The sequence below is a fragment of the Marmota flaviventris genome, chromosome 8 (assembly GCF_047511675.1).
Source record: "Marmota flaviventris isolate mMarFla1 chromosome 8, mMarFla1.hap1, whole genome shotgun sequence".
Lineage (NCBI taxonomy): Eukaryota > Metazoa > Chordata > Mammalia > Rodentia > Sciuridae > Marmota > Marmota flaviventris.
This window is the reverse complement of record NC_092505.1, coordinates 72,938,254-73,215,718: the sequence shown is the minus strand read 5'-3', so window position 1 is coordinate 73,215,718 and position 277,465 is coordinate 72,938,254. Positions and strand designations below refer to the sequence as shown.

The window sequence follows — 277,465 nt, the reverse complement described above, 5'->3', positions numbered from 1 at the left end:
TCCAGTCCCCATCAACTGTCTCTCAGATGACCCACATTCAACCCACATGCATTACATTAATAAATATTTGTTGTCTGAAGCCACTGAATTTTTAGATTGATGTTACTCAACAAATTGCTCACTGGTATACTCCCAGGGGCAACTGAGTTCCTATTTTACTTATTAGGTTCAAATAATATCAAGAGTATTTATTTCACAAAAATTCAGACACATTTTATTTAAGTCCAAAATGTGCTTTGGAATTGCTTCTCTTGACCCTAAACTTTCTGGAACCAATATTTACTACCTAGGATCCTCAATTCCCAATATGCTATTGAATGTACTTTGGTATTAACATTTAAGAATGAGTTGCAGTAATAAAAGATAACTAACACTTCAGGGATATTTTTTAAGTATATAAATGATAAACAAATCCTTAGGAAGACTGGGTATGTTTGTGTATTTGCCTGGCTCTGGTTTGAATCAGTCCTTTCTCATTTTTTCAAAAGTTCATCATTCAAGATAGGTTCATAAATTTGCTCTCTCTATATGCCCACATAATGACATGCCAATACTTTTTCCTCAAATTAGAAATTATATTCAGCCTAGTTATTCTGCTGACATTACATTCTTCACTAAATGTCAGAGTCTCTTAAAAAATATTCTCAGCTCAAAAGGCCTAATTAGGTTTTCGGTAATTCATGTCATTGGTCATTAGGACAATCATACAAATTAGCAAGTACCCAGGTGCTGGTGCACTAAATCGAGACGTGAACCTAAAACCTGACAGGCAACAATCCTAAAAGAAATCCGAAAAGTTTTCTTATTGCTTTCATTAACCTTTTCCTTCTATTTTCACATTTCAGGCTCTAGATCTCTAGACCTTAAAACTCCTCAGCAGAAAGGTTCAAGGAAGGGATGAAAATAAAATGGATGGGACTATTTAAATGGCAAACAGTTGGGAAGGAGTGGTGAAATATACCCAAGCATGCATAAACCCTCACCAAATTACCCTGCAAGCTAGCATGTCCTGATAATCCACCACATCCTAGATGAGGTAATAGTAGTGACAGTGGGAAGGGAGAGACTGGCACTTTACTTTTTGAGTTCTCAAGTGGCAAAAGGCATTCTTGAAAGACAGCTAAAGGGACTGATTTAATAGGAAGACATGGCCTTTACAAACAAGCAGACTTTGTACTTCTAAATGAATAATAAGGATCTACTGTTTATCAGAAGCACATCCTGTAGCACAACACCTAAACCCCTGAGATTTAGTTACCTTATCTATACAATAGAAGCAATACTAAATCAGAACTTGCCCTTTAAAGAATAAAATGTACACATTATAATTTCTCTGGGACTCATAATGAGTAGAGAGTGCACAATACCACAGATCAGGGGAAACCCAATTCAATTGAGAGAATAGGTTCAAAGATGGAAATGATAAGACAAAAATAGGTTTAAAAAATACATGAAAATTATATGCAGGATCTTTTCCCATACTGGAAAGCTCAGTCTCTGAGAGCTACTGACTTGTTGGCGTTATTTAGTCTGATTAATCCTTGTGAAAACGTTGGCCTAGCTGTTTGTGGAAATGCTCTCTGTGTATACACATTTCTAGTCTTAGCTGAAGTCAGATCCAGGATGCTGTTGAATAGTAATATCAAGATTTATCATAGGCAAAGGGATCCCAATACCTCCTCCATTGTAGGCACTCTGAGGTCATCTTACTTTTCCCCTGTCTATTGCAATTAACAATAAAGATGACACAGTTTGACTCAGCACAGATAAGATCAATGTGGGGGACAATTTGGTATGAGACTTCCAATTCCATCAGTTTAGTTACTTGCTTCTTTTGTGTCTTCATCTACTGAAACTATATGATATTGTGAGCTATGTTGGGGAGAGAGATTAAATAATTAAATGACACAGGTTTAAATAAAGGCATCAGCAGATGAGAATCTTCTCACCTACCTGCCCTATTCCCTGCTCTTTCCCCATGCTCTGAGAATATGGGAGCTGTAGACACACACAAAGGAATGATGAAGTGGGAACACAGAAAAAAAGCTGTCTTGCTTCACTTCTAGGTCCAAACCTTAGGGTAAATTGGAGAAAAAAAAAAAAGTCTCATCTTTCAATGAAGATGGGATGTCTTATACTGGAGGCCATTACTGAGTTGAGGCTATGTTTTATGATTTAATGTGACTATAGAATTGTTTATTATCTATGAGAGAACAAAAATTTTGTGTTCTGCCCAAGTTTCCATTCAGGAGTGGGGGGAACTTTAAAGCAGTTTTGGCCTGGGTATCTGGGTTTTAGATTCAACGTCTTTGAGTGGACAATATGACAACCAAATTGATTGCTAATTTTATACCTTAGTATTTTTGTTTTGTTTTATTCCAGGGATTAAAGCCAGGGGTGCTTAACCACTGAGCCACATCCCCAGCCCTTTTTATGTTCTATTTTGAGACAATGTCTTGCTAAGTTCCTTAGGGACTCCCTAAGTTGCTGAGGCTAGCTTTGAACTCGCAGTCTTCCTGCCTCAGTCTCCTGAGCTTACTATTTGTATACCTAGCCCTCATTATTATTTTTATACCTAGCTTTAACAAAGGAAAAGTGACCATCTGCCATACCATATGGAGTCTATAAGTGACATCAGTTAGACTGCAAAAAAAATGATTTTAAATAACAACCCTGTTTGTAATAATTTCTTATTTGCCTTTGCTCCAACTTTTCTACTCTTCTGCTAGTCTTATACACACACCAAATAGAGGTTGACACAAATTATCTGATCATCATTACAACTAACAAGGTGTGTTTTCTATTGTGCACATTACAAATTCAATTTTGTAAACAAATCCATCTTCTATTGTGTAAATCAGTAAGTTAATATGTAACTTAGAAAACAGTCTCCTAGCAGCCTTGCAGTTACTGCCAGTGACAAAGGATTTAAAGGATTTAGGGTCCTTGATCTAAATTAATGCATGACCTGATTATAAAATACATTACAATGAAATCCAACCATTACAGAATCTTTTTCAAAATTAAAATAACACACAGTTAGAGTATCATTTCCTTGAACTTCCTCTGCATCTTAAGCAGCTTATAAATAAAATGCAAGGACAATCATTCTAAATGCAATGTTTAATACCACAGACAGGCTCCTCCCATAGAAGCTAGCAATTTTAATCCCTTTATTATTAATTTGATTAATGCAAACTAATATATGTAGCAATGGAGGAACAGAGGCAAATCAAAATTAGCACACTGATTCATTTAAATTTAAATTGCTGAGAAATTACAGGCTCTTGAGCCTGTGATATCAAGCAAAGGAAAAAATATTTCCTGTACAAAATAATAGATTTTTTCTATATGAAGAATCCAGGGAAATATTTCAAGATCAAAATGACTTTGTGTATTCTGGAATGATGTATATTCCCTGAGGACTTAGGGGAAGAAAAATAAAATCCGTAACACACCTGAATGACAGCAGAGGAACTCCAAAGGCAACTTAGCTAACCAAGAACTCAGGTGCTCAATGAGAGGGTCATCCAAGCTACAAACAACCCCTTGGAGAAATAGAACCAAGATAATTTTATAAACCTCATTTATACTTCATTTTCCATGTGATTGCCCTTTTTGCATTTCACTGATGATTTTAGGTAGAACTTTTTCTTCTTCACCTTGAAGAATACATGATATTCTATGGAAGATAATTTCCTTTGCATTTTGATTTTAAAGTGTAATGTACACACACATACAATTTAGTCATGTAATTTGTAAATAAATAATTTCAAGTTCAGAGAAATGCTTTCCAAAGACTCTAAACCCATAGTAAGGAAAATACATATTTATTTCTATTTGTGATAGAAATAAAAATGTATTTATGTCCCCCCTCTTTAATTATCCAAATGCTCTCTTTCTTTAAAGTTAAGCAGCATGAAGGTGTCATCTTTACTTTATTTTCTAATATGTCTTCCAAGCACCTATTAAAGTGTCTGGTTCATAATACACACTCAATAAATATCTAGAGAAAGAAGGAAGGGAGAAAGGAAAAAAGGGCAGGGAAAGACACGTGTGTTACAGGATACACAGTAACTGAGGATGTAAATTCAGACAGTCTACTAACTAATGAGTCTATCTCCACCTAATTAGCGTTTAGGCTATTAATTTAACTGCCATATTTAATCACTCCTAAAGCCCATATTTCTCTTTTGTACATTTTAACATGCCTATAATTCAGATATAAGTTATGTCTAATGACCCCCTACTTTGCCTGGCAACCATCATGAAAGAGTTGCCATTTCATTTAAAAAAAAAATCAAAAGTTTCAAAACTTCCAACATCAATCCTTGCAAAATTAAATCTCAGTAAATTGGAGGAAAACACGGAACATTCTTTTAATCTGTAGTATGTAGACAAGTGTGGGAGGAGTTGGAAAGATTGTGGATCAAACGACTTGGGCAAGTTCCAAATGGAATTCAAAAGTAGAACACCTTTACATCTTTGTAAAGCTGACTTAGGAGCCCATAACAAATGGACTTCAAATATATTTTGGCCCTTGATGAGACAAAGGAAAATGTACCAAAAAAAAAAAAAAAAAGCCAATCTTAATGATTATGAACCCAAAAGCTAGTGGAAAATCTATACTCTGAATGTTGAGAAATTTTAGAAATTCTTAGCTAACATTGTCTGCTGATATTATTGATTGTAAATATGATAAGAGTTACATATAATTTAAAAATGAATGTTTAGCCAGGTGCAGTGATGCACACCTGTAATCCCAGCTACTTGGGAGACTGAGGCAGAATTGCTTAAGCCCAGGATTTAGAATCAACCAGTGCAACATAGAGACACCCTGTTTTTTTTAAATAATAATGAATGTCTAAATAATTCTAGAAGATCCTTTTTAGTAGGTAGAAAATAAGAATTCTAAGGTATAAAATAATGTGTGATAGCTTTATTTTATTTCATGTATCTTTCCTGATACATGAAATAATTGTGAGTCTTGCAACTGATGGCATTTTGGGTCCATGAATTATAGGACATGATAAGTAAACCAAGGACAAACTACAAAGAATGGGTCATATTAGCCAAAGAAGTGTAAATAATACTATCATCAATGAATTTGCATTGTACAGTTATCAATGACATTGGACTTTTGAAATCTTCTCTGTATTTTAGCGTGGGGCACCTATGGAGAATTTCTTCAAGTTTTCTGAGGCCTCATGTTCTTCTTATAAAAAAATGTGAACAATGGCTTCCTCAAAGGATTGTTGTGAGAAATAAATGAGTACCAGAAACCAGTGCCAGTCTCTGGTGACAATTTATAAGTAGTTGCTATTATTTTTAATTGTCAGTATTTACACCCTTTTAGCCAGGTGTGCAGGGACCTCCAGAATATAAACTCAATGCCTATCATTTGCCACAGGAACTTCTTGCTCCTTTGATCTTCTGCTCTGATCCCCATTTCTGATGGCTTCTCTTTGTCCCTGGCCCCTCAAATCAAACTTTAAGTCCTGCTCATCTTTCCAAAATCAGTCCATTTGTCACCCTGCATTCTCTGTAGACTCAGAATTAGATCTGGATGCAGGAGTTGATTCAGGTTCAATTAGTTCAGCAAACAATCCTTATAGGAGGTTATAGGGGGTTCCTTTTGTGTTATATCAGGAGGCGGGTAATACCTGGTTGTTTCACTTGCACTGATGATTAGATTTGGGGTTCAAGTTGTGGTTAGACGGAGCTTCCATCATAAACTTTCCCATCAACGTTTTTCCTAATGGTTTAGCATCCTTTGATGATCACCAAGGACCCTTTGTAATTTAGGAGTTGAAAACTAATAATTTTCTGATCCTATCATTATTTTTGCATGTATTAGAGGAGATTTTCCTATAAAGAAGAACATGTACACATTAATTAGTTAATTATCTTAAAATGCAGTTTGTACAAAAAAGGCAAGACAGATGTCTGGTTATTCCTCTCTCAAACTTTTCAGTACTGAGATTGAACCTAGTGAGCTCCAAACACTGACCAAGGAGTATTTTTCTTTTTGACTCTTAATGAGCTACCGGACTTTACATATATTTTATGTGTTTCAATCTATTTTGGTCACTATTCTTTTGATGATCAAATTCCCAATTTAAGCCAAATTCCTAAGTTAAGCCAATAGTTCTCTTTTTTTCTGATTTCCATGATATAAGGCTCTATAAATTCCTTATTTCCTGTTACAAGAAGATATACCAGGTTCATTTTCTGCCATAGGCCTAGCTGGAATCAGCCACTTTACCAGGATTCCTAAAATTCTTTGGTGGGAAATCATATTTAGAAACCACATGAGTTCTCATTATGACAAAGTCTTTCTGTGGATAGAATCAGAATACACACTTTTAAGTAAAAAAAAAAAAAATGAGTGTCCAATTCAAATTTAAGTTGCAGATTTTTTTAACTTAGCTAAACAAAATGAACATGAAAAAGCACTTCATTTGTGTATCATTCTAATGTGTAATTAGTATACCTTAATTTATTTTTAATGCAAACTCTCTTATTTTGAGCAAAATTAAATCTTCACGTTTTTATGTTCATGGTAAGTTTACAACTTTTGCTCATTTTATTCTTGGGTTGCTGTATATTTTCCCATTAATTTTAGATACTCCATACTTTTATGTTTTTTGTATTATCCAGGGTTTTCCAGAGAAACAGAATTAGCAGGGTGTGTGTGTGTGTGTGTGTGTGTGTTTGTGTTTTGATTGTCCCCTTAATATCCACGTGTTAAAGGCTTCATGTTAAGATGACACCATTGGGAGATATTGAAACCTTCCAGGGTTGGGGAGACGGGTGGCTGGTGGGAGGTTCTTACGTCATTGGGGTTATAGAATCCTGTCTCCTTCTTTCCGCTTTTTGGTCCCTGGCTTGTGATACTAACAATTCTGTTCTGTCATACATTTCCATCATGATGTGCTTCCTAACACAGGCTTAAACGTGATGGGGCCAATCAATTATGGACTGGAATCTCTAAAACTAGGAGCTAAAACAAAACTTTTGTTTTTATAAGTTGAGGATCTCAGATATTTTGGACTAATGGAAAATTGATTAGCCAACCATGTATATATAAAGAACACATGTATATATAAAGAAAGAGAGAAAAAGTTATTTTAAGGCATTGGCTCAGGCAGTAGTGGTGACTTGCATGTCTACTAACCATCTATAGAGATGGTTAGCAGGCTGGAAATTCAGGAAGGAGTCCAAAATCTATACAATGGAAATTCAGACAAAGTTTCCCTGCTGCAATTTTGAAGCAGAATTGCTCCCCAGCCTTGGTACGGGGGATTGAACCCAGAGGTACTCAACCACTGAGCCACATCCCCAGAACTTTTAATTATTTTTTATTTCAAGATAGGGTTTCACTAATTTGCTTATCGCCTTGCTAAATTGCTACGACTGGCTTTGAACTCGAGATCCTCCTGCCTCACTCTCCTGAACTGCTAGGATTGCTGGTGTGCCCCACTGCATCAGGTCAGAGTTGCTTCTTTTTCAAGAAACCTTGCTCTTTGATCTTAAGCTATTCAACTGATTGAATGATACCTATCCTCATAATCAAAGGTAATTTCATGGTTAGTGTACTAATTTAAATGTTGATCACATCTAAAGAGTACTTGCACAACAACATTAAAACTGGTATTTCACCACACATTTTCACCTTCCTGTAGCCAAATTGACACATGAAATTAACCATTACAGATAATAGAGATGTTTTCCCTAACTGGCCAACTATCTTTGATATTGTCCATCTCAAATCTTATATACAATAAGTATTCAAATATTTGTTGAGTTTAATTGTATCTCTTTGCAGATATTATTCATTTTATGGAGCTGAGAACTTTTAAATCAGTTTTCTGAATAATTCAATTGAAATATTACTGATTTGTTTAATATTAATGGTTTAGTGATTACGTAAAATTTATTAATAAAAAATACTGTGTAATTTTTATAATCATGGGACTGAAGTAGATGAATAGTTTCTACATATTCACAGAAACATTGAGTTTCTTTAATTTAACAGATATCTCTCACAAAGTATAGGAACTATCCTTTTAGTTCTTTTTTTTTTTTTTTTGGTACCAGGAATTGAACCCAGGGGGCACTTTAGCACAGAGGCACATTCCCAGGCCTTCATATGTTTTATTTAGAGACAGAGTATTGCTGAGTTGCTTAGGGCTTTGCTAAATTGCTGAGGCTAGCTTTTAACTTGCAATCCTCCTGCCTCAGCCTCCGGAGCCACTAGTATTACAGGCATGTGCCACTATGTCTGTTCCCATCCTTTTAATTCTTAAATCAATAAATACATGTTTCTTCTATGGTGAAAGAAAGCCCTTGAAAATCTGAGAAAGAATTCTCACAAAATATTCCCTATATGAATTTTGTCTTCCTAGAACTACACTTAAGCACCTTTATTGTTTTTTCTTTTTAGGGAATTTTTTTCTTCCTACTCTAGACTAAGCAGGTAGACACTGTTACCTTCTTACATACTCTGCCTCCTGGCCACAGTGATTAATTGTGATCAAGACAGAATGATCTATGATCTTTCCTGGGACTTTTGACTTGAGAAGAGAGAAAACCAATTTCATTTCCTCTCTACTACAGGTAATGTAATCATCTAAGTCCACGTACCCTCATGTGTAGAAGTTGATCAGCTGTATAAAAGTGAATAATGCCACCTAAGGAAGAAAGTGAGCCACCAGATAGAGTGGGATTCCTGGCTTTATTCCAAACCCTGGTTCCACCTATTCCCAAGATTTTCAGACATTCATGTGCTTTATTTAAGCTCCCTTTAAGTAAGAGACTATAGCTTCAGTGTCTCTCACTTGCAAACCAGAGAGTCCAAACACACCCATGTGCACATAAGTTATGCACATCACTCTGGGTTTCCAGAAGAAGTCTATCTTTAAACCCTAATCCATAGACCTCAAATATGAACCTCTATTTAATGTTGCCCTTCCATTCTGTAAACATTAGTCTTTATGTGCTATTTATTCAGGAAAACAATAGCAGTCATAAATGTTTTCACTGATGGTTTTTATTCACTTGATCTCATCCAATCTTATAATTAAGACAAGTATATCTAATCCTTGTTTTATTTGTAAGGGCACTTGGACTGGAGAGGTTAGATAATATTTTATGAAGTGGTACATCTAAAATAACCTGACATTTTTGTCTTAAATCTAGAATTCTTTCTCCTACACTAAAGTTGCCTGTAAGCATTATTGAATCTGTTGGTTTTTCTTTAATTATTATTTTAAGTTACAACTTTGAAATTTGCCTTCAAGTGAATAAATAGAGTTCAAGTGAAACAGGAAAGTATTTGCTGTTAGCAATATAAAAATGCAATAATGGAACATGTACAAAATGTAATTTTAAAAAAAGTTTCAGGTTGCTTATTTGCATATCACTTCAGCCCGACTTTTAAATAAATAAACTGTGATGAATAGCAATAGCTTTCTAAAGCACTCTGAAATCAAAAAATCCTTAGGAAAAAAGAACCATAGTAATAAAAGTATTATTATAAATAATTAGAAATGCCTGTCACACATCTACCTTCAAAGGTTTGTATAAAATGACTGACACATAATCCACCTGGATTACTTTTGTAGCTTCAGTTTAGTTTCTACAAGAATCTAGTTATCCTGGGGAGAGCAAAACTAGCAAAAGAAAACCAGGGGACAAAGCTCACAACTGGGTAGGAGGGTTTAGCTCTCCCAGCTCTCTCTCTTTGTAATCCCTTCACTGCAAGCCCATGAATCAGCCTTTGCAAATCTGCATTCCAGAAAAAATGGAGACTGCAGGAGAAATCATGCTCCATATTATCTGTGAGTGGAACAAACTTCTATTCAAAGGTCTTCTCTGGCCAGACACAGGGGCAAATCCATAGCAGAGATGAAGGAGACACTAGCAGCCTTCGGGGCTGCCCTAGCCAGCCCGGGCCCCTACTCTGGTGAAACAGGTTTTCCTTTGAATCAGGAAAATCCATGAATGGCAAATCAAAAATTTTAAAGAAAGGACTCAGTGAAGACAACAGGAGGACTTTATTGTAAATGGTGTCCTAGATTTTGTCCTTTGTGGAAAATGGCATGGTTCTCCCTTTACTCAGCTTACAAAGGCTTCTGTGCTTCTCTCTGGCCAGGACATATGCTCATTGTTCTCTGGGGAGTCTCCAGGTTGTTCAGCAGCTCTGTGGTTTACAGGTCCTCTGAGTGCCCTGGATCTGGTTAACTCTCAATTTCCTCACTTCAGGAATGAATATTTTCTGTGCTAACAACCCCAACACTTGACAGCTTCAAATTAGCTCTTCTTGAGTAGGATGGATTGTGATGACATCCTCCAGCTAACCTGACTCCCCAGCTCTTTGTAATCCCTTCCAGAGCTGATTCAGATGCATGGAGCCCAGTGGGTGCCTAGGAAAAGAATTTATTGGTCAGACCAGCACTCTTCCAGAGGGTGACATCAATCATGATGTGACATCTCCTGCCTAGGAATGCTCCCTTTTCTCTATGTCCCACCATCAAGCCCTGAGACTTTGGAATTACACAACTAGAGAAATTTCCATAGCCACTCATTCCTCACTTGCTTCTCCAAAGTTGTGTGAGGGCTAATTGAGGGTAGAATCAAACAACGGAACAAAGAAAAAGTAAACAGCGGAAAGAATAGGAAAATAGACCAAAAAAAGATTATACAGCTTTTGCAAAAGGTATATCTAGAATATAGACTAAGCACATCTGTGTTTGTAAAAGAGAAAGAATATTTAAAAGCAGGCATTCACTTAAGCATTAATATTCTTTATTAGTATGAATTAACTGTTCCCATTTTATAGCTTAAAGAAATGAGGCTGAACTGATGTACGTCCCATACAGAGAGACCAAAAATATCTACTTCACAATGTGAGGCATGTGCCTTTGCCTTCAAGATCACTCTGCCTCTTTGAGGAACAAGTAAATAACTCACATTATTATTCACTTAAGATCTCATGGTCAACACCTGTGTCAAATAATAGAGATTAAAATGTTAGACAATGCCTTATATCCAGAAAGTAGTTGAAAGTTTCCTGGAAGAAAACCTACAAAGCAACTCTTAAGAGAGTAATTGGCTTTAAAAATAAACACAAATGATGGGGCATTTGGGTGTACAATTATAATGATTGGGTTTTTCAGGGCTATGTAAGCATAGAAAATGGCTAGAAATGGTGTAGTGAATGAGTGATCCTGTTTGTGTCCATCTAGGACCATATTCTGAATAGGCTGACAGCATTAGTTGACACTTGATTTGAGTTTCCTCATTTCTCCAGAGATATGGTCAGCTGACTGTGAGCAATAAAGCATTACAATCTGCTAACAGCACATTCCAGAGAACACTTGTGTGGCAATCAACAGGGGCTGCTGTTTGGAACGAGATAACGAGTTTCCATCAATCACTCAGAATAAGAGGTGATGTCTAGAGCTCCAGTCCACTCATTCAAGTGTGGCATCCTCTGTGGAGGCTCTCACAGTGGAAATGTGGAGAAAATGGCAAAAGGCATTGACATTCACTAATCACCTACTCTTTCCTAGATAATTTATATGAATCTCGTACAAGAATGTAGTGAGGCGAATATTACTGCTCCATTTTACAGATTGAAAAAGAAACCTCTCGTGGTGGTCAGTGAGTGGCTATCAAACCCAGGTTGATCTCATTCCAAGATCAGCTGTTGTCATTATACCACACCTGATTCATTATGCATAAGTGTTAGTGCCTAGGTTATATATTACCTGGAGGCAGAAAGTGGCATTGGTAGTAGAAAGATGAGGAGGAGTAGAAGCAGAGTCTGGAAGAGGTGAGTCGGTGAGATTTCTATGAACCAGGCATTTTGTAAAGACTGCTACATTGAATAATCTAAACAAGCCAATGAGGTAAATTTTTAAAATTATGATTCAAGGCATGAAGAATTTCTTTCTTTCCACCCCTTGTGTCTGAAGAGTATCACTATGCGGGGCTCGGGGGAATTAGTTGCTTGAACTGGTTTGGGTAGCAGTGGAATAGATATACTGAGGCTGGGCACTATAGTTGAAATGAGAGAATAGATGTTTTTAAGTAAAATATGCAGCACCAGTGAATCTGTGGAGTTTTCTCCAATTTGGCAAGTCTTGCTTAAGCATGTATCCACTCTGCTGGGTAGAGCTGTCATAGGTGGGTATTGATAGCCATTTGAGTCTCATTTTTTACTACATTCTGAGCTACTTCCATTACCCTGAGAATCTTATTTATTACTCTGAATTATTTCTTCAAGTATTATCTTAGTCCTGTGTATATACTTAAAATACATTTATCCTTGGGGGTCATTTTCCAAATAATTAAATTCACTAAGGACAATATATGTATTGCAAACCCCAGGGGATAGTGTGCAGCTATTGTGTACTTATAGAGAGTTAAGAGGTGCCCCTCAATGGTGATCCTCCCTCCAGGGTTCTATCACAGCCTAGTTCTTCTCCCATAGTGGCAGCCTTAGATCCTGGCTTTCTTTCCCTTTTGAGCATCTAACATTGAATGGCCATCTCTCTTCTAGGCCACTATGTATTTTTCAACTAATATAACATTAGATTTGCCTTTAGTTATATCAATATTACCAGGTTAAAATGACACCACAGGCATATAGTATGATTACTCATATCTGTGGCTTCTGTCCCACTCCAGCAGCTGCCTTCTGCTCAGAGATGGGCTCATTCCCTTCAGGAAAGAGCCAGCACCCCTCTGAGATTCAGCCATGAAATTGATTTTTCCTTCCATTCTCAACTTGCCCTCGAAACAGATGCTGTGCTTAAAAGACAAACTGATCATTTTATTTCAATTGCACAGAAATGATGTTGAAAAATCGAGCAGACCTTGGGCCATTAGAGCTCAATACTTGGCAGAAAGTGATCTGCTTATCAATTAAAATTAGAAATGCAAATCCTCACTGCTTCTAATTGTCATGGTAACAAAGAAAAACGTACCCCAAAAGATAATAGTGTTGACCACCAAATTCATTCTTATGAAACCATACCTAATGCAATATTTATAAGATTAGTATTGTCTATTACAATAGAAACCTGCTGGTTGTAATGGTTAATAATTTATTTGTATTTTCCTTTGCCACAAGCCATAAGTAAAATGTGATGTTCTTCTGTCTCTACCACATGTTTACATGAATCCATTTACTACTATTATCATTTGTGTAATGTAATAATTTCCTCCCTATGATGTTCTTTAAATTTTACAAATAAAATGGTATTTGGACCACTTTCAATGAAGGACAACCAGAAAATCCAAACTCGTTAGAGAAAAAGGAGAGGGGAGGAAAAAAGAAAAAGACTCCCATGATTAAATTTTCACATCTTTCCTAAATTTTATTGCTATTTCCAGTTCACATCGACTCAATTCCAATTATGTGCCTTCCTCTGTGCTTAGACTTATAGTGGAATCAAAGAAACCAAAACAAGGGATTGGCAGGAAGAAAGAGATGTAAAAATGACTATAATAAAAGACCAACCAGGATGAGTAAGAACAAGGCACTTGGAGGATGTTGTCAGAATACAGAGGTAGAAGAGAATATTTTAGACTTACAATGGTGACCGCATTGCTGGAAAAAGAATTGGAGTCTGGTTATGGAATGAAATTTTGATATGCAGGAGAGGGGAGGCCAGAGTCTCCCCACTAAGGGAAGAGAATGCATGGAAATGCACTTGAATTCAGGCAATGAGTTGGAAGTTTCTAGTTTCTGGAACAAAAAGGGGAGAGAAGTCTGAAGAGTTAGTTAGGTTTGGCATATTTTTAAGGCTCTTTTGTTGATGGGATAGGTGGTGAAAGTTGTCACAAACTCAGCTCTTTAGGCACAAGTTTTCACAATGGCTATCCTAATTTACATACCTGCTGAAGAATTCCCTTTCTCCACCTCCTCACCAGCAGTCATTTTCTGTATTTTTGATACTAGCCATTTTAACTGGGGGAAGATTATATCACACTGTGATTTGAATTTGCATTTCCCTGATGATTAATAATGCTGATAATGCTTTGTTTATATATATATTTTTTATTGGTCATTTGTATATACACTTTTGAGAAATGTCTCCTTAGATCATTCACTCATTTTTAATCCATTTTTTCTTTTGTTTGTTTTGTTTTTTGTTTGCTGTTTAATTGTTTGAGTAACTTATGTATTCTGAAAGTTAATCCCTTGTCAGTTTGCAAACATTTCCTGCCATACTGAATATGCCTATTTACTCTGCTGATTCTGTGTACTTTATTGTACAGAAAATTTTAGTTTGGTTTAATCCCATTTGTCAATTTTTGCTTTTGTTGCCTGTGCTTTTGAAGTTATAGTTTTTCCTTTTTTATTTGCTCTAATTAGTTATACATGACAATAGAATGCATTTTGACATGTCCTACATAAATGGAGTATAACTTCTTATTCTTCTGGTTGTACATAGTGTAGAATTACACTGGTCATTTAATCATAAATGCACAGATATTAAGTTATATATGCACATATTTTAAAGTTATATCTTTTAAAATATCTTTGCCCAGACCAAAGTTCTAAAGCATTTCCCCTATGTTTTTTTGTATGTTTCAGATCTTTTCATGTGAGTCTTTGATCCATTTTGAGTTGCTTTTGCATATTGTGAGAGATCTGGATCTAGTTCCTTTCTTCCACATATGGATACCCAGTTTTTCCAGCACCATTCTTTGAAGAGGCTCTCCTTTTACCAATGTTACTTGCTGCCTTTGGTGAAAATCATTTGACTGTAAATACATGGATTTACTTCTGGGCTCTATGTTTTGTTCCATTGTCTACATGTCTATTTTCAGGCCAGTACCATGCTGTTTTGGTTACTGGGTTTTTTTAAAATTTTTAATTTTTTTGGTAGTTGACAATGGACAGAATGCCTTTATTTTGTTTATTTTTATATAGTGATAAGGATCAAACCCAGTGCCTCACATATGCTAGGCAAGCACTCTGCCACTGAGCTGCAGCCCGAGCCCAGGTTACTGTATCTTTGTACTGATGTGAAGCCAGGTATTGTGATGCCTACAGCTTTGTTCTTGCTCAAGATTGTTTGGGCTATTCAAGGTCTTTTGTGATTCTATATTAATTTTATGATTATTTTTCCAAGTTATATGAAACATGTCATAGGTATCTTGATGGGAATTGCATGCAGTCTCTAAATTTGTTTTGGGCAGTATAAGCATTTTCACAAAATTAATTCTACCAATCCACAAATATAGAATATATTTCCTTTGTGTGCATCCTCTTCAATATCTTTCATCCATTATAATTTTCATTGTAAGATCATTAACTTTCTTGATTAAATTTTTTCCTAGGTATTTTATTTGTTTATTGATATTATGAAGAGGACTGCTTCCTTGATTTCTTTCTCGGCAATTAGTGTATAAAAATGTTACTAAATTTTGTACATTGACTTTGTATTATGCAATCTTATTAAATTTGCTTATCTGTTCCTACAATTTTTTTGGTGGGGGGGCTGTTGAATTTTATTGAATGCTTTTTCTACCTCTGTTGAGATGGTCATATGTTTTTTATTCTTCATTCTGCTGATATGAATTGAATATATTAAACCATGCTCTTATCCCTTCAATAAACTCCACTGATGCTTGCTGCATAATTATTTGTATGTGCTTTTGGATTCAGTTTTGCTAGCATGTTATTGAGAATTTTTGCATCTATGTTCATTGAGGACATAGGTCTGTAGTTTTTGCTGTTGTTGTCATTTTGTGTCTTTGTCTGGTCTGGTCAGAGTATTGCTGGCCTTATAAAATGAGTTTGAAAGGGTTCCCTTTATTACTAGGAAATAGATTGAGAAGCTGTGACAGCTTTTTCTTTAAAAGTTTGGCAAAATTTAGCAGTGAAACCTTCCTATACTGTGCTTACTTTGTTGAGAGATTTTGTATTACTGATTGAAACTTGTTACTTGCTATTGGTCTGGTCAGCTTTTTTTTTTTTTTTTTTTTTTTAATGTCCTCATGACTCAATTTTGCAGATTATATAAATGTGTCTATTTCCTCAAAGTTTTCCAATTTGTAGGCATACAGCTGTTTATGAAAGGACATGAGATTCTTTTCTATTTCTGTGGTTTCACTTGTAGTGTCTCATTTTCATCTCTGATTTTATTTGAGTCTTCCCATCTTCCTCCTTTTTAATTTTTCCCTCTGAGTTAGTTTGGTTAAATGTTCTTCAACTTTATCTTAAAAAAATTGTTTCATTATCTTTCATACTCTTTTACAGCTCTATCTTATTTATTTCTGTTCTAATCTTTGTTATTTATTTATTAATTTTGTATTTACATTTTTCATGCTATTCTAATTGCTTGTGCTGTATCATTGTTTATTTAAAGTCTTTCCTTTTTTATTATTTGTTGTGGGCACTTACTGCTATAAACTTTCCTCTTAGAGCTGTTCTTGCTGTATCCTACATATTTTGGTAAGTTGTGTTTTCATTTTCATTAGTTTCCAAAAACGTTTCAAATTATCTTTTGGTTTCCTCATTGCCCCATTGGTCAGTTCAAAAATCTTGTTGTTAAATCCACGTATCTGTAAACTTTCTATGATCCTATTGTTGTTGGTTTCTGGTTGTTTTCTGTTGTGGTCAGAGAAGATACTATAATATCATTTTTTTTTTTAATTTGAGACTTGTTTTGAGTCTAATATATGGTGTGTCCTAGAGAATGTTTCATAGTACTGATAAGAAGGATGTATATTCTCTAATTATTGGATGAAATGTTCTATAAATGTCTTCTAGGGCCATATGAACCCTAGAGTAGTTTGACTCCATTGTTTTTTGTTGTTGTTGTTGTTGTTGTTGATATTTCATCTGAATTATCTGTCTATTGCTGAATGGGGAGTGCTAAACAAAATCCCCAACTATTATCATATTAGAGTTTGTCTCTCCTTTTTAGAACTATTGCTTGCTTCATGTAATTGAGTTCCCAGCTTTGGGTGCATATATATGTACAACTGTTATTTTTTCTTATTGAATTGATATTTTCATCATTACATAAAATATTTTGTCATTATTTTCTCTCTTTAAAAGTCTTTGAATTAAAATCCATTTTATTTGATATAAGTAGAGCTTCGCCTGCTCACTTTGGGTTCCCATTTACACATTGTTATCTTTTTCCATCCCTTTCATTCTATGTGCATCTTTAATGGTAAATTGAGTTTCCTTTGGGCATGATATTTTGGAGCTTTCTTTTTTTTTTTTTTTTTTTTTTTTGCTTGCTTTTTTATCTTCATTCATTCAACCAGTTTATATCTTTTTTTTAAGAGAGAAAGAGAGAGAGAGAGAGAGAGAGAGAGAATGTTAATATTTATTTTTTAGTTTTTCAGCAGACACAACATCTTTGTATGCCAGGTGAGAGCGCTACCGTTTGAGCCACATCCCCAGCCCAGTTTATATCTTTTAACTGGGGAGTATAATCAATTTAAATTTAAAGTCATTATTGATAAATGAAACACAAATCTGACATTCTTTTACATTGTATCTAGTTGTTTTGTTAATTCTTTGTTTCTTTCTTCCTCTATTGTCCTTCTTTGTGGTTTGGTGTCTTTCTGTGTAGATAGGATTTAATAGATGAAGTGTTATAGGGGACTTCAGAGAATGTTGCTTAAAAGAGCTGCTCAAAGAGGAAAGATCATTTTCAGCAGTACTTCACAATTCTCTATGTAACTCAACAAGGAGGTGATGTTTGGAAATCTGAGATATCTAGATGATATTGATACCTATATTATATTGATATCCCTGTGACATTGATATCTAGATGATACTGATGAATGACAGCCAGATATTAGAATGGTGAGGCAGAAATATAGGTGCTTGATCTCTGAGAATTCAGTAGTGTCATTATAGCAGCTCAAGGATGCCCACCTCCAGATAAAAGCATAAATAAAAGACAACTTCTCTCCTGTTTTTGATGTTGTTATCTGTAGCTTAATTAATCTTAACCAATATACCTGGCTTAAAGAATATAGCAAACAGGTTAGTTAATGGAAAAGAATATTGGATTTATATTCACAAAGCACAAGTTCCTGTTGCAGGTTTCCCTGACAACTATTATCACTTAGATCTGGGAAAGAAATTTAATCTTCTTGAGAAGCTGTTTTTTCCATTTTTAAATTTGAGAAAATAGTACATTCTTATAAAGCTGTGATAATTAGGTGTAAAACTGCCTATGAAAATGTGTTATAAACTTGAGTATTGGTAGCAATTATAAATTCTTAGAGGAGAAGTCTATGCATAAAAAATGAAGTCTTTGATTCTGCTGGCCTCTTTAAACATTTATAGAAAGCAATCAATCAGTGTCTCAGCATACAATTGACAATTAGAGGCCACCTACTATGTGCAATTCAGTATTGGATGCTCTGGTACAAATAAATAAACCATGATACCAGCCACAAATCACTTCTATATAAATGGAAGGGGAAATTTTTAAATAAATTATAACACAGTCATGAATTACTTCTGTTTATCCTCAAAAATAAACTAAATAATGCAAATGACAAAAAGTAATTGTTTTCTTTTCACCACAAATGTGTATCTGGTAGCCTTCCTTGCTCTTCACATTAATGAGAAGAGACTGAAAGTCTCCTGAATACTTTGAGAGTAGTTTTATGCAGAAAAGATTTCAAACCACATTTTAGAGTGAATTTGGCTAAATTTCAACCCCAGGTTCCTCTATAGCAAGGATAAAATATTTTGTTGATAATACTTAGAAAAAGGAAACTAGAGATTAACAAAAAGGAAGTAAGATGAATGGCAAAGCTATTGCGTTACTCTCTTACAAGAAATAAAATTAGAAGACAAGGGAGAAATAGTACCAAAACTTTAGACCTGCGCTTCTGCATTTGTGGGGAATAAAAGGATAGGTTGAAATTTTTCTAACAGTGTGATAATCATTAGTAGTATTTATGATTAATTCTGCATTTCCATCTTCTGCACATCTAGCATAATGTGCTTTGTAGAAGGGTAATGAGGTCTGAGGAGACTATGTATGTCACTATTGAGCTGATTTCAATTATTGTTACCAGACCCCCCATAACACTTTCCCTCAGCCACTATCATCACCAATGTTCAGAATGATGATTATGTCATCAGACTAAATTCTGGAGAGTGGGGAAAAGCACAAAATTCCAGATGACCCATGATTTACATAGAGAATAAGCAAGAAATACATTGTGATTTTTCTCCATCACTGAGATTTTTTTCTATTCCTTTCTTACTGCAACATAATCTAGCTTTTGATCTGTGTAATATTAGAAAGTTTGCCATACTGTGCCATGGAGAAGCCATAGTAAAAATAGGGCTTTAAACTATATACTTAAGATGGAGTTATAAGAGACATACATAACTGGATAACCATAGAAATTTGTTCTACTATTATGTAAAGTTAAAAGTTCAATAGAAAAAATATAGTGGGAGATAATAATGGGATGCCTTTTGACTTCTCAGAGAAATGGAGCATATGGAAGTTGTAGCCTATGCTGAGAAAATGGTGAGGCTACAATCAAATAATAAATTTCACTGTACCTTATACTGGGGGAAAAATAGGACAAGGAAGAAATATACTAAGAATTGAAGGTAGAAGTGGTGAGAAATGCCAAAACCAAGAAGGCTGGAAAAGTTGGGTGCTAGAAGCATGGGAAAATTATGTGATTTTTGTATGGATTTGAAAAGTGTGGAACTGAGATGTCTAATTTGAAATTATATTAAGTAAGTTTGTAAAGCATGCAAATGCAACTCTCCCCTTTTTCCTACAAAACCCTCACTGCATCTTCCAAAGTAAATACTATTTCCATGAAACCTTAGAAACCACTATAGGTTTAGCTGAAACATTAGGTCTCACTTACAAATAGGTGTAGGGTAAAACTATTAGGTTCCCAGAGAGTCAAGGAAGAATTGATGAAAAAAACACCTTTTCTTCTATTTCAAGCATTCGAGTTAGTCTGTGTTCCAAGAATCAAAATGAGGCTGCAAAAATGAGTCAACAGACTTATAACTAAAAAGTGATCAAAACTATGGGAGAATTTATTTATTTAACATTTTAACCATTTAATTTTTTATTCTTTATAGATATATATGACAGTACAGTGTATTTCGACATGTTATACATACATGGAGTATAACTTATTCTAATGAGGATCCCATTCTTGTGGTTGTACATTATGTGGAGTTACACTGGTTGTGAATTCATATATGAACGTAGGAAAGTTATGTCCAATTAATTCCACTGTTTTTCCTATTCTCATCCCCCCTCCCTTCCCTTGTCTAATCCAATGCACTTCACTCCCAACCCCCACCTTATTGTGTGTTAGTATCTGTATGTCATCAAGAACATTTGGCCTTTGAATTTTAGGGATTGAGTTTTTTCACTTAGCATGATAGCCTCCAGTTCCAGCAAATGTCATAATTTTACTCTTCTTTATGGCTAAGTAATATTTATGGGAGAATTTATGACAATTATTTTTTACAGTTTTCAAATACATTTTTTAAAAAATGGGTTGTTCTTTTGAAGTCAATAATATTTTAAAAAATATACAAGATTGGGGCTGGGATTGTGGCTCAGCAGTAGAGCGCTCGCCTAGCACTGGTGGGACCCAGGTTCAATTCTCAGCACCACATAAAAAATAAAGGCATTGTGTTATGTCTATCTACAAAAAAGATTCATATTCTCTCTCTCTCTCTCTCTTAAAAAAAAAGATTGTAGGTGTGGAAATTAGAATTCCTTAAAATAAATAAATATATATAAGATTCTCCTAATTAATTTTTTTCCACAGCATGTTAAGGGAACATTATTCTCAGGAAGATATTTGGGATTAAAATAATTTTTAAAAAACTGAGAAGTACACACATATATGTATCTCTTCTTTTATATATATATATATGGCAAAAATATATATACAAGAATGAACTTGCTCTTAATAAGAACTCTCACAAACAAAAGAAGGCCCCAAACCAGTGGCCAATAATGGTAAGGAGGGCAGCCAGATAGGAGAACACTTCACTTCTACCATCTCTCTCATTTAATCAGTGTCCCCACTTTTTATATTAAATATTAGAATTTGAGATAAATGTTCATAATTTTTTAGTAAAATATTTAAAGTTTTAGTTCTTTTGGGAAAGCTTAAATACTTCTCTAGGTAATCTCTTATTTAAAAAATCATAATCAACAATATCTAACCCAATTCCAAATTTAAAATACTTGTCTGTCTTGTCTCTTCTGAATTATTTCCTGGTTAGTTCCTTTCATACTTTTTTTTTTTCAATCAGTTTTACTTCTCATGAATCTCCCTTCATTGTACTCTCAAGACAACTGCAGCTTTGCCACATTGACCCCTTGTGCTTAGAACATCTGGCATTTATTTTCACTTCTGTATCTTTCTCTCTTATACACTGATGGGGTTTCATTTCAAATTTTGTTTTTAGTTTGTTATTCTAAGCTTTGTATTCTCCACCATTGGTTAAAAACACCCTGACTCCTCCAACCTTGGGAGAGATCTATGAATTTTTCAAAATCAAGTAACATGACTTCAATTGCCCATCTTCGACTACAGAAACAAACCAATTAAATATTATCTTAAAAGTAAAAATTAATTACCAGTCAGTTTTTGTGTGTATTGTGTTCCAAATCAGAGCTCCAAGAAGGGATTCTATCCTATTTCAAATACAAATAATTCAAATATAAACAAAATTAAAATATAAACAATTCCCATTTTATGATATCTCTGCCAAGGAGAAGTAGTAGTCTCTTTCCAGAAAGGATCACATATTACAAATCATCTAGGAGGGCAGGCCAACTTGTCTCCTAATTTTTATTTCCTCAGTCAAGCTGTCACAGACATACGTCTCACAGAAGCAACAATGTGGGATGAGAAGAAAGAGGACCATGTATCCTATGTAAGAGTGCTATACTGATCACTTGTTTATGCAAATTTCTTTTGCCTTTAGGACATGCTCATGCCCAGTCTTCTACACACCACTGTCATTGAGTAATGGATGTCTGCTGCATGTGCCCAAATATGGCCTGGCAGAATAGAGCACACTCAGTGTAAGATGAGTAGTTCTATTTCCTGGTCATTTGTCCTGTGTTGGGGTTTATCGATCATTAACCTGTATACATTTGTCTTCTTGGGTATTTTGCATATTATTCTCACCAGGTCCAATAAGCTAAATGTCTTTAGTAGACAAGTGGAATGTGCTGTGGAAATGTGACCTGGTCAAAATCCCCACGGACTGACTTGGGTTAGAGAACTAGAAAGTAAACATAAAGGTTAATAGGTTGTGAAAAAAGATACTGTTGTCTCCTTCATGTGAAAGACATTTGATTTTATAATCTTGACTTACTGAGATTTAAAAGAATCATTCTTCATTTCAACTATTTGCTATGAGTTGCTAAAGGCTTTGTTGATTTGCTTCAGTCCAGTATCCATATTTGATAAAGCTGGTCTGATAGAATCAATATCTGTGAGATATTCCAATATCACTAAGAACTATCTAGTTTTTCAATAGTGCAAAAGGGAATTAAATGAGCCGAAAGGAATAACAAAAGAAAGGAATAACACATTAGTTTCCCAGAAATGCTGTAACCAAGCACAACAAATTGGGCTAAAAGTACAAATTTACCACCTTACAGTTCTATAGGCCTGAAGCTCAAACTCAAGAACCCATTAGGGCCCTGGTTCTCCAAAGCCTAAGAAAACATCTTCCTTGCCTCTTCTCAAGCACCAGGTAGTGGTCTCTGTCCTTGGCTTTTCTTAACTGGAAGTTGTGCCACACCAGTGGCTACTTGCCTTGTCACAAGATGTTCTTCCTCTGAGTTTCTGTGTCTGAACATGGTATTTTTTTCTCTCTGCATCTCTTTCTTCTTATAGCAACACTAGTCGTGTTAGATTTGGGTTCCATCTTACACCAATCTGATTTTACCTTAAATTAGCTAATTGTATCTAAAATGACCCTGTTTCCCAAATAAGGTCACATTCTGAAATACTGGGACTTAAAACATCAACATATATTTTGGAGGGGTGCAAGTTAAACAATAGCACCACCCTCACATCTTTTTAAGACTTTCACATTGATACTTATTTCTTCAATTCCTTCAAAGTTTCAGTATTGGGTTTGAGAAAAAGGATAGTTTCAAAGACAGAACATACTCCTTTTTGGGGGGAGGGAGAGTACCAGGGATTGAATCCAGAGGCACTTAAGCACTAAGTCACATCCCCAGCTCTTATTAAAAAAATATTTTATTTAGAGACATGGTCTCACTGAGTTGCTTAGGCCTCACTAATTTGCTGAGGCTGGCTTTGAACTCACAATCCTCCTGCCTCAGTCTTCCAAGCCTCTGGGATTACAGATGTGTGCCACTGCACCCAGCTGTACTCCCTTTTTATTTTATTAGCTTTGACTTTATTGATCAGGAAGCAGATAATTAGGATTCTGCTACTTACAGTTTAGGTGTATACCAACTATGCATTCAGAGATAACAAAAATAACCTCAGTGTGCATTTGCAAACTCACAAAGTCTGTTTTGATGTGGACTCGGCTTGAAGTTTCATTTAACTTCTGACCACACACCTAAGTCCCCTATCTGATTTATCTCATGATGACACACTAGTTCCAGAGCCAGTGCCTAAGGTGTTGCTCTTTCCTAATGGACAGTACTTGGTAAATTGCTGTAGGACTTTCTGGGGAAAGCCATAGTGAAACTGCTATTACAAACTTGTGGCAATGTCAAGGAGGACACATTATCTTTTAATTAAAATGTGCACAGATAAGCTGATATAGAATTGCAACAGGTCTGGGTAGTGGGTGAGAAGCAGTAGTCAGTTTTTATTTTAATTTGTACACAAATTTGCAGGGCAACAGTATTCTCTATCTTAAGCCATTGCCATTTATTCCTAATTATCAGAATATTTTGATTATCCCTCTGGACTTGATTTTTTTTAAAAAAAATATTTAATTGATTTTATTTTTTAAATATATGACAGTAGAGTACATTAAAATTCTTATTACACATATAGAGCCCAATTTTTTATATTTCTGTATATAACATATGTTCACACCAATTCATGTCTTCATACATGTACTTTGGATAATGATGTCTATCACATTCCACCATCATTGTTAACCTCCTTCCCCTACCCTTCCCCTCCCACCCCTCTGCCCTATCTAGAGTTGTCTATTCCTCACATGCTCCTCCTCCCTACCCCAAGATATAAAGTGTTTGGGCTTGATTTCTATTACAGCAGTTATGTTTATATAACTCCAGGACTGTCATTTGCCCTCTATCTACCAGGAACAGTAGAGGGTAGGGACTAAGAGAAAAGAGATAGGGATTCATACAGAGATAGGGCGGGAATTTGAGAGAAATTGAAAGAGAGTGAGAGATCAAGATATCAAGGAATTAAAAAAAAAGAATAAAAGAAGATAGGTAGGAGGAAGAGAGGGAGGCAGGGAAGGAAGGAAGAAGAAAAGAACAGAAAGGTGACTACCTGTGACTTCACTGATAAGGGCTGCCCCCGAAAAGGGTCAAGAAAAATGTAAAGCATTTCCAATTCTGTTTTCCTCTTTGTTATCATGTAATGACCCTCACTAGTCACACTAGGTTTAAAGTGACCACAGAGTTTGATCCTTCCTTAGGTCTTTTGAGAATAAAATGAAGAACAATCAATGAAAAAAAAAAGATATCAAGGAATTGACATCTATGATTGTGGGACTGGTGAGTCTGAAATCTGTAGGGCAGGCTTGCAGGTAGAAATTCTCAGACAAGAGGCAACTCTGCATTCCTCAGTTGGGATTTCTCCTTCCCCACAGATACCTTAATTTTACCTTTAAAGTTTTCAACAGATTGGACAAGGCTTGCGCTGATTACCAAGGATAATCTTAATGAGCTATAGTTGTAACCCCATCAGAAAAAAAATACCTTCGCATCAACACCAAGATTAGTGTTTGACTAAATAACTATTAGTCACATGACACTATTACAATCTTCTTTCTTGGATCCATCAACTCTATGAAATACGTCAGGACACTTAAATGACAGCACTTCCTATCTTGATGCTGGTCTATCAGGGATGACTTCTGCAGAACTCTATGGTAATGGGATTCTTCTCTTCTCCATGATTTTCTGGGGACTGTGCTCTCTGGGTCTTCTCATAGACATAGTTATGGGTTGGAGAAGTATTTTGCAGAAAATAAATCTTTTTCATTATTTCTTACTCTATAAATACTTGTATTGCTCTTTCTACAATGCAAATATTGGAAGGTTTACATCTTCCTTAAAAGACAATCTTGAGTCAGAAGACTTTCATTTGCTAGAGCTGGCACACTAAACAACACATCTCTGGAGAAGGTACACACATTGGTAAATTTTACCAAGTCCAATGGTTTGGTCCTTCTTCCCAAACTTAGGACTTCAGGACTCCATTCTCACATGTTATTTTTAGTTTTTTTTCTAAAAGAAGGAATAAAATATTAAAATTTTTTACTGTCAACTATCCCATCTCATGTAAGATTTTGGTTTTATGTTCCCTGGACACATTGAGATTTGGTTATAGATCAAGAGACAATGACCTAAATTTAGAGGCAGGATCACAAAGTTGGTTACTGATTGCAGGGTAACTACTTTACAGGAGGACTCACAGAATCTTCAAACAAAGAACAAACCAGCCTCAAGAGCCAGCTGGCTGCTTCTGCTAGCATGGGAGGATTAATGCTATTTTTTTAATTTTTTTAATAATATAATGCTTTATTGTATTTTACACATAGCATAAAGCAGCAAATAAATCTCTGACTGGTAACACATATACATATGCATGCACGCAAACAAGGATACCCACAAATATACACATATATATGTACACATACACCTGCTATGCACAAACTTTGGGTATGTGGTTACCAAACTTCAGTGGCCAAAATTCTACCTAATCAATAGCTTATAATTGCAAATTTAAAAATCAGAAATATGTTCTTTTCTGAGAATGGTGAATTAAAAAGTGACACAAGTAGTGGTTTATAAACACTTTTTTTTTTTAACAAAAGCATTTTCTTCAAATTGCTCTTATTTTAAAAATCTCTGCTTTAGGGCTGGGGATGTGGCTCGGGGTAGAGTGTTTGCCTAGCATGCCCAAGGGCCTAGGTTCAATTCCCAGACCACACACACATAAAAAACAAACAAACAAAAAAGCAAAACTCTTCTTTATCCTATTTCGAGATAGTTCCTTTGTGGTGCTAGGGATCAAACCCAGGGCCCTTGCATATGCTAGATAAGTGCTGTACTACTGAACTAAACCCTTTAGCTCCCTTCCTGAGAATTATTAATTTAAAAATTAAGCAGCTGGGGTTGTAGCTCAGAGCTTGCCTAGTGCTTCCCTAGCATGTGTGAGGCACTGGGTTCAATTCTCAGCACTGCATATAAAAAAAAAAAAATAAAGATCCATTAACAACTAAAAAAAAATTTAAAAAAATTAAGATCCTGAAGATTTTTTGAATAATGAGTCTTTAATCTAAAAGTTAATAATGGTAGAAGGGTCAACAGAAAATTTCTATAAATCCTTTCAAATAGATCTTTAGAATTTCATAATTTGTGATCCAGATTTTAGTTATAATTTAAACTTTGTCATCTAAAAGAAGATTTCTAGTGACAAAAAAGAGAAGACAAAATATAAATTTGCCCCTCCCCTTTCTTTTGTGGTCTTGAGTATCAAACCCAAGGCTTTGCACAAGCTAGGCAAAAATTTTGCTATATAAGTACAAAATTATAGTTTTAATATTTTAAGTAATTAATTTCATTTCTGGTGGTAAAATCCAAGGGTGTCCTACTACTGATCTACATCCCCAGCAGTCCTTTCTTTTTTTTTTTTATTGGTTGTTCAAAACATTACAAAGCTCTTGACATATCATATTTCATACATTAGATTCAAGTGGGTTATGAACTCCCATTTTTACCCCAAATACAGACTGCAGAATCACATCGGTTACACATCCACATTTTTACATAATGCCATATTAGTAACTGTTGTATTCTGCTACCTTTCCTATCCCCTACTATCCCCCCTAATGCTATTTTAAAAATTATTAATGCACACTTTTTATTATATTAAAATCAGGCAACTGTCTGACAATACAAAGCCTTGTCTTAGCTTTTTCACTACTGTGACTAAAAGATCTACCAGAACAATTTTAAAGGAGGAAAGGTTTATTTGGAGGCTCATGGTTTCAGAGCTCTAGTCCATAGGAGGCCTGCTCCAGTCCTTGGAGCTCAAAGTGAGGCTGAACATTATCGCAGGAGAAGGTGGCAGAGAGAAGCAGCTCACATTATGGTGATCAGAAAGCAGAGAGAGACTCCACTTGCCAGATACAAATATATACTCTAAGGCCACACCTCAATTCCCACCTCTTTCAGCTTCACCCTACCACTTTAATTACCACTCAGATAATCCCTGTCAGGGGATTAAGTCACTGATTGTGTTAAGACTCTTACAATCCAATCATTTCTCCTCTAAACCTTCTTGCATTGTCTCACACTTGAGCTTTTGGGGAACACCCCTCATCCAAACCACAACAAGGCTACTTAGGGAATACTGTTATACTTTACTTACAGGATGTTAAATCCTTAGAACTAAGGTTTTCCTGGAAAAAGATTAATGGGAACACAGATTGCTTTTCAGACTTGATAGTAGCTGCTTCTAAAGGTAATTTTACACAAATACTAAATAACCCTCAGAACACCATGAATTGCCTTTGTCTCAGTATGCATCCACATTTCAGCATTTAGTGGTCCTGAACAGGAAGTGGGAAGATGCATCAGTGTGCCAGGAGGCTAGGCCCGTTTAATCTGGGATAGGCTGTGAACACTAGGCTCCTCCTCAGTCCTTGCTGAGCATGTAGGAAGCAGTGGCACTAAAACCCAGAGTCTTTGCCAAGTCCAGGTTCCTCTGGTTTCAGTTGTTAGATTTCACACTGGACCCACATAGTTGGTAGAGGCAATCCAATAAAACCCGTTCGTGCCTTTGCACTGTCTAAAAGCAAAGTTGTTACAAGAAGAGGAAATAATCCAGAGGGACCCTATGTACTTACAAGTACTTACATGTGGCCTCTCTCCAGATCTAGCCAGCAGGGACTATGAGTTCTGGCAGGTCTGTGTAACCCTGGTGACTGCCCTGTTCACCCTGTGAAAACCTGAGCCCAAGAGGCATCAGCTGAGGGTGACTGAGTGGCAGAACCCAGGACCTAATACTCATTTCCAAGTCTGGTACAGAGTAAATGTATGCGTTTCCAAAATTAATGGAAAGAGAACAGAGACTTTCCAACCTTACCTGATGGCTTCTGGCCAAAGCAATGAAGGGTGGTATAGAATTGTAGGACAAGGGATTTGAGCAGGAGGGAAAACACAACACCCCTTGAGAAAGGTGGGGAAGAAGAGAGATGGATAAAACCCTGAATTCCTCACTGAAGGCCATTTTCAGAGAAGGCAGAGGTTACCAATTTATACTTCAGCCAAGGATAGGAGTGGAAAAGAATAGGGCATGATGATAGCTTGGAAGGGGCATCATTTAGGACTTAACAGAGAAACCAGGCTGCAGGCAAAGCACTCCCCACACCCAGCAGTAGTCCCCACGTTGTGACATGAAACCTTTACTCTACTATAGCAAGTCTCCCATTGGAGGGCTGTCCCAGGGCTGGTGCAGGCAAGAGATTTGGGGGAGAAGGCAGAATCCCCAGGCCAAGTAATCAGTAGCCAGGTGATTGTGTGATGCATCTTTTCACAGATGAGTTAGATGTGCCCCAATGGTTATGATGGGAATCAACTTAAATAGACTTTCTTGATCACAGAAGTTTAACTACATGGAAAGTGGTTACACTTGACAGGATGATTTGTAATAGCACAACTTACATATTTCAGATGGACCAAAAAGTTGGTATCATTTACAGTATCTTAAGATAAATTGCCTATGAATGGGAGTTTCCTTTCCAGTACTTTGAGATCTACAAGATGTATCTAGAAAATTTACTATGGTGGGAAATGAAGACTGCTTAAATGGAACAGGGATGAGGGCCTGTGGTTTTACTTTTTGATTAATTACTTACCACTGTCCTTCCAGGAGTTTCGTATTTTCTTCAGACATCATTAAGCACTGCAGCTCTTGCAGAACAACTTTGTGCTATGTGAATTCTGCCATTTTGCTAGTACTGATACGGATTTTGGGTCCACCACTCCGTTAGAATTATTAGCTCCATTCATATTAATTTTTTGTTATAAATCTTACAAAGAGAGGTATTTTAAGGCTGTATATTTTGTTTTCATAAATTTTTCTTGGAGGCCCAATTATTGTCCCTGTCCCTCTTGTGTTATGTCTTTGTCATCTTCTATACCACAGCTAATTTGCCCTCTCCTACTCCTTTCTGGCCTTCTTTGAATTCTTCCAGCAGTCAGAAGTTGCCAGGGACCTTTATTCCCAAACCCGTGGTGGCTGCCATCTTGTGTTGCTGTCTGATTAATGAGGTTTAGAAAACCAGAGAAATTAAAATCTTTTGAATCCACCTAAGTATGTTCACTTCAATTGTGAGAACCCATGTCTTTGCACAATTATTACATAAGGGACCTAATAAGGATAAACATCATTTATATGATGTTTCACAAACTTACATGATCGGACTTTGCCTTTGAATTTTATCTGTATCATCTTAGTACAAAAACATTTTAGAGCAATCATAAAAACACCTGATCCTTTATAATACCTCAAGCTAAGAATTTAAAACTTTGATTTCATTGCTCTCTGTGTTTCTCCCTCCTTTTTTATCCTCTTCTTCCTCTTCCATCTCCTTCTTCTTCCCCCCTCTCTTCCCCCATCTCACCTACTTTCTCCCTCACTTCATTCTTCTTCCTTTCTTTCCTCTTCTTTTTCTTTCTTTCTTCCTTTCTCCCCTTTCCACTTATTCTCTTCCTCATCATCACCCGTTTTCTTCTTTCTCTTTTATTTGTTCCCCTTCCTTCCTCTCCCCGTCCTCTTTCTTCTATATCAGGTATAAATACAAGCTACCAGTGTGTGTATTTCTCTCTGTCCTTGTAAAGACTGATTTTAGAAACTATCATTCTAACAACACCCAGCCTTTATTTCAGCTGAAAATGTATGATAATTTAAGACTTTCTTTGGTCATTTTGTAGCATTTACTTTGTGTATTCCATTTTCTTGTGGAACTAAATCACTACTGTCTTTAGTCCAAACCATGTCAGACAATTCCAGATGCTCAGTCTTAAAAAGTGTAAACTTCTTGCTCCAAATATTTTGTCACTATTAGAAACAGAAACCATTAGTTATATGCAGAAGAAAAAAATTAATCTAGATAATTAGATGGTAATAAAATCATAGAAAGGCCTTAAAGTACATGTTTTAGGCTTAGATTATAGAAATTGTTTCTAGATATTTGCAGGACGGACTCAGAAGAGCCTTTTTCACTGGAGATCAGTACTAGAATTAAGTTCAAAAATACCCTGCAGCGTCAGATAGCCAGAAACAAGAAACCATTATGAAAACTGGCTCTTAACACTGGAAGGAAGATATTGGAAGTTGGAATATTGCTTTAGGAAAATCTCATTTTTCCACAAACTCTGGCTGTCTTAAAACTTCCAGATCTTAATGGAAGTCCATCTAATGGGTGGAATTACCATAAATAATTTGTTAAAAGGAGCTCTGGGAAGTAGAGGTTTAATCTTTCAAATCTTACTGAAAGGCGATAGATTGGGGGTTGAGTGAATCATTCCACAATTTTTATCAAAAGTAAAATTTATGATGTGTAGACTTGCCTCATGAGGTTATTCTGCTAAGGACTTGTCTTGTTTGTTGTGATGCCTATGTGGGACTGTTGTGCAATTGATGTCCTACAATTTTTCATATAAGTTATGGGATGCCTGGCCTTCAGTCTGATAGTGTTCCAGTTCAATCTGTGCTCAGCAAGTATAGGGCAGCAGATTGGAGAAAGAACAGCTGCTCTTCTTCAGAGCACTGAGGTCATCCTCAGAGGCTTTGCTGCTATATATAGCTCTGAGAAGTGATTAGCCAAGATAGGCTTCCATTTTGCATAAGTAGGAATATTGCCCTTAGATCTTGCATATTGACTACCTGTACCTCAATATATAGCAACCTTCTTGCAGGATATTAAGATAGTTTTCAAACTTTGAAGACCTCTGCATTAGTACGGTGATAAAACAGCCTTCTGGAGGGAAAAGGATCTTAACTTACAGCATTTTGTTTTTGGAATTGAAATTCTCTCTGCCTGGCCAATTTTTAGGTATCAACAGGATACCACTGAAAAATGGAAGTGGAATGCACAAGCAACTCTTGGGAATCACCAGCAGTATGCTGTTCACTAGTCCTCTGGGTCTCTAGTACAGTGGAGGATATGTTCTTTTAGCCACAGCTTTGCCTCACCCTGGTGGATAATTGTATAGGTATACCCCCTGAGAGCAGCCCTGAAGAGAAAGGATTGGGAAGCGAGGAGGTGCTTTACCTAGTCTTTTGTCTTCTTATGAAAAGAAATAAAGGGGGTGTGTCAGTCGGGGATTCCTAAACTGGATAATGGGGCATATTTAGAAAGCTGGTAAGTATATAACTGATTATTAGTCTAGAACCATGATTCTTTCTCAGAACCTGTATCAGTTTGTTACTGATATTCATGAGCATGATTACCTGATTTATGTCTCTCTGTTAGATTCATGAGTCTGAACCCTATATGCTTTTGCTCATTGTTGTATTCTCAAGACATGGTAATTTTACGCAGAATAACAGGTAGTGGGAATTTTAAAATAAACATTGATCAATGAATGAACAAATAATATTGCATACCAATTTATTGATTCAACTCTATGCCCATACATTGCTCACAGATATTCCTGGGTTATATCATAGTGAAATAACTAAATTATCCTTCTTCTTTGTGAGCAATATTCAAATGTAGATGCACATTCAATTTGCTTTCTTAAATAGGTAAATATATGCCATTTAAATCTTCCTTAAAGTCAAATGCTTTTGTATCCCTCTACTTTGGGTATTGTACAATCAAATTCTAAATGCAAAGAAATCTACCTTAGATCTCAATAAAATAATATTTCTGCCTTCTATTTATTATAAAGGCTTTTATATTATTCACATCTAAGAACAGTAAACCCTCCAAAATGGGACACATGAATCATACTGAACTTATTATTATTAAGATGAATCAGAAGTTTTTGTGTAATTCTTCAGTTGTAGAAAGAAACAGAGATGCCTCCCAGTGAGATACTGAACTTGAGATGAAATCTTCTTATTTGATGACTTTATGTCCCATTCTTAATCAACCTGCTCATTTCATATCTACAACTAAGATCAGTTGTTCATTCAAATACATAAAACCGCATTCTCTGAAGTCCTTGCCTATCTTATATTGTTATCATATGTAGAGGGCTGTGAATTTCTTCAAGGGAGATGGAAAGGAAATATAACAAAATGATATCTGAAAATTAATTTCAAAAAAATGTAGTAAAAAGAGTCAAAAGTCATAAAGGACAAAGAGCTGCTGCTGCTTTTTAAAAATTTTTCAACTTCATCATTTCATCATGATGTGAAGATTCTAGGTAAAATTCCTCCAAGTATTTTTGGAAAAAGAAATTAACCTTATAAACTAAATTCAAGCAATGACTCAGTTTGTTGACTCAACAATATTTCTTGTGGTAATGTCCCCTACCAAAGACAACAGCAATTGATTAAGAAACTTTTAGATTGTAGAAAAATTTATGGTAAGCAGGTAAATTTACAAAAGGGTTAGCCTCAGAGGAAGACTAAGTTAACTTAGTCTAGATCTCTACTGGATGGGAGTAATAGTATTAGAAGAGGGGCTAAATTATTTCACTTATAAATGTCTCTTCTATTCTAAAATCTACACACACACACACACACACACACACACACACACACACATATTTTAGTCAGTTTTTGCATTGCTGTGACCAAAATACACAGTGAGAAGAACTTAAAGGAGGAAAGATTATTGGGCCCTCACAGTTTCAAAGGTCTCAGTCAATAGAGGTCACCTCCATTTTTCTGGGTCCAAGTTGAGTTAGCATATAATGGGTGAAGGGTCCAGCAGAGGAAAGATGCTTATCTCTAACAGAGTCAGTAAGCAGAGAGAAGGGGAAAGAGGCTGCAGAGAAAATGAACACTTCCATGACATACCTCCAGTGACTCACCTCTCCCAGCCATGCACCACCTGCCTACAGTTACCCCACAATCAGTCCATTGAAACTAAAATGGCATGAATAGATTAGAGCTCTCATTATCTAACAATTTCACCTCTGAAAATCCTTGCATTAACAAAAACTTTTGGGGGATGGCTCATTTCCAAACCATAATAATATTCCCCTGGTCCCCAAAAGCTCATGTCTGTCTCCCAGTGCGAATGTATTCAGTTCATCTCCAAGAAACCCAAGAATCTTAACAATTTTAGCATTGTCCAAGTTCAAAGTCTTCTCTAGGACCCAAGGCAAACTCTTGGCTGTGAGCCCCTATAAATACCAAAAAAACAAATTACCTATGTCCAATATACAGTGTCATAGAGTAAAGAGTCTCATTTCAAAATTGAGGCATAGTGGCATAGAAAGAAGGAATAGGCCAAAGCACGTTTAAAGCCCAGTCAGGCAAACAGTCCCATAACTCTACCTGTAACTCTGCATCTATGACACATGATGAGATGTCATTTCCAAAGGGATTGGATAACCCCACCCCTTTTGCCTTTTTTGTTGCAGTGCATAGGGCTCTCTTTTAACCTGGTTTTCTCCACAAGCAAAAGACAGTCCATGTTACTCTAAATACCTGGGGTCTCCATTCCAGCTTTGGCTTCACCTTCGCAGCTTCATGTATTGCCCTCTCAGGTGCAGTCTGCAGGAACTTCAACCTGCTACACTTTGTCTGGCCTCCAGGCCTTCCTCTGAAATCTTGATGAAAGCCTCCATGACCCTTAATTCAAGCATCCTGCATTTCTATAGAGCCATCATCATGTGGATAACACCAAGATCTGCTACCATCTTGTGCAATAATTGAGACCCCCAGAATCACAACTGCAGCAGCCTTTGCATGCCTTCACAGCTTCCTTACAGCCCCTGTACCATGGTCTCTTTTCAAAGGAATTTTCTCTTCTGTACCCTGGAGCCTGTATCGGGTGTTGTTTTATAAATTCTGAGATGCCCTTGGGACATCTTTCCTATTTTATCTGTGCAAAGTACTCAGTATCTCCTTAGGAGCTATAATCTCTTACAAACACATTTTCCTTGGCCCCAGTTTTATATGCATTTTCCTAATAAAACTTCAAGTTTTAAAAATATTTTAGCTGTTTTCTATTCCCAATTCTTGCAAGAAACCTGGCTAAAGCTTCCAGCAATGTTCATGCCACTGGCTAATGATGTGCTGCCTTGAAATTTCTTCTGCCAGATTAATTAATCCATACCTTTTTAATTAGCCTTGAAGTCTCAGGACATTGGCAAAATATAGCCAAGTTCTTTACCATAATATAAATTGAGTTACCTCTATTCTAATTCCCAACAGAGTCCCCATTTTCCTCTGAAACCTCATGAGATCTGTCTTTACTCTCCACAGTCCTTCCAGCATTCTGGTATTCTGAGCTCCCACTAGAATCCTCCTTGAAATTCTACTTTTATAATATTCTAAAGCTTTTCTAGTTTTCATCTCTAAACTTTTCAAAATTCTTCCTGTAAACCAGCTCCAAAATATTTTGATCCACCTGGTCTGGTTAGTCAGAAACAACCTCACTTCTTGTTATCAATTTCTGTTTGAGTCAGCTTTTACATTGCTGGGACAACAATACCCAAGAAGAGCAACTTAGAGGAGTGTAAGTTTATTTGGGACTCAGTTTCAGAGGTCTCATCCACAGGTGAACAACTCCATTTCCCTGAGCCCCAAATGAGTCAGCACATCATGGGGGAACGCCCAGCAAAGGAAAGCTGCTAAGCTCATGGTGAAATCAGGAAGCAGACCAAAGAAGGGGGAAGAAACCACAGGGAAAATGTGTCCTTTCAGGGCATGCCTGCATTGACCTTCTTCCTTTAGCCATGCCTACAATGGCCTACAATGTCCACTCAATCAGTCCTCTCAACCTGAATAGGTTACAACTCCCATAATCATTTTACCTCTGAATATTCCTGTACTAACAGGAACTTTTTGGGGACACTTCATATCCAAATTGTAACATAGACGTATACCCAGGCACATACACACAAATACAAAAATGATTGATGTTTCAGTCAATGGACTGTGTACTAATAGGACTTCAAGTATACCATAAAGTTACCTGATTATCTACAATACATGACGTCAATTTATAAGCTTCATAAAGTTTTTTTGATGTCTAACACTCCCATTTTACACATGAGGAAACTGCTAACTTCAGCCTCCTATCACCACATTGATGGCATCTCAGATTGATGACATGATTTGTTCAGGGCTGTAAAACAATATGTAGTTACAATAGTACAGCCACAGACCAGATCTCTTGCTTCTAACATTTTAGGTTCAATTTTTCTGCTCTCCTCCCCTGAAAGTTACCTTATGATCCCTTGGGATATGCTTAATTTTCTATGCTTTCAGAAAATAAATACAGTTAAAATGTGGTTTGTCTTTACTACTGCAGAAAACACTCTTGTTTTTCAATTGCATATTAGGAATTTAGAATGAGGCAAACATGTAATTTTTTATATTTCATTATACTAAAAAGTTCTTTCACTGTACAGCAATTTGAAGGAGAGGAGACTAGCAAGAAAGTATAAAGTACCAAGTAGAACTAAGTCCAGAGGTAAGAAATGTTTGTATTGAAAAATTTCTATAGAACTTCCTTTTGTTTTGGAAACTTCTGAAAGAGCAATTTAGAGACTTGATCACTAAGATAAAAGATGCTCTTTAAATACACTTTTAAAAATATAGTGCACTGAGAATTAAATCACCAGGCAGCTCCAAACTATAGGGCAAATGAAACTACAAATTACATTTATAGGACACATTTCATCCAGAGGAATCCCAGAGCACTTTATAAATGGATTAGAAAGTGTACATCTAGGAATCAGCTCACCAACAACTGAAATACCGCTGCCTCTGGGGCCTGTCTTGGCAGTGTTTTAGCAAAAACCAGCCATGTGGCCCTCAGACAGGTGCAAAGAGTGCCCAACCCTAACCACCCACATGTCAGCCTGACTCAGTGACAAGGATTTGTGCATTACAGGCCAAGGTCTTGAAATGAGAATTTCTAGAAAATTACATTGGAACTAGCCATTCACAAAATTATGGTATTTTTCTCTCATATCATAGTGAATAGAGTATGGACTTTGGATTTAGATGATACTTGGGGAAAAAAAAAACAGTTCGGCCATTTATTAGTTATGTGACCTTGGATGAGTTATTTAACTTTTCAAAGTTCATTTCCTTGTAAGTATTTATTTTTATAGCAAATGAGATGATATAAAACCTTAGCCTGGTGCTTGGGAAATTGCCAAGTTTTAATAAATATTTGTTTTCCTCTTTTGCTACAAATTAGAAAAATTATTCTTTGTTTTATTTTTTTATACCTTTATTCTCTTTATTTTTATGTGGTGCTGAGAATTGAACCCAGGGCCTCACACATTCTAGGCGAATGCTCTACCACTGAGCCACAAGCCCAGCCCATCTTCTTTGTTTTGAACTGTTAGTATGTATATATCTGAATTTGTTTCCCTCACCACCATTTTTGTACAGTCAGCTCTCCATATCATATGAGTCCCACATCCACAGATTCAACCTTAGATTGAAAATCTTAAAAAAAAAAAAATGTCAACTGTACTAAACCTTTAGAGGATGTTTTTCTAGTCATTAGTCCCTAAACAAAGCATTTATTTTGTATTAGGTATTACTAGTAGTCTAGTAATGACTTAAAAGTTAATGGTAGGTTTTACATTGTTTATATGCAAATCCTATGCTATTTTCTATAAGGGAAATGAGCATACTTGTATTTTGATATCTCCCAGAAATCCCAGAACCAATCCTCTTATGGACACTGAGGAAAAACTGTCCCTAGATTTTCTTTCTTATTCGTATTTATGTTTTCCTTGCTGCCACTATATATATAGTTCTTCCTCTCTCTATATGTATGTATGTGTATGTTTATATATAAAATATCTGTATACCAATATATTATTTTACTACATATGATCATATATTTACATATATATAATACGATGTACACATAAGTAATGGGAGGGAAGGTTTCCATTTGTTCTCTTTCCCTACCCTGACCTTTGGTAGAGAAAGGCCTGAGCACAATGTAGGGAGTATGACATTACACAGAGAAAGGAGAGTTCTTCTAGAGTGTCAGGTAGGGAGTCCGAGCCTAAGAATAGAGATGCTTATAGTAAATAGGTGCACATAAATGGGTAGATGTTCATAGGTTGGTACATGTGGTAGGGTAGTGGCAGTCTTAAGAGAATTTTACCAATTGCTTCAATTTTCTCATTGAAATGGAAGCAAAATAATCAGCTAGGTGTGAAGGTGTGACTGGAGGTTTGGGAGGTTTGAGGAGAGAGAACAGTGTGAATTACTCCTACAGGAAATAGACTAATGGTCTAGAGAGAAATGGCAGGAATTCTTGCTGGTGTTAAAGGTCCTCTTGAGATTTGTGATTATTTTATAAAAGTGAGACTATTTAGCATGTTTGTATTCTCTTTTTCTCACATTCAGTGATAAGGCTGTACACATGGAGTAGCAGAAAATTTGAATTAACCAGTGTTTAATTGTGGTTAGTATTGCCAAGAGTAATGACAACGAGAGAAGGGCAAGAGAATGTGGAGCATCCAATGAAGGAATCACAATGGTTGTCTTAAAATTTAAGCTGTGAAAGGAGGGAAAAAGAACATCAACATGATGAGGAAGAATAACAAGGTGGTAGATCACTACATTGGAGGTTGTTTTAGTCAGCTTTTTCACTGCTGTGACTAAAAGATTTGACAAGAACAATTTTAGAGGAGGAAAAGTTTATTTGGGGGCTTAGTTTCAGAGGTTTCATTCCACGTAAAGCCAGCTCCATTCCTCAGGGCTTGAGGTAAGGCAGAAGATCATGGCAGTGAGGGTTGAGGAATTAGGAGTAATTCTCATGCATTGCTTCACACATGAGCTTTTGGGGGACACCAAAATCTAAACAATAACAGAGGTACTGATAGGGTTGAGGAATCAGGAGTAAGAGTGTGGTAGAGAGAAACTCAGGACATCACGCCACAAAGGAGAGAGAGAGAGAGAGAGAGAGAGAGAGAGAGAGAGAGAGAGGCTGACTCCACTTACCAGATACAAGTATAAACCCCAAAGTCACATCCCCCACCCTACCTACCACATCTACTTGCTTTCCTTTACCACTTAATCCTTATTAAGGGATTAATACACTGATTGGTTAAGACTATCATAAGCCAATAATTTCATGTCTAAATTCTCATGTGTTGCTTCACACATGAGCTTTTTGGGGACACCAAAATCTAAACCATAACAGAGGTACTGATAGGGTTGAGGAATCAGGAGTAAGGAATCTAGAGTAGATGACCTGAAGGATAAGAGATAATGGTTGGGGAACTCACTACGAGATAAGTGGAAGGTTACAGTTGCTAGCAATGACAAGATCTCCGATGTGACTCTAGGAGAGGGTGACTGAAGTAGAACATAAAACAAGATGGAGTCAAGTGTTGAGAGCCACAGCGAGTCAGAATGACGCATGGCATTTTTGCCAGAAGGGAGTGGTTGAGAGGTGATGCCAGGGAGCCATTGAGATGAGTCAAACCCAGGTGGTAACCAAGATGCCTTTTTCAATATCTATTATATTATTGCCTTTTCCCACATCATAAAGTTCTATTTTATTTTTTGAGCTCATACAGACCTAGGTTAATGTTTTTCTGATCAGTTCTATTTTTTGACTGTGGAGTTTTTAAACATTGCAATGGAGATTTCACCTGTGTGAAGCTACAAGGCCTTTACTATTGTCTTATGTGTTGTATGTTATGTGTGCACACTTGTGTTTTGTGCTGTATGTCTGTATGTGCGTATGTCCATATATCATATATGAGGAGCACTCATGAAAAAATGGATCCAAATATTTTTTTTATTCATGTGATTTAAATGGTTTAATTTAAATTGGGTAAACAGCTGTTGAGGATTGTTTTAATATTTGAACAGAAAAGGAGGTTAACAGATCTGTTTGTTTACTTTCACCTTTCCTTTTCATTATATCTAATTCTATTCAGGATACTAAATTGTTTAGAAAATTGCTTTCTTTTAGTGCCTGCTGGAATGTTACATAATTTTTTTTTAGCCATCATTGCCAGAATTCCTATCTTCATCCCAGTGCCGGTGAAGACAAAGATAAAACCAAACTACAGCTTCTGCGATAGCTATCACAACAAACTGTATAAACTGATGCATCAATGAATAATAACTCAGCAAGTGATGCTCAATCAAGGAGTCGATTTACTTTGGGAGGAAATGAACATATTAATAGATTCCTTTGCTTTGAACTGCTTGCAGAACTTGCCTGGACTGTGCATCACTTGTATGCATTGTGAACTATCTGTTGGTGCAGCGAATTGTGGTAGTGCTGGAGTATCTTTGCTGATGGTGTCATCGGTGGTACAATTTTTCCAAAGGAGCCGTCAATTGGCTTGGTGTCCTGGCATTTCTGTATCCTCCTCCCTTCTGCTTGTGATGGTCCTTCAGCTAAAATTTGGGGGTCAACAGAGGTGAGGCAAAGAACCTCACCCCCCCACTGGCACCAAGGCCAAATTTAGGGGCCAACAGAGGTGAGGCAAAGAACCTCACCCCCCTGCTGGTACAAAGACCTCTCCACAGGTGTGGCTATATACTGGACCAGTAGTCAATGACGGGTATGATCCAATTGCAATGGTACCAACCTAAGACAGGAGGCTGATGCCTTGAGGTCAGCTCATCCGATGACGGGTAAGAACCATATGCAGAATTGGACAACCTAAGACAGGCATGGTCCCTAAACCACATGCTTGGTGTTTAATTAAACAGAAGCGGGGAGATGCTGAGAGCCACAGCCTAGTCTGAATGAAGCATGGCATTTTTGCCAGAAGGGAGTGGTTGAGAGGTGAAGCCAGGGAGCCATTGAGATGATGATGGTTATGTTAAGCTGTGTATTCAATTGTATTTTAGACCCCTGCTGTCTGCCTCAGGCACCCACTACTTTGGAGTTGTTGCACTACTTTGGATTCCTGGAGAATTTGCGTTGGCTGGGGAAGTTCCGGAGGAGGGATTTCCTGTTGGTTGTGTTCCTGGAAGGGCCACGTGGGTGGGGGAGTTTGGATAATAAAGGAGTTCCTGTTTTGAACCAACAAGTGCCTCGTGGCAGCTCAGTTATTTTGTGCCCAGCCAGACTATGGCAGTCAAGAAGGTCAAAGTACTAAGGAGGCCATTATATTTTGTAAGAATCACATACTTATATATCAAATTCACTAAGATTTATAAAAATAATAGTGTGGGAGTTAATTTTATTAATTCTGGGCTTAACATATAATGGAAATGAACCATGACGATAGAGGATAGTCGGGTATTCCATCCAAGACGTGAGATTCAGAGTTGGTGGGATCTACTTGACTTCTGTTGATAGACTTAAAGGAAACTAGGGAAAGAATTATGAATAGGACATTATGCCACCAACCAGAGATGACAGTATTTTGGAATACATTCTTGTCAACTTTTGAAAAGTTATCCATATGAAAGAGAGAATATAGAATCAGTATTTATTCAATATCTGTGTGTCTGTTTCCCTCTTCTGTGGGTCTGTTTCCCTCTTTACCTTGAAGAAATCAAAGCATCAAATGATGATCCTAGGAAAACAGGTGGAGTGATGAGCTGGACAAGGAGATGAGAAGAAATTGTAATCTACTTTCTTCCTCAGGGGGTCAGTCAAACATGGAACCTCCAGAAAGTTTCAGTCACATCCAAACTTATTATATTTCCACACTAAGAAATATAATATGAAGTCAATTAGAGCCCATGTATTGTGGGAATTTGGAAAGTGTCTCTCTGGTTATATGCATTGAAGGTATTTTACCCAGTCTGCAATTGTTTATCCTGTTCTATGTAATCAAATTTATGAATTTTATCTGTTGGAGAAAACTGCCATTTCTCCTGCCCAAGGGTCCCCCACAGAAGTAGAGACTGTCCAGGCCAGTGTACAGCACTGTGGAGAACAACTGGTCAAGAAACAAAGTCATTTTTCAGTTCCACCAGTAATAAAATTGGTTCTTTGATCTCCAGTTTATAATAGCTCTGAAAGTGGGAAGGAAAACCAGAGGAGTTGTGTATGTGTTTATCTCTACCCTACATACACATCCTTTATTCTTTGTGTTTTCTGGCTTCAATGTCTTGTTCCAAAAGGTCATCTCCACAACAAAGTAATATATTTTCTTGCAATGTGTTATAGCAAGGTGTCATCCTCCTTGCTCAAGTTACTACTCTAGCTCTAATTTGGGATTGTATGAAATCATAAATTTACATTTTTCAAAATGCTAAGTTTGTTATTCCAAAACCTTTTATTGAATAGTCTAGATTTTCTCTACTAATTTAACATTATAATGTATATATTCCAGATAAAAGGTAAATTCATCCTGTTTTTGGAGCAACAAATTAAATTATTATGAATCAGAAATGTAGAATTCTTACTTTCTGGACATTCTTATGGAAGTTTATATTTTACTAATTGTTTGGGGCCTAATTTGAATTATTGCAAATTTGTTTGTCTGAAAGATGACTTTCCTGAATCATCTTTTTCTTCTTTTAGAGGTTTATGTATTGAAAGCATTTCTTTCATCACTTCAAAAATGTTATTTCTTTGTACATGATGTTCCGTGTGTGTGTGTGTGTGTGTGTGTGTGTGTGTGTGTGTGTAAGCAGGGGATAAAGAGAAAGGTAGTTACCAGTAAGATTTTCTCTAGATATTATTGTTTATGTACTCTGGTATAGTTTTCCTAATTTTTCTCTTAGAATTTGTTGAGACTCTTGGATCAGTGTCTGGAATTTTCATCAAATTTCCAAATGTTCAAGCAATATTTATTCAAATGTTTATTCTATGCCCTCTCATCTGTCCTCCTGAGTCTATATTAATGTTAGAATACTTGATATTAAACTAAAGGGCAATGATTCCTCTTTTTTATACTATCTGCTTCATTTGGATTTGTTATTGACATATCTTCAAATACTGTGTTTAATTTGCTGTAAGTCAATGCACCAAAAATTTCACTTTAGATGTGTTTCTTATCTCTAGAAGGTACATTTGGTTCTTTTATTTCTAATGGCTAACATTCCTCTACTTTTATTCATATTTTCTATTATTACAACACACACACAGAGACTCTTATGATTGCTATTATAATATACTTTCATATTTATTCTATCATCTGTGGCATTTCTACATCTGTTTCCCTTAACCAATTTTCCTCCTAGCTACAAATTTTGTTTTCTTGCTTCTTGGTATATCTGGCAATTTTGAAAGTATGTTGAACATTGTGATAATTGCTTTATTGATGGTATGGATTTTATTGTCTAACTTTAAAGAGTTTCTTTGAACAGAAATTAAACTATTATACGGTTTAATTCACTGATTGGGTTAAGACTTTTACAACCCAATCATTTCTCATCCTTTCAACCCACAACCTCACCAACATTTATTCTTGCTTGTATTCTTGATAATTGTCATTCTGACTGGAGTGAGATGAAATCTTAGTTTTGATCTGCATTTCTCTAATTGCTAGAGATGTTGAAAATATTTTTATATATTTGTTGATCAGTTGTATTTCTTCTTCTGTAAATTATCTGTTCAGTTCCTTAGCCCATTTATTGATTGGGTTTTTTTCTTTTTGGTGTTAAATTTTTTAAGTTCTTTATTCATTCCAATGTTTATACATTCTCCTTAATGCTTACTATACTTATGTTCTTGTTGTGTTTGAATTTCATAAAGTTTATATACGCAATGAGGGGTTTTTTTTTCTGTAGAAAGGATGAATGGTCCAAATTGTGGAAATTAATATTTCCAACAGAATTTATAGGGCTATTACTGGTCATCAACCACTTTTGATGAACTGATTGATTTAAAAGTTCTAGAACTCTAGGGTATTGGAATTTCAAGATCTAAACAAGCAGGATATTTATAACTTAGCTCTTCAGACTTTCATGGGATACTTGTTGTCTATCTAACATCTGGATAGGGATGTGTAAGCTTCCTTTTTAATTCCTGTATTTATCCACAGACTTTTTTCTAATGTGCCTTTTGCAGATATTGTAGCCCTTTGAGACCTAGTTTTATGCAAGAATTTGCTTTATCTCCTACTTCGCTTACATGAGCCTATGGCCTATTGATGCTCTTTGCATGAGCTTTATAAAACAAGCCTTTCCATGATTCAGAACAATAAAAGCCCCTTGGGCAGTCACAACATAAGTTCACATTTATTACTCTAGTTTCTAGTTCACTGTTTGTTTCTTATATCTTGAGATTTTCATTTCTTTCCCTTAAGCTCTGTTATGAATTCAAATGAATTTTTGTTTTATTGTGACCACCATCTCTATTTAATTTAAAGAGAAAGTATTTTGGTATCATAGGCAGATATATCGTCTAACTAGAAATTCTGCATTATTTTCTAAAGAATCAAAAAAGGACATTATTTCTCTCATGCATCACATATAAATGAGATTCACAATGACCAAGAAAATATTCCAACTCTTTATTATCCTATTATTAGCACTTTAATTTAATATTTGGAGGAAAAATTTACTATATTTTTTATTAATAAATATTTTATGAAGTGAAACACAGTTGAAGTTGAATAAAATATCTTTTAAAGGAAGTGTTTTCTGCTCAGTTTTCAAATATCATTGTGCAAACTAAAGAGTGATAATTTAATTCCAAAGGTAAAAACAGAGGTTTGTAAACTCAGCTTTATATCAGAAATATTTTACTGTGATGAGAATAATTTGAAATTGTGACTCACTATAATCTAGGGTTTTCATGTGTGAGTGGAAATAAGCCTTAACCCTATTCTAATAACATCCTGAGACCCTCATGCCCTAAAAAATCCTATGCCTCACCAAGTGTACAATATTGCTAACCACCATTCAAGCAGTGGAATTTGGAAATGAAAACCAAAAAATACAAAACACACATAAGAAACGTGGTATTTTTATTTAGAGTATGCAACTAGTACTTTTGGTATTGTCACTGCATGTATAAATTGCCAGTTGGCTCCACTTAGTTTTTAAAAGCTGTAGAAATTTTGAATTTTTATCCTACTTAATTGGAATTAAATATCTGCTTACTGGTTGTATGCATTTTAGTTTATTTCAATTGAAGATGAGTTTAAGCTCATCTTCAAACATTCTGACTTCTACTTTAAACCTCTTTCAGAAATCTTACTGCGATTTTTAACTGCTAAATAGTGTTTGAATTTTTTATTTATAATTTCCCATATAATCTTTTTTTCTCAAGTATATTATAAACATATTGGGATCAAATACCCCCAAATAAATATCCTTATCAATTCTACCACCAAGTTTAGTATAGCACCTAATGCCTTGATACTCTGTACATGTTAACTGATTTTATGATCTTTATTTGAGACCCATTTTCCACATAATTACCAATTCCGTACTTGCTTCCCAGTTAATTTAGTCATTCATTCTTTCATCATACACTTTCTAAGAACCCTAGATATGTGATTATCAAGAGGCTATTTCATGCATGTCTCACCTGAACACTTTCCTTGTAGTCATATCCATCTATAATATTCCCCAAATCACTAAAAATTCACCTGAGAATCATTATAATACCAGAAAGGCACATTTATTGAAACAATTTGAACAAGACAATAAAGTCTACTACTGTAAAATTTCAAATCTATTTTGGGGAGAGGGCATACTGATATAGTAAAACTTTTAGACCAGGGGCTGGCATTGTGGCTCAGTGGTAGAGCACTTGCCTAACATATATGCGGCACCAGGTTTTATCCTTAGCACCACATATAAATAAGTAAAATAAAGGTATTGTGTCCACCTACAACTAAAAAAATTTTTTTTTTTAAATTTAGACCAGAGTACCTGTGTGTGTGTGTGTATGTTTGATGACACTGGAGAGCAACTTAAAAACAGGGTAATCATGCTTAAATAAAAGGTATCAGTTTAACTGGTTTGAGGATTCACACAGTAAGGCTGCCAGGGGATAAAATTTCAGAGAGAAAGGAGACATGAAAACAGAGGATGAAAATTCATTTATAATTTTTTCTCAAGTTATTGACTCTTAAATGACAAAAACAAGAAAGCTTTTATAAAACAAAGAAGATGCCAGCAACTACTGGTTAAAGAGTAGTTAACCAGTATGTGGGGAGTAGATAGGCCCAGTAAACATTAGGTATATATTTGAAGCCCTGAAAGACCATATTTGAGGATTAAGAGTAAACTAATAGGCCAGACCTAACAAAGACTAAAGCTATCCTTCAAAAGAATAAATGATTCACCCATATCAATACACATTTTAAAAATATTTTAATGCTTCTTCTTTGAGAAAGAAAATATTACCAAGAGCCTTCATAATTTATCTACAATGTCTGACATCCAATCAGAAATTATAAGGTAAGCAACACACACACACAAGGTCAAGATGACAACAGAATACAGGAAGACCCATTTAAACTGTTCAGGTATTTGTATTTTCAAAAGAGAATTTTAAAATGAATGCAGTTTATATGTTCAAGAAAGTAATGGAATATATTTTGCTTCAGGAAATATCTAGGATCTTTAAAAGCCATTCAAAGAGAAATTCAATTTTAAAACAGCAAAATTTAAGTCTTAATTACTCAAAAGTTATACAGAATGTGTATGTAATCTCTACATTATCACTGTAACTACCAAGAGAACAATGAATAAGTATGTTATAAGTTTATAATGAAGGAAGAAATGGAATAATAAAAAGCTTATTTTATGCACAGAAAGGCAAGAAAAAGAAAGAAAGCACAAACAAAAATAAATGAACATAAACTGCAAAACAGTGGACTTAAACATAAGTATATGAGTGATTGATAATCACCTATACTAAATATTCTAATTAAAATACAAAGATCAGCATGCTAGCTAGTAAGGTAACAATTAAGTAAACACACTTTAAGTATGTGGAGAAAGAAGAATTGAAAGAAAGTGTCAAAAAGGCATATCACAAATACATGACTCAAAGAACAGTAATTTGACTAATTTAAGAAAGATAAATTTTTCTTTTGGTCTTTCCATATTATTTATTGGTGCATTAAAATTGTATATAATGATGAGATTTGTTGTTACATGTTTGTTCAATATAACAATATAATCTGGTTAATATAACAATATAATCCATCACTTTTTTTTTTTTGGTTAGGCAGATTAGGCAGATATTGCCAGGAAGTTCTTAGACTGAGCATTTAGACAATTCTTGGGCTGGACACTGTAAAAGAAGAGCATTAAAAATACTCTTGTATAGAAGTGTGAATGAAGACTTATTCTATCCAAAATTTATGTTGGAATTGAATTCCCTTTGTGAGGCACTGAAAGGGTAGACACAATCTAGCTACAGTGTTTAGAAGTGGGACTTTGGGGAGTGATTAGGATTAGATAGAACCATCAGGGTGGACCACCCATTATTGATATTGGTGGCTTAATAAAAGAGAAAGAGACCAAAAGAAAGATGCATGTAACCCCACCCCACCCCCGTTTCTTGCAATATGATACCCTGCACTACCATGGGACTCTGCTAGGTAGAAGGCCATTACTAGATGTAGCCCTTGACCTTGTCTCTCCAGAACTGTAAGCCAAAATCAACCATTCTGTTGTATTGTGTTAATCAGAAGCAGAAAATGGACTAAGACAGTCTGGGACACCAAATAGACACTCAAGGAATATGTGTTGAATTAAAAATGGAAAGAAGCAACAGATTTTCCAAAATGACCTTGTCCTATTTTCTCTGTTTTTCCTTGAAACTAGTCCTACTGTCATCTCAAACCCCCAACGATAGAAAATATTTTATAGACCCATATCTCACCTCCCAAGTTCTGTAAGTTTTATTTATTAATGCTAATCAAATATGCTAAATCTGCCAAATGTGCCTGTTGAAAATAAAATGTGATCAAGCAGTGACTATTTGGTGCTGCATTTTTTCTCCTTTAAATATCTTTATTCTCCTCCAGAGCTTTGTTTCATCTGTTTCTTGTATTCCCCTGCCCCCTTCCTCTCTATGCAGTTGTCTCCCTGTCTTTTGCTTCCATTTCCTCTGATTTACACCCTTTTGGGGGGACTGTCACTGGCTCAGCATCTAGTGATTGATAATAATGTCCTGTTCTTGCACTGTAATTGCTGCGTCAAGACAGCAGGCGCAGCAGGCTGCCACAGTTTTAACACTGACTAAAGAGCAGATTTGCTGTGTGCTGATTAATTGGGGGAGGGGGTGCCTCAAATGAGGAAGCAACTATTTCTCCAAAAAATGTCTCCTTTCCTCACTTAGAGACAGAATCACCAGCCATACACCAAAAGCATTCACTCACAGTGGTCAAAGCAATTTATCAGTCAATATATTATTAGTTTCTTTTGAATCATCTTCTTAGAACTTTTCAAGATAATTCTGATTTAGTTTTTGCCAAGTTCTTTATTAAATAAAGTAAGGACAGTTCTACTATTTTTCCTTATACATAAGAAAACAGAGGTCACAGTTCAATTATCTTACTTGCAGTCTCTGTAAAGAATCATTAATGAAAGAACTAGAATTGTGGAATTTTTTTCTATTAACCCAGTTTCATATTATGTATCCCTTACACATGAATGCATAGAGTTAAAGTCAATATTGATAAAGACAGAAGAACATCATTCTAAATAATTTCTAATAGTAATAATATAAAAGCTTGTCAATAAAGATTCTTGTGTGGATTTTGTTGGACTAATGGACACACTTTATCCTATGAGGCAATGAGTCTCTAAAGCAGATGTTTTAGCTGGAGCAATTGCCTTTGGGGGTCTCAACAGTAGATGTTGCACATGCAAAAATGAGGCAAGGCAATGTAACTGTCATCATCTTACGCTAAGTTTGAGCTAAAGTTTGAATACTCTCTGATACCATTTGAATAATAGGTGGTCAGATTAAGTATTTTAAATTAAGGGAAACTTAATTGTGTGTAAATGTACATTAAAACATTTGAACCTTTGGCTGATCTTACAGTATGTCAAGAATATATTCTTGATTTCAATTTACATAACTAAATAAAAATATTTTGAGTGTTTTGAACTCCCTTTATACCTGCAAAAGATGTTAGGAAATGACCAAGAAGACAAACAGCTCTTAGAAATCCAGGCCATCTTGGTATAGAATTCACATGGTGTGCATACCTCTTAAGATTAAGAGGACAAAGCAATGAGGTCAGGAGGAGGAACAGGATGACCTCTTCAGGACCTTTCCAGGTCTATCCAACTACAAAGAAATCTCATCGAGCAATGTCCCAAATAAGTTCACACTTGATGCCATGGGCTTTAAAGGTTTCCTCAAGTGAGTAGGTTTTATAGTCTATCTTGTGAGTTCTTAAGAGAATGTTTTTAAAGCCCTCAGCAATTGCTAATCTCCAGGTTTCCAGATTTTAGCACTGAGGGATTTATAGCAAATTCACTGCCTTGGTGGAAATAAAAGGTCACTCTTCTTGCTCAGAACTAAACCAGTAAGTGCTTAAAGTTAATCTACCTAATAACCTGCCAAAGTCAGCAGTGTGGTGAGTTGAAAGTTGGTTCAGAAGTCTCCAGAAATTCTGCCTTAAATTGTGTTACTTTGACAATGTCTGCATTGTGTAAGTTCAATCAAAAGTATACCCTTCCATTTGTGTATGATGTATCAAAGTGCTTTCTACTGTCATGTATAACTAATTAGAACAAAAAAATGTATATTCTCATCTAAAAAGATTTGCTCATAGTGTTTCTGAATTATTATTTATAGAGGTCCTGCAAATCAGATTTAGGTATGTGTGTCTTATTAGGTTAGTCCCACCAGTCTTTTAGTGGAAGGGAAATAGAAGGTTTTATTGTCTTCACAGTCATGATCAACAGATTATTTATGAACAACATATTTATCATGTAGATATATTTTTTAAAGCATCTACAGAAAAATATTAGTTAAAATGTGGTATGTTGTAGATGTGCAACAGGGCCTCTCTTGTGTGATTCAAAGGCAAAATTGGCAGCCACCAATCTGATTTTTCTGAGTGTATACTTTACCTGTGACTTCTTGTGATGGTGAACTTCATAGTAGAATGATATTACAGATTAATGATTTCCAAGGTTATGGGTATAAAATATTAGAGGCCAGAAACTTTCTGGAGACATTTCCCATTGAGACAGATTTTAGAACTTTCCTTCAGAACTTGCATAAGATAGAATTATATGTGGAAGGACTGTAATAAGGGAAATTGGGGGAGATGAATCTGAAAATAATGAGAGAGTTCTGGTTCTTAATCATTATTTTTAAAAATGTAATGAATTTAAGAATACTTTATTTTCTAAAATTAAGACATAATAGTTGTACATTTTTATAGATACATTATAGTAGTTTAATTCATCTTTATAATGTATGATAATCAAATCAGAGAAATAAGCATTTATTAAAACATTAATCATGTTGATTTGTTGGGAGTTTTGTACTCTTCTAGTCATTTGTAAAAGTATCATAGTTTGTTTTTAACCTATGTTTACCTTACAGGGATAAAGAAGAATCAGAGATAATTTCCCCACTCTGTGCTTTGCTGCTCCCTATTGAATCTCTTCCCATCCCACCTCCCTTCCTAGTCTCTAGTGACCACTACTTCATTCCTTTTTGTCTACAAGATTGACTCTACAAAGGAGTGAGAACATTATATTTGTCTCTCGGTATCTAGATTATTTCACTTAACATAACAAGATCCAATTCCATCCATATTGCTGTAAATGGCAAGGTTTTATCTTTTTATGGCTGAATAATATTCATTGTGCTCATATTACCACATTTTCTTTATCCATTCACCCACTGAAGGGCTACTGGGTTAATTTCGTGTTTTATTTATTGTTAACAGTGCTGTGATAAATATGGAAATGTTTAGAATCGTTTTGATGTAGTGATTTCATTTCCTTTGGACCTACCTGCTGAAAGCCATAGCCAAGTAGGAATGACACATGGCATTTTGGGTTGAAAGGTGACCCTGCTCAGGGATTAGGGTGGCTCCGGTTTAGGGTAGATCCTGCTGGGAATAGGGCATATCCTGCTGCCTCAACTTTGAAGTTCCCGCAGGGTTCTGAGAGTATTGGTATGCAGAGCCTGGTGGAGGGAGTGTATTTTCCTAGAATGTGAGCATAGAGTGCCGGTGAGATTTCCGGAATAAAGAGTTGCTGTTTGAATCTACAAGGCTTTTGTGGTGGCTCGGTTATTTTGTGCCCAGCCAGACTGTGGCACCTACCCCTAGTAGTGGAATTGTTTGATCATATGGTAATTCTCTTTGAATGATTTTTTTTTAGGAATATTCTTTCTTCCTTTCTGTTTTCCTTAATAATTATACCAGTTTACATTCCCACTGTTAAAATATAGAAGAATACTTTTCTCCACATCCTTACCAGCATTTACTTTTGTCTTTCTGATGATAGCCTACATGGGTGATATGATATCTCATTATGGTTTTGAGTTGCATCTCCCTGATGATCAGTGAGATCAAGCATTTTTTCATGCATTTGTTGACAACCTGTATGTCTTCTGAGAAGTGTCCATTTTGTTATGCATCCCACTTTAAAATTGCACTGTTTATTTTTTATGTGTACAGTGTTTTGAGTTGGATTTCAAACTCTTTTTGGATGAATAATTTGCATATATTTTCTCGCATTCTGTAGGTTGTCTCAATTCAGTTGATTATTTTGCTGTGTACAATCTTAATCCTCTTAGTTTGATATCATTTGTCTATTTTTACTTTTTCGTCCATGGGGGCCTATCTAAAAATAATTGCCAACACTAGTGTCTTGAAGTGTTTCTCTTTGTTTTCTTATAGTAAGTTCATAGTTTCAAGTTTAACATTTAGATCTTTCATCCATTTTGAGCTGATTTTTTTTTTTTTTTTTTTTTGCATATTGGAATCTTCTGCATGTGCATATCCAGTTTTAACAGTGCACTTTATTGAAGAGATTCTCTTTTCTCTACCATATTCTCTTTGCTGATTTGTCAAAAAACAGTTGGCTGTATGAACATGTATTTATTTTGGGGTTCTCTAGTCTGTTCTATTGGTCTATGTGCTATGTGTCTGAATATTTTTTCCTCTTTTTCTTTTGTTAGCACTATGCTGTTTTAATATTATAGCTTTGTACTTTATATTGAATTCAGATATTGTAAGGCCTCCAGCATTGTTTTTGTTGGTTTTAACTTTTGTGATTTTGTTTAAGATCACTTTGACTATTTTCATTCTTTTGTGGTTCCATATCAATTTCAGGATTCTTTTTTCTATTTATATGAAGAAAATTGTTGGTATTTGGATCAGAATTTCATTGAATCCATAGATTGCTTTGGGTATAATAGTCAACTTAATTATTGATTCTTTTGATTCATGAGTATGGTATATTTTTCGATTGTGTATGTGTATGTGTCTGCTATAATTCTTTTTATCAGCATTTTATAATTTTCATTATAGAGAAAGTCTCTTCTTTGGTAAAATTTATTGCTAAAGATATTTTTGTAGCTGTTGTTAATGAAAACACTTTCCTGATTTTTTTCAGTATGTTAATTGTTATATAAAACTTTAGTCTATTGTGAATTGTGCATATTACAGCTTTACTGAATTCATTTATAGGTTATAAGAGATTTGGTAGAGTCTTTAGGATTTTATACTGATATAATCACATTATATGTAAACATGGTTAATTAAACTTATTCCTTTCCAATTTGGATGCTATTTATTTCTTCCTCTTACTAATTACTAATACTGTATTAAATAAGAGTGGTGAAAGTGGACATCCTTGCCTTGCTCCTGATGTTGGAAGAAATGCTTTCAGCTTTTGCCCTGTCAGCATGATAGTGTCTGTGGATCGTTCATGTACAGCCTTTAGTGTTTTGAAGTATTTTCCTTCTGTATCAATTTGTTGAGATTTTTTTTTTCATCATGAAGGGATGTTGACTCTTATCAAATACCATTTCTGCATCTATTAAAATGGCCATATAGTTTTTATTTTTTGTTCTGTTGATGTGTTGTATTGTGCCCATTGGTTTATGTATGTTGAATCTTTCCTGCATCCTGGAATAGATTACACTTGATCCTGGTGTATGATCTTTTTCATGTGCTATTTAATTTGGTATGTTGGTATGGAGGATTTTTGCATCCATGATCATAAGAGGCATGGGTCTGTAGTTGCCTTTTTTGTTGTATTTTTGCTTAGTCCATAGGTTTAGGAATTTGTGGATTTCTTCTAGATATCCTACTTTTATAGCATCTAATTGCTCAGAATAGTTACTTATAATCCTTTGTCTTTCTGTGATATCAGTTTTAATGTCTCCTTATTCATCTCTGATTTTATTTATTTGGGTCTTCTATTTGCTGTTTAGTCTAACTAAATGTTTGTCAATTTTGTTTGTTCTTTCAAAAACCAATTCCTTGTTTCATTGATCTTTTATATTATTTAGTTTTAATTTTTTATTTATGCTATGATTTTTAGTCTTTGTTCCCTACTACTAATCTGGGGTTTGGTTCTTGCTTTTCTACATCTTTGAGGTACATTATTATGTATTTGAGATCTTTCTGTTTTAATGATGTGTGCCTTTATTGCTATAAACTGCCCTCTCAGTTGTGCTTTTGCTGTATCACACAGATTTTGGTATGGTGTGTTGGCATTTTCATTGTTTTCTAGAAACGTTTAAATTTATCTTTTAATTCCCTCAACTAACCATTGGTCCCTTAGGAAATGTTTAATTTTCATGTATTTACATACTTCTTCTTGTTGTTTATTTGTAGTTTTATTCATTGTGTTCTGAAAAGATACACAATATGATTTTCATTTTTTAAAAAATTATTAAGATTTGATTTGTGTCCTAACATGATCTATCCTGGACAATGTTCCAGTTACTGATGAAAAGAATGTGTATCCTACAGCTGTTGGATAAAATGTTCTTTAAATGTTACTAAGTCCATTTACTCTCTAGCATGGTTCAACTCAGATGCTTTTTGTTGATTTTTCTGTCTGGATGATCTATCCATTGAGAAAAGTGAGGTATTGATGTTCCTTACTACAACTATTACTTTTACTACAACTATATAGATTTATTTCTCCCTTTATATCTAAGAATATTTTCTTTATCCTTTTGTAGGGTCCCATGATGAGTATAAATATAATTGTTACTTCTTCTTGCTGAGTTCTATCAATGTACAATAATGTTTTTAAAATCTCTTTTTATAGACTTTTATTTAAGCCTGCTTTATCTGATATAAATATAGCTACTCTTTCTCCATTTTGGTTTTGGTTTCCAAATACATCTTTTTCCAACCTTTCATTTTTTGTTAATGTGTGTCTTTACCATTCGAGTGGGAATCTTGTAGATGCAATGCATGTAGGGGGATTAATCCCCTCCTCCCTTTTTTGTTTTTGTTTTTTTTTTTTCATTTAGCCAATCTATCTTTTGATTGGTGAATACTTACATTCAGGATTGTTATTCATAGGTATAAACTTCTGCTTGTCATTTTATTATTTGGATTCTGCCTATATAAATATAAATAATGTGTGTATATGTGTATATTTATATATAATGTGTGTATATGTGTATATTTATATATAATGTGTGTATATGTGTATATTTATATATAAGTGTGTGTATATGTGTATATTATATATGTGTGTGTATATGTGTATATTATATATAGTGTGTGTATATGTGTATATTATATATAGTGTGTGTATATGTGTATATTATGTGTGTATATGTGTATATTATATATAGTGTGTGTATATGTGTATATTATATATGTGTGTGTATGTGTATATTATACGTGTGTGTATGTGTATATTATACGTGTGTGTATGTGTATATTATACGTGCGTGTGTATATGTGTATATTATACGTGCGTGTGTATATGTGTATATTATACGTGCGTGTGTATATGTGTATATTATACGTGTGTATATGTGTATATATGTGTGTGTATATGTGTATGTGTGTGTGTGTGTATGTGTGTGTGTGTATGTGTGTATGTGTGTGTGTATGTGTGTATGTGTATGTGTATGTGTGTGTATGTGTATGTGTATGTGTATATGTGCATATATGTGTGTGCGTGTATGTGCGTGTATGTGTGTGTATGTGTGTGTGTGTATGTGTGTCTGTGTGTGCATGTGTGTGTATATGTGTATGTGTGCGTGTGTGTGTGTGTGTATGTGTGTGTATATGTGTGTGTATATGTGTGTGTATATGAGTGTGTGCATGTGTGTGTATATGAGTGTGTGCATGTGTGTGTATATATGTGTGTGCATGTGTGTGTATATGTGTGTATATGTGTATATGTGTATATGTGTGCGTGTGTGTGTATATGTGTGTGTATATATGTGTGTGTGCATGTGTATATATGTGTGTATGTGTATATATGTGTGTGTATTTGTGTATATATGTGTGTGTATTTGTGTATATATGTTTGTGTGTATATGTGTGTGTGTGTATACACACATATCATATATATAGTTTTATTCGTTATGGTCTGAAAAGATACACAGAATATATATGTGTGTGTATGTGTCTTATTTTTTACTTTTGCAATTTGGCAGTTTTCCATCATGCTAAAATTTGATTTTCTCCTCTTTCCTTTTGTGTATCTGTTCTTTGTGTGTAGATTCATGTGTTTTCATGGTGGTAGTTATTATCCTTTCATTTCTAGTGTAAGACTCCTGTATATATTTCTTGTAGGGATGGTCTGATGGTGATTAATTCCCTCAGTTTCTGCTTATCAGGAAAAGAGCTATTTCTTTAGTTTTGAAGGATAATTTTGTTGGATATAGTATTAGTGTTTGGCAGTATTTTTTTTCTTTCAGTATTTTGAATATATCATCCCAGTTACTTGTGACCTGTAAGGTTTCTGCTAGGAAACTTACTGTAAGTCTTTTAGGCATTCCCATTTATGTGATTTAACCCCTTTTCCTCTTTTCTTACTGTTCTTAGAGTTCTGTCTTATATTTTTGACACTTAGGCTATAATAAGTGCTAAAATTGCTAGAATTGCTAAAATTTTGTTTTGGTTAAATCTTATGGGGATCCTTTGAACTTTTTATATCTGGATGTTTGTATTTTTTTAAAGACTTGAGAAATTTTCACCTATTACTTAATGAAATAGGTTTGCAATGACTTTTTCCCTTTCTTTACCTTCTGGAATTCCCATAAAGCAAAGCTGCTTGCTTAAGGGTGTCCTTTAAGTCCTATAGGTTTCTTCATTCTTTTAAGTTCTTTAAAAATTAAAATGATTTTGTATATAACTAGATTAATTCAAAAGATCTGACCTGAAGTTCAGAAACCCTTTCTTCTGCTTGTTCTAATGTATTATGGAAATTCTCTACTGTATTTTTTTTATTACATTCATTGATGTTCCAAGATTTCATTTCTTTTGTGTAAATTTTTTTATTAGTACATGTGTTAGCTTTTTATCGCTGTGACCAAAATACCTGATGAGAACAACTTAAAGAAGGGAAAGTTTGTTCTGAGCTCATCATTTCAGGGATTCAGTTCATAGTTTGCTGACTTCATTACTCTGGGTCAAAGTAAGGCAGAACATCATGGCAGATGAGATGGTGGAGGGAAGGGCTCTGTTCATGGCAGCCTGGAAGCAAAGGCAGCGAAAGATGAAGGGGTCAAAGGAAGATTAATCCTTCCCAGGTACACTGCAGCAACTCACCATCTTGCCCTCACTGCCTGTAGTTACCACCCGGTTAGTCCATTCAAACTAGGAGGGACTGATTATTTAAGAACTCTCATAATTTAATCATTTTGCCTTTGAATATTCCTGTGTTAACACAAGAGCTTTTGGGGAACACCTTATATCTAGACAATAACAGTGCATGACAATCAAAATGTATTACTTTTTGTTGCTTTAACCAAAATACTCAATAAGAATAACTTGAGGATATAAAGTTTATTTTGGCTCATGTTTCCAGAAGTTTAGTTCATGGTTAGCCAAGTCCATTGTTCTAGGCCCAAAGTAAGGCAGAACAACTTGACAGAAGAGTGTTGTGGAGGAGCACTGCTCCATTCATGGCAGCCAATAAGCAGAGAGAATAAAGGGGGAAGGGACTACAGGGAAGATGAACCTTGCAGAGACCCTTGCCTCACGTGCCTATAGAGACCAACCAGTCAGTCCATTCAAACTGGGCTGGGCTGATTAGGCTATAGCTCTCACAATCTAATAATTTCACCTCTGGATAATCCTTAAATAATACAGGAGCATTGGGCCCCTCATACAGCAACCACACACATAAATAATCATGAGATTTATTATGATATATTCACATTCACAATGCATAAATTTGTCTGTTTCTTATTTTATGATTTCTTTCACTTAGGCAAATTCTTCATTTTTGTCCTGAATTCCTTTTCTTATTTATCTGTATTCTCTTGCATCTCTCTGATTTCCTTAGGACCACTATTTTAAATTATTTCTTCAGGCATTTCATAGGTGGGCTTCAAGTTGATAACTATTTGTGGAGATTTATTTTTCTCTTTTCTAGAATCACGTTTCCTTTCATGTTTTTTTTTTTGTGTGTGTGTGTGTTCTTACACTGATGTCTGTATACCTAGTATAACATTCATTTCCTCTAATTTTCTGAAGTAGTTTTTATAGAAGTTTTGTTTTTTGTTTGTTTTTAGAAAGATATAGGATGTCATTTGGATAGGTGCTTTGAGTTTGATTATAGGGGAGCTCAGAAGTGTTGTCTCTTTGTGAGTTGTTCATCTTGATTGATGTCAGCAGTGTCTATGGGTTCCTCAGTAGGGTAGACAACAACAGTACATGAAGGTAGTTGTATGACTTTGCAATAGTCATAGGCTTCTAAAGGTACGCATCTTCAAGTCCTCAACATGGAACCCTTATGGCACTGGGACATAGGGCAGAAGCTACCACAGTCTTGGAGTTATATTGTGGAAAGGACTGTCCCAAGACCGTCAGGGCAGGTTCAAGTGATATCAAGGGTTATGATACAAACATCCATGGTCCCTGAACCTTAGGATATAAAGGAGACTTTCCCATATCTCTCAGGATAAACAATGAATGGAGAGATTCCTGGGATTATGACACCAAAACCCACACAGTTCTGGAACCTTTTGTGGTCCTTCATGATAAGCCCACATGGTACCAGGGCCTGTGATACCAGTAACCATGGTCTTGATGTTTAGGAACACAGAGATTGTGGTTATGCTGGGGCTTATTGCCCTGTTAGCTGCTTTCATAGAGCTGTGGGACCTGGTGGTAGCTTCTTTAGATCCCAAAGGACAGGCATAAGTCCCCTTTGATACTGGCAGCTCTGGTACAAAATTCATGGTCTATGTAGGAGATGATACCTGACTCTTCCAGGGCTTGGGATAGTAGTATCCACACTCCTGCATTTGTAAGATGTTAGCAACCTTTCCTAGGTCCTGCATGTTGAGTAGTGGTGGGCCTTGTGGCTTTGGTATCTAACTGGGGTCCTAGAGCTGCAGGACATGCATGGGAATGTCCCTAGCTGGCACAGGGAAAGCTGTGATAGAGACCAGGCTTGGGAAATTGGTTGTTATAGTTCCGGAGCTGAAGAACATGGATCATTTCTTTCCCTGCCTCTAGGAACGTTCTTGAGTTTACTGCAGGAGCAGCTGCAGTCCCAAGGCTAAGTGCTAGGAGATAGATCTTTCCTACTCCCTGGTAGCCATGTGCTAGGAACTCCCAGAAGCAGCTACAACCTTTGCCAATTTTTGATGGACACGTACAGATGAAACCAGAACCTTTTAACAAAGGCTACAAGAGTCCCAAGGTTGTGGATTCGGGAAGAGACTTTTCCTACTTCCTATGAGGCAAGTATAGGTGTTGGTAGGTGTTGAAGTCACTGGTAGCCAAATTTATGGAACTGCAGGGCTCAGAGCTTTCTCAATTCTAGATGTATAGGAGCTAATGAAGCTGGGAATATGCAAAAGTGGCTATAGTCATAGAGTTGTAGGCTGGGAAGGAAACTTTCTTTCTCAGGGGCAAGCACAGGTGGGATTTGGGCTTGTGGTTCTGACAGCCACTGTTACTGAGGCTGCAGGATTCTGAAGGGGCTGTCTTCTGCCCACTGAGGCACGTACTGACCCAAGGCTTCTGGGAAGGTCAAGGGTCTGGCCCCCAAGCCATGATGGCACGTTACAGTGATAGTTATGGTAGTTTTAGTTCCAGGGCTTGGGGACGTACCTTCTTTGGAGCAGAGAAGTTGTTTTAGACCAGGGGGCTTTACAAACTGGATTTAAAGCCTGTATGTACTGTGTAACTCTCCTGCAGTTAGGACTGCAGGTTTGTTGCCATGGTGGGGGATTTTGACACTCTCTTACAGGGTTGAAGTTACAAATTGCTTTGCTCATTTCTCTAGGTTGCCTCTCTGACTCCCCAATGCTCTTTGGCTTTCATGATCTCTTTGCTAATTTCTAGAGTTCTCCTTCATTCACTGTCCTTGAAATATGTTTTTCCTTTGTAGCCCTGGCTTCTCTCTTGGGCAGAGTCACACACAGGGAACCTCTGTTCAGCCATCATGGCTCCCACATTAATAATACATTCTTTAAAAATATACAGAGCATCGGTGAAGCAGTTTAATGTCTTTAAAACTCAAATGTGGATTTTTACAAGCTTTTGAGGCATGTTATTAGTCCTTTCTAGGTAAAGTAATTTATGCATCTGTCATGTCAAACCTGAGGATGCTAGAGTTTAATTTAGCAAAAGACACAAAATTAACAAAAGCCCTCAGTACTGCTAAATCTATTCTGTAATTTGGCACTTTTTAATGTAGTGTTTTATCCAATGTCCTGACCATTCTCTTAAGGCAAATAAATAACTCTCTTTGATATCTGAATTGACTTTAATCAATAGTGGAGGGTTTGATTACTTTGAATTTTCCAGGTGGAATGAAATTGTGTGATCTTTAAGGGAAAATAAGTGCTCTTGATGCCATCTTCAACTCCAAACAAATTTAATTGAATGGGTTAATATCACAGAGGATTGGCAAGTCCTGGACTGAAGTGGTGGTGGTCCTTTGAGATGAGAGCAAGAACACTGGTCTCTTTAAGATGCTAAAGTGATGATGAGAGGTCTAAGTGTCCTTACATGTCATTAATGTGAAAAGCAAAGTGTATTCAAGCAGGTTTTGCTGTGTCCTTACCACGATAAGTTTACAGCCTCTTAGAGATTAATAGCGTGGCTGCCAGAAGTGCTCCTGTGCCTCCACCTCAAAGCTACACAAATGAAACAGATGTTTTTTGATTTAACCTGTGAGAATACTTATTTGTTCCCCATCTCTGTTTATTAGCTTTTCACTGAATCAAGCAATTAGACCACTTTTATTTTGCTGAGAAACGGTAAGCTGTAATGTAAGGATTTTATTATTTTTCTTTCCCACTTCTAATCAACACAGTAAATTAAAATTTGAAAGTAGGTATTTATACTCATTGAAAATGGCTAGCTGAAAAGACCGATAGTGCTAAGCCACTTTGGAATGCAAATTGTTGAAATCATCCACACTCTGAATTTGCTGATCACTTGGCACAATTTGCAGTGTGTAGAATCCCTCCATGATTCTGGTTTACTTTATGGACACAGCTGATCAGTTGTAATGGTTTGGACTTGGAATGTCCTCTAAAGGCCATATTATGGAGGTGGAGCCTATTTGGAGGAAATAAGTTCCTGGGGGTCTGACCTAAAGTATATCTTTTCCTGGTCCCTTTCTCAAGATCCCTCTCCTTCTCTCTGCTTCCTGACCAGATGAGTAGTTCTGTGCCACCACAAGCTCCCCACCATGATGATCTTTCATGCCAAAGGCCCAGAGTGATGGGGTCAAGTGACCATGGACAGAAACCTCTGGATCTGAGCAAAGTATGTCTTTTCTCCTTTAAGTTGATTTTTCTCCTGGATTCTGTTGTAGCAACCAAAAGCTGAGTAACACAACAATCAACAAAGCATTCTTAGAAAAAAAAAAAACACTGGATGATTTGTAAACATATATTTATCTTTCAAGTTCACATCTGCTTCAGTATGCAATAATGGTAACAGGTGGTCCCTCGTTGTAAATTTTCCTTTTTGCCCATGAAAGGATACTTAGATCTTATGTGATTCTTTTTAGGTCAAATTTTCATATCTAATCCACGGGCTGAGACTAATTGATAGATTATAAATCTAGCTTTTGTCAATTATTAGATGATCCAGGGAAAGATACTGATGTTCTCTGCTTTATAATTTTTCTCTGTGTGAAAGAGCAAATAGCAAATGTAATGTACTTACTTCACAGGAGTTTTGAGATATATAACTTTGAAAACAAAATATAAAACTTCCCTGAGCCCAAAGTGTTGTATAAATGTTTAATTATGTTAGCACTGATTAAAATGCCCAGTAGAGATACATTAGTCTTGCTTTCAACCATTTATTCTCCCTTCTTTTGCAGGAAATTCCAGATAAATAGACATTGCACATTGCACTTGATTAAACATTTATATGAATAAATGCCTTGGTACTTCTGTTTTTGATCCACATTTGAATAGTCTAGGGCCTCTAGGAACCTGTGGTTAAGTTTAATTTTCTGCAAAAATCCTTGCATCTTACATTGGAATGGTTCTTTAGGGAAACTGATTTCTTTTGAGAGTAATTTCAGGACAGTCATTGATGTTTAAGGTAGGTCGCTGCCAGCTGTTTTATTTCATGCCCCACATATTTACTTCACAAACAAGCTAACCAACAAGGTGTGAATAGTTTGCCAAGGGAGAAGAAATGTCTGTAGTGAAGGTAGAGTGGGGATGAGCTGGCCTCTGCACTCCTGGCTGACAGAGACAGGGGCTCTGCTGGGGAGACAGTGATAGGAATTAGGCAGAATTTGCAGCTTGAGGGCTGAAAGAAATGAGCTTGCTAGGGAAGCACATTCCTGGGGAAATAAAACAGATCTGCCTAGGTCACAGCATCTTCCCAGAGAAGACCCTCCAGTTACTTTCTGACTTTGAGAAGCTAAGGAAACCACTAAAATCCATTTGAAATGAAATGTTCAGTTTTTTAAAAATAACCAGTGTATTGAACATTTGGGAACCAGTAGGCTGCCAACACAGAATATTGATGTTTGTCCATTTATACAACTGCTGCTTTAATCTGCGGATTTTTGGTCTGCTCTTTCAGCTTAGCCTGTTTGCTGTCCCCAGTATCAGCCAGGATTCAACCTCACAGGTGAAGAACAGAAGACAAACAGGACCCACCTTTGGATCCTCCTCACTCTGCTTCTTCAGGCTTAGGATGGGGCAAGAGGAGTTTAAAACAGGAGCACTAGTCTTTTGACTTCATAGGCACTGGTGTGGTGCACCTTTTTTAAAAGATAACTTTATCTATCTATCTATCTATCTATCTATCTATTTATTTATATGTGGTGCTGAGGATCAAACCCAGGGCTTTGCACATGTGAGGCGAGTGCTCTGCCACTAAGTCTTAACCCCGGTCCCCAACTTTTTTTTTTTTTTAATGATACTATTTGAATTTATTAGACTGTTACAGTCATACCAAATTTTATGAAGGTTTCTTTGTTCATAAACATACATGAAAACTATATTTCTATTCACTGACTATATTCTGAAGTATCATTTCCTTAAAAGATAGTTTTGATAATTTTTATTTTTATTTTTTATTTGTTCTAATTAGTTATACATGACAGCAGAAGCATTTTGGTTCATGGTACAGAAATGGAGCACAACTTTTCATTTCTCTGGTTGTACATGATGTAGCATCACACCATATGTGCAGTCATGCATGTACCTAGGGTAATGGTGTCCATCTCATTCCACTATCTTTCCTACCCCATGCCCCTCTGCTTTGTCCAATCAAAGTTACTTCATTCTTCCCATGCTCCTCCCATTAAGGATCAGCACCCACTGGTCAGAGAGAACATTTGGCCTTTGGTTTTTAGGATTGGCTTATTTGCTTAGCATGATATTCTCCAATTCTATCCATTAATGCAAATGCCATAATTTTATTCTCTTCTAATGCTGATTAATATTCCATTGTGTAGATATACCAGAGTTTCTTTATCCATTCATTTATTGACACCTAAGTTGTTTCCACAGTTTAGCTATTGTGAATTGAGCTGCTATGAACATTGATGTGGCTGTGTCACTATAACATGCTGATTTTAAGTCCTTTGGGTATAGACAAAGGAGTGTGATAGCTGGGTCAAATGGTGGTTCCATTCCAAGTTTTATAAGGCATCTTCATAACTGCTTTCCAGAGTGGTCACCAATTTGCAATCCCACCAGCAATGTGAGTGTACCCTTTTCCCCACATCCTTGCCAACATTTATTGTTGCTTGTATTCTTGATAACTGCCATTATGACTGGAGTGAGATGGTATCTTAAAGAGTAGTTTTGATTTGCATTTCTCTAATTGCTAGAGAAGTTGAATATTTTTTTCGTATATTTGTTGACTGTGTATCTTCTCCTGAAAAGTGTCTGTTCAGTTGCTTAGCCCATTATTGATTGGGTTATTTATTTTTTTGGTGTTAAATTCATTTGAGTTTTTTTTATATATCCTAGAGATTAATGCTTTATCTGATGTGTGTGTAGTAAAGATGTTTTCCCACTCTGTTGGCTCTTTCTTCATGTGGTACATCTTGATTTCCTATTTCACCTCTGTCATGAGTGGACTGTGTCACTGAGCTCAGGCATGTCTTCTTTGGGAAGCCATTCACCGGGTCACTGTGGGACAGATCCCGTGTCCACTGGCTTGACTCCCTAGAGCCTGGTCCAGCAGTATGCACCCCAAAGGACATGGGTTACTGTGCCTGGCAGGGACTTCATTGGTTCATGTTGAGATGGCTCATAGTTTGGCCACCTCCAATGACCTGTGTGTCTTTGGGAATGCGATATGGCCTTGCTCTCCTAGAAGTGAGATGCCTCTCAGATGACTTACTATACCTCCTCTCTTCATATTTTTTTTCTGTGCACAAATACTCACAGATTGACACTCAGATAGTCCACTACCTGTGTCTGTTCAGTGGAATTGGATGTTGTTACCTCTCTTGGAGCTGTCACCATGTGGACAAGGAGAGGTGGCTCAATCCACAACATTCCCATTCTTTACTCTCTCAGGCCCAGCCAGCGTCTCCTCCTCACCCGTGTGGCAGATGTGTGGAGACAGGGCTCTGGCACAGATACCTGGGTCCTGAGGATGTGTGTTGGGTGTTTTCAGAATGAGGCAGCACTAAGCTCTCACGTGCTATCTTCAGCTTTGGGGTTTTTGCCTCCTTTCAGGAATGAAGGCAAAGTCCTCTTTAGCATCCTGCTGCATTTGGTATGAGATCTAAAGGAACTCACCAGTTAGGTTACTTTTCTCTATACCCCAAACTAGATTTTAAACTCAAGAACAGCTCATTTGGAACCTGCTGTTTTGGGGTCCCACCAGCTCTACCTCTCTGATCTGCACTTCCATTGTGTGTGTGGGGAGACCTGAACAGGAGCTTAGCACGCCCCTTTATCCTTGAGTAACGTGGCTGTGGAATTGGCATTGCAAGCAGTGTGAAGCAAGTGGGCCTTACTTTCCCTGGGCAAGGATGTGCAGCTCTGGGCTTGGGCGTCACTCAGTGGGACTGGGCTGCACCCCGCTGTTTGTTTTAGCACAATCCCTTGCCTCATTTGGGTGAAATACTCTATTGAATGTCTTCCCCTAATAAATGCAGGGGTTCAGGGTACACTCTCTCTCTTGCCTCCCTTGTTCCCTTTGCCCTCCAGCGTGGGAGCTGCTTCTGAGGTCTCAGAGCCATCTCTGACTCCCCAAAAAGCTATTTTGTGTCTGTGTGGTCTTTTCGTAGATAGATTCAGGGTCACTCCGCATGAATTGGGCTATCACCCTTGTGGGACCTGGGTAATATTCTATTGCATTGGGCTTTGAATAGCAAGCACAGGATGAGTATGTGGTGGTGATAAAGGCTCAGGACACACAGCTTATTACCTTTTTAGATTTCAGATATCCCCAGTTTAACCAGAATAATTACTTCCCACTGATGTCTTAAGGCTGCCAGGATGGCCTCTTGCTGTGTGAACTAAGGAGACAAATTAGACCTGCTTCATTTTGCTGTCTATTCTGGGGCTTCTGAGAGATGGATAGTAACTTAAATTTCCTGAATAGGGCAAACAGTAATGACAGCTGTCATTTATTGTGCATTTCTTAAGTACCATTCACTGCTTTTAGTTTTTTTAATCTGTAACTCATTCATCAAGTCCTTTTATCAAATCTTTACTGTAGACGTGGTTGCTATTCCAATTTTACAAATGAAGCACCCAAAGCACAGAAGGGTTAGAACAGTTTCCTAAGGTCACAGAGCTTGGAAGTGGCAGAGATAGAGATTGATCATAGGCAGTCTGGCTCCAGAACCTACACTTTTAAATACTATTTTCCTGTCATGGGAATTTGTGAGTAGTAACCTTTTGATTAGATATGTTTTATCATAACCTCCTTATGAAGAAACATTCTTTTATAGTCTCAAGTGACTAAAAACAGGTTGAACTCTATCAAAATAAGTTTTTAAATCTCCTAATTTTTATGTTGTAAATCTAATATTTTTCAGTTATTAAATAATTTTTGATCCCCACCTAAAGAATAAAAACAAAGGCATCTAGGGTGATCACATTTAGCAAGTGCTTTTATACATCTTCTAGTCTATGTGTGAAGCAAGAGATCAAAGCAAAGATATTTTCCACAGAGGTAGCAAGCAGCTGAGCTGGGACTAGAACTCAGGACTGTTTCCACTATTGGCTGCTCAAGTGTGCAACTGTCCATATTTTTGAAGTATTTCATTGTGTACCCTGCAGGGCTCTGTATGAGAGTGGGACATAGACATAACATCGGCATCCTTCCTCTCCTGAAGTTCAGTCTTGCTGAGGCCAAAGGTGGAGTAATTGCAAACCACATGGTTAGTGTCATAAGATTGGTGCTGTGTAAGACATAAAAGGTGGCAAACTCCACTCGGCTTGTAGGGTAAGACAGAAAATGTTTCACCAATACAATACTTGAACTGGATTTTGAAGAATGAGTTAGCCAGTCTGGATGAAGGGACAGAGCTAATTTAGGACTATTACATGCAGACATGGGATACACTTTGGCAACTGTAAGCTCAGCAGAAGTAAAGAGGAACTGTGGAAGGTGAGGTGGCAGATGTGGAATCCCTACCAGAGAGCCACCAGGGATTTCACCTACAGGTGTGAACTTGGATTTGAACTTCAGAAGCTTCATTCTGTCATTCCCTAGAGCCACAGAAAGCAATCAGAGGGCATTTAAAATAGAAGGGAGTTATCATTTACAGCCCAAAGAGGATAGGGGCAGTAGGGATGAAAACCCAGCAAAAATAGGTAAGAATAATTTTCCAGGTTTCCTTTGAAAATGAACAAAAGCACATAGAAGCATGAACGTTAGATTTTAGCCTTGCCATCAGATTGTCATTTGATGCAACAGTTCCTGTTAGGCACATCCCAATTCTTCTGTGTTGAGAAGTCATTGTTATTTCCATGGTTGCTTGTCTCTGGCCTCCAACCAGGGACTCCTGCTCCTGTCTCTGGGGTCCTGAGTGGCCTGCCCAGTCTCACCTCCAAGCCCACAGCCCTTCTCTCCCTTGGCTCCTCTCCCATCCTCAGGCTCACTACCTCTGCCCTCTGCCCAAATAACAATGTTTTATCATGTGTGCTGTTCCTCATTGAGAAGCTTTACCTCGTCACTTTTTTTTTTTTTTTTAAAACAACAAACTTTGCTCATTATTTAGGCTGATAAAATACTGAACAGCCAGTGACTTTATAGTCTCCATAGAGAATTTGTCATCCAGCTTTTCCTCTCGGGGTCCTAAAAGAGGCATGATTGTTGACAGTATTGAAGTCTTCAATAGCAAGCTCCTTCTTCACAGTAAGGGGCCAATAATTCATTCTTAAGCACTTAGCATAAACACGCAATTCCAGTATAATATGGTGACTTTCACACAGCATTCATTTTACTCGAATTATTCCTTGTGTATCTTCCATTTCAGTGTCTGTGTTTCAAGGGAATAATTACTATTGCTATGTCTGACTTTGCATGTCCTAATTAATTGAAAAATATTCTATGGTTCTTGATATAAAATAAATTAGCATTTAAAAAATCTGTCCCCCCTCCAATATTTTTCCAATGATTAGAAATGTCAGGATTTTTAAGAGAGGATATAACTGTTGATTGGGAATTATCAATTATCTAGTATTTCATCTCAAAGAACTTTGGCCTTTCCCCAAATATGGCTTTTATTACTGGGAACTTTGATATAACCTTCATTTGAGGTCTTGGTATGAGGGTAGTTTATCTATTAGATTTCCTTAAAGTTACATGGTCTTGGTATTTAATAACTAAACCATCTAGGATAGACACCTCACACCCCTTTGTCTAGCTAGCTATTAAATGTCTTTTTCTGAATATGAAGCCTAATCACAATGTATAAATGTTCTGAAAGAAATACTTGCATTCATTTGAAAAATAAAATACCAACTCAACATTTTGTTAACGTTCATTTTATAAAATACCTTAAAAGAACAGATAAAGTCCTCGATGGTACAAAATAACCAGAATTGAAAAAGAATGAATAAAATATAAATTAATCAAACACATAACTATTTTGCCACATTGGACATGTTTTTTTAAAAGGCATTAAAAAACAACAAAATGGTCATGGGAAAGAAAACACTTCACTCTCTTGCCATCTTCTTCTGGAAACTCTCATTAGAAACACTAAAATACCAGGTTATCAGGCAGTACCTGTATTATTTAAAACAAACGGTAATTTGCTTCCAATCCAAATGGATGAGTTTGAAACTTTTTTTTTTTTTTTTTTTGAAACCAGATTAGATAATTCAGTGCAAATTAAAGCTTCAAGTTGAAAATGTAAGAGGAAAAAATATGTCCAGGAAATGCTTCTGGAACTGAAAAATTTAAAAGTTCACATTATGAAGACACCTTTGCAAGTTGTTTTTGGTGTGTGAAATACCAAGTTAACAAATGAGCCCTTTGAGGTTACAATTGGGGCTCCATCATTAAGACTATTTGCAATGTGGGCAGAGAAACAGACGGGGCAGAGCTAAAGGTCTTGTTGCTGCATTCATGGAAGGAATTCTAAGTTGAGCATAAAATGCTTTGATTCAATTCTAGAAAATTTGGCTGTGAATATCAGATATCTAGGGGAACATAAACTCAAAACAGATTATGGAGATAAATGTACTGAAATATTATGATAAATTGTTCTACCCCAGAACATATTCGGTTGTGGGGGTTAATATTGGTCATGATTGTGTTGTAATCTCATGAATAATAAATATTGGCTTAAAGAATAATTTTATCAAATCTTAAGAATTGGGAGAAAGGTCTAACTTACTGGATTACAGTGAAAGAAATTTGGGAACATTTCCTATTAACAGGATGTCACTATATATAATAAAAAATCTGGTTTAATTATCTCCTCAAAAAATTCTTTATAAGCATGACATCATAGGCAACATGTAGCTATGAGTTTTCACCATAGTGTGACAGTTTCCCTTATTCCATTTGATATAAATTTTTGATTTATTTTACTTAATGATAAAACTAATGGCTGCTACTGAGCACAAGATGCAAAGAGATTTTTGTGGAGGCTAGAAAACTGTAAAAGTCCCCTTCCAAAAAAATTTTCAGGTCCAAATTTACTATATCATTATGTCTTGTCTTTTAAATTTCTCACTGAAAATTTTCATTATTACTTGAAAACTGAATGAGAATGTACTGTTTCCTAATGTTCTTATTTTACTTCATTCTCTAAAACATTATCACAAAAAAAGTGGCAGCTTTTGGCTTTTCGACTTCACCTATTATTGGTAAGTCATAAAAAGCCCCAAATATACAGTGCTATTCCAATGTGACATCAAAAACTGAAAAAAACAAGTTAAAACTCATAACATGGAGTTCACAAAGCAAAAGAGAATTGTCAATGCTATTCTAAAAGTGTAAAAAAATGGTACTTATTTACTCAAAGGAACAGCATCTAAGGCAAATTTAAAAATCCCCCTTTAGGGATATAACCAGCTTAGTCATCTGAAGAAATTCATACAAGAGTACAAACTATGCATGGCCTATGAGTCCTCAAGAAAGCCAGACTGTAAAGAAAGGGTGTGTGTCACTTTGCAAAGGAATTTGTGAGTTCCCCCGCCCTGGGTCAACTTGCCTGTCTGCACAAGTCTTGTACAACATTAGTTTCATCAGACCTAGCTGATGTCCTATCATGTTCTGAGGAGAGTCTCACTCTCTGATGCATTTCTTGTTTTTTACAACACAAAAGTGATGGGTGAAGTTAAGAATGGAGTGGTAGAAACATGCTGAAACCCACAATTTGTCCATAGTTAGAAAACTTTCTGTGGGTTCAGGCATTTTATATAGGGAGAGTTTTGTCTGTCTCATTTCTTCACTAACTTCTCATTAGGAATGGAAAAAAAAAAAAAAACTATTGGAAAATCCTGAGGCTATAATGGAAACCTTCCAGGTTTTGTCCATCAGAGACTTCTGCTATCAAAAATGCATATAAAAAATAACAAACCAATTATATTGGAATCAGCCTGTGAGAGTTTGTGCTTAAAAACACAGTGCCTAATAATGCCAAGCAAATTGTAGATGCTCAATAAATATTTATAGATTTATTAAAAGTAATAACATGGTTTCTGAAGAAACCTATTTTGCAAAAAAGGCAAAATTATATTAACTTCTTTTACCTGACTGATTGAAGCAATGTGGAACAATGATCGCATCTACAAATCAAATATGAACCCGAATCTTGAAACAGAAATTTACTAAGAACTTTGCAAAAACATTGCCACAGTAGCACTGGAACTTAACAGTGCATCAAAGATTTAATAATCCCATTGCAATGTGAAGTGGATCCCATGGCTGTTCGAAACCAGGGTCTGATCGCACAAATAGGAAATGAAATCTGTTCCACTTTGGAAAAGATATGTCCATGATTTTATTTTTAGTTGAATATATTTTGGGGAGATGGCCTCCTGAAAGTAATGCAGGGCTAAGTATCAGGGGACCTCATTATATTACTTCAGTATGGCATTGTCTTGTGCAAGTGTATGTCTCTCACATCTGCAGTAGTTGCTTTCTCATATTTTTTGATTTTTACAGCATTGTGGCACCCTGGGATGACAGAGACAGAACATGTGGAAAATTAAAGGTTACAAAACCTACCAAGGGAATCTCCTCTATATTACGTAAAAAACCCTTAGAAAAGGCAGTTAATTGACAAATATATGCTTTATACATTCAGGTTTTTTCCCATCTGTCAACAGTGATGGTTTCCAAAGAAAAGACTCAGTAGTGAAGACCATACACATTTTGTTTTTCTTTTTTGCATTAGTTTGATATGTTGAAAATCAGAACCTTTAAAGCATCTTGTAAATGAGAGAAATGGAACTGGACCTAGGGGTTGGGCTTGGGGCATGGATGGCAGAGACCAAAATGAAGAGGTGCTTTAGCTGCTGACATGGACAGCAAGAGTTGATGGGAAATGTTACAGCAGACCTGACCACTCTACAAAGGGTCTGTCAAGAACACAGTACAGGTATCAAAAACAAAAACAAACTTCAACTTTGTCAACTTGTAAACAAGGAAAAGCATTTCACAGATTCAAAGTTCATGGGAAGTAAACGTCTTTAAATTATTTTTGTCAGTTCAACCCTGATTTAAAAGTATGGCTAGCAAAAACAAGGAAGCCGCAGAATCAACATCCTGAGCAAGTAACAGACTTCTGTGAAGCTGCACTCTGGCCTCCCTCCCGAGATGCTCTCCCTCTTGAATTCCATCTCAATCCTCTTTCCGTACTCCTGGAATATTTGTCAACTTCTTTCCGCTGTGGTATCTACAGTTCTGGCTGCTATAGATTTAGACGTGGGGAGACTGGAGGAGGAAAGGCAAATTCTCGGAGGATGCTACGGGCCACTTCAACATTATTCTGGGCTATCTCTAAGGCTCTCTTCACCTCTTCAAAGGCATAACCCTCTCCCATGAGTTTTGCAATTTTTGCATCGACATTTTCCAATGCTGCCTCAGGCCCATGGGGTTTTCTGTGGTGAATTTCTGGTGCAGTCCTGCGGGGTCGTGGTTTGGGGGGTCTGGCTGGTGCTTGTGAACCATCTGTGTAGATTTTAAAGAGAGAGACCATTGAAACAGATAAAAATGAAGACATTAAAACATAATGGTGTTATTTTAAGTAAAATAATATAATTTTCCACTATCTTTACAAACTTTTACCCTTTTTCCATTTCATTGTGAGATAGGTAATATCATTCCCATTTTGAACATTAGAGAAGTTGTGGTAGAATATGTATTTGTGGTTCGAGAAATTTATGCATTCAATTTTAGATTTCACATTTTTCAAATCATATGAAATAAGAGATACAGAAGGAAACTACTGTCTAAAAGAGGAAGGTTTTACTTTATTTAGCTGTATAATTTATCTTTCTGACTGGCACAGGCTGTGGCTGATGGTCCCCAGAGGAAGAGTCTTGGGAGGTTTCTACCAGAAGAAACTCTCTAAGCTCATACATACACATGAGGAACACCCCCCCAAACGTCCTCTATCCCACCTGTGTCACAGCAGAGAAACTCAAGACACTTTTTGTATGGTCTCTTCCTGCCTACTTTTTCAGGTCTATAATGCTATGCTTTACTGAGGCTAGAGAAAAAAAATTAAAAGAACAGAGCAGAGGCTTTGACTTTATTAATCAACAGGTTGAACAGAATTAAACATGACACTGTGCTCAACAATTTATCCAGATTCCCATGTAGCAGGATGTGTATGAGAAAAAGAAAGGCTAGATTAAACATCAGGAGTGGAGAAATGGATTCTAGATCAGTTTCCCAATGATAGTAGTTTCTCAAAGTGAAATCAATGAGATTGGTGCCCATGAATGAACAGTGTCCTTAAGAGAAAATTAATTCCAGGCCCCTCCCCATGCAGATCCCAGGGCACGGCCTAGCTAACTGGACAGGGTATGTTCATCCCTATAGCTATATTCTGTACAGTATTTAAAAAGCCTATGTTACCAAAACTCAAAAGGATTAAATAAGAAGTCAAATTTATGCCATCAAACAGCTATACATTTCTAGACAAGTTTCTAGACAAGACTTTATTTAACAGCTGGAAAATGCCAAGCAACAAATCCAAGGACAAGAAGCAAAAGTGAAGTGGCTCCAAGCCAAATGCCTCAGGCACAAAATGTCCCCTCTGGCTCCAGCTCTCTGCCTTGCTACCTATTCCAGTGGCTTCAGAAGGTACTGTACACTGACTGATATTTCTAAGTCATAAAAATTGATTATTTCATATTTTCTTTTTAAATAATGTGTCTAAAGACATGGATGATATTTTTTTTCCATGAAAAGGTAACTAAAAAAACAAAAATTATCCCATTCACAATTCTGGCAATATCAGCATTACCTACATAAAAATAAAAGCACCAGGATTAACATATTTGTTTCTACATGAAATTAGATAATAGCCTTATTTTTAATTTTTTGCTTCGAGGATAGTATCTAGTTTTAAAAAATATCAGAACTATAGGAAATGTATTTTAAAGTCTGCTCATATACAAGAACATGCAATTCCTTGATCTCGCTAAAATCTATATGGTTTTGCCTCTGTAATTAAACATCTGAAATCATTATGGTCTGCTAAATTGCATTTTTAGTATGTTTTGTGATTCTATTCATTTTTCTGTTAAATATTTTCATTACCAGGCAGAGATGAACAATAAATTATACTTTGGTTTTAATCATGTTAAAAAATGCTTATAAATTCTAGTAAGTTTTCCTTTAATCAACCATCATGAAATTCATATGTTGAAATCATTTGTTCTGAGGTACTTTTGAGGAAAGAAAAGCATCTAGACTTAAACACAAGTCATAAATACCTTGTATCCTGCTGGTAATTTTCTAAGAGATCTCTAATACTACTATTTTGATTTTGTACAAATTACTGAGAGGCACACACATGTCATGCATGTTTAAAAGGAACAGTTATACATTCAACTGAAGTGGGAAAGATACTGTGGCAGCTAGAGACACATCTAATAGCATAATTGGCAACTGTTAAGAATTATGACTTTGTTTGATAAACATGTGTATCTCTGATCTTGGCAGATAACACTGAAAAAGAACTTATCAGCCAGACCAAGAAAAGCAAGAACCTGAGAGGAGAAGGTGGCTGACTAGAGGAGCCCATCACTGGTATCCTCCACAAAGAACCAAAGTGATTCATGTAGCGCTGCATTCTGAGGCAAGTGATTGTGGAAGAATGCTGGAATATTGTAATTCAGAGAGCTGGGACAAAACACAAAATATGCTGGCATCTGCAGCCTCAGCTCCACGCCCATGGGAGGAGGAGTCTCCCATTTGTAGAGATAAGGGTAAAAGCAAGAGTCCTAGCAATCCTGGCTACTGGAAAGGTTCACATTCCTCACAAGCCTGTAACTCACTTAGATAAGTAACCTAAAACCTGCAAGGTAGCTAGCTTTGCCTTCAAAAAAGTTCTCACATCATTTCCTCGTGACCCACTGGGTGCTGTAACCAAGAGACATCTGAGAAGGGAGCTATTTTCTGGGTTTGAACTGCTTAAGGGATCAGAAACCTTGTGCAGTCCCATTTTCAGATTTTCCAAAGACATTTCACTGCAGTGGCTTGGAGAGCAGCTGCCTTGCAACCCAATTTGACTCTTGAGTGACTCTGACCTATGCCTGCTTGGTGCACTGCAGGGGATTGGTGTTGAGACAGAGGGAATGGAGTGCACCATGCTTGGGAGTAGGGTGCTTGCCCTCTTAGATCAAGAATGAGGCCAGACATGTGTGAACTTAAGACAGTGCCAGGACTAAAGGCAGGTACAATGTGTCCTTCCTCCTGTGCTGAGTGTTCTGCTGCCTGTTGATGATGGGGCAGGAAGCTAACACTGGGATTCCCTCTGCTGCTGAAGCCAGATTTAAAATTAGGTAGTCAGTGTAGTTAGGTAAATCGGGTCTAATATCGAGTGAAATCTAAAATGGAGGCCGTGCGGAGAATGACTCGGGAAAACACAGGACAACTCATGGAATGTTAATGAAGTCCCAAAAGGCCCTAGGCCAAAGTCCACCTCAAAGAAATGTTAATGAACAGCCCCCATCAAAAAGGTGCTGACTCAGAAGTCCTTCCTGACCAGATTACTTTTTGGCCCACCTGTGTCCCACCCCTCGGGCCTTCCCACCTACATTCCATCACTGAAAGAACTATAAAAAGGGGAGACAACATCCCTTCCACGGATTCCACCTCTTGGGTCCCCTTCTTCCTCCGGGAGAAGTCTTTTCTGCTGTCCTTTAATAAACTTCTAATTTCTACTCTGACCTTGCCTCGGCGTGCTCTCTGGTGTTATTCTTCAACATTGGGGAAGCAAGGACTCGTCACCGGTCAACAGCGGTAACACTGCTGCCCCCACAAAGGCATGCTGGGGGGCCCTGAACAACTCTACTGCTTCAGCTTTTGCCCCACCCAGGGGTGCCAAGTGCAATTTTGCTCCGCTCTGGTTGAGGTTATACTCTTAGACTGGGGTACTACCACAGCAACAGCAGTGAAGAATACCACAGTTCTGCTGCCACCCTACCTATGCAGCCACCTTCTGTCTGTGTACCTTATCTGACCATGTATGGCTGTCAGGACTGCTTGTGAGCACCAGAGAGGGGATGTTGCAGTTGCCACCACCACCTCTCCCTGTGCAGCATCTAGGTCCCCACTAGTGACTGGTAGAAGACAGTGCTAGAGGCTACTCTTATTATAGGGACAGCCATCCAGTGATCAGCCCACACCCATTATTTTCTACACCATACATGCCTGAGCTGCTAGGATGTCCCCACTTTTTTGTGGTCACTCATTGTAGTGACAATGAGTCTCTCCAATTCCAATATGGCACACCCTGCCCAAACTCACTAATCACTGCCAATGAAACCACAGGGAGATTAGATTAGGGTGTCAAACTAGAAACAAAGCCAATACTGCATATCAAACCAATCCCAAGACACACCTTCATGAGAAAGCCACTTAATAAGACGACTCTGTAGAAGTGATAGAGGTGATAGAGATATCTGATATACCAGATGTACAACTATCAATGCAGGAACACAAGAAATTTGAAAACACAGGTAATATGTCTCCAAAAGAACATAATAACTCTTTAGTAACAGGTTCCGAATCTGTTATGAATGAAATGCATGAAATGCCTGAGAAAAAAATTTTAAAAAATGATTGTAAAAATGCCGAAAGAGATCCAAGAGAATATAGATAAATAATTAAGTTAAAGAAGGAAGGTGGTGCAGAGATATGAATGAGGAACTGAGGAAAGAAGTAGAGATTCTGTAAAAGAACCAAATAGAAATCTTGGAAATCTAGATTTTACTAGAAATCTTACTAGAGAATTTCAACAATAGACTAGATCAAGCAAAAGAAAGAATATCAAAACTTAAAGACTTTTTTTTTTTTTTTGAAGTATACAGTTAAGATGATGTGGGTCATATATTCATTCAAAATCACTTTGGGACATTATTAAATGAACAAACATTAGCATTTTTCTGGAATACTCAAAGGTAATAAGAAAAATGTTAAGAGCCTAGAAAACTTATTCAGTGAAATAATCGTAGAAAACTTCCCTAATGTTGGGAAAGATATTAATGTTCACATCCAGATGAACCCAAACAGACATGACCAGAAGAGATCTTTACCAGAGCATATTATAGTCCATCAAGTACAAGACAAAGAAATTAACATCTCCAAGAGCAAAATGTCAAATCACATTTAAAGGCATTCCATTAGACTAATAGCAAATTTCTTAGCAGAAACCTTGCAGGCCAGGAGAGAATGGAGTGACATACTTCATGTTCTGAAAGAAAGTAATTAATAACCACAATTACTATACCCAGTAAGGTACCTTCAAAAATAGAGAAATAAAGATGTACCAAGATAAGCAAAAACTGAGGGAAATCATGACCAGCAGACCAGCCTTACCAAAGACACTGAAGGGAGTTCTACACCCAGAAGTGGAAGAAAGATAACTACCATGATGAGAATATGTGACAGTATACATCCCTGTAGAAGATAGATCAGAGAAGAGAATCAAACATTATCAATACAATAAGTCATCAAACACAAAGAATATTCAAAATAACCAGAACATCAACAAAATGATTAGAATAAGTCCCTACTTATCAATAACCTTGAATATAAACATGTCAAAATTTCCAATTAAAAGATACAGATTGTCCAAATAGATAAATTAGTCAACAGTATGTTGCCTAGAAGAAAATCACTTCACAATAAAGACATAGATACACAGACTGAAAATAAAAGGATGGAAAGAGTCTTCTAAGCAAATGGAAATCTAAACTGAGCAAGAATGGCTATATTTACATATGACAAAATGACTTTTAAGACAAAAACTGCAAAAAGTTAAAAAAAGGTCACTATATAATGATCAAAGGATCAATTCAGCAAGAAAATCTAATAACTGTAAATCTATATGCACCCGATATTGAAGTAACCAACTTTATAAAACAAATACTATTTAGATTTAAAGGGAAAGAAATGTTCCAAAACAATGGTGGGGGATTTAAACACCCCACATTCATCAACATGCATATCACCAGAAAAATATCAACAAATAAGGAGTTATATTATACTACAGATTAAGTGGATTTACACATTTACAGATTTATTGCATTCTATCCAATAGCTGAGAAACACATTCTTTTTAACAGCACATGGAACTTTAGATCTCAAAACAAGTTGAATAAATTAAAAAAAAATGAAATCATATCCTGTATCTTTCCTGATCACAATGGAATAAAACTAGTAGTCAACAACAAAAGAAGTTTTAGATAGTATAACAAATGAGTGGAGACTGAACAAAAGACTTCTGAATGAATGCTGGGGTCATCAATGAAGTCACAGGGAAATTTAAAAATTTCTCAAATGAAAATGGAAACATATACTAAAACTTGTTTGATGCAGTAAAAGTGGTATTATTAGCGAAGTGTATAGTAATGAGCACTTGCATCAAAAAATTTCAAATAAACAACATAATACACAACTTAATGTATCTCTGAAGGTTTTCAAAAAGCAAAACAAACCCAAACTCAAATTTAGAAGGAAACAATAAATATCAAAACCAATGTAAACAAAATAGAGACTAAACAAGAAATAATAAAGACAAATAAAACAATTGGTTCTTGAAAACGTAAACAAAATCAAACTTTTAGCTGGAATAATCAAGAAAGATGAGAGAGGATCCAAATAAATCAAATTAGAGACAAAAACAAGACATTACATCAACCAAAACTACAGAAATGCAAAGACTCATCAGGGATTATTATGAAAAACTAAGCTTACAAACTGGAAAAACCTAGAAGAAATGGACAAATGTCTGGATATAGATGACCCACAAAAACTGACATGAAGACATAAAAATATGAATAGGTAATAACAAATAATGAGACTGAATAGGTAATAAAAAGTTCAACAAAGAAAAGCCCAGAGCCAAACTTTAAATGAGAAGTACTGACATCAATTTTCCCCAAACTATTGCAAAGAACTGAAATGGAGAGAACCCTTCCTTCCAAACTCATTCTTTAAAGCCATAAATCTATTACCTTAACCAGACAAGGACACAACAAAGAACACAGACCAATATCTCAGAAGAACAAAGATGTAAAAATTGTTAACAAAGGCCTATCAAATTGAATTCAATAGCACATCAGAATGTCATTCACCAAGAGCAAGCTGTTTTCATCCTAGGGATGCAAGAATGGTTCAACACATGCAAATCAACAAACAATATATCACATCAACAGAATAAAGGATTAAAATCATGATTATTACAACAGATGCAGAAAAAGCATCTGATAAAACTTGGCATCCTATCATGAGAAAAGCCCCGAACAAATTAGGGATGGAAAAACTGTTTATCAACAAAATAAAGGCTCTCTATGACAAACCTACAGCCAACCTCATCCAGAAAGGAGAAAAGCTGAAAACACTAATTTCCTCTAACATTAGGAGCAAGACATGTGTATCCATTCTCACCACTCTTATTCAGTATAATACTAAAGGTTTTAGGCAGAGTAATTAGGGAAGACAAAGAAATAAAAGACATAAAAGAGAAACGGAAGAAGTCAAATTAATGGTGTCCTATACAAAAAAGGATAAAGACACAGAAAAACTTAAGAAGACTATTAGAACTTATAAACAAATTCAGTAAAGTAATAGGATACAAATGTCAACATACAAAACCTTTTTGTTTTTCTATATATCAACAATCAATTTGATGAAATCATGAAAGAACCCCATTCAAAATAGCTTTAAAAAAATACCTAGGGTATTTTAAAAAAATACCTAGGGGGTAAACTTAACCAAGGAAATAGAAGACCTCTACAATGAAAATTACAAAAAAAAAATGAGCACACACACACACAGGAAAAACCTCACATGTTCATAGACTTGAAGAATTAATATTGTTAAAATGTCCATACTATCCAAACCAATCTATAGCTTCAAAGCAATCCATACCAAAACATTAATGACATTCTTCATAGAACTAGAAAAAACAATCCTAAAATTTATATGGAAATACAAAAAACCCTGAACAGCCAAAGCAATCTTGAACAAAAAAAGACAAAGCTGGAGGCATCACTCTTGACTTCAAGTCATACTGAGATCCACAGGAAGCAAAACAGCAAGATTTTGGCCTAAAAACAAACACACAGACCCATGGAACAGAAAAGCAATCAAAGAAATAAACCTATGCCTCTAGAGCCAACGAACTGACACAAGCACAAAAACATGTTAGAGAAAGGAGAGCCTCAACAAACGGAGAGGACTGAAACTTGACCCCTGTTTCTTATCATATACAAAAACCAACTCAAAAACTCTGAAACTACTGGGAAGAAAAAATATAGGGGAACAACTTCAAGACAGGGAATAATTTTCTGAATTGGACTCCAATGCATAAGAAACCAATTCAAAAACTAACAAATGGGCTCACACCAAACTAAAAAGCTTTTGCATAGCAGAAGGAACAACAAAGTAGAGTCAACCTACAGAATGGGAATATCTGTCAACTATTTATCCAATAAAGGATTAACATAAAAAGCACATAAACATAAAGAACAAATAATAAAAAAAAATGAGCGAATGATCTGAGTGGCTACTTCTCAAAAGAAGAAATACAAATGGCCACCAAGTATATTAAAAATATTTGGTATTATTAGCCATCAGAGAAATCCAAATCAGAACTATGATGAGATACATGTCACTCCAGTTAGATGGAAAATTATCAAACAACAAACAAAAATAACAGGAGAGGAGAATGTAGAAAATGAACTTTTCAATACCACTGGTGAGAATGCAAACTAGTACAGCTATTATGGAGAATAGTATGGAGGTTCCTCAAAAAACTAAAAACAGAACTCCCATGACCAAGTTGTCCCACTTCTGGGTATATAGTCAAAGTAAATGGAATCAGCATACCAAAGAGACACCAACAGACTTATGTTTATGGCAGTACTATTCACAATAGCTAAGATATGGAATTAGCCTAGGTACCTAGCAACAGATGAATGGATTAAAAAAACCTGCTCTCTCTCTCTCTCTCTCTCTCTCTCTCTCTCTCTCTCACACACACACACACACACACACACAATTTGAGTATTATTCATCCATAAAGAAGAATGAAAATCTGTCATTTGCAGCAAAATGAATGGAACTGGAAGGTACTGTTAAGTGAAATAAGTCAAACAGAAAGACAAGTAATTCACATTCACTCACAAGTGAAAACAACAACAAAAAAGATCTTAAGTAAAATAGGGATAACTAGGATTGGGAAAGGGTGGGAATGAGGCAAAAACAGGATGTTGAATTTGATCAGTACACTGCACATATGGAAATGTCACAATGAATCCCATTAATATATAGAGAGAACCTGTCTATATGGCTGTTCATGATGATAGAATTTTTGAACTCCAATGAAAATGACAGCACATCAAAACAAGTTCAAGAAAAGTTAGGGCCAAAGGATATAAAGAGTACATCTTCCTGGAGTACTCAAAGATGTGAGGACATTAATATGCTTTAGTTACTGAAATACAAATGTACCAAGGAGTGAAGTGTAGGGCTTGCATGAATTTTTGTAATGAAACAGACTTGGAAGCCATTTCTTGCAGGCAGCTGTCTACTTTTAGCTAACACTTGTATTGTTCACAGTTAACACTTGTTTGGGGGAAGAAAGGTTTGAAAAGCCCTGGTTTAAGAGTAAATCTTGGTTCAGTTTTCTTTGTTTGAACATTTGGAAAAGCAAAGAGAAAAGCTTTGAATGACACAGGAAATAGCTTGATGTAAAACATGGCTGGAAATCTACCTAGAATGATTTTTCTAGGTCATGCATACTAGATAGGAGCAGCATGATCCTCAAAGAACTAAAAATTGGTTCTTGTAGGATGAACAAAAAACAATCACAGGTGTGTGACCCTCCAAAGAATCCATAGCACATGGAGATCAAGCATGTCAGTGGCATTGAACTTTATTTATTGTGGGGGCAGGGAATAATCAGGAAAAACAAATTTCCACATATTCCTCTTACACAGACTGTGGTGTAAAAAAAAAAGTCAGTCCCACTTGTGGGTATCTACATAATCTACAGATAGGAGTCGATGGAACTTCCACTTCAGTGGTGTTCTTATTTCTTCCTTCATTATCTAAACTTTGCCCTGTCCCCATATTTTGAAAGATGTGTCTAAGAAGCAAATGCTACTATATGGACTAATTACATTTTTCATTTTCTACTTGTTATACTAAGTCCTGTTTAGCCATAACTATCAACCCAGTTTCTGTATTTCTAGACAAAAGCCAAGGTCTTTAATGTCTTAGCTTTCTTCCATAAAAAGTTAGGGTTTCTGTTAGACTTTTAAAATACTACAGTAATGTTTGACAGCACATAAAAATGATAAACTATCATACAATAATTTAAATGACATTTATTAAAAAATTAATGATGTGGTAAGATATTTATGATACTATGTTAAATGTAATTGAGATAGAATTGCCATATTGAGTATGATCTTAACTATGTAAAAATGTGCATGAACAGAACATTAGAAAAGAGTGCTCCAGAATAGAAATAATGCTGCTTATTGATGATAGGTTTATAAGTGACTACTTTTTCCTACTGATTTTTTTTGTAATTCCATTTTATGTCCCAATGTACATGTACTACTTTTATAATTCATAAAATGATCACCAAAATGAAATAGACTCAGACCTCCTCTGTTAGTCTTATAGATCTGAGCTGCTCACAGTGACAGATTTTGCTAATGTTGAAAGTACTGGAAGCACGTAGGCTTTTCTAAGGTCATATGAAAATGACCAGAATCCAGGTTTTGAAATCACTGTACAGTTCTGTCCCCTGTGTGAAGTGAAGCCATGATTTCCAGTTGAGATCTTTGCAAAGATGACTACAAAATATTGTGGTAATATAAAATTTACATTACATCCTTCAGTTTTCTTTTAATCTATTAAAGGAAATATAGTATTAAAATTAATTCTTTTTATAATGAGATCTATGAGATATTTGTCAATGAGATATTTCATTGGTTACAAACATAATTAATACATGTTGCATAAAATTCTAACATCATTTTCAAGTGAAACATTGAACTTCCTTGTAAATACTAATGCTATGAAAAATCATCAAGGTTAATTTTGCAGTTCAGCCCAAGAACTATAGATTTTTTAAAGAATTCAAACTCTATAGCAAAATATAAGAAAAAGGCAAACTAAACATTTTGTAAAAAGTTTAACAGAGATATGGCTATATGTGAATAATATACCCATGTAAAAGCAGCAAAAAATTTGCCCCATATATATTATATGTGAATTTAATACTGGTTAGTTAAATATATCATAAACATAATCAGAATAAGATTTATGTGTTTAAATATAAATAGTTAACTTTAAAAATCTTGAAGAAAATTATAAAATATTTTCTCTGGGAAGAATAAACATTTGGAAGGCTCTTTTGTACATGTAGACATGCATGTTTGTGCACACATTATATTTAGATAAGACAAAGATATTTTTATATTAATGAAACTATATTTTGGAATTCTTTAGAAATATTCTTCACAGAAACATATCCATAAATAAGTTGTTATGAATTATTTAGCTATCTATAAAAGATAATCAAAATTGAATTTATAAAGTGCAACAATCACACCAGAATCCTCATTTTAAAAGAGACTTTGGTAAAAACAGATTAGTTACTACAAAGTAAGGCAACTGGAATCCTGAGAGCACATAGCATCCTCTCATCCAGTCTCAGGTTGTGAATGGAAAGACTTAATTCAGAGAGCCAGCACAGGCTCTGTGCTTGTGTGAAATGTATCAGTGGACAGCCAGATAGCCCAGTGAGCTGCATGTGTGCAAACACAAGTTGGAAATCAAGTTTTTTAATTTTCTTTTGTGTTTGTAAAGACAGTTTATAGAGCAGGTTGAAATATTTGTTGTTATAGCTATATGAGGCCCTCAGAGTAATCATCAGTACTATTTTTATTGCTTAGGCAAAAACTAGATCAGGCTTCTTCTAAATGGCTATGTGGGGATATTTCAGCAAGGTTTTTGTTACTCAAAGTTCTTCCTGAAATTCTTAGTGTAATGCTAATTGGGTTTTGTATCCCTGGAAATCATACATGTGAGTGCTGTTTTTCTGGGCTCCACAACACTCATATAATATAAAGAAAACAGTAAAGTAACTGTGAAAATAACACTGTGCCCACAATTCTTTCCATAACTTGAGTATGTTTCTTTCAATCCGGAGTTGGTGGTGTTGAAAATGTCATTTTAAATCAGTCGTGGTAGTTTTCTCAAAATTGTATCTTAATGTTATTTCCTTAAAGGATTTGCTTTTTCTTTTATATGATATCATCTCTCTTTGATTTTAATGACTTATTATCAAATCTATCATTTTAAATGGAACTATAGGCCTCGCATGGATATACCTGAAACCTGAGAAAGTAAAATAAACTGGTAAGAGAACATGAAAGGTTAGTAACATTTTCTATGTTATCCTGAATTATATGCAAAAGTTAAAACTTGGAAAACTATAGAGGGAATTCTGCATACCTCATGTGTGATCATCTACCCACTCATATATGTACCCATCCATCCATCCATCCATCCATCCATTCGTCCTTCAGTTATCTACCCATCACTTATCTATCCACCCAAGAAATATGTGCTGGGAATGCTTCTGGATATCTGGGGCTACAGCAGTGCTATGGACTGAATGTTCATGTCCACTAAAGTCTTTATGGTGATTATGTAATAAAGGTGGAGCCTCCCTGAAAGGAATTAATGTCCCCATAAGAGACCCCAGAGCATTCCTTTGCTATTGCTAGGACACAAGGAAAAGATGGTCACCTATATAAGAGGAAGAAAGCCCTTTCCAGACAACAAACACCAATACCTTGATTTTGGACTTCCCAGTATCCAGAAAAGTGAGAAATAAGTTTGATTTTTAAGCTACCTTCAGCTACAGTATTCAGGTACAGTAGCTCTAGCTAAGGCAAGCAACGGACCAAATAACATGCCTATCTTCGAAGTGTACTTTAGCAGAGAAGACAAACAATAGGCAAGCATGGAAAGAATAATGCAACTTCAGGTAGTGACAGGTACTATGAAGCAAAGGGGACATAGAGCGACTACAGAATATGGGGGTGCTACTGGGATACAATAGACAGGGAAGGCCTCCTAGGAGGCAAAGCAGCAGGGCTTTGTTACTGATGGTATGAGTATAATCTGTATTCTCCAAAATGGATATACTGGGACTTCATGGCTAGCAGTGGAACACTGCACAGGAGCTATAAAACAAACTATGAGAACTAACAGCTTATTGAATAATACTGCTTGGTGCTAGTATTAATTCTAAAGAAAATTCTGCCTTAATGGATAAATGAGAGAACATGGTATTTCAATATACAAAGAGATTTTCCCCACTTCCCTGATCTGATAAGGCAAAACAAAAGTTAAAGAATGAATGAATCTTGAATTGAAGAAAGTGGCTTTACTGAGTGATCAAAGACAATATTAAGTCTGATTTTTTTCTCTTTTCCCCGAGGCTGTTCTGTGAGCATTCCTTTCATAATGCAAGCTTTATAAGCAAAATACAAAGGTGATAAGAATAAAATACTTTTTTGGACAGGCAGTGCTCATTAAATTATATAAAGAAAAGAAAGGCACTCTGAAAAGCAAAAAAGCACCATATAAACTTAAGGTATTGTTATTACGATTATTAGCCAACCCACCTGAAGATGAAGGAAGCTGATCATAGTCCTGTGATGTTCTGTTGGATTTGACAGTTTCTCCTGGTAATCTCCTTGCAGGAGGCAAAGGAACTTGGCCACTTGCTGGATCCAAAAAGGGATCTTAGAAGTAAAGATAATTTTGAAATTAGAAGGATGACTTCTATCAACTGGCTGAAGAAAAAAACCCAGAAAATTTCTATAAAGACTACAGCTTATTAAAAAAAAAAAATCAGAAAACTAATCTCATGACTAATACTAACTATTTTCTACTCTGCCAGTGTATTTTCTACTTTATACATCACTTGCTCAAATATGTCATCCCATTTATTTCTGGATAATAAAGGATACAATTTTTTTATTTACACTTTGCAGATCTCTTAGTTAATTGTAAAATTGTTGATGATGCAAACTGCTTCTGATTTTTAATTTCTATCCCAATCTGTCCTTTACAATGAATGGAAGTTGTTCAAAAGAACAAGTGGAAGAAAATTGGGTTATAAAATTGCCTTTAACAATATTTTCAAATCACTTAATCTCTCTAAGCATTAGGTAGACAAAATCTATAAAACAGACCTGAAATTTGAGATCTGTGGGGATTAAATGAATTCACGTATGTAATTCTTCTGTACATATCAGGTGCTTTTATTAACAATGCTATATTGGACATCCTACGCTCAAATCAGTATTGTTAGTTGGTTCACTGAACAATAAGTCCAATTATGAAAAAACAATATGCCATTGATAACATTTTTAAATATACATTAAGATTTGCTTTTTTTTTTTAATTAAAAAAAAACACTGACAATCAGAGACAGGGCATCTAAATTGTGAAAAATATAAATTGTAGATTCTGTAAAGATTATTATTATTCCTTCTGACTAAATTTAGTAGTTGGAATGAAGGGGAGAAAGAGATTTTTCAGTATTGTTATATTAAATCATTAAAAATATAAATTTAGTTTTATATGGACTTTGATCCTTAGAACTGACTCCTTTTTCCAGTAGATGAACATTATCTCTGTAATCTTTGGCTCACTAATAATTTACCTGGCTATCACATACAACTCAGATTCCTCTTACATTATCTTTTTTCTGTTGGCAGTATCTCCAAAGGGACCACAGGTTCCTCTGAGGGCAGGGATCCTGTCTTATGCATGCTGTTTAAAATATATCCCCTAACTCGGAGAGCATCTACTTGGCAAATAGTTGTCTTAATATTTTCCTTTAATTACAAAAAATAAATCCACACAGATTTGGATTATTCATAAATCAAACAGTAAAACTTGAATTGCTTACATAAAACAAAATTGTAAATATTAAGAGTAAATTTTATTTTGTTAACTTTGAGTTTGACATTAATAATATATAGAAATATGACTATTCAAAAAGAAAATACATACTTAGATCAGCTATCTGTATAGTAAGTTGTGACTAGACAATGTAAGTCAGGATTCAAAGCCATTAATTTATTAAAACCCTTTTGGAATAAAAAATTATCACTGGCTTTGCTGGGAACTTTTTGACTTTAAGAAGGTTACTTTGCTTGCTTTCATTGATTTCAAGATTAAAATAATTTCCAGATTTTGAGCTTTCAATATTGAGTCAGGAGTTCAGCCTCACTAATTCTGCCAAAACATTTTAGGAAGGAATGAGAAGATGAATTGAAATCCATGTGATAAATGTTGATATTCTGGTTGTTATAGAAACCCAAACATGGGGTTTCTGAATAAATTTGGAAATATCCCAAATATTTAGATTTACATAGTCAATAAAATGTACTTTAAGTTCTTGTACACTCTGAATGCTGTTGATAAAACATAAGTCAGAGGAAAGATTATATTTTACAGTACATACAACTGCTTATTTCCTTACGGGTAGTTTATAATTTTATCTGATACAATTTTATGTTACATATGATGTACTTATGTTATTTCTAGTTATCTGAGACTAGTAAGTAAAATTTGGATATAATTCAGCACCACAAATACATGATTAAAACATAGCTACACTATGCTGCTCTATTAATTTTACTTTTAAAAAAGAACTAGATGCAAAAAAGTTACCATAAATAGCAAAAATACTTATGATTCAGTTCTGAATCACCACTCTGTTCTGTCTTGCTTCACACCAAGCTTGCTGTTGGTTAGGTACAGGGTAAATAGGGCTCCTGTGGGAGGTTACAAAGCTGGAAGCATTCAGGCTTCAAGTGGAAGGACACTATATACACCACAATCACTACACAGTCTAACAGCTACTAGCTGTGCTCTGATAAGGACATTGTGAAAAGCAATAAAGCTTTCCCAAAACAAATTCTTCAAAAAGTAACTAAAGTCATGTTTAATATTTCAAATTTAGGATTAAAACATACAAATTAAAAGTACCATAGCCAATGTATTGTTTATATGATAATAAGTGTTTGATCCTCATTGTATGTATTCATTTATCAATCTATTGTAAAAAGTAAAGTTCTTCTGCTTGTGATTTTTATAGCAAGGTAATACAAAATTGAAAACTTAATATTTGGAGATTATAAAAAACTAAAGAAAAAATGGGAGAAAAAGGTTTGGTAACTAAGGAAAGAGTTTGCATGAATCAAAATTGTTGTTGTGTAAGAATATTTAACATCATTAATGATGCAAATAACATTAAGAAGTTTGTTTGTAAATAGAATATACTATGAAATAAATTTGATATAAATATGAACTTACATATGCATGGGCCAAAAAAAAAAAAAATGGAAGAAAACCTATCAATGATTCTTTGGGAGAATACAGGATGAAACTTTTAATTTTTTTTTTTCATCTGAAAAACTTCCAAATATTTACTAAAGAGTAGAAAAAGAACCAAATAAAACTGAACAGTTAAAACAACAGAACATTCCCTTTGTGCCTGTCCATAATCTGGAAGATTTATCAGTTAACTCCCAAATTTTGAAAGAATATAACCAATGTAGAATCTAATTATTGGGAGGAACCTGAAGAACCATTTAGTTAAAACAAAGTTCTTCCTCTTGCTGCCCTTACTCTTCATCTCATGTTCATAAAATCTCCAAAATGTAGTGATCTGGCCACTGAAATCCTCTATTGTTTGTGAAACCACAGCCCCTGAGCTATCATAATTCTGGATAATTTAGAACACTTCTTCTTATGATGAATGAAAATTTCATTGTCAACACTTCTTACTTGTGAGGTGAAATGAAAGAAACATAATCCTTCTTTAACAGATACTGTAATTGCAGACAATTCTAATACATACTCAAGGTCTGGGTTAAACAGCCTTAGTTCCTTCAAGGCACTATAGTTTCCTGGGGTGGTATGAATTTCCTTTGTGGTCCTGATGGCAGTTCTTTGGAAATTCCCTAGCACAGTGTTTCTAAAACATGAGCCTGCATCAGAAAATGCCAAGGGCTTGTGAAAACACATATCGCTGGGTATTACTCCCAGAGTTTCTGATTTAGTAAAAGTCCTAAATTTTCATTTTAAAGCAATTTCCCAGGAGATGCAGATGCTGCTGATCTGGAAACCATGGTCTGAGATTTCGCCCTTCTATTCCTTTAATCTGTCAACATCTGAATGCAGTGGTCTCCACATAGGGTGAATGCCATGAAGATCTGCTCCTCTGACTTGAATTCTGTCAGTGCAAACCCCAAATGCCATGAGTTCCCTGGGCAGCTACATATAATAGTGCTTCATAAAAGTTATAGTTAACAATACCCCCAGATCCTTTCAGTAACTATTGCTAATGATCCAATTGTTTTTTTGTATTTTACCTATGTAACTACATTTGAGTCCCAAAAGAAAACAAAACCTTCAATAAAATCAATTTTGCGGGCTGGGGATACGGCTCAAGCGGTAGCGCACTTGCCTGGCATGCGTGCGGCCTGGGTTTGATCCTCAGCACCACATACAAACAAAGATGTGTCCGCCGAAAACTAAGAAATAAATATTTAAAAATTCTCTCTCTTTCTCTCTCTAAAAAAAAAAATAAATTTTGCTTGCTTTTAGAGTTAAATTGTGACTTAAAAAGACTAAATAAAGGACTTCCAAAAATATTCCAGAGGAGAAAGTAAAAGAGAGGGGTGTAAGGCCTTCTGAATATATTGTATACTTTGCACACTGCACAAACACTGGGTAAAGGGTATGAGCAAGACTTAACAACTGGCCTTGTCTTACTCCTCAAGCACAGGGCTCTGGCATAAAGTGGCAGGAGGGGCACCTATTCCAACCCACCAGCACAAAGGAATACTTTTCAATCATACAGAAGAAAGTACATACATTCTAGCAGAAGCCTGGGGTTTGGATACAGAACATTGTGAGGCTTTTGTTGAAGACTCTAGGCTTTGTTAAGGTATGACTGGCCTGTCCAGAATAGATGGCTCATGTATAGCAGGGGGGCATTACTACTTTGCCAAAAGAAATCTTGTATGTCTAAAATAGATAAAAGAAGAACCAGAGTCACTCCCCTGCGTGGCTTCCCCTCCCTGATCCTGAGGGAGTCATGAGGTGCCACTGGAGAAACAACTGGAATCTGAGAATTGCAAACTCTAGATAAGGCTGGAAAGCTGGACTCAAGTCCACTGTGCAGGGCATGCTGAACAAGGAAGTGAGCTCGATTAGGAGTTTAATGTATCACAAGAAAACCCAACCTCTTTTTCTAAGGCAACCATCCCATGCCTTTAATTAGGGAAAACTATTTTCTCAAGGAAACCAAATCTCAATAATTCTTAAGAACCATTTATCTTTATACTGAACCATGACTACATAGATTGAGCAGTGAAAATGACAGCAGTAAAATTTACCTAGGGTTAAAGATTGGCAATAACACCTTTGTCGACCTTTTATGATTCTAAAACTACGGACTTGAGCTTTAGCTCCACAGAGTATTCTTTCACTATGTTCAATTCTTAGGTGTGGCTCTGCTGTTAAGACTCTCCTACTATAATTTTTTGTTAGTACAATTCCTTAAATATTTTGAAAAATACTCAAATGTTTATTAGCCAAAAGAAACATTTATGTTCTGTGATTCTGTGTAAAATAACAAAAAATCCCCTTGGAAAAAGGAGAATTGATACATGTGGCTTTATATTGAATAAAAATAACCATCACCATGGAGTTCATGAAAGATATAGTACAGACTAAAAATCTGTCATGTTAATGATATAAAAGGTTGAAAAAGGAAAAAAAAAGTTTCAATATTTTTCTGAGAATTACGAATATCAGGATATGTTAGTATTATTGGGAATAGATTCAGAATACTTCCATATAAGATGGGGACAAGAATATTGAAAGGCTCAACTGATACTATCACCTTATCCCCATGTGAGCCTCAGGCTGTGTTAGGCACAGCTGCTGCTGAGCTCTCAGGCAGCCAAGCAAAAGCAAAACAGGCACATATACAAATGATTTACATTTTATTAAATACAGGTGATATTTTCAATTTGAAGTATTTTGTGTATTTATTTATTTATTTTTAAATAATACTTTGGTACCAGGGATTGAATCCAGGGGCACTTAACCACTGAGCCACATCCCCAGTCCTTTTTATTTTGAGGCAGGGACTTGCTAAATTGCCTAGGGCCTCGCTAAGCCGCTAAAGCTGGCTTTGAACTTGTAATCTTTTTCCTTTAGCCTCCCAAGTTGCCACCATGCCTGGCTGAAGTACTAATTTATTTTAGTGATTAATCTTGAAATGTGGTTTATGAAGATTTTATACAAATTACAATGAACATTGTAATTAGAACAAAGAATTAAAATATTTAACAATTAATTCTTCTGATACAGGAAAAAGTACATTTTACTAAATAATGTAAAATGTTCTTTTCTAGTTTCTGGAAAGCTTTACATTAAAAGAAACCACATTGAACTTCATCCACTGGGACTTAAGTCACATCCAGAAAAGGTGATTGGTATGTTGTAGGAACCTAGCCAGATTATGCAGAACTAACTTAGTTACATGAATGCTTAACTAAGATTTAGAATGACAATTTAAAAAATAATTATAAAGTTCATATATTTAAAAAAAAGATTTGAATAAGTGTAAGTGAAAAAAAGCAGCAACATGTTTCAGTGTTTTACTTAACTACAGGAGTAAATGACTAACCAGTCATCCATATTTTCTGCTTGGACCAGAATGGTTAGGACACTTGCTTTTTAGGAGCATCCACTGAATCTATAAGCTCCAGGAGGACAGGAGGCATCTATCACAGTGGATGACTCTATATTTACTAATGAAAAATGAAACAGAATTATTCTGGAAAAATAAACCACTTTCCCATTGAGGTATGCAAGAGTAACCGAAGAGTAAACTGAGAACTTTTTAAAAACTTTCCATGATCTATCTAATTCTTATGTTTTGAATAAAATCATCACATTAAGGAATATCTTGTAAAATTTTAAAACTCATAGGGGGGAAAAAGCATTATGCTGGGAATAGGCAGAACTTAAATTTTCAGCCCCTGAATATGAGCTTAAACACTAAGTCATTCTAATGGTTTTTTTTTTTTTTTTTTTTTGGTACTGGGGATTGAACCCAAGGGTACTTTACCACTGAATTATCTCCCCAGTTCTTTTTATTTTTTATTTTGAGACAGGGTCTCAAAAAGTTGCTGAGGCTGGTCTCAAACTTGCAATGCTCTTGCCTCAGCATTCCAAGTTGCTGGAAATACAGGCATATGCCACCATGCCATGTCTTTTGTAACCCCCAAATAAATAAAGGTATTATTTGTATTGGATGAACTCTATAGCACTATTTCTAAATTCTATGATACCCTGTTGTTCTTCCCATCTTTGTACTTTTTTTGGCATTGAATCAACTGATAAAACCATTCCATTGCTACTTTTACCACCAAGGAGTTTTTCTGCTTGGGTAGTAGACACTTAGGAATCAATAACACAATATGTATTTGATAGTATGATCTTAGAAATATTTTTGCTTTAAGTGAGAAGTTTCATTTGGCTTTTTTCCCTCTTACCTGAAGGAAGAAGAAAAAGGTCCTGTCCTGAGGATGGCCGGCTACTGGAGCCAGGAGGTTTTGAATGCTCAATGAGACTATGCCTCGCAGGAGGTGGAGGAGGTGGGAGGGATGGGGGGAGGGCATCAAAAGCATCTTCACCTGCATTTGAAGAAAGGTCAATATCAACAGCAGAACTTCATTAATCAAAACACAGTGTCAAGCAAAAGCAAAGATTGATTTTCTCTTGCTGTTTATAAAGAACTTCACTTGCAAGGTTTATCCAGCAGTTCACTTTGATAATGGGATCTAATTATTTTGTGGGAGTGTTTGGAAACAGATACACACATTCAAATACACCCATGCAAACTTTTCCAACCTCCCAGGTCTTTATTACAAGCAATACTGTAGGTTAAAAAACAGCTCATGATTATTTTGTAAGCTTTGTAGTGTTAGGAAAGTGGAACTTGGAACTAAAAATTATTATCAATCACACCATCAAAATAATTCTATGCAACAAAAACAATTTACAACCTTTAATTAGAAAATCATACCATGCACATAAAATTTAATGCCACAGATTAGATTATTTCATAAACTTTGTTCCAATGGATTTTTAACTAATTTCAACTAATATTCCAAATATTTGATTAACTGCTGTTATATACAGAAAATGCAGCTAGAAGAGAGAATCATAATATTTTTAATTTAACTGCTGTCTCTAGAACAGTTAAATATGGATCTCCCTTTTAAAGTCTGAAGGATTACTTACATCTTTTTTAGTTGTCAGTTTTAAGTATAGAATATTACAATATGGTTTTATTTCTACTTATTTTTCCCTATCACACCTTCCTACTCTACTTATATTTCCCCTTATTTTGACTCTTCAAGAAAATTGAATTGTACTATATAGTTTTTCTAAAGCTACCTCAAATACTTTCTAAGATAGGGTACATATATATACATACAGCTTCCAATAATAAAATTCATAGGTATTTATTTTGAATGACTTAAACATAAAGACATATTTTTTTAAAAGGTTTTACCATTCACTGAGTCTGCCTTGAAAAATTATTCAGGATATTTTCTTAGATCATCAAAAATGGGCACAGTGGCACATGCCAGCAACTTGGGAGGCTGAGGCAGAAGAATCACAAGTTCAAAGCCAGCCTCAGCAACTGAGTGAGGCCTTAAGCAAAATAAAGAAATAGAAAGGACTAGAAATGTGGCTTAGTAGTTAAGCGCACCTGGGCTCAATCCCTAGTACCAAATAAATAAATTTATTTAAAGGTATGGGAGAGACAGCATTGTTATTGCAATCTTTAGCAGTGACACCGTCATATTCAAATTCTTTTTCAACTACTAAATATAACATACCATACTAGGCAAACTGAGTGATATGAAGATTAAAAGTATAAGCCTCTTGTCTCAAAGAGTTTAGATTCCACAAAAGGAGGTAAAAAATGGTCAAAATGGCATGATTCACAGGTAAAAATGGTTTGTCCCGTAAGAGAGATATATGTACTAGAAGAGAGGAGAGAAAAATGTAGACTAGTGGCACTCAGTTAAATGCTGAAGAACAGGAAACATGCAATATCAGAGGACTCAAAAACATTTATTCATGAAATTCAAAGATGGGGTCTTCTAAGCAGAGTGAATACTAGGAACAAAGAATGAAAAGCCCAACAAAGCTAGAGGGAGGCTGAGGTCAAAAGACAGGTCGCAGCACCTGCGTTCTCTAATAAGGCAGTAATTGTCCTCATATGGCTATTTAATTTTAAATTAACAAAATTCAGTTACACAATCTCAAACATGCTCATATATAGACCCCTTAAATCTCCACAGAAAGTTCTACTGGACAGTGCTGATCTAGGTCATGAAGACTGGGGTCAAGTGTCAAAAACAGTGTATAGGAAGAAGTAGAAGGAAGAAAAAAATATATAGGTAAAAAAGTTAGGAGGCTCTAGTAATGACTATGGGTGAGAATGAAGCCCTGAATTACAGAGGGAACAGGAATAAAAGACATTGCCACTGTTTGAAAACACTGTTTAATGACATTCCAGAGAAAAGAGAAGGTTCCTTTCATATTTCTGGTGGCCTAACAGTCATTTCAGAGAATCTTATTATTTTTTATGTTATGGTGAAACTTGTTATTTTGAATCTGTAATGTCATCCTCAAAAATTAGGGTGAAAAATCTTCCTCCCTCTAATTAAAGAAATTACTGCTAATTTCAACATACACACACACCCTGGTGCACCTCCACCTATATTCACACAGATACACTCTAGTGTGTTTCCTTATAATTTGACACAAAGAAATTAAAATTCCTTATGTTGTAGTTGTAATAGAATAAAACAGATTTATTCTTAGTTTTCTACAAACAAATACATAATTTTCCATAATTTTATTAGTGTAAGTGGGACTGGATCATTTCATACTAAAATAAAGATAAGTACACCTGAAGAAAATATCAACATTTCAAATCATCACTTAAAAGTACTAGAACACAAGGACATAAAGGGCAAATAATGCTCTTTTGTTTTTAGCTTGTATTTAGGAGAAAGACTGCGAGATAAAACACTGTTCATGGCCAGCTCTTATATCATCTCTTTCCTTTTTTTTTTTTTTTAAGTTTTAAAAGAACTACATAGTAGGATCTAGTTCTGAAAAAATCCAGACTTATTGCTTTGCTCTGATTACAAAAGTGATACATTATTATAGAAAATTCACATACAAAAAATTTTAAATGTTATCACCTGGAATTTCACAATTTAACTTAAAACCATCTTCTATTCTATTATTTTACTCATCTGAATGAAGTAATGGTCACATGAACTTGGGAGCTACCATCACCTAGAGAACCCATTCAGGCTAATTTCAGGCTAGTTCACAACCCAATGAGTCTGCATTAGGTTGAACTCTGAATTCTAATAATGCAGAGATGGGGCGAAAAGGTGGGAGGGGTCATTTAAAATTTTTTTAAAAGTTTCAACCTAATGGAGGGATGAGAAGATCATAATCAGAGGGCGTCCTGTTGAGTGAAGAACCATGCTTTGGATTGTCCCGAGTTGGAGGCCTGGCAGGTGGTAATGGCACTGGATCAGAGGCTGACTCAAAAACATCTCCTAGAGGATAACACAAAACCTTAATGTATTTTCAGTACAGTAAGGGAATGGAATTTTGCCTTTAAATTCTGACTATTAAGGTATAGATTGCAAAGTAGAATGTATTCTATACATACCCTTTAAATATATGCCTAAGTCAGGGATGTTTGATTTCTTCACCTCTGAAGATGTACCATGTGTTCCATTCAGGATACAATGGCCATTATCACAAGACCTAAAGCAGAGATAGGAGGACAAAATTATATAAGGATTTCAGAGTTCCTTTAAAAATCACTGGGGTCTGGTAGAGGGAACTAGTACTCCTGTTCATATAAAGTTTGAAACTAAATATATTGTCTTTTTTGGAAAAAGCATCAATGTTGGTATATACAGCCCACAAAAGAAGGACAATTATTAAACTTGCAGTAATTCCATTAAAATTCCAAATGTATATTCAAAGACCTAAGCCTAATACTACTTCACTACTGTTGTGAACAGGCTCTCTGATGCTGTGGAAAAATGACTTAAGTGTTGAGTATACAGTAAGTAATTTTAATCTGAGTGTACGTAAAAGTTAATAATCACTACAAAAGATTGTCTGTGGTTAGTATTGATACTTTTGAAATCATACTAAGAACACAATGGGTAAAACTGAGCCATGGGAAGACAATAGTGAAAAGAGAAGGAGGGCCTTTTGTCTTCAGCATCTAGCTGTGTAACAATCTTCTAACAAAGAGCTATAGAAAGCAAAGTTTACATTTTACTTTCCATTGAATTACTCTGAATTCTTAGAGCAAAGTAAAAGTACATACATAATGGAGGAGATAGTGGGTATTTGAATAGATATTGCAAGAGTGCTTCATCTGAAATTCATTTCCATTCTCTCTGGTGGCCACTTCTCTTTAAGAAGCCAGATATGGTTCATTTAAAAATAGTTATCATGTATTGAATCTTCATAATAATGATGGATTTTTACTGAAACTGAACTGAATTATTCATTTACTGTTTCACCTTTTCCACATATTGACAATTTTCTTCTCCTGATGTTCCAAAGGGGGGAAACACAGAGGGAGAGGAAGTGTTAAGTTTAAAGAGTGCTTTGGAGAGGACATAAGAAGAGGCTTCATCTATCAGCTTTCAAGAAGAAATTAGATAAAGAATTCACTCCAATTAAGTTTAGGAATTATCAGCAGTTATTACTTCTCTATAACAAAAGAAAGATGGTAATGATGGTTATAATTCAAATTTATTTTCATGATTTGGGAGGCCTGCCACCAAAATATCATCCACTATGATGTGACAATTAAAATTTAACATCTTAAAATTATACTCCTCACTACTCCAGCAATGAAAAAATATAAGACTCCCAAGAAGAACACAAAAGTTTATCCTATTTAGTTTTTAAAAAATTACTACTCGTTTGTAAGAGCTAAAGGAACTGAAAATTGTGACAATTTATATGTGATGAGAAGGAATAACTTTTTTCTCTATCAGCAGACACTTGGTCCTTTTGATATAACAAATCGCCTCCCAGCTATTTCTTTGTCTTCTCAATGATTATTATTTTTTCAACAACTGTCTTAAACACCAGCAATTAGCAAGAAGTACACTGATTCTTGCTTTGAAAAATGAAGCCCTGGAATGCAGAGTGTTACTAAGCCTGGTTAATAATTCTGCAGAGTGCTGATAATTCTAACCAGCATCACTTAAGACAGACCTTTGGTTAATGAAAATTTGCTTCTCTTACCCTTTTATTTCATTATCTATCTCAGTGAGATATTTGAAGAAAGGCATTAAAACACTGCTAAGTCTTTCCATCTGAAAAGAAGGAAATACTCCACTCATACATGATTTCAGAGGATTGGCTTGACCTCAAAGGAAATGACACACTAAGTGATGATGGCCCAGAGGGCTAGTGTCCAACTGCTCTCCCACCCTGTCAGTCAGGAGATACCGGCAGCATCTGAGCTCTATTCTGTGTGCCCAGCAGTTTCAGAAATGGTCCACATGGGAAATTGGAGCTTAGAGAGGTCATTTTGAAGATGAGATTGGATCACTGATTATCTTATATGTGTCAGTTAGATATAAAGTACAGAAATATTACTAGATTATAGCTTAATGATTCAATCATATACATGTGAAATAATGCTTATAAATAAATGATATTTCTATACACAGCACCCATTACTGATAATTCTCAAAGTGACTGCTACTTCAAATACCTAGGATATTCCTAGTATAGCAAGAATAATGAACAATGGAAAGAAGAAACAACAAAACCACTATTGCTTAAATTCTTATTTGATCAAAGGGAAGGTAAAATAGAATTTGGTTAAAAAATGAAAACAGTTAAGTAAAACAATTTTAGTTTTTTTTTTTTTTTCACTTCTACAAGATGTGAGTAGAAGTTGTAGTATATTGTAAAGGGAAACGAATATGAATCATACTGATCTTCACATCACGAAGAAAAATTCTAAGGAAGGCTGGTATAACACCTTAGAGTTAGTTTCTAAGCGCTAATTTTTTTTTTATGATATATGTGCTTGGAACTGATAACATATATTAAAACAGCTTATTCAAAATGCATGAATTAATCATTATATATAATATATAACCACATTTAATTAGTTTTTAGAGGGCAACAAAACATTCCATTACATTTAGTTTTCTCCTTAAAAGCAATACAAAAAATACTATATAGAAAGAGGAAGCTTTGAGCAGGAAATCAGGAATTTTTAACCCCAAATATTTGATTCAACTATATAAAAAGAAACCCCACAAATGATAATGCTTATGCAGAAGTTAGATGATGCAAAGCTTCCCATATGCTTACCGAATGGAAGGTTTTACATTATGACAATGAGATGGTTGTGAATTTGGGGGAACAGGATGGGATGAAGGAATCTTGTATTCATCGTCATCTTCCTCTCCTAGTTCTCTTGTTTTCTCTGTAAGAGAATTTGCTAACGGACCAGTACACCTACCAAGGGGGGAAAAAATGAACCTAGTTTAAGCATAATACATGTTTGAAACAGCAAGTCTGATATGATATATCAAATCAAAGAAGCTACTAGGTCACTTACATTCATTTTTCAATTACAGGATAACATCAGGGGAGTTGTTCATATACTAAATACAAATGGAAAGGACTTTCAACATTTAGTTAAGACTTTCTTGACAAGATTATAAAATTCTCAGACTTAATAATTTTAAATGGCACAATGAGAAAAAAAACAATAATCTATCAAATAAAAGAAAAGATCTTGGAGTTAGAAGAGAAAACACACACAATATTCAAACCAAAGCTATTAAAATATTAACATTTTTTCCTAGTTTAACTTAAATGATTAAACTAAGATGACAAAAATATGCATGTCATAGTTTTTTATATATTAATGTAGTCTCCACAGAAGAGTCAAACTTTTTGTCTCTTGCGAATATTACCTATAGTTGAAGAAAATCCTTTAGTTCAATGAAACTAAACTGCAAGGTGAAGTGATAATCCAAGTTATTAGTTTTATTTAAACTACCACCAACAACTAAGAACTGAAAATGAATGGAATAATTAGAACCAGATAAGAGAACTTGTTATGGCTCTGAAGCACATTATTAACTTAATTTCCTGGGCTAAATAAAAGAGGTAAAATAAGTATCTAATACTAAAAGAAAATTTCAAGCATTTTACTTATCCATTTGGGTAAACAAAATAAAACAAATGCAAAAAACAAAAAGTATTATTTTTCATAATTGTTGCTAACAGAATTTAATTTAACCCATTTTGGTTCCATGGAAAAACATACTTGAGGGAGAAAAGCATAAAACCAACCTTGCCAATTGCAAGACAATGGAAATACATATGGATCCAAAACTTTTTTGTTGATCATCATGGACATCATGATGAAATCTCTTCCAAGAAAGAGAGGAAGGAGAAGAAGGAGGGAAAGAAAGCTAAAGAAAGAATGAACCAAAAAATTCCCAAACAAGAGACCGCAATTTTGCAGCACCTTCTGTAGAGGGAGCAAGAGGCCTTTGGTATACAAAACTATCAAGCCTAAGATGAATTTTTCATTTTGATTTCTTCTTACCCCTAGGTTAACTATCCCTTGTCTGAAATGCCCAGAAACAGAAGTATTCTAAGAATTTTTAAAAAATTTTTGAAATATTTGCAAAAACTTTGGCAGCTGAACATTCCTAACATATGCACAAAAAGTTTTGCACATTGGAACATTTCAGATTTTCTCTTTAGTGGTAGTTAGAATAGAAAAACAATTTGGTGGGGAGTGGGTGGTTCTTTCTGCCCATTACAGGAAGATATTTTGAAAGACCTAAAGGTTTCAAGTTTCAACCATATAGTTAAATCTCTATGAAGTTCAAAGAAAAATCTTTCCTAAGATTTTTCAAAAGTTAATTTTTACCCCTTTGAAGAATTTTTCAAGATGATATTTGCATTTTCATTTGTTAGAGCTATGTTAGAATTCAAATGACAGTAATTGGAGAGATGAAAGTACAGTGTTACAGTATTGGAAGGTCTGCTGTCACAGCCCAGAGCACATACTAAGAACCTCAAGAATCAGCTAAGGGTTACACCGACTATGATTTACTTCCAAGGTTAAACCTTGAAGGTAGGTGGGCTATAGAATAGTAATGGCATTAGAGAAGGGTTTTAAAACTTTACTTTACATAAGCACTTGTGCACACAGACATCAATTTAGCTGTCTCAGGTACCAGAATAGGTTCTATTACAAAATGAAATGAGTACTATGTAAATCTTTTCCATGTCCTCACATACTTTCATTCATAATGGATCATTTTTTTCCCCCTATGGTACAAAAGCATGTACTGCACAAAGGAAAAGGAAATATTTTGACCAACTATTCAATAACCACATCAATGTCAGTAATGTTCTAATATCTGTAGGTTACTTCCAAAGATTCAATAGCTTACAAAGAAGCATTTCATTTTGAGTCAATGGACAATTTTTAAAATAACACCTGTTTTGGCTAATGTTATATGTTACCTTTAATGACAAAGAATTCTGTGTATGTAAATTTCATCTACTCTTTTATTGTGCTGCAAATCAATTGATTAAGCATTTCTGGAAAAAAAACTCATCTAATATTCTACTGAATAATAACAACTTACTAGTAAAACTTCCTAGTTATGGATTGATAACTTTAATATGGATTTTGGTGAATTATATTTAGAAATGTAAAAAACATGTCAAGTGGAACTTGTACCTAAATATGACAAAATGTTTTTTTTTCTCATTTATTACCATTTTAATCAAGTTTTAAAGTTTCAGATTTTGCTGTTCAATATAAAATCCTCCTACAATTATAATACTCTGCTTGAATCAAAAACAAGCCAATTAATTAGAATATCAATACAGCACACTTTTTCATTACTTTAAATTTTTTTAAAGAATGTTCTGGGACTGGGGTTGTGGTTCAGTATTAGAGTGCTTGCCTAGCACATGGGAGAGGCACTGGGTTCAATCCTTAACACCACACACAAAAATAAAATAAAGGTATAAAATATATTTTAAAAATGTTCTGAAAGGAAAAAATGAAAGCAGTTCCTATTGCAAATGGAAATAGAAGACAAAGGTAAAAAGTGTAAAGAACTTTGTTTCTCTGAAATATCAAACACAAAGTCCATGTAAAAACTTTATTTGTGGGCTAGGATTGTGGCTCAGTGTTATAGTGCTTGCTTAATGTGTGTGAGGCATTGGGTTAGATTCTCAGCACCAAATAAAAAAATGAAATTAAGAAAATTACCCTATTTGTAATTGCAGGTGGAACTTTTTCCCCCTTCAATAACTCAAAAAAGTAGGCTCAATTTTACTTGCAAATAAATAATTGGTAAAACAATTAGATTTATAATTATTCACTATTTCCTCATATATATATTTCTTTGGCAGGATAAAAGAATTCTAGCTTATGGAACATGGGAAAATTTCAGTTTTTGATTTAGCTAATGAAAAATTTTAAGGACAAATCAAATTTGGCTGGTTCCAACCTAAAGGGACCAACTAAAGCATGCTGCCATTTATCTGTTATTGTACTAATTTTATATTATCATCATACATTGCTCCTGTGTTCTGTTATGGTTGCTCTCATTCCTGAGTTAAGATTCTGGCAACGCATAGGGACATACTCTCTAAAACATGCAAAACCATCTTCCCTGCAACATGTACATTTATTGAATTCATCATTGCGTATTAGTTATTGAAGCCTTCTCCTAACATGTTCATTGTCTACATATGCACATTGGAATACACCAAGAAACATGAATGCTCAGGAGATATTTTATAATGTTGTACTTAACCAGAAACTTTTACATTTCAAAACTAAAGACTCACAAATGCATTCCTCCAGGGCATTTCATATTCATTTTCATATTCCTGGGGTGAGGCATATAATCTGAGGGGTCAACTTCTCTATCAGCTTTAATCCTTTTAATTTATATCTTGAACATCACCCTTACCAAGTAGTTTTCTTTCCTAAATTGAGTAATTTCTGACACCTCAATTACTCCTTAGCTTTCCCAGAAAAATAAATAATGTGTTTTCTAAAGACTAAACTATGTTACTCTTATATTTCTGTCTTGAATTACAAAACATTTTAGGGCCTTTGGGTCCACTGAAGATTTGAATGGTATGCTTGTACCTGAGCACTTACAAGCTTTTTAGACAAAAATAATGAATGGCTAATAGAGAAATGAGTAAGCCAGTAAGCAATAAAAGATCAATCATTTGTAGAAACATTTTGCTGTTCAGAAATTGTGATACTGTTTTGCTTGTTTTCTACACATATGAATCTCTTTTCATTTAATAATATTTAAAAGTAAAGTAATAAATTATTTTTAATTAAAACAGAATCTTGAGGACTTGTCATAAACATTATTCTACATTTCTTGTGCTACAGTATTTCAAACCAAACAAGGAACATACCTAACTCAGGGAGATCATAACCCAGAGAAAAGGGAAAACAAAAGACAGCAATAACTGAAATGATTATTGCATGATTGCCACATATAAATCATTTCCCAAAAAATATTAAAATGAGTTAAATATATATGCTATTTTTGAAGGTTCTTTCATGATATTGAGAAAAGTCAGTGTGATATACAATTAAGCTTTCAGATAAGCTTTAATTATAAGCAATTTAACTGACTAGAGACTAGAAAAACAGATCTGAAGTCACTTTGAACTTGTGTTCTGTCCTGTGTCAACACCTGACATGAATACTCTGGCAGCTGGCTCCCTTGCTTTTTAGGTGTTTCTATTTAAATGTTACCTTTTCAGAAGGGTTTTTTCTTAGGACCTCATTGAGAGTAAGAACTCTCTGTCATTATTTACCTTTCTGGGCTTATTTTTCCTCCTAAGAGTCACTAGCTGACAAGATACAATATAGTTATTTGTTTACTTTCTGTTCTCCTTAATGAGACCATAAATTCCAAAGAGGATTTTATTTTATCTTGTTCCTGCTGAATCTCCAACTGCTTGCTGAACAGCGAGATGAAAATGGAATATTGACACAAAATTTGGATTCTGTATTCATGGATCCTAAAACATCAGTACCTTATCTGTTTATAAAAAAGCATAACACTAATCAATAATAACATCTCTTTTTATTAAAAAAACATAAGCCAAATATAATACTGACTCATAGATATTTGAAAACCTATGATAAATATGCCAGAATATGAAAGGTCCACACTTCTAAATGACAAGATACAAGAAAAATAATTCTTATAAAGAAATTATATTCCTTAGCACTCTAGAACATTATCTCGTCTAGAAGTAAAAACTCTACTATTACTTTAATAATATCTGTTAATCTAACAATATATAATGCCCAGAGTTTCATTTAGTTTAATTTAAATAATCAAATATTTCAACATAAATATAAATTAGTAAATACATAATATGAAAAGCAAAGTAAAAATAATTCATATAAGATTTTTATTCCTCCTCTAAAAAATAAATATTATCCATATTTAAAGTATTTACCCAAACTTCATATTTATAGCTCTGTCAATGATGTTAATTAAATAGAAACCATCATGAAAAACCATTATTTCAAAAAATTAAGAATACCTATAAAATAATTATAATTTCTGCCCACTTTTACAACTTCATATGTTTTTTACAAATAAATTCTATATTACTATAGGTATCAACATAAATTACCTCTGCAAGTCATATAAGTCATACAAAGTTTGGCCAGAAAGGAAACCTCATCACAGATTATCCTCTACCATTAAGTAAATGAAGATGATAGTAACAGTATCAAATATTTAACAAATACACTTCAATAAATATAAAACAGGGTAGTATAGATTAAAAGCTAAATGATAGCTTTGATATTCTGGAATTTAACCTTGAGATTGTCAACATGTGAGATAACTATAAGATTCTGCTTTAGTCTGAGTTTGAAAAACACATTAACATAGCTGGGTACTTGAATGTCCAACATCCCCATTTCAGTAAGTGAGATTTTGCTAAGACTTTTTTGCTCTGTGACCCTCCAGAACCAAGGATATATTATCATTGTACTCTGGCTGTAGACTCTAATGAAGCCAAAGCAGACAAATAATGATGATAATGATCATATCCAATGTTATAATAATATTAATAATAATATTATCATTAATATTATTATTAATACAATTTATACTGGTTTATACTGGCTATTAATTTATACTGGCTATTAATACAATTTATACTGGTTTCAGGAAAGGGTTGTGATCAACCAAGTATAAATTAACATTCATGTTCTAAAATTTCTATATAATTAGCACCATAAATAAACTTTAAAAAATATATTGTGTAGAACCTAAGATGTGGCCCCTTAAAAGGATTTGAGAGATTATTTAAGATAAACTGATCCTCTGATTAATCAGATGGAGAAAGTAAGGTCCAGAGAAGTTTACCTTCTTCACAGAAAGACAAATACTTTATACTAAAGCAAAGTTCAGAAACCAGTCTGATTTTATTCTACTATTCACTTCAAAATTCCATGCTGGTTTCATAATAAATAGTGCATAAACAATTAAGAAAAATGCTTACAATTATACTAATGTTTGTGGCAAAGGAGGGCATGAAATTATCTCTACAATACTATCTAACTGGTGTTAAAAATGTCTAAATTTAAAATTGTCCAAATGATAACTTTGGACATTGATATATATGGTATACATATGTGTTGTTTCTTTCATATAATTTACATACTTCCTATAATGAACAACTGCCACCTATGGAATCAAAAACAAAAAGAAGATGAAAAAATAAGTGTGCCATTAAAATCTAACACACTTATTACTAATATGGCTAATTTGCAGCATGCAAAATAGAAAACTAATGTGCTGTTAAGTATGCATTATTAAAATATTTCTCTAGGTAAAACAATTGAATTGTTTTTGAGGAAAACATCAAGAGTAAATGGGAAGAAAGCATAATGAGATGGCTGATCTTACAAACTAAAGTATTAGAAAAATATCAGTAAAATACAGTATACTCTGATTTTGCTACTTTTGATTTACTTACAGGAGAAGCAGGTACAATATTAAGTACTAATGAAGCAAACTACAACCTCTACCTGTTATCACACTTGGCAATATAAATTTAATAAGCAATGTGAAAGTTTAATTGAAGATTTCATTTCCCTCATTTTCTGAAGTTGTTTGAATTAACAGAGAAAACTAAGTTTAGATGTTTTATTATATAAAATATACATAGACTTCATTTGAGACTAGAATACCATCACGTGTATGCACTGATTTTTCAGTTCCCTGCACATAACATGTGTAATTGTTTCTGCTACCATGTCTGATGAATACGTGGCAGCTCCAAGGAAAGTCTTCACTGAAAAATAATCCAATTAGTTGTATCCCACCGTCCCCTGAACGCTCTCAAGTTGACACTCATGTTTTCCCTCATATACTACCTTATCCAATTGTGTCATTCCTCGTGACTCTGGACATGACTGTACCCTCTAGGAAACATCTTTGACTTACACAGCCTATAAGAGATTCTCATTCAAAATCTCTGAATCTAACAAGTTGTATTACTTCATTTAGTGACGAATTTTCTCTAGTGATTTCACATACTTAATTTTATTTTACAAAGTAGAATGTAAATTTCTTGGGGGCTGAGATTTAGCTTATCCTTCTTTTCCTATATGTAGTGGGAGTTCAGTGACTACAGAGTAAGGAGCTAAGAAGCTAAGATTTTCAATTAGAAATGAGGGCTTCAGAAGACAAAATTAATATCAATCAATCAACAACTGAGAATTCTCCAGGGAAGAATTGGAGAATACAGACAAGGGTTTGGACTTCAAAACTTTATTATCTTTTTAAAATTAGAAAACAAAATAGCAGAACATATGATGAAATGTACAGAACTAAACGAAATAGTACAAATCAGTCTTAATCATTAAACAGAAGTAGTCACAGAAGTTTTCATCAAGAAATAGAGCTTGAGACAAGGACATTAAGGATGAAGTTTCTAAAAAGATAGAGAATAAGAGGGAACAAATAGAAAACTCATGAAGCCAGAAAAAAAAAATCATACAGACATAATTACAGGGCAAATGTTAGGAATTGCTGGAAAAGTTTTTAGTTGGATAAAATTCTGTTGCATCTTACATATCAGAAGAATATACAAATAGCTTGAGAGAAATGAGGGAGAAGCAGTGGTGGTTCTAAAGTGGGAAAGAGATCTGATGAAAGCAAAATTAAATGACATTAGCTATAGTGAACAGAGCAGGAGAAAGAGAGCTAGATGCTTGACTTTAACCTGGGGTCATATCACTCAAATCACTCAAGTGTTAAGTGTGCTTCTATATCTCCATTTTTCAAATGAGACACCCAGATTAACTCATTTTCTAGCTTTAAATCCACTGATGCTAATTCTGTGACCACATGAGATGATTAGATAGAAGGCTCTTTTAGAGTCCAGCCAGACAAAGGCAGGAATAGGAAGATTAGTTAAATACAAAAAACTCCAAAAGAATAATCAGCAGGACTTAGGGACTGAATGGATTTGAGAAACAGGGAACTTGGAAGAAATGGAGACTATTTTCTGATGTCAAACTGTAGAATAGGGATAAAATGTGATGCCTCTGAGGAAGAGAGAGAAACTGAAAGACAGCTCCCTATACTGCCCTACCCTCTTCTTGAATACAGGATATATTTAGCTTTCTGGCCCCATTTTCCTATGCACAATCTCAAGAGATTAAATAAACCTATAGAAGATGAGACTCAGTTGCCAGCTTAGAAATGGGAAGAATCTTGATTTCTGGTACTTGAGTTTATAACTGTAACTGGATTATTTTTCCATTATCGATTCCTATTTGTTGTGTCATTTCTGCATTGAGAACCTCAAAACCACAATTATCCTGTCTTTATATGTATGAACAAATGATCTGCAAATTAAATAAAACTCACTTTATGCTGGGGAGAAGGGTAGTAACTGGAGGAGGAGGAGAAAGCCGAGGTGGAACATCATATTCTTCACTTCCAAGGTGACCATTGGAAAAGACCTGAAAAGAAATCAGATAGCTTTAACTACTGAAGGAATTTAAAACAAGAGCATATCTTAGAATTTAGGAAGATTTATATCATGTCCAATTTTTTAAACTTATGAAATATAATAGTGTATTTAGAAATCAGTAGCATCACAGTGATGTTTCACCACTACCCAAAGTAGTAGCAGGTTAGATTTAAAAGAGAGAGTGAAAAAGGGAAAAAATATGACTCTTAAGCATAATTGAGAGGGACTATTATGTGATTTTTCAGTTTGTGAGAACAAGCCACGATGGTTAACTTGCTCATGGCTTCTATGGAGAGCCAGGAAGTCATTACTCCAGTTAGAAAATTCTGATTTCCAGGTTTCTCCTGTACACATTATAGGAAGTGTCAGAACAACTGCTCTTTGTTACACCGACAACTTGAAATTAGGGAAACTTTTAAGTTGCCTCTTACAGGAGAAAACAATTTGGCAAAGACATTATCACAAGAAAAGATTAAATATATTTTAAGATTTGTAAGTAATAACTAGATTTTTATCATGGATCTCTTTTGTAAACTCTTATTACTTCATATATAAAAGATAGACTAACGGTGGGGCAAAAAGGATATAACTTGAACAGTTCAAGGTAATTCAATTGAGGATCTAGCCTTAACTTTTCCCTCTGTCATACTTCTAAAATAGTGTTGAAGCTTTAAAATTCAAAATTGAAAAATCCATACACTTACTTATCAACTAAAAATAAGAAAGGAAACAAGTTAAATGAACACATTGTAAATTAATCAGTGTTTGCATTTCAAAAACTATAAAATCTAACATTATAGCATTAAAGTTTTTCACTCTAAAAACCAGGCCTTAGTCTTTAGTTCCTATTTCTGTTTTTTGAAATCTCCCTCATTACATTCAATATACTATACTGATAGCATGACAAAATATATCAATTTAAATAATGTGATTTTATCATGAATGTTTTGACTACATGCAAATAACAGAACATGGCAAAGTTTTCTGAAGTTTAATGGAAGAAATTTTCTAACAGATATTAATCATTGCATAGTTCAATGAGATCCTTTACCATAAAAATGCCTTTTAACTGATAAATACATATATCAAATCACAAATACTCACTATAATAATGGGCATTTGAAGTCATTCTTAATTGGAGCTCTTTGCAAGCTTCCAGAGTAAATATAATGCTAAGATTTCTACAATCAAATCTCTTTGCTTCTGTCACAAATACATTTAAAATGGATCCTGGAAAATTAAATGTGGATTGTACATGCAATAATCTGTACTTTCAGAACAAAGTATCTAACATATATATATATATATACATAATAAAATTTCAGTCACAATCAAATAAAAAGGACATATTAAAATGATAGTTTGTGATATTAGAGCTAATTTAGCAATAAACCAATCATAATTTTATAATCAAAACACTGAGAACATACCTGAAACAAAATCTAATACATTCAATCATCTATTGATATTAAAAATGCTTTCATTGTGTGCATTATGTAAATGACAGAATAAATGTATTAATCAGAGCTTGCAAAATATTTTTATGTATTCCCATTAAACTTCATAAAGAGAACTCAAACAGGCAGTGAAGTGTATCAATGATAGAACCACAAAGTACAGTTAATGAAGTAACTCTTTCTTTGTGAAGGCAATAAATTGAGGAAATTAATTTTGTGAAATAATCAGTTAATATACTTTAAAGTGCAAATAGCACATTCACTTAATTACTTTAAAGATACTGTTATTGATATACAGTGACTAAAAAGTTTCTCTTGACTCTGAAATGTCACAGTGCTTTTTCTGAAACATTCATTTAGTGCTTGGCATCTGATGATATTTTGCTTATTCTTTATATATTTATGTTTTATGGCCAAGAATTCATACTACACTGAAAAAAGACTCTTAAATTTATTTCACAGCACATTTCTTTAGGTGCTTTACACAGAGTAGGGATTAAATGAACACTGACTTGATTGGCTTAACTGACCTTATTAATAGAAGAACTAACCAATGAAATGGCTTTCCTCTGGTGCAGCTAGAAGATCATTGAATTACTGAAACACTCTTGGAAAATCTATGTAATTTGTTTAATGGCTCATCTTCCTATAAATTCCTTCTAAAATATGCACCGAATTCCTCCTAATCAGTAAACTGAGATTACATAAAGGTCTGAATGTATAGTAGTAAAGTGAAGTTCATATTTTCATTCATCTAAAGTGATCACACACATTTTTTGATAGTGGTTGGAGGGCAAAATGTAGCTCTACATCATTCTGAAATCCATGAACCCACCTCATTCATCTCATTAAATCAGGCATAGCTACCACTACCTGAGGGAGGTACAGTACATCACAAGTTCCTGGAGCTAAACATAAATATTTTATGTGCTTTAGAATTCTGAAAAACTGTTTTCTAATGGTAAACAAACAATCATTTATCAAATCTGCGCAGTAATGGTATCACAAGGAAACGTCATTGCCTCAGCTAAGGAAATATCCTTTGTCTGCCTTCTTAGCGTACTGTCCCAAATATACCAAAATTCCACTGGAAATACTAATGACTTAAATGCTTGGCATTCATAATACTGATCCTATCATTCTTCTGCCAAAACAACTTTAAAAGCTCTTTCCTGCCTACAGAATTAAGATGACTTCATGTAGAATTCAAAACCTCCACATGATTCAACCTACATAGCCATAGTTTTGTATCACCTGCCTCTTCTCTGAATGCCCTATGCTCCACCCAAAATCCACCTCATATCACTACACGTATTTTTCCACCTCTGTGTATTCCTTCCTGTCATGCCTACAAAAAAACAAACAAACTCCAATCTTTAAATATCCATAGCCAGTGACCCTCTTGAATGTAGCTTTCTTTATTTCTCTTTCTATGCTGCCTTTCTGAATTTCATGTTTCCTTTTATGGATACTTCCCATATGCCTTACCACTTCACTTAATCACATACCTGTTTTGTCCTCACTAGAATATGCTTCATTCATCTTTGTATTCCCCATAGTGTTTGGAACATCCTAAGTACCTAAATAGCTGAATCAAGTTGAAGGAATAAGAATACATTACTGAAAGTTTAGGTTTGTGGAAGAACTACAGTCTAGGTCAATAATATATTATAAATCTATATTATCCTACATTCATATTTTTTCATGTTTCTAGGTATCATATAATCCTAATTTTGACATTCAAAATGTTTTTTTATGACTCAGATACTGTCCAAAACAGAAGGTTAAAACATTTGGGACCCTGGAGATAAGTGTAATCAGAGGACTTATATTTTGAAAGATGGCATTTGACATTTACAGATAAGTTAAAGGTCATTCATTAACACATGCCTCTTCATCAAAAGTACAAAAAGCCACAATATCAAAAGGGAGTGATCATATGATGCACTTATCTGGCAACATCTTCAAAAGATTATTATACATAAGGCTGGTCATCTTTAGAACAATGTCACTATAAGTAACATGACAAGTTAAAGATGGTTTTTATCACATAAGATACAGCAGTATCCTTAATCTCTTAAGGGAACAAACAATGATAGCTGGGGACAATGTTAACATTTAGAAGTAATAGATAAATTTCAAGTTTTTATCATATCTTAAAATATTTTAGTTCCAATATTTTCACCTTAGGTAAGTAAAAAAAATAACAACAATAACACTCAATATTTAGCTAACAGGGAGTTTATTAAGGAACAGGTTTATAATGTGGCTAGGATCTGAAAATTGCAGAGAATGGAAATATTGCTACAGGAAAGGAACTCTTACCATAAAACAAGATAAATAAACCTAACAACTCTAAGCTTGTAGATTTGTGTTAAAATTGAAGTACTAACTTAGTTAGCTTTTCATAATGCTAGGTGAGAGAGGGAAGAGAAAAGAGAGTGAATGAACATCATGGAAAACTCTTACACTTCATTTGGAGTATGAATTAGAGGTTTCTTTTCTTTTTTTTTTTTAATCTTTTGTATTGTTTTCCTCAGAGCTCTCTATAATTAGCAAGTAGAGTAATTAGAATTTAATTTATTCTAACTCTCCTTACCATTTATCTTGTGAAAGTGGATGCAAATTAAAAAGGCCAGTAGCTCTAGTGGACAATGCGAACCAGCACACAGACAGCAGATAATGGTGTGTGTGTGTGCCAGGGGGAGCTTGCCCACACATAGGTTATAGTTTCAAAATTCCCCTGGTGTGATTCCATATGTACATTTATCTTTTATTTACCCTTTTATGACCTATCTAAGATTTCTTATCTTTAAAATGGAAGGTGATATTTAAAGTATTATCCCTAAAGAAAACAACTAAACCTCAAATAATAACAATGGCAATTTTACTATTTGTCCCCAAAAGTGTATTTGCTGACATTAATGGGTTATGTGAAGATAATAAGTCAGTCTTCAAATATCTAAATCTCCACAGCTTTGTCCCTCACAAACTGTGCACTAGGTATGAAGAGCCCTTTTCATTAAAATTAGTAGTCTCTTTAAAAACCAAAATTATCCTCATTTCTTTTCATCTGTCTACTTTTCTTATTATCTGTGATCTGCCTATTTCAAACTAATATTATTATAAAGATAAATAGATAACTATATTTTAAACTTTATTTGCCATCCTCTGAAGGCCAGAGCCAGCAAGATACATTAAAAACCTGTTTGTGACCCTGTGTATTCTGAACATCTTCTTCTTCCAATTCCCTCATCCTCTGTCCTTCAACTATCCACCTCCTACTCTAGCAGATATCTAGGCTTCTGCCCCTATCATTAGCTTAAATACTGTAATAATGGTAACCAAATTATTGAGTCCTTCCCCAGTATGCATTCAAAACCATGCTAAATAGAAGGGAAAACATACAATGATTTTGGAGGAGAAGGAGAAGGAGAAGGAGGAGAAGGAGGAGGAGAGGAGGAGGAGGAAGAAGAAACTATTTTGAACGAAAATGTCAGCTGTTACAACTTATTCTGATATCCTACATCTGGCTGTTATTTTCAGTTTTATTCCTGAATCCCCAGGTATGAGAAATTAGGTATTTGGAGGCTAACTAGTCTCCAAGATACCACATGCTACTATTATTCCACTTTATAAAGTGATTAAAATAAATGGGGTTGGAGGCCGGTAAAGATGAAGTAAGTTGCTCATAACCTCAACGTCAGCAAATGTTAGAGCAGGAAGTGAAACTCACATCTGGTTTCAGAGTCTGGTAACAGATTCCAACCCAGGATCACAGAAACTAAGAGCTACAAGATCCTGGATTAACTCAGTCTTGGGTCAGTTGTTACTTAAAGTCAGCCTCTGTGTCTCCCAAAAAAAGAAATAAGAAGAGGAATTCAGTCTTTTCTACTTTATGTAAGTTGTGATATTCCCTGTGGGCTAATAAAAGTGGAACCACTTTTCCCTCATAAAAATAATAAAAGAGGAGACATGTTCTGTTTTATAGCAATTAATGCATTAACTATATATATAAATCCTTCTTAATAATCTACATTAGAAGTCAACCAACAAGGTCAAAATTAGGTATCTTAGAAGTCTAATTTGGTTGGAAACACCAATTTCAGTGGTAACCTAAATTTAAGTTTCAGGATGTAAACACTACAGTACTAATACATATAATATATGAGATTGCATCTTAAGAAATCTTAATGAGGGTAATTTAGATTAAACTAAAGATTAAAAATCCAGTTCTGAGTGAGAGAGAAATTTTGCATTTCACTCAATGTTCTCTTGTATAATATCTACATCAATGATCAGAAGATGAAAATTCAGAAAATCACTGAAAGAAATCTTTATAAGTGAAATCACTATTTTATCTTTCATACCTATAGTTAATAAAATAAATTTCATATCTGTAATCTGAGAAATTGCACCCCAATTTTTGAAACTATAACATCTCATAAAATATTAACAGCCAGTATTGTAGGGCTTACAAGGGCAGCTTTATATTAGCATTAAAACAATATAACATATTTTCTGAAAGAACCCTGAAACAAGAGGTCTTCAATGAATTGGCTATGATAATTATTATATTTTAAGTGTTTCTGAAGTCCACTCAGAAAATACATTATAACATGCTGCTGAAGTATGACCAGTTTATTCACATTAAAGCTTGTTCCAACTCTCTTCTCAAGACTAGTGTGATCATGTATGAATGAACAGAGGCTAAGGCAGAAAATTTTTAAAAAATAACAGCAAGGGGCTGGGGATGTGGCTCAAGCGGTAGCGCGCTCGCCTGGCATGCGTGCGGCCCGGGTTCGATCCTCAGCACCACATACCAACAAAGATGTTGTGTCCGCCGAAACCTAAAAAATAAATATTAAAATTCTCTCTCTCTCTCTCTCTCTCTCTCTCTCTCTCCCTCTCTCTCTTAAAAAAAAAAATAAAATAAAAAAATAAATAAATAACAGCAAGTACCTCCAGCTAGGACTCTTAAGTGGAGAAATTTTTTTGAGTATAGGTTCTCTACATTCAAAGAGGGTTATCAAATTGCTTTTCTGAGTGCTTTCTTTTAACACTTGCATTACATTTATGTGACCTCCAGGAAACCTTTAGAAATGCTCATATTCTTAGTAGGGAATACCAGTACCAAGCTGAGTCACTGGCAGAGGCACAGGAAACCACCACTACTCCATTCCTTTTGTTTAGAATGTGCACCTGAGAGTTTTGATTCTTCTATCTTGGCTGCCCTAGAATACCACTGATATAGTGTTATAAGCAGTTTGCATTATCACTGTACCAACACACACACACAACCCCAAAGAACTGAATACATGCCATATCTCACACTTGTTCCTTGTTTCCTGAATATAAGATGAACTCACCAATGATGAATTCATCAACTTTAAAAAATTACTTTAAAGAAATAGATTACATACCCTAAAACAACCTTTTACAATTAAGGGAGATAGGGTCACTTTAATATTATACATTTCAAAAGAGGCAAATCTTCTTCCAGTGGACACAGATGGCAATGATCAGATCTTAGAGAGGAAGTAAATAAAAGTAATCATTAAGTTCAGGTTCACCAAGGGACTATGAAGAATTCTATACTCTTGACTTCTGTTGCTGCCTCTTCAGGTCTCTGAACAATTAAATTATTTCCTGTACATGTAAATGATAAGTGTAAAGATACCTTAAGATACTCAAGAGAAAACTCAACAAGTATGAGAAACTCTTTCAGTTTTATGGGGAAACAGCTTATTTTTGTAAGTGAACTGGGTTTCATAATTTTAAATTAAGTGAAAAGTTCATTTTACCCAGCTGCCTAAAGTGTAATGTTCTATATAACAACAAATTCTAATGGCTGATTTATGATGCATGTGTATAAAATTGTATAATTTTTTTTTTTTAACTTTGAAAGAACAGGGAGAGTTTAAAAAAATACAATTGAGTGCTGAGTGTACCACCACCAAGTTATTAATGGGAGAAATTTTGGCAGATGAAATAAGGAAAGGTGAAAAAAATCTCTGGCAAATTGTCTAGCGTCTCCATACTAAAATTAAATCATTACTTAAAACCTTCTTACTGACTTCGTTTAAGTTATAGTTTTAATGAGCTTCTAATTATTTATAACTTGGAGATAATTAAAGACTTGAAAGAAAGTCCACATTAGGAAGGAAAAAAAAAAAAAAACCAAAAACCTCCCACCTCCTGAAAAACACAACCTGAAGTTCTACTACCACCTGTTGGTAGATGCTTAGCTGCTACGTTGCATATTTCTTACCTTGGCTCCTTCTAAAGGCAAGTCATGGCGTCTGTGTTTCCGCATGAGCACAGGGTCAGAGCCCATTCTACTGTGCCTTCCATTTGTGTGTGAACTTGCTGTGATTCCAGGCTTTGGAGAGCCATCGCCCAGTATCCGACATCCCACCAACTGGTTAGTCCCAAACATATCCCGAGGGCACCAGGCTTCAAGAGGCATTGGCTGGTCCCTGGAAGGCACACCTTCCACCTGGTGGAAGTGTCGACTCAGTCTGTTGTCAGGTGGGATGGGGGGAGGCCTTTCAGGTGGAGGTGGAGGAGGATCTCTTAAGGGAGGAGGTGGTGCTGGGAGTGGTTTGTCTTGTTTTCTCACCATGCAAGGAGAAGACTAAAGAGACACAAGAGAAAAAGACAACTAAAAAATTGTACCCGAAAATGAAATGATTTCCAGACTACTATTTTATTGTATTTGTTTTCTAAACTATAAGAAACAATATTAGATAGACATCTAAGTCGTTTCTTTTTGTCATTTGTTAATAAAAATTTTAAAAATGGATAACTTGGGGCTGGGTTTGTGGCTCAGCAGTAGAGTGCTCACCTAGCACATGCAAGGCCCTGGGTTTGATCATCAGCACCACATAAAAATAAATAAACAAAATAAAGGTATTTTGTCCAACTACAACTAAAAAATAAATAATAAAAAATGGAAAACTTACATAAATACATTTCATTAGGAGTTTTTGAAGAAATGAGAATGTAAATGCAAATGTTATGTTATAGAAAATACAGAAAGATCAAAATCATCACTTTGATTGACATTACAATATCATATCAATAATTCATTTTTTTGGACAATTCTAGGATTCAGCAGAGACACACAAAGAATCCACAAAATTCATTGAGATTATTTTACTTATTTTGAATTTTTGTTTTCATTATTACAATACAGTAGAATTGACATGGCAAATATATTCTGGTTCTTGCTTAACCAGTTATTATGGGAATAGAAAAATATCACAAATAATAGAGCAGCATTTTTATAGAAGTGCTTGAATTTTTCATGGACTCTTGAAATGGAAAAATAAATCAATCTCATTTTAAATGGAATTACCTATAAGCATATTCTGTGTCTTTCATAGTATCTGATTTTTATTTATGTGGTTCATCTAATGAATAGTTTGTGCTTTAATATTAGGAGAGATCAGTAAAAAAATAATGTTATATGTTTACATAATCCTAAGTCACATCCTAAATAGGTCTTCATATAAGCTTTAAACCAAATTAACTATAATTCAGGAAAAGCAAATACTGCTAAAATTATTGCACATCCTACTAATTTTGGATTATAAAGCATATTACTAAATGGAATTAGTTTTTAAATCTTACAATTAATAAAGTAAAATATGTCCTTAGTATCAAATTTAGAAAAAAAAAGAATCCACATAAAACTAAAATAGACAGTAGGTTTAAATTTACAGAGTTAGAATTATGCCTTTAATATTAAACAGTAATGTAATTACTTTGCAAATATTGTAATTTGTTGTAATTAATTCCTCTGGGTATAAAATGTACATATAATTCTCTCTTCTGAGTCACCTTGAAACATGGGTGATAATTTATCACACCTTAAGCCCTTATGCAAATATACTCCCATCACATTTTTCTTGTCATGACATTATGAAAATGAGTATAAAATATCATTTGATAACAGCATGCAAATTATTTTAATGCCTATAATGACCTTTTAAATCCATTTTACAGAATAACTATACTTACAGTGCTATTTATTTTAGCAAATCAGGGGGATACAGTCGTGTGCTCTCTCTGAATAATTATGTAACTTTTATGGTAATAAAGCAAGGAATATAATGGGCTCACCATAAACAAAATGAGAAGCCCATCAAAGTTGTCCATAAACAATTAAAAACACAAGAAATATGAGTAATGTATTTAAAAGAACCTAAGCGATTAATAATTGTCACATAGAATTGTTATCTCTGTTTCTAATGAAATAGGTTTACCTTTGGTGAACCAGTTGGACTACCACAGGGAGAACGTACTATGCCTTTCTGAATTAGGTCCAGGCGAGGAGGCACTGGTGGCAGGTTGAGATGGGGGATCTGGAGAGGGTCCGAGTGAGGCTTTCTTCTCTGTGCAAGGGGAGAGGATCCTGGTGATGTGACTGGTGAGTTCTGCCTGTCAGTGCACTAGAAAAGAAAATGAGAAAGATGGTGCCATTTCTTCCACATGCAGAGTGTAAGCTTTCTGGTTATTAAGGAGAAGTTCTCTTTGAATAAGGTGTCTGCTATTGAGCGTTTCTTAAAATAAACTTTGAATAATGGATGGGGGAGCTCCCATTATCCCTTAAGGTTAATATTGTGAAAGAATAGATTGATAAGTTTCTTCTATGCATTGCAAAGTACCTAGGAAGAAGAGCAGAAGTCTTTGCAATCAGGTTCAAAAATTCTTCAAGAAATTGGTCTACATATTGAGGAGATGAAAATACACAATGAACTAATGCTATCATTCTTGGTTATCCAGATTATAAAATCTTCTTAAAACTTCGTACATTCTAAAAGTTAGGAATTGCTTTGTTGCATATGAAATGTGTCCAGTATAAAGTCTGTATTACTGCAAACCAGTTAAATTGGGTGGGGTTTAAAAATAACATTATGCTTAAAATAAATAGGTTTATGTCCAAATAATTTTTTTCTTAAACCTTCACATAAAAAAGAAATCTTCCAAGTTAATTTTTTAAACAATTAATGAAATCTAAAAAAAGTCTATATTTCTGCCAAAAGTTGGTAAGATTTTATGCTATTATAAGTTTTCCATTTGTCAGGTGAGAAAAACTGCTATAGCTCAGAGGCAGAGCACTTGCCTAACACCTAAAACCCTGGGTTTGATCACTACCACATAAAAAATAAACAAATAAAATAAAGTCATTCTGTTGATCTACAGCTACAAATTTTTTTTTTGTTTGTTTTAAATCCAATAGCAAGGACTTTTTCTATTTTGGAAGAACTGGTTCATCTTTGTGTCTGCTTTAATTCATATCATCAGATTGCTATTTAACATAAAAGCCATTATAGTTAATCAAATAACTATACTAGAATAAACAATATTCTGTTTTGATAAAATCAGGGGGTTTCCCTTTCAAGGCTATGTTACTGACTCTTCGAAGATGTAGGCTTAATTTTGTAATCTACTATATTAATCTTAATATGCTTTGATATTCATCTCCTTCTGAATGCTGTTCTTTATAGTCTTAAGCTTGCCCTTCAGCCATTTTCCTACTAACTTTTCTTACGTTTATAAAGAAGTTAATGTCAATACCTAATCATTTAGTTTGAACTCCAGCAACACTGAGGAAGAGTTAGCTATTCTATCCTTACCTAACTGAGATGGAACAATAGAACTGTGTTTATATCCACATGAAGTTACATTGTGTAAAACTTTTGATTAATGAATTAAAATTTATAATTTATTCACATTTTCGTAGTTTTCATCCAAGGTCCTTTGTCTGCCCCAGTATCACAACTGGAGTTCTACATTAGTTTTAGTCATCATGCCCCCTAAATTTCCTCTTGGCTCTAACAGTTTATTGACACTCATTTGTCTTGATGAACGAGAGTTTTATGAAGTATTGGTCAGATATTTTATAATGCTCCTTAATTGGGATTTGTCAGATGTTTTAATGATTAGCCTGGGGTTATAAATTTTTGGGAAGAGGACCACAGAAGGAAAGTGTCATCTTGACCATCTCATATCAAAGGGTCTATAATATGAACATGATCCATCACTGCTGATGTTCACCTTGATTACTTGCCTGATATATAGTTTATCAATAGCAAAACTCAACAGTTTGTCAAAGTGTCAAGTTTCTTTTTCTCTTCCTTCCTATAATGCTTTCAAGGAAGTAAAAAACCAGCTGAAATTTAATTAGTGAGGAGTTATGCCTCCCTTTGGATAGGCTTTTAAAAAATAAATGTGAGTGGCTATAGGCTATATATATCCAAAGAAAATGAAATCATTATCAGAGATACCTGCATGCCTATATTTATTGATGCATACTTCATAATAATCATGATACAGAATAAAACAATGTATCTATCAATGTAAGAACAGATAAAGAAAATGTGTACATATGTAATGGAATATTATTCAACCATAATAAGGAATAATATCACATCATTTGTGGCAACATGGATGGAACGTTATGTAAATGAAATAAATCAGGCACAAAAAGGAAAACACTGTATATCTCACTTATAGGTAGAAGCTAAAATGTTCACCCCATATAAGGAGACGGTATAGCAGTGGTCACTAGAAGCTCTAGGAAGGGTGTGATAGGAGGAAGGATTGTGAGACTTTAGATAATGGGCAACAAAATACAGTTGACAGGAGGAATTAGTGTGCTATAGCACAGTAGGGCAATTATAGAGTACAATAATTTATTATGTATTTTTAAGTAAGTAGAAGAGTTCCGAGTTTTCAGAAATTATATAATTGCAAAAATTATAAATGAGGATATGGAAATGATTTATTAATTATACATTAAAGTACATATATCAAATTACCATACTATAATCCATAAATATACACAAATATTATGTCAATTAAAAAATTTAAAAAGAAAAGTAAAATAAAATAAATCTGAGTGGCTAAGCAGAAGCTTCTCGACCATGCCTCAGATATGCCTGAAAATTGTCATGACATTTGCTAAACTGAAAACTTTCTATCTTTCTCATTTTGTGCAAAATAACTTAAACTAGTTCAATAAAATTTGACTTAATTTTATATGAATTTTTTTTTGTGTGTATATGGTGCTAAGGACTGAATCCAGGGATTTGCAGATGTAGGCAAGTGCCCTAGCCCTTGCATGACAATTTTAAGAAACTTTTCTTCTTGGTAATTTCACGATTCTTCTTCATCTACCTTTTGGCTCACTGGGGTAAGTATAATTTTTTCCCATTATCACTAAACTGAAAAAGGAAAAAGCAGAATCTCCATAATCATAAACTGATTTTAAAGCAGCTAGAGATCTCAATAAAAGGATAATTCTACCCAAAAAGTCACAGGGCCTCACGTGATTACAAATTCAGAACTTCTGGAACAAAATCAATTCTGAAATAATCATAAACAGAACAGAAAGCATTTATGACTTAAAACTATTTACATCACAGAACTGTAGCACTGCAGATCAAGACCCACCATTTTTATTATGTATTCTTAGAACTAGCAAAACTGCTCTCTGATTAAAAATACTTTGATGATCTGGCTACTGTCCTTTAAAAAGAAGAATAAAAAGAAAAGCAATTCACACAGTTCCTAGCTCAAACAATATCCCCACCCCCACTACACACACACAGGGGATGTGTATGACTTCATTCATTTAGTGACTTCCAGACATTTTTTCAGTGCTAGTTGCACACACTGCAAAGATTGCCAAATAGGATCTATGCTCCTCTAGGCATTTTTTCCTCTGCAAATATTTCCCACTTCCTTCATTACCTAAAAAAGGACACATAATTCTGACAGAGTCAACAGCCCATCACCACCTTTAGAATCTGACTTTAGTCCTAGACTGGATTAATTACTAACTAATGTTTAAGCAGTTAACTATACTCTTAGCTTGTTTAAATAATTGGATAGACTTGATTTGAAATGGGTGAACAGCTTGTTAGATACTGAAAGGGCATAATGAAAATCCTCAAAACACATATCTGAACCAATGTGTGTGGCAAAGTAATAAACTTGAACTTTTGGATACTTAAAGATAAGCGGATTCTCTGCAGCTTTGTAAATGTAATTAGAAGCAGAGCTTGCTTAGCACCATTTATATTGTGTTCTGTAGGTGATTATTTACTGTTCTCCTCAGTGGGTTTAGTTAGAAAGAGTTTATGAAAAAAATATTATTATGTGAAGGAACAATAACTGTTTCATCTTTACTGATTATATAGACTAAATTCCCCATAACATTAATTTTCCTGAGTTCTTCTAAATTATAGTAAAATTTCCATGTAAAAGTAGATAATTTAACTATAACCTTTGGATGGTAATGCATTATTCTTTGCTGAACTTTTTGCTGTTTCTATGAACAACTCTACAATTAGGATAACCAAACCTTTGCAATGATTTATATTGTTGGTAAAATTCAAGTCCTGTGAAAATCTGAAAACAGGTCAGGCCCAGAAGTGCGTATCTGTAATCCCAGTGACTCAGTTCAGGAGGCTGAGGCAGGAGGATCCTGAGTTCAAAGCTTGCCTCACCAATTTTATGAGGCCATAGCCAATTCAGTGAGACACTGTCTCAAAAATTAAAAAAATAAATAAATAAATAAAATAAAAAGGGCTCAAGATGAGGCTCAGTGATTAAGCAAGCACCCCAGGTACAATCCCCAGAACCAAAAACAAAGCAAAATAATACAAAACAAACCCAAAACTGAAATAGATAGTAGATGATTTTCATATGAAGGCTCACTTTAATATACTTGAGTAATCCGAAATTATATTTTTCTTTTTCCTGTTTGAAAGTCTTAGAAGAAAAGACACTGAGCACAATGTCAAACCCAGCCCATATCATTAAGTTTCATGAATATTAAATACTCATTACATCCAAATATATTCGCTTATTTTAAAGAATAAAAAGTTTGCCCTGTTTCCCTCAAGGAGAAACAAAATACACATTTTTCTCCCTTAAACTCCAACACTGTATCTGTATTTGCATTTTCTTTTTCTTTTTGGCATTTTAAAGGATTTCAGTTGTAGTGTAACAGAATTTCCCCAGCACCTGTAGTCATCAGGTAAAACAAATGACTCTAAAGCTGAGACCTGACAAATGGATGTGGCCACCCCTTACTCTAGCACTTTATATCATTCCCTAAGATGACTCCCTGGCCCCCTCCCCCGCCCCCAACCAATTCCTCTAATCTTATTCTTCCACAATTCTAATCTCCATTCTCAGATCACTAGAGCATTTATCATTCTCTGCTTCCCATAAGTGATAATGGAATTGTTTGGGGAAAATAATAATAGCCAACAAGCATGGAATCATCTCCTGGCAAGTATTAAATTCACAGGCTGTGAACCAGGCTAACTTAGTCTAGTATGCCTTTTAATCACTATCTCCCTTCTGTATAAAAATGCATACTTCATACATAAGCATAAAACAACTTGGGTTGAATAATAGTAAAGTATTTATTTAAATTCTGATTAATCACAGCTAGGATTTTGTTGATATGGACCCTCTTGATTGGAAAATGAAAAATATTTTTCTATTTTGACAATATAGTTAGAAATACTATTTTGATGTGGAAGGAACGAAAATTCAATCTCTTAAAATACTTCCAAAATTCTAGGCACAGCTTACTCATCTTCACTACTAAAAAATAATTCCATCAGAGACATCTTTAAATAGTATATCCCAACCTGTTATTTTTATTTTGTCCCAGACAATTATTCTTTCAGACCTAAACAAAGTAATACTAACAAACACAAACAACTAAAAAAAAAAATAGTCTTATAATGCATTCTAAAGCCATACACAAGTGCTTTATCATTTGCTGTTACTAACAGTGACACTAGACAAAGTAACTTAAAATTGACTTAAGTACAAATTTTTCTTTTATTTTTTTCTTAGAGTGTCTTAAAAATAGAAAGAGCAAATTACAGAAGGAACAGTAGTTTAGGAATAGGTTCCTAAATTTGGGGTCATATATCTTGGCAAACTGTTTGCTATTGTGGGTTAAAGTTGTTTTGAAATCCCCTTTGTGTCTTCAATTTCTTCTTATTTACCTTTTTCTTTATTCAATATAAAGAATATACTTTCACCACAGAAAATTTTAGAATTATAGGAAAATATAAAAATATTTTTTTAAAAACATAGCTATTGATGATTGTTACTAACCACCATTCACTCTACATTGGTTCACAGTTCACCAAAAGAATTTTAGCTGCCATTAAATATTCTTCCTGAACAGATTTTAAAGAGCACATCATATAGATGTACTGGCATTTACATAACCATTCTCCTGGTAAAAACATTTCTGTGTTCTCAACTTTCCACTTTCATAGAGTAGTTTTACAAAGAAATCTTTAAGCATATATAGTTTACAGAAAGAATCATAGAACTTTTTGAATATAGAACAAGAAATATAAGAAAAAAATGAAGTAATTAACTTATTAATAAAGCATAAAATAGGTCATGGACACTGAATTAATTACACAGAATGTACTGCACACTATTCAAAATCATTAAATTTTTCTTTTTTTTTTCATGCATTTAGGGAAAACATTGAGTATAATTCCATTTCCTTTTCTTTATTTTTAGATAATTCTAATTTTTTTCCACAGTAGTACACATGCTTTTAGAACTTTAGAATAAATTATCTTTTTAGTTTCAATTTTTTTTTCCAAATCCAAAGGCTGGCCTGCCTTGATTTCTGTCCATAGCATCATCACACCAGCATATCTAACTAGTAATTCCTCTGAAGTTCTTCAGTACAGGTGGCTGCTGAATACACCTTTCACAAATTGGGATCTGGGTACTCTAGAAATTTAAAGGCTACACTGAATTGTTTTATATCTACATACCTACCAAATTTCCCCAGCTCTCTGCTGACAGAAGAAGTAAAAAAAAATATTCTGTTATTTCTTTCTCTGACAAAATTTACAAAATCCTTTAGCATTTAGAATGTGATGCTAATGACTACTATAACAGATAAAGGCTCTGCATTTTCAATTTTAACATAAAATCCTGACAGAAAAGCCCAAGATGTAAAGTAGTCAAAAGCCCATCACAGTACCCTCAGCAATTATGAATAAAATTCCAGGATTCCTTCTAATTTAGTCACTTTTCATTTTACCCACACCTTTAAAGGATGATTAAAAAAAAAACTTTATTAAGATCCATTATTATGGAAATGGCAAAACATTTGGTAAGAAACTTCAAGCCCAGTCAGGCTATTATAAAAACAGGACAGAAAGAAACCTCTCCAATTACTAATAAGGTAAGAATTCTGACAGTCCCAGAGATAGTCAGTCAATTTTATAATACTTCCAGCAAGATTTTTACTTAATGAATTTTCGTATCTGAACAAGGTAGATATATGTGTTATAATAAGGAGGGTGTGAAGGACTGAGAGAGTCAATGTTTTCCCTAAATGCATGAAAATTAATGAAAGGACATTGATAAAATTTTTATCACATGCAAGAAAACACTCTATTTTCTTTGCTGCTAACCATTATCTTGTTTCTTACTTTCTCATATTACTTATTTAAAATAACCCACAGAGAATATTATTCAGAAACTACACACTGTTGCAACATTCGTGCCTATGGTCACACACCATGTGTAGTTTATAGTTCAAGTATAAATGTCTCATGTAATCTATTGTGGAATACCTGTAACACTGGTCCCTTTTATATAAACAAAAGTTTGTATAAGAAATGTAGTTTAAAAGCAGTACAATTATCCTGCTTATCCACAATTGTCCTTCCCGTTTCAATCTATAAGAATTTAGGGAGAGAGAAACTTAGAATGAAACAGAGAAATCCTAAATATGGGAAAATTCTGTTGCATTTCTTCCTACAGGAAGAAAATGAAGCCACTATGCTACCTAATTAAAGAATATGAATATCTGATTGTGTGTAAAACAAAGATGAACTAATATCTGTGTTCCATTAGTAACTTCTGGAAATTTTCAAATACTACAAATTAGAAGTAATAAAGAAAAGGAAAACAGAAACTAACACATGAGAAAGAGAGAAATACTAGGAGTAAGATGTGAATACTTCTCTTTCTTTTTTTCTTTGAAACTGGGGATTGAATATAGGGGCACTTTACATTACCACTGAGCTACATCCTCAGGCCTTTTATCTTTTATTTAGAGATGGGTCTCACTAAGTTGCTTAGGGTCTTACTAGGTTGCTGAGGGTAGTCTCAAACTTGCAGTTCTCCTGCCTCAGCCTCCCAAATTTCTGGGATTACAGGAGTACGGCACCACACCCAGCTAAGAAGTCACTTCTCTTTGATGTTTGACAGGAGGGTAGTTACCAAAATTTCCAAGAGGTTCTACTTTCAAATAAAACATTCTCATCCATGGTAGTAACCCCAACGGCACCACCCTATTAAAATAATAAACACTATAACTACACAAGGGCGACACGACACTTCTTCTCTGAAGGACCTCGAAATATGTCTTTGGTGTTTGTAAAGGCTTCATATGCCCTTTGGTTCACTGAGCTGCATAAGCAATTTTGAGAAGGCAGGGAAGGGTAACATATAATTCAGAAATATTTCCATAAAAATGGCTGAGAAATAAGAACATTCTGAATATTAAAGGTATAAATTTCAGTTACAGAAAAAATGTCTTCATGTGAAATCATTGTTGCTCCCAATACACCAGGTAAAGCTGGTTTAAACAACAAATATTACTATTTGGTTAGTGTAGTTCTTCTTCCTATTTTAGAGAATATTTAATCATTTTATTCACTTATTAATATAGAAAATAAGGATACCATAAACTAACAGATTATTAAATACTGAAAATATCAGCTGACATATAGGCAACTTTGCACTTTCTGACTCTCAAACATGAAACATGGCTTAGCAGTAAATTATTTTAATGTGGTCATGCAATTAAACTATATATAGTAGTATATTAAAGAAAAGTAAACAACTGCTTGCTAAACAGCAATGTTTTGGTGTCTAATTATTCCCCAGTAAAAAGAAAGGTAGGAGTATCTAATATAAAAACCTCCACGGATGTCTCAAAATATACTTATATTGAATTCTGAATACCACAGTATTTTAGGAGCTCTATATGAATGATTGATTGATTAGTACTGGGGATTGAACCTAAAGGTGCTACATCCACAGCCCTTTTCAGTTTTTATTTTGAGACAGGGTCTCACCAAGTTGCTTAGTGCTTCACTAAGCTGCTACACTGGCCTCAAACTTGCATCCCCCTGCTTCAGACCTCAAGTCATTAAGATGGATGGCATGCACTACTGCACTTGCCATTTTAGGTGTTTTAAATCTATGAAAATACAATGTGAATAATAACAAATACTTACTTACCATGGGCCAGCACTCTTCACCTGGCTTTATCTGTATTAACTCGTTTAATCTCAACTCTGAGAGACAGGCTTTCATAGTTAGGTACCCAATGTACAAAGGGAATTCCAAAATGCAAGGCACATAGATACTAAGTAGCAAAGGCAGACAAGAATTTATGTAGTAGGATTCCAGGATTCTAGGATTCTAGCTCTACTGTAAAACAGTACAGAACAGTGGGCACCACTGATTACTCAGCAGAAAAAAAAAAAAAAAAAAAAAACCTTCTTAAGGGCCTACTGTGTGTTAGGCACTATGTGAGGCTCTATGAGTGAAAAAAAGCCCAAGGCACAAGATATTCTTAAAAGACACTTACAGTTGGGCTAGAGGAGGTAGATTCAGACTTAGTATGAGCTGAAGCACCTGCTTCTCCTAATATGCTACATATTCAAGTCATTTATGAAGGTATTCAAGCTCATCTAAAACATCACATAGCAGCTGGATGAGGTAGTAGTTTCTTTTGTTCATTAATATGGAAATACCACTATTTTGCACAGGAAACAGATTAAACAACAATTAAATAACAAACCATGAACCTGTGCCTCTTACTGCACTAAGGAGTGCAGCAAGGCACAGGTGAGGAACCCGACACTGTGGAACCAAGACAAGTTAGCCCTGCCCACTCAGTACCAGTTCCAACACCCTTACATAATTATGGAAACCAAAAACAAACAAACAAACAAAAAAAAAACTCTATATATTTCTGAATACCCTTGGGAGGTATAAATGTTGCCAGTTGAGGGAAATATTCTACATTCTGTTTATTTTTAATTCTGTATTTCACTTTTGTTTAATTGCCGTTACTGTGCCAACATGGACTCTCACACTCTGGCTGGGAACTAAATAAAAAAACAAAAAGGCAATACCTAAAAAATACTAAAAAAGCACTGTGATTTGCATACATAACCCTTTCTTCAGGATCAGGAAATCTTTTTTCACATATTATTATTATGAAGTCTTTTTTCGCATATTATTATTACAAAAAGCAATAATTAGTTGATATAGTTTTCATTAACAGACATTTAAATTGATGAAGGAAACATCAGGAGAATCTAAAACAAATATATATAATAATAATAATTCCCTTAATCTCTGATCATATCTGCATTTATTCTAATGTAGTCAGTCATTTATTAAATTTTAAATATTGTTTTAAGAAAATGTAATGTTTAAGGCCATAGGAATTAGTCTAGGTGCATTCACTAGATCAGTTCACAGACACATTTTTATGCAAATTGTTTATTTTGCATTTAATTTTATGTACTTGGTGACATATTTCATCAACATAATTGCTGATGTAAGACTTTTTTACACATTTAAGAAAATGAAGCAAATCTCTGTGTAGCAAGAATACCTCTTCCTAGCTCTAATATTACTGAAGTTAGAAGACTGTGACTTCTTACCAACTACACCTGGCCTTCTGCAGAGGCATCAGGTCCACTCCAATTATCCTGGAAATCTGACAGCTCAAAAATTCAAGCTATGATATAAATTCGAGCCAAATCTAAAACATCTTCTAGTAAAAATCATAAAAATACTTTCTATTTAGGAACACAGTTGACTTAATGTTTGATAGACTTACATGTTCTATTTGCTTCTGTAAAGATTGTCATTATTAAAATGTGTGGTATAAAACAAGTAATAAAAATACATGCTATATGTCCAGCATGCCACTATTTATAAACTCCAGCTGTAGGACATCACCATGGTAACAGGAATATACAATCAATTCAGTCTTCCATGCTATGATGGAAGCATGACTAATTTAAAGAGTGCAATATGCTTAAGCTGGGCAGAAACAATTTTACAATATAGTTATCAACTAGCTCACAGAAGAGGAGAAAAATGAACATCTGAAATGGCAGGTTAAAAAACTGAATCACTTTGCCGACAATGAATAGTAGTCATTCTCTGAGTTGAGAAAATGAAATGATTTTGAGCAAATGAATGAGAAAATGAATGAATGAGACAATAGAATGATTATAAAAGAGATGGGAAGAAAACCCATATAAAGGAGCTGTTGTGTTAAAGTAACCATGTGATGTTTGTAATACCTCTCCTATAATACAGAACTGGATAAAATCTACTAGACCTGGCTGTTTGCATATGTGTATTTCATCTTCAGATTGGAGTAAAGATAAAAAAAGAAGATCCCTGCCCTCCAGGAACAGTGTGTGTGCACATGTTCATATATTTGTTAATTCATTTAGTAAAATGTTTACTGAGTGTGGTTAAGTATCAAGGAACACAGGATAACAAGGTATTGTCCATGGACTTGAGAATCAATTGTCTAGTGGAAAAATCATTAGACTAAAGAAACCCGTCCTCTAAATACAAAATTTAGTTTAACTCCGGAAACACAAATGCATATGAAATACTACAGAAACATAATGTCATAACAATATTCCAATTATTTAGAAAGAATTCATGCTTGTTATCTATACCAAAATGTAGGTTTTATTGAAAGTTAAGTGCAGACATTGACAAAATACTCTAAAATTCAAAATCTGTTAACTGACTAGAGGCATACTGGTGGAATAATGACATTTAATTAATATATGATTCCTCAACCTAAAAACAAATAACTACTATAAGAACTTTAAATTTCTAAAATAAATAACTGCCATAGGAAAGTCTAAGGCTGACTGTAGTGAAAGCTCTGCTAGTTGACACAACCCACTGAAGTGTAAATTCTGGGACACAGAGAATTAATGTCAAAACCGCTTAGCTCCCCAGTGGAAAGCTTACCAGTATGCCAGAGAGAAGCAAGTATGCATGGTCTTGGGAGTAGGTGAAAACATCAAGGTCAACCACCACAGTCACCTTGGGACAAGCTGCTTCTCATTGTAGGTTACCATGGTTTCCTATCGCCTGTCACTGCCATTACTGAAGAGAGCCTCAAGTTCCCACTTAATTCAATGGAAAACAGGGCAAGACTGCAACTCTTCCCAAACTCCTAAAAGGAAGTATCCTTTTCTCAAGCCGTAAGGTATACAACTTCTTAAAAGAATTACTTTATAATTTCAGCCCCCATCTCTATGTGGAATAATGAAAAAAGAAAACCCATTTAGTAAAGAAAATTGAAATGCTTTTTTCCTGGCTAGAAAACATTACCACCCAGGTCCCTTGAACTACTTGCACTATTGGATGTTTCTCAAATACTTTTCTGTCATTCCCCATCATCCATGTGTTCAATAAACATTCTTTAAATGCACATAGTGTACTCAAACTGAGACTGCAAACTTCTGTATAAGGGGTCTGATGGCAGATATTTGAGACTTTGCAGATCAAGTTATAAAATCAATGCAATTATGCAGGTACCTATATAATCATTTAAATCTATATTTCATGTAAAAGTTATTTTACTTCATTGAAAAAATGGCCACAAATCAATAAAACCAACATTAATAACATATACTATTTTATCATCTCAATAACTCTGGGAGGTACATGCTATTCTATCATTTTTCAGATAAGGAGATGAGGCTCAAAGTATTTGGGTGACCTGGCCATGTGAGTGGGTGGGATACCAGGATTCAGAGCGCTGTGTTCTACTTCACAGGTAACAATATTTCCAACATCCTACATGGAGATTTTTCACAGACAGGTAAAATAATTTCAACTAATTCAGATTATGAGATGTATCCCTGAATGTTTACCATATAATACTATTTATTTAATTAATATGTGTGATTAAGTAGTGAACATTCATAATTTCAGTGACATGACACTATCTTTTTAAATCCTAGATCTCATTTGATCATCTCAGGACTCAATGGGAAGTCATTGTTCATATTCATAAAGCAGAAAACTGAGGAAGAAAGAATTTTAAGTAATTTGCCTAAGATTCCAGTATTACTTTATAACATAGCTGAGGCTTTATTCCAGGTCTTCCTAAAGTCAGAACTAGAGCTGGTTTGAGACTCAAGTCTCAGTGCTGTTTCAATCTGAATTTTTTTTCCCTTCTTCATCTTTTAGGACTGCTGTGGAATGACTTCCTCTCATCTGTATCTTGGGTCAATGGGATACAAAACTAAACTAAACACTAAATATAGCTATTGGCATCAAGGTTGAAACATATTATAGTTTCTGTGAGTTAGTTTGGGAAATTTATGAAAAGCTAATGATGTGAAGAAACAGGCATCCCAGTGCAAAGCAAGATCTGAGAGAAGACGTGTTGTGATACCAATATATCTTTGTATGTAAAAAAATTTTTGTAAAAAATGTTAAGATAATATCTTTGGTCTGCATAGAACACTGGAGCAGAAAATGCACGAGTTTGCCATTGGGCAAAGTTTGATACAGCCTTGAGGTAATTCAAAAAAACACATCCTCTGTTTTCTGCAGCAGGTATTTTCCTACTATGGTGATAGAATTACACAGGGAACACAATCTGATGCCATACCACATTATCATCACTTCACCTGTATGGCAAACAGTCTTCATGTTACCTGCCAAATCATAATGAATCACAGTGAAAGGTTTTATAGGCCAAGCCTAAACTCAGTGGGCAAGAGTGCTATGACTGATTAGCCGTGTCTGCATGAGTCAGCAGGAAGAGTGGCACCCTATCTGTGGGCCCTTGCATAACACTTGCTCCCATTTCTAATTTTTGAAGCACAAAGCTTCTTAATGTAACCTGAATTTTAAGTTTATTTCTGTACAGAGGGTAGTCTGATATCCAAGAGTATAGTTCTCTTGACTACTACATTTCTGATTTATAATTACTCAACTGGCATTTTTGGTTCACTGAATCATCTTTTGTGAGCTGGCTTACACAAACTCCAAAGGACAGTAGCGTCCATTCCCAGTGAACTGGCAATGATGATGAGCAAATCCCAGACTACAGCAAATTCACAAATCTTACATGACCTCTTAGAAACAAAATGACAGGATGTCCTTGCTAAGAAAATAATTCTATCAGAGGCTTCTTCTATACTGAACAAAGAATAGTTTCAGCAGAGTTCAGTTTTAAGAATGCCCTTTATTAAATTTTTGTTCACACATGTCTTAAGATAGTCTTAATGTCTCATTCCATATAAACACTCTCACTAAATGTCATTGTGAAGATTAAAACCAGTGTGAGTACCTTAAGCAGACTAGTCCTCCACCAATGATTTTGTGAGCCTGTCAACACAACTTACATTTTCACCTTACTTTTGAATCCAGAATCCTTTTCCTCCCAAGCCTCAATACACTCATCCTTAATTTGTGGACATTCATGTCCTCACACCACCCTAACTAAAATCAGTTTTCTAGTTTTACCTTTCGAACATTTGCCAACCGATTCATCATCAAAGACTCCTCTCGATCATCATCGTCGTCCAAGTCAAGCATTGGCATGCCAAAGGGGTCAATGATACTGCAGCACCTGGAGCCTTCATCCCTGGGGTCAAAGGGGTCCACGATTATGGGCTCAGTTCCTTTTATTTCACAGCGACAAAAGGGGCAGCCCTGGCCATCTGACTCCTAAACAAACAGAAAATGCACGGGTTAGTCTTTATTAAAAACAAACAGTTCCAAGACATACCAATGTTCTACATCTGTAAAGAGTGGCACAAAAGAGATGTGTGGGTAGGAATTAGGGTAAGAAGAAAGAAAGGAAGGAGTCTAATTCTTCATTTTTCCTCAATGTTCACTTAAAATTCTAATGTATCAAGGCTTTAAGCCTTAGAGAATACTGAAAATTTAATCATGTCCCTATGTATGAAAAGACAACAGTCCTCATTAAGTATTCCATGAAAAGCAGATTTGGGTAAAAATTCATAATAGATAAAACAGCATCAATAAGAACAATACATTTCAAAGACTATTTGAAAAAGTTCCTGAGGATATAGCTATGGCTAAATATGTTAATTGCCTAGGTTTTTTAAAATCTTGATTTGTAAGGAATTAGTGAGGAAAAATACATTTTTATATAGAAGCTATCATGTATCCTAAAGGCCTTCCATCTTGAAGTAGCTCATTTGGATGATTAAACTGTGAGATATTAAGTTTTGCTCTTAATCTTGCTTTCAAAGTATATAGTGAAAAAAAAAAAGATCTGTTCGAATGAATGCCATTTATTGGTAATGATTGGAGATTTTGCTCAAAGTCTCCTGAATTCATTTCTCTAACTACATGAACAACAATAAGACTGTTTTTTTTTTCATCCTTTCTTCTAGAGATAAATGGTATACAGTATTCACAATGCTATTTTTGTTTTGCATTATACTCTGACTTCAGTCATATGTTATTTTAAAAACAGTCAAAATCATTAACTTATTTTAAAGGAGAAGTGAAATAAAGTAGTATCATTTTATAAATTAAATAAAGATGCAAAATGAAATGTCCTGTGTCTAATTTTGGACTGTTCTGTCCATTTGTTTTATGGAAAAATGTTGATCTACCCGCCCTACAGCAATGCTCAGGTCAGTGGCAGAATAAATCTCCAGCTCTCCTCTCATTGGATAGTTACCACATATCATTCAGGGGCAAATCCTGTAGTAGGTAGTTTCTTTAAAGTTCTTCTGGAATGACAAATTAAATGTCTCCTTTATCATGTGAACTGTCAAAAGGAAACACTCTTTGGATTGCTTAATAGAAAACAAAACAAAACAAAAAAAAACCCTGCAATATTTTCTTGTTCATCTCCTTTTTTTCTTTAAGAAAAAACCCTGGATGTCCAAGTTGTTGAAGCAGGTGGTGTGAAGAGGCACTAATCCATCTATGTAGAATCCTTGGATGTCTATTGCCACATATGTTCAGTTCTGGTGGGCTTCAAAGCAACTTTGATCCATCATTTTGCAACATGATACAACTAAAACTTAATTCTACATTTAAAATAACCTCTTCATGTGGATTTAAATTTTTTTTTCTTTTTTGTAATTGTAGATGGACAGAATGCCTTTGTTTATTTTTATGTGGCGCTAAGGATCAAACCTAGTGCCTCACACATGCTAGGCAAACGCTCTGCCACTGAGCTACAGCCTCAGCCCTTGTGTTGATATTTTAATATAGGAATAAATATTTACCAAAATCCAAACTTTCAACCTTTTAAAAGTATGAACATTAAATTTAAGAGCATATTCAATATGTGTTATATCTACACAAAATCTCCTATCATAAGAGTCAAAAGGGATCCATACTCTGTGGCTGGGGTAGACTTTTCTTACAGACTTACAAAAAACAATTTCAAAAAGCTAGTTCTATTATATGTAAACAAGCTGTGAAAATCTATGGGTTTTGTGTCTTTTGTTCAGAAAGAATGGAAAACAGTACTCTGAGACCTAAGTGGACATTTCCTACATAATATAGAAAATTTCAGACACACAAAAGTAAAAGATTTAACGAACTACCTCCTCCCCCACCCTCAACAATTTTCATTTCACACTCAACCTAGTTTTATCCATGTCTTCATTTGCTCCCTTCACTTTTGGGTTATTCTGTAACATATCCTACACATTACATAAATTTATCAATAAATATTTTAGTATGTGTAATTCAAAGCGGCAACTTTTAAAGAACTAAAACAATGTGATTTTAATAACTAAAACTTACTTTACTCAATCTAAATCATTTAAGTCAGATTATTTCTGAGTGCAGTGCTTAGAATGTGTAACCAACTATTTGGTTACCCAGCATCTTGTTGGAACCCACAAGGTTGATTTACATGCTGCTGTGGATAAGGATGACTCCAGTTTACAGGGTCTACTTCCCCATGAGGGTAACTGGAAAGATGCTAGTTTTGAAGGAGGAGAAAAAGAAAGACAACAAGTGTCTTCATAATACAAAGAAAAACACTAGGAACTGTTCATCTAAAACTGAATTTAGGTTTTTTTCTTTAACCCCCCTACTCAAAAGTTTAATTGTATACAAATTGTTGATGTGTGTTAAGAGTAGCTATTATGAGAGTAAATATCATAGAAGATATTTTCGGTTCATCTTTACCTGTTGTTGAGACTTTACCTCATGAATCAGCTAAACAGCTGCAGTGCACATTCATTTTGATTTGCAAAGGGATCACACTGACTGTGCCTCCTTAATGATACTTACTTAATGTCACAACACCCACCACTCTGTGTATAAATTGACTAGAGTCACATGCAAATAACTTTAACCGTAAATTCCCAAATGCCACTTTGGTTACTCTGCCCTAGTTTCTGTCATGTGGTTGACTGAATACACATGAAGAATGTCTATAATGAATATATAACTCATCGGGATTGTGGCTCAATAATTAAAATAATGTTTCTGTCAACACAAACTTAATGCAAGGTCACAGAACATATGTTAATGAAGAAGAAAGAACAATAAATAACTTCTTTTCTAGTCCACAATGTATTAACATTCTGTGAATGTTAAGCGGAAGTACTCAGGACTCCATTTATTCTAATTTAGTAAATTTCACTTCTTCAAATAAGAGATACTTCCAACTTGAAGAATACAGAAGTTACCAGTGAATACCACATATATCTAAAATTTACCTCTGTAATATAGTCATGATAAAATAATTCAGACCCTCATCCCAAACCATCAATACTAAAAGTTAATGATATATTTTGGGCAACCTCAGAATAAATTAAAGAGTGACAGGAGCAGAAAACAAAATTTAAACCTCATATTCAAATTCCCCTTTCCCCACCAAGACCCTATGCAAAAATTGAAATCAATATCGTCAATACCATCTCATCATCCCTACTATAACATATCAGTAACTTTCCATATTCTATCTAAAAGTTGTTCAGAGAGGCACACTGTATCTTATTTTCTCTTAAATATTTTTAAGACAAACATTACATACAGTCCAGTGTATTTGCTTCCAAATGATTATTAAAGGCACACTCTGACTTATGGTCAATCACTATGCCTTCTTCCCACATAAACAATACACATTAAGGGCCATAGCAAATACATGCAACTTCATGAGTTTGACTGCGGAGTTCACTTATATTTTGTGTGTGTGTGTGTGTGTGTGCGTGCGTGCCTGTTTATTGGTAAATTCTAATTTATATTAGTTTTCTGTATTATAGGTAGCTTTGAAGTAATCATAATTTTTAATGTGGCAATTATATTTGAATTAATTAGATATAAATAAATACATTAAGGGTTGGTTGGGTCTATATTAAACATTTTCATTGTATGGTACTTCTCACAGATGCTCAGTAACTTCTTAATGAAAGAATGAAGGAAATAATACATGAAAACAGTCAATAGTAATCTTAGACTAGATGTCCCAGAGTACTTTTAGGTTTGATGCTTTTTTTATAATAGATAACAGGAGCAGACTCTAGTGAATCTAGACTCTTTAACTGATTTGGGAGGCCCATAAAACATGCATGGTGAATCAGAAATAGTGCATAGACATTCTAAATTAGGACATTGGGCTTAGACTTCTACTTCCACCAATTATGCTGTGTGACGTGGAACAGGTCATTGCATCTTTCTTTTTTTATTAATTAATTAGTTAATTTTAAGTAGGTCTATATGACAGCAGATTGCATTATGATTCATTGTACACAATGAATGAAATTATAATAATATAACAACTTTTCATTTCTCTGTTTGTACATGATGTAGCATCACAAGGTCATGGCATCTTATTTGCAAGGTATAAGATAATGCACAACTGAAGGGGCATCTTGGAGTATATATTTTTATCTGGCAAGTGTAATGTGTCTGTCTATCTGTCTCTCTCTCTCTCTCTCTCCTTCCTGGTCATCATGTGAGCTGCTTTCCTCCATCGCACTCTTCCACTATGCTGTCCTGAGATAGATTAGTTTAAATCTCTAAAAAGTGTGATACAAATTCCAGTTGACATAATTAATATAAAATATTCACAAAACAAAGAAACGTCACAAAACTAAGGACACACATCTTAACATCTGAAATCAAACTCATATTTCCATAGGAATCTCATTTATCAATTAAATGAATATGATTTAAAAATCATAGAATTATAAGTATACATTATTTAACCATAATTCTAAATATATCTCCTAAATGATATGATCAGTTATCACATTTGTAAATATAATAAGTAAAATTATAAGCCCTGTTGAAAACATTACCTAAATATTAACTCATTTAACCCTATAATGTAGGCATAACTACTATTTCCATTTTACCAATAATAAAATTGAGAGTTTACACAATTTGATGAAGGTCAAAGTTAAGCAGTACCAAGAAGGAAATCACAAGAAGGAGGTTTGTTTTGAGAGCTTATCATTAAATATCTAACCTCTCTTAATGGAATGTAGTAGTTCATCAGTGTCAGATTCATAGCCTAGATTAAAATAGTTTAAGTACAGCTGTCCTTAACTCATTATTTATTAATAGAAAGAAATCAAACTATTTTGCTCAAATTGAGAATATTGAAATGAATGAAATTATAATGATCAATGAATATTCTGCTTACCCAGAAGTTTCAGGTCTTTAATAGGAAGATAGAAAACTTGTCTATGTATTGACAGCATTACTTAGGATATATTTTTACAGAATAATAGTTTTTATTATTTGTTGCTCAAATCCAACTGAAAATATTAATGTATGAAGTTTGTGAGTTTACACTGTGAAGACATTTTATTTAACACAATCAGCTTCAAAACACCTACAAAATGTCTGTGTTAGAGTGAAAGAGTGTATCCGAAGTGTTAATGTTTGCTACTTCCTGGTGTATCATACCACAGTGAGGGCTGACCTATTTAGTCACTGGACCTAGAGTCAAGTGTCTACTATACAAGATTTCTTCTTCTTCTTTTTTTTTTCTTTTGGTGAGGGTTACTGGGGATTGAACTCAGGGACACTTAACCACTGAGGCACCTCCCCAGGCCTTTTTATTTTTTACATCGAGACAGGGACTCAATGGCTCACTAAGTTGCAGAGGTTGGCCTTGAACTTGGGATCCTCCTCCCTCAGCCTCCCAAGTGACAGAAGACGTACACAACCACTCCTGGCTTTCCACAGATTTCATTTCTTCAAATCTGTCTCCTCCTTTTCATCCCTACCATACCACATTACTCTAGTTTGTGATGTCACTAACATTTTTGGACAACTTCTACAGGCCCTTTATTGCTATCAAGTTGAAAGAGAAACTCTTACATTCTAGTTCATTGACTTTATGCAAAAAGATACAACATGTAATCAAAGACAAAATTACCAATTTAAAACATTCTCAAAGGCTAATGTTATTTTCACATTTTTCGAATTATAGTTACAAAATTTCAATAAGGCAGCAAATTTTAAGGTTGGTTGCTTCTGAAGAAGATAAATAAAGAACTATCTCTTACTAAGATATAATCATTTGACCTTGCTTCTCATCTCTTGGGCAACTACATATTTCCCCAACAGTGCTCTCTAGATACAGGACATCTATAAATCTCTTTATTCATATACAGCATTAAAATCAGAACTCACTGATTTTTATCTCCTGAATTTTTTCTTGAATTATTGTTTTGAACATGCCAATATCTTTCCTTTCAATTCTTCTAAATAAATATGAAGGAAGGAAAATTACAGGTTAAAAAAACAAAAACAAAACAAAACAATTTTACTTTTAATTGAATTGACATTCTTGGCAGTAATTCAAAACACAGCCTCACTTAACAAAGATAGTCATTTTAGTTTTGGAAGGGAGACTTGAAGTACTTAGTTTCTGCCATTCAGGAACACAGAAGTCATTTTTTAGATCCCTTGAACAAACACAACCAAACAATTCCTTAGATTATACCTCATGTGGTAACTCTGCAGCATCACAGCTAAATAATACATTGCTGCACAAAAGAAAATGTGGAGAAGCTCAGGGCTATAAAGATAAATGTTTTGTTAATATCCTATTAACATGTGGAAGTGAAAGGAAACTCACCAAGCTTTGTTAACCAAGGGTAGAGCAGCAATGCCACACCCAGAGCAAAGCTGCTGCAAAGGATGCCTCTGGAAAGGTGATTACTCAACTTAGTATTCTGTGGACAACTCTCGCATGCTTATTCAATTTATTAAATAACACAGATGTTTCAGAAGGAGAAAAAAGCATCTGACACCTCTTCAGGGGCATGACTAATGGGCCATTATGATAGCAATTAAAGAGTAACCACTTGCAGCCTGTAACAACTAACTGTCACTGCTATCCTGCATTTCTTAGATTTTCTGTTAATTACATAAAATTTAAGTCTCTAATGAATTTCAATTAAACCAAAGTAGGGCATCAAATGGAAGAAAATGTTGGTGAAGAATGACTTGATAAAAATGCACACTGGCTGAACACATTATGTTTTATGGTCAAGGTTTAATATTTCCTATTGGATTCTGACTGATTTATCATAAGCTTCTTGGCAGACAAGCAGCCTTTAAAATCATTTTCATATCAGCATGCCCAACCAAAGTAGCAGAAAGCAACAAAAAATGCCTACCATCCATAATTAAATCTGAAGGATAACAGGATATTCCTTTTACATAATTATTAATACCACCCCCTTTATAAAACTTTCAGGTTGAATTTTAACTTCTTGAAGGTAGGAACAGTCCCTGAGTGTTCCTTTTAGGTCACAGATTAGTACAGAAGGGGGACTCAGAGGCTGCCCCATGAATGTTACCTAAATAAATAAATAAATTTGAGATCTTAGATAATTAGGATTGAAACCATCTAGATTTGCTTCTATCACACCAATTAGGGTAAGCAAAACAACAAATTATCCCTCTATACAATTTAACTTGAAAACTTAATCTTTTCTCTAATAGAAAATACAAAAAAATCACATAAATCAAATAAAAAAACTGACTTTAACATCAGCAAACATAGTACTCCATTATTTTTGAATAAGAGAAAAGTTGAAAAAGAGCAATAGACCTTGCTACCTGCACCCACATTCAGAGCCCTTATCCCCAAAACATTTCCCCCTACAAGCCTAGATACAATGTTTGATAATACAACGCAGAACCAAAGAAATATTCTATGATTTTGTTATTTTCATTCACACATTCATCATCATTTAGGTTAACTCCAGTAAGCCCCAAAATGAAGCTTCAGATGAGATTTTTAGAATATATAATGTTTTTAACTGAATTAATTCTATAAGACTTTGATTAAATAACAGGGACCTTTTTACAATAACATGCTTAAATGATCACAAAACATTGCTGTTCATGCAGTGACATGAAAACTGCCAAAACAAATCTGCTGGTTGGCAGGAAGCACCAATGTGTGAAAACTTATGTAAATGTAGAATGGCTGAGTTATGCAAAAGTGAAATTTTCAAAAGTTGAAACTTCCTTGACAAGTAAGATCCCAATGAGATATAGGGACTATGAAATATCACTTTAGACTTCTCAAACCTTGCCTACAAAGAACAACTGTATTTAGGAAGAAGGAAGAAGAAAAACTTGAATCAGGAGTCACTGTAGATGTTTCTAGGTGTAAAAAAACAATAAATAGAAACCTGCCTGGGGGCTACTGCCAGCAATACTGCAAATAGTACAAATAAATAACAGGGTTCAAATATATATGTGGAAAAAATAAAAATGTGGGAAGATGAAGGGAATCACACAATGGTTACTGCATGGAACAGATGGATCTGAGGCTTACAATTTCTAAGACTCCTTCTCAGATCAAGAGCATGATAAAAGGCCTCTGAAAGATCATAGATACTTCTCAGCAAAGAACTGGACTTTTCTGAACAAAGACATTATTATATGGCTTTTCACAACTGATCTACAAAATTATCTTTTTATTTAAAAAGAGACCTCTTTTTTTTTTTTTTTACATCTAGCATACAATCCATATGTACTGATTAACTACCATTATGTAAAATGATGATCAGTATGATATAACATTACTCTATAGTAGCATAATTTATTTCAACCTTTTGAACACTTCTGAATTTATCATATTTTATGACTTCAGTTAGTAAAGTACTATTTTGTTATTACTTTTTTCATATAACTTCTGCTAAAATTTAACCTAGACTGTTTTCAATGCTTACCACTTTATGTACTTCCCCAAATTCTAAAAGTAAAACTGAGAAGCACTTCAATGTAAAAAAGGGAAATAGCAAATGTTAACTATTCATAAATATTATTGGACAGATCTTCATATACGGTCACTAAGTCAATATGAAAAGGAACAATGTGAATCAAGAAATGTAAAGGGAGGAGCATTAATAGTACAGCAATAACAACTGGGAAATAATCCTATTTTTGTATGTAGCAGACCTTTTACAAATTGTTTACAAACTTGACAAATAAAATAAACAATAATGATCCCAGAAATTTAAAAGAAAGATTCATTTTCTTTCAAGAAGTATGCATAATTAAAAACAATAACTTTACTGTTTTACTTTTATACTATACTTTTAATCTCAGCTATATTTTAAACTTACCCTGTGCTACTGGGTAAACAGATGTATTATACAATGTTTTAAACAACAAATTTTACTAATCCAAAATTTCTGCCAAGCTAATAGAAGTTTGATTCTTAACTCACTTAACCCCTGGATACTAAGCATAGCATTAAATTAAAGAATTCCTGCCACACATATAAACTGTATAACTGTAAGACTGGAGCCAGAAACAACTGGCTGAAATACACAAGCCTTACATAAAGGAAGACAGTACTAGGAATCCCCACAAGCCTCAAATTCTGGTTTTCTTTAGAGAAAAATACAAAACTTTTAGCATCTCTGTACCTGTAAGAATCACACCACCACCCCACAATTCAAAGGGATGACAAATATAATCTGGCATCTGCCAGTTCAACACACATCCTAACATACTGAAAGGGTATCTGGCACACCAATCCTCAGTTGTCCCTTCCTGGTAGTCACACAGTCAACAACAACTCTGTAATATCATCTACCGAAATGCTAGCAAACTGATGATTTGTCTTCTTCCAGCATGCCTAAGTGTACTGGAAGTCAGTTTTAAAAAGATATCACAAGTTTACAGAACTATTACTTTTAATATAAATAGCAGTCAAGTATATATAAGAATAATATTTTTCTGATGCCACACTGAGTCTCCTACAACATTCTCCTATTGTAGGCAAAAGACTTCAAAATAATGAAGGGACAATAAGAAATAAAGAGAAGAATATTGAGAAAAGCATAAGGTAAAATATAAACCAAAATAATATTGAAGGAGAGAAGTGTGGGACATTAAACAACTTTACTGAGCTAGCAAAGATGTCTGAATTCAGAAAGGTCTGAAAATGTCAACCAATTATAGTTTTCCTCCAAGTTCTTCTTTTTCCTGATCCATTTTAAAAAATCTTGCCCAACAACACCAACACCAACTAACGGAGGCCCTTTTTAAAGACTATGAAAATCATTATATTTTATTACCAAGTATAAAGAGCTCAACAGGCACCAGTGTCTGAGGCTGCCCACTTCCTGTATGAACCTCACAGCCCAGCCTTCCTCATATAATGCAGATGTCCAGGGATGGAGAGAGATGATCAAGGACTAAGATGGCTCAATAGGGATGTCAATTGTACACTCACCAGCAAACTTGTTTTTAAAGATTTAAAAATTGTATTTTTTTAAACCCCATTTTTCTGATTTTAATATAACTATGCTAAACATCAGTCATAAAAATTTGTTCAAAATATTTGATGAATTTTCCGAACAATCAAAACTGAGTAGGAAATTCTGTCCAAAGATCTTTTTCTTTTTTTTTTCACTGAGCCACATCTCCAGCCCTTTAAAAAACTTCTTTTATTTTGAGACAGAATCTCACTGTTTGTGACCTTGAATTTACAATCCTCCTGCCTCAGTCTCCTAAATTGCTGGGATTATAGGTGTGAGCCACTGCACCCAGCTTCAAAACTCCATTTTAAAGTCCCCAACTTTTATTACAGATAAGGAAAGATAAAAAAGTCCTCAGGCAAACCAGTTATTTTCTAGGCCCTATTATAAAGCATCAAATAAATTTAATTTATATTCATCACATGCCTGCCTATAGATAGGGAATTCATTTTAGATTTGGCTTCTATGGACTGGAAATTTCAATGCCTGTTGTGGTGGAAAATGTTTGGGAGATGTTTTTCTCTGACAATCCTAGTTTAGCCCTAGAAGGAAATGGAAGACATATAAGACAGTAGCAACTTCTCCTCCGGAGAAAAGAAATTTGGTTGAAAATATCAACATAAGATTTATCTACTATAGTTTATTTTGCTTCACAATCTGTGAGTAGAATCTGACCTGCAGTAATAAAAATGGTTAGTTGATAGTATCTATGTGTCATCCTGAAGTTAATGTATTGTACTGTAGAAATACTACTACTTAGGAACTAATAAAAAATTGCTATACATGCAAAAGAAACATGACTATAAAATAGCAAAAAATCAATCAGATAAACTCAAACATGAGCCTTCTAAAACAATCATTTCAAATAAAGCACTTATAGTATTATTTCCTGAATTGTAAGAGGAAGGAAACTGAAAGAAAAATATCATAGGGAATATAAACAAGACACATAGGTTGCTAAATGAACCTTGATTATACCTGCCATGCTGTAAGGCAAGAGGTGCACATCAAATGCCCACAAGGCTCAATCTTGACATCTTTGTCATTCTCTGCACAAATTTTACAGAGCTGAAAAGTGGAGCCCATTTCACAATATAATTCATATTGTTCCTGGAATATGGGGGTGGAAAAGAGGCAGTGTTAATGCATTTCTAGTATGAACCATTAATATTAAATTTTCTCAAGTAAAATAACTTACAGTAAATATCTCACACTTGATCCTGTCAGAAATGTGACCATTTAAGACATGTTTTAAATTGATAATCAATATTTGGTCCACAAAATCAATTTTTAAAGCATCTGAGCTTTTATCAGAAATTTTATAAGTTTTTTTAAATACGTTGGATTATTTCAGGTTTCCTATTATTCCCATAAGAGGAGACTCATTTCAATAGCCATTGTGCTTCAAAAAGATAAAACACAGGGTTTTAAAGTGGCAACATAAATGACTTTATTTTCTTTGTAACTGCTACATGCTCATCTAATTTCACTGTCAAATTGAAAAAAAAAAAAGCCATTCTGGATGACCATTAAATTTTATAACTTTTACATATCTTTAGAAATCTCAGAATCAAAAGACCATTGACATCTGCTCTTCCTGCACCCTAAACATTGTGACTGTACTTACTCTTTCACATAATCTCCAATGTACAATAAATGTTGAATTTAAGAAAAATACCTGAGTCTCAGTAAGCCTCAATTATATTTCTCAAATTTTATCTGACATGTCTGACTTGAAAGTTCATGATTTTCCCTAATAATGTCAAAAAAAAATAGTCACTTAGCAATTAAAAACTGGTTTATTAATTAATAGGTTTTTAAATTTAGGACATTAATCGAAGCAATTTCTCAATGTTCAAATATTGAAAAGATCTATGTTACAAAGAAGATACACATAGATTGGTAAATGCAAAGAAAGTATTTTACAAGTTGCTTATAAGAGACAAAACAAATCATGAAGTAAAAATCTGTATAAAGCAATGTTCAGTTGAATAAGTGTCTACAATGAACTCTACTCTGAGAGAGATTAAATTCATGGCAGTATTTATTATTTAATCTATTAAAAGAGATTACCTGATTAAATAATATATATTTACACACATATACAAAGATAGACATAATTATACATGCACACACACAAATATAAAATATCATATCTACTATGATGTATGTATATGTGAGATTATACATAATTTGGAAAATTAAAGAAAAATATGACAGAATGGATAAAGATAGAAAAGAACTATTATCCAAAGGAATCCAGTATCAGTTATAAATTACTGACATTTCTGAAGTAATAGATATGTGTAGATAGTGATTATGATTATTCAAAAAACAGGTTTATAACTATAAAATAATTATAATAAGGTAATTCAGAGATGCATAACTCAATGCAACCTTAGGAGTAAGGATACTTATGAATAACTAAAGGGAAAGATATTACTCCTGAAGATTTATTTCTAAATAATGGTTTCATAAAGGGGAAATTTCTTTCTCTGTGATTGGTATCCTTTTACACATTAAAAAATACACTACAAAATCATTAAATAATTTTAAACTGGCAATCATATACTAAATATAAAAGCTATATGCAAGCCGAACACAAAACATGTCAACAAGGTGATTCACTTAATAATATCAAGACTGAAGGGACTGAAACCTGGAGAATTACAAATAAAGTAAATTATTATGAAAAAAAGATTTCTCTCTGATTTCATTTTTTTAATTGGTCTTTATTATTTATTATAGAAACAAATCTAAAACACAAAATATTTTAAATTATACTGTCTACAAAATAAAATATTCACATCCGCCTTCAATCTCTCACTGATACCACAATCCTTTTCCTCCTTAGCTAAACACCACTACCAATTTGGTGGTTTGGGAATGCTTATTTGTATGTTTACATATAATTTCTTATTTATTTATTTACAAAACTTGAACTTACATATTGTAGTTTTACACAAAAATTGAGTTTTACATGATTGGATTTTTTATTAATAAAACAAGATGCAGAAGATCTCTTGCAAGTATGTACAGCAACACCGCCCTCTGGACAACTTCACATAAATAAAACATCACATTCCCATAGTTATCTATTATCGAACACTTTGGTATTTTGTAATTTTTCACTTTTATGAAAAATCCTACAGTGAATATCCTGCTGTATGGAACTCTTGTGCATAAATGGGAGGATATATTCATTATCTATGAGATTACCAACAATGGATTTAAGAAAACTTAATGAACTCCAATCGTCTTCAGTTACTTATTTGACTCTAAAAACCATGGCATAAAACTCTTCTAATCTATTTTTATATTTTCCTTTGTTGAGGTTATCTCCTCACATGTGTCTGCCTGCCTATGGATTTATCTATCTCTGTATAAATGTCAATCTTGCATTATAAGCAAAAATATTAAAGCTGAAATTTTATGCAAAGTTATATAATTTCTTTTCACTCTTAGGATTCCATGTTTGTACACAGTTTTAGCCATAGTATAAAAAGAGATTCTGATTTATTTCAAAGGTATTATAAATACTTATTAATTATATTTACAGAAATCGTTCTTACCTGTGTAACTTTTATATGATCATGGGGTGTGGGCTCACATAATCCAGTTAAATCAGGATTATAACTCCTCCCATCAGGATAAAGATAACTGGAGTTAAACAGAAATTTTATTACCTTAAATATACAAATTTTCATTGTATTTAAGTGTATTTAATCTTCCATATTCAAACATATATTCATGCTTCCTTTTTTTATAGCCAATCAATAAAATCTTTCATTTTCATAATATTGAAAATCATTTCTAGGGCACTTAAAATCTAGAAATGACACCCATATAACAAATACATAATAAGGACTCAGCCACTAAAGCAATCATTTCAATAAATACCTCTATTAGGTGTTCTTTATAAAAATTAAAAATTTGTTTTACTGAACAATTACTTTCTATTTTATAAGTATGAGTATACATTTATTTACAATTAATACATCCTTCATCTGAAACCAAGGGAATGTTAACTATATCATTTTATAGCATGTTTAATATCATATGAAGAGAAGAACAGAAATAATGTCTTTACTTTCCTACAAGTCCTTAGACCACTTCTCTAGTATTTCTTTTCCTATAGTTTCCCAGTCTCATTCTTCTGACTCACCTTCTATTTCTCTAATAGAGCCACATGTGCACCTGCCCACACATATACATATTTTTAAAAATCATAAACTGTTTTACAGATCTATCTTTCACTGACTCCAATAAAGCCATAAACACAGAATGCTGTATAGGCATAAGGTTTTATTATCACAGAGAATGGAAATCTGAACTAAGTTACCCATAATGATGCCTTTTTCCTGTGTTAATTCAAAAGTTTTTACTCATTATTCAGAAATAGATCGAAAGTCAAGGTTATTATGTTGGCAAATATTTCTGACTAAAAAAATCTGGTAATTTTATTACTAGATATCATCAATTTATTATATTATGATTTTTCCTGTTTAATAGCATAGTAATTCAAGGGTTTAAAGATTAAGAATAAAATAGTACAGGAGTAAATATTTTAAAACTATACAAAATTATTCTGTGACGTAATCAAAAAATGTTTATCTTTAAATGAAGAATCTATAAAACATGTTGGCAACTAAGTATTAGAATACCCTAGAAAACCAAGAAAAATGAACTTAAAATACAGACAATTCTTGTACAATGACAGAGCAGTGAGATAATTTTTTTATTTAATTAAGGAAAGGAGCTAATTACATTTGCATATGACCCAAATTTCAAGTGTTATTATGGGGAATCAGTTTAAAAATTAATAAAATATTAAATGAGGAATAATAAGCAAAAGCTGATAAACAATCTGATTTTCACATTCTAAAATGTCCATTTAAGGAATTATTGTGAAATATTTTATCACACTTCAAAAATTCACAGAAATTGTAGGAAAAAATCAGAAATAAAAAATTGCAAAAATTAAAACAAGAATGCCAGAGGAAAGGATAAACAGTTCTATCTGCCCCACGGGGACAACTCTAAGATTTCTGTACTACCAGGAAACTGCTGATGAGCTACTGTCAATGGCAGTGAAGAAATCTTGGCTGATCATCAAAATAAACCTCTTGATCAAAATATATCATACTATGGTAGATTAACTAGAAAGAAAAATAGCTGACCTTGATGATAGTGGGTCAGATGATATCCTGTGGTTTTACTGATCCTCAGAAAACCTCTAACTAACATACAAAAATCTATTTTATCCTAGTCTACTTTTGAAGTTTGGATTCAATTAGCCAGTCCCTCTGCAGATTCCCAACTGTGTGTGTGTGTGAATATTAACTTGCATAAGAGTCTAGGGACTTTGCTATACTGAATAAATATTACAATTTGTTACTTTTTAATTGACTTTGAAAAATAGATGAAAAAATAATAAAAATACAAACAAGAATATCAATATTATTCTATGTACAGATTGGTCCACTCTATTCTCTTTATGAATTAAAACTTTAAAGTGAATTTTCTAAAAAAGCAAACTAGAATCATAGTGAATCAAAAGCTACATATATGAATCTTTAATGCACTGGAGGCAAGGTATGAATAGCATATTTATGAAAACTAGAAAAAAAAAAGAGAGAAAGAGACATTTGGTCCCACAACTTGCTGTGTGCAATTACTACATAACTAATGTCTTGAAAACTTGTAGCTTTTAAAAAAATACATTTGTTTTCTTCACATAGACCCTTTGAGTTCTATTTTTTATTTTGTCTATTTTATTTTTATTTTTGATGTCTGTTTGTGTTTTTTAGTAATTACTCAGGAAAAGGGAAAACTCAAATCATTTGGTCTTTGCTAACTCGGTAGATTATCTCCTACCAGGTTTCCATCACAGTCCATCCCAACTGATGCTGCAAGTTGGACTACACATATTTTCAAGTTACTCAGCAAGGCAAGGTGTAAAAAAAGTGTGCTGAAGTGACACTGAGCATAAAGAGGAGAGCACAGGACTAAAATTGTTAAGAACCAAGATATATTTTCAATAATGGGCCAAATAGATTGTCAAGATATTCTATGAGGGAGAAAAGGTCATTAGTTGACAAAGGAGAAGAATTTGGTTTTATATTTTAGAAGAGAATAGCATGAAATTAACTGAATTTAGCTATTAACATATAATTTTGAACTATGAATTCATTATTAGTGTGAATAAAGGAAGGTACACAAAGAAGAAAAGGAAAGGAGGTGGAGGAGAAAAGGCCAAGAAGGAGAAAAGGAAAATCCAGCACCACCAGTCAAAAGAAATAGTATGACTAGGAATTTTAGCTTTACATGAGACAAGGGAAGTTAATTATTTGCAAGAATTTACTTTTAATATTCACTCATCTATTTGAAAAGTCCTATTAGGTCTTGATTTTTCCTATGAAATGTATAAACATGTAATTTGATACTAAAATGTGTTTGCTACAGCCTATGGTTAGACTAAAAAACTAGGCTGCCTTAACATGACTATTTAAAGAGAGAAACAAAAAGAACTAAGGGATATCCATTTCTAAGTCTTGAGATTAAAAAGCAAACAGATTGCCAGCCTCATTCTCTGGTCCTTCATCACTAGGCAGTAACTACTTTTCACATCTGATGGACTTTAAACACCCTGACACCCATTTCTTATACTTACAATCCTTCCCTGCTGCCATCAATCAGGGCTTGAAATAAAGGCTTGTTGTGAGGTATGGTCTGTAAGATATTGCCATCCCCAGTCACATAGCCAATGGCCCACTGTCCCAGTCGAGTGCAGCTTAACCGGAAAATGTAGCTACAAAACAAAGAGAAAATTATGTCCAAGTTCGGTCAAAAAGTGTTACAATAACTAAGGAATTTTTTTTAAGCAAAAGAATACACAGAATGATTTAGAATTCCTGCTAAAATTTTCTTTTAACATGTTTTAACACCATTATACTTCTCTGTATATTGATGTGTATGACACTGATACTCATTTCTTTTCATTTAAATATCTCAAGAGTTTCATGAGAAAAATGAAGTTCTAAAACTACCAAGTGATTTATGACAATCACCATCAAGGGTACTGTTTGTGAAAATGCTGCTGGTATGAAATGGCTGTGACATGAATTAATTTTGGAAAGTAACAATAAAATAAGTAAATTTAATTTGTTCAACTCAGAAACTGAACTAGTTTCTACTGTTGAATTCAACATATTACTTTGTAATTTAAACATCAAAATTATGCATTTTTATTTAAAAAGTAACTTGATTTAAAATAATACATTTTCTTTCACGCATTTCAGTGATTCATCTTTAAATGAATCTCAAAAGCGTAGAACTATATTAATGAAAAAGCAAGCTGGATAAGCTCAAATTTTCCATTTAACCCCACCAAGTTAAATATCTTTCAATATAAAGTCAAAACCATAAATCAAATGAATGACAAATTCCTTAAAATTAATCTCAAAATGAAAGGAGACATTAGTTTGACTCTAAATTTATTTATTCATCATTTAGTTATTCACTTAGCTGTCTATTTATTTCAGTTTGCATAATTTCTATTTATGTGCATTATACTCAACCTTGCCACGATGATTTCCATATCTGTTGGCTATATTTGAGTTACTATATAAATGTAAGAAATAAGAGAAATAAGACCTTAATTTACTAATCAATGAATCATGTACAGTATAAAAAATTTTTACAAATGTAATTTAGCATTTGTAATGGTGATTCAGTCATGGGCTTTAATTAAGTTTTATGTTTAATGGTAAAATGTGATTTCTCTATCAAGGAAATTGAGTTTTTAAAGAAATAAATAAATTGTGATTTTTTTAACATTAGGAACGTCACATGTGATAAAACCATCAGAAAGGACCTTTTCAAAGCAGTCGAAAAAATATTTCCCTAGAGAGCCTGAACACAAGATAGTAACCTATCAACTATTGCCATCCTCAATCAGAATCAGATAAAATAATTCTGCCCAGAATAATGGTTGTGATGTTATGAGAATAACCATAAAATCATAAAAAATCACTATAAAATATAATTTGGGAAATAACTAAGAACTTGTTACATCAAGAAATGTATATGATACAGCCCTTTTAATTACTCAGAGATAGCGACAATCTTATAGATTTGTATAGACCACAGATTTTTCCAGAATTTGTAGAGTAGAATACTACAATGAAGAAAATAATTACAAATCTCCTTGGTTATATTTTAAAACATTTCATATTTATTAATATGCCAAGAATCTAGTAAATATAGAGAAACACATCTGTGAAACTTCTCAGGATTTTACTCACATCACTTTCTGTTTCCTAAACACTGTGCTAGGATGGTGTTTCTAAAACTGATTATACAGAAGTTCAAGCAATTCATGTGGGCAGACTATAGCATTAGTAACAACTGGTGAGAGCAACAATATGGTTTTTGGAATAATTTCTTCCTCTCTGAACTTTTTTTTTTTTTAATTTTTTTTATTGGTTGTTAAAAACATTATAAAGCTCTTGACATATCATATTTCATACATTAGATTCAAGTTGGTTATGAACTCCCAATTTTACCCCAAATACAGATTGCAGAATCACATCGGTTACACATCCACATTTTTACACAATGCCCTATTAGTAACTGTTGTATTCTGCTACCTTTCCTATCCTCTACCATCCCCCCTCCCTCCCCTCCCATCTTCTCTCTCTACCCCATCCACTGTAATTCATATCTCTCCTTGTTTATTTTCCCATTCCCCTCACAACCTCTTATATGTAATTTTGTATAACAATGAGGGTCTCCCTCCATTACCATGCAATTTCCCTTTTCTCTCCCTTTCCATCCCACCTCATCTATCTGTTTAATGTTAATCTTTTCTTCCTGCTCTTCCTCCCTGCTCTGTTCTTAGTTGCTCTCATTATATCAATGAAGACATTTGGTATTGAACTTTTTTGCTCTACTGTTTCACTTGCACAACTCTTAATATCACTTGCTGCTGATCTTTTTGTTGGTAGCTACTTCTTTCCAGCTTCATGAAGTGAACTTTTGCTGTATTTCTAGCACATTACTCTCCAACAATGGCATGAATAACAATCAGATGAAATAGTTTCGTGTTTGCAGGGTAGTTCATGTCATTCTTTAACACTAAATGTTATCCGAGGGATGTATCCTGTGATTCTCAAATATAATTTTTTCTTCCTGCTGCTAGAGACTGAACCTAGGACCTTGTCCATGCTACACAAGTGCTCTACCACTGAGCTATACCCCCAGTCCTCAAACATATTTCATCAGGTAACTAATAGTTTGTTAGTTGGAACACAAATGTCCTTGGAATAGACCCAACTATTTTCCTTAGTACAAAACAAAGGAGAAAGACCAGTTAAACATATCCTGCAAAGCAAATATTTACCAAAGGTATTTGATATGTTCATGAAGAGTTTCCCTAAACACATTTTAAATATTCACATCACATTTTACTTATGACAATTGCGAGAGATTACCCATTTCATCTCTAGGTATACAAAAATATGGTCATGAGAGAAGTTTGAAAAAAACTAAATCTAAGTTCTAGTTAACATACAAAGTATCTGACCTGTTCTCAGAGTCACAATAATCAATTCTCTTCTATCTAATCAGAAGACATTAATGGAAGTCAATGTTTTCTGTACCACCAGCTGTTTTTCCTATGGCATAGTAATTTTTATAAAATGGAAATTTTCATTATGACATGATAATGATAGCAATTAAAACTGGCTTATACATAAGAAGATTTTGTTACAGGACAAACACCCTATGCACTACAAATTAAATAAAAATGATCCTAGAATGAAGAGGTAGACTTAAAAAAAATGAAACAACCAAACTCATTTTTAAAATGAAACAATCTCTATTTGAAAATCAGTATATTAATGGACTTTAGAATGATATCTTCCACTATCCTGTGACAGTCCTGAAGACAGGTCTCCAATGTCACTACTGCTGTACCCAGCACACTGCCTGGTGCAGCACAGATGCCTCAGTACCTACTATTCGCCTAACTCATTTTTAGATGGGACAGGGAAAAAAGTACTCAGCCTGGGAGAAAACAGATTTTTCTGGACTTGTTACTAAATAATGTGTGCTTTTATGGTCAAAGCCAGAAAGTTTGACCAAACATGCAATCATTGTGTGTCTCACTCAATGTCATCATTAGAAAAATAAATTATAAATGCTTAGGCTATAAAAACAGCATGAGGTATTAAAGAAAAAGCTTTCCAGGACATGAAATTGATTTAATTATAACAATATGCTTATGTACTTATATGTATTTATCCTGAACCTGTGTGTATACTTACATGTATAACTACTGATTACATACATACTTTTATGGACTTATCACAGAACCTAATTAAATGTCTTCAAAACACCTTTAAAATAATGAACATAAGGGATTGGGGCTGTAGCTTAGTGGTAAAGCGCCTGCCTGCCTCACACATGTGAGGCACTGGGTTTGATCCTCAGTACCACATAAAAATAAATAAATAAAGATATCATGTCCATCTACTACTAAAAGAATATTTTTTAAAAAATAATAAACATAAAGCTGCTCTATTTATTTTAACTTCAACACAATATTCAAGTATTCAAATTTATACATGTAATTTTTGTACACAAAGACAAGAATCACAAAACAATCAATACGTTAATATCTTATTCCAAATTGAAAAGCCAAACAGGGAAGACTAATGAATCTTCAACAAATTACATAGAAGCCCATTCCCTATCACTTTATGAACATGAAGCTTCAGAACAAACACAATCTATCAATTTAAAAGACTCAAATAAGAAGTACATTTTGTTTTATTGGCTCTTCCACCCCACCCCTTACTTAGAAATAAATCATAGAGGATTTTTCTTTAAACTCATTACATATTATTGGTAAAAGGTCTTACCTTCCAGGTTTGGTACTGTACTTCTGTAGCCGTGCTTTAACTTCATCATATGTGAGAAATGCCATATAACCTGGATGTGTTACAGCTAAGAAATTCCAATTCCGTAAAATAGAGCCCCAAGGCTAAAAATACAAATAAATTGAAGGAGATTACCTAGAGAATATCAACTACTGATTACATACCAACCCATTTCTTCATATACTTAATGCAATTCCCCCAGATATTTCTGAAGTTAATATGAGCTTATGTGTTAGCCTTTCCTAGCTATTAGCAAACATGGAATAGTTTGTTCTTGTTTGCAGAAAAGAAATGGGATTAGAAGGAAAATAAGACCAGAATACAGAGAGCAAAAAGGAAATCCATGTAATCTCTAGTCTATTTTTAGTACAGCATTCTGATCATTTGGAAGCATAAACCTCATACTCTTTAGTTCAAAACCTTCCACCTTAAATAAGAGTCACAGTCCTTGTGAATTGCCCATAAAGACTTAATGGACTGGCCTAATAGGGTTTGATACCCAACTGTCTTTCTGTCTCCAACTGTTATTATTCTTTCTGCTATTTCTCCAGTCGTTCTGACCTTTGAGTTCTTGTCCTGAACACAAACCCCTTAGTCATCTCAGAGTCTTTGTTTTTGCTGATTTTTTTACTTAAACTTTCTTTCCCCAGATATCCATGTGCTTCCTCTTTCCAAATCTTACTCCCAGTGAGAGTCAAGGCATGTGTGTCTACTATATGTATTTATATATACTTATATATATATGTACTCTCATACAACCTAATTGAATGTGTTCAAAAATACCCGGAAACAATATGAAAACTTTTGACAAAAATAAACTAATCTATGTAAAGCCTATTTAACTTTGCAGGAAATATCATAACTTATAACCACTGATGTTGGTGATGAAGACAATAAATTTCTTTCTAAAAATTAAAATAATTGAATTATTTAAAATTAAATAATTAAATCTCTTTAAAACTGTTACATCTTGAGGGGGACAAGGGAAGAACAGAATTTCACTAGTATAGACAAAGGGAAATGAAGGGAGGGACGATGGGATGAGAATAGGAAAAGCAGTTGAATGAATCAGACAACAATAAACAACAATAAATCAGACAACAATAAACAACAATAAACAAAAATATATACACAACTAATAAAACTCCACATCACGTACAACACAAGAATGGGATACTAATTAGAATAAGTTATATTCCATGTATGTATAATATGTCAAAACACACTCTATTGTCATGTATATCTAAAATAATTTTTTAAAACAACTGTTACATCTTGTCATATTCCTAATCTGCCAGTCTGTCTGTTCTGGCTACTACTATGCCCTCAGGTGCCTCATTTTATAGACTTAGAAATCATATGATAGAATTTAAGTGTTTTGGAAAAGCTTACACATTTACCATAAGCTGGCTAAGGATAAGGAACATGCCTATCTCAGTCATTCACAGATACCAAAGCCATTAACAGTATCAGATACATACTAATCAGGCAGGGATGATTGTTTTTAAACAGATTCCCTAAATAGTGACTTGTATTAGTGTTCTTTCCATGGTAACAAGATACTGTTCTCACTTTTGGTTTACCTTTCACAGCTATAAAGTTAGCAAAGGTTTATAGTTTAAAAGTGAGTTATATAAAAACTTTTCACATAAATATTTGGTTTGTATCAATGCATCAATCTCTCTCTAATCTGATTAGCTGTCCCTCTAGTTACCATGGCAAGAGAAAAAAGACAGCCAGTGATAGACAACTTTGCTTGAGGGTGTAGATGAATCATCTGTGTAATATTTTTGAGGCTGAAGCCACATTTATTCCAAGAAATTGGCAGCACACTATATTTGATGTTCCAGATTCATAAATCTTCTACATAAAAGAAAAAAAGGTATTTATGTTGCCAAATTTATGCTGTTGAAACAGTTATCCTAGACAAGATTATTGGTAGGAGTTCCTGCTTTTGTTTGTTTTGAGACTTGTTCTTCATTATTATAAACCAAATTTCCAATTTACAAGGCAGAATTCTTCAAGGATTATGTCTCTTGAGATGAGAATAACAAGGGAAAGAATGATTTAGTAATAAAAAGTATTTTAGCCTTTTTTGACATAACAAGAAATATCTTTGGGGTATTTCTCCATCTCACTAAAACAACTAATTGGGTTAAAAGGGAACTCTGGAGAATACTAACATGAAAGGTTGTGTCTCTGCACTTAAAAATAAAAAGCATGTTTTTAATTTCCTTCTTAAGGCATGACTGAAAACGCATAAAACAATACTTGGAAAAATATCAGCACATGTCAAAAGAAAAACAACTGAGAAATAACTATTATTCTAGGTATTTTTGTTTTGCTCCCCCATTTACAAAGGACAATGGTAGAAAGAATATCAAATAAATACTGGAGTCACACTCATTAAAGTCCATATGACAATGAAAGAATTGTTTTTAAAAATGCTCAACTTTATAGAGAAACAGTGCATAGCTCAAAATTCAAGTGAAAAATAAAAAAATTGGAGTTTAGAGCCAACTTCTACAGTATTTAACAACAAGTTCTTAGTACATAATCCAAAGGGTCAGCTTCTAATTGCAAAAATATTTATGTAATAAAATGAGTCTGTGCTGTTTTTCTTGTGAACACAACCTACTCAGAAGAATCAGAAGCATGTGGTACTTGTGTTTGTGCATAGTAAAGTATCTTTCAAAATAATGGCTTAAAGAAGGCAAACAAAGTGCTTTGAATAAGAATCCTGTAATTCATTTTCTCCATTAATGGAAGTCTTTTTCACACACATGAACACAAAGCTACATGAATTTTTTAAAACAACTACAGAAATTAATGCACTGAATTAAAGACACTAGTCCCTGCATTTTCCTAAATGATGCTATTTCAAGAACCAATTACTGACTTATTACTTAAGCTGATAGAGGGTCCTCAGCTAATGTACCCAGATATACCCTGTCATTCTTCACTACAACTAACGACTTGCTCCCTCTCTTATTTTTCCCCATTCTAAAGTGACTAGGATATTCCCCTAAATACTCCTTACTTATCCTGAAACTCTACAAATTTAGTGCCAATTTCTCAATGACCAAGTCCTCTCTAATACTAGGAGAAAGGGAAGTGAAGTGCAGACCCAGAGAAAGGAAAGAGAAGCAAATCCTCACATTACACTCTAGGACTGCAGCACCTGCTTAGCCCAGTATCCCTCAATTACCTGGAGAGGAGAAAGAGAAGGTTAAAGGCAGACAAAAAAAGACCAAATGAGAAAGATGACCACACAATCACAGCGAGAACCTTCTAAGGACCCCACAGCATTCATTCAAGGTATACTGGCAAGGAATGATGAGAGACAAAAGAAAGATCTCTTACTTCTTTCATTCACTATGTAATCCTCAACTTCATCTCGACTTCTGCTGGCCCCTTCCCTCAAATCCTTACACTGAGTTCCTTCCTTCACACCCCAAATCCTGAGTGCACCTTACTGCCTTTCAGATTCTATTTGATAAGTACTCCACCCCCAATCATTCAGAGCTGGAAGAGTTCACTAACCACCAGTATCACTCTACAGTAAAATGTTCACAGTTACCATATTAATAAAACATGTTTATATAAACTATGCAAACATAAAGGCTAAATTAATATAATAAATTTAAGAAAATTAACCCTCAATGTTTAAAATAATGTAAAAATAGAAGATCAGGAAAAGTTAAATCTCACAGAACAAATTTTATCATGTTTTATAGCACTTGTATGTTTATAGTCAAAGCATCTGAATAAATGAAAAATGCCAGAAGTTATCAGTAAATAGAACAAATGAAAGTTTTTCAGCTACTTCTGTAATTACGCTTTTTTTTTTTTTAAAGAGATGAAGCATTTCTTGGCTCAGTATTTTGGTTTTATTAGCTCAAACTTTTCATAGTAGTTGTACTTAAAAGAACCCCTTTCTTCTCCCAGCTCAGTAAACATAAACAAGATACATAAACCTTAGGGTATCAAGGTTGCTCAAGCTGTTTTAATGTGAAACAGCTTATCAGAAAATAAGTATGTATATTAAGCAGTAGTTTGGGTAAGCATTTAACCAAAATTAAGTTGCTCCCATGTCTTTAATATATAACTCCAAGGCATTTTAGCCTTTAATAACCACACTAAAAAGTTACCCAAGCTTCTCACAAAAAATAGATAACTTTTTAAACTGAGCAATTAGGTTTAATGTGTGAATATGACTTTTGTTTTCTTCCTTCACATAGTGAAGAAGCAAAGCTCCTATTATATGCACAGTCTTGTATTATATTAAATAAAAGAATTAAATGTATTTATTCTGTAAAATTATCAGAAACTTCTAAAGAAAGGAGAGCTTCTATTATAAAATGATAAGCTGCCACCCTATCCATAACAAGGGAATAATCATCAAACAACTATACATTTAAAATAAACAAAACACACTCTTTTCAGTATCTTATCTAACTTTTTATTCTAAATGCAAGGCAGAATTCTGATTTTAAAAAATTAATAAAGTAAAATTCACTCTACATATACTGACAGGAATTCATTTGTCTTATATTAATGAATTATTTAATAAATTAAAAGTTAATCCTGTGCAATGTTGCTTCCTTGCATCAAGCTGTCACCAAGTCTTTGCCAGCTCGGTCCAAGCAGTTGTAAATCAGAGAAAAAATTCATATAGTGTGAAAAAAAAATGAAACTAATTCTATGTTCTAACATGTGTTGAAAGTATATTTCAATAACAATACATCATGGGTTAGGTTAAACTAATAAAAAATTGTATCAGAATATAAGTAAGTCTGGCTTCTAATTGATTTATCTCACAATATAATTTATATTACTAGGATAACAAAAATTTTAAGCAGGACTCTCATTTTATGACTACCTGAATTGAATCCCATAAATAATATACATTTTAGTGGCAAAGCCAAACTCAAAAGACAAATTTTGAGTCTTAATGTTAAAAATAATAAAATGAAGTTATGCAAAGAACAAAACGTAGCTTCCACATGATACTACCGCCTATATGATTCACTTCTTTACACATAGAAGGTGTAAACAATTATACAGGATTGAGTAAAACAATGAATAGAATAACAATGTCTATCTTAAGATAGACTATTTATCCTAGGGAAATCACAGGGGTAAATATCTGAATTTTCAACAGGAGAACTTTGTTACATAACAGTTTCTATGGAATAGTATATAGGAACTGAAAAATCATATCAATGAAGTATATTATGTTAACATGGAAAAATGTTCATTTCATAAGGTTCAATGAATGAAACATTTTTTAAAACAATATAAAATCACAGTATCTTTCTTTATACAACAGTTTACTATTTCTAACTTTATTCTCCACCTTCTGACCTAATGAATGCCATAGGCAAAGAGAAATGCAAATTAAAACCAAACTGAGATTTCATCTCACTCCAACAGAATGACAATTTTCAAGAACATAAGTAACAATAAATGTCGGAGGGGATGTGGGGGGAAAGGTGCACCCATACATTGCTGGTGGGACTGCAACCACTTTAAAAAGGAATTGAAGATTCTTCAAAAAATTAGGAATGGGCTGGGCATAATGGCCCACACCTATAATCTCAGCAGCTCAGGAGACTGAGACAGGAGGATAGTGAATTCAAAGCAAGCCTCAGAAAAAATTGAGGCACTAAGCAACTCATTGAGACCTTGTCTCTAAATAAAATACAAAATAGGGCCAGAGTTGTAGCTCAGTGGTCAAGTGCCCCCAAGTTCAATCCCTGGTACTCAAAAACAAACAAACAAAAACCAACTAGGAATAGAACCACCATTTGACCAAGTTATCCTGAACCTTGGTATATATCCAACTGATTTAAAATCAGATACTGACACAGCCACATCAATTTTTATAGCAGCACAATTCACAATAACTAAGCTACACAGCAACCTAGGTACCGTTTAACACATGAATGGAAAAAGAAAATGTGGTGTGTGTGTGTGTGTATGTATATATATATATATATATATATATATATATATATATATATATATACATACACACACACAATGGAGTATTACTTAGCCATAAAGACAAATTACTTTTTAACATTTGCTTGTAAATGGATGGATCTTGAAACCATCATACTAAGTGAAATAAGTTAATCACCAAAAGTCAAAGGTCATATGTTTTTTCTAATATGTAGAAGCTAACCCAAAATAAGTCTGGGGTGGTGATGGTAAGAAAAAAGAACAGAAGAAAGATTGATGTAGTAGACAAAGAGGAATGAAGTGAAGGGAGGAGAGATAGGTAAGGAAAGACAGTGTACTGAATCAGACATAACATTCCTATATACATACATGGATACACCTGAGTCTTACCATGTGTACATCCACAATAAATTAACTTTTTTTTTTTAAAAAGTAACTATTACCAAAAAATGGAAGAAAAAACATAAATATGGGTAAATGGCAGAGAAACTAGTAGAGTAGAGGGAAGAAAGGAGAGGTTGAGGGGAGGGGAGAAGAAAGGGAGGAACTGGAGACTGGATTAGAAAAAGATATATTCCATGCATTTATAATTATGTCAAAATAGACTCTACTGGCATGTATAACCAAAACAAACCAATGAGAGAGAGAGAGAGAGAGAGAGAGAGAGAGTGTTGAGATACAACTCCAGCAAATGGCCATCGCCAGTGGTGCTTTCTATTAGAACTGGGCTGAAAGGTGAACAAAATAAAGTGAGAAACTATACAGGGAGTTTCCAACAAAGCTCCTTTACATGAGTCTTCTCAAAACTGACAGGGCTTACTGGACCTGAAACTCCATATTTACTCCAAAATGCCTCATCTAAACCTACAGAAATGATCAAACACTTATGCGAATAAAATTATAGACAGCCCAAAATAAGACTTTTCCATAAATTTGGGTATATGTGTGAGAGAGACAAAGACAGGTACAAAAACACACACACACATCCATATATATAGAAGGGAAGAAACGAAAGGACGGATAGATTAAGCAGGTCTACAGCTTACCTGAAATAGCCTGGTAAAAATATCAAATTCAAAAACTGAAATGTAATCATTGCAAGTTAAATCAATTGTTGATTTTAAAGCCATTGCTTCCAGGCCAGAGCTAATTTGATGAACCTCATGAAGGCACTGTCTGAATACTTTCCATGGTACGATGGTTCTGTGAAAGGAAAAAACAAAACATGTAATTGATTAAAGTGTCATTAAAGATATACCTTCCATTGAAACAGCACAAATAAATAAAAATAATGTATTTGTAATAAAATAAATAGTTGAGAATACTGTCACATGTAATCGGTTTTCCTAAATTGATTATTTTTATTTTCTAAGAATATGACAAAAAATTAATTTTTCCTCTCAAATAGCCTTTAGCTATCAGATATCTCTACAAACACAGAAAAGCATGTATTTGGGTCAAAGTTCTATGTATCATGACTTCTTAATTTATTTATACAAGGTTATTTAACTCTGAATCAATATTAAATTCTCCCTTTCTGTTTTTTTTTAATATTTATAAGATTATGGGTATGCATAATAGTAGAAATCCTTTATTCAATACACAAGAATAATGTGTATTCACCATCTCAAAAGATTAAATTGGAAAATTATCAAGACATATCTGACCCTTCCCTGATGTTTTCTGCAGAGACAAAAATCTCATGTTATTTATTTTTCCATATGAAAGCAATGATAAACCTACCTTTTAAAAATAGTAACTATAATGGCTATCTCTTGGAAATATACATCTACTTATTAATTCATTTTCATAAATCAAAAAATTTTAATAAGTAACACAGTATGTGTTTCAATAATTAAGGAAAGCACAGGATAGTAGTAGACAAAGGTCTCCCTCCCAGCATACCCTCATCTGAACATTTTCCAACACTCCCTATCCTCATCCCTCCAATGAAAATCAGTAAAGCCTGTTATGCTCTCCTTAGTAAGCTTACTTCTTTAGAATGGCAAATGCCTATTCCTGAATATATGAAATGCAGAAACAATTATATTTTAAAACATTTAAACTGCAGTTTACAAAATACGATTGTATAAGACCTATGTGCACCCTCTTAAAATGTAGCCAACAATCAAACTACAGGTTTTTCTTTACCATTATCTCCTGAGAAATAAAAGCCCCAAGCAGAAGTGTTAATCTTGCCTGGCCCCACCATAGACCAAACCTCCCAAAGAAGCATCACCACTAAATTACCACTTTCATATTAATGAATAACTATCTATAGCAGTGATTGTGGAACTTCAGTGCACATCCAAATTATATGAAGGGCTTATAAAAAAAGTTTTCTGATCTCCCACCCAAATATTCTTCCCGCCTGGGTAGGGCTTGAGGATTTACAGTTGTTCTAACAAGTTCCCAGGTAATGTTCACACTGCTGGATTGGGGAGCAACACTTTGAGGGACACCTATCTGCTGTATCTACTACTGTAGAAATACAAGATACCATCTCTATTCTTAAAAAAGTATACACTTTGGGAGTAGAAATAAGATTTGTAGTCCTAAAAAATAGAGGGGGAGAATATATAAGAAATGCTGGAATATGGATACACTAAGGGCTGGAGAAATTCCAGGAGTCTGTAGGAAGTAGCATAAATAAAAGATGAGACAGGCTTATAATACTATGCTGTATTTGTAAGAAAGTTTAGGTTTGATGTACTATTATATAAAAGAAAAAATATGAGTCTTAATACCTCAAAAGGCTCTTCTATATGTATGAAAAAAAAAAAAACAGGAAACCACAGAGAACTGAAGAGAGACACCACATCAGACGCCATTTAGAAGAAACACACGTCAGACTCTGATTAAGGTTAACAAAATGCTGCTGTTTTAAAAGAACAAGTAAAACTTTTAATAATACTAGAAAGCCGCTGGTTTATAGTGAAGTGTAAATATGCAATTATGTCCAGCTTCATTACAGTGACCATGAAAGTACTGCCTAAGAGGCACGTTTTTCTTTTCCAAATTAAAGTTTCCAATACTCAACACACACAAAGGATATAACCATAGAGGGAAAAGAGTTGATCAAAGAACTACTGGCTTCAGCAGGGCAAAGATAACTATCTCTTTTGTATGGAAAATAATTATTCTGTTTTGTGTATAAAGTATAAAAAATAAATATACTGGAAAAATAAAAACCCTTGGTATTTGTTTTATGTATAAAATATAAAATAAAATAATGATTGAACAGACATCTTTAATGTGCCTCATAAAAGTTATTATCATCTAATATTTTAGACATAAGTAAATCATAATACCAGGGGAACACCAAAGCACATTATATAAAATGTACAAACTTACATAATTTCTGTCACCATACCACCTTAGAACAATTAACAAAAAGGAAAGCTACTTGGGTAAATGAAACTTTATTACAGTTCCGTTGTGATAAACCTAAGGCCCAAACAGGCATTATTTCAATGGAACCTTCATTAAGGGTGGTAACAAGGATTAAGAAGCTAGGCATTATGTAGCTAATTTATCAGACAAAAAGGTTTGTTCAAGAGATTCTCCTCCTTTGATCAGCCCAGTAAAACAGCCCTATGTAGGAGGTGAGGGGATTAAAGTGGTAGGCCTTTTAAAGAATAAAAATAGAATACAAAGAGGTCTTTAAAAACAAACAAACAATAGATTGTTCTACAGCTACTGCATGCAAGACCTATACTTCCGAAATAGGATTTAAAGTGGCTACAACATTTTTTCCAGAGTTGTACAGGGTGGGTGGGGCTGGGAGAGAATAATTTTTTTGCCCTTTTAAACACAATCGCAGTGACAAGCCTGTGGTGTTTCCTACTACCTCATCCTGGGAGATGAAGCTAGTGAGACAAAAAGTTAACAGTAAATTGTTTTAAAAACATGTAGAAACTAACGTAGTGTCAAAGTCCTAGAAAGAGAAAGAAAGAAAGGGGAAGAGAAAGAAAAAGAACTGAAAAAAGTTAACGGGCCAATTAACTCTCACCAATTCAGACAAATTTAATCTGTTCTTGCGACTTACAATTACAAACCACATTAACTGCAAGCTGAATAAGTTTAAAGATACACTGAAAAGGATGAGTAACTGTCAGTCTGCAAGAGAAAGAACACAAATCAATGAGCAGCCAGCCACTTGTTCTAACAGTGTGATTTCAGGATCTTTAAATTTCCAATAAGTGAACAGGGGCTGGGACCTCCAGTTACTACATGGAAATCCTTTGATAACGTTTGACATTATGTGACTTATAATGTCATCAGAGACAAAAAATTTATATATAAGGCTCTACTATAATTCTATTAGAAAATTATTCCTAATCTATCTGCCAAAAACCAAGAATAATTATCTTTAAAGGTCTTAAAACACATGGTAGGTAACCTTTCAGAGAAAATAAGAAAATAAGATCAATCAGATGCAGGAAAACAAAACTGAAAATGTGTCAGTGGGTCAACAGTAGACACACACTCAATCTTCCAGGACTGTCTCCTGCTGGGTAAAAGTGTAGAAACGTCTGTTAAATAGTCTAGTTTGAAAATCCTGCAATTTTAAGATGTAAGTAAAAGGAATAAAAGAGTGTTAGGAAAATGATAACAAACAAAAAGGTAAGACAGTTTTGTAAAACTTCTAATTTATAAAAAAGTTATTGGTTTTATTTGGAGAGAGAGAGAGAGAGAGAGAGAGAGAGAGAGAGAGAGAGAGAGAGAGAGAAACAATCAAAGGATTTTAACAAAAGTCTGAATAACAATACAGAGTATGGTTTGAAAACAGGAGGTTAGGTATACTTTTGTTGTGAATGAAAATTTACACAGTACTTCTAGAAGGCAACAAGTTTGGAAACAAGTTTCAAAAATATACTCAGAAAGACTACTTCTACAGGGGTTTGCCTTCAGATATTCACGTCCAAAAAATATATAGCAGTACAAAACCTTGCCCAAGAGCCTCTTCCATGAAAGAATATTTATAACAGCAAAAACTTAAAAAGAAGTAAGTTCATGAGCAATAACAGAATATAACAGAGATAGAATATTTTACAATTGAAATTGTACTGAAAAATATTTTTCATGTAAAAGTTGTTCATGGCATATTATTAAATGAAATAGAATTTTCAAAATTATTCCTATATGTCCTATATGACTTAATATTCAAAGCTATTTCTATGTCTAAAGAGATCTTCAAAAGTTAAATGAATGCCAGTGGACTATGTAAGGAGTACAAGTGACTTCTTTAACATTTTATCTTTCTGATTTGTTCATGGTTTTTAACATTTTGTTTTTCTACATGCTCTAATGAATCAAAAAACTATGCAAAGTATATTAAAATTTTAAAATTAAAATTTTAAAATGTATATTATGTAGCCATAGAAAGAATTACTGAAATGTTAATATTTTCCTATCATATAGTTTTATATGTAGAAATTTTTTTAAAATTATAAACTACAAGAAATCACAAAATAATTGCTGCATATAAGACCAAAATAAAAAAAAAAAAAAATCTGCTTCTATGGAACTCCAAAATGTAACTAGAAAATAAATTTTTAAAAACTTTGGTTTTTACAATGTCATATTAAATGGGAATAAAGCTAACGGAAGAAGACCAAAGCTAAAACACAGACTCACACATGCATACATACATGCACAGAGATATAAAAGACATAAATAAAAAGATATTATGCTTTAGCAGATCGGCAGGCTCAGTATTATAAGTATGTCAATGCTGCTCAAAATGATTTATGGATTTAATATAACTTCAATCAAAAATTCCAGGATGTACTGTTAGAGTAAGAATATACTGATTCTCAACTTTATAGTTAATGCCAAGAGCCAAGATTTAAAAAGACAAGCTTCAGTAATAATAATACCAACAAGCTTACCAACACAAACTCTAAATTAATGGATATTGTGGCTCTGATACCTGATAGAAAGACAGATGAAACAAAACTGAAATTTTAGAACCAAATGCACCAATAACTAGAAACAATATGCCAATATCAATTACATATGAGCAGCAATGATGAAAAAACGTTTTCAAAAAATTTTGCTGGGTCAAATGGATAAACACTTCGAAGAAATTAATTCTTGACCACTACTTCCCACCATATTAAAGAAAAATTAATTCTCAACACATCTCACACCTAAATGCAAAAGGCAAAGCAATAAAGTTTTTTAGATGAAACATAAAAAAAAAATCTGCATTACTTTGGAGCAGGAAAAAAAAAATTAAACAGGATCCCAAATGCTCAAAGCATAAAGGAAAACATAAATTTAAAACCTCTATTAATGAGGTTATCATAAGCAAAATGAAAAACAAAGTCATATATCAAAATAAACTATTAACATACCTATAATCAACAAAAGATTCATATCTATAATGTATAAAAACTTCTAAAAAATAAGTAGAAACAAAATGAGTAATTTTCACACATATGCAATCAAAGGAAATCAAAATGTTCAATAAGCATTCAAAGATGTGTTCCACTTCATAAGTCATTTCCCTGATGCAATGCATTGTCACTCTACTAAAATAAAATGACTTGTTTGAAAAAGATGGATGACACTGTAAAGTGTTGAGAAAGATATGGAGCAACAGGAACCTTTAGGCAAATGAACAGGTATCAACAATAGCCCTGGAAAACCACTAAAGCTAAAACTATATTTATATTAAGAATCAGAACTTGTACTCATACATACACCCATAAGAAATGCACTAAATGCACTTAAAATGCACAAGAAATGTTTACTATTAATAATAAGGCAAAAACAGGAATAAGTCAGTGTCTATCAACAATAGGATGAATAGCAATGGAACAAAGAGAATGAACAAAGTATTTTTACATGCTAACAGAGAGGAATTCCACAAACATAATAATCAAGGAAGCCAAATTTATCCTTAAGGTACATTTGTATAAATTTGTATAATTGGTATGGTTTCAACTATGCATGATTCCATTCTGCTCCAGTGAGAACACAGTGGGCAGCCAATGACTACACAGGACTTGCTAAGGGAAGATGAGGGCTTTTTAGCTGCAGGTGATATACTACCATCTTAATTAGGGAGAGTTTACATTGGCATGTTCGTTTTATGAAAATTTCTCACCTTGCATTTATGATTTGTGGACTTTTCTCTATATGTTAAAATTAGAAAAATGTTACATTAAAATCCAAGATTATAAAGAAAGAAATTTGGAGATTGGCAAGTAAAAATAAAATCAAGACTATCAACACATTTGCTGATTGCTGATTTGTGCCTGTTAGTGGTGATGGTGGTGGGAATTTAAAATCCATTTTAGCTCAGGAACATATGCCATCGTGACTTGAAACATATCTACTAACCCATCTCACATTTTTAATTTTATGTTGAAATTTTCAGAAAATTCACCTTGATCAATAAAAATATATTCAGTGTCATCTTTAAATTGAGTATTATTTTGTTTAGAAGATAGAATATTCATAAGATATTTGATAAACTTTGAGTTTTTCTTATGGATGTAAAACATTAGAACTGTGATTCCTAAATGTGCTGACATTTCATGTATAGTTCTTACTTAAATTTATTTTTTATATGATGACTCTTATTTCTTAAAGAATATGAAAATAGGTTCTTATCAAGCTATCACTGCCCTCATCATTCATGCTAGAGGAAAAGGTCATAATTTTATCATTAGAGACATTAGAAAAAAGGGAATACCATGGTTTCCCAGCAGTCTACAGAAAGTATATCAAAACCACTTTGATCAAATCATTGCCTTTTGAAAATTCATCATTGATAGGAAAGTACTATAGTTACCTAGGATATTAATAATTAGATCTGAAAATTCTTCCTCAGAAATGAAAATTACTGACTTTCATAGAGAAAAACACAGACATTGACATACTTCACCTCCTTTTGCTCCAGAGATCACCACAAAGAAAAGGAAATTGGGGAAGAACCCAGAGTATTTGTGATAGATTTCTTTGCCTTACCAAAAAGTTCACAGCACTCTATGGTACAGACAAGCATTATTTCTCTACACAGTGGAAAACTATCATTCTCATTTTCATTCTGAAACCTAAACTCAGAATCATAATTTTTATGAGACTACAAAAATAAGAAAAGCCTCATTCGCATTATTCTTTATATACTCAATAACTTCATTCATGTGATAAATCATAAAAATAAATTAACTATAGGCATAAAATTACTTTATACCTAATTATATCTATTTTTGGACACTGGAAATATAGCTTATTTGCAGAAAAAAATAAGGAGAGAATTTGCAAACATAAAATTCATAAAAATGGGTTAAATTTACAGTTTTAATTTTCATACTTAGTAGATATTACTATAGAACAAGAGTAAGATTTTGGTCTTAGAACAAGAGATGTCTGTTCTTTTCTTTATGAAGCACAACTAGTCTTGATTGTATTATCTCTGAAAGTTTAGTAATGCTTGGTAAGTTCATGAGATACAATAGCTAATGGGTCATGCAAGATGTCTTTGATCCATTGCAGTCTGATTAAATGATATCATGAAATTATGTACACTAAAATTAATAAACTTTGGACAGGAGAGTATAAGTAAGGCTTTAAAATTTTCTCCCTTCTAACAATAAGAGCTCAGCTTTACAAACAAATAAAAAAGTCAATAATGAAACAAAATTCTTCATAAATCTCTCAATATAAGTCAACTAAGTTAACAAGCAATCAATGAATCAAGACTGCTAGAAGTATGAAGTAAATTGAGGCAAAAGAAAAAGAACTTCCAATAATGCTTCCAAAGCTCTGACAGGAGAAACCAGGTACATGCCATGCATAATTAGATCCACCAAAAGCTTCTTTCAATAAGAGAAACTATTGATAATATTTTGAATAACTACTTTGTTATTAAAGAATATTAGTGTTATTCTTCAATAACAACATAAAAATAAAACTATAGAGGAAAAATAAGTCTATTTACTGTTTTACTCATTACTATTAAGTAACAAACAGTTTGTCTACCAGCAGGAAACCATTCTAAACCCTACTTGCAAGCTGACCACTGAGCCGATCACAGCTTAATGTTTAATGGCAGAAGACACCAGGTCTCCCAGCAGAACTAAAGGACTTTGTTATAGCAAGTGGTAGTCAGAATATCAGTCGTATCTTGAACTTTTTCCCTTAGCCTCATTCCTCCAAGATGGTGCCCAGAGCTGCTAAATTCTGCATGCATTGGGTTTTGTTACTGGAGTAGGATCTAGAACTAAAGAAGCCCAAGTCTTTTCTGATGGGCAATAAGAAGATGTGCTCTCTGACCCAGAGAGAAATACCTCTACTAACACATAAGCAAATAAGCTCTGTGCTCCAAAGAAGGAAACTTTTTCTTGACCCTCCAAGACACTTAGCAGAGAAGGCAGCAAGCATTCAGAGGGATTAAGAACCAGGACCTCTTTGAGTCCAGGGAACATCATTAAATATTTTGTAAGTAAATCAGTCTTTCTCTGAATATTTTCATATGGAGTCTCCTTATAAAATATAATGTAATTTTACTGTAAAGTAGCCTGAAATAAAACAACATTATAATGAAGTCATGAATCACTACATAAAAACATTTTAAAATTTTAGTAGGATTAAATGTTCAAAAAGTAAAAATGTAAAATAACATCTGAGAATAATCATATAAGTAGCTTAAAAACCTATCTTAATGAATTAATACAAGACTAATCAGCTGACTAAAATTAAAATATATCAGCTGACTAGAATTAAAATATGGGAATATATGAAGTTTGGGTTTTGGTTTGAGTTAAATATATGCCTGCACAGGAATTTCTACTTTATACGTCAAAAACACATTTTAGGAACACAATTTTGGAAGTATTAGTAATTAGATTAATAATGGTCAGCATAATTATTTTTAACTCAGCAGAGCAACCCTCCTCCCCAAAAAGAAAAAAACCTGAAAATAAAAAAGTCTCTATCTCTGTTTTTTTCCATAACCTTAAGGCTATATACCCAATCTACTAATCAATATCACGCTCACTTATTTAGAAATACCTACTGCTGCTAAACTAACTAAATGTTTTTTTAAGATGAATAGGTAAAATAAGTAGATACACATAGTTAGATGTTAGAGAAAAGGTCGTATTTTTTATCATTAGAGACTTTAGAAACTTCAGAATAAGAAAAGATATTCTCAGACTCTACCCTTTGGTGAGTGACTGGTTGTCACTCACCAAAAGTCTGGGTAGGTGGACAAACAAAATAATCAACCTGCTCACTGAACAGCAAATCCAAAGCACTTATTCAGTGCATATCAAAATCTCAGTAAGCCTACTCAGTACACACCAAGTCCCAATATACCTACTGTGCACACAGAAAAATCCAAAAGCAATATACACCCAAAATCAACACACCTAGTCAATGTTCAACAACAACCTAAACACTTACTCAGGGAAACAAAAATCCTACTAAAATGCTGTGTCATAAAAGAGTTTAGAATTTTAAAAAGAGAAGACAAATCAGATTATTAATGCCTCCTTACTACATTTAGGTAAACTTTCATTTTTTTAAACTAGTTTGATCCTTCACTACTATTAACTGATTTATCTTTCTCTTTAAATTGTATCTTCCTTTGGGTTCTTATAATGCCATACTCCCAAGATTTCTGTCCATACTTATCTAATGACTACTCCAAAATTCATTAAATTCCTTTGGTACATATTTCATTCATCAGAATTCTTTAAGTGTCTTTTCTTTTTATTCTCTCTATACCTTCTTTCCGATCTATATTAATTAGTCCAGTGATTTTAAGGATATTTCAGAGAGTATAAAATCACTTATCTGAGGGCAGGCAGATAATGGAAATGTGTGGTGATGCATGTAAGAAATGTAACAATGGAGGAGACACCTAGAGAGGACAGCTGGTACCACATGCAGCCAATCATGGCTCAATATCAATTCTTACCTGCTGCTGCACACACAATTCTTACTTATAATATTTCTTCCATAAATTTTAAAACAATGTTTTTGTAAAACCAACAATGTTTAAAAATTTGCAAATCACTTTAAAAAATATTTAATATTGCATGAAGGAAAAGAAATCATTACACAGGTTATCAATCTATCAACAAAAATGTACTGACAAATCTAAAGTCTCTATCCCTGTTTTTTTCCATAACCTCAAGGCCGTATAGCCAATCTACTAATCAGTATCTCCACGCACACTTATTTAGACATATAGAAGTGACCACAGGTCAAACGACCTGTTGCCAAACTGCTTCTTCCTGTTTTTCCTATCTCAATAAGTGCTATCCAGCCTTTAAAATCACAGATTGAGGCTTCACAATGGACTCCAGGAACATCTTTTTAATAATCAAGTCCTATTAATTTTATCTTCATATCATTTTCAAATCCATGCACTTTAATTTAGCCACTATAATCTATGCCAGTCTCCTACTTTATTTCTCTCCTTAAGTATTAGTTTCTAAAGTGTGTGACAGCCATAGACCCCAGGGGGTATACAGATGATCCTTTCCAGGACTAGAAGAAGAACTGAAATTCTATTTGCATTTTATATAATTTTAAAATTTTATATCATAGTATTTCCTTTATTTGTATTATGAACATTATTCTATATATTTTTACAGAGTAATAGATAGATATAAATATACATATGTACATATGCAGATGATTGATAGGTAGATACTGTGTGCTTGAGAAGTCATAATTAGGAATTAATTAGGAACAGTCATAAATTAGGAATAAAGAGTATGATCAAGATTTGGTGACGACTACTCAAATTTATTATTCATAATATAGCAAGAGCGATCTATCTAATGTGCATGTTTGACCACTTCCCTACTTAAAACCTAGCAATGGGTTTCAATTGTTCTTAGGGCTCCAAAGAACAGCGTTTTAAAATATAACTTAGCTTATGAAAAACAAAAGTAAAAATGGCAAGAAAAGGAGAGCTTTTAGAGCATAGTAAAGGAGAAAGAGCCAGCAGTTTCACCTATGCTGATTCTTGAGATAGGGGAGATCCTATTACAGACTATAAACCACCACCCCTTATTTGAATTCTGTGCTTACCAAGAAATGTTCTGAGTATAATATTGTTCCATGTAAAATTTATCTACGTGATGCAAGCATTCTCCTGTGCCTGACAGTGACATTAATCTTTGTAAATGAATAAAATAAAATACAGATTGGTTTGCTGATTTAATTAATTCATGTTCATTCTCTAAACATGCTCTCGGTTCTAGTAAAACCAAGTTTCAAAGATGAGAACCAGAAGCTATATTTTAGTGAAGTAAATGTCACTTAAGCTATTCAGGGTAAAGAGGAGAAGAAAAAATTAAAAAAAGATAAAGAAGATTACCAAAGAGGAGAAGGAGGAGGAAGGGGATTCATTAATATAAACTTGAAGAAGTTGCTGTATACCCTTTTTTTTTTTTTTTTTTTTTTTTAACTACAGCAGACACCATAACAATCCAGTTCCACTCAGGGCACTCCCCACTGGACACAATGAGAGGCTCCTTATTAATATATATAACCTACACAAAATTCTGACTTCTTCATAGAGGTCCAGAACTTTTCTGATAACCATAGTAAATAATTACTAGGAAATTAACTTACTCCCTGTGATATTTCTGAAGTACTTTTTAATGGTAAAGAACAGATTTTAAGTATTTATCATCTCTGTATACCCTGTCTTACCCAAACTAAATATAGACTGCTCATAATCATAAAATTATGGTTTGACATCTTCTTTCAATAAGTCTACAATAAGTTTGTAACTTTTGTTTACCTATTGACGTAAAGATAATTTGACTTTTTTAAAAAAAATCAGTCAATAATGGGAGCCAGCTAAATAGCAGACATATTAACTAGAAAGGCTTTGAGTTTCATTTCAGTTATTTTTTTCTGAAAAACCTGCTACGTAGTTTCACTGTAAAAGTCCTTAAAAGTCAATTGTAACTTTTATTTTAATTAAAACTAAATAAGTTGCCTTTTATTTAATCAGAGGGAAAACTCTTGTAGTTAATGTGAGAAGAACAGATATCTTACTCGTAGGAAAGAAAAAGAAATCATTTTCCCTTGTTTCTTATTAAAAGAGAAAGGAAAATACAGGAAACCCCAAGAAGGACCATACATACCACTTCCCCAGGAAATCAAAGACAGAAGCAATACACTGAAGTATAAATAGATCACCCCCAGAAGCAATATCATTTTTATTTTCAATTAACTTTTATACAGAAATATACAACCATAGTGCCTTTATTTTTTAACTTTTCATTCTTTTCAACTTTTGCTTTTTGATTGCTTGGGAGTATGGAGCTTCCATCATACTAAGTCAAATACTAATTATATTAAATTTATACTTAATAATAAACATATTCACGGCACTTATGGTAAGATCAAGATTTGAATTGGTTAATTACTTCATAAATACACTGCTTTTTATGTGTCAGATAGTTTTATGGGCCTTATAAGTAGATTTCAGCCTTCTTAACCTCCATGGCAACCCTACATGGTAGGTATTGTCAGTATCCTGGTAGGTATTATAAATGGGGAAACAGATACAAGGAGAAATCACACAGCTTCCCCAAGTGACAAAGCTAGGAAGCACTGCATTCAAAACCTGCATAAGGGTGCTCTGGCTCTAGAGCCTGCATGCACAATCCGAACCATGCTGCCTCTCAGTGAGGCAAAAGAGTTGTCTCCTCATCTTTTGTCTCACACATACACAAGGCTCATGCACATCCTTCTACTTCTCAACTCAATTAAATGTACATTCATTCCTGAAAGTGTACATATGATACATTGCCATGAGACTTGAGAAACACAAATATGAATAAATAAAGGTGAATTTGTGAAGCCTATGATGTAATGCAAAATAAGATAACTGGACAAATAGCTTTAATAAAATAATAAAAATACTAAATGAAAAATGATAAGCAAGAGCTCACAGGAGTTTAAGAATGAGAAACTTTAATAACAATGGGGAGGGTCATGAGGAGGATGAACTTTGAGGGATAAGTAAAGGTTTTATTTGAGAAGTTATAAAATATTTAGGTAGAAGAAACAATATGAGAAAAGACATAGAGACCTATACCAAGAAGATGTGGATGTACCAAGAAGAGTCAAATAAGCCAAATCAACTGAATATTAGAACATAAGTAAAGGAAGAGAGAGCTCATAGCAAAAATATACAAAATGTACTCATACATTCAATCAACAAGTACTAAGTGTCTGTAACAAATACAGCATCCAAAGGATTCATTCAATAACCATTTAAACAACATTAAAGATTATATTGAAAATGGAACTAGCATTTGTAAAAGCCTCAAGCACAGAATTTGACATGTAATAACCTTAATGAATATCTGTTTTTACTAAATTTTGGACAAGAAGTCATTTAAGAGCCTCACCATGAAGAAAAAAAAAATCCATGTAAAGAAACACAATAATATAAATGCATCTAAAATACAATAGGAATACAAAGAATGCAGTAACATTTAATATGTGCAGGGTGTGGCTCAGTGGGAAAAAAAGGCCTTTGACACTGAATGTTTGAAGAATTGTGTCAAAATTCTGGGATGGAAGGAAAGAAAGAAGAGGGAGAAGCACCTAAGGTATAGAACTACACGAATTGCTGATAAATAGAACATGCAGTCTAGTCATTACATACTAAGAACAAACATCATTCACCTATTCATCCAATTATTCTTGCAGTCTGTTAGCAATTATTAGTGCCCACATTTTAGGAAATGTGACAGGTCTAAAAAAACAGATATGGGTGTCCTATTAAGGAATTTGGAGCCCGACCCCACAATATGTAGATCGGAGCCAACTTTTTCTTCTATCAGACGTAGAGTCTCTGATTTGATATCTAGCTCCTTGATCCACTTTGAGTTAACTTTTGTGCATGGCGAGAGGAGGGGATTCAGTTTCATTTTGTTGCATATGGATTTCCAGTTTTCTCAACACCATTTGTTGAAGATGCTATCCTTCCTCCATTGCATGCTTTTAGCTCCTTTATCAAATATAAGATAGCTGTAGCTTTGTGGATTAGTCTCTGTGTCCTCTATTCTGTACCATTGGTCCACCCGCTTGTTTTGGTACCAGTACCATGCTGTTTTTGTTACTATTGCTCTGTAATATAGTTTTAAATCTGGTATCGCTATACCACCTGATTCACACTTCCTGCTTAGAATTGCTTTTGCTATTCTGGGTCTTTTATTTTTCCATATGAATTTCATGATTGCTTTATCTATTTCTACAAGAAATGCCATTGGGATTTTGATTGGCATTGCATTAAACCTATAGAGAACTTTTGGTAATATCGCCATTTTGATGATGTTAGTTCTGCCTATCCATGAACAGGGTATATTTTTCCATCTTCTAAGATCTTCTTCTACTTCTCTTTTTAGGGTTTTGTAGTTTTCATTGTATAAGTCCTTCACCTCTTTTGTTAGGTTGATTCCCAAGTATTTTATTTTTTTTGAGGATATTGTGAATGGAGTGTTTTTCTCATTTCCGTTTCAGAAGTTTTGTCACTGATATACAGAAATGCCTTTGATTTATGCGTGTTGATTTTATATCCTGCCACTTTGCTGAATTCATTTATTAATTCTAGTAGTTTTTTTGTAGACCCTTTTGGGTCTTCTAGGTATAGAATCATGTCATCTGCAAATAGTGATAATTTAAGTTCTTCCTTTCCTATTTTTATGCCTTTAATTTCTTTCGTCTGTCTAATTGCTCTGGCCAGTGTTTCGAGAACTATATTGAATAGAAATGGTGATAGAGGGCATCCCTGTCTTGTTCCAGATTTTAGGGGGAGCTCCTCACACTTCAGATAGAGGCCTAATATCCAGAGTATACAAAGAACTCAAAAAATTAAACAATAAGAAAACAAATAACCCAATCAACAAATGGGCCAAAGACCTGAACAGACACTTCTCAGAGGAGGATATACAATCAATCAACAAGTACATGAAAAAATGCTCACCATCACTAGCAGTCAGAGAAATGCAAATCAAAACCACCCTAAGATACCATCTCACTCCAGTAAGATTGGCAGCCATTATGAAGTCAAACAACAACAAGTGCTGGAGAGGATGTGGGGAAAAGGGTACTCTTGTACATTGCTGGTGGGACTGCAAACTGGTGCGGCCAATTTGGAAAGCAGTATGGAGATTCCTGGGAAAGCTGGGAATGGAACCACCATTTGACCCAGCTATTGCCCTTCTCGGACTATTCCCTGAAGACCTTAAAAGAGCGTACTACATTTGTTTATCGTGGAAGGTTTTAATTTCATCTTCCATCCTGAAGCTTAATTTCGCTAGAAACACAATTCTTGGTTGGAACCCATTTTCTTTCAGTGTTTGAAATATGTTATTCCAGGATCTTCTAGCTTTCAGAGTCTGTGTTGAAAGATCAGCTGTTATCCTGATTGGCTTACCCCTAAATGTGATCTGCTTCCTTTCTCTTGTAGCTTTTAAAATTCTCTCCTTATTCTGTATGTTGGGCATCTTCATTATAATGTGTCTAGGTGTGGGTCTCTTATGATTTTGCACATTCGGCGTCCTGTAGGCTTCTAGGATTTGGGGTTCTGTCTCATTCTTCAAGTCTGGGAAGTTTTCTCGTATTATTTCATTGAATAGGTTGCTCATTCCTTTGGTTTGAAACTCTGTCCCCTCCTGTATCCCAATGACTCTTAAATTTGGTCTCTTGATGTTATCCCATATTTCTTGGATGTTCTGCTCATGGTTTCTTAACAGTCTTGCTGAGCTGTCTATGTTCTTTTCAAGTTGAAATACTTTATCTTCATTGTCTGATGTTCTGTCTTCTAAGTGTTCTACTCTGCTGGTAGTATTCTCAATTGAGTTTTTAAGTTGGCTTATTGCTTCCTGCATTTCTAGGATTTCTGTTTGTTTGTTTTTTATAACCTCTATTTCCCTGTATAGTTGATCTTTTGCTTCTTGGATTTGTTTATGTAATTCATTGTTGAAGTGATCTTTCATTGTCTGATTTTGCTGTCTGATGTCTTCCTTGAGACTCCAGATCATCTGAAGCATGTATATCCTGAATTCTTTATCTGACATTCCATCTGCTGCAGCGATTACCTCTTCTAACGTTGAGTTGACCTGCATTGCTTGTGGTCCTTTCTTTCCTTGTCTCTTCATACTGTTCGCGTTCCTTTCTACTTGGTGAAACTGTTGTGATATTGAATTTTCCCCCTATATATTTACATTGGTCTTGTATAGTTGCAAAGTCTCCCTCGCAGGCGTGGGCGGCGGCTCTGCCCCTCCTCCAATTGGGGCAATGTGCCTACCACGCCGGGAGGCCGCTGGGCCTGCTCTGCCGGTCGGTAGCAGGTCCGCCGACCTTGCAGGCGCAGGCAGCGGCACTGCCCCTCTGCAGGCCTCTGGGGCTGTACTGCCAGTGGGTCGCAGGTCCGCCTACCTTGCAGGCGCGGGGGGTGGGGGGCGGCTCTACCCTTCCTCAGGCCACTGGGCCTGTTCTGTCTCTCGGTTGCAGGTCTGGCCTGTTCTGATGGTGGTCACAGTTCCGACTACCTTGCAGGAGCGGGGGGGAGGGGGCGGCTCTGCCTCTCAGCAAAATGCCAAATGTCTTCTTTGATATAAGGAGAGTAACTAAGAACAGAGTAGGGTCGAAGAGCATGAGAAGAAGATTAACATTAAACAGGGATGAGAGGTGGGAGGGAAAGGGAGAGAGAAGGGAAAATGCATGGAAATGGAAGGAGACCCTCAGAGTTATACAAAAGTACATACAAGAGGAAGTGAGGGGAAGGGGAAAAATAATACAAGGGGGACAAACGAATGTCAGTAGAGGGGGCAGAGAGAGAAGAGGGGAGGGGAGGGGAGGGGAGGGGGGATAGTAGAGGATAGGAAAGGCAGCAGAATACAACAGACACTAGTATGGCAATATGTAAATCAATGGATGTGCAACTGATGTGATTCTGCAATCTGTATATGGGGTAAAAATGGGAGCTCATAACCCACTTGAATCAAATTGTGAAATATGATATATCAAGAACTATGTAATGTTTTGAACAGCCAACAATAAAAAATTAAAAAAAAAAAAAAGAGCGTACTACAGGGATACTGCTACATCGATGTTCATAGCAACACAATTCACAATCGCTAGACTGTGGAACCAACCCAGATGCCCTTCAATAGATGAATGGATAAAAAAAAAATGTGGCATTTATACACAATGGAGTATTATACAGCACTAAAAAATGACAAAATCATGGAATTTGCAGGGAAATGGATGGCACTAGAGCAGATTATGCTTAGTGAAGCTAGCCAATCCCTAAAAAACAAATACCAAATGTCTTCTTTGATATAATGAGAGCAACTAAGAACAAAGCAGGGAGGAAGAGCAGGAAGAAAAGATTAACATTAAACAGATACATGAGGTGGGAGGGAAAGGGAGAGAAAAGGGAAATTGCATGGTAATGGAGGGAGATCCTCACTGTTATACAAAATTACATATAAGAGATTGTGAGGGGAATGGGAAAATAAACAAGGAGAGAAATGAATTACAGTAGATGGGGTAGAGAGAGAAGATGGGAGGGGAGGGGAAGGGAGATAGTAGAGGATAGGAAAGGTAGCAGAATACAACAGTTACTAATAGAGCATTATGTAAAAATGTAGATGTGTAACCGACGTGATTCTGCAATCTGTATTTGGGGTAAAATTGGGAGTTCAAAACCCACCTGAATCAAATGTATGAAATATGATATGTCAAGAGCTTTGTAATGTTTTGAACAACCAAAAAAAAAAAAAAAAAGAAGTAAAATCTAGAATCAATAAGTGGAATAGTATCAAACTTAAAAGCCTCTTCACAGCAAAAGAAACAATCAAAAACATGAAGAAAGAGCCTGCAGAATGGGAGCAAATCTTTGCCACCTGCACCTCAGATGGAACATTAATCCCCAGGATATATAAAAAACTTAACACCAAAAAATTAAAAAATATAAAAAAACCCCACAGATAACCCAATCAATAAATGGGCAAAGGAACTGAACAGGCACTTCACAGAAGAAGAAATATGACTGGTCAACAAATATATGAAAAAAATATTCAACATCTCTAGCAATTAGAGAAATGCAAATTAAAACTATTACTGAGGTTCCATCTCACTCCAGTCAGAATGGCAATTATAAAGAATACAAGTAATTATAAATGTTGGCAAGGATGTGCGGGGAAAGGTGTACTCATACATTGCTTGTGGAGCTGCAAATTGGTACAACCACTCTGGAAAGCAGTATGGAGAATCCTCAGAAAACTTGGAACAAAACCATCATTTGACCCAGTTATCCTACTCCTTGGCATATACCTAAAGGACTTAAAGTCAGTGTACCACAGTGACGCAGCCATGTCAATGTGTATGGCTGCTCAATTCACAACAGCCAAGCTACGGAGTTGGTAAATGAAACTATGGCATTTGGCAGTAAATGGATGGAACTGGAGACTATTATGCTACATGAAATAAGCCAATCCCCAAAAAACCAAAGACCAAATGTTCTCTGATCTGCAGATGCTAACACACAATGTGTGTGTGTGTGGGGTGGGGGGGAATAGAAATTCATTGGATTAGACAAAGGGGAAGGAAGGGAAAGGACAGTGGATGGGAACAGAAAGGCAGTAGAATGAATTGGACATAACTTTCCTATGTTCATATATGAACATACCATCAGTGAAACTCCACATGATAGACAACCACAAGAATGGGATCTTAATTAGAATAAGTTATATTCCATGTATATATAATGTAAAAATACGCTCTACCATCATGTATATATTTAAAAAGTACAAATTAAAAAATGTAAAAAAAAAGTGGAAAAAAAAAACAGATATAATTAAGAACGTCTCTACTTTCAAAGAAGCTTTTTCTAATTTGCTGGAAATTTCTCAATTGGGAAATGAAAGCATGTCAACAGTTCATTGTGATGTAGCATGAGAGAGATGAGTCCAGGTACTTGGCAGCACAGTGTAGAGGTAACCACTTCAGATGAGGGCAGCCAGAGAAAACTTCAGATGTAGCAATACTGGATAGGGCATGGGTGGCCCAAACAGTGGGAAGAAAATAATGATACTGAGGTGTGTAAAAAGGGCAATATGCAAGAGGAAACAGGAGTGTTGAATAGTTTGCTTCTTTGCAGATAAGCTGAGTTCAAAGAGATGATATCAGAAGAAAAATATTCCTAAAGTTTATTATGTTAATAAGATTTTAGACTTTTTTTTTCCAGAACCAATATTCACAGAAGCACTTTTAGCAAAAGACTGGACTGATTACCTCTTTTTCTATATAGTTCACTGATCTCAGAAGATCAACTGGATAGGCTGTACTGAAAATAGGAATACCAATCAGAAGGCTGTTGCAGTAATCCACAAAAGAGTCTGATCTTTTGAAGACGAGAACTTTAAACTAAGTATATGGAGGAGAGGATACCTAAGAGAATACTGGAATTATAATTGATTCTTAATGAATTACAATTTTTATGACTAAATCTCTAATTGGTACCTATCTTGCTTAGAAAAATAACTGCCACCCAGAGTCCTACCTACTTATTTCCCTCCTTCCTTCCTCCCTCCCTCTCTCCTTTCCTTCCTTCCTTCCTTCCTTCCTTCCTTCCACATCTTGTAACATACTTCATGAGCTGCATGCTTAAAAGTTTCTGGATTATAAACTACCATTCCAAAATATAAAGATTCAGTTTGGTACTTTCTTATTTTGTACAATTTAGTTACACACACTTATTTCATAATACCAATTTTCTTTTTTGATGTATTTCTGTCATTTCCTCTTCAACAGACTAAAAAACCAAAAGCAGAACAAAACTATTAAAATATTAAATAAAAATTCAGGTATGCCCAATCAGTTTGCCATGACATTTATTTATTTTTTTTAAATTGATCTCTTTGGGGCTTCAAAGCAGGCAGAATCTCTTGGCTAATGGACTTGGGCCCTAAGCAGAGAGCTAAGCCTGCCATGAAGTTAACAACTTTGGGAAGCACAGAAATAAAGCATTAGGCATATGGTTGTTTTTCTACCGCCTATTTTAATAAAGTATGAATCCTGAAATTCTCTTTATGAGTTCTATTAATATGATCAATAGTGTATTCTCAATTTTAATGTTTCATTATTGACCCAGTTCCTTTTGGAAAATAAGGAACAATAAGAATCCTTAAGATAAAAGGTATTTTTTAAAAAGTCATAATATGTTTGGCTGTTTTTAGAACCAGCCTCTCAATGGTTCTGTCTTGAACAACATACTATTGTCCAGTTTAAACGCAATGTCTAGGTTAAATGAAAGTGGCTCACACAGCATCAACCACATGCAGTGAGACCAATGTCAGGAATGCTTCTGCAGGAGAATCAGTTTAAGGGAAAACACAAGCTGGTATTAAAGAATATAAAAGAATTCAGTCCTTGAAAGATTACACTGTTCATTCATTTGCTCATTAATTCAGTAAACTACTCTAAGACTACAAGGTGAAAATCTCTGGAGAATACAAAGAAAGTATCTCCAATAATCTCATACAGTTATCATTGATTTGAATGACTATAGAAATATGTGTGAGTCCTGGAAATGACTTGAAATTTGGCTCTCATCCTAAAAATAATGTTAAGGACAAATCATGCAGCTTTCTGGAGTCAGTGGGTTATGGAGACAAATGTAAAAGGATCTGGGATATAGGGGAGCATTTAACTGGTATTTCAAGAATCTCCCATTTGATGTAGTAGTGATTTCATTGATGTAGTATTTGAACAGAAATTTCAGTCCCTTGACATCTGTGGTTATAAATAAATGGAAATAAAGATGTCTCAAATGCATAATTCTCTGTAGGTTCCAGTGCCAGCAAAGCAAACTCCTCTCTTGAAACATTTTAACAATCTTTCCATTTTTTACTGACCTTATGACAAGGAAACAATTTTATAACTCACCAAAAATTTCAGTTTTCAAAAAGAAATACCATGAACAGTTTGTCCTGTGTTTTTTCTTAAAATTTTAAGAGGAAGTTTACTTTGAAGGTTACCAACTGTTTGCACGAGGTTTACAGTGCTAATTCACTTGCTGCAAACCTTCATGTTCTTCCTCCACAGCTCCCCAAGCCCTTAGAGCTTTATATCAGTCGCAAACATTTAATTAGCATACTCCTGGAAATTTAATTCAGATGAGGCAATGAAGATGAGCCTTTTCCTTTCTAATTCCTCACTGTGAATATATATATAAGAACATTACAAATAACTAGGTTTGTAGAACACACAATGTACGTGTGAATGGCAATAATGGCATTTCCCCCTTTACAGTCTAAAAATAGTTCAGAATGCACTTTAATAAGAAGTGAAAAACAGACTTTAATATTTTGAAGCCAATAAACTATGTATCTATTAAAATGTATATCAGCCAAGTACATTCTAGTCATGGTGCTAGCTAAGATAAGCATGACACATTGTAACAGGGGGAAAAAAGAAAATCAGTGCTACAGTTCATCAGTTTCAAAGCACTGAAACCATCCAATTTCACCAGTTACGGAATAAATATAGACTCTTAAACAAAAGATTAAAACAATAATCTACATATAAGCCATCACTCTTCCCCTATACTATTCAGCCAAGGTAGTGCCTGTATTCAAGGATATTCTAAGGGTCCTCTCTCATTTAAGTGGACCTCTACAAGTTTCCTACAGAAAATGTTTGCCTCCTGGTGCTTACTTCTTCATTATCTTACTAAGAAATTTCAGACAAAAATTTTCTAATCTTCATGTAAATTATTCTGACTTCAGACCTCCAATTTCTATTATTTACCAAACTCATCAGATTTTGTGTCTGGGAGTAAACATCTTTTGGAAAACATCTTTACCCAGCTACTTTGTGGTGTAATACAGCTTTGTGATAACACTACTTATTGATACATAATACTGTTTGTACAAAACTACAAAGACAGACTGAAATAGGCTGTTAAGGCCTCCTCACATTTTAGCTTCATATCTTAACCAACTTCACCATCTCAAATCCTTCAGGAAGCAGTCCTTGATTTCTGCAATCACAGAGCAGCTGTTTCCTCCTGAATTGTCAGCACAATTTATTTGTCATTTTTTAAAGCATATACTCTTCAACCTTCTATTTTGTATATGTGTCTTAGGTGTGTACTAAGTTATAAAAAGTTAAAAATTTCTCATATGTAGAAACTGTCTTATACACCTCTTCTTCACAGAGTAAAAAGTAATTCAACAAATTCCCATAAAATACATAATGCTATCTGATATTTACTTTGAAATAATAAAAAATCATATAGAACTGTAGGTAAGGATAGGTCACCCTTGAAAGATGGATCCAAATACTAAAAATGATTTCTACTTACTTGTCTCCGAAAAACTTTCTCCAGAATTCAGCAGCATCTGCTTTTGTGATACGAAAGTTATCTCCCTGAAACTGACCATTGGGAAAGATTGCTTTGATTTCTGCCAGCATGTGACTGAAGATAAGGGACAGTTTTGTAAGATTTCGTCTGTGGACACAAAAGGAAAAAATGAAAAGAAAAATAAATACATACGCACGTAAGTTGTAATGATAAATGTAGATATATGATATATGTAGTATATGATATATGTAGATATTTCTAGGTTTTGATGTTAGATCATAAATTTCAACTTACTATCATCCCTAAAAACAATGATCATAGAAAACACTGTACATGTAAATTCCTAACAGGATTTCACTTTATTATTTACCCATCTATTAACTTAACATAAACATAAACGATATGGATTACATGATTTCCTGAGCACACAGTTAAATGGTAGAGATAAACACTTGAAATGAAGTCAAACACAAAATGCCAAACACATAGAGTGACTATTTCTATCTGGGAAAGCAAGGGGGGAACTGCCATTAAAAGAAAATCTAGGAAGACAGTAGTTGTGTGACAGATGAAGAACTGGAGTGGAGAGAAAGGAATGTAAGTGAGGGAAGGAAAAGGTATTGTAGGCATTAGGAAAAGCATATAAGAAGTACACAGTTAGGAAACAGAACTAAGCATTTTTATAACATCTATGTTTGCATGGCTAGAACAGAGAGTAACAGGAAGAATCTGATTTACACATGACATAAGGAGAAATCCATCTCAATGAGCAAAATTTTTATCAAATACACTTGACACTCCTACCCCAAAATCAGATTTTCTGATGATAGGCTTCACATTGTGCATATCTTTGAAGTTCCTAGTGCAGTACACTGACCCATTAAATAATTCTACTATAAGAAATGGGGAGCCAAAATGGATGATGAAGTCTCTGTGTTAAATGGAAAAAGTTGTGATGATATGAAAAGAGAAATAATTTAGAAAAGAGGAAAATTTAAGGGTTGGAGATATAGCTCAATTGGTAAAGTGCTTGCCTTGCATGTACAAGGCCCTGGGTTCAATCCCTAGCACCACCAAAAAAAAAAAAAAAAAAAAAAAAAAAGATCAAATAGAAAAGAGGGAGATTCAGGTGACCTCTGTTCTAATTTCCATGTTTCTGGGGATTTTAATGATTTACATGTCTCCTGTTGAAAAATAATATCATCATCTGCAATGGTTCTTACTATTAAGTTTACAACATTAATTATGTTGATCAACTCCAAACCGCTAGTGCTGGATAAAAGAGCAGCAATCGAAACACACACACACACACACACAAAAAAAAAAAAAAAAAAAAAAACTAAAATTAAACCTTGCTTTTCTATATTTTTTTTTGTGCAGAATCACGAAAATCCAATAGACACACATATATAAAACAAATTTCCATTATGAAGTTTTAACTATTTTGTGACTGTACAAGGGCTGAGGTAGAAGCAAATGCTTTAGGACTGGAAAATTAACACAGAGTCAGACATCCACATAAAGCATCTGCAGCAAGTAAAAACTATATAATGCTTCCACATGCCTTTGTCATTAAAATTTCTGGTTCTTTGTCCCATTTTTACTTAAGCACCCAAGTTTAATGACTCAATTAACTAATCAACAAACTCCAACAAAGCAAGAAGGTCCTCTAAAATGCACCTACCAAAAAAAGTCAATGGATGTCACTCTAAAACATTTACCAAAAAACCCATATAGCTTCCTACATAAAATGAATACAGAATAAATTAGAAGCTCATTATAAAAAGTGGGGAAAGGAAAAATAAAGAGAAATCAATAGTGAAAACTGTTATCTGAATAAACTGTACTGTTTAACTGTAGAAACAAAAATGTCTGCTACTTTTCATAGCATTTATCATTTATGAGAAGTCTTTTATAAAATGAGAGTCAGAAGTTGGGCTTTATTTTAGTGCTTGACTTGCAATAACAATCTCAGAATTCATTACAGTTATACATAAATGCTCCATCCATCATTTTCTTAGATCCAGTCACATTTCTGCACACCTCAACCTAATCCAAGTGCAAACCTTCCATTACTCAGTCGAATTTTTTTTTTTTTATTTATTTTTTTTGTACCAGGGATTGAACCCAGGGGCCCTTAACCACTGGGGCCCAGCCCTCACCCTCTTTATTCTTTATTTTGAGACAGGGTTCTCTCTGAAATGCTTAGGGCTTTGCTGAGTTGCTGAGGTTGCCCTCAAACTTGTGATTCTCCTGCCTCAGCCTTCCCAGCCACTGGGATTACATGTAGCATAACCCCTCATTTATATCAACACATGCTCATATAGATGATAATAAATATAGATTTTCAGTCTTTGAAAATGAAAAGGAAAAACTGTTATACTATATCAAAGGAATGAATTGTGGCTAATACAAACTGCAAAAAACTTTTAAGATTTAACTTTAAGGAAAGCACAGTTACCTTAGAAAATCTGCAATGAATTTATTCTGACAATTAGGCTAAAGAGTTAACTTTTCACTAAACTTCCAATTGATACATAAAAAGAAAAATGAAAAATCAAGATGGTTATAATTAGGTAAACCAACTGTTCCTTATTTTCTGAATTGGTTGCTCTCCATGTCCTTCCTTCTTTGTTCTTTAATCATATCCAAATGTTTTTCATTATAACTCAATATAAAGTCTGAAGCACAAAGACAATGATAACCCGTTTTGGATAGGTAAGTCCACTCTTTATGTAGGTATTTAACTTTAAACAGAACTAATAAAATTTCATAAATTATAAGCTAGAAGTTCTAATAATACTAGTACCTATATAACCACTGGATATTTGTAAAATATACATATAGTTCCATTTTCTAGTTCCTGCATGTAAGTCAACACATATATATTTAACTTTTTGATTAAACTAAGACAATGCAAAAATATATTCTGCCTTTAGTCTTTAAACTCAAACTCATGTTAGTAAAAAGTATTTGAATATGTTAGTTTTGTGTTACCTTATTTTTCACATACACTAGAATATATTTATATTTATGACTTTTTATATTTATACTCACATGTGTGTACACACACAGAACATATATGTAAATGGTCATTATGGAAATTTATTATTGAAGAGATTGATTTATAGGGGTTGCAGTCCACACTAAGGTAATAAAAGAACTCACAGTTGAATCTACTTTTTCATGACATTTAAATTCATTTTCACAGCAAGAAGATTTTCTTTTTTATATGATTCTGTGATTTTTTTAACTCTATTTTGCTATGCAGTATGTGCTTTCTTTAATTTCCTAACCCACTCTGCACCCTAGATACTGACTTTTTTAATAACCTCCAATTTTGAAAATAAAATACAAGAATACAATTATCTCTAACCATCTAGACACAGAGAAAGGCAACAGTTATGCAAGTTCTTTATAATTAAATGCTTTCTCCTCTTCTGCAATTATTCTATGCTTAGCCAATTTTCCCTAAATTCACCTGATTTCCATCCTACAACCAGAAATGTTGACTGCTTAACAAGGGATTTGATACTTACTAATAGAGAATGTTTCTGTCACTGAAACTCTCCTACCCCCAAACAATGGGGAAAAAATGAAAATCTGTCCACAAAGACAACACTCAATAATCTTATACTGTTAATTAATTTTAGATGAAATTTTGCAATACAGGTTCTTTCATTTACAAGACAAGGTGCATATTTACTATTACATATCTTCATTAACTCTAAGGTGAGCCCTTTTTAATTGGTTTTGTGTGGAATTTTTTTTTCTAAGAAACGATTTCAGAATAAAAGTATTTTAAAAAACCATGTAATCAAAAAGTAGATTTGGTAAACTATTCAAGAGGTTAATATTAGAGGAAACTGAAGAAGAGAGAGGGGGACTAAAAATTAAACAAAACATAACAAAAAAATGGAGGAGAAGCAAAGTTAGCTAAAGTTAAAAAAAAAAGTATATGAAATGCATTAGCAATGTCAAGGACATCAGATAAGTTACAAGGTACTTCTTTTGTCCTGAATTCAGCCATCTATAGTGTATTTCCTTGTAATGGCATGGACCAATTTCTCTAGAAAATCAAGTTACTACATGGAGTCCACATTAAACCTTGGGGTTGAACCAGAATGAATTCACATAATAAGACTCTAATGGAATGATGGCACTTCACTGTTTCTGAACAAGTATTACAAGTTTGTGGTAACCACCACCAACACTGTAAGCACACCAGAGGTATTTAAGGTCCAATGTAGAATGACACACTCTAACCCTTAATATGGCACACACAATAAATGAAGAGATCATTACAATACAATGTGATAGGGGTAGTACACCCCTAACAGCTTGATGAATTAAATTTCAAAAAATGAATTAAAAATATATTAATTTGATTTGCAACCACTAAATATGAAATACACAAAGAATGTTATCTAATTAGATTGCATGTAGTCCCTGCACTTGCTCCATTTGAGAAACAGCTGTGCCACATATCGATGAGGAAATAAAATGGTTTAAATGCTTAATTAATAAAAAAATTTAAATGACACTTTACTTCAGTGAGGTACAAAGTAAATGGAGGACCAGTTTTTGTCCAAAAACTATTAATAATTCAATTCTCACATTTAAAAGCTAGAACATGCTCTTAATCTTTACAAGGTGAAACAAATTCAACATAAAAAGAAAGGCAGGACATAAAGAATATAAACAGCAGCACTTAAAATGAGACTCATGTCTAGTTAAAGAGCAATTTACACTGTATTTGTGACGTAGTGCCCTCCAAGATGGGTTTAGAGAGCTACTTCACACGGTTTTTGACCTTGGGAACATTCTGATTCCTAAGTAGTGAGGAGGCTAGGCAGATGTAAACCTTGCCTTTCATTTCTCCCCCATGAGAACACAGTGCATTATAAAGATGGGCCCTTGAGGTCTTACATAAAACTGGATTGTTATTCATTGCCTCTGCCCAAATGCTTTAAAGTTTTCAATACCTCTAAGGGGAGTGAAAAGAAGATGTTAAAAGTTCAAATACTGAACTGAGAGTGTAGCTCTGTGTTGAAACAAATACCTAACATGGGTTCAATCCCCAGCACTTTGAATAAATAAATACAAAAACGAAAAAATAAATAAGAGTCCAAACTATTGAAGACTCACAGTCTACTCGAAGCCATGAGACAAGTCAACCATTTAACCTGAAACACTAACAGTAAGCAATCTTCAACCTACCCCCTTTTACTTCTTGTAAAATGAACTACAAAATAAAAAGGAATTTAATACATGAAGTCAATTCAAAACATTGCATAACCAAAACAAGGTCCTACATCTCCCTTGGCTAGGACCTACCTCAGCATGGCTAGTAAGGCCAATTCAGAATTTTAGGCTGGGAGAGTGGGCAGTCTTTGATCTCTACTTACCAATCTGTTAAATGTGTTATCTGTGAAGGCTTAATTATTAAAAGCAAGGGGCTGTCCCTCAAAATAAGGATTCTGCTCCTAGAGCAAATGTTTCTTTTTAAAATAAATAACTAAAAATGGTCAATTTTAAATAACTCCATGTCCTATTTAAATAACTCAAATATGAAATGATATGCTGATTATTTGCAAATGTAATATCCTTAGAAAAGTCACAAAAGATACTTAAAGTATATTCTGCATAATTTTTCAAATATCCTATATTAAAGAGTTTGACTCTGAAGTTTGAGAGTACTGGATTCCTATCCTGACTCTGCATGTAAGTCTTGAAACAAGTTATTTAACCTCTTTGAATCAGTATCTTCACCTCTGAAATTTTTAAATAAAATAAGTGCCTCAACGAGCTCTTGTAAGGAACAAATAAGGCATGCAGGGAAGTGCCTCACACTGCTAAGTAAAATAAGAAATATATTAAATAAATAAATTTATTAATTCCATTAATTAATAATAAATAGTTATAGTAAAATATAGTAGTATTTTTTTTCCATATAGCATTATCATCCATTAAACTAATGGGGATCTGGAGAACCTTCTCACTTTAAGGTTTTCAAGCCTGAGGGTAGTCTTTCATAATTCCATAAACAGCAAATAATGGGCTAGGACTTGATATCCACTCAGTCATTTATTCCAGACCTTTAAAGAATACCTATTATACACCAGACTTCATCTAGGCACTGAAGATACAAAGATAAAGATGACAGAATACTACTCTTAATGAATTCAAGGGGCTCAAAGATCTCTAAAGGTAATGAACAATACAATGAAAATAAAACTGAGACAGAACCAGTACAAGGTGGCAATCAGTGTCAGAAAGAAAAGTTTATGATTCCTGGGAGATGCTATTTGAAAGTTACCACGGAGGGGAGGTGAATTAGGTTAGGAAATGGAAAGCTCCAGAATTGAACAGGGCCTCTCATATGGATTTTTAAAAGTACAAGGATTATAACTGCAGTATGCATAAAGACAAGGACTATAATAAATCTTACCTTGATGCCTTTCATAAAGTTTCCCAAATGATTTTTTTAGTGCCAGTTATTTTTTAAACTTTGTGGCAATGCCAAAGTAGGATTAACAACTCTTTGATAATTTCAACAAATGGTTTTATCTGGAAAATTTACTATGAAAATCTACTAAAATATGATATGATCACTCATACTTGGTTTAAAAGTCTAATAAATACCTACTTCAATAAAACTCTTTTGCCTTTAGTAATGACCTTGTTTTTACTAAAACTAATCTGTAACAAGTATCGTTCTGGAAAATAAATTTTAAAAATGTAGACCAATCTATTGAGACAGAAACAGAAAAACCGTACTTCCTCACCTTTAAGATAAAATGTGATTGAATATTCTACCAACTAAAAAGAATATTTTTAGTTGGTAGAATATTGTAAAAAGTTGTGATTGCTATGAGATTCAAATAGAAACAACCAGAACACAGAAGAACTTTGTTTTCTTTGGTTCTTTTTCACAAGAAAAAGAAACATTAAAAATTATGACTATACTTTCATGACCTGGGGTAATGTGATAAAGGAGAGTCTTATCAAAACAATAACAACAACAACAACAACTAACTTGACCTTAGAAGAACAACAGCAATAATAATTTTTAAAAATAAATCTGGATTCATTTTTTTGCCATTTAGTCTCCCATAAAAAATAAATATAAAACTACAGTAAAGCAGCAATCTGAATAATCCTAATTAGTCTGTATTTACTGCTTCTGATACTCTGTCTTAATTATAAATATATAAATAAAAAAGATATCATCAGTTTTTTTCAAAGCTCTCCTTAACCTGGCAAGAAATTGTTTTCTTTTATCTGTAACATTCCCTACTCTACAATTTTTATTTTTAAAGGCTTCAATTTTGTTTTTACTCAATGGAATATAGCTAAAAATTCTCCTAAAATAGTATTTTCTTTCAGAATTTCTACTGTCCACGGGACCACACTACTTTCCCACCATTTATTTCTCACATTAATTCTCTGAGTTCTCTCCAAATTATTGAAAAAAATCTCCTGTGTTCCCTGGTTCACACTGTGGCTAAAGCCATTCCTTCCTTCTCCTCTGACACAATCTCCATGGCTTAGCCTGTTGAACTCTTTTTTTAAAAAATAGTTTTTAGTTATTTATGGACCTTTATCTTATTCATTTATTTATATGTGGTGCTGAGAATCGAGCCCAGTGCCTCAAGCATACTAGGCAAGTGCTCTACCTCTGAGCCACAACTCCAGCCCCAGCCTGTTGAACTCTTAGCTGCACCAGTTTCAGATCAAAATACTCCCAGGATACTCTCCTCTTTCCCCCTCCCATATGTGATCGATCAGGCTATTAAAGGCCACAGCATAACTGTCACAACCTGGTTTTCCCTGAAGGGCATTCCTGGTTATTTCATATACATAGTGCATTTCTCTTCTATTATATCAAAAATCTTTGCTGGAGAAATTCTTATACCCGCAAAAGCTTTTACACGCAGTAGACACCTAAAAGAATGTTCTTGGTAATTTCAGAGACCATAAAAATATTTGAAAACCTATAAATAAGAAAGGATTTCCTGACCCCCAAGGAATGCTAATGAACAAAGAGACAGAAATAGTATAAAAAGTACTTCATAGAAACATTGTATATTAATGCATTTATTTTCCAAATCTGGGTGAAATAGATTTTTTTTTTAACTAAAAGCAGCTTTAATAAAATTAAGTCTGGGGTTTGACCCTACATCAGAAAACAAAATTTTTGCTCTGTGAACTCTGAGACCTTTTCTTTTCTCTCCTTATCATTTTTCCCCCTTCTTCACAAATGGGAAAGAGAGTATCACAAAGATAAAAGGAAACTAATGCTATAATCCTCATGTGTAGTTTGCAGAAATTCAGTATGTGGAACACATTTGCCATACTTTCTAAGGAAGTAAAAAAGCAGAGCATAGTTTCCCATCACACTAACTGTTCCCTGGCAGTTTCTTCCTCCTTTTGGCTCTGGAAATTTTCCTTACTGATACCTTTTGTCTCACTTCAACCTTGCTCTCTTGGAATGGAACAAGTGGAAAGAAGAAGGAACTACATGAGGAGGAAAGAGATGGCTCATCTCCCTGGCGCTCATGTTGTCCCTGTACTGACAAAAGAAAACTACAACTTTGATATTTATTCTGTGTCCTCCCCTGGGACAAAAATTACCTTTTTCAAATGGTTGGCCCAAATATAACAACAACAAAAAGTACAAACTACCAAGCAATTACCATTCTACCATTCGTTTTAGGTATGATCTGATAAGGATATCACATTACAACATTGTAAAGGGAGGCAGAGGGGATGAAATGCAAAGTGTGAAATAAAAAGCAGGATAATAAATAGTGTGCCCAGTACAACCCTCTTCATAACTGGCTCTTTTTAAAACTGATTGTGCCAGGCATGGTGGCACACTTATAATCCCAGTGGCTTGAGAGGCTAAGGCAGGAGGATCACAAGTTCAAAACCATCCTCAGCAACTTGGCAAGGTTTTAATAAACATCTTACTGGAACCCTGTTTCAAAAAGAAAATGAAAAATTACAAAGGGCTGAGATGTGGCTCAGTGACCACCCCTGGTTCAATCTCTGGCACCAAGGAGGGGGGAAGTTAATGTCATACTATAATTTATAAGTAGAAAAGAAGAAAAACTATAAAACATTCAAAAAATGACATTAATTATAATAATCCCTGAGTAGTAGAATTCTTATAAATGGCTTTTTTTCCTTCCTTAATTCTTTAATTTATTGAAAATAGGACAAGAACCAAAAACGCCATGGAAAAGCAATTATACTGATTTTCTCAGGAAAATGTAAAATGTGCCTACAGAAGAGTGAATGGGCTTCCAGACTGATTGCAATGCCCCATCCTCTGAATGGCCCCCTGGCAACTGTGCTGCTGTGGCTGTCCAACAGATATCTCCAGTGCACTCACCACAAGCCACTTACAGGACCACTGATTCCCAATTTTCTAAAAAGTATAGCATTAGTCTTCTCCTCATAGAACATTCACAAAAGGCACACCAGTATTTTTCCCAATCCTTCTCCTAAAGAAGTCCTTTTAATTATAAATTAATTTCATATTTTTGAACTAAGCAGACAATGCAAAGGATTAAACACTTAGGTTCATAGTATTAAGAACTGCTCAGAAAGAATGAGTCTGGATCCTAAAACTAGATGCTGACTTCATTTCCTACCTTTAATAACAATCTCCTAAAAAAGAATACAACTCAAATTATTTTATGCTTAAGGAAAAGAAAACCCCAAACAGTTTGATCAATTAGCATATTATATGTAATTTTGCCATAAAAGAAAAGTTTAGCTACACATGACTAGAAGATTTCACTGACCACATTTTCCTCCCATTTACCAGATGTATGGGTATGATATGTACATATGAGAAAAATTCAAGAGAAGGGGGTACTTTAAACATCAGTTGCCTCATTGAGAAACTGTACAAATGCAATATCTGTACAGTGAGAATATGCTGTACAGATATTGCCTTTCAAAATGGAAAATAAAAAGGCAATGAAATCATAGAAAAATATGGCTGTGATAACCTACCAGTTATAAACAATACAATTTCTCTGAATCACTATAAAAGTCTTAAATATTCTAAATACAAGAACAGACACATTTTTTAAAAGTCTAAGACTTTTTTAAGCTGGAAAAAGTTATAATGGATACAACTTATTACATAGATGAGTAGTGGTGCTAGGATCTTCCTGGATAAGCGGATACTATACTCCTAATAATAGTGTAATAATAGTATATTGTAGAGGAAGCATTGTGCTGATAGCCTTGGGTTCTATAAACAGGTCTGCCATGAACCTTCTCTTGCCTAAAGACCTTCCTCTATAAAATGAAGAGGGTGTGGGATACAAATTCTAAGACCCTGAAACAGTCTCTGGGATGATCACCACTTATATTCTTATCAGCAGCACATGACTAGATAGCTCTGGCACTGAAAAGGCCATGTGCTACAGGAAAAACCTGTGATTCCATTTCAAAATTCATAGTTAATATCAAAATACAACAAGCTGTATTGTGTTTTCAACTTACAAACTTTCCTCAGTGTGTCTCGTACACTGCTGAAATTCTGACATCAGATTACCAAATATCTAACAGAAAATTCAAATTTTAGTAAGTACAATAACTTTCATTAGTAAATTTGGAAGCCTTGATTTTTGCTTTGTTCCTTACAGCATAGGCGCCTCTGCCTTTTAAAATTTTTTTTCAACAAAGAAAAACCCACAAATAAAACTAGTTCTCAAAACAAAAGAAAACCACAAAGCAGCAGAAACAACCAAAAAAGGGAAATTTAAAATCTCCACGTTTCATGTTAATGAATAGTAAACATGAAAATATTGAAACCATATGAAAAATGTGGACTGCAGTAGAACAGATTATGCCCACTGGGAACATTTGGGTTTAAAAAACGGATTTTATTTATTTGTTCTTGGCAGGGGGGAATGTGCTGATATATGTAGTAGGCACAAAACAACATCAGATCTAAGACTTTCACCTTTCATCTTACTCAGTGATTTAGAAATATCCAAATTTGGAGAGACCGGCAACTTCTACCACATCATGGCTACTCAACAATATAATCCAAATACACTGATAATCTCAGCAACTACAAATAGAATCATTCCTAGCATCAATAAAACTATCCTCAGATAATAGGCTTTGGAGTACAGCACCACTGAAGGCAGTATATTACAACGGTTAAAAGCCCCAGCTTGAGGATCAAAACTGCACCTATTTCAAGCAACACTTAGTTACTGTATAACCTTGGGCACCAACTTAGCCTAAGAGTTAGTTTTCTCACTTTAAAGGTATAAATTATAACAGTAGTTAACTCAGAATTTGTGGAGATTAAAGATACCCGAAAATTCATGTTACTCTTCTTACAGAGAGAAGTCTCATTATGGCATAAACAGTGACTTGCTTTGATCCACAGAATGCAGGAGAAATAATAACTGTGTAATTGTGGGAAGAGTAGAAATGATAAGGTGAAGCTCAGTCTTACGACATTTGCAATTCTTCCTCTGCTCTTTGAAAGTGTTCTTGGAATCGGGTACCATGATGTGAGGAAGTCCAGGCAAGCTTGTGGAAAGGTCTACATGAACCCCCAGCTACAAGGCAGAATGAAATGCTATGTATGTGAGGCTGCTAAACCTCCCAACAGAACTAGAAGCCCGACTAGCATTACATGAAAAAGAAGCATCCAACCAATACACAAAGCCATACAAATAACAACTGTTGTTCATCACACCACTCAGTTTGGAGTGGTTTGCTATATACAGCAGTAAATAACTGAGTTAGGAAACTGACACATAGTAAGCCTTTGATAGTACACTATCTCTTATTCAAAATGCTTGAGACCAGGAATGTTTCAGATTTGGGGCTTTTTTCAGATTTGGGAATATTTGCATACACAGGACTTATCTTGGAGATGGGCCCCAAATCTACACATGTTCTTCATATATGTTTCCTATATACTTTAGAAACATAGCCTAAAAATAATTTCATATAATATTTTTTAATAATTTTATACATGTAGACTTTCATAGTGTGAAATTCTCCAGCTATGGCATAATGCCAGGGCTCAAAAAATTTCATATTCTGAATTTTTAGATTGTGGAAATTCAACTTATACTTCCATTAGTGCTCTCAATTTACCATTATTGCAGTAGTCTTTCATGATCTGCAGGGGGGTGTATTCTAGGATCCCCCAGTGGATACCTGAAAACACAGAAAGTACTGAACCCTATCTATGTATATTAGTTTTTCCTACCCTGGGAATTTTTACCTTTTCACTTAAGGAAAGCACTACACAGTTTTTCTTTTCATATTAAATTTGTCAGAATCAGTACTCTTGTACTTTGCGAACATTACTAAGGAAAATAAGGGTTACAAAGACTGTAATACCATGACAGTTGATCCAACAACTGAGACAGATACTAAGTGAATAATGGTAAGGTAGCGTGCACTACACACAGGTTAGATAAAAAGATGATTCTGGGCAAGATAGAGCACGATGATGCAAGATTTTTATCATGTTGTGCAAAATGGGAATTTAAAGCTTATAAATTATTCATTTGGAGAATGCTCCAGTTAGCATTTTTGGAATACAATTTACTATGAATAACTGAAATTGCAGAAACTCAAGGATAAGGGGGGGCGGGGAGAACTACTATATTACCTGTTATGGTTTAGATTTGAGATGTTCCCCAATGTTCATATATGAGACAATGCAAGAATGTTCAGATATTAAATGATCAGATTATGAGAGTTGTAACCTAATCAGTGGATTGATTCACTGGGTGGTAGCTGTAGGCAGTTCCGGTGTGGCTGGAAGTAGCAGTTCACTGAGGGCATGAACTTGGGTTTTATGTTTTACTCTGCTGAGTGGAGCTCAACCTCTCTGCTTCCTGGTTAACAAGTCCTAGGATGATTTCCTCTGTCATGTCCTTCCACCAGGATGTTCAGTCTCACCTAACAAAGCTATGGGGTCAGCAAGCCATAGACTGAACCTCTGAAACTGTGGGCCAAATAAAGTTTTCCTCCACTAGGTTGTTCTTATCAGGTCTTTTGGTCATAGCAACACAAAACTGACTAAAACATTACCATAATTAATATTAACAGTAAAAAGAATTGGACCCTTTACAGATATGAAAGAGCAAATTACCTGTGAACAAAATATCAAATATTATTTTAACATTTTATTTCTATCAAATAAAGTATTATTTCTTTTTTTTATTTTATTTTATTTTTCTTTATTTGGTTGAGCTGTATCCCCAGCCCTCATTTTAAAAATTGTATATTTTACACTTTCTGTATTTTCTCTGGTACTAACACCAACCAACCCAAAGAAGTTGTTAAAAGAAATTTGGATTATTCTAATTAGAAAGCAGCCTACTAAGATTTGACTGAGAAGGAATGACTGCAATTAATTTCCAAAACATTTATTTAGCTATCCATATAATGAATTGACCTAGGAAAATATTATTAATCTAATCTACTGACTTATACCAACAAAATACTTAAATTTATAAGACTTAGGTGCTCAAAGGCAGAGAACCTCTGTCATTTTATATAGATAGATAGATAGATAAAATATAAGCAAAGAGATGGAAATATTTATAGACTTTATAGCAGAGTCTTTAATTGAGCTGCCATTTGGTGCTCAAAGGCAGAGAACTTCCTGTCATTATATATGGATGGATGGATGGATAGATAGATAGATAGATAGATAGATAGATAGATAGATAGATAGATAGATAAAATATAAGCAAAGAGATGGAAATATTTATAGACTTTATAGCAGAGTCTTTAATTGAGCTGTCATTTAAATCCTGTGCTTTCTGAAGACAATTCAACATAATTAAATGTGTCTTATGTCTAGAAATCAACCTGGATATTGACTTGTCTAGTGCTATTCACTGGGGTCTCTATTTAAAAGTCAAGTAGTACTAAATAATCTTATTTAAAATACACACACTTTAAAAAAAACACAATTATTTTGCTTCTCAACAGTATCTGATCCATCACTGCAATAATTTTGAGAAGATATTTTAAAATACATATAAACAGAAGAACACTCTTTCTGTGTACCCATGTTAAGGCTCAAGTGAAATGATCATATAGTAGATGCCCTGCGATACCCAAGACTTGCCGGATTTAATTTATACTCTAAGCTCAAAATCAAGCATTATTTCTCTACTGGAGAAATCAGTCATTTAAAATTTAAAAGATATTTAAAAGTCAGAATATTTCAAAAGAAAATAATAATTTTTAATGTTCCAGGTAAATATCACAATGATGGGAAGATTACATACTTACTGATTAATAAAAATTTTACTCTTAGTTATTTCCTGCCTAATTATATCTTAGGGGATTAAATATTAAAAGGAGGGGAAGCTACAAATAATCCACAAAGATTATTTGCCGCAGTCCGGTTGCAGCAAAATAACCAGGGGGTGACGAGGAACTTGTGTACATTGATACAGCAGGAGTGGGAGCCATTTATTGTAGGACAGGAGGGGTATATATACATTCCACACAGCTTATCTTAATTAACATAAACTAGATACAGCAATCAACCAATAAGGAATCTCCACACTTAATGGCTCGCTGGCGTTACTTCACAAACCACTCCCTCTGGCAAAATGCCAGGCACCATCTTGACTTGTTTACAGACCCTAACAATTATTAGTTAATCATCAGTAGTTCACCTCTTCATTTTCTTGTGTACCTTACTTGTAACACATTTTTGTATAAAAGCCTAGCTTTCTCCGTGGTTTTATAAGCATGGAAATTGTGACCTACATACATGGAATCTCACTGGCTTAAAGTTTATTCACTCTATCAATATTTTTTGAGGACCTGCTGTAATCTGCCACTATAATATGAAATGGAAACAGAAGTTGAAGACCAGTCCACACTCCCTGTCAAGATATTTTTAGTATAGTAACTGTTGAGATTAAATAGTAAAAAACAATTACAATTGTAATTGTACAATTGGTGTACATTCATGGAGCTTGTGAAGCACACAAGTTAAAAGGAGAAAATGTTCAACTGCTTAGCTTTCTAGAAAGGGTTAAGAGAAGCAGAACAAGACAGAAGAACATGATAAAAAGCAGCAAGCTTAGGACTAGTACAGGAGCGCACACGTGTAGATCAGTCTGACAACATGACACAATACAGGGTCAGAGTGATGGGCTTTCAGGAAAGAGGCCTGTCCATGAACCAGCACAGGCCCACCCTCTACTTGTGCTGCTCAAGGATGCAGGGGTCCACACATGCAACCATGATCCATCAGGGAAAACTGCATGAGCAAAAAAGGGAGGAGTGGAGGGACTGAAAGAGAAAACACATTAGATTAAATGTATCACAAATACAATTTAATAATTAGAAATCCTTAGATCTTTATCCAAATTGAAAAGCTTCACTGGAGAAGCTTTTGCTGCTGTTAGATAATAAATGAATTGTGAGTTTTTCTTCCCTATGTCCTTGGAAGAATATAATCTAGAGTTAACAAAGTGAGAAAACAAGCAAGAAACAAAAGGAAAGAAAAGAAACCATAGTGCACAGAGAGGAATGCACCAGAAGCCTAGGTCTTCAGAGCAGATGTTCTGTTTTGGCAGACTCCCAATCCCTGGAGTATTACCATTTAAAACAGGCTCAGAGATCACATTGCTGATGTACTTCTGAAAAGATGTGTCTCCATTTCAAAATACCACAGTAATTCCCTCACTTCCAAAGATGAGTCATCAGATAAATATTTAGAGTAGTAAAGAAATGTATCTTTTTCATGATCAAAAATAGAATAATAACCTGAGTACTACCAAACTCAAACACACACTGTCAACAGCCAGGCAATTACCATGCCAACATTTGCCATCCTCTTAGGTAATTCCCTGGATAGGGAGACCCCTCAAAGTTCTCAGAAGTAAACCCTGCTTGATTCTATGTGATACACTACAATTTGCTCTTTAGAAATGAACTGTAGCTGAGCCTTAAATTTTTCCATTAGGCTTTATGGAGGCTGGATATACTTCCTGTGTCAAAATCTGTCACAAAAATCTGTCTTCCAGACAGCTGTTTAGTGTCACACATGTTGAGTGTAGTGCCACATGGAGATGTCCACAAATAGCAATGTGTAGTCCACATTGCTTTCTGACTGGAATGTGTTTTCAAAATGTTGGCTATTAGGTTCAATTTGGATTCTATTAAAATCTATATTTACCACCATTCTTCCCATGATACAGCTATATGATATTTACCACAGGGAATAATAATATATATCTTCTTTATTTTGAATAGCATTTTTCTACTTCAGTATAAAAAAAAAAAAAAGCTAAACATATAGAAGTATGAGGGACACTACTTATTCAAATAAACATCTAACAGTGATAGTAAAACTCTGAGCTTCAGACCAAAATGACATCACTTCAGAACTCTAAAAATGCACCATCTCAGGCCCCATCCCAGAACTGCCTTATCAGAACATGCATTTTAATAAGATCTCCAAGTGGATCATGGGCAAGCTTACTGTCTGAACACCTTCCCTGGCTTCACAGGAACTACCAAAGTCTCTTTATTTTTGCTCTTCCTCTAAATAAAACTGCATCTAAAGAAGTATCAGGATCTAAACACCTATTTAAAGATTTGTGAAAGGGAATTGACTCTGTCATGAACCACATACCTGTAAGTCCCTCTGGTGACACCACCAACCTGTAAGGAGCCTGCTAAAGTCACCAGTGGTAGGCACATCATTGTTTTAGAGTGATTTACCTTCTCTTTTAGGTCAGATCTCAAGAACAACATTGGTGGGACTTTCATTTGTCATCCTTCTTGCTCAATAACCCTAAAGGACTCAGCCTTAGTCCTTGAAGGCCCAGTCCTAGGACAGTCTGTACTTTTCACTGTTGTAAATATCAACATTAGATGGATAATACCCTCATCACCACACCCCAGTTTATCCCCACATTTCTCTCCTGGGAGAAAAAAAAAATATTCTTCTGATGTTCTAACAGATTGCCAGAGGTCAGAGAGAGAGCTGCTGTTTCCATGCTTCTTCCTTCTACAGGAAATACAAGATGACAACACACATCCCTGGTTCATTGTCCATGTGGCTGACCTATGTCAACTCTCCAAGGAAGAAGCAAGTTAGTCTGGCCCTTTAAAATCTCCATCAATCTCCATTAATTTTTGAGATTCATAAATGCAAGCCATCTGTCTGTTATGCCTGGTTCTATCCTTCAGATTACCAAGAAAACAAAAGTTTAGACCTGCCAGCAGGGAAATAAAAATTTTCTTCTGCAAATGCACCAATAAGGTACTCCCCCTCCCACCCTATATCTGATTCTTCCCACCGCTGTATATCGCCTTCTAACTCCATAATAAAAAAGCAATTGCCTACCCACCAGCATAAATATACTTGGCAAATGTCAATTTATCTCTGCTATCTTATTTTGTCATGAGAACCACTAATCAGAGAGAGACAGACCTTGGTGCACCCCGTGGTGGGGTAATGAACACAATACCGCCAAGTGGAAGGAAGCCAGGCAGTGGCCAAATTTGTGAGATCAGCTGTAGCCACTACATTCTGGCACCTGAGAGAATGAAACTAAAATGCAGGAGGACACTCTTTAAGCAGAACTGGCTTGGAGAAACAAATCAAGGGTCAAATTAACTAAGGGTCTGAAAATCTGCCATGCAGAGAAGCAAGTCTTTCAATATAAAATAACTGATGGAGGAAGGTGTTCTATAAACCACTGATTTTCAGATGTTTTTATTTAAAAGGCCATGAAATGTTTAACCACAAAAATAGGGAAAATTGACATAGGACTCCTATTTATTTCACCAATAAAAGCATTAACACAAAACCTATAACATACTTGTCACTGAATAACACTTTCATATCACAAGAAAAGGGCAAAAATCTTAGGGAAAAAAAAATGTATTCCTTTAATGAGATAAATTTAACTTCATTAAAATGCCTGCTATTACTGCCAGTTCCAGACCACAGAGGGGCACAGAGGAACTCCTGTCAGAAGAATCATGCATGGTCAGGATTCCACCTTGCAGGAGCTCCACACACCTCTAATCACAATTGAAGAGTCCAGTGAGGTACACACCAAAAGTTTTGAAAAAGATACAAAATAAAAAGTGATGAAGAAGCTTCTCATAAAAGTGAACTAAACACAACCTGCTAACAATTAGTTATTACTTACCCATGAAATATTAGCTCATTTTTTCCAACTCTGAAACAGATCTGTTGTGAACCAGAAAAGGTCACAAGGAAAAAGAATGGACTACTATAATAACCTAACAATACTAAAAATAAGACAGGAGACAATGGTTCTCGTTTAACTCAGTGAGCCCAACTGGAAGTTTAACATGAAATACAAAGGTTTTTTTGGACACAAAATTCCAAGTTATCCAATTACTTGAAAAGTAAAATTCTATTTCTATAAGTTAATTTTGAACATTTTCAAACTTCCTGATAATTATAGCCAAAAGAAGAAAAAAATCGTTTTAAAATATGGGTCTTAAATGAATTAGCCCATTACTATCACTTGCTTACTAAAGAACCCAGAGACATCTCTGCATATCCATACACTACTTAATTATTGTAAAAATATTACAATCTGACATCAACCTTACTAGGTACTCTTGTTCCACCAGAGTTAGCAGATATTTACCAAAGAATACTTCTATAAGATATTTTTGGGAATCACAGAACTGTAGAGATAGAAGAAATCAGTTGTTTTGATCTCCATGTTTATTGAAGTTTTGTTGCAAACTCAGAGGCCCTGTAACAGTCTAATGCCAATGACCAATGAGGGGATAGAATTCAATATTTGAATTGCTACTTATACTGAAATTATACATATGTTATTACTGCCCCTAATACAAATAGGAAATACTTTCCTATGGACTAATCACATTTTAGTGGACTATTCTCCTAAAAGAAAGTATATGCACACCCCACAATGCAGCTACCTTATTCTTAGCTATTTATCCATCACAAATGAATATATATGTTCACCAAAAGACATGTACAAGAACTTTCATAGCAACATTACTCAGGACAAGTTTTCATCAACAGAACACGAAAATTGTGAAACATTTACAAAATAATACTACGCAATACTGAAAATGAACAAACTGCTACAATATGCAACAATAAGGAGAAATATCATAATGTTGAGCAAAAGGAACCAGACACAAATGTGCATAACATAATATGTAACATATGAGGATAGATACCTGTTGAGTGTGTTTAAAACATATTTATTTTCCCTCTTCTCTGGGGAAAGAAAGAGAAAGAAATTCTGGTTCCATTTTTAACATTAACTCCTTAAACCCAGCTTATGACCTCAGGAGGTGGCCCTCCCTGCAGCTGCTTTTCTATCAAAGCCCGCCCCTAAAACTAAATATGAAATCGCCACAGTTTCACTTTATCCTAAGTCCATGAATTGAAGCTAAAATCAGAAACAAGACTGGCTCACAGTTGTTGTTGTATTTTGTTTGTTATTCTTTCAACTTACATGTAAATACCATAATAGTATGAGTTTGGGGGTTCTTTTTAATGCATTTTCCGTCTTCCTTCCATTGAAAAGTTCAACCACTGGTTCACATAATAAAATCTCATTTCAATAAAAATTGAGTTTGTATATATAGTGCTTTCATATCCATGATATATGCATGTAAAATATGTAGGTAAAATTAGACCTGATTTAAGTTGGTAATTTACTTCAAGTTTATAACTTGATTCAGATATCAGGACAACTTGATTTTTGCAGGTATGAATCTCTCTTCAATAGGCATCACAGAGTTCTGCACACTTAAATAGAAACAATAATGGAAAATGGATGCTCCATCCTTTTTATTATTCTATCCAGATTCAAGAGTGGTACAGTTTCCTTTGGCTTATACCCACTGCAATGAAGAACTGTAAAGGCTAATTACCAAGCTGCATCCAGTGCCACATGGAGAACAGGCCCAGATCTAGTCCTTCTATATATTAATTGGACATGCATTGTCAGAAGCAGGGCCATATTTACTTTCTGTAGGTGATGGGCTAATGTCCAAGATAACTTCAGCAAATTAAAATATATTTTTTTTCAAAAATGCTACTTCAAAATTGTTATATTGAATGGAGATATAAAGGCTTGCTTCAATATTTTTTAAATGTACTATTTTAAAAGCACAGGTATCCCACAGTAGTGTCTGAATTCTATTCATGTGAATTTATTATTTATTCAAAAGTCAAAATAATCAAGTGCAAGTCAGTAGATTAATTAACTGTTTCTGATTTTTGTTTTGTCTCAAAAACAAAAGAGAAACACATGGGATTCAACAATAATTTATGTCCTTCAAGGTTTCATTAAAGAATTATTAAATCTAACCCCATCTAGAGATTTGAAATGTTGGCATGTAACACTATAAATACTCAGAGAACTATAAAGCATTAGGCATAGCTTTCTGATCTCCTGTTACAAATCATTAACAAAAACATCTGACCCTACAGACTACAATAAAAATAGAAATATTACCAGAGATCAAACTGTTCGAGGTAAGAGCAGGCTGAAGGGAGATTTAACTCTTTTATTTATTTATTTTTTATCCCATCTGTAGTCAGAACCAGATGTTAAAGATTGAAATTAGGGGTGGGGGAAGGAGACTTCCTCTTTTAAAACCCAAGAACTACCCTTATCTTCCCCCTTACCTTATTTTGAGTGACAAGAGTTTATGCAAACACTAAAGATTTCAAATGACAAGCTGCAGTCTAGATGTTAAAATCTCCTAACTGCCTGCTGGTGTATGTGTGTGTAAGAAGGGGTCAGATGTTTATGGAGGCATTTATTTTGTTTTAGATGGCAGGACATCACAGAGAATGCCAACAGTTAATTAGAACAGTAAAAGGGTCTCATTTCTCTTAAAGGAAGTATCAATAGTGGTAAAAGACAACATGAGATCTCAGGGGTGATAACTAGTTATTGATCTTTCAGGATCCAACATGTCTACATGGAAAAATGAAATATACAGAAGTGACCAGAATACTGAAGATGGAAACAGAAAAGAACAGTAATGGGAGAAAAGATCAATGATAAATAATGAGAAAAAAAAAAAAATAAACAAAAGAAAAAAGAAGATCCTGCAATTGAGAAAAAAATAATGAAGAAAAAAGGTCAACAAAGAAGGTAGTAACAAAAAATAAATAAAATAAAGCAGGAGAAAACAAAGATATTTTATGTACATGTTGCATAAGAGAACATTTAAGCATGGAAAAGCTACTTCTTGGCTTACTGTGTGTCAGGGGGTTGTACTAGGGATTGAATCCAGGGGTGCTCTACCACTGAACTAAATCCCCCACGCTTTTTATTGTTTTATGCTAAGACTGCATCTCACTAAGTTGCCCAGGCTGGCCTCGAACACATGATCCTCCTGCCCTAGTCTCCCAATTTGCTGGAAATACAGGGTGGCCCTACTACAACTACCTTGGCTAGCTTACATTTCTGTGAACTATGATTAGAAGGCAGGAGGTACAGCTCAGTCATAGAACACACACATGTTCCTGGGTACAATGACTGGGAGCAAAAATAAAAATAAGGGTTCAGTGACAGCGTGCTTGCTAGAATGTGCAAGGCCCTGAATTTAATTCTGAGCATCACTAAATAATAAAAACAGAAAATAAAAAATAAGACTATAAATAGGTATAGTTAATAAATATTTATTAAATAGATGAGGCAACAATTGTTATAAAGTTTCTTTGAATCTCTTTCACACATAGTCCTATTCACAATTAAAAGGTTAGCATAAAGTCAGGCATGGTGGCACACCCCTGCAATCCCAGGGACTCAAAAGGCTAAGGCAGGAGGATCACAAGTTCAAGGCCAGCTTCAGCCACTTAGTAAAGTCCTCAGCAACTTAGCAAGATCCTTTCTCAAAAACAAACAAACAAACAAAAAAAAAAAAACACCACTGGGGATGTGGCTCAGTGGTCAAATATTACTGAGTTCAATCCTGGTACCAAATAAATAATACAAAAAAAAAAAATTGTTTAGGGTTAGCAATACAAGTAATAAAAATGCATTTCAGAAAAAAAAATATTTTAAACATTCAGTTTTGAAGTCTGAGGTGATCAAAGCATCAAAGAATATTCTCTTGGCTACTGGGATTTTACCATATATTTTCAATAATCTGCACCAAACACCACCATTCCACTCGCTGACCCAACCACATGCAACCCAACTTAGCATAGACTGATAAATGTACTCCAAAGATGATCCCCATGGTGACTCCAAAATACACAAAAATATAATCATATTTTTAAAAGAAGCATGCTATCTAGAAGCATCTCAAAATCTAAACCTGTCACTTATTGAACCCATTTGTTAGAGATATACAATTTAAAAAAAAAAGTTTCCAAGGATCTTATTTCCACATAAGGTGAGAATAGAACAATTCCCCAAATTAAAAACAAGATGTGTAGCATAATTAGAAAAGTAATTCTCATAAAAAGTGTTCCCTCCTTTTTTTCCCAAAGTGATAACTATCTTATAGCTTAAAGCCATTAATATCCTTTAAAGAAGAAACAAATGGTAATCCATGCAGAAATGTTTATGAAATACATTACAAAGTAACTACAGTTTCCTCCTGTGCCTGTATGCATGTGCCTTTGCTTCTCTCTTCAGGATCTAGAGACTCGCTCTACCCATGAAACAAATTTGTTCACATGAGTTCTTAGGCAAAGGAGCCATTACAAACACAACAGACGCAGAGGTTGTGAAGGTCCTGATGTTCTCAAAATTATGTTCCTAGAGCACTACTCTAGTTTCTACCTTTGCTATCATTAATACCATTTATTGATAAAGTATACTTTGTCATGTATACTGCAGCCCTAACTCCAACCACAGGATGAAAGAAACTTCTCCTACAGAATGACTCATATCATAACACAAACATTTATAATTCCTGCTGAAGAAATAATAACATAAATTTAATCTAGTTTAAGACAATCTCAGTTGGGTTATTTCTTTGCCTGATTTGCTTCCAGAGAATGTGGGCAAGTTAAAAGATACGTGAATGTTTCTAATTTTTAGCTCCTAATTTCTGAAATGTCATAAATGAGGCTATGACTGAATCTTAGCTATTAGGTTTCATATTTCTAGACAAAAATAGAGAAAATGTGTAACTTTCTGGAATAAATAGAGAAGGACCATAATTTTATGAGTATTTCTAATATACTAAAATCCAAACTTTTATGAAACTATGTGATATCCTGGTAAAAACACTTGACAAAAGTCAGAATATCAGAATTCTAGTTCTGTTTTTTTAAACAATATTCTGGGAAGAGCCTTAAAACATATGCCTTAAATATTTGACTGATAAACTTGCACAGGGGTGGAAAAAATGCAACTTTTTAGATCACTCTTGACTTCAGCCAGTTGAAAGCCAAATTTTCAAAAGAATCTACTTCTCTTTGGGGCTCAAAATTGGCTTATTAATAAAAATAACCTTTAGAGCACTGAGGAAAATAGCACAAGAAACAGCAGCGGCCACTATTTAACAGATAAATGGTCTATAACTTTAATAGCTGGCAAAATGCAGGTATAGAAGGCCAACATGACACTTAATCACTGTGTTAAATACCATGCTTATAAAAGTGGTTAAAGATACAATTTTTAATGAGAAAGCATATCATATTTTAATATTTTAATGCATTAGAGATTATGTAAAATGTGTTTAGCTACTTAGAGTATAATGAATTCAAAGGTTAAAATGAGTAATCTTCTAATAAATGGCTAGTCAAATTAGTCATCGAGCATTTTAAGTGAGCATTAAGCATTAAGACAGGTCTGAACAATTTTAATTTTCATTTTTCAAAGAGCTTTGATGTGCTAAACCACATCACTGCATTCATTTACGTGAACTAGTCTACTTCCCTGCCTGGGTGGTACAAGGAACAACTAAGGGGTTTTCTACAAGTGGCTGGGCCTCAACCACTCCCCATTTTGAAGACTCCTTTGCTGTTGTTGCTGTTTTGGATCGGCCAAATACGGCTATAAGTTAATCAACTGCTAACAACAGCAGCAGCAACAAGGCCTGTTAAAATTCCTGGGGATAAGTTTAAAGATAGAGATGTTTACTAAAAATCATCCAGAAATGGCACCAGGCTCAGAACTCCACCTCCATCAGCTTGACCTCTGAGCTGTAACCTAGGAGAAACTCTGAAAAGTCCAAAAGATGTGAGGGGAAGAAGAGGAAGTTGCTTGGATTCTAAGAGATGCTGGGAACAGCCTTTCCAAACATATAAATTAAAGAACACATATATTAAAACCAGAAATAATAAGGAATATCAATTTGTCAAAACTAACTAGCTGAATTACCTTAATAATTTTTAAGATATTTTTGTAAACAAATCACTAATGTGACATAATCTGAACTACCTCAAGAAGAACCTCACAAATGCACCTAAGGCCAACCATAGAGCATGTGGATCTCCTGTGGTTCTTCATTACCTGGCTTGGCCTCCAGCCTAATTCCTTATTGCAACTTTCTTGCTTAGAATCTGCAGTTAAGTTAGCAGGTGGTGTTGATCAGGCACCAGTTTCCCCTTCCATGTCCAGTCCTCTCCAACTGCACCAATTCCCTGTTTGCTTCTAAAATTCACTAATTCCTCCTTAACCTGATGTAAAATTGTCCATGTGCTTATGATGCTTTTCTGGCAGAAAGAATCCAGAGATCTCTACTAGATTCTTAAATATATCTGAGACAAAAGCTGCCAACTAGAGATTTAAGTGAAAGTGCATGGGCACCAGAGACCAAATTAAAATCACAGACATCAATGTTCACCACAATGTAGGTCCCATAGCGTGGCCAAAGGACTCATAGAGAAGACTAAATATGACAAAAATGTTTAAATCATAAAGTCATATACCTATAAAAATCATTTATATGTCTATATTTTGAAATGTTTAGAGAGAATTAGGAAAATGTATAATCAGCTCCATCAGATACACCCTCAATCAGTGCTTCGGGATACAGCTACTGAAGAAGTAGCTTAGACAATTTATAGTCATCAATGGATTGTACCATTAAATGAGTTGCTCCCTAAAATATTTAGAAGATTTCAATCTTCATTTAATAATTGTAAAAATTAATAAATGTTAGCAAGAAGATTAATATATGAATGAAGAAGCTAATATATATATATATATACATATATATATACATATATATATACATATATACATATATATACACATATATATATACGTGTATATATATACATATATATATACGTATATATATATACGTATACGTATATATATATACGTATATATATATACATATATATGTATGTATATATATGTATATATATATATATATGCATACATGTATATACAGTATTCCAGTTTGCCAGTATAATTATAATCATAATTCTTGATTCTAAGAACAGGAGAATTCTTTAACACTGAGGCAGGTAACATTTAAACCTGATATGTAGATGAAAATCAAATTAGAGGAATCAGCAAATTCTTCCCACAAACCAAGGCTAACGAGCTCTCCATTATAAATAGCTCTCATGCATAGTCATTTTATGTACAAATTTTGGTTGCTGAAAGATACTCACTGAGCAAGCAATTCCAGGTAATTTGCTAGTTTTGATTATTGTAATGTGTAATTTTCAGTTGTGATAATTACCCAAGAGATTTAGAATACACAATTTGTAGAATAATTATGAAACCTTTATTTATTTCTTTAGGCTCAGGATTGGAGAAGAGACGCTGTGAATTTATGAGGCCTGGGATTTATTTTTCAAACTCCTGTTGATTTATCTTTGTATGGCAGTTTGTATGTTTCAGATTGTCTACCATAACTGCCATTTGCTATTAAACACAGCTCCTTTCAAAGTGTAAAGGGTACCATAAAGATGGTCGGAATTCATTTTCCTGGAATGGATCACCTCCCCCAGATCCCCAAAGCTCAGTGAGAAGGAGCCCTGCTCAAAGCATTCTTTTCGTGTCATCTATCTTCCTCAAGCTGAAAGTCGGGGGATTATCGGGACTCTGGCTCATTTGTGCCTTCCTCTGTGTCCTAGAATTCTTTACAGTGATTCTTTTAATTGTTCTATTATTCCAACTGGAAGTGATGGATGGGAAGTCAGTCCACACTCAGTGGAGAATCATATTAAAATAATCTGAAGGTTGATTAATATAACAAAGTTAATAAAGTTGATTATATACTTTAAAATAATGAATGAACATAAGTTTGTTATGTTATACCTCTTGAAGGGGTTACTTATATTTTCACTGCAACTTTTTTGTTATTGTTAATTTTCACTGCAACTTTTAAGTTACATTTTCCCTCAAAACTGTGTGCCAACTTAAAAATATTTAAAAGTAGGAACAGTTAATGAAAATAGCAAACATTCACTCAGGAGTACTTTTTAGGATAATGTTGAGAGTAACTTTCTTGTATTCACTCAAGAGCCTATGTGCTTTCCTTTTAAGCTACAATTTAATTACATGGAATTGTCAGTTTTCACATGAAACTCTGCACATAAAACTGCCTAACTGCAGCATTACATAGATAGAGATGACTTAAAGCAATGGCTTCCTAAACATGAACTGCCCAAACAGTGGTTGTCAAGCACATGTGCAATTCAGCACTTTAGACTTCATTAGCATAAATAGAGATGTGTCTTAAATGCAAACATACACTAGACAATATGGAAAAATAGAACAAGATACTTAGTTAGGAAGTTATTTTTATAAGGTATTTTAGACATTTTATGTTACATGAGATGAGATACGTTATTAAAATAAATGTCCCAAGATTTTTAATTCTTGATTTAATGTTGCATTACATTATTATTAAAAATAATCTCATACTTTTTTACTTTTCTAAGATAGCTATTAGATAACTTTAAGTGGAATGTGCTTGCATTATATTTCGATTGTTGTCCTTTAAGCTCATCAGTTCCCAACATCTGTTATATCTATTGCTTTCTTTCTTTTTCTCTTTAGTTCTTAATCTCCTCTTTCAGGACCTTTGAATCCACTTGTATATGCTCCAATACCAGAATTGTTTTCCCTTTCTTCTCATTCTGTAATGAAAAAGCGCCTCAGCCCTAGGACCCTTCCATACCAACCATCTCAAAAAGGAAGCAACATTACAGCCATCAGCTCCTCATCCTCACTGCAGATTTACTTCCATAACCACCACCTCCATAACTGCTGTTTCAGAGCTCGGCCCCCCACCATGTCCCGACCAAACAACTGTGGCCACCTGTTCATTCCTCTCCTCCAGTCTATTCCCTCACACACTAGCCATCAATGTCTGGGTAGTTCATGATCTGCACACAGCAGGAGCTGTGTCATAAACGTTTGAGATATATATATAAAAGATGAGTAAGATCTGACCTGGGTTTAAAAACTGAGAAATTGGGAGAGATTTTTAATTCTTTTTTTAGTTGTCAATGGACCTTTATTTTATTTTTATGTGGTGCTTTATTTTATTTTTATAAGGATCAAACCCAGTTCCTCACACATGCTAGGCAAGTGCTCTACCACTGAGCCACAACCCCAGCCCCAAGATTTTTAATTCTTGATTAAATGTTGCATTACATGTAGCATGTGTTGAATTAATGAATTAAGAAATAAATTTCTGTATTCACTGAGGCAAACATACTGTATCTAGACTGGTCCCAACAAACTTAACAAGGGTTGAAGGTATAGCTGAGTGGTACTACTTGACTAGCATGCATAACACCCTCGGTTTAATCCCTAGCATTGCGAGAACAAAAATAACCAACAACTATATTCAGAACACAAGTGAAATTTCAAGGCAATGAACACAGTCCACAAAAGAAATCTGCCAATATTCTCAGATACTCACCAAACTCCACTATAAAAGTAGAATTTGTTATTTTATTTATATGATTTAATGAACTGACTTAGTAAGACTTCTCAAAAAATAGATGGTATGAGATCACTATCTGTTATCAGCAAGCGGATATTCCTTTTAAAGGTCACTAAAGATATGATGAACCTCATCCCCTACTAAGTTCTGCCAGCTAGCTAGCTAGCTGAAAAGCAACTCGAAGAAAAGAGTTGCAGCACAGGAAGCAGCACATGTTATACCAAGTTATTTTCATTTTTTAACTTCCAAATCAATGGGTAGAAAAGAGGATACAGCAAAAAAATCCAAAAGCTATTTAAAATACTGACCAATAACAGTATGGGTTGCTTGGAAAACTAAGTCTAATTTACCAGAATTAAAGAAACTTAAATGAGGCTAATTTGTGTAAAATATTTGCCATTGCTTCAAAACTCTAAAAAAAAAAAAAAAAAAAAAAAAAAACAAATAAAAAATAAAATTTAATGCCATCACTTTGGTTACAAACCTAAAAACAGAACCATATGAATTTCTAGGCTACTGTTATTTAGCTGCTCAAGGACATGAATAAAATTATTTTAGTCTTACTCACTATCTAATTATAGCCACAAGTTACTTTTGACTAACACCAAACTAAATATTTAGGTCAATTAGTACTTAGAGTAGTTCATAAGATATACATCCAGTAGAATACCATTCATTATACAAAGGAAAACTTTAACTTTTCAAGTGAATTTCTACAGATATAAGCAGCTATCACTGAAATAAATTTTACCAGATAAAATTCTGCAGGAAGATTGATCACTAATTTTCCTAAAGATTTAACTTTTCCTCCAGAAAAACAACAATAAAAAATCATGATAGGTATTTTTTTATTATGACCAATTCAATTATCGCCCAAACTAGAAATATCATCTTTAAAGGAATCCTGAAACTTCGGTGAGTCTAGTAAACATCTTTATTAGTTCAATACATAGTTTTATGTTCAGAAAAACACATACAATTAAGAGTAAAACAAATTTCATTACAGAGGAGGATAGACAGATAGATAGGGACAGTTGGTTTACCTGACTCCTATGATCTATGATCTGCATGTAGCAGGGATTGATAGAATGAATGTTTACTAAATAAAGAACATGGTGAATGAAGTTTGCCTTGGGTTTAAATTTAAAAGTAAAATTTTCACTTTAATGTAACTACACAGATACACACATAGACACACACACACACACACACACATACACACACACACACTTTTGACATATATTTAAAGCTTAACAAGTACATACAACCAAACACCACCTTATTTGCTTTAAAAAATATAAATAAAACAGTGATCCTTCTCAAGATTATCTTATTAGTTAGGCCCAAAGATTATTCAGATTATAGTTTTTGAAGTTGAATATAATATATCAATGGAGACCTGGAAAGGACCTTAGAGATGATGTTGGGTAACTCCTAGAATTATTGGCTAAGCAAAGAGGTCCAGGGGACCTGCCTGCTATCATACAAATAGAAGTAGACCCTAGACTAGAACTGAACTCTCCAGATGCTTCAATCAGTACTGTCATTATACCACCGCTGCAGAAGTAATGAATGTATCACTGTTCCATGTAATCAGAAAACAAGTCTCCAAAAAGGAACATATGTTTACAGAACTTTTCCTAAAAGATACTGCTGATGCTTTAGCTGTTTGGCCAGCTTGGCTATTTAAGCCTCCATACTAACATCTTTCTTCAACAGATCCTTCTAAAAGCAATATGAAAAGTATCTTCCATACAAATTTTAAAAGAAAAATATTAAGATAATTCCCTACCTTCTTCAAAATTATTTTGCATTTTCATTTAAAATGATGTAAAATGGTAGGTTTCTTTTAAAAAAAAATCTTTAACATTGAAACTATAAAAGACCAAGCTAAATTATAAATTTTATTCTCTTTCTCCAATCTGATGTCATACCTACTCCCTGTGCCACATATTTCAGTAATGTTTGTTTCTCTAAGGACCTACATGTGTATTTGTTTTTGCAGTTTTTATTTTACAGATAAGTTGTCCAAGTATTCATTTGAGATCACATTAGGGCAAATTCTGTGTTTTCATAATATAAACATTATGTCAGTTTCATGCTTTATCATAAACTTTGTTATTGCACTGTATTTATCTATACTCTTTTAAATTTCTTGAAGAGAGAAGTCTTATTTCATGTTTCTTTTGTTTCCCTGCACATACTTTATACATAATAAATATATAATGACTTCTTTTTTGAAATGGAGTCTCACTATGATGCCCAGATTGGTCTGGAACTCTTGGGCTCAAGTTATCCTCCCCCGTAATCCTCCCAATTAGCTGAAACCACAGTCACGTGCCACCACGTTGGCTTAAAAATTGTTCTTAAAGGTAACAAAATCTCAGTGGTAGAGAACTTGCCAGGCATGCATGAGGCCATAGGTTTAAGTCCCAGCACCTCTCTCTCTCTCTCTCTCCCTCTCACACACACAATCTATGACTTAAATCTCTTTTGAGTTACTAAAAATAATATACTTTATACATTCAAATCAAAGTACATGTCGATGAGAACTGCATTAGATATTATTCTTTGCAGGTATTTTAAAAAAATAAATATTTTTGTTTGTTTATCTGGTTATTTGCTTATAGAAACTTAGTGATTATTGATCCAAATGCTTTCCTGTGATGATTTTAAGAAATCATTTAAGATAAATGCAAAAGTATATTAGATCCAAAAAACTAGGAACACTGCAAATAAATTAAGAAAAATTCTAATACAGAGTAATGTGTTAGCTGACTTAATTGTAGATTTTAGATTATAAGACCAGAATCCAGGTTATCTGTCAGGTATTAAATGAAAACACAAAACAAGCCACCACTTGGACAGATTTGTTCTTTCATTCAATTCTGAAATATTTTCAGTTATCTGCCATGCAGAGTTCTGGGCAACACAGACAGGAACACCAAATGTACAGAAAGAAATGTGGATAAACGAATGGAGAGATGGAAACACAAATACACACACAAATCAAATTTTGAAAAATTACCTTTGGTTTTATTACATACATCTTATTGTAATAAAATCAAATGTAGATTCATAGACAAATTAAGGACAAAAACAACATAAATTTCATCTAAGAGGATCTCAGGAATCAATTGGACCCAAAGTTTGGTTTAATCTTAGGAGGTTATTGATGCAGTACAATCAAACCAAAGGGACAGAACATCACTGTTGAAAATCGTATTGATAGTCACATGATGTCTCTCAAAGCTTAAAAGCCTGGAGGGTTAGCAAGAGACCTTACTCAGAACCAGCTCAAGCACAGTGTTCCTGTCACATAGCTGCTTGGGAGCCTATGAATAGCCTTTTCCTTATTTTTTAAGAATGGTATAGTCTTTTAAGAATAACAACCAAAAGAATAACCTCACCACCATTGGGATTTCTTTTTAATCCCAATGTATCTAATAAAAGGTCTGCTTTATGTTCATTATGTTTAGGTCATTAGAGTCATAAACCCAATGAGTGGGAGATAGGAATGTATACAAATCCCAGGCTAGCCAGCAAACTGCCAAACACTGTTCTTATTGTCTTCCTTTGCAAATCCTCCTTGCTTAACTACTTTCTCAAAGAGACCAGAGCTGAAGTGGGGCAAAGGTCACATACACAATTTAACAGTATATAGCAAAAAAATAAAATAAAGTAACGGTAAACTACACATCTGGTTTTCATGCCCAAGCATCTTGTTTCTATGAAGATGGGACATTTAGAAACAGAGAACCAGTTCTCCCTAAAAACTAAGAATTCTACAAATTAAGTTAAACTGGTTCTGCTATGGATTTATGTCAGTTTAAAATCAATCAGTGTGGAAATAGTGTCAATTCAAAGAGATTTTATATTGGAGAATATTTTCCCTCATTTTATCCAATAAATGTAATTATATTTCTCGTAATATTCATAGTAGCATGCTCTATTACTAAAATAAAGTTTCTGAAGTCCAAATCTTTAAGACATGTTTTCCTTGTAAAATATAAGAACATAATTAAAATGCCTTGAATTTTCCTTCTGTGAATCAGATTTATTTGAAGTAGATTAATTTTTTTAATTCTAAATTCCTAAGAATTACATATTTAAAAACACAAGCTATACCATCACACACCAGCTAGCCTATTTAGAGAAATAACAAAAACAAAGTAGAAGCTAGGAATACATATAACTTGAATCACTTAGGGGAGAAATAGTCAATTCTCACTTTATTTCTAAATCTCAAAATTAAAGGTCAGAAGAAACTTTAAAACTGTACTGTTAATGTCAAATGCTAGAGAACTTAGGAAGCGAGTCAGAGATATTCCAAAGTTTGGGAAAATAATTAATAGTTATAAATCATTGTCCTATAGTCAATTTATTTGCAACATGGGAAGAAATTTGATTTTTTTTTAATTCAAATACCAACACGAAGTCAAACTCTCTACTAATTTCTCTGTACTGCTTGTTAGGTGTGAGGGTCTGCTACTTCCAGGAAATACTAAGTAAGGCTGCCTGTTGATCGATTTTAGGCACTTAAGGCCTACATAGGTATAAGTTTAAAACACTACTTAATGTACTAAGTATACATATTCTATAACATATGTAGTTCAGAAGCCACATGTTTAAAACCTATTAAGTCTCCACTTTTATTACTACTTTTTATTATCAAAGCAATTAGATACCAGAAGAAAAGCATTAGTAGATATGTATGTGATTAAAAAAATTTCTTTTTTATTCTAATCCAAGTGATTAAAAGGCAGTTTCAGGAAACCTTAATTAGGCCTTTCCCTGAATAGTGGAGGACTCCTGCTGGGCAAAATCAAAAGTAGGACTTTCATTCCAATTTCTGACACAGATCCAAGTTGATAAAACTAAATTTTTTGACTCAGTATAAACACAGTTAGCTAAGAGGCATAGTTAATATCTTTCTACAAAGGAAGATTAGTCAAATTCTGGCACTAATGCTAATGAACAATCCTGATACTTGTAGAATGCTGGAACAGAATTCATGGCTGGTGGGCAACAGCAACATGGATTTAAAAATCAATTTTTTTCACCTCATGGCTTAATGACCTTGAACAAGTCACTGAAGCAAATCTATAAACTTCTATTTTCCCATCCTAAAAATGGCTGGCCTACACACATATGCAACACACTCTCTCAAATAAACGTATATGTAACTGGAGAAATCTGAAAGAGCTCTGTGGATACCAATGTCAGTTTCCTGCATGGATACTGAGCTATAGATTTTAACATTGTGCTACAGATGTTGAGCTTTTTTAAAATAAAATCTTGAAGACAGACAGAGATTTTCCTAAAAAAAAAATTCCCAGCATTCCATCCAGCTCTGAAATTCTGTGATCCTGTGAAAAATAACTTGTAAGTTCTTGATCTCCCTCCATTTCTTCCATCGTCTTTCCAAATTTGTTTGCTTTTTTAACCTGACCTCCCATGACATAAGCCTACTAATAATATTCACGTTCCTACTCTGCTGCTATAGGTACACAGTAAAATAAGACAGATTGGTAAAGCAGAAACTGACCAATATGACGGGTTTGTCATGAATGTTAAAATCCTATGTTACAAATTTCAGCAAGGACAGAAACTATCTTACACCCATCCATTCATTTAACAAATATTTACTGAGCACCTGTTATGTCTCAATAGTTGTACTAGTCATTGTGAACACAACAATGAGTAAAAACAGAACTAGACACATCACAAACAACACAGGATCACAGGTCAGAGGGAAAGGCAGGAACAAAACTAGCAAGCAAACAAAATACCAAAACTGTGCCAATTGTGGAACCCCTTTCCTGAGGTAGATGTCATCTAAAGAACAAGCTTGAATTACACCAAGAGGAAGAAATGACAGCTCCAGACAGAAATAAGCAAAAGCAAAAGCTCTGTTTCAAAAGAGCAGAGCAATTTATAAAGTGCTAAAAATGATCAGCATCAAAATGACAAAGGAACCAGGGAAACCCGGTGTGTGGTAAAGGGAGAGAAGTCAAAAGGCCAACATCAGGAGGATCTCACAGGCCATGTTTATATGTGAGCTCTTACAAAGCCCAGGGATGCTTATGCTTTGCCCTTCCTGTTTCTATACAAACTTTACATAGAATAATTCCTAAGCTTCTCCTAGACTACTTTTTTAAATAAAATCAGTAATTTAATGTCAGAGTCCTAATTTTTTATTTCACCTTAGTTATCTTAGGCAGGTCATTTAAACTGACAGTCTATGAATTTCTTTTCTAGAAAATGTAAATAAAATCATTTATATCTCAGAGTTATTAAGAGAATTGGATGGAAAAGTACATTTTAAGGGATAAAACAAAGAATAAAGTTGCATATATTAATTCAAAAGCAGTATTTCAAATGCTATTAAAGCTAACCTGCCAAAATAATACTTTTTAGATGGATAAAATCCAGCTATGTCAGCAAAACACAATACAGACACAATGACAGGCCATTTTCCCTGGAAAGAAGAAAACTGATAAAATGATTAAGAAAAAACTAGAGAAAATATTTCACTTCATAATAATACTTCTTTCCTAAATGTCAAATACAAACATAAAGCACAAGGAAATCAAATCAATTAAATCAAACAAAGCTTCCAATGAGGGGCTTATTTCTGTTGCATTGTTTCATAGAAAGTATTTTAAAGACTGCTAATAACAAATATGGAAATAAAAGAAAAGTCACTCTTCAGAAAAAAAAGTTTAATTATTCTAAATCCCTTCACATTAAAGTATGTGGCTTCTTAATTACTTTACTATATTAACAACATACAGTTGTAATGTGCACAATATTTATGCAGATATTTTTGAGTAATGTTTTAACAAACAATCATTTCTCCTCCTTCTAAATATCATTTGGAAGAATAAAAGAACAATAAAAGCTGAAGCAATTCTAAAAGCCAAAAAAAGCAATGTTGGAGGCATCACAATACCTGATTTCAAATTATATTACAGATATAGAGTAACAAAAACTGCATGGTACTGGCATAAAAACAGACACATAGACCAATGGTACAGAACAGAAGACGCAGAGACAAATCCACACATCTACAGTCATCTGATACTTGACAAAGGTGCCAAAAACATACACTGGAGAAAAGACAGCAGTTTTAACAAATAGTGCTGGGACAACTGGTTATCCATATGTGGAAGAATCAGTCTATATCCTTATCTCTCATTCTGCACAAAAACCAACTAAAACTGGAACAAAGACCTAGGAATTAGACCAGAAACTATGCAACTCCTTAGAAGAAAAGAGAGTCAATACTCCACCATCATGTTAAGTGATATAAGTCAAACACAGAGTTTAGGGATTGTATGTTTTCTCTCATATGCAGAAACTAGAGAGTAAAAAGGAAAACAAAGGTGGGGGTGGTCTCCTAAAAATCAAAGGGACATCAGTAGAGGAAAGTGCTGGGGAGTGATATTGGTCAAATCATGTTTTTATAGTGTGTAATGTGTGTGGTATGCGTGAATATGCAACAACAAACCCATCAATATGTACAATGACAATGCACCAATAAAAAAATGAGAAAATAAATATCAGCATTTTTTACTATAAAATCAGTTCAAATTACAATTACAAATTAGTTTCAACTGTTCATTATTCCTCAAAAAAGCTAGAAAAAAATAAGTCTTTCAAGGTTTATAAGGTTATGTTCTCTAGGGCTAAAAAACAATACAATATTTATAATTTCTCACAGAAAGTTTAAAGAATATACAACTCTGTGGAGAAAGACATATGAGACACAAGCTACTATACATATGGAAGCAACATTACAAGATTAAGGGTACGCCTACACCAAAAAACTCCAATAACAAAAACACCAAATATAGTATTACTCAACTACTCTTAGAAAACCATGACTGTTTCCTATTCTTCCAGACTTCTGGGAAATCTGCTTTTCGTCTCCATCAAATCAGGCAGCATTTCAATGAAGAATGTCTATCTAATACAACTGCCTGCAAGGCCTATTATACTCTCCCATGCAGAAAGATCTTAAGACAGGAAAAGTTGATTGACGGTATTGAAACCACATCTGTAGTCTGGCTTCAAATGCAGTTCAACTAAACAACTTTGATTGTATGTTGTTTCTTTCTTTCTTTCTTTAATTCTCTATAATGAAAATGAAAAGAAACATCATCTGGATTTTATGTCCAAATAATCATACCCCATGACTTGAGAAATCAATGAATGAAACCTAAAATCTGAATAGATTCTGGACAAATTTAAATTCTCCAAACCAAATCTTTTATGTGCTTTCTGTTTATATGTTCATAAAGATAATGAGAAAATACAATGTGATAAAAAATAAAATTTACAAAGTAGAATCTAGATATGAGGACTTGTTGATATGCCTAAATCAATTGATCAGCATTCCTGAGGTTAATTGTTACTTTCATTTTGTTTTGTTCTATATAATGCTAGATGTAACACTATTTAAATTCTGGAACAAATCTTATTTGTCATGACAGAAAACACCTTTTGATGCTAAAACTAAAAATAATTCAATCAATTAAGAACTTCCCACCAAAGAATATATTGGAAGGGCATGGAATACATGTGTAACAGATGCTGAAAGAATGACTAAATAGATTAATGGAGTGACATGAATGATATGAAGTTTTGCTGATTGTTCTGAAGTCACTCTTGTGCCCATTCCTTTTTTCCTATTCCCACTGCTATTCTCTTAAGGCATCAATTTTTTTCTTACTTATAGTACCTCAACAGCTTCATAGGAACACCCCGACTAACAATTTCACAGAGCCCCAATTTACCCTGGACAGTAGGATCATATCTTCATAAACATATCTTTGATCATTTCACTGCTCTTCAATTATTCCTCATTTCCTAATGAATGTGACAAAATTCCATAGTCTAAGACTGAAATACCTCCAAGATCTACTATCACCTACATCCAGAAACAAATTCTCTCTCCATCCCACATATCTTGTACTGACAGTCCCTCTATCTCTTATCCTCAGCCCACCAATAACCAATCTGTTTCTGAAGATGGATTCCAATGCTGTTTTTTCCACAAAACTCTCAGTAATCAGGCCAGGCCAGTGTAAGAAATCTCTTTGTGCTCAAGAGTTCTTTATTTATACTTCTCTTTTTTTAATTAATTTTGTATTTATATGACAGAGGAGTGCATTACAATTCATATTACATATATAGAGCACAAATTTTTCATATCTCTGGCTGTATACAAAGTGTATTCATACTTTGTATTTATACTTTTCTAAAAGCAATTTCCAGTTCATTTCTATGCAAAAACCATACTCTAGTATATGTATACTGTTTTCTTAATTTGGAAATTCCTTTAGAGCAATCTGAGCTTTAAATACACAAAGAATTCCTTACATATCTATAGGTACCTACATCTTTATTGAATAATAAAAAAAACTTTATTCCCATAAATTTGGTAAATATAAATAAAAACACCCATTATTTTCAAAGGATGATAAGCAAAAACCACAATAACAACCATTTACATGGTTTTATAATACAATGTACTATCAATGATAAATTTTATCAGATTCAATGAAATTAACAAAGATTGCATAAGTGTCAAGTGATTTAATATTGTTTTCCACTTTGCAAAACCATGAAATTAATACGGTGACTGCCTCTATTAATTTTTTCATTAATAAGTCTATTGCCCCCAAAGTCACTTGAAAAAAACCTGTCAGTTATTTTTTTGTAAAGCATTTAGACTCCTTCACATTTAGAAGGTAACCTTCTCTTTCTTCAAAAGCTTGATTTTGCTCTGCTAAGCAACTGGGCATAATTAAGGTTATGGATGCCTTAACAGAATTCTCACAATTTTTTTGTTGTTGTTATTCCCTATGTTAACCAAAACAGACCTAAATTTACATGGACAAAAAACAGACCCAGAAGAACCAAAGCAATCCTGAGCAACAAAAGCAAGGCTAGAGGCATCACAACACCTGACTTTAAATTATACTTCAGTTACAGTCACAAAACTACATGGTACTGACATAAAACAGTCATGAAGACCAATGAAATAAAATATAAGACACACACTCAGATCCACATTGATACAGTCATCTGATGATCCTTGACAAAAATACAAAAACATATGTTGGACAAAAGATAGCCTTTTTAACAAATGATGCTGGAATTCCACATGTAAAAGAACAAAACTAAAACTCTATATGGCACCCTGCACAAAAATCAACTCAAAGTGATTCAACCTAGTAATCAGACCAGAAACAGTGACATTGCTAGAAGAAAAGATAGGACAACATTCTAACACATAGGGACAGGTACTGACTTCCTTAATAAGACTCCTAAAACCCAAGAAATAAAACCAAGAATCAATAAGTGGGATAGAATTCAATTAAAAAAGCAAAAAAAAAAAAAAGTTTTTTCATAGGAAAGGAAACAAGAATATGAAGAGAGAACCCACAGAAAAGGAGAAAATCTTTGTCAGCTACTCTTCTAACCAGGGATTAATAAGAGAATGTATAAAGAATTCAAAAATCTTAACACCAAAAAAAACTGATAACATACTGAGTGAATGGGCAAAAATTTATCCAAAGATTCCTCAAAAAAAGAATATCAAATGGCCAACAAATATGAAAAAATATTCAACATCCTTACCAATCAGGGAGATTTCCTCTTAGAAATGTCACTCCTGTTAGAATGACAATCATCAAGAATACAAAAAATGCTAACTGCCAACAAGGATGTGAGGGAAAAGGTACACTTACACATTGTTGGTGGAAGGCAAATTAGTTCAGCCACTCTGAACACTGTATGGAGATTCCTGAGAAGACTAGGAATGGAACAACCATGTGACTCAGATATCCAACTCCTTGGTATTTATCCAAATAAACTAAGTAATATAGGCATAGTGATATTTATAGCAGCATAATCCACAATAGCCAAATTATTAAACCAGACCTTGGTGCCATTGATAGATGAATAGATAAAGAAAATGTGGTAGAGCCAGGCACAGTGGCACACACTTGTAATTCTAGAGGCTTAGGAGGCTGAAGTAGGAAGATCGCAATTTCAAAGCCAACTAAAGCAACTCAGCAAGGCCCCAAACAACTTATTAGCAAGGCCCTGTCTCAATATAAAATATGAAATGGGCTGGGGATGTGGCTAAGTGGTTAAGTATCTCTGGGTTCAATTCCTGGGACCCCCCCCACCAAAAAAATGTGGTACATATACACAGTAGAGTTGTACTTGGGCATAAGAAGAATGAAATTGTGTCATTTGCTGATAAATGGATGGAACAAGAGAACACCATGCTGAATGAGCCACACTCATAAAATCAAGGGTTGAACATTTTCTCTTATATATGAGAAGCATGAGAGAAAAACAGAATAAAAAGGACAGATCTTAGAAAAAAGAAAAAAAAAACAGAAGGGATATCAATAGAATAGACATGGGGGACCAAGGGAGAGGGAGGAAGAAAAGGAAAGGGGAAAAACAAGAGAATGACAGAATCATGCTACGTGTATGTATGAATACATCACAATTTATTCCAATTTTATACAGAACTACCAGTTAAACAGAAGGAAGATCAATATGGCAGAAGAAATAGATCAGGGAGAGGAAGGAGGGAGGAAAAGAAGACATATTGGAGATTGAAACAGCGAAAACTATGTTATATGCATTTATGAATGTGTACAAATGAACCCCATAATTATGCACAACCACAATCCACTAAAAAATAAAAATAAAAATTTACAATGAATAAATAAGTAGATGAATTAAATCAGTAGATAAATTAAAAATCACAGAAAGTATTCTATAAAAAGGAGCATTGTATCTTTCAGAATTAATTACAGGGATGAATTGTATATAAATTAAATTAGACTTTATGCTTTCACATACAAAGATCAAAGATATATACTTTTAAGAAAGATTTTCTGGTTTAAAGTTGACATATTATCTCCTTAATCAATTCAATCACCCATCAAGTTTCCTTAGCAATAAAAGCTGGGCATAGCACTGCTGCAGTGGATACCAAATAATATATGATCTTTGTGAAAGGAATTTACATTTCCACTAGATGGAAAGTCTACTACAATTCAAAGTACAGTAGATCCCCCACCCTACATTTGTCCATGAGGATAAGTTCCAAGAACACCAGTAATTGCCTAAGACCACAAATGGTACCAAGCTGTACATACATGTTTCATTCTAACATTAGATCTCAGCAGTCTCAGTGTAATTTTTTCTTTCTTCCTTCCCTTATTGAGTTGAGGACCTTCAACTTTGGTTGGATTCTCTATGAAATGTAGGAATTGCTAGTGTCACTACTATGAAATTTGGAAGTTTTATATGTAAAATAAGGGTTACTAGAAAACAAACACTGTGATAATGTAGTAGTTGACATGATAACTAAGATGGCTACTAATTAGGTAACTAACAGGCAGGTAGTATATACAACACAGATACAATAGACAAAAAGATGATTAATATCCTAGAGGGGATGAAGCAGGATGGCACAAGATTTCATGATGCTACTCAGAATGGAACACAACGTAAAATGTAAGAATTTTTTATGTCTGAAATTTTCCACTTAATGTTTTTAGGCTGAAGTTGATCAAGATATCTGGAACTGTGGATAAAGGGAACTACTGTAATATAAAACAAAGTATGCTTTGGCATACTCTGATAATCATGCTCTCAAAATCCAATACAGTGCCAGAAAAGGAGAAATCAGCCAGGTGTAGGCAACACGGAAAAGTCAGTTTAGGAATGGGTGGGTGGGATGAACATATTCTGATGAGTGAGAGAGAAATATGACTAAAGACACAGAGACAAGAACTGCCATGGCATGTTTTTAGGGTTACAAAGGAATGAAAAAAAAAAAAAAAAGGAGACAAGTCTGAAATAGTAAGAAACTAGATGGAATATGTAAATACACCAGATTACAAAAAAGATATCAAATGCTCACATGGGATTCAAGTGTTAAGGAAGCCTTCTCTAGCTGGAGCACCATGGAGGAACAAGATACTGGAGGGCAGACATGAGTAATCAGAGCTCTAGAAGGAGCAGCAGTAACTAAGGAAGCCATGATAAGGAAGAGGAGATTAACAGAACCCAGTACTAAATGAAGAGGATAGATTTTTAAAAGGGCGGGGGTGCGGTGGGGATGCATTGACACTGGTGATGGCCTGAAGGCTGGTGACACTAACAAAAGTTTTAGAGAATACTGTCATGTAAGAGGAAGACAACCCAACAAGAAAAATGGAGTAGATGGAGTAGATTAGAAGTAGCAAAAGGAAAAAGCAAGATAACATCACTGAAAACCAGCAGTGAATATTTTTAAAAAGCAATGGGAAGTAAAGGAGAGGCCAGAACACTGAGTTGAAAAACAAGGTCAAAAGAAACCTTAGTAGAGCTTGCCTAGCAAGTAGCTAGTGTAAAGCACTGAGTTCGATCCTCAGGACCACATAAAAATAAATAAGTAATCATGTGCATGCCTGTAGTCCCAGTGACTCAAAAGGCTGAGGCAGGAGGATCACAGGTTCAAGGCCAGCCTCAGCAATCTATCAAATCCCTTAGCAATTCAGTGAGACCCTGTATCTAAATAAAATATAAAAAAGGGCTGGGGATGTGGCTCAATAGTTAAGCATCTCTGGGTTCAATCCCCAGTACCATAAATAAATAAATAAATAAAGGTATTGTGTCCATCTACAACTTAAAAAAAAAGAAAACGTATGACAATTATTCCAAAGAATGGAAAGTAATAAAATATATGTAAAGACCTAATGTTATAAAAGCAGATTGTAGACAAAAACCAAAGATTTTCCATCCCATAATAATTCCATTTAGTAAATGAGTCATTTACTAGTTTAGTAAATGAGTCATTTTAATAGTTTATCATCATCAAAAATCAATATTTATTGAGATTATACTTCTACATTGAAACAAAGAAGTCTTGAGGTATAAAATCTCCAGATATTCACAATGCAGTTAGGGCAAGTGGAAAGATATTTAAAAAATAGCAAAGTGAGTTCATGTTAGTAGTAATGTCTACTGAAAGTATTAGAGCAATTTAAAACTAAAGTACAAAGACAATATAACTTTTTCAGGTTAGTAATGCTGGGAAATTACATTGACATTTTTGGGGATTAAACAGCAAATGAAACTTCAAAATAAATACACCAGCAAAAATATCTAGATAATGTTGATCACTCTAGATGATAAATATATAACAAATGCAATTTTATATTACCACTGAATTTAATGTAAATACTTTGTTTAATTCTGAATACAACAGAAACTGCAAGGATACTTCAATCAATAAAGATATGAAAAGCCTATAGAGGTTTAGAAAAATGGATAATTGCACAGGTTATAATTATAAACAGGGTCTGCAACTATTTTAATTTAATTGGTCATTTCAAACCACTTTGAAAACTTTTTTTAAAAATACCACTTTTTGTTGTTTTATTTAGTATTTGTTTAGCAGTTTATCAAATATACAGTATAGAATCTAGAGAGTTAAATTTAGAAAGATGAGACCATTTCCCCTGTGCTATTAATTTGTTTAAAAAAATATTCAGTGAAAATTAGCAAAACCAGAGTGAAAAAGAAAAAGTTGATTTCAACTCAACTCTTTGATTTCATTTCACAACTGCACCTACCAATCTACAAAACAGAAATCCTTCTACTCACAAGTAGTTACACGGTCACTTCACTGTGCTACATATTAAAATGCTAGATACAGACTAAGTTTGGCTTCATACCTTAACAGAACATGGTGTATCAATGTAAAAACCACTTTAAAAGAAATCGAAATATAAATATTTGAGTTAGAGCATCAAGTTTCCCTGAAAATCTAATTAGTATATTCATCAAAAACATAACAGTATGAAAGTAGGATACACAAAAACAGTACAGATTCTGGTCAAAAATATTGGTTTTCTGTTGTTCTGTTTCTTTTGTATTTATGTGTTCACATGCTTTTGAAAACTTTAAACTCTCATTTATAGAAATACAGTATCCTCAGAAGTTTGCACTAATGGATGTAGAGCAAATTACTTTAAATGGATGCCACTTTCAGGTTTAGTTGATGTACGGAGTGTCAAACAATTAAAAAGTTCCACTGGTACACCACTTTCCTATTAGAAAATATATCCCTGAAATAAAAATGATATATTTGTAGCAAAATCTCACTTACGTAAGTGTGTTATAGTTGGGAAAGAAGCTACCAGAAATAATTTAAATAGCAGAAGCAAGATTTAATTTGAATTTAGGGGGAAAATTATAGTACAAGTAAACAGAAGACCAAGGTGTCAAATTCCAACCACTCATCCCATTCTTTGTTTTATGGTGACTAAGAAATATAACTGTTGCAGCTAAGAGAGAGAGAACACAGGTATTTTGTTTTAAGCCTCTTCTACAATTAAGTTGTATGAATTCCACAAAAAAAAATGTACAGAACAAAATTGTTTGGGACAATGTTTTAAGGATTTCATACTCCGGAAATCAAGAACAGGAAAACTAGATTCTGCCCCAGTAAAAGAAAATGACTAGAAGTGATGGTGTGAATATTCATTTTGCCTCTAAAGTCCTAGAAAGTTATTTTCTGTCTTTGCTACCTCTTGCTCCATTTTGATCTTTACTAAGGAAAGTGAAATTTTAATTTTATGAAAATTAAAGCTCCAGCATTTTTATGGGAAGTACATGAGATCTGTTCTTAAAAGAGTAGTTTACCTAAATTCCTGAGGGAGGATAATAAAGGAGGATCATGAGGTACACAGGATACCATGATCCCCAACACTTGGTTACCATGAAAATGCCAAAGAAAAATACTGTTTCTCTCTTCCTAATTTTATAGAATAAAGAAACCTGATCTAGGGCTGGAGTTGTAGCTCAGTTCTACAGTGCTTGCCTAGCATGTGTGAGGCACTGGGTTCGATTCTCAGCACCACATATACCTAAATAAAATAAGGTCCATCAACGACCAAAAAAAAATGAAGAAGAAAAAGAAACCTGATCCAGGTACTTGTTCTGTTTCTTTTTTATTGTTATTTGTTCTTTTTAGATATTTATGACAGTAGAGTGTATTTTGACATATTTTTTACATACATGGCATATAACATTTCTAGTTAGAATCTCATTTTTGTGGTTATACATGATGTGGAGTTTCACTGTTAATATATTCATATATGAACACAGGAAAGCTATGTCCAATACATTGTTCTGTTTCTTATATCCAAACACAAAAATATATCTATATACAAAACAATTGAGTGCCTAGGTAAAATTATTCAGTAATTTTAGTTACCTTAAAGATCAGATATATGGAATTTCCCATTCAAATGTGACACCTGAGCCCAAGAGATCCATAAATCTCTCAATGTCAAATAAACAATCCAAAGGTTTACTCATTCATTTAAGTGTCAAACACCAAAGCAAATGGTTTAACTCCTAAGTCCTTTCTAGTCCTAAAACACTATCCCATCACAGAAAGTACCCTATAGACAGAATGTTAAAATTACACAATACGAGTACAAATTCACATAAATGTTACTGGGAAAGAAAGAGTGAAGAAGAAAGCAATCTTTGCAGCACAGACAGAAAGAGAACCTGATTACCAATGTCAGGGTACCACAGAAGTGCCAATGCCAAGTGTGCATTTGGACTCTCTTCCCTGAACACACAGGTTAAGTAAGTACTGCAATCCTCCAACTGGTGACCTAGCTTTCTCAAGATTCCCAGGAATTTAAATGTATACCAGTGAACTAAAACAGGATTTGCCCTCATTGAACTGTCTCTCCCTTTTCCTCAACTGACTTTTTATCTGTTTAGTGTTTCTCCATCTTTGCCCAGTTTCTTTCCTCCAGACTCAGAAGAAGCAGAGATTCTCACTTCCAAGGTGGTAATTTCATTCCTTCTCACTTCTCCCCTCAGTCCAAATATTAAAACAGAGATGAACACCTATGTCTATGTAAATCCCTGTTCACCTCACTAAATACACTTTTCTGCATCTTGTGTTATTTTCTTTTTGCTTGCTTAATACTTTCAAGACAATTCCATACCAGCAAAGATAGATATAGTTTATTATATTTATAAAAGAAAATGCCTCATTGTATGGAGAAGTCATTTATTTAAGTTGTCATTTATAATTGTAAATTATAATTCATATCTTTCTGTGTTTTATTCATCTGCATTTATATATTAATATATATGGCATGCAGATACACACTGACAGTGTTTAACCTATTTAAAAACAAATTACACTTCTGAAGGGAGACAACAAGTAACTGGAAAACTACTAAATAAAAGCTGGCTGAACGATAAACAAAATGCCCTACCTGTTCTCAGGCCAGCTAGTGCTCTAACACCTGTAAGAGTTTGGATCCTCTTCTCAGGCTGAGCATTCTAGCAGGTAAAAATTCTAGTGTTTGCATGGCTGGTCAATTCTGATCAAACTTGTATCCTCTGTGTTGGGTACAGTGTGTTGGATCTCCTTTCTTTGAACATCAACTAAAATAAAGTTCACACTTAGTTACATTTGCTGGGAAGTTAGTATTGCTCATGCATACTCAGGGCCAAACTAAACAAACAAATGAAATCTAAAAGAGGGAAATGGATAACACTAGAACCCTTTACATATGGATGGGGAAAAGGGGGGCTACTATGAAAATTTTCTTCAGTCTCCTCTGCTATTCTTTGTACCCAAAAAAATCCTGTGCAGTTTGTTGTGCTTTTCCATCTTATGGTTTCTTTGAAATGCAATATTTGTTTAACCACAAAGCAATACTACTCATATTTTATCCAGTAACTTTATCTATCAAACTAAACTGAATAATTGCCTTTAGGTACATCAGTATTTTCTGTTCTTTATAACTTCACGGCTCCCTGCAACTTTGGTACTGGTTGTTGAACCCAGGGGTGCTTTATCACTTAGCTACATCTCCAGTCCTTTTCATTTTGACACAGGGTCTCACTAAGTTGCTGAGGTCTCACAAAGTTGCCAACTCTGGCCTTGAACTTGCAATCCTCCTGACTCAGTCTCCAGAGTTACTAGGATTACAGGCAAGTGCCATGATGCCTGGCTACTTCACTGCTTCTTAAACCAAAGGGCAGAATTGCTTCCCAGAGCAGAGCAGAGAAGTTCTTGAGCCTTGCCCCTTTCCTCACCCGTGCCTCGCTGACATGCTATCTTTGTGCTGCCTGTGTTCCTGTTTATGGCTGAGAAAAGCACTTGTTTATAGAATCTGTTCAATGCACTATTCATCCCCAGAAGTTAAGTGTGTTGAAATTAAAAGGCTGTGCTTGAATTCGATAAGTGAAATGACAGAGGGCAGAAGGTCTAAACAGCTTTATCTTAGACCCTTACGAAAGGCCCTAAAACTCAAACATCGCCTCTGACATGCTTCCTGCTCCTACCAAAAACAGACAGCAAGTCTGAACTCCACTGAAACAGCTGTTTCTGGCTATGATCAGTGCCAGTGACACAACTACACAGATCGGGGGGCAGCCTGAAACAGAAGAAGGCTCCCTGGCCTGGTATCACCTTTGCCTCTGTAGGAGGCCTTCCATCCACACAGCTTAGGGAAAGGGCAAAGGAGAGCTTCTCCTGACTGAACTAGTAGGATTTGCATTTTCCCCATTTGCCACAGCTCTTGAACTCTGACACTCCTCAGACCTACAAACCATTTGTATAACATTATAGGAAAATCTTGAGTTAAAGAAACAGTTTAAAGAACATTTAGGAGATTTCATACTACTTGATTGGCTTAGTCTACTTTCAAATCAATCTATTCCAAACCAGTTCAGTCTTCTGCACCCTTGGGTTCACAAAGGAACTGCTTTCCAACTAGCTTGCTCTTCCTACTATCAAAGAAGGATTGAGCCATACATCTCAGCAATCCTGACTTTGAAAAGGAGGATGCTTATCTGTCTGGGCCACAATTACCCTCTTAATTTCAAGTTGTAACTAATCTCTTATGCTGAGCTATAACTGGCCAGGGTACCCTGAACTCTGCACCCAGAAATTCTCTTCAATACCAAGTCAAAAAACCCTAAAGAGCTCATTTGAGCTCTCATTTTTATAATTTCTCCATTAACCTTCCCTCAGTGCCACCCTTCACCCAACCTAGTCCTACTATTAATTCTGAAGAACTGACTTGAATCACCCCACTATGTTCCCTTTTCTTCCTTTAAAAAAAAAAATCCAAATAAGATCCTTTACATTTCTCCAATATTGTTACCATTCCTACTTCACCTTTTGTATTTTTGTATTTACAGTTCCTCTAGAACTCCTGCTTCTCCCGACCATTAGTCCTCCTGAGAAGCAGGCAGTTAAATGAGAATCACAACCTTAAGCTTAGTGGCATTTTCTTCCTGTGATCTCAGTAGTCCCCAAACTCCAGATTTACAAATTCCCAAATCCACCAGAGTTCTCTCAGTAGGCCGGCTCACTCTTCCAGGATCCACGTGGAGTAATACAGGAAGGGCAGGTTATGGCAGTCTTCTTCCTTTGCAATGCAATTTTACGTATGAAGGGCCTTACGAGGTGCTTTATTTGTGGAGACTGTTACCAGTGACTAAATTCAAGTGTCAAACAGCTCCTCTGCTCTGCATGTAAACTGGACTATAGCTAATGCTCTGCCATCCAATCAAGTTCACAAACACATACCTGGAAACGAAATCAAATGCCATATATGTCTGTCACACAGCAGATAAAATACCACAAACATAGCCTTCACTCAGGAAAACTGTGAAGTATAGTCAGCCTGCCTTTGTGAATCCAGCCTCCCCTCTCTGGGCCTCTTTCTTCTTTGTGCCTTTCCCTGGTGCCCATCTTGTGATCTACACCTATTCACAACTGACTTCTGGTAATAACATCTTAACATAGGATGGTGATGCCAGCTGTGGAACAGCAGACGGAATGAGGAGGAGGAAGCTGACCACACAGAGCGATGCAGTAACCCTGAAAAGGCAGCAAGGGCAGTGAGGGTGGGGTGTCTCCTCCATTCTTCCATCTCTCTCCAGTCACTGAGAGGGAAAGGTCACCATTCCACCTTCCCTCTCTTAGATGTAGATTTTAAAGAAGCAATAAGTTCCCATTCATTACAAAAGTTTTAGGATGACCTAGAGGATGACCAAAATAGCAGCTACAGCATTACTATCAAGTATCCTCTCTGCAGCTATCCTCTTACTCTATAGCATTCTTCCTCAAATAGACATATTGCTAAAAACTTACTACTAGCTTTTTGTATTTACTGACTTCATTGTGGTATTCTACCTCCTCTTCTTTCAGCATCACTGAAGGAAATGATGAATAAATAAATGAATTAATACAAATTTGGAGCAAAGTAAATAAACAACTGCAGAATTTGCTGCCATGTATCTCCTGCCTCGGTGACTAGAATAAAATCAGCTTCTCATTACATTAGTTTCAAGATACAAAGTGCTTTGCCATTAGTTGGTATTCTGACTGATCTTCCTCAGGAAAAGATGTGAAGGCATTAATATAAAAAGGGTTGATGTCACCATCATAAGCTGATGTTAAACTTTCACTTTCCAGAATGATAAACAATGTACCATATCAACAGGTAGATCCCCAAATTTTCCACTCATATTTCATTTCAAATCTGAACAGTATCTTTAAGATTATTATAACATAAAAATTTCTAGAAATTCAACACAATCAATTTATTACGATTTAAATTCTTAAGAATATCATTTTTATTCATTACCTAAACACAAATCTGAATGGTCTTAAAGCTTCAAGTCAAGCACACTGGGTTTTAAATGGCTCCAGTATCCCATGTCCCCAGTGCTGTTCACTGTATAATTCCCATAGAGCAATAAGATAATAGACAATTCAAAAAATCCATTATCTCCTTGACCAGAGAAATGAACACACTCCCATTTACTACATACATAAAATGCTCTCTATTAAGTCATTCATAAAGAAGTAATAAAACCATGTAACAATGCAGTATAAAACATGGTCTCCATTAAAAGGAGACAAAGTATTAAGTAAGACATGCTAACCTGGAAAACACCCTAACTGCTCAATATAAAACCCAACAAATTTCCTACTCCATTCACCAATCTTTACCACTATCACATAAACTGTACTGAAATAAGCTTTTATGTGCATTTTACATGGTGCCACTTCACTGCTTAAGAACCTACAATGGTTCTTCACAGATTTTTAAGCTCAACTCTGTGCTCCTTAATCTTCCGCCAAGTTTGCCACCAACTTCCTCCAATCTTCTTCTATCATTCTCTCAAATAATCTCATATTAAAGATAAAAGCAGCGATTAATAATTTAGCTATTATTAATAACTACTAAGTGCTTGGAATCAGATAGTCAACTATATTAAGCAGTTGGCCTATCAACCACTTCACCAGGTGGATGTTACAGTACCCTACTTAGAAGTAGGACACTGTGACTCAGAGAATTTGGTAGATTATGCCAACTGAACAATTAGTAACTTGGAAAGCCAGGGCTTCGATTCAGATCTGTCTGGCTCCTAACTCATGGAATCCAAACTAAGTATGGATATGAGAGAAGTCTGAAGAAAATAAAGGCACCAAAAAATTGAGTGGATAGAAATAAGATGGAACACCAAATGTATGGTTTAGATATGAGCTGTTCCCCAAAAGCTCATGTGTGAGACAATGCAAAGTTTAGAGGTGAAATGACTGAGTTTCGAGAGCCTTAACCTAATTAGTGCATTAATCCTCTAGTAGGGATTACCTGGGTCACAGCTTTAGGCAAGTAGCATGTGCTCAGAAGAGGTGGGTCCCTGGAGGAGTGCCTTTAAGGCATATATTTTGTCCTTGTTGAGTGGAGCTCTTTCTGCTTCCTGGTGCCATGTTCTGAGTCGCTTTCCTTTGCCACACTCTTCTGCCATGATGTTCTACCTCACCTCAGGCCTCAAAGAATGGAGTCAACAGTCCATGGACTAAGACCTCTGAAACCAATGGGCCCCCAAATAAATTCCTCCTCCTTTAAAATTGCTCTCATCAGGTCCTTTGGTCAAAGCATTAAAAAAAAAAAAAGTGACTGAAACACCAAAGAAGCTAAAGAGCAGGTTTAATGGGTACAACAAAATAAAAGAAGTAGAAGGCTGGAGGGTGTCTACAGAATAGCATTCTGGGATAAAAGATTCCAGATGGTACCATGATGTGGCCAGAGATACACATGGTTGAATGGAACAATGGTAACAGTTCCTGTTAGTGACGCCATCCATGTGTGTATCAGAGTTGGTTAAAATGGCAATAATAGTACAAAAAGACTGTGGGGAAAAGTTCCCTTCAAATGCTAGAGTATGCTATGAAGATTGATAGTGGCATCTACAAGAATGTGTCATGCTAATGAAATCAGAAGACTGTGACTTGACAGAAAGATTTCTGAAAATGAAGAGAGAGCAACAGTATACACATGACTCCAGTGTACCAAATGAATTCTAATACTGCTTCCAGGATCATGAGATGGAAAACTAACTATTTTGTTAAAGGGTTTTCTATATTAATATGGAAGGAAATATTCCCTCTCCTTTTCCATTCACATATAAAATGAATTTTAAAATGTGAATAAATCACAGGCAAGGAAAACTACATATGTTCAGTTTCAGGTTTTTTGTTCTGTTTTGTTTAAAGTGCAAGATGCCTGTCATTTGTATGCATTGAGCTATATGTACAGACTATGATGCAATATGGCACAGGCACAAATATAAAGTCTGGGGAAAATATCATTAGAAAGATATGCCTTGTTCCTATACTATAACATGGTCCTTTCAAATTTTCCCCACATACAGCTTCAAGCATAGTTTACAATGATTTTGCCAAGTATAGAGTATTTTGATATAATGAAATGTAACTAAACAACTTTGGACCAAACCCTTGTCATTCAGTGAAGCTATATCCCATATCCAGCATGATGATGTAAGCTGCCTTTTGGACTGAAAACAACAAACCAAATGATGCTTTCTGAAAATCTCTCATTCATCATTATGAAACTTTTTTTTTTCCTAGTACTCATCTCCCACACGGAAGTCGGTTCCCATAACATTCACGATTTCTTGTAAATGGTATTACTCAGTTTAAAAGGCTGCAAAGTACAAGGCCTTTTTCCATCCATTATAATGAGTCCACAAATTCCCCAAGCAAATGACTGAATTTCGCCAGTGTGTGTGTTCAGGAATAACACCAGGCACCTGGTTTCTATTAGGGTCCATGAGCTTGGGTGAAGGAGTCATGCATAACAACACAAGCCTCACCCAGACACCAACAAGATGCATAGGGGAAGGGAAATACATGGGGGATGGGGAGAAGAAAAAGAAAAGAAGGTATGGCATGGAAGACACAAAGACTAAAAACAGGAAACCTGGACTATCAATAGATAACATCCTGTTTAAGCCTCATTGGGTCATAAAATCCAACAGAGTTAGAGACTGTCACAAAACAGCTTAACAGCAAACAACTGTGCAGAATAAATCACGATGATATAACATTGAAGAGCTTTGTTAGTATGAATCAGGTGCTTTCCTTCAGCTAAGCAGGATACACTTAATAAAACTCCATTTCATGTGACAATGCCTTTACATCTCATTATGCAAAATTTAACAGAAAAAATGCAGCAAAAAAGTGGATACCGTCCATAATGGTGACAGGTTTCAGCATGTAGATTTTGCTGTGTCTGACAAAGACACAGAGCAATACTCGCTGACATTGATATCTATTTCCTTCTTGCACTAAGTCTAGCAGACAGTCTATGAGGTAATCAAGGACCCAGGCTCCTTCTCCCTTGAAGTTCTGCTATCCCTACAGCATCATCCTCCTTTACCTGGCCAGAGATGATGACTCATGCCCATCTCACATTCTAGCTAGCAGGAAGCAGAAAGACAGGAAGAGTGCACACAGCCTCCCTTAAGGGCGTAATCTAGAAGCTGCACAGCTCAAGTCTACTCAATCCAATTGTCAAAACGTACTCCCAGGGCACATCAGCTCCATGTGGGCCCCAGAAATACTATCTTTATTATGGATAGATAAAAAGGAGGGTGATGTTATGACAGGAAAGATATAAAATGAATTCTGGAGGCAATCTTTGATACAGATGAGGATAGAAACCACAAAATTATTTTCATTAGATAGTGAATGATGTTTCACTGAATGAAGCAAGTCAAAATTTTTTTAAAGTTTTTAATTTTCATCTTTCTTTAAAGGAGAAAATAATTAGATGCCAAGATACCTTAAGTGTAAAATTATATGAAATACTAAGCAATTTTTGAATTAACAACAAAATTTTTTCTCCATTTTATTCCTACACTATTTAGCATTGAACAGAAAATATATAAACTTGCAGCAATAAGTTTAAATAGTATTACCTCTGACCCTGGGGCAAAACACTCTCCATTTTTCTTTGAGACATACATTTATGAGATGATTACATCTAAAATAAAAATTGAAGCTTTTTAAAAAATAAACTTTCTGTCCTGAACACAATCTACTTTATTTTAAAGAGAATCAGCAGGTGTAAGGTAGCTTGGCTGTGAATACAGAAAGGTCAAATGAAGTTTTACACACCTTTCTCTAGTGACATTTCAGGGTATCACCTACATTAGCAGTAATGAAGCAGGTCATGGAAGTGAGAAGACATTTCAACCACAGCAGAACACAGGCTTCTAGGGAACTTCTATGCCACTTAACATGTACAACTTGCTGCAATTCTCCTTAAGTTACTTTCTTCCAGAACATTAAAAAAAAAAATTAGTAAAAATCAATTTTGTTTGACTTTCTATTCCTCTATGTAGTAACTACAAAAGAGACACTGTGATATTCTCTAATGTAATGAAAATTTTTATTAAAAAATATTATTTTTATGTAGCTCATGAAATATGCCTACTTTAGGAAATGCAGGTTAGTTTTCTAATCTGCTTTGAAGTAGCTTATAACAAAGTAAACACTTCAGTATTGAACATACCACACAGGTGAGATAAATGTAATGAATGCCACTGTCTTACAGTAAAGACATTGTCACAGTGAAGGCAGAAGATCAACTCCCACACATAAAACTGCAGCTATGTTTATCATATGGAAAAAGATATACTGCTAAAATCAATTTTCCCCATTCTTTCCTTCTCTAATTCTATGAGAAAAGACTCTATATCAATAATTCCTACCTCTATGTCCTTTCACAAACCTTTCAATTATAGTTAGGATGGCCAAAAAAAATTTTTAGCTGTAGTTGGACACAAAGGTATTGTCCCTTTTTTTTTTATTTATTTTTTTATGGTGCTGAGGATCGAACCCAGGACTTCCACATATGCTAGGCCAGTGCTCTACCGCTGAGCCACAACCCCAACCCCAAGGATGGCCCAAATTTTTAATAAGAAAATCCTTTCAAACTTAATTAGCATTCATTTTAATTTTACAATGTCACATCACTTACTCTAGAATATCACAGGTTTTTTTAATATTTATTTTTTAGGTGTAAATGAACACAACACAATGCCTTTTATTTTTATGTGGTGCTGAGGATTGAACCTGGGTCCCGCCCCTGCTAGGTGAGTGCTCTACCACTGAGGCACAATCCCAGCCCATCACAGGTTTTTAAAATAAGATGATACATTATTATAATTTTCACATTTCTTCATATTTTTATTATCCCAAGAGCAATAACAACTGTTGAAAGCCATTTTAAGCAGAACAAATCATTTATAATTGCTGAAAATCTAATCAAAACAGCCCTACTAACATTTCTAAAACTGACTTTTAATTTAAAGGGAAATCTCACTTTATAGCAATTAGTCAAGGTACCTGTAAACTCAAAACCCCAACTATCAGGTACATTTAGCTTACCTCTCATCACTAAACTTATAACTTGCCTCTCTTATCACTTATTGGGGGATTCAAATGCTTCAGATGTTTAGAAACAAATAAGAGAGCAAAACAGAATAATGTGCAATTATAGTTATACTTTCTATCCTTCCCTGAAATAATGCATTGCTATCAACATCAAAAACAACTTGTAAGACCTTCTATAGTATCATTGCCTTATAAATCTTCATGAATCATGAGAAAAAAAAAAAACTTTCTAATTAAAGTCATTGAGTAGATGTACAAAATTGCCTAATAAGGTGATCAATTGTTTATTCAACACTTAGATCATTGTATTTAATTTCCTATCGGAAGCAATATTTCCTATCAGACTTTTCCTCCACCATACGTAATACTTTCCCCTGACTCAGCACTACAAGGATCTGAATGTTTTTCTTCTGTTACAGGAAATGCTAGTAACTGTGATACAGAATCAATCTTATGAAGCATATATAATGAGAAAAATCTATCAGATTTGTTTGTAAAGACAGATGAAAACTAGATTTATTTTCTCTTATAAAAGACCTGTCTCTGAAAGTGTTTTTCCCATAAATAAATAAAATACCTGCTAGGATTAAGTTTTGAAGTTAAATATGTAAAACAGTAAAGTACCTGACATTTGAGAGACAAAGCTATGGTTGAATATCAAAGAAAAGCACACACCTGTGTGTGTAACTGAAAGAGCCTGAAGTGAAGTAAAAGACCTACTACAACTTCAATTATAACATACACTGTTATGGAATGAGTGTCCCTCAAAGGTGATTGAAGGCTTGGTCCCAGGATGGTGGCATTAGGAGGGGCTGAAACCTTTGTGAGGTGGAACCTTGGTCTTTAGATAACTAGAGCTTCAGGTTAAAGTTCACCTGTGACCCCTGAGTTCTCATGAGAGGACTATTATAAAAGCAGCATGCCTGGCCCTGACCCTCTCTGTCTGCTCCTGTGTGAGATTGGCACTCACTCGGGCACATGTTCCCATCATTGCCATTCACCATGTGATCATCACCAGAACAAGGCCAATAAACTTTCATGCCCTCAAATCTCCAAATCTGTGTGCCAAATAAAATTTTCCTCTTTATCAAGTTGGTTACCTCAGGCATTTCACTTCAAAGATGATTAAGAGAAGACAAAAAGAAGAAAAATCACTAAATTTAAAAGTCAGACTCTGATACCCAAAATTAATTCAATTGAGTATTCACTGTTACCCACTGTACCTATAACGTGCCATGTAGTATAAAATTAAATCATGCAAAACACAAAATTAAGAATCACCAGCTCAAACTTCAAAATGAGTAGAAGTGATGAGAGACAGCTAACTCATCAGATAATCAAAATGCAAACCTTTGTCATTTAATGTCTGTTGTGTACTCTCAGAGTGACGTACTTTCTTGTTTTTTCTAACATACCTTCTCCAATATCATAAAAATAACCACGCTAATGGTTGAAAATCAGAAGAGCAAAATAAAAAAAAAAAAAGTATAAAAAAAGAAATCAAAATCCCCGGTCTTACACCACTGAAACATCCAACACCATGAAGCCCAATACAACATGCTTTTGCATACTTCTGTGGTGGGAGTGTACTTCATGCCTGCTTAAAACATCTTCCATGATGTGTTTGCCTGTTTATACCTAACTCCTACCCAAGAACTATTTGATCATTAGTCCAATGTGCTTCCCCACAAAAGCTTCCCAGAACCTGCCTCATCCATGAATCTTGAGGATCCTGAATGTCCCTCAACCAGACAAAGGCATCAAAGGATCAAGACAGAACTCGGTTCCTACGCCACAAACTATAATATTTTCATAGATATTAAAAGATCAAGAAAGCACAAGTTCTAGCACTTGACTATTCAGAAAATGCTTCACGAATAAGAACATCAGTTATAACAGGAGTAGGAAGAAAGTATCAGGAAACATTTAGAGCACTAACTGTAACAACCTATTTGAAAGAGTCAAAGAACCATCGAAAGAGGTAATATTTACTTCAGATTTTTTTCCTCCTCCCTCCCCCAATACAGAATGTTAAGGGAAAAACTTCAGGAAGAAGAAGAAATTTAGAGGACATAAAGTAGAAAATATCTTGGCACAACTCAGAAACTGAGATTAGACAACTAAGGACAAAGCAAGCAAGAAAGTAAAGTGATTTTGTTTTAATTATTTCAAATTAAGAAAACCAAATAAAGTTACAAGATGGGATACTGCAGTAGGAGATATTAAGTAATGGGATACTGTAGAAAATGGGTAAGAAAAGTACATTAAAGCCAAAAACTAGTCAAAGGGGTTTTACAGTGGTACATTTTGAAATAAGAAACCATTATAAAATTGTTGTAAGATAGCATGATATAATTTTTAAAGCTCTGAATACAATTATTTCAAGAAGGTACAAGGTAATATCTAAATACTTGTGAAATACTATTCATCTGTTTCATGACAGAAGAAGTGCACAAAGATTTCTATATATAATATATACATTATACATGTAGTCATATATTCACAATATGTTCAGACTTAATAGTTACAATCAAAAATCTACTCAATTGCAGTTTTGATAGATGAATTTTGAAATTTTACTTTAATCTGCATTAATGAGAAATATAACATAGGTACATTAGGTTCCAATTTTATAATTTTCAGTAAAACCTTTAAATATGCTAATTATCAATCTAATATACAACAAATAATTAAATATGTGGAAAGTGGTTTCACTTGTGATTCGGACGTTTTGGTACTATACAAACACAGATTCTACACAAACACTGGTTCTAATTATGGATCAGCAAGCAAAAGAGTTATGCATGTGGCTGCATGGCCTTTATTATCCTTTCTAAAATGTCACATGAAAATATAATCCCCAGCTGATTAAAAGAAATACCTCTGGACCATACCAGATTAACAAGCCAAATTTAATTAAATTTCTCTGGCTTATACACTATTAAATTTATCCTTCCGCCCTCAGAAAAAAATATAAAATTGAGCAAAACAAAAACAAACCAACACTACCTCCTGCTGTGGTTTGACTATGGTTTGTCCCCATCAAAACTCCTAAAACTCCTACTGAGGCTTAATTAATTCTTCAGTGCAGCAGAGCTGGGAAATGGGGTCTGGATGGAGGGCTCTCTTTCATGAATGGATTAACGCCATGAGTTCTCCTGCCTCTAGGGCTGCATTAGTTGCTTGAAGAGTTATTTATAATAAAGATAGTTGGTTTCTTCAGCTTTCCTTTGCTTCCTCTCTCACCTTGTGACCTTTTCTGCACATGCCTTTTTGCCTTTCCTCTTTCCCTCCATACTTACAGAATATTTAGGCATTCCACCAAAGACAATCAGATGCAGCCATCCAACCTTGGGCTTCCCGAATCCAGAACTGTAAGTTAATTAATCCTCTCTTGTTCATAAATTACCTAGTCTCAGGTGTCCTATAATAGCAAACAGGAAATAAACTAATATAAAGGCTTAATATAAAGGTTTAATAATGCTTAAAGGTTTAATAATATCTACATATAATTTAATAATGCCTTCCATGTTTTATAATGCTCCTTAAATAGGATATAGCTTCAGATAAATGTATACCCATCCCTCATTCCTTCAGTACGTATTAACTAAGTAGCTTATGTACAAGAACTGGGGTAGGTTCTGGGGTAAGAGGGATGAAAAAAGAAGTAAAATTGTGACCAGTTCTAGAAGGAAGATAAGATGGTACCATGAAAGAAAATAAGGTGTGGAAAATCTTAGAATGATTGGTAAAAAAAAAAAAAAAGGCCTTTCTGAGAACTTGACATTTAAGTTAAAATCTGAAGGATTAGCAAGAGTTAGGTAGTTGAAAAAAAAAAAAAAATCCAGCCAATAGAAGTACTAAAGGACTGAAAAACTGACAAATGATGAGTAACTGGAGCATGAAGACTCAAGAATAACATCTCGAGATGGGGCTACAAAAGCAGATTAGGGTGAGATATTAATAATAAACCCTTCATATAAATGCAATGTTTTTGTCTTATTTCACCAGGTTGTAGACACCATGGTTTCTACTGATTTCAGTCTCATGATCTTAAATAATGAAAATGGATTTAGAGGCTAGCAAATAATAGAATTCTTTCTGTAGCATGTAGCTACAATTCATTAGTTATGATGGTTCTAGAAAACATTCCAGAATCCTGACCTTGCCTCTAGCAGAATAATGAAAGAAGACCGGCTATCTTCCTTTGAGACAGTCTTATTAATTTCCTCATCCAGCAAAAGACAATAATTAAAAATGTGAATGTAAGATAAAAATGTATACTTTTCACTTTTTCACAATTCATTTGGCTTTTAAAGTAATATTCAGAAAGATATTTTACTTTTCTGCTTAAGAGTTTCTTTTTGTTTTTAAAGAAATGTTGTTAATGATTTATTTTTAAGATCCAGTGGAATTATAAGTAAAAATGTTCAAGTTTACTCATGATATGAAGGGAAATAAGACTCATTCCTAGGTATTATTGTTGTAATTCAAATAATTTTATTATTCATGGAAATTTCAAAAATTTAATATGCTCCTCTTTGAAGTCACTTAACATCAATAATGAATAACAGGCATTTTCTTTTTAAAATCTTGGAGCAGCATAAATTTTAACATGAAAATTCTCAGTTTTATATAAAGCTGTTTTTGAGACATTTAAACAATCACTAAAGACTTGTATCCCAAAATAATTAGAAGTTCAAGATTAAGTAAAACCTTCATTTTTTTTTAGTAAAACCAAAAGTAACTATTTTTCTAGATCTTAAGGTTGCCATGTCCAGAATTAATCTGACTTCTCCAATTATTCACTAAATAACTTCTCTCCATTTTACTTTTTGTTAACTGCAAAAGAGATTTAACCAATGTCATTAAAGAATACATCAATAAAAACTTCACCAGGAGAGTGGGGGGTGTGGATGAAAGGAGGCAGATGGGGAGATGTAATTCAAAGGACAGAATATTTTACTCAGACCAGTGTGACACCAGGTTCAAGGAACTCACTGTGCAATATGATGACTGTAGTCAATACTAATGTATTCTGTACTTGAAAATCACTGACTGCAAAGTTCATGTGTTCTCAACACACACACACACACACACACACACACACACACACACAGAAGTAAGTATGTGAGGTAATGACTATGTTAATTAGCTTGACTTAGCCATTCTTCCAGGCGTGTGTGTGTATGTGTCTGTGTGTATGCATGTATGTGTGTGTGTGTGTGTGTGTGTGTGTGTGTGTATATATATATATATATATATATATATATATATCAGAGTATCATGTTGTATGTCATATATAATTTTTTTATCTGTCAACTTAAAAATAAATACAACAGGCCAGGAAGTTGAAAAGCAAAAACTTCTTCACTGTACATAAAAATGAGTTCAACATTAAAAAACAAAACACAAAGAACTGGGTTAAACTCTAAAGATAAAAGGTTACATAGGGAAGATCCAGCCTAAATAGGAATATCAGATTCTACACTTCTTTTGCACTACTGACTTAATGAGCAGAAAGAATTCTTAAACTCATAATATAGTAGATTTCTACCCAGAATCCAAGAAACTATTTCTTATATACTTGTACACAAGAGATGGTATCCTTCCTATCAAACAATGCTAACTGTTACTTAAACCAATGAAAGAGCTAAAGGAACTACAAATATACTTCTAGAATTGAAGAGAAACCAAAAGAATAATATATAGCTAATATATTGAATAAGGTCAATCACAGACCACACAGACCACTGTGGTCCCATAAGATTATGAAGATCTGAAAATTCCCTGTCATCTAGTGACATGAGAGCAATGCATTACTCATGTGCTTGTGGTAATGCTGGTGTAAAGGAATCTACTATGCTTGTGAGCCACATACAAGTGTAGCACATACAACTATATTTAGGACATAACCCTTATATATGTAATAAACAACTGTAACTGGTTCATGTGTTTACTGTACTTTTATCAGGATTTTAGAGTGTACTCCTTTCTGCTTATCAAAAAAAAAGTTTATAACAAAACAATATGCCATGTCTAACCATCATCAGCCTCACCCATCCAGTGTTTTTCAGGTCTCAATTTCATCAAGAGGCTACATCAAGTGATTGACCTATACCATCTAGTTTGTGTAAGCACACTCTATGATGTTTGCACAGCGACTGTAGTCCTCAGAACTTATCTTTGTCATTAAGAGCCATGTGTCATTAAGAGACACATGATAAATAACTTTGCAATGCTGTTATCTTTATTACTGGACTAAATATCAAACTGAAAAACAAAAAGCAAAAAGACTCATTTGTGTTTAAAAACACATACACATGATTGGTTTACACAGGTCTTTCTCAAAATTCTAATATGTTATTTTCTCTAAGGATATATACACCAATTAAAGAAAGTTCAACTATAAGTTTACGAATGCTATATCACAAGATACTCTTTTTCAGAAATACTTCAGTCTTGAAGAAAAAAAAAGTCAGGAATAGGACCTTTCATTGAAAGCCTTTCTTGTTTGCCAATTGAACTATCAACATAAGCCATTCCAGAGCTGATGAGGTGCACAAACTATGCAACATTTCACAACCCAAGGACAGGCTGCCTTTTCACATATTACTTGTTAACCTTCATAAACTACCAGCACCAGCCATTTTTCAAGGCTGTTTATTTTTAATGTTGAGAAGCAACTGCTTTTCTAACATCTTCACAATTATTTGTGCAAAGGAAAGGTGCTTTTACAAAGAATAAGCTGAGAAATTTTGCATATAGGAATTTTTTTCCTATACAATGTATAATTCTAAAAGCTAGCTTCAACTCAGAAAAAGCCATTTGGTGCTGATTTCAGAGAAATCCTTTGGTGAAGTGAATTTTAAAGTTTGTAACAACTACTATCTCAATGAAAACGAAAGCAAAGAAAAAAAACAACAACAACAACCCAGTGAAGCTGTGGGAAATCAGAAATAATGACCATAAGGACAAATTAAAATGAGTTAATGGTAATCAGGAGGAATTTCTAAATCTTTCAATTCCACAGACTTGATTCAATATTCCTACTAGAAATTTAAAATAGTATTGGTTGAAATTAAGTAGAAATTTTTTCACTCTAAGGCAGATGGAGACTTAGTGAAATATTTACACTCTTAAAAATATAACCCACTAGTCCCAGATCAATTAGGTGCCATGTGGATTGCAAATAGAGTAAAATACTTGATGCACACTCCCCAATTCTGTCTAAGCTTCAATGACGTGCAGTGAATTGGAAACATTTTACAATAATATCTGATTAAAATTCTTTACAGTAGTTTGAGATTGCAGTACAGCAAATAAAGTCCTGCTCTTGCCTTGTTTACTTGACATCTGTCTCAAATATCAAGTAACAAAAATACTGAAAACATTCTAGTTATTTAAGCTTCCCAGTTGTAAGTCCACCTATAAGACAGTTTACAATAAACTGCATACAAAGAAGAATTCAACTTGCTGCTGGAAAGATGCCACACAAATAGTAGAGGAAGGAAATAAAGAATAGTTACATAATATAAAGTTATCTGGGACACCAGACATCCACACTGACCTTTAAATATAACAGTAGCCTTGGATAATTAGAGGTAAACTGTTTGCCTTTTGTATCTCATCTATAAAGCTTTACTTCCCAAGCTCAACATCTTGAGAAAGATGTGGGAAGACCACAGTGTTGCACAACTCGCAGTGGTGCCACTTTTCTTAGGAAACAGTGGAAAGGTCAAGACAGATCTGCCCAGGATACCTCTTCACCCCTTCCTCTCCTTTCAACAGAGCAACCATGGACCTGCTCACATCTGATCAAAATAATCCAGTGGGAGCAGGGCATGATGATACATGCCTGTAATCCCAGTGGTAAGAGGCTGAAGCAACAAGATCCCAAGTTCAAAGCCAGCCTCAGCAGTTTAGGGAGACCTTTAGCAAGTTAGTGAGACCTTGTCTCAAAATTAAAAAATAAAATAAAGAACTGGGGATGTGGCTCAATGGTTAAGTGCCCCAGGTTCAATCTCTAGTATCATAAATAAATAAATAAACAAATAAATAAATAAATCCAGAGTGTTATCTGTGTCTAAAATACTTCCCAGAAAAGAAAATGTGGATTTGGAAGTGTTCCTAATCTTACCATAATAAATAAAAATTAATTCCTATTATAGAAAAACTATCAAAATAAATTGAAAAGGACAACTCAAATAGGTTCCCTAAGTAGTTTGGGGAAATACCAGAACACGTCATAGAGGCAATGTGAAATAAGAAAAGGCCAGGTTTTGACCTTCGTGATTGTAAGAAGAGAAAAACGATTTGGAAATATTTTAAGGGCAAAGTTTCAGTATCAAAATCTGGCCTGAGAAATAGGGTAAATGTGACTGTTTCTTTACATGGAGGGATCATAGCCAACACAAATGGTAAAGTTGAGATAACTGACATCCTACACTAGTTAACTTACAAAAACACACAAAACCACCCCCACCTTGATACAGTGAGTCAAAACAAACTGCTGACAAATCCTAACAGCTATGTGAGGGGGCGCAACAATAGCAGGCAGGGAGAACACACATGCCTCTGTTTTCCTTTCAAGTCTGTTTCTGAGTCTATGTGGCTGATGTAAGAAAAGAGCAATTCCTTTCTACAAAAGCCCTGCCTACGTATCCAAAATGTCTCAGATGTATCTCAGAACTAATATGCTCACTCAAATATGAAAAAGGAAGAAGAAGCAGGGCAGCATATGTGGCAAGGATACCAAATCCAACCACCCTAACTTGTCTTTTAAAAGGGAAGAAAAGGACATAGCAGCCTGGGGCCCTTCCATAGTGGCAGGGCACTTGCCCTAGCATGCACAAGGCCTTGAGTCCAATCCCCAGCATCACAAAGACATAATAAACAATTAAAAAAGGAGATGGCAGTTAAGTAAATACAAAATCATCTTTGCTGAAAGTTGAAAAGCAGTTTTCAAGCTTGAAAATCCTTATCTGAATCAAGGAACACCATCAACAAGAACACAAGACAATTCCCAGGTCAAGGTGTTTTGTATTATTTGTGCACGTTATTTATGTACTCCCTTAGGAGTTGTGAATGACATAACAACCATCTGCTGCAGAGCACGCTGAGAAGAGGATGGAGTACTTCTCTCAGTAACACAGACCAAATGAAACTGCACCATTCATGTTGAAAGCATAGATTTAAAAAAAAAAAAAAAAAAAAAGAAAGCATAGATTTTGGAAGGATTCCCCAATTGCTGAAAAGTCTTGTGTCTTCCGAGTCATGAATACAACATAACACAGAAACAAAAATTGTCTTTGAAGAAATGTTAAAATAAGAATAGGAGGAAGTGAAAACACTCATATGCATTCGCATAGAGAACTACTGAGTCAATAAGTGAGCTGTATAAGCTCATGGTATAGTCTCAAGGGCAGGCAGAACAGTGAAGCTGGGAACTTCTCTTAAAGGATTTATCCTACAGGTACTAAAGAAGCTGCCAGGGTACTCCATTAAACAAGTGCTTCAAAACTGTAGTAATTTCATGAACTTTGTCCAAGAATAGTACTGCATTAAAGATATTTATACACATACAGAATTAAAATTGTTTTAAAATATAATTATTCTATAATAAATAATAACAGTATTAGCCATCTTTTTTCCTTCCAAACTCACTGGCACTCACTGCCAAATCTGAAGGTGATATTCACAGTTTACTTACAAATTCTAAAAGGTAGACTAATTTAGAGTCTTCAACAGACAATTTCCGATGTAAAATTTTCTCTTTACCCCCTCTCTCTAGGCCCTGGAAACTCATAATCTAGGAATAAATGAGGATTTTCAAATAACCCCACAATAACCCGGAGAAATAATCATTATTACTCTAAGTGTTTGCCAGGTATGATGCACAATTCTGAATGCTGTGGGAGAGACATAGAAATGATTTTCCCCTTTAAAATTTTATGAGACACTCAGTGCATGTCTTGTCACCATTTAACAAAGATAGCAAAAGCCGACAATACATAGTTAACTGCCACAGGAAAGACCCTGATAAATGCTATAGTCAAAGGATAGAGAGACATTCTGGCTAGAGCGATCAGAAAAAGCTGAACAGAGGCAGATAGGAATGGGGCAGGGCAGGAACCTCATAGAAAAGAGGATCTCCACAACCAGGGGGAAACAGGGAAGTGAGAGGGCAAAGGCAGAATAAAAGACAGGCACACAAATGTGAATTCTAGAGTTAGTAAGTAGGTTAAGCTGAAAAGAACATTAAACGAGTTTCAACCATCTTTTCCAACAAAACCCCCCTAAAAGTCTAACAGAAAAATATCCTTCCTGGGTATTCTTTAAGTGACTTATAGGTGGGAGTGGACTCCTATGGTAGTGATAAAGAAAGTTTAATAAGGTGAAACGATTCTACACACTCAGGATTCTATTCCCACCAGTGCCACTTCAATGCTCCTTGGTATCCTTATACATAAAATGAGTTGATTTGACTCACAGGGTTTGCAGAGCAGACAGAGTATCAGAAATGGCAAGGATACTTTTCAAAATCATGAATGCTCAGATCCCACACTGATAAACTCAGTAGTTGGCAAATTTTTTCAACAAAGGCCCAGATACTAAATATTTTCATCTTTACAGGCCATATAGCATGTGGCAACTATTTAACCTCTGCCGCTATAACCACAGACATTAAGTAAATGAACAGGCATGTCAGTGTGCCACTGAAAATGTACTTTAAAAAGGAGCATAGGGGGCTAGGATTGTTGCTTAGCAGTAGGGTGTTCGCCTAGCATGGGCGGGACCCAGGTTGGATCCTTAGCACCACATAAAAATAAAGGCATTGTATTGTGTCCATCTATACCTAAAAAATAAATTAATATTTTTTAATCTTTATTTTGTTTATTTATTTTTATGTAGTGCTGAGGACTGAACCCGGGTCTCACACATGTGAAGCGAGTACTCTACCGCTGAGCCAGAATCCCAGCCCTATAAATAAATATTAAAAAAAAAAAAAAAAAGAGCACAGGATAGATCTGGCCTACAGGCTATAGTTTACCAAAAAGACATTATGATAAATTACCAACTTCAATACTTCGCTTGCCTTGTAAAAACATAATTTTACACTTGCATTTGTCAGGAGAATAAACTAAAATTAGAATTACATAGAAAAAATTACATATTTTGTAAGAATTTGCTCTGTGTTAGAATCCAAGCAAAGCTATTTTAATCAGATAAATGAGAACCAGCTGACCAATATCAAAATCTTTTTGTCTAGTTATGTTTTCTAATATTTCTGGAATAAGAACAAGCTGAACAGCAAAATCAAATGTCCCATAGAAAACCTTTAGAACAAAAACAGAAGTGATTTCAGCATTTATAAAATGATTTGAAGTTTTACTTTCTTTAATATATTTTGGGAAAAAAATATTTAGGTATAAAAAAGAAAAGGAAACAAAGAAGGAAAAAACTGCAGACTAGACAAAGTAAAAGATTTTTTTTAAGAAAAAAATGTAGATTTTTTTAATAAAGTGTGCTTAAGCAACAAAGTTTTAAATATTCCTTTTGGATTTAACTAATAAATACAAACTGTCTTATTTAAAAGGAAAAAAAAAAAGTTTCATTGACCAGCTGGCACACAATATTAATGCAGGTTTAATGATGATGAGAAAATAGTCATTTTCATAATCATAAAATGTGCTGATTGTTTAAATGAGTCCCCCTGAAACAAAACTGAGAAAGCATTACAATGCTAATACCCTTCACGTGGCAACAGCTGCAGGCCAGACATGCCAACTGGTAATGAGATAGCACTTAAAAATACATTATATGAACACATATGTACACCTGTCAAGTTGTGTAACTTCCACACCAATGTCACTTCCCCAGAGAACGCAATTAGACAACTTGCCACTTATCTTTGAGGTCTGGACATCATCGCTGATAACCAAAGTAAATAATTTTCTTATAACACATAATTTCAATCTTCCTTACTTAGTGAAACCAATTTGGAATATAAGCTTATGTATACAAAGTTTAAAAGAGAATGAAGTATCCTCAAAGAAAAGGTAAAGAACAGAATTGTCTTCTCTTTTAGAGTGTTAAAAGGCTTGAGATGAATCCATCAGTATATTTGTTTCTTCTTTAATTTTAATTTTTTTTTTTAAGTTTTCACTGACTGGGGGTAGGACTCAGTCATAGAGCATTTGCCTCGTGTGAGTGAGGCCCTGAATTTCCATTCCCAGGAAAGTTTAAAAAAAAAGAAAGAAAAAGAAAACCATTCGTCTGGACAACATGCTATTTCACATATATGACACTAGATATGTCATATAGATAGATAATTTATTAGAATGGCAGAACTCAAGATTATGGTCTTACTAACAATAGAAGAGTATAATTACATCCTCAGTATTAAGTAGCATTTTAAAGGCAGAACTTAAGAATCAATTATGGTTTCTAAGAAAGAATTGAATATAAATATTCTAGGAGAAAATTATAGGTCACACATATCTGGTCTCTGGTCATGTTATATGACCAGACACACTTGACTGCCTTTGTTTGGGACTATCCTTTGAGGAAATTCATATAGCAATAGCTGAGGATGATAATGATAGTGTCTCCCTCTAGAACAAAGAGAAAGTTTATTGTCCAGGACATTAAAGAGAGTATTCCCTTCCAGGGCAAAGGTCATAATGGTTAGCTGTCTGTTGTAAATGACTGAAGTGCTGGGGTTCTTCTAAGATACAAGTCACACACACATACACAGGTGTCCCTACTATCCTGTAGGAACTGGGGGTACAGGAGCATGGCACAAATGATGACCTCCCCAGCCTACTGCTGCCCCCATGATAGTCCTTTCTCCCTGACCAAAGATTTTCCTATTTTTGCCTGTATCTGGCAAATAAACTTCACACTCAAGTCTCTTCACAGTTCTTGACAATATATTTTTAAAGAAATAAGTCTTAAAGCTAAGTTATACCAAAGAAATAAATGGCATCTATGGCTATCTGGTTTTCAATTTTGACAGATACCATGGACTAACTAAACACCTTTTCTCAGTTCATTTTCTTCCTTGCCTTCCTCTAATATAGAGACTGTATTTAAGTTTTTCAATACAGCCAATTCCAATTTTGTAACCAGAGATAAAGACCCAAGAGGAATTTAGTGGATGAAGCAAGTGGGGAAAGACTCTGGTACTTTCTTTGACTCAAGATAAAAGGAACAGACATGTGTCCTGCTCCCACCCCCTTGCTCTGTGGCATAGCCATAACAACTACAGAGCTGCAGCAGGAATTCTACAACCATGAGGAGAACAGAATGCAAGTAAAACCCAACCTGCTAAGGAAGGGGATTCCAAACCAGAAAGATCCTGGGACTCTGGCAGCACTATGAAAAGTATATATCCCTCTATGTAACCTATGGTCACCGAGGCATCACCCCCAAACACGTTTCTCATTGATGACACCTTTATATGCAGACTGTTGATAAAATACTTCTTATATTTTATTGTCCAAAAATTAGATTAGTATTTTAACGTAAGAGCTGGTATACTGCAGCCCAAAGGCCAAAAGCAGTCTAGTGTAAGTGTTTGTAAATAAAGTTTAATCAGAATACAGTCATGCCAATTAATTTCCTTTCTACTACAAGGGCAGAGTTAACTAGCTGCCAGACATTATCATCTGGCAAAATCTAATATATTTATTATCTGGCTTTGTATAGTTTGCTGACCCCAGGTTTATGCCACTTGTTTACTCTTATTTAAACTAGAATCCTTAAATTGATTATCTAAAATTTGACTTGAAATCTCACTTACTATAAAACTTCACAATATTAAACACATAAATCTGTTGTAGGCTTCTCTATAAACTACCAGCATAATAAATACTTCCTATTTCATTTTGATTTGCAAAAGAGAAAATAAACAGTTTTGATGATTGTGATGTAAGTCATAATTACTTTGATTAATCATCCAGAGCTTAGCACAAATTAAAGAATGGATAAACAGGGTTAGAAATACTATAACTTTTAATTAAATATACATATCTGTATTATTTAAATGTTCTAAAGGGAAATGGCATTTAATATTTTAAAATCAGTATGAATATTATAGTTTGACAAAGTATTTATGTCAACATATGAAAATTTATTATTATTAAATGTTGAATTCACCATGGTTTTCAATGTATGCCAAAAAATAACCAGTAAATTAATTCACCATTCATTCTAGTATAAACCCGGGTGCGGGGGAGGGGGGGGAGTGCTACAAAAACAATTTGAACTTATAAACCTTTCCAAAATCACTTTCAAGTAATTTTCTTTGGCATATTCTACCAAGCAGAGTTTTTAACATTTTTATGACGTATACTCTAAGGAGTTTCAACTTCTCATATCTCCTAAGTATAGATTTTACCTGGCTATAATCAGTCACTGTCATGAGTTGAACTATATGCTCTAAAAACATGTTGAAATTCTAACCTCAACTTTACTTATGAATGTGACTTTATTTGGAAATATTGCCTTTGCAGACACAATGAGGTTAAGATGCAGTGATTAGTACAGACCCTGATTTAATAAAAGTGAAGTCCTGATAAGTAAGAAATCTGGCCACAGATATACAGGGAGGGGGACATCAGGTGACCCCCCACAGGCAAAGGCTGGAGTCTCTGGGCCACAAGCCAAGGAGCACCTGGGGCCATGGACAGCTGAGAGGCAAGCAAGCATCCTTCCCCACAGAGTTCTGAGAGCCTGTAGGCACCTCCATTTCAGACTTTCAGCCTCCACAACTATCATTTCTCTTGCTTAAATTACCCAGTTTGTTGTACTTTGTGATGACAGCCTGAGGAAATTAATACAGTCACATATTTGTAATTTATTTGTGAAAGTAGTATGTATGTATACATGGACCCAGTGTTTACAGCAATACACTTCAATAATACATCTAAATTACCTTTCAGTTTAATCTGTTCCTCAGTGGCTATCCTGAACAAGATGGGCTTCAACTGCTAAAATTTTAGTCTGTAAATAGTACTTTTTGGAAAGACCTCATAAATGTATGCTGGGATAATTAGCACATCTATAAACAACTAATGTATACTAAAACAAGAACTCATGTTCAGTGAGTAGAAGGAGACAATGATTAATATTAAAAATGGATTGAGAGAATGGAATACTTACAAGGTACTTCACTTCAAAATAGTCAGAATTAAGTACTATTTTACACCCTAGCCAATTAGCACTGAATGCTAATCTGTTTAGATTCCTGGAAACTCTGCTTCTTTGTAAAATCACTGAAAAACAAGACTCTTCTCATGCTACATAACCAAGCACTCCTCAGGCTACAGGATTATCACTACAGCTTGTCTATTTTATAAACAGACTTTAATTTAGTTTTGTAAGAAACTGCCAAAGGAGCTTTCTCTAACTAAATAACAAATCTGCCACTTGAAAGACATCATTCATCAACCTTCTTTGTGGGAGTATTGTTATTATGAAAGTAAAAACAGGCATTCTTTCTTGAGTGCTTCTGGATTTTAATTATCAAATTTGAATGTCACCAGATATTTACTGAAAGGAAAACATCAATTTTAATAAGCTGCCTTAAGACTGAAAAACATAAAAGGTATTCAACCATAAAGCCAAGTTCACTTGAGTCTTGTGAGTTTACTTATTGTCTTATCATGTAATGTTTATCTCAGGAATTTATAAAGATTTAATGAACTCTAATCTGCAGGAAAAATTCCCCATTTAAAAATCTAAATATTATGTAAATATTATGTGTGTATAACATATAATCCAACTTCAAAAAAATTAAAATAAATGCCAAAAAAATTTTACTAAGAAACAGGAGTTAGGGGTTGACAGTATTAACATGGGGCTAAAAATAAATAAACAAATCATAAATATGACTGTATGTCAATAGTTTATAAAAAAAATTAAGTCAAATTAATTTTAAATAACACTTGAATAAATTTTGTCTTCTTTTGTACTTTGAAAAATGTAGCCCAAAGAAAAAATTGCTAGGGGTGGAGAAGAGGAACTGTTTCACTTCATTTCAACAAGAAAAAACTTTTTATCTAGTTAGCAAAGCAGCAGGGGACGCAGTTAGCCAAATACAGAGGGCCATAAAGTCCTTAACAGTCAAAGAGTCTGCAAGCTCTCACCTGCCCACTCTTAACAGACTCCCTTTGTTTAACTTTAAAAACAGTTGTCTAAATAACTTACTGTGGCCTCTACTTTCATGGTGTGTTAAAGAAATGAGCCCCTTTATTTCCAAACTTGAGAAAAGTCTATTCACATTTCTCAGATGCTTGCAATATGCATGAAAATATTCTAATAAAGACTAAATAAACTCTTTATTCATTTATGGTAAAGCAATCTCAGTAATATGTTAAAGTTTTCTAAAGAAAATTCCATTCCCTACCTGGCAGACACACTTCAGACATAACAGGATTGGATTGGGTATTACTATTTTTCTTCTGAATCTTGTGTGTGTGTGTGTGTGTGTGTGTGTGTGTGTGTGTGAGAGAGAGAGAGAGAGAGAGAGAGAGAGGGAGAAAGCAAAAATTATGTTTTATTTCTCTAGTTTCACGTTTAAAGAAAAAAACATCTAAAATGTATATACAAAAAATTTAAATAACAACTGAATATTTTAAAACTTGTGCTCAAAAGAAATCTGCAGTCTGATTATTTAGAAATCATATTTTCTACTTTTAATTCATCCCTTGTGCTCATGAAACTCAAAGTAATTGTAATTTTCAGTATGAACAAACAGAAAAAGTGATACAAAGAGTAGGTTAATTTTTTAAATTGTAAAATTATATAAATGAACAAAAACCATTCTCTTTCATACATCATTACACAATAAATACTTCACAGAAGGCATTCAATACAGTGCCATTTATTTATGAAAGACAAAATCTCCCTATGATTCATTCTGCTACAAATAATTATTGTAGTAACAAAAATATTTTTTTTTTTTTTACTAAAAACTAGTACTGGATTTGAAAAAGTATTAAATAGAATTATGTACCAAGACCAGTATAGTCTGAAATAAGCACATCTTCATTTTATGATGTTAAAATATATGAGATGAAAATCTTGTGAATATCCAGAAAGTAATTTTAAAACTAAAAGCTGTAGATTGGAGTCAGGAAACCAACTAAAGTTACTGAGAAAACTAGGAACAGAAATGGCCTCAGACCATGAGATTCCTTGGCCCAGCATTCCTATACAGTGTTAAACAGTATAGGAATATTCATTTTCTCTCCAACATACAGAGCTGCCTATGAGAAAACATGGTGCTAAATGTAGCACTTTAAGCAAGGTTATGATTCTGTGAGGTCCAATAATTATTAAAACTACTTGTTAAAGCCCAAATTGTAATATACAGGTCAATCTATTTAGGTGGTTAACTGAAAAGCCATGAGGAATTTCAAAACAACCTTGATGAGCATGCGATCAACAAGCATTTTTAATTATACAAATTTAAACATTTAAATTAATACCATATTGTTCTTGCAAAAAACAATGATATTACACAGTGATATAAAGTCAGCAAGTAGGTTTGTTTATAGCTTTGTGTTTTATAATATAGCTGCAGGGTTTGAATACATATTTTTATTTTTTTATTCCACTTTTAACCTAATTATATATTTTAATACTTCAAGAATATTCTAAACATTCTTGGTACATTTTCTCACAAATTACAATGCAAGTATAGTAGCTAGCAAGCATACACTTATAATACCCTAAGGGGAAAAGCAGGTTATACATATTCTTTTGTTTAGCCAGGTCAAATGAGAAAAAAAATTTTCCTTGATGCTTTTGAGAACTCTCAAATAATGTTTAATCTCCTCAAGGATTAATTTTTTCTATGTTGAAATAATTTTCTATTAAATTTTAAGCAATCTAGATGTTATCACGTGAAACAGGCAAACACTCCTCCCCACACATACATCCCATTCTATCTAGAAGTTGATTTGTCTTCTATAACACCAGTGTATAAAGAATGAACCAGGGACTTAGAAATGATATGAATAAGACAACATCTATGTTTTCCTCTTTGACATGAATGTTTTTAAAGATTTCATATTCTTCAGATTTGTTGAACACAGTATTATTTTTTTCCTCTTCAGTTGACTTTTGGTTTTGTTTCAGTGTTAAAGCCAAGTATTAGAGGGGAAATGGATTGTATCTCCCTGACCAACGAATGCAGTTCTAAAATAGGGAAGACTTGAATATCCTTAAACCATCATCTCTGGATGTTCTCAAAACCATGGTCCCTAGTACCAGGTCCTGCAGAGCAGCTGATGAATACATACTTTCTGATGAAAGAATAAATTTTACTATTTAAAAGGTCAATTGATAAAACTGCCAATAGATTTACACAAGGTACCTCCAGTCCATGGTACATTTGTCAGCAATAAAATTACCTTCACATCTCTTTTGACTTTTGTCACTAAAAATAGCAATCTGATAAAAAGTGTCTCCTCTTCTTTTACTCCAAACTACATGTTTCATAACTCCCTTCCTCAGATACATGTAAACATTGTGGGTGCCAGAAATCACTTTACTCTTTCCAGAAATGGAAGCCCAGAATGGTTTAGACACTGTAGAAGCACAAACTCAGTGTGAGGTTCAATTGTTTGTACAAAGAAAAAAATAATAGACAAAAAAGTACACAGAACATGGGGGAAAGTGACACAAGAGATGGAGGTTCACTGTAACCATGAAGAGAGGTACACTGCCTACTCATACCTCGCCTCTAATGGAAATCACCATTCTAGCCATTCTCAAAGCAAGAGGTTTTCACTGTGCCTTAAATGTCTGTTTCAGTAACAAAGAGTTTTACTTAAACTATAATTTCTACCTCACTCCTCCTTTAGGACCTGAGTATCTAGGAAATGCATTGACTGCCATTCATTTTTTAAATTTCATTTATTTAAATATTTATAATATTCAATGTATATTACGTTTATGTGAAATTATTTTAAAATTTCAAACGACTCATTCTTTAGCAATCATCAAAACAGAACCAGTTTTGGAATTGATACCTTAATTTTTTTTATATTTACTTTATATTTAAAATCAATCCAGAAAGAAGTTTACTAGTGGCACAACAGAGATGCAAGAACATTAAGATAAACATTTTGATTCATGAACTCATTCCAATTTTATTTGATATAATATAGGGTCACTTGAGGTGATCCTGATTTAGTCAATGAATTTCAAATTACTACTTCTAATATTAATGTCATTCAGTTTTAGCTTAATGATACTAATGTCCCTAGCAAGTTATTTGTACAATCAAAGAGATTTTTCAGAGAATTTATGATATTCCTAATAATCAGTTTGTCTTACATGTTGAGTAGAATCATTCTTCTAAATAGTACTGTTGTCTAATAGTATAAGAACATTCTCTGGAGTTTCTGTTATGTTCTACAGAGCAGAATACCCAGAGTTCCAGGTGTATTAGCACACCTCATTCCAGTTTGTATTCAGAATCCTAAGGGAACTTAGAAGTGATTGTGTACAACAACTATATTACTACAAGAACAATCAAATCAAAAGTCTACATCCTTTTCATGGTGTACCAAGTTTGGTACATTATTACAAATTATGATTAGACAATTATGTAATGTAAGTTTTGCATTAAAAAAAAAAACCTGGCTACAGAATATCATCAGAAAATGGAACATGGATGATAGTAAAATCCACTAGGGATATGCTATATCAGCACAGAAACTAATAAATGTTGCCTGTGGTTGAATTTAGGAAGGAACAAGCAAAATGCACTTGGTCAATTAAACAGTTTACAGAGTTGCCTCATCATGATCAGTCAGCACTAAGTGATCTAACATTGTCTACAGATATCTGTACATAATCGATCAAAATTTATAGACATCCCCCATGAAATGTTAAAAAAAAACAAAACCATTAAAATTTATAATTGTAATGGTAAGTATAAAACATCTACTGAGTTAGAAAATGTTTCAAGTTGCCATGGAAGATGTGAAAGTGGGATACAAGTTTACCACCTCATTATTACATCCAATCAAAATCCCATTTCCACTCAAGTTTCTAAATCCAGAAATCACACACCTTGTTAGTGTCCTAATAACCTACAACATAAAATTTAATGGATGACTTAACTGGATCACTAAGAACTCCGGGGATACTAAATTTGAATAAGAATTATACAAATTGACATTTGTAAAACAGTTTAGTTTCATTAGATCAATGGCAGGTCTACCAAGTGAAAAATATAGTTTTCAGTTGGACTTGGTGGTGTACACCTGTAATCCCAGGAGCTCAGGAGGCTGAGGCAGGAGAATTGCAAGTTTAAGGCCATCCTCAGCAACTAAGCAACTTAGTGAGATGCTGTCTCAAAACAAAATACAAAAAGCGATGGGGATATGGCTCAGTGGTTAAGCACCCCTGGATTCAATCCTTGGTACCAAAAAAAAAACCACTACAGTTTTCACATAAACACCTGACTTCCCATAACTTAGACTATCTCAGAAAGCCTGTAAGAATAAATAATCACTGTGATTCTTCTCTATCTTACTTCTAGAACTCTGTGGCAATTCAAATTCCCCTTTTTACTTGCAGCTTTAAAGCTACAAAGACTCACAACTCTCCAGATGTTGTCAGTTGCAGACCAAGAATATTAAGTGAGGAACCTGTAGTTACATAATTGGTTAGACTTACAAGTATATGGAGGATCTATCATTAATTCAAAGAAAAAAATTTAAATATATAAAAATTATGTCATTTTACCTTTGGCAGAGGGTTTTTCAGTTTGAATTTGATGACTATATGTACCGTGGGTATTTCTTTAACCATACAATGGAGTATTATTCAGTATTATAAAGAAATGAACTATCAAGCTACGAAAAGACATGGAGGATCATTAAATGTGTATAAAGTGAAAGAAGCCAGTCAGAAAGTTTACAGTCAACTTTAGAGTCCACAAACCTAGATAACTGAATTCTCCATTATATAGCCCTAAACTAAATGAGGCTAGATTTTTCCAACCTAAAAGCAACATTAAAGGTTTTTTAGAGGTTTTCCTAATGTAAGGTATACAAAAATTCAGAGAGGTAAGTATCTTAAACTAGATATAATCAATGTTAAGACACCGTATATTTTAATTAATATAGGTTTTCCAACTAGAAATAGATTTTCATTATATTGGCAAATATTCTAGGTAAATTTAGAATAGCCCAGAAATGGAGAAAAAAATCTATCATATTCTTTATTAGGCTTAATATAGATCATGAAATTTAATAATGAAAAAGCCAAACTACGAACATTAATGAAGAGTTTCAATGTTAAGAACCCTGGCTGTAAAAGGAGGATTCGGCTGATGTCCCTTCAGCCTTCACCACCGCAGTTCAGGTTGCCATGCAATAATAACTATGGAGACTACACTACATATCTCTTATGTACAGCTACCACACCCAGAGATTCAATGCAACTGTGTCTTAAACAGCTTTGTCTCCAATCCCAAATGTGGGTGTGGAAATGAAGCACTGAGAATTCTCATTCATCTGTGGTAGGGATGTGAAATGGTATAGCCACTTTAGAAGACAGTCTAGGAACTTACGAAGCCAAGCGTGGGCATATCACATAATCCAGCAACCATGTTCTTAGGTGTTTACTCAAATGAGTTGGAAGTTTACATCCATACAAAACCCTGCATGCACAAATGTTTATAGTAGCTTTGCACATAACTGCCAAAAATTGGAAATAATCAAGATGTTCTCCAATATGTGAGCAGAAAAACAAACTGTGGCATAACCATACAATGGAGTATTATTCAGTATTATAAAGAAATGAACTATCAAGCTACGAAAAGACATGGAGGATCCTTAAATGTGTATTAAGTGAAAGAAGCCAGTCAGAAAGTTACATACTGTATGAGTCCCACTATATGTCATCAGGTGAAGACAACTATGGAGACAGTCAAAAGATCATAGAGGTAGGGTGGGGAAAACAGGTGGAGCACAGAGCATTTTTAGAACCTTGAAACTATTTTTTATGCTACTATTCTGGTAGATAATGACACTATGCATTTATTAACCATAGAATCATGAAACAAACAGTAAACCCTAATGTAAACTCTAGATTTTAGTCAATGTATTAATATCAGTTCACCAACTATAACAATTGTACCTCACAAACAACAAATGTGAATTATACAAAAGAGGGGGTGGAAACTGTACTTTCTCACAACTTTTCTATGAACCTCAAACTAATCTTTAAAATAAAGTCAATTAGAAAAATAAGAACATGCTCATGAACTAGCTATAATCATAAACAAATTTATGTAAAATTTTAAATAATGTGAAAAGCAAATACAAAAAGTGAATGACATTTTCTCCAAAACAAATACATGGTGATCAACTATAAGATGAAAAAAAAGGGCAACATTAATGACAATATTAAAAAATTTTAAAAATCTGAAATATTCTTACCTGTCCTGTGACTGTTCTTCATACATCCTCTCTTTGCCTTCTTTAAAAAGTCTTATTGCTCGTTTTGACTTCTTCATTAGACTATCAATGTAAATTTTAAAATACTCATTCTCACTCAGTTGGGCAAGTTTCTGGTTGTCATCATATTTGCTCAATATGAGTCGCAAATGCTGATATGTATCAGGTAAAATATCAAGTATATAAGGTGGACTATTTTTCAACTGAAGTTTGGGATTTTGGCACAGTCTTACCTAAAAACAAAGATAAAAATAAAATATTCTCAAATGAATCATGACTGTTTTCCTTCAAAGAAAAAGGAGAAATGAATAGAGCTTTGCCATATTTCTTCATTTTCCATAATATTAATTATGATATTAAGTTACTAACTCTTGTTTACAAAAAACTAGCAAATTTTCACATTAGTTTTAATACAATCAAATCCTATTCTCTTCTTTTTCAGTGCAGACTACTTATACCACATCCTTAAACTTTCAACCCCTAAAATTTAATTATCTTCTACAATGTCTTAAGTACAGAGTTTAACAGAATTCCAATGTACTGATCACTGTGTACCACTGATTCCTTTCTTTTTTTTTTAAATGAAAACAAGGAAATAGACCTTATCAGCTAGCAAACCAGGTCCCACATTTAGACATTATTTTACTACACTGAACTCCCAGCTAAAGCTCTCTCATAGATTTTAATTAACGTTTTGATATAATGTTTCTCTACCCTGAGGAGAATACAACAAAGAGGTGCAATTTTAACAACTGAGTTATTAAGTAGTTAAATGGGTGTCAGGTCATAATGAGTCTTTTCCGCCTCCCCCATCTTCTACTAGGCCTATAAACATTAAGATATAACGGCCCAGTCACTGCAGCAGATGCCACCCAACCACTGGGGCATTCAAGGCTGCCTGCAGAACTGAAAATGCCTCTGCCCTCAGAAAAGGGTGTATTCACTTCCACATGCTCATGTGATTTAGCCAAGAATAAATAAGCTCAGATCATTTTATCCTTCCAACTGGAATACCAAGAACTGTCCAATTCCAAACATTGCCTCTGATACGTGGATATTAACAGACAATAAGGCAAGGGGTGGGTGGGTAGAAATTCACTGGATTATACAAAGGGGAATGAAGCAGAGGGTGGGGGTGGGAATAGGAAAGACAGAATGAATAGGACAGAACTTTCCTATGTTCATATATGACTACACCACGAGTGACACTCCACATCATGTAAAACTGAAAGAATGGAATTCTAATTAGAATAAATTGTACTCCATGTATGTAAATTATGTCAAAATACACTCTACTGTCGTGTGCATCTAAAAAGAACAACTAAATAAAAAATAAATGGTTATACAGGAAATACCTATCAAAAAAATTTTAAAAAACCATTCAATTAAACATTCCTTAAAACAAAATTTTGGGGAAATGCACAAAAGAACACATAGTGTAATAGTGCAGTAATTTTCAAAAGACAAAGAGTACACAAAAAGTCAGATTTACTGAGAAGATGGTGAAGTGTAAGCTTCTGTGCCCATATATGCATGGCATTCTTCTAAGGTCCTCATAATTTTTATTTATATATACAGATATATAAATAAAATATATAAATAATATATACTTTTTAAACTTTTTAATAGTAAAATGTTTTACATATAATTGATTAAAATTTGTCTCCTTCCAGTATAACTTCCCTTCTATCAAACTTTATCCCCCATTGGGTGGACTGGACTGACCAATGGCATTTCTGGAATCTTGCTGATGAAATGCTGAGTTGGACCTTCACAGTTTGGGTTTAGTGGAAGTTGTATGTGAGATGTGCAGTCACTTCTATAAAGAAATTATTGTTAGCAGTCCAAAATAAGAAAGGCACAGAAAGAAACTGATTTCATTTATATAAAGAATGTAAAACTTACACATATAAATAGAAACAGAGTAGCAGGGAGGAGGAAGAAAATGGGGAGAAGTAGGTAAAAGGGTACAAATGCTAGTTAAGTACAATGAACAAATCTAGAGATCTAATATACAGCATGAGGAGAGTAGTTAATATCACCTTGTATGTTGACAAGTTGCCAGGAGAATAGATTTTAGGTGTTTTCACCACAAAATCAAAGGTAACTAATTATAGAATAATTGGACATGTTAATTTGTCTGACTGTGCATATAAAATATATTGTGAACCTAAAATGCAATTTTTCTCAAAATTTAAATTATATATATATATATAAAGAATGGTTCCAGGAATATTTCAAGTGCCTACAGTGCCTGCTATCTATGATAGCAGAAGAAAGGTTCAATTCACCAAGGATCGGAAGTTATATGTGAGTAATAGAAGAGAATCAAAAACCATATCCAGGAATAGTGGTATATAACTGTAATCCCAGCAACTCAGGAGGCAGGAGGAAAGCAAGTTCAAAGCCAGCCTCAGCAACTTAGGAAGGCCCTAAGCAAATTACTGACACCATGTCTCAAAATAAAAAGTAAAAAGGGCTAGGGATATGGCTCAATGTTTAAGCCTCTCTAGGTTCAATTCCTGTTATCAAAAAAAAAAAAACAGAGCCAAAAAAAACTAGTTAGATTATGTTACTGGTATCTATAGATTTATCAGCTTTTAATTTTTCACTATGTGTTGTGAAAAACTTCGCAACAACTTTTATATGAAAGTTTCATCAAGCTGAAAAATTCCAGAAAGAAATTCACTTTCATATCCAATTTTGTATTTTACTTTTGTATTTGTTATCTTTAGAAGGTTCCTCCGAATGGTAAGGGTTTCAATTTTCAAAAAACATGAATCTGCCCCTGGATACTCACAAAAAATGCCTAGGACAAACAGAAAAAAGTTGAACTATAATCATTTCAAGAACCACAAACACAATCAATTAAGGTAACAGCAAATAAAAAAAGAATCTTTATGCTATCCCATTGCTTCCTTTAAGAAATTATAGCACTGGGAGGAGGAAGATCTGGATCAAACTACCAAGGATCAGCCTTTAAATTAAGACAACTAATTCTCACATTAACCTAGAGCATTATCATATCATACCTTCCACTTTACATATAGTGTGTAAAACAGAATTCTTTAGCACATAGTATATAACTAATAAATGAATGATGGATGTACTGACCAGTTGAATTATTCTGGAGGAAATGTACAGACACATACACATATAATGTTTTTTGTCTAATGTATCATATTTTATTTTCATAATCATATTCTACAAGTATTCAAATTAATAACCCAAAGACACAGATTTAGTTTAAATATAACAAAATTATTTTGATCTCTGAAAAATTTCTCAAAAGGTAGGATGGCATCTCATTCATTAAATAACACAAAATCTTTATTAATGTATAAAGCTTTTCTATCACTTTTGTACTTCTGTGATACATTGATATAACCAGGAAAGCTCATTGCGCCCAAAAGACTGATTAAGATCTGATATCATAGTGGGAGAGGGAGGGGGAGCATGGGAGGAATAGACAAACTCTAGATAGGGCAGAAGGGTTGGAGGGGAAGGGAGGGGGCATGGGGTTAGAAATAATGGTGGATGTGATGTACATCATTATCCAAAGTATGTTTATAAAGACACAAATTGGTGTGAATATACTTTGTATACAACCAGAGATATGAAAAACTGCACTCTGTATGTGTAATAAGAATCGTAATACATTCCGCTGTCATATATAAATTATAAAAACAATAAATAAAGATACAAATATGTCTGTGATTTAACAAATCCTGCTTGAAATAGGATATGGTTTCTCCATTCTTTAAACCAAAAGATACTATCAAAAGTACACAGAATTTGAAGAATACTACTACCAACTTCCTAAAGCAGACAGAGTTTAATTTCAGCAACATGTATTTGTACATGTCACATACTGACTAATCACTAACTTGTAATTAGTGGACAAAGCAGCTTCAAATTCATTTCCTCCACTGGTCAGTTTTTTAAATGATCAATGAAAAATTTTTGTCAGGTATTTTTTCAGACATTAAAAAAAAAAATGTTCTTTGAAAGATATTTTTAAGCTTTATGGCTATTCATTTAACTATTATTTACCTGGTCTTTCCTCATTTGCTTTATTTAAATTTTAATTCCATGTTGGAATGTATTGTTTCATTGGGTAAAACTGTTTAAATAACTATTATATATCAGGTACTAAGCTTAGTGCCAAGAAATTATAGATGACTAGAATATACTTCCTGCCTTAAGGAGTCTGGCAGAAAAGACCTAGTTCTCTATAATTAACTTAGGAGCAATGTAATTCTTGCTCTAAGGGATCTTAGTAAAGATCCCATCCAATTCATTCACTTTCAGATAAGGAAACTAAGAACTACAAAGATTAAGGAACTATTAAAAAATCATTAATCCAACACAAGAGCCTGCATCTTCTGAATCTCAAGCTGATCTTTCTAACTATATTACAATTTAATTAGAATCAGGCATATAATTAATGGTCCCTTCTAAACTCATTTCCATTTTTATTTTATTCCATTTGTAAATTTACATGAACTTCAGAACCCATTTGTTAATTCAACAAAGGTTTATTTTATATATCAGGCACTGTTTTAGGCAATAGGAATACAGAGAGGAATAAATCACAAGACCTGCCCTCAAGGAATTTTCTATTGAGAAAGCCTTGAGGCTTAAGAAAGAATCAAAGGAGAATTTAGGACCATGATAAAGGAGAGTACAAAGTGCCACAGGAGAAAGCAGCAACTTACACAAGTTCATAAGAGCATCAAGAAAAGCATACCTATATTTGGAACAAAATATAAAAAAAATAAGAATATTTCAGAGAGAGTAGTGTGAAAGGCTTTAGAGGCATGAGAGAGCAAAACATATTGAGAGAGTAAAAGATAGAAGCATGGGAAGGCTGTAGGCAAGTGGCACAGGAGATCTGAAATAGGCTGGAGTTGGTTCTTCAAGCCTCTGTATACTACACTGTTTTCTAAATTTGCACTTGGAAAATACAATGTGCAATGCTGAACTTCTATATGCCACTGAGTGTGCAGTTCATCAGTGGGATTACTATTAAACCCTGTGACTTATGACAGCTCCTGCCGAAAATGAATAACCCTACAACAGGACTATGACTTCAAAGCATGTCAAATTCAATTCGATTCAATAAATATTTATTGAGTGCCTGTTATGTTCAAGGAACTGAAAAAGCCAGGGAAAGAAGGCTTTTCTAGAAAAAGTATGTTAAGGCGAAAAATCAAGCTAACCACAAGATTCACGTTCAGATTCAAATGACTTAGCCCTTTTCTAGAAATAAATGAGTTGCTCCCTAGAATGAAAGTTGGTCCCAATACAGAAGAGATTTCACAAAGAAACAAATCCACAGTCACATTATAAAATGATAAATTTCTTAGGGCACCAACTTATGCCAAAAAGAATTGTTTTCTTTAGTAATATTACTCTTCTCTTGAGCTAAAAGTCAAAACATTTAGTATTGGAATTAGGCTACAAACTCCATTGCAGTCATTGACTTCTTTTAATTTCTTTTTATTGGTGAACTATAATTACACATAGTAGTAAGATTGTGACATATTTTATACGCACATAACATAATGTGGTCAATTTCATTCTCTAGTATCTTTCCTTTTACTTCCTTCCTCTGTCCTGTCATTCCCCTTCCTATACTCTACTGGTCTCCCTTCCATTTTCATAATATCACCCTTAATTTTTTCTTGTCTTCTCTCTAGCTTCCAGGTATGAGGAAGACACATGACCTTTGACTTTCTAAGTTTCACTTATTTCGCTTAACGTAATGCTCTCAAGTTGCCATCTGTTTTCCTGGCAATGACATAATTTCTTTTCTTTATAGCTGAGTAAAACTGTGAATATATACCTTATTTTCTTTATCCTTTCGTCTGTTGACAGACACCTAGAATGGTTCTATAACTTAGCTATTGTGAACTGCACTGCTATAAACATGGGTATGCATGTATCACTACAGTATGCTGACTTTAATTTTTCGGGATAAATAGTAAGAAGTATTATAGCTGCATCATGTGATGGTTCTCTTTCTAGTCTTTTGAGGATTCCATAGTGATTAGACTAATTTACAATCCAAACCAACAATGTATAAATGTTTCCTTTCCCCAATATTCTCATGAGCATTTATTTTTGTTCTTGATGATTGCCATTCTAACTGGAGTGAGATAAAATCTCAATGTACTTTTGTTTTGCATTTCCTTGATCATGAGCCATGTTGCATATTTTTTCACATATTCATTAGAATTTGTATTTCTCTTGAGAAATATTTATTTAATTCATTTGCCTATATGATGATTGGGTTAGCTGAATTTGGGTTGTTTTTTGAGTTCCTTATATATATGACTATCGACTCGAAGAATTTTGGAGTCCTAAAGAGGACTTTAGAATCACCAAGAAAAACTTCCTCATTTTGAAATGTCAATACTAAAATAGAAATGCAACTAGCTAAGGTTGCTGCTCAGAACCCTGATGTTTGGACTTAAGAATCAAGAACTGTCTCATTCAATTTTTTTTTGTCATTGTTCTTGTTTTAGTGGTTTAGGGGATAGAAACCAGGGCCTCATATATACTAGGCAAGTGCAATGCCCACTGAACTACATCCCTCGTCCTTATCAGTGCATAACTGACTTCTGTATTTAAATGTATTCAAAGATTTGTTAAGACAACTCTGTACATGTAGTCTGCACTGCTTCAAGTACATAAAAATACATGTTTAAAAAGCTTGTACTGTATATGTATTTCAATAAAATGTGTATTCACATACATATATATTTCACCATATATATGCAAAGGCACAAATATAAAATCAGGATTTGTTACTGCTACAATAATTTCAAAACCATTAATTATTCTGGGAATACTCTTGCATTTAAAGAGATGTCTAGCAGCTCCCTAATTTAAATTTTCAGCCAAAAATGTAAGAAAGAGTTATTAGATCAGCTAAAATATTCCTTGCAAACAAGGTTCAAAGCAACCCCTGAAACATATGAATGAAATTTTATAAAACAAATGGAAATTTCAACAATAAAGGATCACATCTTACGGTACAAAACTTTCATTCCAAAACACCTTATTTCACAGAGCATTCACTGGATCAAATTACATACTCCATGAAGACTTTTTTTTTTTTTTTTTTTTTTTGCATGCTAGGTAAGTACTGTCCCAAAATATCTCATTTTCTAAAGCAAGTATGGAAATTCCTGTCCTCCTCCTGCAAATACTATCTAAGAGTTCTTTGGGTTCATCCCATATTAATTCAGCAGCTCACTAAATATATAAAAGTTTAAGGTATAAAATATAAAATGTATAAGATAATACAATGCTCTATAGAATTTTAATTAGGCAAAACAAAAATGTAAAATTGGTCATGCGTCTGATTACAGTAAGATTTGGAGAAAACTACCAATTCCCATAAGGTTTTCAATGATGATTTCTTTGGAAGGTTGACATAAGAAATAACACTAAGGAACCAACAAACTTTAGTTAAAATATCAATTGAGAATTCATCAATTCACTATCTTTCTTCCAAATGAGAATGTAACTTCCTTAAACATGGGGGACTTATGTGTTTTCCTCACATGACTTTGCATAAAGTAGATGTACAATAAATATGGAGGGAAGGCATACAGGAGGAGAAGAGGAAAAATGTAAGGAAAGATGTTTCATATTTCAGAAAATATAACATTATTTGTTCAATAATTACGAAGAAAATCCATGTCATTATTGAGTAAACCTCCCTAAAAATTGGTACAAAATTTGGAGAAGAATTTGATGATATGAAATATTTGGTGAAAATACCTTTTTGATTTACTTCCCAGGGTAAAAGAAATAATCATATTCCATATAGCAGTGTGCTTGACTCTTTTATTATGAATGTACAATACAGAATCAAGCAAACCTAGGATTAGGCCCTTCTCCTTACTAACTTTACAATCTTGGGCAGGCTTCTTCTTGGGGAAATATCTTACAGTATTACAACTCTAAGAAGAGAGAATGCAAAGTGCTCTGCTCCGTGCCCCATACATAATCAGTACTCATTTTTTTTCTAGTATTTCTTTTCTGTCCATATTTTATATTCTCTGCAGATCTAGTCAAGGTTTGGAATGAGATCAAAGGTACTATACACTTTGTTGAAAGTCATGATTTTTAAAAATTCTTTTGACTGATAAAGTTCTTCATGCTACCTGAAAACTTTAAAAAGTCTAGAATGTTCTATGCAGAAAGTATGTCTAAGCCTAGGTCATACCACATAGAATCATCTAGCATTTGGGGGATAAAGTACCCAATCTTTTAACAGATAGAACATTAATAATTACTTTTAAAATCTATTGTTATAAGAGTGACCTTAACAATTATTTAAATATTAATATGCTAAAAAGCTATAAAATATTGAATATTACTAAAATACATTTTCATTTCCAGGGAAAAAATTAACAATCTATAAAAACATTTTTAAGAAACAAAATTTAATAAACAGCACATAAAAATTGCATGGTAGTACTATTAAAGTCACACAGCATATAAGATGATCTTAATATAAAAGATGAAAACAGATTTTCATTTCAACTTTTTACTTATTTACCCAGTTAATACCTAAAAGATTGGCTAGAATATATAATGTCTATTCTATAATATACAATATTAATATGGCTTAAAATTACAAATCATATGCCTTCATTTAGTTCCTAATAATCCAACATAAAACTTACAAATTCTTTCAAAACTTCTCTGCTTATTCCTTCACTTCCTTCTTGCCTAAGTGGAAGTTACATTTATCTGCTACTTGTTAACTCTGCTACTTATTCCTAGCTTTTCCCTCCCACATTATAATCTAGGATACTGCTTCTTCTGTTATTTCTCCTTCCCTTACATCTTAGATCATTCTTTCCTTCTCATCAATCTATAACCTCTCCTATCATGAACCCTGTCACACACACTCCACAAGTTAGTTTCAACTTTCCTTAAATTCTCAGTCAAAACTTTCTTCCTATTTATCAGTTGTTACAACTCCAGAATAATTTTTAAATGATTTACTCATTTAATATAACCTCATCATATAAGTGAAGTTACTCTATAAAGATCAACAATGGCCTTGAGTTATGAAATTCAATGAGTCCATACTTTTTGCTGTTTGGTTTTCTCTACCTGAACTTGAACTTACTGTTATCAGAACTTGAAACTACTTTCTTCTGAATGTTGTTTCTCCCCAAGAAATCAATATACCCCAATTATTTTTCTACCTTTCTTATCCCTGTTCTCTGTAGGATTCTCTTTCCTTTATTACCATCTAATTACACTCCCTATGCTCCAAAATTTTGCTTCTCTGGTTTTGTGTCTGACTCTCTTCCCTGCATAAGAAATCTACTGCAGTTCTAAAGACTAAGATGCTAACCTATGGACACATCTACCAAATACAGGTCTCTAGTTCCAACTTCTTTTTGGAACTGCACACTCATTCTGACTTCAAAATGGATTTCACTCTGGGAGGTCAAATTCAGTCAGCATGGCCCCAAACAAAGTTATAGGCCAACCCCCATGCTTCCTCTTTTCCTTCCTATGTTCCTTATCTCATTAAGGGCATCACCGCCTTCAAAGTCAACTAGGCTGAAAACCTCAAGAGTCACTTTCACTTCAGCTTTTCTTTCATATACTAACCCTGAAGGGTCACGTAGATTTTACCTCCAAAATGTCTTCCACTTCTGAACCAATACTTGCTGTAACTACTGCCAATTCTCCAGGCCAACCCTTGATGATTTCTTACCCACACTGCTTTAATTCTTCTTCATCATTTTTCCTGCCTTCAGTATCCAATCTTCATAATGTAAAGAGTAAGATATCAAGGGATAGTGCTAATTTTTCCTCTCCCTGTACGAAATACTTCAGTGATTATCTTCCTATTAAATACATTAAATCCAAATTCTCAAAGCAGTCAAAACTTCACTCAACAATCGCTTATTACCCTTTCAGCCTAGGATGCCCACTACTTCATTATAATCCAAAAACACACCTAGACAGTACCAGATTCATGATTCCTTCTACACCAGCTTTTCACTCTCAGCAAGCAACATCACCTCCACCACATTCTGTGCCACAGCACTTATGACATTCTACTGTATGGCATAGTTATTTAGAAATATCTATCTTTTTACAGTTGGGATTTAATAAATGAAGGAAGAAGTCATAGCACATAAAGCAACATTTGAAAGAAAGGAAGTCAATTCAATTCTAGTGAAAATTTGCAGTTAAAAGATTACCAATTGATTGAAGCATTCATTCTATAGTAGGTCTTCTATCACTGGAATAAACCATGGTAACTCCTGATAGGAGTCCTTTAAATCTTTTATTTCATCAATTGAAGGTTTTCCTAGAAATCACAAGTAGCAAACTTTGGGATCACTTCATTTATCTCAGCAACAATTCAAAATCTAACTGGATCCTAACAAAGTTGTCCAGACACTTAATGTGCAACTATCCCCTTTCCAAGTCTATCAGGGCCCAGGATTCTGCTAAGGCAGAACAACGTCAATGAAGAAAAGGAAATATTTGAAGAATAATAACTCAAATAAATGATATGCCATATCAAGTCCCTAGGAAGGTGAGAGGCTCAAAATCAACAAACATAAAGCATCTAAAAATCTCACTTTCACTCAATGAAAAATATTTTTTAGAAGTGTGAAAAAATTCAACTTAAAAACAAACTTTTACACTTTAAAAATATTTGTATATAACCTAAGCATCTTTGATTTCAAACTTTGAAATATATCTGGTCACAGTGAAATTATAAGAGAGAATGAATTATATTTTAATTTTGACAAATGTACTAAATGTACGAGAAGTAAAAGGCTGGAAAAGTCTATTTGGCATCATCACTTTTTTCAATGCTTTTAAAACTCTTTCAGTAATGTAATTTCCAAATAAATGACAAGGACAGCAAGACAAAAACGTAGGTGGGTACTCAACTTGCTTTGCTCTTTAGCATTAATTAATTATTTTCTAATTTCCCGAGCATCCATGTATGCTCCGTACATTTAGCATCTATTAGATAGAAAATTGTTTCTTCTGCTTTCCATCACCTGGCTAAGACTCTTGTGAAAACCACACTCAGGAACCTCATATTAATAAATTATGATTTCGACCATAATGATTAGCAATCATTTCCTTACCTTCACCTCAGCATTTCCAATAAAGGCACAACAATGCTGTTCTTAAAAGGCAATGGCTAGCAGAATATAGACATAAAACTATCTGAATAGTGGCCAGAAAAACAAGGTGGCTGTTCTCCACTCTGCTTCTACTATACTTCGCTTGGGTCTGCCTGTATTACAGTCCTTTACACACTATATGGCAATTATCCATGTACGTGCCTGACTCTGGTGCTATTCTCTGAGTTTCTGGACAGGCCAAGGGCAAGGCTATGTTTTATCTAGCTTTGCATGCTCAGAAATAAGCACTTAGTAGAAACAAAGTAGGCCCTCAACAAATGCTTATTAAGTGTTTTTAAAAGTCTGTCCTTGCAATAACTTTGGAATCAACTCCACATTTCATTTTGAATGTATCTGAACCTAGGTTTACATTCATGAGTAATAGTTCTGTCTCAGAATTAAAAAGGCACCACAAATGTGAGAGATCTTGGGTCAGCTATTGACCTAAACTGATACACACACTTAAGGCCAGACAGTGTGTATAAATTTGATGCTTTGGGATATGCTACTATTCTTTTTCTCAGTACACGTAGTATGCTAACTCTGTGCTATTGATGTTGTTACAAAACATTCTACATTTTACAAGAAACACAACTGAGCAATTACTCTCTTCTACTCTCAAGTGACCTTGGAGAAAAAGCCTGCACTCTGAAAACAGAACAATAAGTTGGAACTGGATTCTCTCAATTGATCATTTGAAATTCTACAGGCCAAGATATGATGAAACCATACACTGCCTAGATGTTTCTCTGATGGTTTAAGACTGCTTCGTTATCCCCTGTAAAGTTATTGTACTTCGTAGTTATATTATACCTCAAAGATCTGCCCTAAAAAGAAAAAAAAAAAAAAAGGTGCTAACCACACACTTAATCTTGCCTTTTCCTTAACAACCAATTAGACCTGAAAGTCACTATTTTCTCTAATTGACAGGCTAAACTCATGCTAATACAGATATTTAAGAGAAAAATAAACAAACAAACAAAAAAAACAAAACAGGGACTGTGCCAAGGGATTAATTTCTGGACTAATAAAAAAGTTCCTGATGCAATCATCAAGACAACATTGATACATGCTTACATGTACTACTTCCCTTACCTCTGACAAATAAGATAAACACATGAGGAGGATGCTTCCACCTTACCACTTCAATAAAATATAGTGCTAATTAGTAAGTACCAGTGCCTTTCTATTATTATGTGATGGAGAAGAAATAAACATATTGAATGCTTTTATGACAATTTGTGATTTTTTTCCACAAAGCCCACAGATGCATTCACCATTTTCATCTTTGACAAATAATGAAGATAAATAGGGAAAGCCACAATAAAGCACCCTTGCCAATACCCACACCCACATCCCACTAAGTAGAGACTCTGGATAATCAATATCTTTTTGAGTCAAGTTCCTCAACTACAAAAGCTAAACCTAAACCCACAAAAGGATTAATAAAACAAACAATGGCAGATGTTGAACCATCAAATAACTATCCATTTTAACCATAACTTATGGTGAAATAATTAAAAGCAGACAAAGCTTATGTTAACAACCACATATAGACTAAAATTATGCATACCATTGTTTTTACTGTTTCAATAATGACTTTACAGTAACTATAGCTCACCACTTCCTTATATAAATCTTTATTAGCTATTCTAACCTGCATCACAAATATTCAAATTTTGAGCACTCAATGAAGGGGTGTGGACAGAGAATAGACTCCCCTATAAAATCTGATTTATTTGTTGACCATTTACATAACATATTAGAGGAAAAGCTTGAATTCCTTCTCTTACCCCAACTAAAGATTTAGGTAACTAGAATGACCTTCAAAGGCATACTCTTTATAAAAGCAAAGAGAGTATTGTGCCTGCCAAATAAATGCAATTTTCCTACTACATACTCTTCATTCTTAAGTATCCAATGTTAAAACCAAAACCTGACCCTAAGCAGCAAGTTGCAATGTTCTGACACTATGACATCATTCTGTCTGGAGCACTTTAATATAACATTTTGAATAAATTGGCAGAAGCTTAAATAGGTCACACTGAAGCCCCAAAGTAAGGATATTTTTCTGGTGGAAATATTTTGGCTCTGCATTTAACACCATTGGTCATAGGATGATAGGCCCATCATTCATCTATCTTATCTGTACTTTCCATAGGATAAAAGAAAATAAAGGAAATCTTGGCACTTGCCGGTGTTGCCAATACTACTGACAGTGGCTTTTTTGTAGCCAATAATTGCACAGAGTAACAAACCAAGCAAAGGTGAATGTTGCCATATAATTTCATGTAGGATTTAGTACATCCTTACAAAGAAAGATTTTTTTTTAAAACTCCATTTCTACAGTCATAAAGGTATCAAAAGTCCTGGATAAACTAAGTTACAATTAATCCCAAATATCTATGGAATAATATCATAAGTGCTACAAAAATGTAGGGACAATGTTACTGCTTTAAAAACAGAAACTCTTTAATTTTTATAAAGCAGGAAGCTATATCTTAATCATATTTATTTCATAAACCTACTTAGTACTGATAGCTACAGTTTTACAGTATATCCCTATATGGTGGTCAGGTTGCCTCTTTAACTTGATTTCTCCAAGAACTGACATCCAGTTTGATTTCTTCTTGTGAAATTATAGAGTTCATCTGAAAGCAACAAGCAGAAACCACAGAAGTTTCTAACACACTCAGCCCCACCACCCCCAACGTAAATTTTCCTTTCACAATAAACAATGTGCAATGGAAAAGGTTTCCTGTTTCAAAATGGAATAGTAGATGAAAGAAACTGTAAGTATACCATAAAAAAAAGTTTCTTAATAAAGACAAATTCTCAAAGATCAAAATGGAAACTCTCTCAAATACTGCCTCCTCACTTAAAGACTAATCTGGTTCTTTCCCCAGTAAACATTCTCAGTATCACACAAGTGGTGTCCTACATGCTCCATCAGAGACTTTTCTTATATTGTATGTACTATTTTGTTATCTAAGAGCAACACAACCTCACATAAGACTGAACAAACACTTCTAAACCATACTGTGGCCATACACCCATAAAATCAGCCAATGGTAAAAACTTTGCATATCTGAGTCATATAGAGGAACTCTGAACCTTGTAGAGTAGGACAAAAAGTGTAAAAAAAAAAAACAAAACAAGTCTTTGCTCTAAATCCTGCTTTTCAAAACATACAGAATGAAGGAAGAAAAATGGTCCACACACAAAAAGATTACTGCCCTCATGATAATTATTATTAATTAATAGCATGTATAAATAAAGCTTGAGAAACCATATTCAGGGTGAACAAGGCCATGCCTGGGCACTATTCCACTTACCACTTTGTCCATGAGTTTCCAAGTTTTCTCCACAGTCCTACGATCAGCTGCAGCTTGCTTAGGGGGCCCAACTGCATCCTGGATAGCATCAATAAAACCCAAAATTCGCCCTTTTCGGGGATTTCCTCCTCGACCACCAGGGTTTCTGCCATTCATAGAATTTGCCATCTGGAATCAAAGTTCTTTGAAAGGCAGATAGAAGAAGAAGAAGGAAAAGGAGAAGGAGAAGAAAAGTTAGTTGGGTATGACAATATTTACTCAAAGAAAGCTGAACAAGCTAACTTGTAACTACTACATTCTCCTCCATCAATGAGAGTAAAACCAAGGATCCCAGATTCAACTTTTCAATAATGGAGTGAAATTACATTCTCCATCTCAACACAAAATAAATTTAGAGCAATAACCCTAGATTTGCTTTTAGAATACTAAGCGTTAAGGATGCATCCTCAAGTTTCAAATAGCTAAAGCTTAACTAACCCAACTCTTAACAACACCACAACTTAAATAGGTTTCCTTATTCTACATGGGAACACAATGTTCTCCCCTTCTGTCTTCATCCCAATTCAAAACACCAGAACAACTGTAACCGCTAGAATACATTTTGGAAGCCTCACTTAGAAACCTCACTTTCACTTTGCTAGACTTTGGCAAGTTATATAAATGTAAAGAGCGTTCTACACAAGCATAAGGGACACGTCTGTTATCAACAAAGGCTTAGGATTTGGATTTCCCCCGCTAAAACCACCTAGTACCGACATAGGAACACACGGTTCTCTAAACCAAAGCTGTGAATAGTTATTCCCAAGAGCCAAATAAACCGAAAAACAAATAGCCCATTTCTAAAAAGCGAGTGAGAAACTGACAGAGCGGGTAGGGAAAGCAGAGTTCACTTCTTTCCCTCCTTGCCTACAGTCTCACCCAAGAGGGATGGGGTAGATCCGAAGCTTTGTTTCAGGACGTCTATGCCCCCACCCTGCTCAGGCCTCTTCTCTTCCACTCTCCAATCCCAGCTGGGGAGAAAGACGAACTGAAAGCGGACAAAGTATCCCGTAGCTCCTCCAGCGCCCCGCAGTCCCGTCTGCCTCCGGCGCTACGCGCTCGGCGACCCGGAGGACGCACCTCCCAGGCAGTCTGCAATCCCAGCCTCCAGTCTCCCTTTACTCCCTCTTTCTCCTCCCCCCCTCCCCCCGGCCTGCCCGGTTCCGGTCTTTAAATACACCACTTCAAACTGTGGACAGCAGAGGCAACAGCGACTAGAATCCGGGGCTGTCCCCTCTTCCTCTATAGCAGACGCCTGGCTACCCAGGGCCCTCGGGCCAGAAAAAAGCGTCGAGCCTCCCCAGCGCCCCTTCCCTCCTCGCCTTTCGGCGCCGTGCTGTCCCGAGCCACGCGTGTGCGCGGGTCCCACTCTACGCGCACGCAGCCCCGGGTGCTTGGGTCGCCCAGACAGGGAATGTGTAATCGCCGTAATAGCACGCTCCCGGGGAAGGGGCAACCTAGAGCTCCGCCACCGAGACGTGGAAGCGCAACAATTACCGTCAAGACAAATCCACACCCGCTCTCCCCTCCCGCCCGACTCTCGGGGAGGCCGCAGCAGCACTAGCTGGAGGAGGAGACCACTCGCTGGACACCCCACCCCAGCAACATACACAGAGACTCAGGCGCGGGGCGGAGCTGAGGGAGGGGCCGCGCCCCAGTGAGCCAATCCCGCGAGCCGGCGCTCTGCCCGACAGCGGGATAAGCCAATAGACGTGAGGCGCCCGTCCTGCTCGCACTACCGCCCGGTCCACGTCCTCCACAGTACACAATGGCCCCAAAGGAAGGCCCGCTCATCGCAGGTCCCAAATGGAAAGAAACTCGGAGGAAAATACTCCTGGACTTGCCTGGGAACCAAAGTGGAAAAGGGAAAGGAGATGGAAGAAGAGAGGCAATGCCCTACGTTGTTAACCAATGAGTGGTGGGAAGGTGGGCGTGAGCATAGGGAGCGGGAGCCAAAGCCGACAGGGGCTAAAAGGCGGGACTTCCTGCTTTGCTCACCTTCCTAGTCTTTTGTTTCATAGCAACAGAGTAGAGGCTGGAAGGGTGTTGCTTCTCTACTCTGGGCGGGTCCCAAGCTTAAGAAATCCATCTCCCTAGGGCTGCCAAACTCTTCTACCCAGGACAGCAGCCAAACAGGTCTAAGGCAGTAGTTCTTGTTGGCTATCTAAAAAGAGCAACATTCACCAAGCTTCTAAAATGAAGGATAAACCCCACATCGAGTAGGCTAAGGATAAAACCTGATTGCCAACTAAAACTTCCTAAATTTATGAGTGTTTCCCTTTTACTATTAGTTCTAGAAGGATTCCAGATCAAACATGAGGCTGATGGAAAAGCAAGTAGTTAACAGGGCGGGCCAAGAGTCTGCTAATCATGGGGGCCCAGTGAAAATAGTAGACAATGGGAATGTTGCATCTTTTTATTCCTACAAGCAAATGTGTAAATGACTGACGAGAACTCAGCTGTTGTATTTTCTGAGTCACTTTTACCCTACATAGATGTCTTTCCATTTTAAAAACAACCTGTATCTGCCATTCTCTTTCAACATGTTTAATCTTTTTCTGTGGCTCCATCCCTTATGCCCATAAAAAGGCATACATCTGGCTAGTCTTAAAATGAAAAAACTACGGTACTGGGACCCATCTTTCAACAAGATCATAGATTAAACAAACGCCTTTCATTTCGTTCTATTTATTTCACTTGTACTACACATGCTACTAACAATTGCTCTGGATTTTCATACTTTGAAACTTTTTTTCCACTACAGTTGATAGTGTTGGATATATTTGCTACACCTTGGGCTTCTCCATGTGATCTTTTGCATTGCTTCTTTCTAATCTTTCTTTAACCAATTAGCCAGATTAGGTGTTTCTCAGCCCTTCTAATCAGTTTCTAGCAAGTAAGCCTTTTAGTACTGTGATTATTACTATAAAAGATCCTAAATTGTTTAAACATGCTTTACTCCACAGCCCCAAATTCAGATGGTTAAAATTGTCACTTGTTGAAAACAGAAGATTGTGTTCTTTGCAATAAGTGATAAAATATGGTTCAGTAAGTAATTTTGTTTCTATTTCATTATTTCTATGTGAATAATTAAATCGTTTCTCATTTTTACATTTCATTGATATATAAAAGTGCTGACTTCTCCATATATTCTTCACTCATCCATGTCTTTTTTATTTTTAGTAACATTTCCTAAGATGAGACTGCAAAAAACACAAAATCTTATTGGATCACCTTTAAAGTAAATCAAAAAAGAATTGAAACAATTTATAGAAGATTTTTCTGCACAAAGCCAAAAGTTGACTTAAGGGAACAATTTAGCTAAATAGATTACTCATATTCATATCTATATAAGTGTAGAATAAGTCAAACACAGGTTATAGCACCTGTCATTCTTTTTGTAACTGAAAGAGATGAGAATGAGAAAATGGCTCTGTCTGTAATATGTGGTGTCCATCATATCAAGTGGATAGAAATGACAAGTTTTATGGCATATTGTTATACATATAGATGTATGTATGGGAGATATACATTGTCTACTATTTTTACTGTGCTGGCATGATTAGCAGACTGCTTTGTGTATATACACACATATATGTGGTATATTTATATATAACAGTATATACATATATATAGTATATAAATAGTTTATACGCACATATATGTGTGTGTGTATATATATGTGTGTGTGTGTGTGTGTGTGTGTGTGTGTGTGTATATATATATATATATATATATATATATATATAGTAATCAAGGAATTACAACTTTATTCTCAAATAGATATTTATCAAAGCCAAGTTAAATTCTGGTATAGTAGGGGTCCCAGCTGAGCTTAAACTAAGATTCAGTTTTCCATTATATCTGGTGAACTGATGGAGCAGTAGCCCTCCTGGCCAATTGTTAGCAGGAGTTAATGTGCATGGGAAAATAAAGACCCACTGGGACAAAAATGAGCCAGTTTTGAGATAGAGTCTAACAAAAGACTGCATGTTGAGTGTTAAGGTTTAAATGTGAAGTGTCCCTCAGAAGCTCATATATGAGACAATGCAAAAAGGTTTAGAGGAGAAACAATTGGATTATTAGAGCCTTAATCTAATCAGTAAATTAATCCCATGATGGTATTAACTGAGTGAAAACTGAAAGGGCTTAGGGTGTGGCTGAAGGAAGTGGGTCATTATCAGCATGCCCTTAGTGTGTGTGTGTATATATCCCACCACCTTGTGTGTGTGTATATATATATATATATATATATATATATATATATATATATATAGTATTTGGTGAGTGTACTCTCTTTCTGCTTTCTGATCATAAGGTGAGTTGCTTCACTCCACCACACTCTTCCACCATGATGTTCTAACCCATCTGGAGCCCCAAGCAAGGAATGGAGCCTGCTTGTCGATGGACTAAGACCTCTGTGAGCCTTCAAAAAAACTTTTTCTTTTCTACAATTGTTCTTGTCAGGTCTTTTATTCACAGCAGCCAAAAAGATAACTAAAACACCAAGGGACCATAAATAAGAGCACAAAAAAAAATGTTATCTTAAGGAGACTTTGTGATCCTCAGAACATAAGCAGTAGTGTTCCAGGGTGAAAGAGTCTGCTAAACAATTGGATGGATCTGGAGACTACCTTGCTAAGTGAAGTAAGCTAGTCCCAAAAATCCAATAGTATAATATTTTCTCTGATAAGTTGTAGCTAACCATCAATAAGGGGGTGAGGGGGAGGTGAAGGGGAGAATAGATGTGAAATATATTAGACAATGGGGAATGGAGGGAAGAGAGGTGGCATAAGCAACAGAAAGACAGTGGAATGAATGTGATATAGTTTTCCTATGTATATTTATAAAAACACAGTGAATCCCACCACCTTGTATATCCATAAAAATGCAATTCTAATCCACGCACTGTGGTACAAGCCTGTAATCCCAGCAGCAGGGGAGGCTGAGACAGAAAAATTGTGAATTCAAAGCCAGCCTCAGCAACAGCAAGGCACTAAGCAACTCCATGATACTCTGTCACTAAATAAAATACAAGATAGTGCTGGGGATGTGACTCAGTGGTCCAGTGCCGCTGAGTTCGATTTCAAGTACCAAAATAATAATAATAAGAAGAAGATATATTCCATGCTTGTATAATTATATTAAAATGGATTCTGCTCTCATATATAACTAAAAAGAACCAATTTTAATTTTTTAAAAATGAAAAAATAAAGACAGACAGACTATGCTCATTTCCAGAGAGCAAATCAGTCAGTCTCCAGTACTGAAGTTTAAAGTGAATGGGACCTTACTGGTAGGCATGGGTATTTGAACCTACAGAGAGTATGCATATGGTCTGCTTATGTAAGAGAAGTACTCTAGAAGATCCTGACATGAGGAGAATTGATGGGATCCTGCCTAAAGTTCTTGCAAGCACGAGAGTAGCCAGTAGATGAATAATATGTGAATAATATGAGCAAATTGGCTATAAGCACATGTGAAGCCTTGATTGAGAGACTCTGAGCAAGAGTACTTAACAAACTTTTTATCTAAACATTAACCTTTGGCATTAATATTATATGTGTCATAGGTGGTGTCATCGGGGAAAATGCAGATTATGTGATTATGTTCCTGTATTTAAACACAGGACATTAAAAAAAAAAAAAAACTGTCCTGGGCAAAACATTTAGCCTTCTGTACAGTTTTTCTTTTCTTACTTTCTCCAAATTTACAAGCAATCACTTGTGACATTAGACATGAGTTGACTAAATTTGTAGATAATTTCTCTACAATATTCATGCATTTTGATTTACACCAAACTAATACAACATTTAATTTGTTGTTGTTTTTTTAATTAAAAAATACAAATTCAAAAGTAACATTGAAGGGGAACTTGGTACTGATCCTATCACTCAGCTTGGAAAATCTGAAATTTGCAAGTTTATCCAGGGTGATTGTAACCTTAAAAATATAAATAGTAAACCCAAAGAGATTAATTTATAATGTTAAAGGCAATGTAATTATGTGAGTAACTATTAGTCACACTAATATTAAAATGGGCCAGTTATCTATTCATTTTTCTACTCAAAAAGCCAAATAAAGCACAAAAAGATCTTAAATGAATATGCAAATCAGAAGAAGCAAATTCCCTCCAAGAGTAAATATAAAAACAACAATATGGATTTATTTGTCAATGCTACAGAAAGTCTTCATAAGTTCCCATTGTCAATGTGCAAAAACGTAATTGTTTTCTATTTTAAATCTCTTCTTGGTTGTTTTAAAAGACAAAATCTATCAGGCATCTTACATTTTATCAATTATAATTTTTAACTGTTCATTTATTCAATAAGCCTGTTTTGAACATCAAATATATGGCAAGAATTACTCTAGTCTCCACAAAATGCAAAGATGATTAAGCACCAGTCATTGCTCCCAAATAGAAAGCAGGCACAAAAGAGGTCGTTATAAACTCTAAGGGTAAAAGCAGTGAATTCTATAGGCAAAGATCATTATGAGAAACTGAGGAAAGGCAGCCAACCCTGGTTGGAAAAAGCAATTAGTAAACCAACACATAACTTTAATAGGATTAACCATTAATCATAAAAGCTTCATTTTAGATAGAAGACTACGTATAAGCATAAACATAAATGAAAGAAAAGATCTATTTATGAACGGAAAAATGAGCAG

General features: G+C 34.5%; 1 protein-coding gene and 1 pseudogene across 4 annotated transcripts; both read right to left on the bottom strand.

The window, feature by feature from the left end:
* Window positions 1-29,133: 29,133 nt before the first annotated feature.
* Window positions 29,134-29,527, bottom strand: LOC114098972 (ubiquitin-conjugating enzyme E2 variant 1 pseudogene; annotated as a pseudogene).
* Window positions 29,528-66,867: 37,340 nt separating this feature from the next.
* On the bottom strand, window positions 66,868-272,383 carry Cblb (Cbl proto-oncogene B). Of its 4 annotated transcripts, none has more exons than XM_071615386.1 (19): window positions 272,294-272,383; window positions 270,758-270,939; window positions 256,207-256,457; window positions 179,968-180,114; window positions 157,637-157,793; window positions 150,606-150,727; window positions 146,354-146,491; window positions 143,253-143,340; window positions 140,659-140,790; window positions 129,452-129,655; window positions 115,090-115,275; window positions 113,091-113,456; window positions 105,257-105,351; window positions 96,639-96,785; window positions 93,943-94,040; window positions 93,695-93,826; window positions 90,722-90,862; window positions 83,753-83,872; window positions 66,868-70,526 (listed from the first exon to the last, which is right to left on the bottom strand). In XM_071615386.1, exons 2-19 carry the CDS (start codon window positions 270,923-270,925, stop codon window positions 70,267-70,269), a joined length of 2,952 nt encoding a protein of 983 aa, XP_071471487.1. In that variant the 5' UTR covers window positions 270,926-270,939; window positions 272,294-272,383; the 3' UTR covers window positions 66,868-70,266. The 4 variants fall into 4 exon arrangements, with proteins under 4 accessions (XP_071471487.1, XP_027799003.1, XP_071471488.1 ...); XM_027943202.2 differs by lacking the exon at window positions 272,294-272,383 and adding an exon at window positions 271,676-271,867; XM_071615387.1 differs by lacking the exons at window positions 93,695-93,826; window positions 272,294-272,383 and adding an exon at window positions 271,676-271,867.
* Between the last annotated feature and the right edge of the window lie 5,082 nt (window positions 272,384-277,465).

Coding starts and splice junctions, on each gene's coding strand:
- Cblb (XM_071615386.1), bottom strand. CDS start 270,925: ATGGCAAATTCTATGAATGGCAGAAACCCTGGTGGTCGAGGAGGAAAT. Junction 140,791..143,252: donor ATCATATAAAAGTTACACAG/GTAAGAACGATT, acceptor CCCATATTCCAG/GAACAATATGAATTATATTG. Junction 115,276..129,451: donor GGTTGGCAAATGTTCGAAAG/GTAAAACTAGAA, acceptor TTTCTTTTCTAG/TGCACTGACAGGCAGAACTC.